Raw genomic sequence first — 281554 nt, 5'->3', positions numbered from 1 at the left:
AATTATTCTGTTCATTTAAGTACCATGGGAAAAAAACCAAAAAACCAAAACACAGCACAGGCCTACAGTGTCTTAGGAAGTGTTTTATTCTGTCAGGAAAAGATCATACTGGATTTTTTCTGCTGATCTATACTAAAGAAATCATACCATCTAAATGAAATATTCCCCTAGCTTTTCTGAATGGGCTATGACACTCCTACAGAAACACTTCATCAAGGTAAGAACATATGCTTAAATACCACCTTTTCCCCCAACCACTCTGAAAGTTCAATAGGTAAAAGAAGAAATTTCCCAAGGAGTTAATTCCCTTCTCCTTAAATACTAAAAGGGGGGATTCCTCTTCTTGGTGCGGGCAAGTCCTTGGATTAGCAAAGCAAAATCTGTGATGAAGATGCTGTTTCACTTGTACGCTGCCTTGAAGTGAGTTCTGCTGTCAGGACTGCAGTGGAAGAAACAGTCTGTAAGTATGTTAGTGTGAGAGAGGGGGGAAGTTGCCTTCCGAGTAGCAGCAAGCTTATAAAAGCCCTTTGCTTCATGTTTGTCCCTCCCACTAGTACTTGCTGTGACTACAAAAGTTAAAAAGGCTGAGGCTTTGGCTGCACAGAAAAATTGACCAGAACTATTGTAAAGTGGAGGTTTTCTTCCCTCACCCCCATGACCCCTTTGTGAGTTTCAAGGAGGAGGTGGACATGCGTTATAAACCCGGTATGGATAAGGGCCAGGATATTGTTTCTTATTAGACTTCTCATCCAGAAATGGAGCTTAAACTATTCCTCAAGCAAACTCAGTTCCTGAGGGATTTAGCTGGCAGGGGATGGAGAGAAGAGCATTGCAGATGGGCTTTTTGGAATCCAAACCCCAGAAGAATGTATTCTGGAAGTGCAGAGGGATGACTGTAGCTGATATTTGTGAGAAAAAATAAAACTTTTAGTGTCTTTAAGCCTTCAGGAACCGAGTGTTTCCAAAGGAACTTGCAAGGGCTGTCTCATACTAGTGCTACTTGCTTACAGAGGTTTCTGAAAGGAGAGGAACGAAAGGAGTTAAATTGAGAGCAGAGGCCCTGCAGAGGGGATCCTGGGCTAATCTGGAATGAGAAGTACCTGTCAGTTAGAAATCAGAAGTGCCTTCTGTGCTGGGCTTAGTGACATAGTTGACTGGTTTCTCTTGAAGAAAAGTGACATATACATGAACGTTCCTGTAGCTTAGAAACCCTGTTTGTACTTGGCAGGAGCAGGGAGTAACAGCGAGCTGCCATACGCGTGTGTGTTTGCCCCTTCCCTGCCGTGCCAGGAACAGGCGCTTTGCAGACGACGCCGGGTGCCCGCTGCTGCTGCCCTGGGTGGTGGGTTAAGCCTGGCTTCCAGCACGGCAGGGCTCGCTGCCACCACCCGCAAGCGCCTGGAGATTTCTATTTACAGGTAGTTTGGGCTCCGGAAAGTGATGCTCAGAGGTAAGAAAACAAAACCCCTTCAAGTTCTTGATGTATAAGTAAAACTAATGTTGTCTATATTAAGCTCTGTGAGCTTTATTGTAGAGAGGTTGGTGCTGGTCTCTTCTCACAGGTGATTAGTGACAGAACAAGAGGGAATGGCTTTAAACTGCAACAGGGGAGGTTCACACTGGACATTAGGAAAAAATTTTTCACAGAAAGAGTGGTCAGACAGTGGAATAGGCTGCCCAGGGAGGGGGTGGAGTCCCCATCCCTGGATGTGTTTAAGGGTCATTTAGATGAGATGTTGGGGGATGTGGTGTAGGGGAGAACTTTGTAGAGTAGGGCTGGTGGTTGGACTCGATGATCCCAAGGGTCTTTTCCAACCTGAATGATTCTGTGATTGTTTTTAAATTATACTTTCAAATTTTATGGTAAATCAAACGAAAATGTTCCGTGCCATGTCTATGCTTGAAGCGGTTTTTCCTATTTGCTGAAACTTTAAATTCAGCATAACTCGGCCATTTTTTGAGTATGAGACGGAAGGAAAAACACATCATCTGAGTACATCACAAGCTCTACAAGCACAGGAGGGGCACGCTTGTCCCCCTCTGCAGCCCTTTGCGGAACGACATGGCCTGCGCGGGGCCCCGGCTCGCCCCTCGCAGCCGCGCGCCCGCGGTGCCCCGGCCGCGTAAACTCCCGCGGCGCGGCGCAGCCTCCCGCCGGGGTCCCCTCGGCGCAGGCTGCAGCCGCCGGCACAATTCTCTCCCCCCTCCTCGTCCCCACCCGCCGGCTCTTGCGGCTGCTCTACCGCTGTGGGGCTGTAGATGGTGCTGTCAGCGCTGGGCCGGCGCGCAGCCCCGCGGATCCCGGCGGAGGCGGGGGTCCGGCCCGCCCGCCGGCAGGGCGCGGGAGCGGCCGCGGCGTTCGGCCTGTGGGGAAAGAACGTGCCAGGAGAGTTTACAGGGGCTGAAGCCTGCCCTTGAGTGAGGATTTTGGTGTTGAGAGGGGAAAAAGCAGCTCTTAAGTCATCCAAAATATTCTGCCGGCGGCCTGGGGAAGGGGAAATAAATGTGTAGAAATGATAGAATTGCTGTATAGCTGCGATAACAGCTGCCCCGTGTTTCCAAATCAGAAACCAAGTCTCTTCTATTACTTTAAAAGTTGCTTTTCAGGAGCGCTGCCCTGTGTGCTTGGCTGCATAAACACATATTCTCTTTTTAAATATACTTTGCCTAGAGATGTCTTAAAAACTGGCTTTTGAAAACGTAGTCAAGCTTTTACCTACCTGAAAGATTTACTGGGCCGTCTCTGTCTGCTGGGGACCCCTGTGAACACAGTATGGAGCCGGGACCCCCAAGATTTGGGCTTTTGCCTCTGCTCTTATCATGGACTCAACGTCAGGTAAGTCTCTGCCCATTCCTGAGGCCTTCGTGCCCAAGCTTTTGCTGGTAGCTGTGCTGTTCTGCTTTGCTATAGATTAGATCAGATCTGATCAGATTAGAAAAAGCAGGATAGAAAGAAAACCTCCTCTTTATTTGTGCTCCGTATTTCCAAAAGTGTTGTTTGGGCAAGAATTCCCTCCCTTAAAGGACCAAGCAAACAAAATTCTCATGCGTTAGCCATTATCTCATCTTTCAACCCAATTGTTTATTGCGATTTTTTTCCAGAAATTCAAAATTTCCATGGTGGTAAAAATTTCTGGGTAAAGGGGAAGTTTACACTGATGCAAAAAGCACAGGGAAATCTTAAGCAGACATAGATAATTTTAATGTTGATTTCAAGGGAGTTAAGCCCCTGGTTTTGCATTGTGTGCACCACAAATGCAAAATTAATTCAATATTAAATTAAAAAATGCAAATAGAGTTGATCTCAATATTTTTTACAAAATCTTCTGCAGAACAGAAAGATGGAACATGCAGAAAAGAAAATGGAAAAGATACCCAAAAGGACCTTCTCTCTTCAGGATGGTGTTGCTTTGCTTGCTTGCAAGAGGTCTTAGTGCAAATTTCACAATCCAAAACTCTTACAAAAGAGCTGCAAAACACCAAAGTGCAGCCAGTGTGCAGGATCACATCCAAGGATCTGCGGTTAGTGGAAGCTTGTGCACCTAATGCCAGGTACGTTATACTTTTTTCTGATTTTCTTATCTCTGCTAATTACACCTAGAGCAAGAAGATAATCTTGTTAACTGTGATTATTCTGACTGGGAGTAGCTGGTAAGCACATAAATAATTAATAAAAGAGCAATTTATAAGCAGCAATTACTGAGGGAGGATTTTTTTCAGGTCTGTTTGGCTTTCTAGAGCTTCAGACCACGTGGTCATCGCAAGGTCTTTAATTACCTGGGTTATACGTGTTTCTCAAGTGCCTTTTACCCCCATCCAAACTAGGAATGTTTTTAAGCAAAGTCGTCTTTACCTGGTGGTAGATAGAAACAGAGCACTACTCTGAGGAATAGCTTGCCCCAGCGCACATCATTAATGTTTCATTCGGACCTCGGGGTGACTGCTGTGTGCACAAGAGCAGGGGATTTCAGGGAAGCTTGGTGAATGGACAGAAGAAAGATGATGGAAATAGGGAAGGATTTTACAGAAACCTTAGAGAGGGAAGAAGGAAAATTAAAGATACAGTGAAAGGTAAGTAGCCAGCTGAAGGAAAGAAGGAAAAAATCAGATAAGTGGAAGTGCATTGGCAGTTAAGGGTGCATGGATAAATTCAGCATCCACTGTGTCTTAACTAACTAGATAATTAGTCCTTTACTAACATAAGCCTTTTTTGAGGGGGTGGGAAGGGGAAGAAATGATCCTTTGCAGGTATTTTAGGTATTACACAACATTCTAATTTTCTGAAATAGTGCATATGGCTTGGGTTTCCAAGTGTTTGGGGATTGTGATGGTTTTGGTCCCAGTCCTACTACCAGCCCCTGCAGGGAAGAGCATTATGGGGTGGTGCACCTGGCTTCTCTCCCTTCTGCTGCTTCGGCGTCCCCGTTGTGTGCTCAGCCAGCTTGGCAAAGCACGGCTGGGCGCTGGAGGAAGTGGCTCACCTTGTGCAAAGTATTTGCATATGTGCCTTTTTTTGTAATTAGTGCAGTCAAGCCTTGATTTTGTGACATCAAATGCTACTAATTACAGCACTTACTGATGAGGGGACCCCTCCTCTGCCGTGGCTGCTGTTGCTAGACTTCTGCCTGAGAAGCTGGAGCTCATGAGATGATTTTCCTCTGTGCCACACACGTGTCGAGGCTAAACAAGCTATGATTTTAGGTGCTTACTGAGGCTGTGGTGTTGGGTGTTTACTCAGTGTTTTGGCAAAGTTTGATAGCTACATCATCCAGCTCAGCTTGTGAGTAGCAAGGAGAGCATTGAGGTGAATGGCTGAGTAACAAAAGCCTTTTGCAGGGCCGCACACACCTTGCAGTCAAGCAGAGTAGCCTGGCCTGCCCCGCTGCAGTGCAAGTCACCATAGGGAGAATTAAGGACCCACCCTTAATTTCTGGTAGCTGCCTGAGCTTGAGCAAACAGCTGGCTCGCTGGGGGACAGCTGCCATTAACAGGGCTCTTTGCGAGCTCCAGACAAGACTTAGAGCCAGTGACACTTAGGAGAGCACTGGTTCAGTCCTCTGGTTTAAGGACAAAAGTGTTGAGTAGACATGTAAAAAAAATCAGCTCACAATTGGTAAAGGAAAAATTACCTTAGTGCATGTTTGAAGGTAGTATCTGAAAGATTTATTACTGTTTTATGCTCCGTACCATAAAATGTCGCCCAAATTAATGAAGTCTGTAGATAGAAGAAAAATTATTGAAATGTTACTTATATGACTGTGTAGCATTTGCACTGCAAGGCGTTTTGTCATGTGCTTACAGCCCTAATCAAACATGTTATTTGTGGATCCAGATAAAGAATAATGCAATTTTGAAACCACAACAGCACTGCTTGATGAACCCTCATTTAATTTGCAGTTTACTATCACCGACAGAAAATCCCGTGCCGATTCTCAGGCTGTGTGTGCACAACCCTTGGAATTGGTGGTGAGGTAGAGTATGCGCTGGTGAGAGAAGTCGCTCTCCCCTTTCTGTTCTCATTATAACGTATGTGGAAAATCATGACAAAAATTAAGCCATGGAAGATGTTTTGTATGCCGAGACTTTCAAATTTGCATACCCATCCTCAGGATCTAAATCCAGATTTAGATGGTTTCTAAATAATTAATGACAGCAAAATGTAGTCAGAGTCTCAGTTTTGAGCAAATTATTTCTTACCTGAAACTGATAGGCAAGTAACCTCTTTCATACAGGTACCATGGGTCTGTAGCTCATGCCCAAATTCGAGCTAGTACTATTTTGCTGTTAGACACACAGAGCACCTATAATCTCCCAGTACAGTAAGCAAGCTAGCAACAAAATATGCAGGTGCGTGGGTTTATCTGTGTAGACTGTGTCCCAAGTCCTCCTCCCCGTGACCTGAGCAGAGCCTTGAGTCTCACCTCCGTCCGCCCTAGCAAATGATCCAAGTTTAGACACAGTTCTCTGCATGTAGAGCCAAGCCTCAATTTCTCGCTGTTTTGCATTGTTTGGTGGGTCCTGTTATTAGTTAGCATGATTTATGTTTTACTATCACTCCTGTGAGAGCTGGCATCATCGTATGGAGCATATTTACAATGGAAAGAGATTCCTGCGGCTTCACCGGGGTGGTAGTGGGTTCCATTCCCCATGTATCTTAGCTATTTTTATCAGATGATCTGGGGTGGGTTTCTGTCTTTACAGCTGTCTCGACGTGATGAATTTTAACGTAGCAATGATTATGATACGTAAGTTTCTTTTGGCCTCCAGTGCCCCAAAAATGAAACCCAGATCCCACCCCCCACCCAAAGAAATCTTTCTTGTATGCAAGGGCACTAATTTCCAAGCCAGTCTCTTCTCCCAGGACAAGTATAGATGAATGGGTCCTTTCTTCTCTGACGATAACTGCAGTCTGACAATTGTGGTGTCTCCACTGGATGCTGGAGGCAGGCAGGGGTAGGATCACTTCCCGCTGGAATCCCTGCCACACTGTGCCTTGCAAGGAGAACCCGCTGGCAGAGTTTCCCTCCCACCTCCCTCTCTAATTTCTATCTGTAGTTCTTGTGCCCGTCTGCACTCAGCAGAGTAGGCTGTGCTGCTTCTAATTAAGAAGATAATTTTGAAATATCTCTTGAACCTTTGACCTTCATGATTCCCTTAGACAACGTCCCTCTGATCTAGGGAGAGCTCTCTCACGGGCTGCCGCTCTTCATGTGAAAATAGGTAGGGTGTAATTTGCGAATATTTATAAAGTTCTGCTCTGGGTAATTGAAACTGCTGTTAATTGCTCATGATTTCAATCCAGACAGCTGGTTTGTTTTTCTGCACCGCTCCCACAGGAGAAGTTGCATTACTCCGTGCCTCAAACCCCCAAAGGCCTGCTGGTTTGCATAGCATATTGTCTATCTACTGCATTTTCAGAAACACTTTACTGGGTAGTAAAGGCGACTGTGGCTTGTTGAGATGGAGGATAGACAATATGTTAAGCTTTTTGGCTTTGAAAATTTGGGACTGATTGCACTGGGAGCTGAATGAGCACGAAGAGGAGAGGAAGCAGAGCTGTCTGCCGGGTCTCTGAGCAACATGGCAGACCTTGTTAAGAGGGTAAATGTTATAAAGCCTCTTAAACAGTAATCTGAGGTTAGTAAGAATTCAACTTTGACTCAGACTGACTCTCCGAAGGTCAGGACGGATATGCTTCACTGCTGCGGAGCACATGTCACCAGAAAACTATGCATGGCTGGGTAGATCCCACCAGAGAGCGGGAGCAGCATGAGAAAGGGAATAGACAGGAAAGATGGTTAATACTCTTCCTGAGAGACATCTATGAGAAGAGAGGGTGTTAGGAGCAACCAGGACAATTTAAACAGCTGCAACAGAAGAGCAGAGATCATTCAGGGCCCAATAAATCAATAAGGTGATCAACAGCCATGTAATTACAAGAATGTTACAAACAACTTAAACCACAGCAAAGAACAAAAAGACAGACAAAAGGAAAGGAATCTGCTGTATACATACATATATATGAGTGTGTGTGTATTAGCCTTGTATATAACAAAAGGAATAGAGGATCAATAAAAGCAGCAGTGCTCTTGAAGGGAAAAGATTGATGAGTTGGATATTGCTGTGGAACTGAATGTCTTATTAAAGACTGAATGAAAAATGGTCTCTGAAAATGGGAAAAAATGGAAGGAACTGAAGTGAAATCCAGGCAGCAGGAAATTCAAAGCACCTAAATATAAGTGAAGACACTACTCCAGCTGCATCTGTGGGACCATCTCACATACTTAAAGAGAAGTTGCCTTCATCTCACAGCACCGGGCAGTGACCCCCTCCAGCTCCATGACCCCTCCCTGTGAGAACAGCCTCATCCACACAGCTGAGGCTTGGGCCCAGGGGGGGATGTCTGGATTGGGCTGCAACACAGGCGACCTCATGCTGTGGCATTCAACAGGCAGGGCCTAGAAACCACAGAGCTGCTGGCTCCACTGCTTTCCAGGGGTTTCACTCCCGGACCCTCATTGCTGTCTTAAGATCAGGCAGGATAAAGCTGGAGGCTGCTGGAGCCCTGATGGAGTCTTGCAGATGGTAGTCAGTCATGCCTGGTTGACCTGATGAGTCGGTCACCTTCCTTGGGCTTTATGTTTGGGCTTTGTTTTGCAGGCAGGGTGGGCCAGGAGGGCTCAGTCTCCCCGCTTCACACCACACCGGGACTTTACCAGCCCTGCCTGGCAGCAAGCCTGGGAGCTCCCAGCTCTCAGCCAGATGCAGGGGCACTCAGCTGTGTCTGGGGAACCAGGGCATGAGGAATAATTAGTTCAGACCAAGCAAAACCTAAGTAGTCTACAGCAGGAGCCTAGCAGTGTGGGACCTCTTGATCAGTTCATGAGCGAAGGAATGAGTATAGGTCAGATCCAAAGCCTGCTGAAGGCAAGAGAAGATGGCCAGTGATTTGGGATTTTGGCTATGCACACCTCATGGCTGCACAAACTTCAATGCATTGGGGTGTCTTAAGCACATACTAAACATGACATGTGATTTAAGCTACTTTTTGTTTTGCCTGGGACTGCTAGTTTTGAGGTGCTTTTAGCAGAAACTCAGTAGGTTAAACTGAGAAAAAAATAGCCTATCCCAGAAGAGGGACTATATCTAAAGGATGCTGGGAAAAAACAAACAGATCCACAGAAGTGTTGATAAGTTTTAATTGTAGCACATAGAAAAACAATGGAATGAAAATGCTTTAGATAGAAAAGGGGTTCATTTGGATTATTCTTGCTAATATCCACCCTATGTCTGTTTATATTTGATATATTATACAGGGTGAAATGTCCTCATTTCATTTTTAAAAAATGGCCTCATGCACTGCACTGTACTATCCACCTATTTTTTTTTTTTTTTTTTTTGAAACAGACTTTTGTAGCTAGTGGTTGTATTAATTTGGGAAAGATGGTGGGAGTCAGGGAAGGAGGCAAATACGTACATCTGCTATGTATGAAAATCGTTGTATTGTCCATTTCTCATTTATTGCCATCTAACACTGTCTTTAATAGCAAATGCTAATGACTGCACAACTACAGAAAATAGCGAGGAGACAGAGTACACCCAGTAAGACCCTCCAGCCAAACTGAAACTCCCCATAAGATCTCCATTAATTAAAATTTCTACAGCTGGGTTCCCTTAATTGTAGGAAATGGAATACAATCCTTATAATTAACTCTTCACTCAAAGACTTTTTTCCCCCCCAAGCATCTGGAAAGAGCAGCAGTGATTGTTTGGCACCTCCTTGCTGGAGGCTGTGGCTGGCTCTCCAAAGCAACCCACTGCCTAGGGCCCCACACCAAAACCCGTCTCATCTCTTTGCTCAGACTCCTCCAGCAATCCTACCGTGCTGCACTGAGAGGTTTTTGTCTTGGCGTGGATCATACCACCGCTATCCACTAGCACAATGCCTGCTTCTCTTCGCTGTGCAGGGAAATGTTGGTTCTTCTCTAAGTTCTTCTCTGCCTGGGCTAAAGGGTGAGCACCTCTTCCCTGCTGCAGTGCAGGGAGAGTTGCCAAGCTGTGGAGCAAGCGGTCTCAATGGGTAACCACAGAAAACCTGCTGTCCCCCTTGGAGCGGCATGTGGGCTTTGGGGCAGACCTTGCCTTATGATGAGTTTGTGGAGCATCTAGCAGTGTGGCACCACCAGTCCATGAGGACTGCCAGCCAGTCCTGTGGGAATTTCCGCCTCTGTCTCCAGAGCTTATGGTTTCTTCCAGCACAGCTCTGATGTGTTGCCTTTTCTCTCTGCTCCTGTAACTAAAAGCCTTTGTCCAATCCCAGAGTATTTTATGTCCTGGTTGCTACCTCTTTCTCCTCTTCCATCCCACTATCCCCTCATGTTACCATGTTTCTTTGCACACTTCAAGTCCTACAATTTTCTCAGCCTTTCTTGTTCAGAGAGTTGTTTTCCCTCCATTAGCTGTATCCGCTATGTGGCACTGAATCCCATCTGCTGTCCTGCCTTTCATTCTTCTATTTCATCGAGTCAGTGCACCAGAGTGGGGCGCACCGGAGGAGAACAAAATGGCCTCCACCCTGCAGTGGCTGTAAAACCATGGGTCTTTTTTTAGTTTTTTCCATTCTGCTGCAGTGTGAGGCTCTGTGGCACAGCAAAGAAAACTTCCCAAGAAATGTAAGGCGGTGCCAGGCAAACTGAAAATTGTGTGCTCGGGCCCTAAGACAGAGCTGCTGGAGAAAGGTGCTTGCTCCAGGCTGCCCAGCATCCCTGGTCTTCTGGGAGAGCTTGTGTGCACTGCTGATGGTGATGCAAGCAGCAAGGCATTGGGTATGGATGGGCCCAGATCCCTAAGGGTATGGTAGCTATTACTGGGAGCACCTGCTACAGAGAGCGCTTACACTCCTTAGCTAAGGGTTAAGTTGTCACCACTGGTGTTAAATGTCCTTGGGCTCTGCCACAGGTAAACCTCAGGGATGGAAGAGGTGGTGGCACCTTTCACTGGTGGTTTCAGCACTGAAGCCTGAAGCAATGTATTTCTGACCACATACCCACTCCCCCAGGGAGCTTTGCCACTCTTTTGGAAAGCCAGGGGACAACCATCTGGAGAGGGGTTGCATGGTAGGAGGGTTTCAGGGGACCCGTGGGCCTGGAAATAAAGTGGATACCCAGGGCCACTCTGCACATTGCAGCTCTTCCTAATATTGGTGTGGACCTTGGAGGATCCATAGCTCTCTGTGTCTTCTGAACACAGGGCAGCTCTTCAGAGGGTGCGTTCCTCTTACAACTACTTTCCGCCTGCTACGACCAACATGGGTCCTGGTATCTTGTCTTGGAGGAGCTTCCACAGACATCCTTGTTCTCTGGGCTCACAGGCATGTCAGAGCTGTTCTCTGGGGAGCCGTGGGAGCGTGGGACCGGCTGCAAGGCTGACGTGCATGGTGGCTGCAAAGGGTCCCCCAGAGACTTGCAGCTCCTCCACGAGAGGAGCGTGGGGTGCAGAGGGCTGCCTTCCTCCCCACCAAAGCTAGAAAGATGCAGGTCTCTGCTGACAGTTCAGAGCACATCTAGCTCACAACCACATGCATTGCAGACGGGCAGACTCAAGAGAAGATGTGGTCACACACAAACCCGAGGTAGGGGCTGCAAAGCCATGTGGCACCTCGCCCACAGACTCGACTAAGAAAATGTACTTCATGCAACATGGGGTCTCTGAGCTGGCCCTGACCAGGAATAGCACATTTGAAAGGGAAGAACATGTAGGGGCAGGGATGTAATCCTTTCAGTATTCCACTCAGTATTCCTTTTACTGCAGTACATGGGTACCCACTCAGTACAAATAACTGTGTGCTTCTGTTGAAGGCATTTCCACATTGTGCACACAGCACTGTACAAGCCAGGTGTTTTACTGCTGCTTCTCATGCTTATTGGGAAAGAAAGCCATTAACTGAAATAATGATGGTTTAATTGCTCATAACGCTCTTGCTTTGTTCTGCAACAGCATTGTCAGAGTTTTCTATCTATGGCAGTTGTTTTTCTCCCGATCTTTAGGATGAGTTAGTTTTAGGAACACAAGTCTGATTTTAATCAGTGTTTTAAAAAATAAGGTTTTTTTCTTGGAAATAAGCACTGGTATCACTGGAGTCACTTGCTCCCTTGGACGAGCTCTCAGCTGCAGTGAAACGCTAGGGTCTGCTGTCGACTCTGCAGACAGTTTCAGATATTAAAGAATTGCACATTTTGCTCATTGTAGCCAAGCCAGACACCCTTCAAAGATTCACCTTTGGGGTGGGCAGTGCCTTTCTTAGTATGGAGTGGGATCCCTGTGCTTGTGCCCACATAAGGCACTAACCTGCATCCTCAGGGGGCTGTGTCCAGCTTCCCACCTTCACATACTCAAGAGCAATTCATGTAAAGTTTCTAGAAATGATGAAGGAGGCCTCAGACTACATCCTCAAAAATTACATAACTACTGTAGAAGCCTTTCACTGCAAGTCAGTTTTAAAAATGGAGTATGCCTTAGAAAATAAGGAAAGGTGAGCATATTTTTGCCTTGTAAGGCCATGAGACATCATTCAGTGGTGCCACGCAAGGCCCCAAGATGCCTATATGTCACTCTCCTTGAAGAAGGTGCACCATGAGGTTGACTCCTGGTCCTTCTCTCTGAAAGCCCACAGGAATAGCAGTCCAGTGCAAACCATTGCTTCTGAATCCAGTGCTCCTAACAAAAAAGGAGTTCATTCACCTGGTGGAGGGATTTGTAGATAAATGCAAAACAGTGCGTAGGGTTCAGCAGAACACTCGGGTGTACGATTTACTAGAGAGAAGTGTAAGCATGTGTTTAAGTGCACTGCTGGGTTCCTGCTGTAACCTCTCATTCACCAACAGACATGCAGCTAGAGAGGCACCAGTCTTAATTGCACAGAATATAGGATAAACAAGATGAAACTCCCCCATTTTTGGCTCACTGGCACCAGGCTGGTTGTTGAGTCCCACACCACTTCACACAGACTGCAACAGTCCAGGTGTGCCATAGCCTCCTATCTTCCACATGGAGCCAGAAGTGGTGTGGAGACCCAGGTTACCTCCCTCCAGAGGGCAAACACTGGTGTCACTGGAAGCCTTGTTCTCTGAAGGGCTTGAACTGCTCAAAGGGCAGGACTTGGGACAGACTTGCTTCTCACCAACCTAAACAGAGCTTCTGCACATGCTTAAAGTTGAGGATGTGGCTAGGGAGGATTTTTCTTCATTCACTGCTTGCAAGAAAACCAATTCAAATTTTTGAAATGCTTCTCCTTCTGCCAAGGCTATTTAATCTGCAGGGATACACCCAGCAAGTGATTTTTCTTTATAAAGTTTTGATAGATATTTCAAGAGACTGCTTTGTGCAAATTGCTACCTCAGTGGATGTACCTTGCAAACCTTTATGATGACCTAATTAATTTTGCTAAAGTCACTTTAGTAGAAGTTTTTCTTACCTAAAGGCAAGGTACCCACTGTCACCCAATGAATTTTTAAAAGCCTCTTTTTTCTTTTGTTTCAACAGTCTTTGTTGTTGAGCCATCAGATATTATGATCAGAATACAAACTTTTCTCCCCATTACATGTATAAGAGTGTAGAACTATAAGTATTGATTCAATTGTACATTCAGCTTGCAAGAGGCTGCCTGGTAGCCACAGTAGAGTCCTGCTTTTCTACTGCTTACTGAGTGAAAAGCAATTCTGCTTAGCTCTTCCTAGCCAGAAAGCATCCTGCTGGCTTTTCACACCACGGGCTTGTTCCCATGCCTCCAGAATCAATAGGGGTTTTGTCATGGATTTTTTTTTTTTAACTCTATCTTGTAAGGCAGATTATAGACAGTAAGGTGATGCAGAGTCTCATCCTGTCTGTACTAGAATCAGTACACAATGCCCATGGATTTTGGTGGCACTGGATTAACTCATTAGTTGTAACTACATTTGCAGGGAGGTGAGGACCATGAAACACGCCTAGCTTATACCTGCCTTGGCATAGGCATAGACACAGAATCTAGTTTGACGTCCTTAGCCATAATCATGTGGGAAATCACTAGATACTGACTTACCAACTCCATGAAACCAAAGCACAGCCTGGTAGCTCTCATGATATTGGTCTTTCTAGGAGTGACCCGTGCACACCCAGGTGTCTCCACCCAGACTCATTTCGTAGGTGTGAAACTGCAGGCTAAAACCATTCAACATAAAAGAAAACATTGTGTGTCAAAACATGACAATCTTTGGATGTCTAACATCAGTTACTGGGGTGGATACTTGTCCTTTCCACTGATCTCTCAAGGGAAAGGAAACTATTGCTTTTTTTTTCCCCAGCTCTGGCCCATGCAGTGCTGTAGTCAAAGGTAAATGTAAGTTATCTGAATGCATTCGCTTCTCATTTGAGCAATGTCAACTTTAACTGCTTTTCAGATACCAAACTGATTTTATATATTTGAATCTGCTTTCTGTTTTGCTTTCTACCATTGATGTGTTGCAGTAGGTATGAGTGTGACATAGAAATACAAGAAACAAAAGCCTTAAAGGACCTGGTGCTTCTGACTGGTTTGATTTGTTGTTGTTGTTCTTCAGCTTGATGGTATTGACTTGTCCTCCCCCCAGCAGTACCCAACGTCTCTCACATGAGACTTGTTCCTTTTTGTAGCCCTGTTAGGGACAATTGTGTGCAATGGCAATTCTTTAGGAGGGCATGTTTATAAATGTTCATGTACACTAAATCAGCAGTTCTCAAACACAGAGCATTTGGTCTGAAAGGGGAGTTTGGGCTTGGGAAGAAGCAACAGGACCAGAAGCGTTGGAGAACAGCAATACTTGCCACTGGCTAAATGTAGCTAGGAAGAGAAAATGATCTTATGGAAATAATTCCACTCTTCTTACCTTTTTTCAAAAGTTTTGGGGCCACATCTGACCCAGTAATATTTTTAATTTTGTGAACTTCCAGTAGAAATACTGATGCACCAGGAAGGTACAGACTGCCAGTCAGTGACTCATCTGTCTTATTTTATGGACTGCCTCTGCCTTTCAGCTCTTCTAATTAAATATTCATTGCTTGGAAATGCCCTCCCAGTGTGTCCTTGCTGGTTAATCATAATCCCCTCACCTTGGCTCTGAAACCTTTCCTGCAGATCGAATGCAACAAACTGCTGCTCCTTACCCAGGCAAATCTTCCACAGCTCCCTGGGCTTGTGGAGGGTGACACTGTGTCCCTGAGGTGCCAGCCACCAGGTCCTGCTTGGGTCTGCTGTCAGCTGCAGGGAAGCCATGGCAGCTTCTGCCTGGAGAAGACCCTCTGTCTTCATCAGTGCTCAGACTCTCAACCTGCAAACTCAGTGAAAGCAGTTGAAATTGGAAGAGGACTAATCTCCTGATGGTGTGAACTGGAGTAATGGCATTTAATTAAAAAAAAACCCACAAACAAAAAACAACCCACATGGCTTCTCCAGCTCCACTGATAAGGTTCCATGTGGGCCTAGATCAAATGTAACCAAAGTCCATATAGATCAGATCTACCACTTTTCCCTGATCAAGACAAGCAGATATCCAAACAAGTTTAGTCTGATGTGTCTTTCCTAAAGTCACACTACATTTTTGCCTCCTTTTGTTTCTGCACGTTGATTATTATTTCCTCTAATATCTGTTTGAAAAAGTTGTACATCTTAGACATCAGATTAATGAATTGTACTTTCTAAATTATTTTTTTCCCTAGCTCAAGATCTACCCCCAAGTCTTTAAAACTCAGTCATTTAAGTGCCTGCACAATCTCCACTACTTCTCATATGTTAACAACATTGCAATACTCAGGGAAAATATGCATAACCTTGAACTGTTAGTATACACAGCTTCTCTGTCTGTTAAGTTTTCAAAGAAATTGAACATGATGCAGTTCAAGACTTTCTCTATTTCTAGCCTTAAACTTGTACGTATCACCAAATAGCCTCTGCTCAGTATTGCCATTGTATCAATAGTTAACAAATGTAGGCAAAAATGTTCATCTGTTTCATTTACTTGAGTCTCTCAGATCAATAGAAAGAGTGTCTCTTTTTTGACTTTCCTATGCAAAAATGTCATCAATTATTAATCAAAGCAGACTAAATTTCACTGAAGATCTGACTTCCTGCAGCAAGATACGGTATCCTTAAATGTTAAAGGTGCATCTTTCTTAAAATGCTGCATGCTAGAGTGGCTTTTAATTGCAAGATGAAATGAATCCAACGGTAAAGCCTAAATGAGCGTAAGCGTGAAATGTGGGCTGCAGTGCTTTCACAGGCAAAGAGCTTTAATATAAATACCGAAAGCGTGCAGAACAGCATGCTACACAAATGGCCCTGCAGGACTTCAATAGAAAGCCATCCACCTTGGATTGTTTCACCATCCCTAAGGATTGCTCTGGACCTCTGGGGGACACAGAGGGGACATTCACTCCTGTGCAAAGAGCCAATAGGCCCTAAATCCAGATTGTCTTTGGAAGAAGAAGTGGGGGATGCCAAAAGCTGAATTTCAAGGGTTGGGGCTTCTTTCCTGCAGTGGTCTTTGGTGATCCTCAGTCTGGCTAGCAAAGAGGTCCTGGGTATCCTCAGCCTGCCGGGGCCATGCCAGGGCCCCGGCAGGCTGAGAGAAACAGGAATATTTGGTGGATAGGGACTTGGACCTTGCATCAACTTCCAGCAAGTGGCTTCCAGTATTTATTTTAAAGCTCTGTTGGTCAGTTTAAGCTATGCCTGTCACGAGCATTATGTTCAAATGTGAGCTAAAATGACTTAAAGATACATTTAGAAGGACCATGAACCCTGTCAGAATTGATAACCAAGGCCTCGCTTTCTTTATTATTTTCACATGCTCAATTTAGCGAATATGTACAGAGAATGAATTGGAAACAAAGTGCTGTATTTGTGTGACATATTTAAATTATGTATCAGTAGCCCAAGACACTGTGGTTAGCCATTAAATAAATCATTGTAAACAGACCAATTCAGAATGATCTATTTCTATATTTACATTTGTGGCCTAAGAGAGGAAATGGAAGGTTTTCACGGAGGAACGAAAATCCATCCATTGTGGGGTCTTCTAACTAAAGTATCTAGTGCTAATAAAAATGGTCTTTTAAAACATAGTATCAGATGGGTTTCCAACTTCTAGGAGTGGCAGGCAGTCAAGTTTCTTTGTGTTACCTTTTGTTTTTTATAGGATGTATGTGTTCATTTTGGGAGAAATGTAAGAATAGTTTGTTGACTGTTTTTTTTTGTTTTTTTTTTTTTTTTTTAAGAAAATTGTTTTCCGTTAATTAAATTGGAATTCATCCTTTGAAACTCACCTGCCACAGAGCTCAGCAGGCAGGGAAAGGCAGTCCTGCTGGCCCTGGAAACAGTAGCAATGCTCCAATTAATTGCAGTTGGACCAGAAAAAATGGTACTTCTCACATTGGCCTCACAGATTCAATGTGTGTGCTCAAGTGTTTGTGCTTTTCTTTTTATGGCTGCAGCTCCTAGAGTCATGAGATTCCTGTCGCATTTCAGTCATCCTGTCGCATTTCAGTTGTCAGGGAGAAAAAGGGGAAAAGTTTCTACCTCTAACTGTGGACAAGAATGAAAAAAGGGACCCCTAGGACTCAGGCATGAGAAGGTAAGTAAAGGCGTCTCATGCTGGCATGGTAAACCCATCTCTCACAAGTGCTTTTTTGAGCCTTTGCCTCATGATTTTTGAGAGACTAGAGATTGGTTATGCTGCAGCGAGATCAAGCCCTGTTGTTCAGAGCTATAAGGTCAATTATACAGGTGACTTACACAGGCGATCAGGAGTTAAATGCACACCTGAAATGCATCATCATCAAGTACTGGCTGATGTGGGACCTAACTTCCTTGGAGTATCCTACCCCAGGGTCTGTTTGGACAAAGCACCGAGTCTACCAGAATGTCTTAATGTAAGTGAGACCTAAGTTAGCAAAGCTGATGAAATTTTTGGGATCCTGCTCTGCTTTTTGGGGATTGCATTATTTACTTAATTTACATCTCAGTTGGGTTGAGAAAAGTCAAACTCAAGTTTCACTTTCTTCTGGAGAGTTTCTGGTTAAATTAAGGTTCCCATACACATCCTTTAGCGCAGTGCTGTAACAGTTAGCAGCAGCAAGTGCTCTGAGGGAATCCTTGGCTTTGGGGTTTACTTTTCTAGGGGAATATATACATAGAAGAAACATTTTTATTGCTTGAAGAAAAGGATCTTGACCTGCTGACTTCCCTCCAGTTTCTTCTGTTGACCTTACTGTGTTCAATTTACGCTAGTGCCTAATCTCAAGCAGTGAACCTCCTAGCTTTCAGGAGCTGAGCAGTCTCTTTTGGCATTCTTGATAAACCTCTTGATAACCACAGGTGTTATATAAAATGTGAGTACTCAGAGATACTGTCTTTCTGTGACTGTGCATTTTTAACCCAAGAACAGCAAAAGCTTTCTGCATTTACATTTTGCTATCACAAAAAAGCCCAGCCACAAAGGAACAAAAATCAACACTGAAAAAACACCACAGGCTTGCTTTTCCCTTTGTATAAATATACTGACTTACATCAGCTGAGATCTGAACCCATGTGGGAACCTGAGAATCTGTATCTAAGTGTCAGGAATAGGTCCTCATATTAATATCTTGTAAAAAGAGGAACAAGCTGTTCTTTAAGAAAAATTGCACAGCTCTATATGTGAATGATGGATCTGTTACGCTTACACAATTTCACTAAAGATTCTTCTGGCAAGAAAAATGCTCTGGGAAAGCATCCCTAAAAAATCTGACACTGCCAGTAATGTCAGCCATGCAAACACCACCTCTGTGTATGTCACCATATGTAAACCCAGTGAGCTAAATGTTTTAACTGAATATTTCTGCTATTCCCTTCTCACCCTGAGAGCTGTTTGCATTAGCAAACAAAGTCTAATGTTTATGTACACAGTCACCCACTCTGTCTCCTTCCATCATTTAGCTTTTATTCAGGAGAATTATTCTCTCTGGTGATGCGAGACTGCAAGGCTGCTGTAACAGCTCCACTGAGGGATCCTGCCTCTCAGAAGAGATCTGTACCAGTGGGGCCAGAAGATAAAAGCTGGGTCGGTGCACTTTAATTGATACCAAAAGGTTTTTTTAATCAAAAGCAAAAGGCACTGCCACAGTCTCTTTGTGACTGGAAGAGACACAGATGAGGATGGAAAGCAGGTCTGTCACTCCTTCTGAAAGTTAACCTGGGTAGAACGAGAATTGCCTTTACAGGAGAGGAAAAAAAAATAGTGCAATTAAGCACTTAGCATCCAGGCAGTGCTGGTGAGCGAAGAAGTCCACAGTGGCTCGTGCAGGTAGGTACTGTGTTTGTTCCTAGGGACGAAGCTGTGGCATAGAGGCAAGAGGTTTCTTTGAGGCTGGAGAGATTCTGGATTAAAAACGGGGAGAAAGGACATTTTGTGATGCCACGCTCGTATCTCTGTCCCTTGGAACCCTGCACATGGTACCAAGGAAGCTGCAAGACACTGATTGAAGCTCCAGCAATTGTTTCCCATTTCTGAATGGTGAGTACTGTTGTTAAAGTAGACTCTTTCCAGCCATCCTCCTCATTGCTCCTACAAACCACAATAGTAAAAGTGGCAGGAATTGCCTTCCTCCGCCTTTGAGTTACTAGGAAACTTTATCTGTTCCCTTGAATTACTGTCCAGTATTTTGTTGCCTATAAATTATTTTCCTCCACACCAATGGCAGACACTTCACTGGGGCTGCAGTGTGCACCATTGCTCAAATATTATAGTGGTGGGCCATATTTTAAGACTCTTTACAGATAGAAGGAGCAGGAGATATATACATACATATATATATATATATGTAAGAAAACCTGCAGAATATGCCTGCTGTTCCTAGCTGAGTTAAGACCATTTGTGGGCAAGTGCTTTCCTGCTGAGGGATGATGCACTTCATGCTGAAGGGCACAGGACATGGGTGGAGGGTCGTTCGTCATATTTTGCTAGGAAACACTCGCCTTGGTGTGGCTGGCCATGAACAGATGATGAACTTATCTTGGAGACCTTCATGCAACCATCAGCAGGCAAGTCATAAAGAGGAAAAAGCAGTTCTCTGAGGATGGTGCCCTACATGAGTCAGTGTCCACGCAGCCTTTGGCCCTGCCTCGCTCTGGTCTGGATGCCGCAGGTGATGGGGACCAGCCCGATGGTAGCTCAGGCTGTGGCAAGAGCAGTCTCATCCATAGGAGAGAATCCAACCAAGGCAAAGTCCCTTTAGGCACAAGCATGACTGTTTTTTTGTGATGGGGGCCCCGTGGGGTGGCAGGGTGCTGGGGGAGGGAGCAAGGCAACTGTGTGTGCCTGGCAGTGGAAGGCCAGATCTCTTGGAGCTGGGGAGTTTTGCCATTGATTTCAGCAGAGCTAAGATTTCAGTGCTGGTGGTACTGCACAAAGGAGCACACTCCCATCCAACACAAGCTCAGTTACTCTCAGAGATGGGTGTCCTACCCCTATTTTGAGTAAAAATTTGGGTACTGGAGATAGCAGACAAAGCACAGAGCCGTGGTGAAACAGAGGTCTGTTCTTCCATCTTTACACAAACAAAAGTCCCATTGAAAGCAGTAAGACATTGAGTCCTCTGATTGAAATATATATATATAAATACATATAAAAATTTGATGTATAGCAGTTTCAGCTCTACACTTTCCCTTGATTTTAATTTTCTCTGTGGAGTTCAAATACAGCGTGTTCCTTCACAGCTTATTTTCAAAGCCTTTTTTTTGGACTTTCATATTTAAACTCATTTAAGGCCCTTAGATTTTTCTCCCAGCTGTGGAAAGCAAAGACAGAGAGAGACAGAGAGAAATAGAAAAGTCAAAGACTCTTTTACAGTACTGGAACCTTTAAAGAGCATCCCTGAAATATAGCAAAAAAACCACAATAAATAATGCTTCAATTTTTTAAAGGAAGTTATCTTTTTCAGTGAAGCCTTTCCCCATTTTAAGAGTATGAAATAATTAAAGTGTGTGCATGCATAATTATGCTTTGTCTCTATTCCTGCAAGTGTTGTGTGTTTTTTTTCTCACTTTTGCTCCTATTTTATCTCCCTTAGGTTACCAATCAGATACTGCTTCCCAAGCAGGTGCCCTTGGAAAGGAGAAATGACTGAGCTTATGCCAGGATCACTGTCCCGGTTCTTTGGCAAAACCAGGTTTCCAACATGTGCAGCACATGCTGTGCCCAGACAGGTGACTATCTCAGGGCTTTCATCCAGCAAGGATGGGTGTTGCTCTCCAGAGTTTTGTTTCCATCCTTCCCTTTAGCTGGTTTGTCTGTTTTGAATTTTCTTTACTTGTTGGGAGAAAACAACCAGGTGTTTGCAGTCAAGCAGATTTGTGCAGAAACAGGCAGTGTGTGTTCAGGTGCCTCTTGGACATCTGAGCATCCCTGGGCAACTGGAGCTCTCGTTACTGGGGCTGCAGTCCTGGTCTCGGCCCACCCCTTTGCAGGTCTGAGGAGCCCAAGGTCCCTGGACCCATTTGTTGAGCACAGCTGGCAGAGGCAGCTTGCAGATGCAGCAGCTTGTGCAGCAGTTTTTAGGCTCTACTTTGAGATCTGAGATTGGGGGTGGGCTGCTGGGAGCCCTTTGAGGATTGTGAAGTATGGAATGAGGACAGCAACCAGGGGCTGTGACTGCTAGCAAGCTCTGGCAGCCTGGAGTTCATCTCCCCTCTGTAACCTGTATTGCTGTAAAATGCCGTTTCACTGAAACTTCGCAGACATTTGCCTGTTTCAGTAACCATTTGCTTTAGAGTGACGAGTGGCGAGAGTGCTCAGCCCTGACCTGTGTTGTGCAGACCATGATTTTGCCCTCCAAACCCCACACCCAGGTAAGGTTTTTGCTTACTCTCCCAAATGCCTCAAGAACTTTGGATGGGCCTGACCTCATCCTGGGTGGGGATGGGCAATGTCTGAAACTACACATTTCTTTCCCTCCCCTCAGAAAGCAAAGTTTTATTTCTTTATTTTTTGAAGAAATAGAGTAAGTTGGAGAACAAAAGTGAGAATTTTTGTATTGCAAAACTTGATTCTTTATATCACATTTCCCCTGTACTGTTCTTCCTCCTCCAAAAGCCTTTTTCTCTGTAGCTCTTCACAGGACTCATTATATTAATATCGTTGTCTGTGCTGGATTTGGAAGCTCAGTAGCTAGAGAAGAAGGCAGGGAAAGAGGCCACATTCCCCCAGGACAGACCAAAGCAGTCTGGTGCAGGGGCCAGCCAGCCTTACAGGGTGGACTCTCTCCTGAAATGCTTTTCAAATGCTGGCAGCTTTGTGCGCTAACTCTTGATAGGAGCAGCTAGGTTCACTTTTCAAGAGAAAAGCAAGCTACTAGCAACCCTGGGAGGTGTCTCTTAAATATTGAGGTGTAGGGTTATCAATTGGACAACCTAGGGAGCGTGGAGGTCATCCTGGAGGGCTGGCTCCAATGCCCTGGATAACAGGGAGATTTTCTTCCCAAGGAGGAAGCTCCTCTAGGAGGACAGCTTTCAACTTAGAAAGCTTGGTGCATCCCAAGGAGCTGCTTGGGGCCTCCTGCCAGCAGCTGTGTAGCCTCTAGGTCATGCACAGGTGACTTTATTGAGTGTCTCTACCAAAGCTTGGGGCATTGCCAGGGATGCTGTGTTTGTAAAACACCCTGGTAATACAGCCAGGGAGGGTGATGAGTTAATTTCTTCCTCCTCTATTTTCTCTGGATGAAGCAGTTATTCCTGCAACATAATTAGTGGGGGTGCATGCAGGTGTCTGCCATCTGGAGCGCACCCAATTAAGTCAGGTGACTAAAAAGTGGGCTGGAAGGCTTGCGGAGAGCATGAGAGGGAAGGGTTTGCTGACTGGGAATAGCATCCCAAAAAACATCTCTGCTGCCACCTGGCTCGTGGGCAACCATCCCCTCAAAGGGGCTGTGCGGCGTGGGGATGTAACTGTCAGCCTTGCCCAGAGCCTTCTTTGCCTTGCAGAAACATGCTATGCAGCGGTGGTTAAACCCACTGCGTGGGGAGAGGTAGTGGAAGGAGACAAAGGGTGGTTGGGCACCACAGAAAAGTGGAGGAGTTTTTCCCACTCCTGGAGTGGACACCTTTTCCAGCCCCTCTGTCAGGGCAGTGGGACTTGGCTGCTTGTCGCCACCATAAAATTTTGATCCCACTGGTCAAATCCAGCAGAGTTTGAAACTTAGGAGTCTTGAAGTTAATTATATATTCTCAGCAGATTTATGAAGAGGCTCATTAAATTAAGGAGGTGGGCCCAGACAGGGGTTCACCAAGGGGACCACACTCAAAGCTCTGTCTAGTCGATGCTGGTCTGGCATCTTGCCCATGTATATGTCACTGCAAGCAGAGGGAGGGGGCTGGTTATTGCTGGGACAGTGAAGATGGCTAGGGAACAGAAGATGCAAATCGGTAGAAACACAGACTCCATTAATTTCACTGCTTCATAAAAGAGGGTAAGGGAGAAGGTGGAAAAGGAGTCATTAGTAGGATGCTTGTGATTATTAGGACAAATCCACTGGAGCTATGAAATTAATATGCTTAAGTGTGCTGAGTCTCTGGATGTTCTTAATCAGAAATCACTTTTTTTACTATCAGATGTTTTGCTAGATAGTTAAAAAATAATTAGAGGGGCCCAGCTAGAGCTCAGGGAGTCCAACCACATGAATAGGACTGTATGTGAGCCGGAGCTCATCAGTTAAAAACTGAAGAAATAGAAGGAAAATCTCAAACAGGTCAAAAGAAAGCATTTCTAGAGCCCAGGACAGGAGAGAAGCTGAATGCTCTGCCTGTATATGAAATACATCTCTCCTGCTAGATTTTTCAGAGGCATTACTCTGAAGGGGCTGTTGTGATTTTATTTCTTAAGCATGTCAGAGAGACTCTTCTAAGATCGTACTTACATTTCCACTCCCTTTTGTGACAGTTGTAGATTCTCAGCAATGCTTGTTATGAAGTCTTGTTCTCAAGTGCATTCAGAAAAAAAAAAAAAAGGTAGAGCTACACTTAGCCATCTTTTCTATGGGGACTTTGTAGGTTTTCTGCATATGTTATACAACTCTTAGCATCTCATAAGCAACTCAATTATTTTCTATTTAAAAATGGCACAAATCCACTCCCTAATCAGAGTTTAAGATGTGCCATTGAAGGGGTCAATTAAATGTTTGTTCTTTAATTTTTTTGAACAAGGAAATGTGTCCTGCTCCTGCAAATGCAGGCCATTCAGCAATGCCAAGACTGTAGGCTACAGAACAGAATAGAGAACCCATTTGGCTCTTTATGATGGGTGTTGAGGTGCCTGGTCACAAGAGAGTGATGGTCCCAGCAGGATGAAAGAGCGGCTGCTTGGGCTCTGTGCTCCTGTGGGAAGGCTGTTACTGGCGCTCCAGCTAGCTCATTTACAGCTGCGAGCTGTAATGTGGACTGTCAGACACACAGTGGCTTTAAAATGAAGGAGAGATCTGAGCTGTAATTTTCCACCAGTGATGCAGGTCTTTTCCCACATCACTTTAAGTTGGGATCATTCATAATCTGTGTAGTAGCATGTGGAGGCTCCATCTGAAATGGGGCTCCCTTGGATGCAGGATCGCACAGCCTCATATTAAAGGCACTCTCTGCCTTGAGAAACTTCTCCCATAAACATATGTTTTGTTGGGTGGGAGTGTTGATCTGCTCGAGGGTAGGGAGGCTCTGCAGAGAGATCTGGACAGGCTGGAGCGATTGGGTAAGGCCAACTGTAGGAGTTTCAATAAGGCCAAATGCCGGGTGCTGCACTTGGGCCACAACAACCCCCAGCAGCGCTACAGGCTTGGGGAGGAGTGGCTGGAGAGCTGCCAGTCAGAGAGGGACCTGGGGGTGTTGATTGACAGCCGGCTGAACATGAGCCAGCAGTGTGCCCAGGTGGCCAACAAGGCCAATGGCATCCTGGCTTGTATCAGAAATAGCGTGGCCAGCAGGGACAGGGAAGTGATCTTGCCCCTGTACTCGGCACTGGTGAGGCCGCACCTCGATTACTGTGTTCAGTTTTTGGCCCCTCACTACAAAAAGGACATTGAATGACTCGAGCGTGTCCAGAGAAGGGCAACGAAGCTGGTGCAGGGTCTGGAGCACATGTCGTACGAGGAGTGGCTGAGGGAACTGGGGTTGTTTAGTCTGGAGAAGAGGAGGCTGAGGGGAGACCTCATCGCCCTCTACAACTCCCTGAAAGGAGGGTGCAGAGAGCTGGGGATGAGTCTCTTTAACCAAGTAACAAGCGATAGGACAAGAGGGAATGGCCTCGAGTTGTGCCAGGGAAGGTTTAGACTGGATATTAGGAAGTATTTCTTTCCAGAAGGGGTTGTTAGGTGTTGGAATGGGCTGCCCAGGGAGGTGGTGGAGTCCCCATCCCTGGAGGGGTTTAAGAGTAGGGTCGACATAGCACTGAGGGATATGGTGTAGTTGGGAACTGTCAGTGCTAGGTTAATGGTTGGACTGGATGATCTTCAAGGTCTTTTCCAACCTAGACAATTCTGTGATATATAAGGTGAAGGATGAGGTGGGAAAGGAAGGGCCCGTCATGTAGCTGTGAGCCTGGGTACTGGAGGCAGGGACGACAGCAGAGATTTCCGCACTCCCAGCCCAATTCCTCTGCTGGTGTTGCCCTCCCTCAGAGCCCTCTTCTCGCTGTGGTTCAGCTGGTGGTGGTGGACGCAGGAGGTCTCGCTCAGCCCCTCACTGGTGGAAGGTTGTTCTTCCTGCAGCACTTCAGTGCTCAGGCAGAAGAGGCTGACTTGCTAATTGGAGAGCGTTTCTTTCACTGACAAATGTGCCTTGGGAACTGCTCAGCTGATGGCGTTTGCTTCCCTCAGTCAGTCCAAAGCAACATAAAATACTTTGCCAAACTCTGCCAAAACATTGCATGTCTGCCAGGCGTTATAATTAGAAGTAATCAAGCCCTGGAGGGGTTTTGCTGCCTGCAGCACAGCATGCTGCAGAGGACGCTGGTATCCAGGCCACCTCCACATTTGGGACACTGCTACGCTGCCGGCACAGCTGAAGTTAACCCTTGAGCATAATGTTGTCCAGGCAGTGATATTGCTGTAGGGCTGTACAGGCTGGGCAAGCAGGCAGTGAATCCAGTTAATTGTGTGGGTGCTGCCCATGCTGCACTGGATTTGATATCTTGCTGTAATGTCTGATGTGAGACTCTGTGAGCACATTTTAGTGGGTGAAAGTAGTGTGTGTAGAAAGCATTGTGGTCAGTCCCAAAGGATTGAAAGCAACATCCCATGCAAGGCAGAGCAAACCTGTCATGATGGGAAAAGCTGTTTTGATATAAGACCCTTTGGTGCTTCCGGTCCCATGTGCAGGAAGCCTGTGGCTCCTCTGGTCTCTTGCTTGCTGGATGAGCACAGGCTGGCCTTGTTATGTGGCACCATTGTGACTGCTGGCAGAGATCTCGCTGACTTTGATAAATGATGTGCTGAAACCTGACTGCCATTCTTCCATGCACTTTCATGGTAAAAAAGTGTGATTTTTCAATTCTTAGGCGTCTTTCTGTATCCACACAGGAAGAAAAAAATCTGGGAGCTGATTGTCTGCAACTGAAACAAATCAGGAGTCTTCCTCCTGTACAAACTGTAGGAAACTCCCACAGTAAAAGTGCTGTAAGACAGAATACAGTCAGAGTCCCTTGGGCCTTACTTGGCAAGTGGTGGGCTGGAGAAACCCCTCTGAGCCATCTACTGCCTCTCAGAATAGGGAGAGGGATTTATGTCTGCTTTCCACTTTCAGTTCCAAGCTGGTGCTCCTTGTGCCATCTCAACCTCCTTATTTGTTTGTTTCTTCTTTCCTTCATACCTGTATCTCTGAAATTGTTTGGGCAATTAGCTATTTGTTGTCACCTTTGGTCCTTTTTCTTAAAATTGGGAACGTTAGATGCAAGTACTCATGTATTGCTCCTTCTCATCTTTTCCTCACGCTGATGGCATTTCTTAGGTCTGTCTCACACTTAGACCCATCTGCTTTGTAATACTAGAATACAGCTAATAAACAGTATGACTTTTATCCAAACTATTGTAAGCCATTATTATTTATTTTTACCAGCCCTATTGTAATTTTTGAGCTAATAGTCATGATGCTATAGTTACAGAGTTCTAGTTTCTACATAAGGCTGGGGTTCATAATCTTTTTGTATGAAAAATATAATTTATTCTCTACAAACTTTGCAATGTTTACTCACTGAGTAGAAACAGGACTTTTTTTGAGAATTTGCAAGTATGTCCTTTAATTAGCTTGGAGTTAAAATTAGTTATAGGTTTGTCCCTTTAAGAAAGTTAGTACTTGTGTCAGATCTTTCACTACGAGTACTCTTGTTATCAGAGTAGCACAGATACCTCACACTCTCCATATAATAAAAATGAAATCTCGGGCCCAGGTAATACTGAAAAATATTAGGTTGTAAATATCCTAATTATTAACAATTGCATTTGATTGCTATAATTATGGCAGGTTAAATACAGTCAAGTCAGCAGCTTAGATAAGTCTTAGGTGAGGCCATTTGAGACGTCAAAACTAAAGGCACCTTCCACTGTCCCGCCTGTGCAGCTAATTGATGTGACATGATTCAAACATCTGTAATGAGGAAAATATATGGGCGAGCAATGACCCATGCACCCAGGTCTGTGTGGCAGATTATGTGAGGCAGCCCTGTTGCTCTGGGAAGCTTTGTGGCTGCGTGCTGGCATGGACATGGGGGCTTACCCCCAGCCCTCCACGTGCATTGGTACCCCATGGCCAGGGTCACTGCAGTAGGGGCTGAGCAAAACATTAGGTGCCTGAGAAGGGGTGCCTCAGAGCTCTGAATGGATTGCTTGCAAGACAGCTGTCACATCATGCACAGACAAGGCTGTGGGTAGGTACTTGGGTGCTTAATCAGGCTGCCAGAGACACTTCTGCTTCAGGTTCGTAACTTGTGGCTGACATTGTGTTGGGCTTTTCTTGATGGCCTCCTCTGAGGATGCTTTCCTGGATCGTGCAAGACTTGGGCTGTTTTCTGCTCCACCTCTGAGCAGCTGAATCCTCATCTCCCACTTCCAAGATGGGACTCTTCCTTACCCTGCTGAAAGGTAGTCCTCCAGCCAAACTTGTCTGGCTTTACACAAATACTGCCATATTCCCTGTGACCCACGGGAAAAAAAGAAAAAAAGTTCCTAGTCTGAGGATTAGGATGATCTTCCATCCAAGCCAAAGAGGGGTGGGGTTGTTGGTTTCAGTCCCTGTTCCTGCAGATGGTTACATATTTCTTATCAAGTATTCACAGAAACAAGGGCTGGAGCCCCGTTTCTGCACTCTCACTGGCCTGGGGAATGTGAAGGTTCTCTATGCCAAGGGGTTCAGCTTCAAGAGGTGATGGGGGAGCTCAGCCTGCTGGGAAGCTGTGTGCTCAGCTCCCAGGGGCTGGGGATGGCATCGAGACCACCCCCATCCAGCAAGGGTGTCCTCTGAAGGACAGCAGTGTCAGGTGAAAAGGGAAAGGCATTGCTGCTCTTGCATTGGAGTCCACATGGCCTCCCCTTGATGACTGAGCACTGACAGATGAATGTGCAAATTGTTGCTCTAAGGTGATTGGTGTGAAATGTAAAAAGATTAGTAAAATTAGTTTGTAAGACAAATTAATGTTGACCTTTAAAATGGTGGGTTGAAATCAGCAGCAAAAAGGCCAGGCTTGCCAGAGACTAGATATTGATTGGATAAAACCATCACAAGATAAATGTGGAATGATTTAGAGAGCCCATGTGATGCCTAGACCAGAGATCACATTGTCATGTGGAGATGGTCTGGCCAGAGGGATGGTGGCTCTGTACCAGTGAGTCACTTGCTGTGTTGCTGAGCCACTTTGGTTTGCATTGTGTGCCTGTGCATGTTGTTATTGTAACCATGAGGTGAGCTACCATTTGTGTAAAATCATAATCATGTTAACAACAATAGCTGAGATACTGTTTTATGTGATGGATATGTAACTCAGTGACTCTTGTGTAGGTCATCATCTGATCCAACCATAGGTGTTACTGTGTAAACTGATCCATAAGGCTCAGAGCTTTAGGTGCTGCATGCTAAGATTTATTCTTGATAAACATCCCAATCCTGAAGCGTGAGGTGCCTGGCGTGGCTGTGTGCAGGGGTGGCCTTGTCTTTGGGAGCAGGGATGCTGACCTTGCTGTGGCCAGGGAGGAAGAGGATCTCTGCTGTAGGCAGCACTGAAAGCACAGCACAGTGGCCTTCTCTTCCCTGCTTTGTCTTTAGTGGCTGTGTGAACTCATTCAAATTGTTTTTGCAGTTAAACTGAAAACTAAGGATTAGTATCAATAATAATAATAATCTAGAAGCGTTGTAATTACTTCTCCCACTTTTCCTGGAAGTTAAGAGTCTTGCCAGCCATGTTTACATCAAAGCATTCAGATTTCTTTTTTGCTCCCCAGTAAAAGTGCACAGACAACCATGTCTCTGTCCTGGTGTGACAATGCAATGAGAAAATTGTATCTTTAAATACCAACTTAATCTAATATGGGACAAAAACAATAAAAGGCTTTAATCATAATTGCACGGTGCCTGCAGGCTGTCACCAGAGGGCAGAGACAAGGTTGTTCATTGCCACGTGTGGATAGTTTAGAAATTAAATCCCCTTTTCACAAAGGCAATAAATTCTGCTCTCGCTTGTGTCCTTTCCAAATATTTCAGCTCTGTAACCAGATAGCTCATTTCATCAGCATCTGTCAGAGACTTTCTCTTGCTTCTGTCAAGCTATGTACAAAGGGGCAAGGAGAAATGTCTTTATAATACTATACACGCCTGACTTTGTAACATCACAGCTTACATGGAATATAATCAGGAGACTAACTTTTCCTTCACAGGGATTTTTCCACTGTTTTGTACTTGTAGTGTGCACACTCTGTGGATGCATCCCACCCAGGGTACCCACAGTAAGTACGGAGGGAGTCTAGTGGGAATGCATCTTTGATCAAGAACTGCTCTTATATGGTACGTGTGGAAAACTGTGCTGTGGTTTCAACTTAGAAGAATAAAGGTTTTAAAGCCCAAACCAGTAAAGTACAATTTGTACACTGCCTACCCTATGTAGGGAAGGCAAGATTCTGAGAACTCCTCTATTTTCCATTTCCTAAGTTGGAAAGACAGCGAGGGTTTTGAGAGCGTCAGTGGCAGCCTATGAATTCGTTTTTGTTCTGGTGAATATCGTGAGGTTTTCGGCAGCGGGAAACCAGCTCAGTCTTAGACACTGAAGCAAGGCACATCAACCTTGGGAAACCCTACCCTGGCAGAGCCCTGGCAGCAACTGGTAGTCATTGACTTGAAATAGTTCTGTCAGCATTTCCACTTGAGGACTAGCACATGGAAAATGCTAGTACAGGGGAAATGAGTAGAAGTGCCACAGGCTGACTGTTTTAAAGAGAAATGCCCTCTGCCAAGGAAGAGGCACTCTTTGGAGCAAGAGGCAGAAGTAGGAGACCCAGAGTCCCTGGGTTTCCTGCAAATGCCAGGGACCTGTCGGCAGCATGGGTACCTGAGGGGAGGGAGATGTGCTCAGGTGTCTGCCTTTCCATGGCTGCATACCTCCTTGCTGTAATCTATAAGCAACTTGGTTTTGTTTAGAAAGAGGTTTTTAAAAGTCCTTGCAGTTCTCCCTGGTTGTTTCCCGGATAGTTAATCTGCATACAAACATATAAGGACTTTGCACCTTGGGGGAGGCTGAAGGTCCTGCATCAGATAATGCTGGGCAGGAAACATGTACGAGAGACCAGCATTACAGACAGGATCTGAATGGTGCTCATAGCCTTGGAAGGAACAAGTCAGACTGACTCCTAAGGACAGCATGGGAGTGAAGAGTAATGCATGAATCCTTGAGCACAGATTAAGTAAATGTAATTTATTATACTGTCTGCCTTAGCATATAATGAAACAGCTCTGTGTGTTTCCCTGTCTGAAGAGGGAAAAACAATTGGGGAAAATCTGTAGATTGGGAAGGATTTGTCCTATATCTGAACTCCAGAGGTATGATGCAGAAAGATGCTGGATGCTATTTGCAGTGTACTGGGTTTGCAGTATGCCCAGATCTTAAAATCTACTGCTCTGCACGATGAAAACAAAGAAGTTGAGCTGAAATTGGACAGTGTCCTAGATGTGTCACAGAGGTCTCATAGGAGACTAAGTGGGTATGCAGCAAGCAGATTCAGCATCACCGATGTTAACCGTGTTGTTACAGCTGTGTGATCAGCATTCTTTGTGATCGAGTTCCTTCTTGCTCCCATCTCCGGAGGTTTAATGATGAGTGAATGCATCAGGAAGGGCAGAAGCTCAGTGCATGTAGGAGTTTGACTAGAAGGCACTGGAGCAAAAAGAGCAAGGGAGCTGTGGCTCTTTCAGCACGTCTGATTTTAAGGAGCTACTTCTGCAGGATGCACAGAGGACTTGAGAAGAAACAGCATTACATGCCCTCTTGCAATTCAGGTACTGGTATTTCCCTCTCCTTCCTCTCCCCACACTGCTGCTGGCCACCGTGCTAATGCCATCGCCAGGGGATGTATTTTCCCATGGACACCTCTTCGCTACCAGCTTCCAGACAACTCCATGGAGGGGAGTTGCTTCTAAAGTAAGATGCAGAGGCTTGGTCTTGCTCTCTGCTTGCCACCTATCGTGTTGTTTAGATAGCTCATATGATGAGGGATCAGATACTTACATGTTTCTGATCTTAAATTTGTGATCAAGAATAGAAGATATAGGGAAGCATATTGCTCTTTCACCCGTTCCCTTTTTTGGTCTCCTGAGGACTTAATGAGAACCCAATCTCTCCCCACCTTGCACCGGGGTATCTTACTCTTTAATTAGAAAAATATTTATACACTAGCTCAGGCAATAGAACAAGGGAAGGGGGAAAAGGCTTGTCAAAGCATATTGCAAATATCTTGTACAGTAATGTTATTTTGTTCTACTGGTTAATGTTCGGACTCTGCATTTATCAAATTTTTCTAAGGTAATCAGTCTATAACACTCTGATCACACTTACATGCCTGTAGTTTTAGTTTAGTTTCATGGTCATTATACTGAATAACCTTAAAACAGAGGCAAGATAGTTTGACTGTAGTAACTATTTATTTCCATGTTCAACCAGGCATGTGTTATTTCTCAGTGCATCTTTCCTGCTGAATGTCTAATGCTTAGATTTTGGATTATCACAATGTCTGTAGTGTTCTACCCCAAAATGCTGTTTTGGACTGGCTCCTTTCAACTATACCTTAGCACAGCTTTGATTTGGGAAAAGCTACATTACATGGAACAGTGCTGCCAGGCTGCATAACGAATCATAAAATGGTTTGGGTTGGAAGGGACCTTAAAGATCATCTAGTCCCAATCCCCTGCCATGGGCAGGGACACCTTCCACTAGACCAGGTTGCTCAAAGCCCCGTCCAACCTGGCCTTGAACACTGCCAGGGAGGGGGCAGCCACAGTGTCTCTGGGCAACCTGTTCCAGTGTCTCACCACCCTCACAGTAAAGAATTTCTTACTTATATCTAATCTAAATCTACCCTCTTTCAGTTTAAAACTGTTACCGCTTATCCTATCCCTACACTCCCTGATAAAAGAGTCCCTTCCCACCTTTCCTGTAGCCCCTTTAAGTACTGGAAGGAGGCTATAAGGTCTTCCCAGAGCCTTCTCTTCTCCAGGCTGAACAGCCCCAACTGTCTCAGCCTATCCTCATAAAGAAGGTGCTCCAGCCCCCTGATCATCCTCTGGACCCACTCAAACAGGTCCATGTCCTTCTTATGTTGGGGGCCCCAGAGCTGGACGCAGTACTGCAGGTGGGGTCTCACAAGAGTGGAGTACAGGGGAGAATCACCTCTCTCAACTCGCTGGCCACACTTCTCTTGATGCAGACCAGGACACAGTTGACTTTCTGGGCTGCGAGCACACGTTGCTGGCTCATACTCAATTTTCCATCCACTAATACCCCCAAGTCCTTCTCCGCAGGGCTGCTTTCAATCCACTCATCACCCAGCCTGTATTTGTGCTTGGGATTGCCTCGACTCATGTTCAGGACCTTGCATTTGGCCTTGTTGAACCTCACGAGGTTTGCACAGTCCCACCTCTCCAGCCTGTCAAGTTCCCTCTAGATGGCACATCCCTTCCCTCCAGCGTGTCGACCACACCACACAGCTTTGTGTCAGCAAACTTGCTGAGGGTGTACTCAATTCCACTGTCCATATCGCTGACAAAGTGTTAAATAGCGTTGGTCCCAATACCAACCCCCGAGGAACACCACTCATCATCCCTCTCCACTTGAACATCAAGCCGTTGACTGCTACTCTTTGAGTGCGACCATCCAGCCAATTCCTTATCCACCGAGTGGTCGATGCATCAAATCCATGTCTCTCCAATTTAGAGACAATGAACTACAAAAAGGCTGAAAAATGCTGCTCTTTTTTCTCTGAGGTTGCTGCTTTGTTGCTTAATTTAGTAGAACTGAGCCCAGTTTTTCACCTCATGATTATGGAGGCTGAATTTCTGACCTGTCTCACTGCTCCCACACTCCTGGGATATTCTGGTATTCTGGTGCTTCCAGAAAGTCTCTTATCTGTCTTCAGAGGTGGATCCAGAGAGGTAGACAGCAGATGACTGCTTCCAGTGAAGTTGGTTTGTGCCATGAACCACTAAATGACCCAGTTTGGTATCTGTAAATGATCCGCTGGGTCTGCTGTTCATCACTTCAGTGCAGTGACTTAACCAGAGTTAGGCCTTCAATCAGCAAGTGAAGAAGGAAACACTTTTAATCAGAAGCAGGAATCATTGGGCCAGTTTGCCAAATCAGATTAGGAGCAGTTTATATGACTATTGTAAGGATTTATCATAAAGGGCCTGGACATGGGAGACATCAATACATAAACAAGATATCCCCTGATTTTTTAATTATTTTGGCCTGCAACAGTGAAAAGCATTGGAAAGACCAGATCCTTTGCAGTGCTGAATATCCTCAACTCCAGTTGCACTCCTTGAAATCCAACATGCTCGGCACCTTCCCAGGAGGTTCATCTGGTAATGGCCCCATGCTGCCTTCCCTCCCAGTGAGCAGCCACTACCACCCCAAGGATGGAAATTAAAAGAGCAATCTGACTCCGTTGAGAACCACAAGACATTCCTTGCATGTGAAATTACTTCATATTCAAGATTTCTACATAGCTGTGCTGCCACTTACAGAAACATGTTTTCACAGCTTAAATGCATTAACCCCTACTGGACCTCAGACCTCTATGTAGGATTTGACATGTCTTCAGGAGATCTTCAGGACCCACACAGGAATCTATGAGCTAAGCAGAAACAGGAGGAAAAAGAGCCGTTCCTGGAAATTAAAAAATAACTGAATTTAGATCAAACACTTGGAAAGTCTAGCTTTTGCTCTAAAAGGTTAATCACTATTTGGAATTTTTTGCCATGGGAGAGTCCTTGTGTAATTATTAAAAGGCGAGATCAAAACCCAACATCATCTTTTGAGTGTGAGTATCATGCCTGGATAAAAACAAGCTAGATCAGCCCTAATGATATTTGCTCCCAGACACACTGCTGAATCTCTGGCTATGTTTGGGATAGGAAGGAATTTCATCATGTGGTGAACTGGCAAAGCCTCGGGGTTTGTCTTGTTCTTGTGCATTGCTCAAGGACCATTTTTTGGAGTCTTATTTCACATTATTTGACTTTCTGCAGCCTTGTGATCAGAGCTGAACATTTGCCTTTTCCCATCACTGGGCCCTGTTTTGTTTCTAAAGAGTTCTGCTGCTTTACCAAACAGGTATGGATGGATCTGATTTTTCTGTGTTACAAAGATACCCTAGCAATTGCAAAAATAATCCAGGTTATTGCCCATCTGGAAATAAGATGCAGGGAAAGGAACAGGGTGAAGGGAATAATAAATTACAGCTTTTGACTCCACTCTCCAAAAAAAAAAAAAGGATTGCAGGATGCTCCAGTGTGCAGAAGTATGGTCAAAGCTCATGTTGTGTTGGGGCAGCACTACATGTAAGGAGCAACCTCACTGCTTTCATGCGTGACTAGATCATCATCAGGCCTAGTATGAAATGAAGTAATTGCTAAACCTCACAGATAATGAAAAAAAATCCTTTATTATTCCCTTGCTGTTATGCTTATGAAAAAGGTCTGTAGGTCCGATAGATACAACACACTTGATTACTCTTGTTATTTCAGGCATGTTACTCCCAGATCTTTATGAAGAGCCCCAGTGCTTTCTTCTGGTGTTCTTGGCAACCTGTGTGTACTTCAGCCTTGCTTGAACCCAATGTGAGACTTTGCACTGGACTCACTAAGCTTTGACTTTGGTCGAGTAGAGGCAACAACTAGATCCAACAACAGCTACTTGATCCAATGTTTCTTTAGCTTTTCCTCTGTTCTGCAAAAGGTAAGCTTATTTTAAATAGAAGTCCCTGGCTTGGTAGACACCTCTCTCATGTCAACCTCCGTGATTTGAAACCCACCAACACTAGACAGCTGCGTGAAGGTTGTCTTGTGAGCACGTGAGCAAACTGAAAATTGGAGCTTGAAGGGAAGGTTAAATGGAATCATTCCTCCAAAAGGGATGTTCACTTCAGCACTTGCAATTTAATACCTAATTCCATTAGTTATAGTTAAACTGGCTCATTCTGAGGGGTGCCAGGGGAGTTTCCCCAGATAGGGCACTGCCATCCTTCCTTCCCTCTATTGCCTTGGCAGTGCGCATCTAGTTTAATATCTTCCTCATTGTTCACGGGCTGCCCCATGGATCAGGGGCTGCTGAGGATGCTCGTGTGGGGCAGTAGCCCCTGCGTGCATCCGTCGGGCATGACCCCAACTACACGACCAACAGAGTGCTCATTGCTGCTATCGGCTCCGCCACCACCCAGCATGCAAAGCTTGAAGGGCTCTTTGGCAGGCCCCAGCTGATCGTACTGAAATCCCTTTCATTTAGCTCTGCTTTGCTCCTGTCTTGCTGCTGCTGAAGTCAATAGCAAAAGTCCTTTGCCTTCAGCCGTGCTGGAGTATGTGTCCCGCCTGGCCAAAAAAGGAGCCAGCTGTGATGGTGCATAAAAGGCAAGTGGAGAAGCAGGAGCTACTGCTTCTTCCGTTGTTATTTTATTATCGTTCATCATTTATCATAATTGTTGTTTCACTGTTAATTGCTGTTCATCTGAGAAACGCTCATGGAGCACGCTCCCTATTTGGAACTGAAAGGGAGGGAGCATCTCAAAAAATCCCTGAGGATTTTTGAGATCACAAGCCTCAGAAAGATAACAAAATTAGCACATATAATTTCCCTTGATTTTCTTTATCCCTGCTGACAAGGTTAGCAACAACCCTTCTTTCTGAGAGCTTGTATTGTCTCCTCTACCAAAGGATTCAGATTGGCAAGTGTTAGGTCTGATTTGTTATTTTTCTTATAGAAAGGATGGTGAAATTAGAAACAAATTACATGAAAACATCATCAATTATAAGGGCTGGATACTGAGGAAAATTAATTAAAAAAACCCCTATTATTTTTTCCTCAGCATTAACTTAAAGCGTAACCTGAAGACTGTCCCTAACTGACTCCTATTTAATACATCCCCTCTCTAACTTGAGTTGGGGGATGGTTTAAGCAGCTGTGTTGCGAGGTGAATGATGAAGCCCAAGCTCGGTGAAACTGCACAGTGATTAGACTGAGTGTGGTCTGTAATATGGCTGTTGGTGGCTGAGCCAAGCTGTCTGTCCTCAGACGAGTTCCTCTTGAGTTACGGTAACTCAAGCAATTCTGTCTCCTAGATGTCAGCTCTCAGCTATTCCTGGAATTAAATTCTAGGCTAGTAGCATGTATTTTAATAGAAAAACATCTATTTGATCTCCATTTTTTTCATTCTCATAAAGAAATGTTAATTTATTTAATTTCTGTTGATTTTTCCCATGCACCCCCTGCTTCTCCCACACGTTCTGGCTTGTGACAGAAGCACTTTTGTGGTGAAAGAAAGTAGGACCTATTTATGGGGAGAGGCAGGCACGGTCTGGATGCTTCAGAGGATCATCTTGTAAGTAGCTTGTCTTTATTGTCTTACAGTATGAACATGAGTCCCCATCCTTGTTAATCTGGTTGATTCAAGAGTTAGGAATGGTGTGCAATGATATTGATGGGTTATCCCTAGGGCTGAAGAATAAGAATACCTATTACTTATATTTGAAAATCTCAGTTACTTACGTTCTCAGGAAAAGCTCCTAATTTTCTCAGCTATTTCTGTATATTCAGCATAAAAGGATTGCATAATGGGCCCAGTGACTCCCGCAACTATTGTTTACGATCTGTCAGCTAATCCTTTCTGAGTCAGGCGGTGCCTACTGGGTTGGGCATTTGACTGGGATTAGAAACTCATTATTATGATGATGCATATTGCAGTGCTGCCTGGAGGCCTCAGCAGGATTATGGCTTCATTGTGCTAGACAGTGTGCAAACCTATAGCTTGTAGCCTATTGTGAGAGCACCTTTGCTCTAATTCTGGATTTGACCCCATTTCTCCTCGTGACCCTTGGGTAAAACATCTAATCCTGTTCCGTTTCCCTGTCTTTTCAGGGGAGATGATAATTCGTTTTCTACCACCAGTCAATACGTGGAACCACCTGCTTTTGGAGGAGAATGCCAGGATGATGTCACCCAAAGGCCACAGGGAAATACTGCAGCGCAAGTGGGAAATAGCATTTCCTCTGCTTGAGTGCCTCTGCTATTCAGTGAAGTAGGTTTTGCAATGGGAATTTATGCCCTTTCCAGCAGTGCTGCTGCACCCAAAGAATACGCAAAGGTGAAAAACACAGCAAGTCTTGAGTTGCGCCAATGCTTTTTGCAACCATGGAGTCGCTTGCCGAGCCAGGGGCACAGTAAGTGTCCTTAGAGTCTTCCTTCTCCCCTCTCTGTGCTGCATGTGGCTCCTGTCCTAATGTGGGGCCCACATGGAGTAGCAGGCAGACTCTCCTCCTCCCTGTCCTTTCAGGCTCTAGGTGTTCCTGCTGCTGTTACTCCAATTTCATGCCAAAGGAAAGCTTGCTGGATCCAGCTACCATCACACCCTGTTTGTACTCCATCTCTGCATTGCCGTGGCCACACATCCATGTCCATGGTTAGCCCCGAGCCTTGTCTACACCTGCCGTTCACTCACTGGCAGCTACTGCCCTACGATATTGCTGAAGTGTGAACCCTGACAGGGATAAGCTGTCTTGCCATACAGTTTCAGGTCAGGGGGAGCTTGACTGGATTTTATCTCCCCATAGAAATCATACCTCTTCTTGGCTGTCCTGGATGCTTTATTGAGGTGGCCGTACCAATAGCTTAGAAAAATGGGGTTGAGCCACGTACAGATGAGCCCTTTGTGGGTTGCCTGCTGCTCCATTTCCCCTGTTGGGAAAAGCGCTGCTCAGTGGGGCCGCTCTGGAACATGCTTCTAAAGAACAATGATGTCTGAGATATAAAGGTGGCATGCATAGGAAAAATCATGCTGATCACAGCCATAAGTCTGATGGATACCTGTGTGCTTGCTTTTATGCTGAAGGCAAATGGAGCAGAGCTTAAACTCTGTTTAAAAGTCTGGTCATTCTAATGCTGCATCCCACATCTCTCAAAGACAAGAGGAAAGGTGGTGCTTGCTGAGGAACTCCTGAACAGCTTCAGCTTCGTCTCCTCCTTTTCTAAGCCCAGATCCCTTGTCTACAAGCGAATAACAACGTAGTGTCACAGTCATTACAGGCTGGAGCTGGTACACATGGGCCCATACTGTTTTGTGAACTTTTTTGTCTCATGGGAGATTTGAGATTTAAATACTCACTTGGTCTCTGCCTCCTTATTTGAGACTGACCAGTCTGAATCACTTTTGATAAACTGCTAGTAGGAGTCTAAAACATAGTTAAGTTCCTATCAGTTTAATTAAAGTAGATCACTGGATAGAGAAACCCTGGGAAATGCTCCCATAGAGGAGAAATCTATACCATGAGTGTTCCCCTGAGTAATTGCCAGAGGCTGCTATCAGCAATGTAATCAGCAATGGCCGGTATCACAGGGCACTGAAGAGCTTAAATTGAAACTCAGACCTCAACACATGCTAAAGAACAGTTGAGACAAGAGAGACTAAGGACTAATCACGTCCACTGTATCGTGAGAGTAACTGAAAAGTAAATAGAGGAGCCACCATAAGGTGGTCTGAGACACAGGTCTGTAGGAAACTGGGCTTCATTAATTTTCTTGTACAAGGGATAGCCTGTTTGATATGGCCAAGGTTTTTAGTTATGCTATTATAGGCAGAAGATAAGATAAGTCAGTAAGTTAAAACTTTGTTAATTAAAGCGAAGTTATATTTAAAGACTTTCTTTACCTATTCCATTCTAGCACTGTCCTGCAGTAGCTTTTGAGGATGTGGTACCATGTGAGTGAGGCTGGATATGAGAAGCTGGAAAGAGACAGTGGGGAGAAGAAAGCATTTAGGGGCAACGTGGACTTTACTTCATGTCTTCCTACTGTGGTGAGTTACTGGTGCTAGCCACAGTGGTATGGACTATACCAGGTCACCTCTGTGGACTTGAATGCATTTGATAGACATATCTTCTATATTCTATAGTTTTCATTTTATCTTCACAAATTAGTGTTTGTAGAAACTAAACACAGGCTAGGTTAGTGCATTGCTCCCATGGGATGCAGACTTTAGGGTTTGGGCAATGCTCTGTGGCTAACAAGAGCCAACAAGTTATACGTGAGTCATTCCCCTGGGTGAAACATGCCCTGCTCCAATGACAACAGGAGCAAGTTGAGCATCCTCCCAGGAGATGCCAAATGTTGACACAAGGGCAGTCGTCTCCCATTGTCATTGAACAAGCAGAAATTGCAGTGGAAGAGCTACTGAGGTGATCGGTCTTGTATTTATTTTAGTGGTGATATCAGGCTGCCGATGAGATTAGAAGGACGATGCTTAATGTACAAATAATATATAAGGTTTATATTCTTAGCATTAAGCTGCTTAGGAAAAGCTTCTTTTACTTAGCATTTATCACTTGTTACTGATGTTTTATTACATTGATAGCCATCCCAAGAAAATGCTTTAAAGTCCCTACCTGTTTCATACATAGGCATATTCCCTTCCATGTCAAACGTATTTTGAGAGAACAAGATTGGAGACAAACTGAGTTAGACTACTTCGTTACATGGACATAAACTTAGCTCCCTTTTTCATCAATGAAACAGGACTTAATGTGCTTTCTGAGTAGCTGTGTTTCTTCCTACTGGCACTGATGGAAGCTGGATCCAGTGTATGGTGACCACAGATCTGTGGTCAGGAGAAGCTTACAGTGAGCCTAGGAGGATTTCTGACTTGAGCAAGAAATGCCAGATTTGATCCTGTAGGGTAAAACACACTGCATTTCCTCAAACATGTCTTTGGTCCACCTTTTCCTGTCCTTCACCACCCACCGATGAGTCAAGCCAGACACATTCCTTCTAGGTGAAATAGTCCTTTTTTTATTTTGTTTTTCACAAGCTTCTCAGGTATACAAAAGGATAATGCAGTACACAGTATCATCACCTAACGGTGCCTGTAATGTGCACTATGCAGAAGAGTCCCAGGGTGTTGTACAATGAAGTTCTACAATAATCTTAGTAACAAATAGCAATTAAGAGCAGCAGTTAACCTATATTTTTCTACCCTACTTTAAGTGTCAACTTACACCCAGGATTGCAAATACTAGTTGGAAGTACATCGCACTGTCCAGAGGCGTAATTACAGAAAGCTGTAGTTGTCTTTATCACAAAGTTTTAATTAGCAGGACACATTAAATAACCAGCTGATACAGATCTTAATGAATCATTTATAGGCCTACATCTAAGATAATTATATGTAGCGGGTCACACATAATCACTCACATACGCCTGGGCTTACGTTAAATGGAATATGCATCTTCCTCATGTGAAGGAAAGGGGAAGGACAAGGATGCAGCAGAACTGGGGCAACAGCCTGCCTTAACCAAACAGCTTGCACCTGGACCATTGCTGACAAGATTGAGGGGAGAAATAAGAATAGCTGGCTTCAAAAGAAATCCACCTTGAGGAAAGGCAGGACCTCTGGGCTCCTGAATTGTTGGCTGGTTTTTTGGTTGTTTGTTTGTTTGGGTGTTTTTTTAAATCAAGGTGGTTGTCCCAGGTGTGCACATTATGCAGTGCTGCTCAGGAATGAGGAGAGGTCAGATGCACACCAGGGTCGGGGACGTGATTTCTGGGGCAAGCTGGGACTCTGGTGTCTGCAAGCCACGTTGCACTGTCCTTGCTGTGGCTCCCTGGCAGCCTAGCATGGCCTAGATATGTCCCTTTTTTCTCCAGCCATGCTGCCTGCCCTGGAGCATGGAGAAGCTGCTCCAAAGCAACCACTGCAGACCCCGGGCAGCAGGGTCCCTGCTCCACCAGGGGAGTTCCCAGCCCTCCAGTTTCACCAGCTTTCTTGCTGCATACTGTGTCTGGATTAAAAAGTGGAAAACATGCCCAAACATCTGATTGCTCCAGGGCTAATTTTTGCTCTGCATACTGTTTCAGGGTCAGATTTTCATGGCATTTGTTTGTGACTGCTCCTTGATAGTGAAAAATAAGTATATGTTGTCTATTTGGCCAAGTGAAGGAGACATGGGAGCAGCTGGCTGTGAAAGCGTATTTATTGTCACTGCTGATTTCTGTAGAGCTCACTAAGCTGAAGCCATGTAAACAAATAAATTGTGGTGTAAGAGGTGTAATGCATGCCTCTTCCTCTCCCCTTTGCCTAGAAGACACGGCCAGCCTTAGGCAGGCTGCTCTTGTCAATTGGCCATGGTGGCAGGACAGTCTGACTGATGGAGCTTCGCTCATGAAACTGGTTCTTAGGGAAAGTCTGCCAGGCTCTGGGATGTGTATGTCGAGTGCAGTGCCAGTCCCGTTTCTTTCGGCAGGTTTATCCCTCCCACCCCACCGTGCTGAACTCCCTCATGTACTCGCATCCCCGCCTCCGCTTCTCCCTGCCCTGTGGGCTGCCTTGGTATCTGTCTCAGGTCCTGTGGTTTAGCTTGTATAATTTTGAGCTGTTGGATTCTCCTCCTGTTTTTCGTCAAGTAATACTTCAAATGCCTGATTGTATGTAATACATTAAGTAAAAAAAAAAAACAACAAAAACAAAACAACAAAACAAACCTCCTGCATCAGCCAGATATATTTGTCCACAATCTTTCTTGCAATGTCTGACTTGGCTTACCCTGCTTAGCTGGAACTCTAGTAGGAGCACAGCCCATGTTTGTCTGATTGCAAGGCTAGTGATAAACAAATCATTGCAAATGTATATTTGAAAAGATTAGGAGCAGAGTATTACCAACCCATGCAATATTGTAATCCAAGGTCCTTTAAAAGCAGCGTTGAATAATTTTCTCAATTATCCACGAGTCTGCTGTTAACAGGTTTCCCTGGTTCCCTAGCATCAGACGAACTGCTGATCTCTGCAAAACTTCTTTCAGTTTAAGTACAGCGTTCTCCTTAAAATTAGTGGGCTTTTCAGAGTTAATATGCTAATCTCCTGATGCACCACAGCAGGCGTCTGGAATAGATCTTATTAGACTGTTTACACTGTGCTTCCTTTCAGGGTGGTTAGAGGCAAGGGAGCACATGTGGCAAGAACTGATGTGGTGTAGGGTTTGACAGCATCTTTCCACACCTAGTTGTTGCTTTTGTGGAGGAGGGAGGAGCAGAGGCTCCCAGTATGGCTTCTCATCTTCTTCCCATCAGGGAGATGTTGCAGAGCAGGGTGCAAGTTCCTGCTCCCTTTCCCCCAGCGTGCCCAAGGTGGCAGAGGTTTCCTTTGCTGCCTTCTCCTGGAAGAAAAAGAGAAACCTGGTGGAAGAAGTTTACTTTCTGAGGCAGAAGATGGTTTGTATGAGGTTCAACCCTCCAAGTCCGGAGGCAGCTAGGCCAAGAGGAGCGTGCTGCGTGCTCCATCCAACAGGGCAGCCGCTGGGAATCCTCTCAGCACCACATCTGATAACAGCCTACGTGCTAAAGCTGACAGTCTCTCTGGACGGATGGTTGTAATAACTTTGCATTTTGTGTCTGTCACTGTTTTTATCCTTCCAGAGCTCCCGGGAGGTAAGGAAGTGCTGTTAGTCATTTTATGGGGAGAAACGGAGCCACGGCATGATGGGGCCACACAGGGAGACAGCGGCAGAGCCACTTGGCTATCAGACCCTCCTCTCCTTCCTTATCAGCTCTGCCTGATACGTGTGCATAAGTAGGATATGGGAAAATGGCTCCTGAGTGACTGTGAAGAGTGGGAAGGAGCCAGGGAAACGGGAAGAGCGGTGCCTGCTCCCGACACCAAAACTGGGCTTCCTGAAAGTACACTGAACGACGACAGATTTGCTCCAGCACCATGTTTTCAGTGGAGCGGATTTTTTTTCCCAGTTCTCTTGTTAGACTCTCAGTCTTGGTTTTCCAGCCACCGCCAACACTGTCTGGGCACGGGTCCATGTTTACTCTAGCTCCACAGCCAGAAATATGGTGATCTCTGGTTCATGCTAGTGTGTGGTTGTGCTGAATGCATCAAAATGCGTCATCAAGAGCCACCAGCTACATAAAGCACAGAGCCGTGGCAGGGAAATCAGAGAGTATATAGCACAACATTGAGGAGAGTAACAGCACTGGAAGCCAGAAACTTGCCCAGAAGACTGAGGTTTAAAATCACTTTATCAGAAGGCCACTTCCTAAAGTAAAATGTTTCTTTCGGAGTGCTGTGTTTGGATTTTTAAGCTAGATCAGGAGTACAGTTTATTTTACAAGAGCCAATGGTACCAATTACAGCCTGAGACTTTCAGAGCAGCTCAGGGGACTCAACCATACATCTTCCATTAATTATCTCTTGGCCAAGTTAGCTCTGCAATGATAGCACAAGTAATATGTCACAAGCTCATTTTCTGTCATTAAAATCCGCAGATATGACCCTGATCCTTGCTGGGACCACATCTTCTCAGTAAGAAGATGCTATTTTATTGCAGGCACTTTTTGAAGAGTGCCGTTCTAATGCCAGGTTGTGCTGAAGCAGAGCCTGGCTCCTGCTTTCTCAGACTACCTGAAGCAGGGAAGAACTAAGAGCCTGCACTAACCCTCTTACCAGTGCAGAGCCTCGACTAAGCGTGTCCCTGCTGACCGCCTTCTCTTCCTCTTCATACAACAAAGAAATTATCTTAGTTTCAAAAAACTGATGTGTAGGTACCTCTGGTAGGTATTAGCACTTCAGTTGTATATTGCTGGAATGCAAATAATTTGGCAGCTGTTGTTGTGCTTGCTTGACTCCTTGGTGTATATGCTTAAAAAGTTTTGGGAGGAAGTGCTCTGGATTCTAAATCCAACATTTTGGGCTTCATGGTGAGGCAGCTTCACCCTGGGAGAGGGTGTCCTCTGCCCCTGCAGCCATGGTCTGGGGTCAGAGTGTTGAACCAGTGGTTGCCACTCTTGTCCACCTTCAGAAACTGTTTCAGCTTTGGTGGTCCTGTTCCCTCTCCCATCCTTCCCTGTAAGCTTTGGAGGCCAAAAAGCATCTGTTTCTAGGTAGTGTCCAGTGCCTACCTCTATGCATTAAAACCTAGCAATGTGTTAACTGCTAGCAATGACAACTTATGCAGCAGCTTGCTCTGCCAGCCAATTCAGTTTGTATCTGAGAACGAAAAAGCAAAAAATGCTCAGTTTGGAATAACCCCATAACGTGTGTAAGATTGCCATTTTAAAAAGAAAAGGTGGAAAAGTACAGCCACTGGTATTGGCCGTATCTTTTGCTTACCCTTCATGAAAAGCAGTGCTGATGAATAGATGTGTGCATCCCTCACTCCATCTGGGTGCCCCGTGCCTCTGAAGACAGCAGCTGGGCTGAAAGGGGAAGGAGGTAACCTGCTGAGCAAAGGTGTCCAGATAATAAAATTAGCCCCCCAAAAAATTAAAACAACAAGAAAGAAATTGCACTGTTCAAAAATAGAAGTTAAAGGGGACAGAATTACACCATGTTAAGCAGCCTCTTCTGTTTGCAGTTAGCACTAGACATCAGTAGCAACAGAGCAAGTTTTCTACCAGCTCCTGGGAGGTGCTCCAGCAGGATAGACGTGGAGACTGTGTGGCAGTGAGAAGCACCTGAGCCTCAGCATTTTAGAGGGGGTTGTACCTGTGTGGGTTTGTCCTGGCAGACACCAGCTGGAGAAGGTGCCACGTGGCTCAGGTGGGGGTCTGCAATCCTGTTGGGATGTTGTGCCAATTCAGGCAGTATTAACGGAAGGATCCAGTTAGAATTTCTTTCTGTGAATACCAATGGGTTTATTTTTTTTTTATTATTATCAGGTTTGTCACTGAGAGCAGACCTTACAGCAGCTATTCTAAGACTACCAGAAAGTCGACTTGGAAGATGCAGTCCTCCAGGTATGCAGGCACTGACGAGGACCTTACCCAAGAAGAGCTTTGTGCAGACAGAGCCCATCTGAGGTCAGAAGGGCTGTGTGTAAGCATGGATTTTCTTCCTCTCTGGGAGTCACAGTAAGATCAGCGGTGGGACTGTGTGCCAGTGCTTGCAACCTAATTTCTATTGCAGGGTTATAAATGTGCCTTGGACCTTTGCACGTATCTGTGTGGCCCAGGGGCTCTGAAGCACGCCTCAGAATTGTAGTCACAGCATGGAGGATCTCTTTCCCCATGCTCACCCACAGCTACAGGCACAGAAAAACAGTCAATCTCTTGGACTGACAAAACTGCAGAAGCTAAAAGCTTCTGTTTCAAGGCCATCAAGGAAAAATACTGCACTTTCCTTCCTCCACATGCTACAGAGCCTTTCCTAGAAGGGCTCTGTGACGTGCCACAGCAGGGCGCTGGGGCTGGTTTTCCACCTGATGCCACAGGCATAAATGTGAGTGCAGGTGAGCAAAGGCTGATACTACATCTTAACCAAACCAGCACAGATGAATAACTAACTATTTGGCAGGAATGTCTTAAAGCAAAATGCACTAAAGATTGTGATGAGATGAAATACTCTAGTAGTGGGAATTGTATATGTTTGCAAAGGGCTGTATCCAGTGAACGTTACAAGAACATCAAGTTTTCAGAAGTAAGAGGAAACTGGTTTTAAGCTGATTTCTAATAAAACAAGGCTTACACAGTCATGTTATCTGTTTCTCTTTGCCTGCTTATACCCTCCCTCTTCTCCTTGATAACTTTTGCCTCCATTAGGGTCGCTGTCCACTATCAAAGACAGTGATGATCCCACCAGGCCTGTAAACACCAGCATCTAGGGAGGGACCTGGGGAAATGCTGCCCGTGGACAGTCAGCATTTACACAGCTGCAGGCTCTGCTAGGGCCAGTGGCCATGGCCAACCTCCCTCCGGCTGCCCCGGCTGGCTGATATAAGCTTCCCGTGATGGTTTTCACCTTTATCCCAGAGGAATGACCTTGTGATGCAGAGACTAATCTTCAAAGTCTATGACACAGGTTGGTTTTACAGATGACTTCCAGGCTCATTTTTGGGTCTGTTTTAAGCCAGGAGAAATATTGGTAGAGTCTGTGACTGGCATGGTCTCGCCTGGCTCTCATGCTCTCAGGAAGCCAGTTATCAGACAGAATTTTAATAGCTCTTATGGGCTGTATGAAAGACTAGCAATATCAGAGGGAATTCTTAAACAGACTTGTTCCAAGCTTTACACGATGTCTTTTTTTGCCTTGCTGCAGAAATGTAAGCCCTAGTTGCGTGCTGAAAACCAGTTCGGCTGATGGATGCTCTGGGGAGATGGTGCTGGGAGAAGCTGCCTCCGTTGCTGTTTCTGCCCAAGGGGTGGGTTTGCATTTTCTGCCTGTGATGATAACCTGGCTCACGGGCTGTGCTCTTTTCCTGTGAAAGGGCTGCACATCACACCACCCCTTGTCCTCCTGGATGGAGCCATCTCTGGATTGTGGCTTAAAAGCTGAGTATTGGCAAGGGGAGAGAGGAAGATCAATAATCCTCAATAAGGGGATAAGTAAGACAGTGGCTTGAGGGAAAGCTCCAGAGAGCTCATAGTTACCATTAGAAGGAACAGGCAGTGATGTCTTATTGGCATATCTCATTAGAAATTGCTGGGAGCTACTGGACTGGACAGTCGCTTCAAATGCCAGCAACCCCGGGGGAGCTGGATGTAAATGTTGTAATTGATATAAGGATGGAAGCTGCACCACTACAAAGTGACATTTCAGATATTGTGGGAACGGATGATGTGAAACATCCTCAGTGAGATCTGTTTCCCTCAACTCTTTTGACTCCTGTCAGAGGTGCATGTTCGAGCTTTTCTCTGGGCAGATGGCTTCTGCAAATAGAACCGGCTTTGAAATACAAAGTTTTGCTGAATTCATTATACGCCTTCTGACTTCAAAGCTTTGCACTTTCCTCTTTAGTTTTAAATAGAGTCACTTGGCTGCTTTCAGGCCTGTTACATTTGAGACGGGTGCTGCAGTGCATGTCACTGGTGAAACGCAGCAGCAGTGTAAGAGTTATTCAGGGTGCACTGAGCAGCAGTGTGCCTGCCCGGGGCTGCGTCTCACCTCTGCCCACATCTGGCAGGAGGGACACGGTCCCTACAGTTACATGGGTCTCAGGGAGCTCTTTCTGTTGGGGACTTTGCTGATTACTAGCCTGTCCCTGCACTCCCAGCTCTGTGAAGAGTGCTGTGCAATGTCAAAGATGGGATGGGGTGGGGATGGTGTTCGCAACAGGAGTTGTTCTGCCCAGCTTGGCATAAGTCCTCTTCACTGAGGACTTCACAACAGGAAGCTTTTTCCCTGGGAGGGAGGATCTATATTAACTAATTTTTAAGCAGCTTTGTATTGAATTTACCTTCTGGAGTGTGATGGTTTTCCACCTCAACTTAGTAAGTGGATACCAGTAGTCAGAAGTTACTGTAAGCATAAAGCTGTCTTCATTACTTTACACTGGCTATATGTACTTCACTTTGACTGAAGTGACGGGTTTTGGGTTTCACATCTCGTTTTTACTATTGAGGATGTGTTGGAGCCACTCAAAGGAATACAAATTGGAGAGCTTTCTCTTTGTATCTGCTTGCTACACAGGGAGATGACATTTTGTTGGCCAAAAGTTTTCTTGGAAAGAAAATGTCACTTTGGAGACTGAAATGTCAGTTTAGTCAGATTGTTCATATGCACAAAAGGCGAGTGAAACGAGCATCCAAACTTCAAAGCAGCTGAACCATTCCTTTCAAGATCTTCTGATTTGCCACAACTTTATTTCAAAATCCTGTGGGTTCAGTTTGTAGGTTTTAAAAACTCAAAGCCAAAATGTTCAGACTACAAAATGTTTGCTTCACCCACAAACTATTTTTTTCTTTTTTTTTTTTTTTTTTTTTTAGAACTGGCATCAAACTGAAAATCTATTATTTGCCCTGCTCTGGTTGCCTACAGCATCTGTCTAAGTTGGAGGCAGAACTTGCTAAAGTGAAAAGTGTTTAAGCAGAAAAAGTTCTTCCTTAGTATCTTGGCTCTCAGCAGCTGGATCCTTTATGTGGATGCTCTAAAAGAGTGGTATATTACAATGCTGAAAGCAGCATTCCTCCATATACTCTTGAACTGAGAAGCTTTTGTGGAATTTTTGTCTTAGCAGCAGCACATTATAAAAATGTCAACTCTTTCCAAACCTTTATCATTTCATTGGAAGGACTATTCTTAATTTCAGCCCTGGAGTCAGTTTATGTGTGGTTTGATGATCTGTTCCTCCTTTCATACAGATGCTATCAATGTGGGCTGCTCTGCCCTGTCACACAGGATTAATGGCAGAGTGTGGTGTCGCTTGTGGAAACAAAGTAAGTAAAGGTGAACAGTAATATCATACCATATGAATAAACACTGAAATTGGAATAATTTTTCTAAATGTTTCAGCATCCTAAGTACAAAGTAATAACCCTGTCAGGAACAATATTCACTGCTCTCTCATCTAGCTGTGATGGAATTAGCAGCAGCCTCCCGGGAAGAACGCAGTTATGTCAGTGGTGGAAGCCCAGCATGCGGCTGTGTTAAAGCAAAAAGCAAACAAATCCCTTGGTCACAGTACAGGGGGAGAAACCTAATACTACTTGGAAAGTCAGCACTGCTTTGAATATGGCATTTATCTTGGTTTCCTTGTGAGAAAGATAACACAAAAATGGGATATATGTATATGTATTTGTATATCAGACAAAATGTGTTGTAGTATTTGGTGGAAAATGAAAATCAGAGTCTGTGAAACCTAGAATTAGGGCAGGAAGATATCAAACAGTGGATGATGAGGAAAGACTTACTGAGTACTCTCTGCCTTAATACAAAATCAAGGAGGGGCAAAGCCTCAGTGAAGAATGAGACTTAAAGATATTCCAGTTCACCTCACAAAAATAGAAACAATTCTGTGGCATTATCAGGGTGGGGGGAGGTTATTCAGTCATTTTTCAAATTTGTTAAAGTATTTGCCTCTAGGCTTCCATGTGCATTAATTTTTAGAGTCGCCAGCCAAAAGATGTTTGATGCCGAGAAAATTGTAAAAACAGCTCTTCCTAGATACCCCAAGGTCAGTGCTTAGAGTGTTTAAATTTTGGAAATGTCAGGTTGAGGCACTTGCATAGAAAAAATAGATGCTCAATTATACTGTTTATCCTATCTACTCAAAAAACATGTTGAGCCCTAGTCATCTTTGAAATAAAATCTTCCTCCACAACATATTGCTGCCCAGTAGCATATGTCACAGAGCATATTTAAGATTTCTTCAGAAGAAGCCAAGATCAGCCACTGCCAGAAATCAGATATTCAATTAAATAGTCTCATGCTTCAAGCCAGTATGGCACGGGTACCTCTTCATGAAAAAGTTGCTGCTGTGGGAACAGCTGGGATTAAATGATTACAGAGAGAGTATTTTTACATCAGCAACGTGGTCACTTGCGCATATGTAACGGTTGGATCTGAAGAGGACAGCCATGAAGTTTGGTGCATGTGTGATGTTTCCCTTGAACACTCTTCTCTTCCAGCCTCTGACCATAAACTAGCCTGACACTGGAAAATCACAGGAGAGGCAAAAAAGTGGCTGTACTAAGACAATGGCTTTGTAAGAAGCAGTTGCACTTTGGCTATGGCTTTCCAAGAAGCAGCTGCACTGGGGCTATGGCTTCGAACGTTGTTTTTGACAACACACGTTTGTGCCTTCACTGGTTCTCCACCCTTCTCCTGAGCTGGCTGTGTCCATGCGCTGGGCTGTCCCAGCACCGAATTGCATCACAGAGCAGAGCTCATGCCCTCCCCCTTCCCCTTTTGCTTTCTCCATGTTATTTTTCCCACTAACTCAGCTCCTTGGTGCCATTTGTGGTGCAGCCGGTTCCCCAGCACAGCTGGGGATTACCAGGCTGGGGCAGGGACTCACCCAAGGGAACAGAAGGTTTTCTGTGCCTGTGGGTGGATGTGCATAGCATGGGTTATTTTATGTGCCTTTGGATCTAACTTTCTTGGTTTAGGTATTGTCAAGCAACTGAAAAGACTGACATTAGCCACCTGATTCGCAAAGCCACTTTAAAATCTTGTTGCAATCACTTTGTTTTCTAACATGTAACTAAAGGCCTTTTTACTGCTCCTTTACATGACTTTCTACAGTCTGATCCATGCAAACAGAAATCAGGCATATGTATCTTGCTGATAACGGGTATTTTGAAACCCTTTCCAAATATTTTTGCCAGTGACTGCAGAAAAGCTTTTATATCAGTAAGAATGTGTATATTGGGCTTTCTTCCAGAAGCTGTGAGAGGGGCACAATATGTGCTGCCGGATTATTTTACCAACTAAATAAATGTCATCTCTTTTTCAAATAAGAAACTTGGACTACGGCAGAAGTATTTCACTGTATAAATGAGTTCTATACATCCTGAGGAACTCGGCGCCTTCCACTGGGCAGAGATGCTTGGCTATATGCAGACAAAGCGCAGCAATATTTTTAATGTGGCAGGTTTTAAGTGTCCAATATTGCACATGGTTTCCCCCCCCCCGCCCCCGCCTTGGATGAACTGGCTTTTTAAAGCAGCAGCTGAGACCAAGGGGAATATGTGAGGCCTGAGGGGGAAAAGAAATCTTTACAAAATCTCAGGCAGAGCCTCTAATTTTGGGCCACGATTGAAAATGTGAATCCTGGACTTTTATCCCCCCCACCCTGTTGTTCTGGGGGGTGATTAGCCTATATGCTGTTTTGTATAAGGTGATAGGATATTGCAATCAAAAGCCTCACTGAGATACATAGTCTTTTTGTCTGCTGGTATGTCACTGGGGTATTTTTCTTTTGCAGGATGACAATGTACCAGGAACAACAGGTCTCCTCAAGAAATGCATCATGAGGCTTAAGACGTAGTGTACAATAAAGGAAGGTATCACGTTAAAATTAAGCCTTCTGTTTGTAATTAGGAGATTAGTTAACTGCTGCGCTCTGCACCTCTGGAAAAGCCATAGGCAGCAGCTGAAATGCCCTGGGGAGGACTGTAATAGTCACTTTGGTACTTAGGAACCAGCCTGTGGCAAGTTGTGTGTGTTCCCTGAAGTGAAATGTCGAGTGGACCCTGATGAGCTTGTCCTTCAAGACAGCTACCACACCGACCTTGCTGTGCTTGGTGAGGTTACCACAGATGTATTGTACAGATGGTGACCCCAGGGAGTCCATCTCCTAGATGCTGATCTGGATGCCCGAGCCAGCAGCGCTGTGCAGTGAGCGCAGCATCCTGCTACTGCAGAGGCTGTGGAGCCAGCTTCTCCACCGGTCTCTTTTGTTAGAAGAAAATGTCCGTATAAACCTATTTCTCTCCTTCTTTGCTGTAGGACTTTAGAAAAGGCAGAGTAGAGTCTACTGTCCCTGCAGGTCTGTGCCTGCTGGGGTGGGAGCTGGGAGGTTCGGGGCCACGGCAGACGCTGGTACTCATGGCAGATGCTGGTACCCACGGCAGATGCTGGTACCCACCACCCAGGGCAAGCCTGCGGCACGCAGCTGCTCTCTGCTCACCAACAGGTAAAGCACCTCTGTTGCACACCCTTGTTAAAAATGCACGGGTTGTGGCAGTGTAAGAAAATCAATGCAATTCTGTTTGAGTTCAGTAAGTGTATTTTGCTTTTGTAGGTAGCTCCTCTAAGGCTTTAATTAACATTGACTGGTGATGATCAGAGTGTAGAGGGAGAACCGGAAGCAGATGGTTTCTCAACCACAAAGTAGCAAGTGTCTTTGGGCTTTCTTTTAGCACAGCATAGAATTAAGCTGGTTTCTTCTGAAGCTTTCCCAGAGAAACCTTGAATTCACTCTCCGGTTTGCCTCTTTGCTAGATGGAGTACAGGAGATGTTTGAGCTTGAACGGAGGTTAGTTTGGGATTTTTCTTTCCCATTGTCAGCAAATGGGACAGTGCTTTTGTTCCTAGACCGTTTTTAATTTTTAAAGCTGATGTGTGCCTCACTTTGACAGAGTGTTAAACATTTACATGCACTGGTAGGGTGCCTTCTTCATATCAAACTCAGATGACTCATCTGCAAAAATAACCCCCAAAACAAACTGAAAACAACTCTCTTCATATGCAGAAAACTCAGCCAAAAAAACTTTCTTCCTTCTGTGATCAAAGCAGGAACTATGTAGTTTGGTTTGTGCAATGGGGTTAGATTTTTCTTCCTCCCTGTAACATAGCTTCAGTCAGTTGTCAGCCAAGAGATATGTTTGGATTTTTCATCCCCATGTGGATTTGTGGGAACACGCACTAGGAGACCAGATCAACATTGTAATAGTGCCTGCATTGATCTAACACAGTGTTCATGTGGAGTCCAGCCATCATTCATTTCTTCTCCAGCATCCAGAGGCTATAATGGATTATTTTATACAATAATCATGATAGTACTTAGCTGTTGTCTAGCATTTGCAAGGCATTTTATGAAGAAGGTCAATATAATTATCTCCATTTTACAGCTGGAAAATAAAGGCACAGAGACATGAAGTGATTTGTCCAGATCTGTGAGCACCACAGCAGTGATGGGACTAGGGAGAACATCCAGGTCCCTGGAGGTCCAGAGCAGGACTTTGGCTGGCGTGTCCTGGCCATGGCACTAAAATGAGCCCTCTTTTTTCCACTCGGATAGGACTGTGCAGGGTCTGCCCCCTGTGGCTCCTGGATCAGTGCCCACCCCAGAGACCCATGCCCTGGGAGGGGGTATCTCCCCAAGAGCACATGGCTGCTGAGGCATTCAGATCATATGGTTTTCCAAAAACCCAGTTGCTTTTTGCTTTGGTCACTGCAACAGCTACATGGAGGTGGGAGCAAAAGGGAAGTGTCTGTGTCTTCCCTCTCCCAGTTGTCTTTTCTTTTTGAGAAATGCCATCGCTGAGATTTGGCTGGAGCCTTACTGGTGTCTGGGATGACTGCCCTGGCAGCTCCATTCTCCACTGACTCACTGCATCTTCACGTCTCCTGTGGCTGCTTCCTCCTGTCCTTCCTCACCGTCTCTCTCATCAAGTCCAAGGGGGTTTGGGAGCACAGCACAGCCACCTGTGACAACTCCATCCCTCCCAGACCATCTGCAACTATGTGATGAGATGTGAGAATACAGGGGCTCCCTAACACTAAATTGAAATTAAGATCTGAACCCAGATGAAGGTGGCGGGCTGTCATCAACACCACAGAGCTTCTGTGCTCGGGGGTAAGAGACTTTGCACATTGGGAGTCTGTGGAGAGTTTATTTTACTGCCTTAAACTCAGTTGAAAAAAAAATCACAAAATTAGACTTTAATAGGGCCTAAACCATCAGTGCTTACAAACTGGGCCCCACCTAGCTTGTGCCACAGCATACGATTAACAGCTACTCATGGGCACTTTCCTGCACACAAGCCCTGCCCGGAGGGGACAGGAGCACAGCCTACGTGTGTCTTTAGCCTTTCCCTTCCACAGTCCTTGTAACTACAAGATAAAATTGTGTGTGTGCTTAATCCACACCTCCTCCCAGGCGCGGGGTGGACTCCTGTCCTGTATTTACAGTCTCCTTCAGCATCCAGCAGCTGTCCAGTGTGAGCCTGTCCCAGCCCCTACTTTGAGTACTGGAAATGTTATTTTCCCTTTGCAGCTGACATCAGCGAATGCCCAGCACCAAGGAATATCAAGATATCCAACAGGGGACTCTGAAAGGAGAAAAAGTTACTTGTTTGGAAAGGTGTTTTGGCAGGTTTCTAAATGAGATACAGGTCATTTGAGAGCTTGTGATGTGAAGCAGAAACAGCTCCCAGCCTTTCCCCCTGCTTCTGCAGTGCTTGCTTCCCAAGCCTTTAGGCATCTGCAAATGCAAGAAATACTTGAAATTACAAAAATTGGAAGAGGCAGTTTGGTAGCTCGTATTTCTTAAAGTACATGAAACTCCAGTAGGTTGCTGGCTGGATAAAGTGGATAAAGCATAATCCCCGTGCAGACCATAAATAGTTTGTGTACTCCTAGCAGTGGGAGGGAAAGAGGGAGAGAAGGTGGAGAAAGCAGGGATTATGGGTCGATTAGGGGGAGAGATTTCCTACAAATATTTTATGATTTGCTCATACCTTCACCATGTGTAAAATCAGGGGTCTATAACTTTCCAATTCCTGAAAACACAGTTACTCAATTCAGAAGTCGCAGCAGGTTCGCAGGAGATGCTTGCACCTATGTGGAGCCCACCGCCCTCGTGGGGTGAGTCCTCAGTTTTATTAAATTGACCATAACCTCGTGCAACAGCTGGCCTTTCCCTTCCCATCTTGCTGTGCCTGCCATTTCCGAGTCACCACGGTACCTATGCTGGACTGTGCTGCGCCACGTCAGGGCCCCACGGGATGATGAAACAGGTGATGAAACACATGATGGAGTTGGGAAACGTCAGTTCTCATCGCCTGGTTCTCTCTACTGTTAACCTCCAAAAAATAACTATTAAAAAAAAAAGATGTTTCTATTATACGTTGCTATATTTACAATTTTTTTTTTTTAATGTAAACTTCTAGCAAGAATGCTCTCTTGTCTCTCCCATGTATCAAGATAGAGTTTGTTGCTGAACCTGGTAGACTGCAGTGATGTAATATCTCTCTGCAAGGAAAAGCGCTGACAGCAATATGAGTTTTTCTGGAGTTCTTATTAGGTTTGAGGCAAGTAGGGTTTGGTTTTTTACTAATTTATTTACAGGCATTTCAGCAATACTTTGGGTCAGTCAAGGAATGAACAGAATGCTGTAATGTTAAAAAAAATGCAGCTCTGATCAGTTTTTGAAGGCAACTGTGAGGAAAACATGCAAAAGAAGTTGCAAGTGATAAGTCAAAGGGAATGGCACAACACTGCTCGGTTCCTTAAATGTTATCTTGTGCTAAAACATCTAGGTTTTGTTTCCTTATTTTTAAGGGATGAATTATTGGGACAAAAAACCCCTTCATATTAAAATCACTTCTTTTGTGTGCTTTTCTAGTGGTTTGCCTACAAATACAAAGTTCTTACTTAATATCAGGGAATTGTATCAGTCTCTTATCTTAATTATACTTTGTAATTGTGTAGACAGCTCACTAATGCCTTCCTCAATTATTGTGGGGGGAGGGGGAAAAAAAATCCTTGCTTGCTTGAGTAAGGAGTGAGTTTAGGAACCTGTGTGCAAAGCCCCTTCTGGAATTGTGTTGGAAGGTGGTGGTGGAAGAGGTGCGCCCTGCCGAGATGCTGCGATGCTGCCAGCTGACCTGCAGCCTGGGGCTCCTCATTTTGCTGCCCTCCCACCCACGAGTCGGTGTGGTACCGAGTGAGCTCTACAGAGCGAGGGAGGCCACAGGAGACACAGGGAGCAGGACCTCAGCCATGGTGGGTTGCATGGTGGGGATGGGAGATTGTTGTGCAGAAGAGATCTACATGGATGGCAAAGTCATTTGTCCATCTGCAAATGCCCCCTCAAAAAAAAAAAAAAAAAAAAAAAGCATTAGATGGGGAAATTGATAAAGTCTTTACCTGGGACTTTCCTTAGTCAAATAGCACTGTCTGGGAATAGGCTTCTTTAATAGCAGAAATGTAAGACCTAAGTATTGCTGAGAGACAGAGGTGTGAATGGATTTTAAGATAACCTTCTATAGTTCTTTTTTCCCCCCTCTCTGTTTTAAAAGAAAGCTGCGTGAGTGGGGAAAGTGTAGAGCACAGCTCAAGTCCATCTCCCACCCTTCCCTTCAGATGTTCGCCAGAGGGAAAGGTCATCCTGTAAAAACAGTACCTCCTAAAATTACATGTAAGATTCTGTGTGGACCAAGTACCATGAAGAATCACATGTAAAACACAAAAAAATACTGCTTTTCTTTTTAAGTCAGGATTGATTCTTAAACTGTGAACAAGGACTAACAAATACAACCCCCCGAGGAAGAAGAAGATGCACTGTGTGGCACGGCAGGGTCCGAGTGAGCCCCAGACCCAGCTTGTCATCTCCTCGCAGCGTTGGGATGCAGCAAGCCCGGTTGCCTAACTGCGGGGCTGAGCCCTTGCAAACAGCCAAATCTCTGAGCACTCCACTGCTTGAGGAGACAAAACTGTCATTCTCGAACTACCAAGTATGAAGAGGATTTCAGCGGTGATAGATAGAGAGAAGCAATTACTTAAAACGGTTGAGTAACTTAAACCATTTTTGTGCTGGACATCCTCCCAAGCAAAGGGCTGGCTAACTCAACAGCCACTGCTGGTCTCAAGCAGGTTTGTCACTTTAGATTTCACCTCTGCACTGTTTTCTCATATACCCATGCATATATCCTTTACGCAGGTTTGTTGTGTCTTGGGTGGGAATGGAAATTACCACTGGCTGAACAGTCTTTCCTTGTCTCTGTCCTCTGGGAAGCCTGCTATTCCTGTTTCTTTTAGTTCTGATCAAAACATAGTATGTAAGTATAATCTTACTGCACATAAAGCATGCAAACACACTTTTTGGAGTGGTATAGCGAATTGTGAGTAGCACCTACATCTGCTGGCTGGGGGCTGACTGCATATGTGTTCTGCTTGGCTCTATGCTTTCAGAGCTGCCTAAGATAAAACAAGACAGAGATTCCAGTCCAGTCTACTAACAAAGTTTGGGAGTATCTTTTTATTTTTTACATTTGTAGGAAAGAGAAGGTTAGATTAGATGTTAGGAAGGCTGGTTTGAGCAGTAAGATTATTCAGACTCAGAAACAGACCATGCAGGGAAGTTGTATAGACTTTATCATGGATGGTTTTAAGAAAAGAAGAGATTAAAACCTGTAAGGATTCAAGTAAAGACAGTGAGTACTGCTGTGTTGGCTGTGCTGACCTCTGATCTAAGCTGCACCTCCAAACTGGTGGTAGTGCCCTTGGCTGGTGTGGGAGTAAGGGCTTAAACCAAAGGACTGCCTTGGGGGCTCTCGTCCTGTCTCTGCAGTGCAGTATCTCATCTCACACAGCCACCAACAACAGACCCATGAGGAACTGGGCGATTACGAAGTGCACCTTCCCCTGGCATAACCTCCCCATTTCTTGCATGCAACTGTTGAGAAACTTTCTGAGATGAAGACTGCATGTGTGTCATTGTGTTTAAGTTACCAGTGGCCTTAGCCTCCAGGAATATGTCAGATCTCTTTCTGAAATCGTTTATGCTTTTGGCTTCCAAACTGTACCATGACCTTGGGCTCCATGGCTGCGTTATATGCGGTGAGATCTGGTTTTGGCTGGCAGTTTCTCTGAGCATCCCCAGTTAGTGGCTTCTGAGAAATCCCAAGTAATTGCTCTCCTCCATGCCAGGCATGAGTCTATGCATCTCTAACAGACCTCTGCTCTCAGCACATGGGGCCATGGGGACTGCAGGAAGAAAGTCAGGAAGGGTTTCGAGCTCAGTGGGAAGTAGGAGCTGCTGTTTTTGCACAGCAGAGGAGTACAGCCGGGTGGCTGCCCGTGGCTAAGCAATAGTCAGCTGAAATTCAGGGGCAGCCCTTTTCCTTAGTGTGGAGCAGCTGAGCCGTTGAACCTTGCCTCTCTGTGGGACAATAGCTCCTGCTGAGCCCTTGCCAGGGGTCCTAATGCAGCTGGATGCTGAAATCAGTAGGATGGGGCTGACTGGAGAAAAAATGGGTGGTGTAGCATCCGGCCACTGTGTGTCCTTCCCTCCCACTCACGCTGGAGGTACCACCAGTGCCTCCCTTCCAGCTAGCGAGCCAGTGGTCTCATTGCATCACTCATCCCCACTCCTTTTGGAGTTTTACGTGTTTGAGGAGCAACACCAGAATCATCTCCCTGAGCCTGGCTGCCTAAACAGTTGGCAGCAGTTGCCCAGTGGCCCTGCAGGGATGATGCTACCTGATGCCAGAGCTTGGTTCCTTCTTTGATGGGCATCATCTTTGCAGCAGATTGTACACATGCTGCAGCCCCAAAGGCTTCTCTGCCAGGGACTTGCATTTCACACCTGCTTTTCAGGTACAGGATTACAGCCTTGCTTAATTAATCCCTGTGATTAGAAACATTAGCACTCCCAACTTCCCCAGCAATACAACAAGGCCCTCATAAGGCTCACTGCTTGTTCCTAGCAGTTGGAGATAGCACTGGGAGATCCTGCGGATGCTGCTTTTGATCTGAGCTGTTATTGCAGTGCAGCACATTGAATTTTGAATACAGAAATTGCATGGAGTGGTCTGATCGTAGGTACATTCCTGTTCTGTCCAGCAGCCTGTTCGCTGTCATGTTTTTCCCTGTACCTCTCAAGAAGATGCCATTTGCGGGCAGCTGAGTGGGTGGGGAAGGCAAGAATTGCAGCACTTACTGCTCTCCCCACACAAATGCCAACTTGCCATTCACTTAAATTTGCCCTGAGCACCTTTTTAAAATGTGGTTCAATTTCCTTCTTTCAGAGCTTTTGCTGGCACTTATCATCCTGGAATGGTACTTAATCAGTCCCTGTCTGAATTCTCTGTAAGGATAATTGATGTCCATGTCTCCAACAAGCTGAAAATTGTTTCCCCCCCCAGCCTTTGACATATAAAGGGACTTTGTTTTCTTCAGTGGATGTTTTTGTCTAATAGGCAAATGACCCTGGCTGTAAGGCTTGTGGAGTGGGGTACAGCTGCAGACACCTGCCTTTTCAGCCCAGGGCAGGAGAGGTGTGGTGCCCTTTCTGGATTAAAGCTGAGGACTGTCTCTGTCTCTGGAGCTCATCCCATGCAGGCACCGGACATGTTGCAGGGGTGTGTTTTTCTCCGAACTGTTTGATCCCATCTTTTCCCAGGGCGGTTTCAAGAACGAAGTCACCCTGTCTCAGGAGGACTTTCAGATGTTCTTCCAAATCACACTGAAGCTTGCTTTGGGACGTGGCAGCCGGGGTATCCGCACCTGGGCAGGTGAGATCCTTCAGGTGCCGAAAGACCACGGGAGATCCAGAAGGGCCACTCTACGCTGATTTGAACTTCCAGCCCTTTCAGTGAGAAGGTAATTAGTCTTCTGAAGAAATGAGTCAGAAGCTCTCCCTGCCACTTTCGAAAGTTTAAACCAGCCTGGTGCTGCTGACATGCCTTTGGTGTGTCCAAGTGTCGCAACATCTTCCAAACTGGTAGCATGATGGGGAATCAAACCGCCATGTGCGAGGTGGCGCACATCTTGTTGCGACTACAAGATCTCTAGTAAAGCTCAGTATTTTGCTTTCCCAATTTAAAAAAAAACCCAAACAAACAACCTCTTTTGGAGTATAAACTGGTTCTGAGTCAGCAATATGAATGTCTGAACCTGCACACAACCTGAGACAACTGTCCGCTTCTCATTTATCCTGTTCACCTCAATGCATAGTTAATGCCATAGTCTAAAAATGGTGCAACACCTAAGACTGGTGTCAACCTCTGAAGTACTGTTTTTTACAAAGGCTGGAGAACAAACCACCCAGCTCACTTGTTCCATCCTCCCTGGATGCCCACATGGATGTCTCTGTGAAGCCCAACAAACCATTTACTAGAAAACCTTCCAAACTTGAACTTTCCCTGAATTTGACTTGCTGACACGTGTGCTCAGTGCAAGCAGTTGTGGCACTTTGTGAAAGCGTAGGGACAGACTCAGGTGAATGGAGTTTGTTAGAAAAATAGGTATCCTGAGGGGTTCGGGCCTGGTGGTGCCTTCATTCTCCTACCAAATGGAAATATGAATTTTGAACAGCCACTGCACTGAAGTGCTCAAGACACCAGAGGGCTCTACTGCGAGATGTACAACTGGATCGCCATGAAGTCCGTGGGATTTTGCTCTCTAGGCATGCTCTCATTTTTGATGATCCCCCAAAGACTAGCTGCTGCCAGCAGCATGGGCCTCAACTTCTTACTTGCAGCATGATGGTGGCTCTAGTTCAGGTTGCTCCTGTCCTCACCTCTGCTATTTTTTATCAGGACACGGCGGTGTTTAGGATGTCTGTGGGAACCTATTGTGCATAGTGTGTCTTGTGGAAGTACCAAGGCTATGCTGAGAAAGCAGTTTCTGACAGCACTTGGCTTCATTTGGAAGGCAACCCCGCTCGGTGTTTTTGGCGGTGTCATAGTTTTCCCCAACCTGTTTGACAAACGAGCCTACCTGTAGTTGCGTTTGTGCCTTTCCTGTAGGAAGTTTATGTTGAAGGCTCGCCAGGCTTTGCTCACTTGGACAGGGAAATCTCTTACATGACTCGCCTTGTCTGCTCAAGAATTTTGGCTGCCTCTGTTGGCATGATAGGGAAATGTGTTTGCTAGGCTTTTATCCTTAAAGGGATAGAATTTAGCTGGTATTTTACACTTAAAAGGATATAACATTTCTTCAAAACCAGAATGCACAAGCATATACATTCTCAGTCTGTTGCCTAGGATATTAGCCAGACAACTCCTAATATCGCTAAAGCCTAGCAGGGTAAGATTAAAATACATTAGTTGGGCATAAATTGTCAGTATGTTGCACAAGAAATCTTAATGTGCATAGGAAATGCACCCTAAGCCCAGTACAAATCTTACTTGTCAAAGCCTTTGTGATACTTAGGGGGTTAATTTCAAGAATGTCTAAGGGCTTTATTGGACTTATTTTAATTATTTAGAAATTGCTCTTCCCAACTCGAGGGATGCCTGGTATTCTTACGTGGCAGTTTCTGCTCGGTTGCAAAACATCTTGACCGCCTCGTGCTGTTGGTGTGCGGGCCTGTGGTGCCTTTCATTTGGTCACAGCAACATCGGGAAACTGCTGGTGCGAAAAACCAGCGAGGGCTGGAGCGGGACTCGGGTGTCTGTGCCCGAGGAACTGTGGTGGCGGATGTGGCACAGACGCGCTTCACACCGCGCTCGTCCCAGCCGGGAGGGACAGAGGGCTCGGTGCGCGGGGACACGGCAGGCCGCGCTCCCGCACCCGGCTGCCAGCGGGGCCAGCGCCGGGTTAACGGCTCTTCATTTTGCACCGCGCAAAATCCCCGCCATGGGGACTGGACGGCGCGGTCCTGCCTGCGCGCAGGCTGCAGCTCCGCGGAGCCGGGCCGCTCCGCACCCCCCCCCCCCGCCCCGGCGCTGCGCCGTGCGGGCTCCGCGCCCCGCGGAGGCGAGGGGCGGTGCCGCCAGTCGCAGGGCGCCGCCCCATTGGCCGCCGGGCGCGGCGCTTGGCATGTCTCCGCCCCGCCCGCGCCGTCCCATTGGCCGCGGGCCGGAGGCGCTTTCAATGGCCCCGCCCCCCCGCGCCGCCTGGCCGGCACTGCGCTGCGGTGCGGTGTCGGGCCGGCGGCGCGGCGCAGTGCAGGAGCCGGAGCCGGGCAGCGGGCAGCACCGCCGCTTGGCTGGCGTCTGGCGGGGCGGCAGCAGGCTGCGACCGGCGGGGCGAAGCGAAGCGACCGGCGTGTCTCGCCGCGCCCCCTCGCTGTTCTCTTCCCCCCCGCTTTCCTGGGAGCCGCTCCCCGCCCGGGTCCCGCGGGTGCAGCATGAAGTGCAGCGATGGCTCGGAGAGGTAAGACGGCGGTGAGGACGCTGGAAGACCTGACGCTGGACTCCGGGTATGGTGGCGCGGCGGACTCGGTGCGCTCCTCCAACTTGTCGCTGTGCTGCTCGGATTCGCACCCCGCGTACCCCTATGGAGGAAGCTGCTGGCCGCACCTAACTGACTCCATGCACAGTCGGCACAACAGCTTCGACACCGTCAACACCGTCCTAGCGGAAGACTCCGAGGTGCTGGACTGCGCGGGGCAGCAGTGCTCCCGGCTCCTGCCCGACCTTGAGGAGGTCCCCTGGAGCCTGGAGGAGGTGGAGGCGCTGCTGCTGCCGCCGCCGCGCCGGGAGCCGCGGGCGCCGGGTGCCGCCGCCACCAGCCCCGGGAGCCGGGATGCGGCGGCGCGGCTCTCGACGCTGGTGAGCCGGGCGCTGGTGCGCATCGCCCGGGAGGCGCAGCGGCTGAGCCTCCGCTTCGCCAAGTGCACCAAGCACGAGGTGCGGAGCGCCATGGAGATCGTCCTGGGCTGGACGCTGGCGGCCCGCTGCACGGCGGCCGCCCTCGGCGCCCTCTCCCTCTACAACATGAGCGGCAGCGGCGGCGACCGCTTCAGCCGCGGCAAGTCGGCGCGGTGCGGGCTGGCCTTCTCCGTGGGCAAGTTCTACCGCTGGATGGTGGACAGCCGCGTGGCCCTGCGCATCCACGAGCACGCCGCCATCTACCTCACCGCCGGCACCGAGAGCCTCTTCCGCGACATCCACGCCCGGGTGCTGGCCGGCCCCGGCCCCGCTCCCGCCGCCCCGCTCCCGCCGCCCGGCCGCCCCCCGGCCGCCGCCGCCGCCCCGGCCGAGAAGGAGAAGGAGGGCGGCGAGGCGCCCCGGTTCACCCTGGAGGCGCTGGAGCAGACGGTCAACAACGACCCCGAGCTCTGGGGCTTGCTGCAGCCCTACCAGCACCTCATCTGCGGCAAGAACGCCAGCGGTGAGTGCGGCCGCGGGGCGGGACCGGGCGCCGCCGACCACCTGCTGCGCCGGCCAGGGCGGGACCGACCCCCCCATCCCCCGGCGGGCGGGCGCGGGGTGGCCGCGGAGGGAGGAGGGGGCAGCGCCGTCGGTTTGCCCCTTCCCGGCCGTGCCCGGCCTGGAGAGCGGGGAGGGAGCTGCCGAGCATCCCCGCCTGGCTCTGCCGGGGCTGCCTGCCTGCGGGTCAGGGGGGTGGTGTGTGTGTGTGTGTAGGGGGGTATTTAGGGGCAGCTGGCAGCGGGGTGGGCGAGGGCTGGGTGATAGACATCGTTCGGAGCTTCAGTTTTCCACAGGAAATGGCAGAAGCGCAGCTGAGCGCTCGCAAGCGAGATCAAACTTTGTTCCATATGCAGTGGTTTGGCCAGAGATTGCGTGGTTGGCGCTGAAATGCAGTCTTTCTGGACAGATTTCATTCATGTTGCTGCTTGTTTACCCAGAGCTTGACACAGATGCAACACTGTAATGCATCAACTTCCTGGGGACTTTTTTTCCCCCTTTCTTTCCTTTTTGAAACGAAGAGTCCGATATTTTTAATGAGTTATCATTCGGTAAAGCAGGATCCCAAAGTTGACGTTTCTTATTTCAGCTCCCTCTGTTTGTCAGGGAAGGGAAAAAGGAACGAGCGGCGTCTCGGGGAGTCGGAGTTAAAATCGGGTGGTTTTCTCCTACCTTCTAAGCGTGCACAGGCACATGCATACACTTTGCACATGCATACACTTTTATTAAGCTTAGATACAAAATACCTGTCAAGCTGAGATGCAAATATTGGCCGGGGGGGGGGAGGGGAACCGGGAGAACAAGGATAACTGGAAGCCTAGATCAGGTCTACAGATAAGCCCTGTTAAGTTGTTGTAGCCACAGAGGATGCATTACAGCTAATTATCTGTGGTGTTAAGACACCTTCTCTCCCATAAGAGACCCAAAGGAGGATGCCAAGCAGGAGCAAAAGAAAGGAGCAAATCCTCCTCCCCGGTGTAAGCAGATGCGGCTCCGTTATATTCCTCTGGTGGTTTTGCTCCAGCCGTGGATGTCCTCCCCAGAGACTCCGCTGAACCTCCCCTGGAAATGCATCTGCTGTCGGGGGCATGTGTGGCCGGACCCTTACCCTTTATTCTCGCGCAGTTGTAGGCGGGCACGTCCCCGTCCCCCCCCCGTCCCCCCCACCCCCCAGGAGTGCCACCGCTGTTTTCTTCCTCGAGTCCTGGTACTGTGCCTGTGGGTTTCAGATGGCACTGTGTTGTGTTTCTGACATTGCAGCACTGGCTGTGCAGGCTCCTACTGAGCCTTTCATTTTGTTTTGCGGCTCTCTCTTAACTCTATCTATATCAGCTCAGTGGATTTAAATAAACTTCATTCTGACCCTCATTTATCTCCCTTCCAGGGACACGATTCGGTGTTTTTGTCTCCATTTTGTTGTAGCTTTACCTGGCACAAATCTCCTTGGTAGCTCAGTCCTGACTCGAGCAAATGGCATTTTTCCAAGATGTTCGAATCAGACCCTAGCAAGTTGTCCATTTTGTTTTGCCTCTCTCCCTCTGTCATTATGCTTTCTGTGCTAATGACTGTAATGTTGTTTTGCTCTTTAGCATCTTATAATACATAGTTTGGCGTCCTGTTATATGTATTTAGAGTTACAGGTGCAAACGAGTCAGGCCTTCTTGTAATAAAAGCCATTTTTTACTGCTGGTTACATTTATTTAGATTTAATCCAGTGACGCGTTGCATGCTCTTAAGTACTTTCATGGCAACCAAAACAGCCATTATAAACCATTAAACACATCAGCCTCTTTCTTCACCAGTGAGATATGTATCTGTTTGTATAGTCCTCACCATTTTGATGTCTGAGTGCTCCATGGTTGCTTGCAAATGTTTCCTTCTCAGGCACTTAGAGGGTGAGGAGATCTGATGTGAGAGATTTGACCTGCTCGAAACTGTTTGGGCAACCTGTGGTAGGAGGATAGGACTGCTGGAAGCTACATCTCTATATAGTGGCATAACCACAAGTTCATCCTCCTCTGTACTCAGTACTTGAAACACCGGGATAAAGTAACAATAAGCAGCAGACTTCTCCTCTCATCTCTCTGTACTACTCCAGGAGAAAAGACAGGTCTTGTATTCTGGAGGCTCGATAAATCAGGGTGCCTTTCTCCAGCTGGGTGGCACGTGAACACACAGGCACTGAAATGGGTGGATTTGGTCCATCAGACGTAGATGAGGAGTGGTGGTGGGGCCCTTTCTGGAGGTACCATGGCCAATATCATTTGAGTGAAGGGGGGAGAAGGAAGGTAATGCAAAAGCAGACCCCCTAGCAGTACTTTATGTGGGGGAGAGGTGGTGTCTCTCTGGCAGGCAAATGTCAAACCTTTAAAAATTTTCCAGGCTACATTCAACACCATAAATTTCATCTAGACAGTGAAACCGGCAACCCGTGAAGATCACGGGATGCAAGCCTGCGAGGAACATGAGTTTGTGCGTGATGTAGTCTGAGATTGCTCTAGTACAGTTCGTGAACACAAGTGTTGGGGGGAGATGGTCTGAGGATCTGCAAGACACAAGCCATCCTTTCAGGGCTTCCCTGTCAGCTGTGCAGAGCGTTTAGTGGTTTCGGTTGAGGTTTTTCAGCCTGGTGTTATACTCGGTCATCTTGGAAGCTGCTGAATAAGATCAGTATTGCCCGATAACCTTCTCCTTCCTGTAAATGACAGTCATGTGCCTTCAGACAAAGAAGATGCCTGAGATGGTTCTTTCGGTGGGTGCTTCAGCCTGCTGGGCTTGTCTCGGGTATGTCTGGCCTGAGCTCGCTCAGCTGCCTCAACAGGAGCCCTGCTCTCCAACGGTGCCTGCTCATTCCTTGTGAGGGGTTGAAGGCACGTGGATGAAGGTGGTGGCATTCGTTTGTGCTTTATCTCCTTGATAAGCCTCTTGATAACCTGTTGTGTGGGACTGGGGGTAGGGATGACAAAGGAGAAGCAGCCAGTGGTGTCGGGAGCTACCTGCTGGAGTATGCCAGCAGCTGCTGGCATCTTGGCTGAGCTTATCCTAGTTACTGTATCGGAAAGAATAACCTTAAAAGCACTCTGAGGTAGTATTTTTTTTTTTTTTTCCCCCTGCACAACCAGAATTTTAATGTCATTGTTGAATGAAAATTAAAAACTTTACGTTTGGGATTTCATTGGCGCTTAAATGTTTCAATTACGGGCTCTGTCTGAACACCACAGTACACATTTTACATCCTATAACAGTCACGCAGAGTGTTATTTCCCTTGAAATAGTGGGAGCAAAATATTGTCAATGAAAGGCAGTAAAAGCTGGCACCTCTGTGGTTTAAGCTATATTATTTTTTGTTTCTTTATTGCTCATCAAACCCCTACTTTTAGGCCAGATCTGAGAGCTGCTTTGAGATGACTGGAAAGTTTCCCTGGGTCTTGGATCCAGTGGAAATCATAGGAGTAAGTCCATGTATTTAATTTTCACAGGGGATGTTTGGGTGGCAGGTCCAAGTAGCTCAAAGTCACCTGCACTGTATCATAAAGGCCCTCTTTTACCAGGTGGAGGGATGGACAGCACTTAGATTAAGTTTAGAAAACGTAATAGTTTAGAAAACAGGATATTCCTGTGTCAGTCTTGGGGGGTCTCCTTACCTTATGTGGCAGGACTCGTGGTGGGAAGGGCAGAGGCCGTGAGGGAGACAGCCAGGGAGCTGGAGATCACGGGGAGGAGGTTTCTGCGGAGCAGCTGGTGTGCACAACTCTGCCCTGTCTGTTTGTGTACAGCTACCAAAAATAGTTATTTGGAACCCAACTGCATCCCTGTGGTTTCTTCCTATTCTTAATATTATTTAGAGAGGAAGACACAACAACTAGGAAGAAACCCAGGATTAGGTCAGGCTTGGCTGACACGTGTCAGCTAACCTCAGTTTAACCTCAACATCTTCTCCTAATCCAGGCGAACTAGAGGGACTCCAAGCAAATGAGCAATACCAATACATTAGCACAGCTTAACTAAATCAGTTAATGCTTTTAAGTTCTGATACATGTGTATACATACGTGTGTGTTTATAGAGACCATACCCCTCCTTTACTGGTGAGCATACTGTTACCTGTTTATTACTTCTCTGATTTCTATTGTAGTCAAACCATTCAAGATGCTATTACGACTTTAGGGGCAACGTAAAAATCAACCTAAAACTTATTTCAGCTAGGATGATGGAGGAATATTTGGGCACAAAATGGAATTTCATGCCTTTTTCCTGGACTTCTTTTAACTGCAGTTTCAAGAACATCCTTCCCCCCCCCCCCAATTGTATTTTTTGCTAGTGAAAAAAATTTGGAATACAGTTTGAAGTTTCATATATGCACCTGTATGTTATACTTAGAGGTTTAGGTCTTTGCTGTTACATTTTTTCCATCTGCTTCTAGATACTTGAGTCCCTTCCCCAGAGATTCACATGAGTAGCAGTGCAACAAATAATGTGTATTTTTGCTTGATTCTCTTACCTGACAACCTCCCAAGCAAACTTCCACAGCCACTCTGAACAAGTTGTGAATGTGTTCCCCCTCCAGATGGGAGGTAGAGTTGCCTGCCCAAAGGGCAGAAGGTTATGCCTGGTTGTGGCTTGTGGCCACCAATGCTGGTGGGAGCTGGGATGGCAATGGGGAAACCGTGCTCCTTCACTGGAATGGGGTGGGTTGCTTTAACTCCTGGTCTTGGCAGGAGTGGGACAGATGGACGCTCAGCCATCGTGTGTGCACTCAACTGCAGACCTCTGTTGCCTTGCGGGAGTTGAGAAGAAGCAATGGTGGGACTGGGAAGTAGAGACCCAGTGGTGGGAGGTTGTGGTTTGACTGACTGGCTGATGAAGATTTATTTCCCTCTGGACATTTTTATTCATATAATTTGTTTCAATTATGAGTATAACTTAATTTCCAGAAATGATTATACCCGAACACACAGAATAATCATAAATCTGATGTATGCCAATATAATTATTCCCTTTGCCATGTTGGAAAGTACCTTCATATCAGTTATAGCTATGGCTGCACCAGGGAGTTCTAGGGCTGCAGCTACATCGCTTAGTTTCTGATGTAAACGAGGCTTTGGAATGATGACTGGGAAATATGAGTGTATATACAAGGAGCATGTTAGGGGCATAGCAGCAGAATTTTAGCAGTATATTGGGTTCCTGGCTTTTTTTGCTGAATGATAACAGGCTTCATAGAGTCTTTCAGCCCTCCCGTAAGCCAGTGACACGAAGGTGCAGGTGAATGTTAGAGACAACTTTGCACCTTTCCCCAATGCTACTGCAAATGGTCTCTCTTCCGTAGCTGCTTAAAGTTACTTTGAGTGAAAAAGACACTGTGGTTAGCATGTTGGTGTTTGTGCAGGGCGTATTGAATCAAGCTGTTGGTTATCAGTTGGAAATCTTTCACGTTGTCCGGAGGAAATATCCAGTGGTGCACCGGCTGGGGTCATCTACAGCCTGAGCCTTTTCTCCCTTGTCCTGGGCAGGGACTGAGTTCTTTCTCAGAGGAAAGCTTTATGGTCCACCCCCCCACCTTACACCCAACGAAGGTGTGAAAGGAGAAAGCCGTGCTCGATTAGATGACAGCAGAGAAGAGAGGTGTTTCCTGGAGCGTGTGGGTGCCGGGAATTAAGTCCTCTGCCCGGAGTAATTTCCTCTGGCCAATGTGTAGTGTGAAAAGAGCGGGGGCTCCTTTCAGACAGCGTGCCAAAACTAGCAGCTTCCACCCAAAATAGCTCTGTTGCTGGCCCAGTGGAGGCTGTACAGAGAAAAGGAAGGAGGGGACTGGTGAGGGAGTTCATCACCAGGATGTGCTCTCTTGCTGACAGGATGACGAGCAGCAACGCTGCCACCGTTTGTGTCCCTGAGCAGGTTGGCTTTTTGTGCACTCACAGGGGTGGAGGTGGATGCTTGGAGCCCAGTGGACTGCCCCTGTTATCTCCTTTAGCACCAAATATTAGCATTAGCTGCTGGGTGAAGAAATGAGCAGCTGTGGGCCTTGTGGCATTGTGGGCTGATTTTTCCAATGCTCTCGTCTCCCAAATCTCCTGTATAATCTTCATGGCATGCATCAGTGCCTGCTCGCTTTCCCAGTCTTCTCCCAGTTACAAGACTTTGCTGCTGCCTCTCTTAGTCTCCCAGGCTGGGCCGTTGTATCCAGCCCTGGCAGCAGTTCCCTCCTGACAGTCCCTCTGTCCCAGCACTCCCACCCATGGCTCTGTCTGGAGAGTGTTTTCCTTCATAGGTGGCTTCAGCAAGGCATAAGGAAAAAGTAGGGACTTTTTTCCTCCTTCGTTCTTGGCCTTGTTTTCTCCCTGACCAAAAGCAACTTGCTGCACCATCTCTGTATAAATCTGTAATTATAATTGTTACACATCTGATAAGTATTTTAAAGATTTTATACAGATGGAGTCAAAATTACCGCAGAACTTGCGTGGCCAGCTTAACCTCTGGTTACTTTGCTAGAGGTGTTCAGTTGGGCAGCCTGAAAACAACACATACATTATAGTGGACTGTGCCAGCCGAAGCCTCAAATGCGGCTCTCGATCTGTCCTTGCTTTCAGAAATGTCCTGCAACAAAGAGTTTCCATCAGTGGGCTCAGCATGGCCACATTTGTATGTCAGCATGTAAGCTTCCCATTTTCCCAGAAGGTAAATCAGCAATCCTGCTGTTGTAGGCTGTGAGGAGATACAATCTGGTGGTCAGTCACTCCTTTTGCTTTCCATAAAGCTACATCTCTCTCCTGTAAAAACAGAAGAGACGAGGCTACTGATCAGGTGGAATGAGTCAGTGAGAAGGCAGCTGTAGGCTCATTTTGATAGCAGGAGTGAGGGGTGTGTTTCTGGGAGCAGTTGAAGAACAAGGAGCCATTGTTGGTGTGGATCAGTTCAGCAGCACGGATGGGGCACAGGCACTTATGCCGACACCTTGCTGAGGCTGCAGAGGCTTGTCTCAGTTATTTTAATTAATTTAACCTGTTATACTGACCTGATGCTTTTGAATCATCACACTCCCTTACCATGGCAGTTTGTGAGTGAGGAAGAAATTGCATAGCATGGCTTATGGGACATGACCATTTTCCTGGGCCCTGTTCAAGGGGTCTCTGTCACCTTGATGATATTTTATCCTCTTCCTTGATTCCTACACTCGGTTCGTAGTAAGCAGTATGCTTTTTTGGTTCCTGGAAACAACTCATGAAGTTTTATAATATGGTACTGTAAGAGGGCAGTTGGCATTCTGTGGTAAACGCATGGACCAGCTTGGGGGCTGAGAAGGTGCTTGGGACACATAGTTTCCCACAGGGAGTCTCTTGGCTTATCACTGATAAGGAAAGGAAATTGGCTTTGATTTGATTTAGAGTTAAATGATACCAGACTGCTAATAAGGAACACAAAGAAAATTAGGCTACTCATACCAAGAGGCCTCAGGACAGGTGATCACACTCCTACTAAGCTGAGCTGGTGGAAGTGTTTAGGGAGGAAGGACTTGTTCACTGCAGTTGGTTCCAGGCCATTTAAAAGCACCGTGGTAAATGGCATCCTATTTGTTCAAAAATTTTGGGCCAGATTCTGGTCCGGGTGGCTGTTACGCAGACCTGGTGTAAATCTACATGCACGGCGGTGCTGCTGGTAAGGATAGTTGATCTGCTTGGTGGGAACTTTGCTGGCGTGGTGCCTGGGGACTGGGATCTTCCTACTGTTGAGCTTAAGGCAGTAATGGATGTTGATACTGGCATCTTTCAAAAGATGGAAGCACAGGAGACAGGTATAAGCTCTTTTTCCCCCATGTTGTAAGGCAGCAGAAAGTGCAGGGAGGGATCAGTGCTGCAGGATGTGTGGGAGGCGGGATGCTCGCCAGGAGATAGGAGTGCACGGAGGCGTTGCAGTGGAGCCGGGAGGGACGGGTAATACCTTTGGGTCAGCACATTCACAGCCTGCTCCCAGAGCCCTTACGTGGATGGATCTTGCTCATGTGAACAGCACATGGACTTCACGTGGCCATAAAGGTCTGGGGACAGGCTCATGAGTGAGCAGGCGAACAGGAACCCCTGAGAAGATTAGAGGAGAGGCCTCTTCAAGGACTGGATTTCTGTCCTTGAGTGCTGTGGAGTAGCACCTGGACCTCTGTGAGAGTCTGAGGCTTTAAAATTAATAAAAACACCCTGCTTTAAAATTGCACTGCTATGAAATATTGCTCCCAGGTGGGGGAAGTGAACAGGGCTGGGGTTGCAGCAGAGGTATGGTGAATGCATTTGCATTTTCAAGGCAGTCAAATAATTGGAGGAAACTTTGCATCCCACAGTGTTTTGCAGTTTCTCTGGCCCTGTGGTAGTCTTGGATAAACACTTCTGGGCTGTAGTGCCTTTGCTAATATTGTGTTTGGCTGTGAATGAGGAGCTGACATCGGGGAAGGTCGGCTTTTCCTTGCAGAGGGCTGAGCAAGCTTTGCAAACGCCTCTCCAGGATGTTAGCCGGCAGGGATTTGGAAAAATACAGGCTGTGGGGCTGTGGGCCGTATCCAGGCTGCAGGTCCTTTGCCCCAGGTGAAGCATCTTTGCTTTTCTGTCACAAGGCAAGCTGCCACCAGCGAGGCAGGCCAGATGCCTGGGGACTGATGCTGGACTCCCAGCCCTTTGGTGGGAAGTGTTGCCAAAAGAAAGGACAGAGATTTCAGAGGTCAGAGTCGTTTTGGGTACCTACTGAGTTTCTTTTTGTAGAGAATGCTAACAAGATTTTATTGTAATACAGGGTCGTTTATTTGCACGCTAGCCTGTCACAGAAGTTAGTTTCACTGCAAGTCTGGGTAGGTAGATTATTTTGCTCTGGGTTGCAGTATAGTGAACAAGACTGCTAGGCGCTAGATGCAGGTACCTCTGATGCTGTTAACTTCCCTTGACATTTATAAAATCAGAATCACAAACCTCAATACTTCAGGAAAATGGTCCTTGTGCTACTGGTGTTATTTCACTTCTTTAGCGTACATTTTGTATGGAGTAGTGTATGATACAAGGTGGTCCAAAGGTATTGCTAAACCAAATTCTGTAGTCCTGGCCTGGGCAATGCTCCCACTGATTTCTGTGGTGAGGGCAACCTGTCAAACACCAGGACGAGCTCTTGCATTTGTTAACAAGTTAAAGAAATTCCCGAGTCAAAGCTGTAAGCCCAGGCTTAGTTTTGCTAAAAGTAAGCTTTTTCAAAACTGAAGGTCAGTATCAGTACCTCACTGCAGATATTTATTCCTAATTTGAAAGGAAAATATTTTTTTTCATTGTTTTACTGATTCATGGTGTTCAGCTTAAAGACTGCTCAATGCAGCCTGTAAGCCCTCGCGCTAACTGGCTAGCCTATTTCCGCCGGCCCACATAAGAAAAATCCTAAAAATAGTCTGGCAGCGTATATTTTCAAAAGTAAATTAGATTTTAAAAATAAGAACTTCAGTTTAATTATCTGGCATGCTGTCAGTAAGGAGGAGGGGTTTCTAAATACACAATTCCTTTAACATGGAAAGAAAAGCCAACCCCAAACAAGCTGTTTGTCGGTAGTTAGGACCTGCTGTTGCTTTGCTGTTGTGCTTTCCCTATTAACTAGTTCTTCATTATACCACCGAGCTCACAAAAAATTGCCTTGTGCATCAAATGGTTTTGGATAGTGAAAACAGTTTTGCAAGCTGAGTGAATACAGGGGCAGACACCAGTGCAGACTATTTTTAATGAAAAATTCCTGCCTGTGTGAATGCATATGATACCTTGCCCTCCATCTTAAAGAGCATGCTTGGTGAACCACAGGTAAGTCAAGCAGGAGTAATTTCAACTATTTTACAGGTTTAAAGGTAGGAGTGACATAAACACCTATCTAATGCAAAGGATGCTGAACTTCCATAGCAGCGTTCTTGCGATTGAAAGTTGGGAGCCAAGGTAGGTAAGTCGGTGACGCTGTCTGACATATATCAGCAGTTAAACTGTGGTGGCTGAATGCTTCTAAAGCAAGATTAAACATGAGAAAAATACCCTAGCCAAAGCTTATTCCCCCTTAAGCATACAGATAGTCTAATTGATTTTCAGGAAGGATATGGGCTGTCGCTTCCCTTCAGCACATAGAAACTGCGTATGCGTGGGATAATTGGCAGGTTTTATACGGAGACCTGTGGTGATGAGAGCCATCAAACCACCAGAGCAGATGGGGATGCTGATGTCTGCCGGCTCTGCCTTCTCTCTGCTGACCAGGGATGTCATGGGGAGAGAAGGGCTTGAGACAACTTGAGGTTGTGGAGAGACTCAGCAGTTATCGCATGGGTAGGAAAACACCGCCTTATCAGGGCTGGTGAGGCTCTATCCAGACACCTTTAATTACAGACTGTGTCACTGTGAGGCAGGAGCTGGTGAGTCATAAAGTGGATTTCTAAGGTTTTGGGCTGGCCCTGGATGCTCAGGCGTTGGCCGCTATCACAGGTGACTTCTCTTTCGTTCAGGGCGAGGAGGCGCAGCCATGGCAAGGTTTTCTTTTGGAAGGGACCCTGCCACCCTTACTCCCCGCCTTTGTCACCTGAGGTTAGATGGCTCTGATTTGCCCAACTTGGGGCTGTGCTTTGGGACTCCATGGGAGTTTACCTGGAATGCTGCTGCCTGCTTAATAGCTGCTTCTCATGCAAACAGTGCAAACACACCCAAACTGCAAAACTGGCTACAAAGCTAGTTGCTGAGCTGAGTTAGACCTGTACCTTCGAAAGGAGCTGCAAGGCCCACGGGGCAGCTTGTGCAATCCGTGTGGCATACTCCTGACAGTGCTACTGAGGCATCCCTGGCTGAAGTGAGAAGGTGGACTGAGGTCTTTAGGGTTGGGATTCACACCTTTTGTGGTCTGGTAGGGTCTGAGTTGGATGAGCCCCTGGGAAAACATCCATTTTGGGGTTAAGGACAGCGTTTAAAGGAAGAGGGGTTGAGAAAATGAGGACTTCTTAGTTGACTTCTCTCCTTGATCATCATGGGGACAGGTTCTGATCTTTTTTCCTCATGAAGGTTCGCAGTGCTGCTGGCATTGCACTGATACACTGAAATAGTTGTTCATATTTAAACTCACAAGTGTTGGCCGTGGCATAAGGAAAAATGAGAACAATTCAGCACCCCCATAAAACATCCTCTGAGCCTGGAGTAATTGGTTCAGTTTCAGTAGCCTCATTTCCAGAAAGAAAAAGAATAGAGCAAACAGCAGAAAAGATAATGAAAGTCGGGGGGCCCAAGGGGACTATTTCGGTACGGTGACAGTCAACCAGAGTGGCATTATTTGGTCCAGAAAGAAGGCACCCAAGGGGAGCTGTGATTGCACTGTGCAAGAGAGTGAGTGGCAGAGTGGGAACTGATCAGCTGCCTAATTTTTTGCAGAGAGCCAGGATGCAAGAAGATTAAATGAAACTGAAAGAGTAAATTTAAAATAACTCTAAACAGCCCTCTCCTTTTTGCAACATACTGGGGGTTTGTGGAGCTGAATACTGCAGGGAGTGACTGGGAAACAATGTACTGGGATTATGCATGAGAAGGAGGCTGTTTCTAAAGATTATATTAATACTCTGTCTTATATTAATAATTGCAGAGGAAGTACTGTTTCATGTTTTAGCCCAAGCTTCACTTGGACAGCCTTCCCAGGCATTGCACAAGACGTGGCGGGCGTTCCTGGCCTTCCTCTGTGCTGCAGAGCCATTCGCTGCTGACTGGATGCTCTGCAAACAGAGGCTCTGTCCTGCAGTATTGCTCACACGAATAAACTTTATTTCTTTCAGTAGTCCTGTGAATGAGTAAGAGCTGCAGGACCGAATGATCTACTGTTCTGAGCTCTTTTCATGTTAACTTCTCTAGGTTTTCTTCTGCAATTTTGATAATGGGCCAGTATTCCTTCCCTGGCTTTCGTATGTTCTCTGCATTAGGAGTGGTAACCCTGTAGATATAGCTGCTTTTTTTCCCCCCCTTAACTTCAAAGAAGTTCAATATTTATGTAAGTGTCTTGCTAATGTACTGCATTCTGACTTAATCTCTCACAAATGCCTTTCTGAAAATAGTCTGTCCAGATGAGGTAAAAATATTCACTGTCAAAGCAGTGTATTTAGAAATAGATGTAATTTTGAGTTGTATCAAATAGAAACCCAAGAATTTGCATTTGATTAAGGACAGGTGTTTAACTTTTTGTGTAGCTGTTTTTTAGGTTAACTGGAATTTTTGACGTGCTGGAAAAAAACCCCTTGCTGGTGTCAGTGCTAAAGTGCTGTGAATGTTCAGTAGAAAGAAGGATGCAAAGCACCGCTTCATTACACTGGACTGCTGCATCAATAATGTAGTAACATAATGTCTTGGAGGGAAAATAATGGGCTCTAATGGTGTAACCAGTGTGTTTACTGATACCGTAGCACAATTAATTGTGGCTTTCTTGGAATTAAGTGCTGCAAACAGTTTCTGTTAAAAGTGGATGCAGAGCATTTGAGTTTAACCTCCTCCCTGCAAAGACGCAGGTAGCCTTACCCCATTCCCTTGGTATGATCCTCAGAAAAATAAAAATGGGGCTAATTAATTGAAAATGATGGGAATGGGTTTCTCCATTCATCATCCAGCAGCGTGTGAGAGGCTGTTGCTCTGCTTTCTTATGCCTGTGTTTTGTGCCTCTCCGATAACCACAGGGACTGACCTGGTGCCGGGGGGGGGCAAGTGCCGTTGAGGGGTTATAGACTTCAAGGCCTTGCCTCCATGTCTTTCCCTGTGGGACTGTGAATAACAGGACCGAGGTCTTGGTGGAGGTCTGTCATCTTTCTAACAGCACTGAATTTGTTGGAGAGGCTGGCGGTGCTTGCATGAGCACTGTAGCCTCTGGGAAGGGTTTGATCTCACCGAGAAAGGCAGCTGGTGGCCCCTTGTGTGATACCCAAGCATGGTGTGGGGAGGAGGCCCTGGGGAGGGCTGAGCAAGCCGTGAGGCAGGATGGGCTGCTGAGACAGTGGGTAGACTCCATACTTTATTCAGTTGTTATTTGCTATTGTGGCCAAGACCCAGGGGTGGAGGGATGAGGAGGGCTTCACGCTTGGGTTGAGTTGATGAAAGCTTTCTCCATCTTTGTGTCATTCAGCACACTCCTGTGTCACTTCTCCAATGCCTGACAAAGGCTCAGCTTGCTGCCAGCCTTCCCCTACATGGGGGAAAATGGTATAGTCTCTCCAAAATCTTTTGTTTCCAGAACACCTGCAGAAATGCAGTTGTCAGTGGCCATCCCTTGTGCTGTAGTCCTTGGCCAGAGCTGGTTGAAATCTACCTGTCAAGCTGGAAGGTTGCTTGGAGGGGTAGAGGGACTGGCAGTCACATGCAACCACATAGATCTCATTTTTCTTAGAAACTAGGTAAGGAATGCAACTTCCCATTTTGCAAGGATTTTGAGAAATGGGTGTGCATGTACTCATTCATATTTCTTGTAAACTCGCGTAACAGTCATGCTTGTGTCACGTACAGAAGACGGAGACTTACAGGAACTGCAGCTTGGGCTCCAAACATGGTTTATAAGCACCCCCAAGGATCTTGATGTCTTTGGCAGGCAAAGCTCTCACTGGTTTTGTATTAGTGGGCTCCAAGATGTGTCTGTCCTGCTTTCTTTGCTATGTATGATCAGGGTGGGGGCACCGGGAATGCAGAATAGGAGGGAATACATTTCTTAAAGCACTGTATAATGCACCTTTGTCCTCCACTTTGAAACTGAACAGGATGTTTATGAAGGGATTTTAAGTGACAGTTGTCTGTTAGAATATTTCTTTCCTGTTATGAAATGAAAGAATTCTTCAGTTTTTATCTTTTATTTTGTTATGAAAGAGCCAGAATGATACATTCAGTCATTTCATAACCACACGCTTTCAAAACTGTATTTATCTGATCTTTTTGCTGCAGAGGATAATTGGTTTATACAAAACTAAGTATTTTCTGGTAGTGGGTTACTTGCTTTCTCACATGTATGTAGCAGCTTTGTTTTAAAAAGACTGTGCCAGGGAGAGGTCATACTTCAGTTCACAGAAGTGACAGTGTACGTTTAAAAAGTGGGACACTTTATGTAGTAGAGACAAGCAGTCATAGGTATCTGTGTGATGTGAACTAGGGACTGGGACTTACTGGGAAGATTCACTATTTAATTACCTGAGAAGAGGAGCTCACCCTTTCACGTAAATTTGCTGGAATTTTGCTGGTAGCACTTTCTGTTAATAAACATTTACCTTATTACCTGAAGATGCTATGTACAGACAGATGTTTGGTGTATTGTAGACTACCTGTAGCCCAAAGCCCCCAGGGGCATAGCCAACTAATGGTGGTGGTGGTGGAACTTCCTCCCTGGGAACAAGGGGGAGCTTCTTATGTGCTTGGGCCACAGGCCAGGCTTATTTTTTTTTTCTTACATTCACTACATGAATTTGGTGTCAGCTTTCTTCCAAAGAGTACAAAATCATAGTTTGGTTTATTTATAGAGCTATGTGATTTATACCCCAAGATATGTCTCGGTGGTTTCAAATTACGGAGAAGAATGGAAATACTGGCTAATTTTTCCCTTACCCAGTTCATAGACTCCGAGCTACAGGTCCAAGCCTAAAACTCAGCAGCTGGTAATGAAAGCAGAATTTAGTTTCATGGCCTCAAGTCTCGCTGTAAACCTTTCCTAAATTTCTGCTTCCTAATATCTGATGAGGACACGCTGCAATGATCTTCCTTAGGCTTATCGTTAATAGTGAGAGAAAGTGACTTCAGTTCCATTTAGGTCAGATATATTATCAGGCCAATCTAGTGGTTGAAGAATGGAAAAGTTCCTTTGAAATCAATATAACTGTGTTTTGTTTTTTTTTTTTTTTTTTAAAAAACCCCAAACACCAAAAAACAACCAACCCACCAAATGAGTCTGTGACCCGGTATCTTCTCAAGTTATTGAGAGTTGACCTAGAAAAGATATATACATCCTTCTGTTAATCACCGTGTTTTACTGTGCTTTCTATTTCTAGAGCGTGCTTGCTGAATAAAAACATCTCTTATATTTGAACTTTCATATAGCGCTTCACTCCGTACACAATTTTCAGTGAATACCAGCCTTTGTGTTTGAAGCTCCGCTGTTGATAGGAGCTGTTCTTACAACACATGTGCTTGAAATACCTCAAAATGAATGACTGACGGGGACATTAACACATAGTATGTCACAGCTTTGGCATGCCATCCATGTGCAAGGGAAGCTTAAGGGATGCTATCCAGGTCTAGCAAGTATGCCACAGCCCGTTGCCATCAGGTCGGCCAATGCCTTCTCCCAGTGAATGCAAGCGATTCTCTGACAAGGAGTCTCATTTCAGGCACTCTTGCTGCTTTAGGGTGCTGGATAAGCTGTCAGCTAGTCGACAATTTGCCTCTGTTTTACATGTAGCATTGGGAAGCACCACCTCCCTTGAGCATGCACAAACCAACCTTGTAACTTGTGCACTGTTTTAGTCTGGGGCTGTTGAGGTTTGCCGTCACCTCACTGTTTGTGCAGGAAGCACCAGTGAGTAGGTGTAGCTGTAGCTACTTACGGTGGTAGTCAGTTTGATGCCTCTCATTTTGGTGTAGCATCAGCTGCCTGACTGTGGAAGCTCTTTTCCCTGACTCTTGGGAAGCTGGAAGGGATGTAAAGCAGGGGTGGGTGGTGCCTTCACATGTGGAAATGACACATCTCCTGGCATGCTCGGCCTGACCCAGTGCCCTGCTCCAGCCCTGGGCTCTTCCAGGTGGAAACCATGCAGAGCTTCTGGGTAGTTGGGGTCTCTGTGCTTCCCTTTTTCTTAGTTGTGACACTGTCTGGGGAGGCTGATGGGCCTGTAAGGAGATGCTTTGATTGGTGTCTAGCTTTCTGTCTGTTAGCAGGATGGCTGGCTTTAATGTCTTCAAGGACAGTAGCTTGGAAGCCTAGTAGAAAGCAAAAGCTTAAGTGCTCTGTCTTCCTTATCTTCATTGCAGAGACAGACTGCTCCTTCTAGCCCCGTACATTATGTAGCCAGTCACTTCTGAAGCCTAGTTGTTTCCAAAGACCTTGAGCCAAAGAGGAGGGTCTGTGGAAGCCTGTCTGCTCGGAGGTGACCTTCACTGCCAGCACTGGCTCCTGCCTCAGCTTGGCAGTGTCAGGAGTCTGGTGTGGTCCCGTGGGAGGCTCTGTTGGGAGGTACATGAACTCTGATTTTTTTCCAAGACTGCAGCAGGGCCTTTGCACAGCAGCTGATCACATTCAGAAACAGTGCACCTTTTTATGGCAGCAGAGGGAACCAGAAGGCTTAACGAGTCCTTTTGGCTCCTCCAGAAAAGGAAGGAGGGATTTATGTTGTTCTGTAGGCCTTTAAATAAAAATGATAGAAAGCCAAATACGTTTTCTGGCTTCTGCAAAGTGAATGTCTAAACTTGGAGAGGATATGCATCGCCTGCTATCCTTCAGGTACTCAAATAATTCCTTGAGAGAAAGTAAGGGTTAAGGGAAGTGGCAAAGAAGGGCAGATCCCTGCCCGAGTAGCAATTACTGTGCTGTGAGAACGTTGGACGATTTCCCTTCTGTTCTTGCACACATGCACTGAACCTCTAAAGACACCTGGAATCAGTATAACATTTCAATCCAAGACCTCTATCTAGAAAAAAAGACATAGACAAGGAGGAATAACTTTGCTCCCCTGAGAAGATGCCATTTGGGTGTCAGGATCAATACCTGTTCCTGAATCAAAACAGACTCTTCCCTTGCAATGAATCATTAAGTTGCTGGAAAGCATGTGTTCCTGTATGAGGGTATGTATGTTTGCATTGCATGGATCTGAATTTGCCTGAGATGTAAATGTCTGCATTTGTATTTGTCTGCTTGATGTCTACTGCGAGGCTAAGCACCTAGAATTGAACGTGCGTGTGGAAAAGAAAATAAATCTAGCTAGGAGCATTGTGGAAATTAAGAAACCTGATTGACCAACTAAATTGAATTTCAGTTTTGGTTGCTCGGGTACACCGCAGTGAGTAACCTCCATACCCACTTATCTCATTACGCCCTCAAAACGCAGGTAGCAGATGTCTTAGATCGTGTCTTCAGTGGGGCCAGCTGTTGATATGCCTTGAAGAAAAGCATACAGTTGTTAGTTGCACAGGTTTGGCTAACGATACTCTGCTGCCCACATTTGAAAACCTGGCGCAGCGTCCGCCTCCATGGTTTGTAAGGTGTTGATGGTACCTGAGGCACGGTGCCGCTCCACTGCCTTGCGGGGTGTGTGCTGGTACGGCTTCAATGGGAACAGTCAGGCCTGTAGCAAATACAATCGTCAGCAAGCAGTGAGGGTGTACCATGAATCTGGAGTAATTCTGTCCTTGCAGTATTTCAGTGATGTGCCTGTAATTGCTTCTTTAGTCATTGTAGATGTCTGTTTGGTTTGTGATCTGTAAGAAAATAAGAGGGAAGGAATGAATAATGTTCCTGTGATAAAAGCACTTGCTGAATTCATGTGTGGAGTGAGCTCTGGAGGCTCCTTCCAGTCTTTCTCTTTTGTGACCCTGCACCAGCTAAGCTCCATGGGAATTAAAGTTTCCCTCTGTCTTGCTCATCCTCAAGTAGCAGCTCCGTCTTGAGTCTGATAGTCCCATGCTTCTGGTTAGGATGGTGCTGGGCAAACTACAGGTGTCTGCAGCCGTAGTGACAGCAGGTGATAAGATATTAGGTGCTGCCCTCTGCTACATTTACTCTTCCCTCGTTCTCATCCATAAAATCAGGCTAGGTTGATTTTGAGACGGAAACACAGAGCAGGGGGGAAAAAAACCTTCCATCCATACATAATAGAACATCCCTAGAGCCGCCTAGTCAGAAACCACAGTGTATCTGCTGCATGGCTCTCCTCCCACTCCTTTTGGGGTGCCTGGAGGGAAGGATTGGCTTTGTGCAGTGCCCAGGAAGGTTGCAGCAAATCTGTTCAGCGTTTGAAAGCTTCACCAGACATTGACACTGGTTGCCTATTTTTACCCATGTGTGTGCTGCAGGAAAATAAGAAGGGTTGGGTTCTCAAAGGCAGGCATTTCTACGAGTGAATTGTCTTCCCAGCACCCCTCTCTTTCTTCAGTGTGTAAATAGTGGAAGTGAAAGCAGTGTCAGAGCTAACAGTGGGTGCAGATGACATATAAAGTGCTCTCCACTACTTGACAGTAACGGGAGCTGCTGTGCATTTAACTGGAAGTGATAGCGGCAGCTGCCTTTCCTGATGCACCCGTAGCAGTGTCCCTTCTGCTGTCATTCCGCTGAGACACGCTGTGACACAGCCTTTTGCCTGCATTGGTGCTATACACCTTCCTAACGATGTCCAAGGCAGCACTCCCAGGGAGCGGCTTTTTCACAAGTTTTCTGCTTTACTTCTAAATTTGGATTATGAGGTTTCACTTCAAATCCACAGGCGGTGGGAAGTAGTGGGGCTGATTTGGGGTTTTCACCTGAGATGTAACATCCAGCTTGGATGTTCCTCGACCGTCATCATGATGCACCCTTCGAATAGATTGCTTAGACCAAAACCATGTGTTGTGTTGGGAGGTTTAACTTTGTTCCTCCTTCACCAGAGGGGAGGTTGCTGGAGTGACAGTGCCACATACCACACATGGTGCAGTGTGTTACTAATTATTGTGTATGGGCACAGGCAGCCCCATTCCATACATTCTCATTTCCATTTGTTACTAATTAGGAGTTATCATACTGCTTGCGGTCTGTGGCGCTCCCCATGTATCATCTGTAGGGTAGGTAGGCATCTTCCAGAAGGTGGTGTTTCCTTGAAATTAGAGCTAAGCAGCCATCCTCCCACCCCCACTATTCCCCCAAAGTTTCAGACTTCCCTGGCTTTAAGAATGTGAAATGCCTACAAGCAAAGCTGTGGAGAATTACAGGTAGCACTTTTGCTGTGAATTGTAACCTGATGCAAAGGAAAGTTGGGAACATCAGACTGTGCAGTACAATCCTATCAAGAATTAAAAGATGGTCTGAAAATAGAAAGCAAGCTTGAATATACATGGTGAATTCTGGAAGATGACCTGTACAGTGCTTTAAAAATAGAGTTGTCCCTTTAACAATATGCAAACAGCAACAGGAAAGGGAGCATTTAGTTGCATACTTTTAAAATTTATTTATTTTTTTAAACCTCTGAAGTTCTCTGAAACTACAGCAGCAGGCTGTCCCTGCTGTGCTGCAGTGCCCCAGAATGCTCTGATGTCCCTGGTACCCCGCTGGGTGATTGATCTACCCCATACAGGTTCTGCGTGGTGGTGATTGCATATTATGAGATGGCACAGTTTAGCATGGCCTATGATCATACTATTTTATATCCTTTTGAGATAATATATACGGAAATGTTTTTAGAGATTGTGGAAAAACTCTTGCCCTTTCTAAGCAGTATTTTTCCATCCTTCTTTCCAAATGCGTCCTTTTCCAGTGAGCGGAGAGGTGATATGAGTGGAGATGATTGCCTTAGCCACATGGACCAGCAAACCAAGTGGATGCACTCTATAGTCTGGTATTTTAATTTCTGAGTTCCTATCAGTTCTGCTGAAAATAGTTCACACTTTAGTAGTTCTTGGTTCTGCTTTGAGATGACATGAAATGTGTATGTAGCATTTTGCGGCTTTTAGCTTTTGCGGTTTGGCTTCTGATGGCTGAGTTGCCTCTGTTTTCTCTCAATATCTCATCTATCTCATCCTTCAGCTGCAGCTGGGCAGAATCTTGGGTTGTGCAGGGACAGCGGAGGAGCCACAAAACTTATTCTGGTAAATTGGATCTACTGAGCATGGTCATATGGGTTAGATGTAAACTTTTAACGTGTATAACATCTGATTAAGCAAATCACCACTGAAGCACCAGTGGAGGAGGTGCAAATGGTCTAGGATGAGTATTTTTGCTTCCTCTTTGTGAATGGTTGCTGAATGTGTATCATGCAGCAAGTTACTTCAAAACATCATTGCACCATGCAGCTGGTTAAAAGAGAAATGCACAGTGAATAAGTCCATGTACTGTCACTGGATGATACATGTTGATACAGGCCCAAAGTTATTAAAACCGTATTTCCAGAGACTTGCCCTTCCTCTTAGCACTCTGTTTTCCCAGCCCCATGTCCTGCAAGAGCCCCTGGTGTTCACAAGACCGCTGGAAAATTGCAAAAATGAAGTCGAGGCTGATGGGGTGGGGGTGCCCTCCTCCTGCAGCTCAATTGGCGATGCTGCTGGTAGGACAGCCAGTGCCGAGGCTCATTGCCATCGAAGGACTGGGCTTTTGCCACGACTGTGCAGAGATTACTTAATAGCATGTAGCCAGTGTCTCCTGATGCATCACCTGGCATCATCTCTAAGCCTGCATCACTTGGCTTTCTGGGAAGGATGCTTGATGTTTGCTCTTGGAGAAGCAGGAGTCCCAGGAACTTCACTGAGAGCAGAGAAAGGCAGCTAAAAAGAGACATGGGGAGCAGCCCAGCTTTTGATTATCCCTGACTAAGCCATCCGGCACCAGGCTTATCCCCTGAGTTGCTGATACAACAGTTGGAAATAGCCTTTCTGCAAGGCCTGGGACTTCCCCAGAAGTCAGGTTAAGGGTAGATGTCCTGCAAATCCACCCCTTCAGCCTTCAATCTGGAAATGCCTGTCATCTCTGAGCAGCAAGAGGGCAGGGAAAAAAAAAGAAAGGTATTTTCACGATGGCTGTGAACTCAGTAAAGAATGGGTGAGCCTGAATAAACTTGTTTTTCCGTTCCTGTCTTGACAAGGTAAGCTGCCTTTAAAAAACACAAAATGTACAACAGGCACTTATAGTTACTCCTTCAAGAAACAGAAATGACTGTGGTGTGGGCCTTTTGGTTGACAGCTGCTGCAGCAGCCCTGGCCTGGCTTTGAAATCCCCTTTAGCTTGCTGGAGCTATCGAGCAGGTCACTCAGAAGCCATTGCAAACGTCAGGCATTGGACTTGCAGTCAGTGCATCTTTTCAAGGTCAAGGGCATGATGATGTCCAGGCCCCTCCCATGTGCATTAGGTGCTGGTTGGGAGACAGAGGGATGAGTTGGGCGTGATGGGGAGTTCCCTGAAGTGGACATCTCATAATGTTGCAGGGAGCTGTTCCTTGCTGGTGTGTTATTAGGGATGGTTTATTTACAAAGTACCTCCGCAGGCAGGGCAGATAATGTCAAATAAAAAGCAATTTTGAGGTATGGTGCCAGCGGATGAACTGTTTGGGTAAGCGTCAGGAAGCCTGCACCCTGGCAGCTTGGTCTGATACTTTTTTACTGTAACCTATAGAAATCTTTCTTTCAAGCTGCTTATGACTTTTCATCTATTGTACATTATCCACTCCCTTGCTGCTATATATTGCTATTTTTCAATTACATGTAAATTGTCTCCACTTCCTCTTCTCTCCCTGAACTATAAACAAATTTCCTCAAAGCCCCTGTGCCTCCTAAACCCGCAGATCCTCTTGGTGGCATCTCCCCAGTTGCACCTCTCCCTCTCTCCGAAACCTGCAGCCTTTGGCACAAAGTTGTGCCTTTTGGTTGAACAAAGGTTTATTCTTCCTGAGTGTTCGTGTCTCCCTGGCCTCCTGCAGGCTCACTGCATGGTTCCACTCAGTCTTCCCCTGTGTTGGTGCTTCTCCATCACCTGGTGACCTCCTCAGCACTCACCACAGTGAAGTGGGTTTTCTTACCAGGCTGTAAGAGGAGGGCCGGAGCTGATGCGCATCAGCCCTCTTCCTGTCATCAGGTGCTGTCTGTTCTCTACCGTTTGTAAATGTGATTTGATCATGAAATTTGCTTGATGTTTCTGGTCTTTCAGTCATTTTTTGTAAAAACACCCTGTATCAGTGTTCTTCACATGGTAGCATCTGGAGATCTAGTGGGTCTGCATTAAAGGTTGTGGGTGCTATAGGAGAGAGTCAATGATCTGAAATTTAAATGCAAAAATTTGCCTATTATGATACTGGTAGAAAAGGAAAATTTTGCATTAAAATATATACATGTTCTAAATTGCCAACCGGCTAGTTTACCCACTTTTCTGATACATCTGGGTTATTTAAGCTCACAGTAAGCACACTAACAGAAGATGCGGATCTGTGATTCATATAGGTGACTGAAAATCTCCAGGCATGTTCACAGTGGTAATGCTGGTCTCCAGTGGAGTCAGTGATCTGAATCTGGTTTTGAGTTCATCTGAATCAGTCTTCATAACTGGCTTCCCCATCCGGCAGCCTGACCGTGCTCAGTGATTTATTTATGGTTTTTCTGGCATGAGCGGTGGTTTGCTTTCCAGGACAAGCCGAGAACATTGTTGTCCCTGTGTGCTAAGTTAGAACCTTTCCTAAGAGCATTAGTTCACACTGTGAAGGGATTGGGTCCAAGGCTGGTCCAGCCTTGGCTTCCAGCTCTGAGCTAAATGCATGGCAGCTGGTGAATGTTATCCAGATTTACACCGGTGTAGACGAGCGTAGACTATGATTTAGGACTTTCCCATTCCCTCTGTTTTCATGGGTTTATTGTTGAAATCATGCATTTCCGTGTCTGTTCGTAATCCCATAGGAATAAGTAGTAAAGACTGATTAATTAATCCAGGATTCATTCCTTCCAAGACACTTGCATGTTTGGAGGACATTCAGGTTTCTCTGGGCAGAATCATTCTTTATTGAACTTTTCTTTTACTCATCATGCTGTTTTATGTTGTGTATTTTATTTCTTCTAATAAAGCAGTTGATTGGAATTTCCTCACTCTGTGTCTTACCCCATCCCCGTGTTGTACTGCTTTTCCACAAACTGTTTATCTCCAGACTGCTCATATCTTGCTAGTTCCATATGAGCTTCAAGACTGCTCAACAGCAGTTTTATAGTCTTGGTGTATACTTGGGTTTCTTTAGATTCCTTCTGTGCATGTCATTTGGTCTTACTGAGTTGTAAAATGCTAGGCTAAATTTATCTCTTGTTTAACTTCATTGACTTCAGTAGATGTTTGCCATAGCAGGAATTTGGCACATTGATTAAATAGCTATACTTTCACATTTCTTTTAGTCTTTCCTTTTTTTTTTTTTTCCCAGGCTTATTTAGATCATGAATTTTATCTCCTGCTTAATACTTCTGTGTCCTTTGTACAGAACACATAGGAAATAACTATTGAGTGCTTCATCCGTCTAGATCCTTGTTATGTGATCCCCTGCCTTGTTCAACAATAGACCTATTCTCTCCCTGTATTTTCCTTTGTTATATTTATAAAAACATATACTTGTTTCCCATTACTCTTTCAAGCTAAAAGCAAAACAAAAACCCTACTGTTTGTCCCCTTAACTTTATGCCTTATAATATTTTACCTCCAGCATATATTCAGACTTCATAACTTCTTTCCTCTCTCATTTCTCTTCTCATTTAAGAAATGAGCTCGCTTCATGCCAAGAGCCAAAGGAGCCATTTATTTTGACCCACTTGTTTCTTTCTAGCAATGGAATTGCTTTCACATGTATTTCTTCGATGTTAGCCTTTAGGATATCCCATCTTTTGCATTTTGAAATGCAGGTCACTGTTTTCTCAGTTTTTTTAGTTGAAGATAAATTTGTTTTCCTTACGAGAGATTGTAAGTCCCTTCCTTAGTACTCGGTTCATGCAGAAGGGCCACCAAGATTTTTCTTCTAGCTTTTTAGTAAACACCTCCTTCCTAGCACCAAATTTAGCATTACCTCATGTCTCATTGCATTCCCTGTTGAAATGTGTTATCGTTACCTTCACAGTTCACAAAGTCCTCTGACCTATATATTACAGAATGGCAGGTCTTTCCCAAGAGCTAGCTCAGCAATTAAAATTTCCCACTGGCACAGATGGTTATGATAATAGGACATCATATATTTATATAGAGAGAAAGTAAGAGAGAAGGAGAGAAAGAGCACTCCTACATTTTTCAAAGCAGTGTACAAACACTAGCTAATTAACCCTAATAACAGCTCTGCAAGGAAATTAAATGTGATTATTCCCATTTTATAGATGGAAAAGCTCAGGAAAGCAGACTAAGTGACATGCCAGAGGCCAGCATAGGATGTCATTATTTGATGGGTGGGATGAGATTTGAGGACCAAGAGCCATCCTGGCACAGCCGCTGTTCAGTCCAGAAGGCTGCCAAATGCCAGGTGAGATCTTTCCTGAAATCCAGCTGGTTTACACTCTTACATAGTTTTGAATCATCCCTGCTGTGCTCGTTTATTTGAGAGAGTTAAATTGTTAGTTTCAAAGGTTGTCCTTCTTTGCATGGCTTGCATTTGTCACTACCCTGAAGCCAGAAGAGGTGCTTGGTGCTGGAAGTTTATTTTCTATCCATGTTTTTTGGTGGTGAAAACAAGCAGGTTTGTGTGGTAGTTACACCAAGGACATCTGCCTGGTTTCAGTGCAGGGAGCTCCAGCACCATTTTCTGCATGCAGCTGCTGTTAGAACTGCTGAACTGCAATCACTGAGGCTGTTGTCGGAGGCTCCAACCTGCTGAAAAAAATGTGTAAGTAGTGGAGTAGTGAATTGTTGTTTAGTTTAAGTGACTTCTTTTTTGGGTTTTTTTGTCATCCGCTTCACCCACTGTGGGGGGGTGTCCATGCCAGTCTGTGAATGTAAATTTTGCTTCACTGGACACAGTGCTTACCCCATAGCAGCGCAGGGGGCTGTACCCTGTATGCCTGCTCTTAGCACCGCATCGAAGCAGTGTGGCAGCATCCTGCTTGCTCTTAGAGGCATGAACGAGGGGCTCAACTCATTTAACACCTACCAGTTAGCAGCCCTGTCTGTGCCTTAGTTTATCCGCAGTTTAACAGGGCAGCAGATTAGTAATTCTTCAAGTCTTGGGGCTTTTGTGGAAGCCCCTTTATGCAAGGGGAGTTTGAGGCGATGTCCATGTCAGATTCAAGTGGGCAGTGCCCTGAGGCTGAGTGTTCAGTGTTTGGATGGTTCTTAGGATTTGAATGTAGGGTTTGGATCTGGTCTTCCTAATGAAATAAAATGTTAAAAATCCAGTTGCACTTTCTTAATCTTTTCTCACCTTGCCTGTGAATGCTGGTTTTTGAGAACTGGGCAGAAGTGTTGTATCGTGTTATCAGCAGCTATTTTTAACCTGTGCAAGCAGCACAGTAGATAACCTGTACACTTTGCAACCATTCCTGGAATGTAAGTCTTTCAAATAACCTTCATCTCAAAGAGCATGTGCAGAATCAGTTGCAGAGGTCACAGGCATTTTAGAAAAAGATGGTGGAGTTCTGAATGTTGTTCGAACACCTGAAAGTGGGTAGTATGGTGTTTACTCTTTCATTATCCATTGCTGGCAATAGCAAGACTTCTGCCTGGGGACTTGTCCTGGTGAGGGCACAGCAGGAACATTTGAACTGAAAATGGTTGTGCTGTCGATGAGTTTTTCTGTGCCTAATGGAAACTACAGCAGGGAACTGGTGGAAACAAAAACCATCTCTTTCTCTGTGATGTCACTATCATAACTTACAATGTAACACAGTCCAGTTTATCTCTAGTTGGCCTTCCACCCAGAAAACAGGGAAGCAGTGCAAAGCTATGCTGGGTGATGAAGGGCTCTTACTCACCGTCCCACCCCTCTGCACAATAGAAATGCTTTCTCAGCAGCAGGCATCTGCAAAACCTGATGAAATCCCTCCATGCCCGGGAGCTGAACCTGTGTGTGGCCACCCGTGCTAGGGATGTGTCCAGGGGCTTCCCTTGGTTCCTGCCTCTAGTGGGAACCCATCTTGCCGCCTTGTGAGCCAGTGAAGCTTTGTTATTCCTGTGTTTTGGGGAGGCCAGGAGAGGAGTTCGACATACGTGGATGCCCCGGGAGACCGTGCTCCCTGGGAGCTTGGAAGAGGGGACTGAAGCTGCTGTCTGGGAGAACTGCCCTGAGCCCTGCCCAGCCCCCTGGGCAGCTGCAGCAGGCAGGGGAGGAGGCAGAAAGTGGGCAGCTGGTGAAGTGTAAGCGTTTCTGCCACAAACCAGGCCTCTCTGAAGCAAGGAGAGGTGGGGATGCGCTGCAGTTTCCCCCCAGTAACAGTAGCCTCCTCCCCCGCGGGTGCTGCCAGGGAGGTGGATGCTACTGGGGGGGGGGCTGCCATCCCACAGCAGTGATCTCTGCCTTCATAGGCCCTGGGTTTAACCCCTTAGAGGAAACTCCACATTGTGTTAATTATCCTTGGTTAGTCCTGGGCTTCATTGTTTAAATGGGTCATTCAGCACAGCGGTAGAATTGTCCTTGGACTCCGTAGAATTGTCCTTGGACTCGGTAAGGCCTAATGTGGATTTGGTTTATGAAGGAATGTAGATCTAGCAGTGCCACTTTCTGAGGAGTCTCTTTTGGAAAGTGACTTCAGTACCTTAGGTTGAGTGTTTTAGTTTGTTTGCTGTATTCTTAAAATCCAGCATCTGTGAAGCTCTTTCCATACTTTAGGAACTATACTAGCAAACATCTGCCAGCTGGTGGCAAGGTCCTAGAGTGACGTTACCTGTCTAGGCAAGCCCTGTTGAGTGAGCTGGGCTTGAGATAGGTACATCACCTGAGCCGAGGTTTTTAGTCATCTTCTAAGAGCAGTTATCATGTGCTGCTGCCCTAAATCCCTGCATTACCTATCCTTTTGATATGTGCCCTAAAGCTTCCCTGTGTGTCTGACCCTGGGGGAGCTGAGTGCCTGGCTGGAGCTGTTTTCAGCATGCTGCAGCAAATGGATGAGCAGAGGCTATGAAAGGGCAATGTGCTATGAAGCGGCATCACAAGAATACGTGGGATTAGAAATGGTCTCTGGAGTTGCTGTTTATATTCTGAGTTAAATTAAGGTTTCTGAAATTTGGAGTCAAGGGGGAGAGGGGTTTCCTGGGAGGTGTAGCTCACAGAAGCTCATTACAGAGGCCTGGGTAAAAAGGCCCTTAGGAATCAGATGGAGTCGTTATATGAAATACTGAGGAAAACCAGACTGTATTTTCAATTTTGCCCTTAAATATACTTTCCTGTCTTCATTAAAGTCAGCAGCAACCCTGCATATACATTTGAGGTCAGAGTTTCGCATCAGTAAGTTTGCAGATGACACCAAGTTGGGTGGGAGTGTTGATCTGCTCGAGGGTAGGGAGGCTCTGCAGAGAGATCTGGACAGGCTGGAGCGATGGGCTGAGGCCAACTGTATGGGTTTCAATAAGGCCAAATGCCAGGTGCTGCACTTGGGCCACAACAACCCCCAGCAGCGCTACAGGCTTGGGGAGGAGTGGCTGGAGAGCTGCCAGTCAGAGAGGGACCTGGGGGTGTTGATTGACAGCCGGCTGAACAGGAGCCAGCAGTGTGCCCAGGTGGCCAACAAGGCCAATGGCATCCTGGCTTGTATCAGAAATAGCGTGGCCAGCAGGGACAGGGAAGGGATCTTACCCCTGTACTCGGCACTGGTGAGGCCGCACCTCGATTCCTGTGTTCAGTTTTGGGCCCCTCACTACAAAAAGGACATTGAATGACTCGAGCGTGTCCAGAGAAGGGCAACGAAGCTGGTGCAAGGTCTGGAGCACATGTCGTATGAGGAGCAGCTGACGGAACTGGGGTTGTTTAGTTTGGAGAAGAGGAGGCTGAGGGGAGACCTCATCGCCCTCTACAACTACCTGAAAGGAGATTGCAGAGAGCTGGGGATGAGTCTCTTTAACCAAGGAACAAGCGATAGGACAAGAGGGAATGGCCTCAAGTTGCACCAGGGAAGGTTTAGACTGGATATTAGGAAGTATTTCTTTCCAGAAGGGGTTGTTAGTTGTTGGAATGGGCTGCCCAGGGAGGTGGTGGAGTCCCCATCCCTGGAGGTGTTCAAGAGGCGGGTTGACATGGTGCTGAGGGATATGGTGTAGTTGGGATCTGTCAGTGCTAGGTTAATGGTTGGACTAGATGATCTTCAAGGTCCTTTCCAACCTAGATGATTCTGTGATATTAAAAGAGGCAGACTTAGGGTGTTTTATTGTTGCTGCACAGATTGACTCTGTAGGGGATAAATGCAGTTTATTTTCATGTGGTGTGGTTTAAGAATGCTTCAAGGAATTGCAGGCACCAGTGGGGGCTTAAAGCAAAATCTGGAAAAATACATACTTAAAGAATTGAAATACAAATCATAATTTTATTTCAAGCTTAGCATTATGATATTTTTCATTCTGCAGAAAAATAAGATTAAAAAATTGGTTTTCATATGGCACTAATGGATTGGTTACATAGTTTGAGCAGATCTGTGCTCAAGCTAAGAAAAATCTTGATATGTGGCTGTATAGTGTGAAAGAATATTGATGCCGTCTCTGTGAAGTTTTCTATGCATTAACAAGTGGCCTGGACGAAGTAGGAGTAAGATGTATAATACCCAGATATCTGAAGATGGCAAATTGGTCATGCTTTTCACATAGAGGCAGCAGCTGGGAGATGGAAAGTGTAGGAAGACCAGGAGAATGAAGAACAGGCAGCTGCTTGCGGTGCTGGAATTAGCATAGGTGTGTGGAAATACTAATACACTTGGGGTGAAAATACTATCAGACAGAAATTAAAAAGATATTATTAAAATGCAGAGGAGCAGAGAAAGCCTGAGGATACCTCACATAACTAGCTAATCAAATGCGAGTATTCAGTTTGATGTGTTGCAGAAAGCAAATGTTATTTGCCTTCCAGGACTACAAGAGAGTATGTCCAAGAGCAAATAATGCATTCTTAAGTGGACCTGCTTAGCATTCTTGTGCGCTGGGGTAAAATAAGCTGGTTTGTACTTGAGGCAACATGAGAAGGGACCTGGATTTATTTCTTGATGATGGTTATGCCAGTGGGAACTAGCTCAGTCTGGAAGTCATACTTGAACTTACTGTATGTTCTTCTGTCATGCAAGCAGCTTAAAACTGAAATCACTGGCAATGGTATTTTTCTTCATTTGTGCCATTTTTCAAAGATTCTGGGAAAGTGGAAAAGGAAATGATGCTAGATGTCCTGTTTCTTGGCTGAGGGGACACCTTGCTGATCCATTGCTTTGGTGCTTGGGGTGTGTTCCCAGCCTTAACAGACCCTTTTCAACCCATTCGCACCACTGTCATGGGTTAATTATTGCTGCCTGCACTTCATGAATGGCCTGACAAGGGAAGCTTTGCTGCTTTTTTTCCCTGCTATGCTCACTTGGCAAAAAACCTAAAAGGTCCTCTATCTGTTCATCAACAGCATTGAGAGACAAGTGCTAAGCACAGAAGATAGGGCTTTTGAGGGTTGTGGCCAGGGTGTCAGCAAAGACTTGCTATTCTCTTTTGAAACTGCCTTACATTTCAGGTGCATTTGCTGATAATGTGTGCCCTCTGGCCCCTTCAGTCATTCCTGTGTGCTTGCATCCTGTCACATCCCCTGTTTCTGGGAGTTCGCAGCTGGTGAAGTTTAAGTGATGAGTGAGTTCTTGGAAAAGAGTTAGCCCAAGCCCAGTTAGTCATTTGCAGCAGGGTAACTCAAAATAAACGTGGCTTAATAGAGTTTCCAGGCTTCCAATTTGGACCTAGTAGCATCTACCTTCTCACATGTGCTGCACAGGTAGGTTTACCCTGGTTTTATTCGCACTCTAGAGCAGCCTGGTCTCTAGGATGCTGATTTGTGTCTTATACTGGAAACTAGAAGCCAGCCATGCTTCTAAGAGGCTCCCATAAATGCAGGCTGATTGTGTGGTGTTTTTTTTTTTTTTTTTTCCCCCTCATTCTATGATATTGCAAAATGTTTTATGTGAATGTCAGTGAAGGTATTAGTAAATACCTGTAACACTGTTGCTTTGTTGTTTTGCAGTTATCCTCATGCTTTTGCAAGAGCAAACTCACTGGCTGGAAGGAGGTTCTTGACTCAAAACGTGGTTTGATGAATGTGTATACAGGAGTAGTGAGTGAGCAAGGCGTGATCAGCTATTTGACTTGTGTTCTTCTCTGCCATCAGCCTGACTCACCAGCGTTTCCCTCTGTGAGCACTGACCAGCCTGTGGGGCTGTGACACCAGGGAATTTGCTGGTGCACTGGGGCAGGGTGGACCATTGCTTTCTCCCTGGTCATACCCCTAGGTACAACATCGCTGTCAACTGTGTGAGGCAATTAGTGCTGGTTCCCTTCCCTTGGGCTTCCTAAACCGAACACCCCAGCCGGGATGTGCTCAAAGCAGGCTCTGCAATATGCACACACAGTCCTCCTGTCCTCAAGATGGCCAAAATACCTCCTGTGTGCTGTGCTGCCTGCTGAAGCGTGGCTGCTGCTGGTGGGATGGGTGATTGCTCACTGGTGGAGGTGGGTGAACACAGTTTTTGTGGTGATATAGAAGAGTAAGGGCAAACCTGCATATGGGGGAGAGTGGTCTTTGTATCTGTTCCTAGAAATAGGAAACATCATCTTCCTGGTGAGAGGTAGTCTACACTGAGGGTAAAAACATGTGGGCATAGAAATCCTAAGATTTTTCCCTCTGTCTTTGCTCTCCCTCAACCAGCTACCGAGAATGTCTTTTGCTTAGTCCTCTGTAGCCACCCCCCCCCCCCAAAAAAAAAAAACCCAAACCAAAAAACCCAACAAACCAAAAACCAGCAACAGCAGCAGAATTTACTTCTTCAAACCATGTCTAGGTTTTTTTTTTTTCCACTGCAGGATGGACTTTCTCACTGGGCAGCTTTTGTCCAGCACCTTGAAACTCTTTCAGGTTAGGCTGGTGCTGGGCGTCTGTGCTCCTTCAGCCACAGTCTCCACATTACATTACTTCCCATGCATTTTCTCCAATTGTAATGAACATTTCTATCTCTTATCATCTTTCTGAGCTCCTTGATCTTATCTTCAAGCCAAGCCCAGGATGTGGCATCCCAGCTAGACTGAAGGTTTTTGTAGCACTCAAACATGAGGACTCTTCTATGATACTGAGGCCTGACTCAGCTGCAGAGCACTCTTGGTGTCTTGAGCCATAGAGACCAGGCTTGGGGACCACATCTTGCAGGACACTCTGGTTATTTTCCTTGTGGTGAGGTGCTCCCCTCCTTCTTCCCCCAGTCCTGAGTTTAAATCCTGACCTTGAAGCCTGCTGCAGTGGCAACAGCTGAAACAATTAATGAATATTTATTAATTCAGGGAGCCCTTCAGGGACATAGAAGAACATTTAGGGTGACTTTTCCTTTTCAATAATTGTGCATGAGTGTTTCCACGTATATTGAGGAATGCTCTCTGCAAGAGGTTGAAACCACTGCTGACAGCTCTATCCTCTGTATTCTGATGCAGTGTTCAAGATAACTCCCTCCACTCAAACCAGATTGCATCCTGAGAGAAAATCTCTCTGGGAATGAAGTCGGGCAGCTTGACTGTATCATTTTATATTGTCATTTGAAAGAATAATTTCTCTGCAGCTGGGACTGTTCCTCTGAAAGAAGTGAAGGTTATAATTTACTTAGCTCCAGCAGGGCAGGGGATGCTGCACAGCCATATACACAATCTTATTGTTTTCACAGCATTGAGCAGCACCATCTTCTCAAACTTGGAGCCTAGGGTTTAATACAGCTTATGAGATATGGCAGCTTTTGCAAGAAAATAGAGTAAAAGTGTTAATCTGCATGCCTTTGTAATTCCCACATGAAGCAAAAATTAGCTGCCATCTACTTTGCAGGAAAAAATTTACCAAGTGGGGATCTGAAGAAAAGATTGTTTTATTTTCACTGAATATGCTATATTACATTTACTTGCTTGTTATCAGTAACTGAAACTGCAGTTGTCGAAATAGGCAAAGCACATTTTGCGTACGTATAGAAGGGTGTCTGTGGATACTGAGTTAGGGCTTGGTCCTGGATGGTTGTGACTGACCATCAAATGTCCACCTACCCCTTGGGATGGCATTTGTGGTCACCTGTGGTCTGAGCCAGCTCCTGCGTATGTCACTGGAAAAGCTCTTGTTGACTTCATTTGGAGCTGCCTTGGGCTCCATGCTTCAAGATGAGGCAGGGTTGCTTGCATGCAGAGAGGGGCAGGACCTAATACTCCACGCTGAAAGGAACTATTTTAGCTTGACATCCAAAGCAGTGCTGTATGCTTCATTCTTGAGGGTGATGGGAAGCCTTTTCTCGCTGGCAGTGGACTGGGGCTGGGGAAACATTCCTGCCCTTCGTGCAGCAACTGGCGGGGGAAAGCACCTGCCGGGGATCCTGTTGCCTGGTGTGCTGTTACTCCTGCTTTAGTCTGTCAGCTGTTGTAAAAGGAGTTACATTTACTGGCTGCTGATGCTGTGGGGTGGGGATCAGATTGCTTCTTATGGGCTGGAAGACTCGAGTGCATTGGTAGATGCTCCCATATATAGTGCCCTCTCCGCTTGATAGACAAGTGTCTCAGCAAGGTTACCAAAATAGCACAAGAGCAGAAGGTACACAACCAACTGCTCTCCATCCCGATGTGAAATATGATGGCTCTGGAGACAAGTGCAGCCATGCCCCTCTGGAAGAGTCAATTGGAGGTCAAGAGGGAAGGACCCAGGTGTGAAGAGTTGAGAGTATATGCCATCCTGCAGCTCTGCAGGCAAGTCCTCTGAGCCAGTGAAGTAGTTTTTGATGGGCACACAGAGAGGATGCGGCTTGGCAGAAGTCAGTCAATGAATCAGATGAACCCCAGAGGTCTGATCTCCCAGGAGCGTGCTGCAGCCATTGGCAAACTCTTCCTCCTTGCAGAACCAAGGACAACTGTTAGATCAAGAGCTGTCACAGGAATTAGATAATACTTTTATTTCAAAAAATGAATGTTATACAGGTTTACATTCAACAGGTTGATAGGCTTGAAATCTGATCACAAACAAAATTTTTTTTGCACTGAAAGATGAGGCTGCTGTGATGATTTTTTTTTTTCTTTTTTGTATTTGGAACAAGTTGACTTTTGTATGAGATGACTGGGGACATTGCAAGGGTTCTGAAAATGCAGGTTTGGATAGACATAAGCGTCCCTAACATTCTTATGTAAAGGTACAGTAAATGCACATGCATGCATGCATACATACAAATATTTATAGAAACACATATATTTGTGTAAACTTAGCAAATTGTGAGAATAAATTCTGTGCATTATTAAAAAAAAATTTGCATGTTATTTCCAGTTCGACTGCAAGGTTAGTTTTTCTGGCTGGACTGCTCTGGAAACCTAAGTCCAATATTTACATACATTGCTCATGCTAGAAATGAAATAATCCTATTTAGAGCAGTTTAGTCATTGATGCCACTGCAGGTTCACGGAGGTTACATGATGCAAACGTAAATCAGCAGAAGCTGGATTCCAGTGAGAGTTTAAGTTTTCAGAGCCCTGGAAGGCACGGGCAGTCATCTTAATGTGGAAAACTAACACACAGACCATAAATATGCTGAGTGCAGTGCTTTTTGTGGCTATGAGCAAAGCACATAATTTTTTTTTTTTTAAAAAGGAGCTGGTTGTGTATATTTGTGCAGCATTTTATGTTGTCATTGCCAATCTAGCTTCCCTCTGTCCCCTTTCTCAGCCCTAATAATGAAATCCACCTCTCTGCTCCACTGGCCTCCCATTTATGCTTTTTGGGGAACCCGAATATCATTGTATTGCACTTAGCAGAGGTAAATACCTATTGGAAAACAAAGTAGCAGCTTAGGAGACATGTCATTCTGCTGCAGTTTGTGTGATGTACTCATATGCTCTTCTGACCATGGTTTTGCCCCACCAATCCAGCTGGCTTTCCCCTCCCGTGGTTTTCACAGCCCTTTGGCAGTAGTGGGAAATAATGATACATATCCCAAGTAACCATAAATGATTTCCCCACTTTTTTCCCTGTCCTTTCTAGTTGCAGCACATTTTCCTATATATATTTTTAGGTTTCCACCTTTTAGTCTTGTGGGGGTAGGCTCAACCCATGCTGTCATTGATGCGCCCTCAAATCAAACCTTGTAATCTCTTCATAAGTCATCTTTTGGCCAGATCATGGAGTTTGCATTGAAGATTAAATCAATAGGCGTTTGCCTGAATAAAAACCTCAGGGTAAGGTTTCTGCAGGGTGAGCTTGTTATAGAATCATTTAGGTTGGAAAAGATCTTTAAGATTATCAAGTCCAACTGTTAACCTAGGACTGCCAAGTCCACCATTAAACCATGTCCCTAAGTGCCACATCTACACGTCTTTGAAATACCTTCAGGGATGGTGATTCAACCACTTCCCTGCACAGTTTGTTCCAATGCTTGACAACCCTGTTGGTGAAGAAATTTTTTCTAATACCCAATCTAAACCTCCCCTGGGGCAACAAGGCTGTTTCCTCTTGTCCTGTCACTTGTTACTTGGGAGGAGAGACCCACACCCACCTTGCTACAACCTTCTTTCAGGTAGTTGTAGGGGAGAGATAAGGTATCTCCGGAGCCTCCTTTTCTCCAGGCTAAACAACCCCAGTTCCCTCAGCTGCTTCTGGTAAGACTTGCTCTCTAGACCCTTCACCAGCTTCATTGTCCTTCTTTGGACATGCTCAGGCACCTTAATGTCTTTCTTGTAGTGAGGGGCCCAAAACTGAACATAGTATTCAAGTTGTGGCCTCACCAGGGCCAAGTACAGGGGTTGATCACTTCCCTAGTCCTGCTGGCCACACTACTTCTGATACCAGCCAGGATGCTATTGGCCTTCTTGGGCACCTCGGCACACTGCTGGCTCATATTCAGCTGGCTGTCAGCCAACACCCTCAAGTCCTTTGTGTGTGTTTAAGTGGTGTAGCAGGTCCCTAACCCCTTGGATTATGGGGGCTCCCCATCCCTGTTTTACAGCTCAGAGAGCTGGGTACCCAGAGAACAACTGGTCTTCCTATTAAAGGCTGAGGCAAAGAAGACATTAAGTACCTCACCCTTTTCCTCATCCCTTGTCACTATGTTTGCCCCCGCATCCAGTAACGGATGGAGATTCTCCTTAGCCCTCCTTTTGTTGCTAATGTATTGCCTTTTATGGCAGTAGCCAGATTAAGTTATATTTGGGCTTTGGCCTTTCTAATTTTCTCCCTGCATAACCTCACGATGTCCTCATAGTCCTCCTGAGTTGCCTGCTCTTTCTTCCAAAAGTCATAAACTTTTTTTTTTTTTTCTGAGTTCCAGCCAAAGCTGTCTGTTCAGCCAGGTGGTCATCTTCCCTGACGGCTTGACTTTTGACACATGGGGGTGGCCTGCTCCTGAGCCTTTAAGATTTCCTTCTTGAAGAACGTCCAGCCTTTCTGGGCTCCTTTGCCCTCCAAGACTGCCTCTCAAGGGACTCTGTCAACCAGTCCTAAACAGGGCCAAAGTCTGCCCTCCAGAAGTCCAGGGTAGCAGTTCTGCTGACCACTCTCCTTGTCCAAGAATCAAAAACTCTATAATAATTTTGTGATCGCTATGCCCAAGATGACCTCCAACCATCACATCACGCACAGGTCCTTCTCTGTTCATAAACAACAGGTCCAGCAGGGCACCTTCTCTAATCGGCTCTCAGCTGTGTCAGGAAGTTGTCTTCCACACACTCCAGGAACCTTCTAGACTGTTTCCTCTCCCCTGTATTGTATTTCCAGCAGACATCTGGTAAGTTGAAGTCCCCTGTGAGAGCAAGGGTTAGTGATAGTGAAACTTCTCCCAGGTGCTTATAGAATATTTATTCTGCTTCATTGTAGTTGGGTGGTCTATAATAGACTGCCACCATGATACCTGCCTTGTTGTTTTTCCCCATGATTCTTACCCATAAATGCTCAACCCTATTGTCACTATCATTAAGCTGTGGGCAATCAAAAATCTCCTGAACATACAGGGCTACCCCACTGCCTCTTCTTCCTTGTCTATCCCTTCTGAAGAGTTTATAGCCATCCATTGTAGCACTCCGGTTGTGCGAGTCATCCCACGATGTTTCTGTGATAGCAACTATATCACAGTTTTCCTGCTGCACAGTGGCTTCCAGCTCCTTCTGTTTGTTGCCCATGCTGAGTGCATTGGTGTAGATGCACTTCAGTTGGGCTACTGATACCATTAACTTTTTGGGAGAAGTCCTAATTCTTACGTGACCATTCTCAGGTGTTTCTGTGGTTTCTAACACATCAGTAACCCTTGAGTCTTCACTATCACATCGATCTCTGTCCCCTACCTCCACTGAGATGGCAGACTGAAGGACCTTGCTAGTACGCCATCCCTCAAACATTGGAATGCCGTCCCCAGGCTCATCTCTAGTGAGCCTGGTTTTATTCCTTTCCCCCTTCAGATCTTGTTTAAAGCTCTTTCAGTGAGCCCTGCTAACTCCTGTGCAAAGGTCCTTTTACTGCTTTGACACAGGGTGTACCCTGTCTGTCGCCCACAGGCCTGGTGTCATGTAAACTGACCCATGATCAAAAAGCCCAAAATTCTGCCAGTGGCATGAGTCTTGGAGCCAGGTATTGATCTGCTGGCTAATCCCTCATCATTCCCTGCAACTGGAAGGATAGAGGAGAGCACTGCTTGTGCTCCTGGTCCCTTAACCAGTTGTCCCAAGGCCCTGAAGTCTTTCTTGATTGCTCTCAGACCTCCTGTTGCAAGTTCTTTGTGGCCTACCTGAAAAGTCTATAATGGATAATAATCTGAGGGTCATACCAGGGTAGGAAGCTTTCTATTCACATCTTTAACCCAGGCCCCAGGCAGGCAGCAGACTTCCCTAAGAAGTGGGTCTGATCTGCATATTGGGCCTTCTGTTCCCTTCAGAAGGGAGTCTCCTATGACAATGAGCAGTCTTTTTTTTTCTTTATGGAAGCAGTTTTGATGCAGGGCGTAGGCTGACTTAACCTCAGTGACACCTCCAAGCTAGATGAACCATCATCCTTGTTATTGTTTGGTTCCCCTTGCAGAGCCTCATAGCTATTATACAAGGGAACCTGGGAAGGTGGGTAGTCACAGAGGGGACGTGCCCACTGCACCAGGCAGGAACTTGTCACCGTTGTCCCCTATCCCTTAAGTCACTTCAGCCAGGTGAAGAGAGGATAGGAAATCCTCTGTATCACGCGGCCTGTCTGCCTGTTGGGCCCATCGCAGGGAAGGCAGGGTGCGTTTCCAATAGTCTGTCTCTCTCTCGCACTCCCTGATACTTCCCAACGTACTTGCCTCCTCCCGGAGCTCTGTCACTGAGCAGAAATGTTCCTCTACCTGGGCGGACGTCCCACAGGTGTGCTCACTGCTGCCATCCAGTACTGGCATAAGAGCAGAGCCCACCTTGGAGCCTGACACCTGGGCGGCAGCACGCTCCCCCCACAGCTCTGTCTGCAAAGCTGTGTCAGTCATGGTGGGTGCAGAGCTTAGAGAGGCCATGGCCTTCTGCTGGGTGGATACCATTGCTGCCTGGTCAAGCTGGCAGAGCTTCAACGCCCTGTCGTGCCATGCCCTGGTCGCTCGTGCTCCCTGAGGGCTTCTTTTATATAGGGGGCGGGGGGGGGCTTGGCAACCATTGCTCCTGACCTTGCCCAGGTCCTGTCAGCTCGTGTGGTGCAAGCCGTGGGCTCCTGGAGGCTCTTTCAGCTCCCCCTGGTTTGGGACCCCCTGGCCATGCACTGTGCTGGAGTGCTCTGCTGCGGACAACATCATGTATGTGAGTTTAACCCTTCCCTTTAACATAGTGGTCGTGCTTTGAACCAAGTGTTCATCCTTGTCTCCTAGCGCTTTCTTTTTTCTATTGCAAAGGCTTTTGGTTGGATCCTGACTGCTGCTCTCATATACAACCATGAGGGTCTTTCTTGGTGCCTCCCCTGAGTACCTAATGTCCAGTCTGTCCAGTATATTTAATTCAGGACTTAAGACATTGCATTTATCTGGCTTAGCCTTTGACTACTTAAGCAGCAGACCCTTCTCTTAAAAAATGGAAAGAGGACAGCCTCTATTTAAAAGTGTAATGCTGTGAGGTAAATCATCACCACTTCTATGCCATGGTATGTCAAAGAAATCTGTGTAAGAGCACAAGACGTGTCAAGGCAGAAACTGGGCTCTGTGTTGTAAACCTGTGTTTCGGAGACAAGCTTGTTAGGTGGGCGATCGTCCTTCTCTCTTTCCTTTTTTTTTTTCATTCTCGAAAGCTGTCAAAGTAGCAGCATGGTTGTAGGCCTTTTAAAATACTGGTACTTATGAGCCAAGAGAAAAGAAAATGTAGTGTGTTACAGTAATAAGTAGCTCTGACAGAAGGATGTAATTGTGCTGGGGCTTCTGGTGACCTCATGAACCACATGAACGGGCTTGGCTTCTCACCACATGCCCCAGATGTGAGGCGCTTTGATTGCATTGTTGTATTTGAAAATTAAACCAGTTGCATTTCGATCGCTTCAGCTCAGTTTTCACACTTCTCCTTACTTGTGGTCATCTCAAACTCTCCCCTTCTTCAAATCCAAGACTGACTTAAACATGTGTTGTGTTTCAGTATCGGGAGCCAAACATGTATGGCGTGGGTCTTCAGCTACTGTCTTCTCTTGGCCTAGCGTTTTCTGCCATGATGGCCCCTCTTGGCTTCCTCGAGGAGCCCTCTGTCCATCTTCCCATCATGCAGTTAAGCACCTTCCCATTGCTTACCTCCTCCAGCACCTCCTGCCTGCCCTTTGGACTTGAGCTTCCATGCTTTCCTCTTCCCAAAATCCTGATTTTTGTTTTGGCTGGGAGTTTGTGAACATATTTTATCTATGTGCAAAATATGGGACTAGCTAGTAGTGCAAATTACCCAATCTGTGTTTGGTGATGACCTCGCAAAATCCAATGTCTGGTGCAGCAGTGCTTGATTTGTGTCACAATGCACGGCTATTAAGGGACATGCGGCTCTTGTCACTGCACATGGAGTAGAGCACGAGCAGTGGCTACTGGCAAGGACACAGGGCTGTAGCCAGATCCCGTGGTAGGGAGCTCTGTTTTTTTCAGAGCAATTGTTGAGGTGCCATGTCGCAACTTAGCTCAAAGCAGGACAACATCCCAGGTGCAGGAAACAGCTGGAGAAATGTTGCTGCTGGCACTGGTGGTGTTCATCTATGCAAGCTTCAGGACAGTGTTGGGGTTGGTTGGTGAGACCCTGCAGCAGTTTGCTGCTTGGTGTCTCTTCCTTCAGTACCGTTTCTTCTCATGCCTCATCAGACCTCGTTTGCTTCAGAGAGGGCCAGGAGAAGGGAACGCATCCTCTTCCCTGGGAGCCTGCTGTGCCACTCTCAGCCAGGTGTAGCACGCTGCCAGGGTAGTCTTCCTACGTCCCACATTGTCCTTCCTTCCTCTGTCCTGTCCCTTGGGCAGCCCTGGGGCTCTGTGGCCACCATGTGCAGCACCAGAGGGAACTGTCTCGTCCCCGGACCACCACCAGCCTCCAAGAAACCTGCCTCCTTGCTGAACACAGCCAGAAGTCCTGTTTGCCCCAGCCTCTGGCACTTGTCCCCAAGTTGTCCTCTGGCTTGGGGTGCTTGACTCTCAGCCTGCTGCCTCTGCAGGCATCTCTGCCACCACACACCCAAATTGCTCTGCCCGCATCCTTTGACCCTTTGATCTGATATGGCTTTTGGGTGTGACAAATAAGATGAGTTTTCTTCTTTGATTTTGGGGGAGTCAATGAGTGGTGTGTTTGCTGCCATTGAGAGAAGCAGAGTTGGTGGTGTGAGCCTGCATGATGGCACTAATCGATGGGATCCCTTTCTTTAGGCTGCCAGGTACCAGAAATGTAGTTTTATGCTCTTCTTGCGTGCTCAGCCTCCACTTCGACCTGTAGGCCAGGTGGATTGGTGTAGCAGTAGCTTGGCTGGAAGCAGCCCTGTATGTGGGACTTACCCAGGGCTAGGGGTTGAGCTGGTGGGCTTCTGCATGGGATTTCCACCAAGGTCAGCGGGATCTCTTGGATGCAGGGATGGAAGCTGGTCCTGCCCTAGGTTACATCTATTTAACCAAAAGCGTGACTTCAAACCAGTTAAATTTGCATGTAGATGTTCCTGGGCTGACTGAGGGCTGCCCAGGCCGGGAGATTTCCGTCAGCTGAGCTAAGGTGGTTTCTTTTACTGGTTTTCCTGAATTCGGACACAAGTTACGTGTAAACCTTGTGATGGGAGTGTACGTGGGGGATTACAGTCCAGGGTGCCGATTTCCCCAGGACTTCCACCAAGTTCAGTTCACCAAGCAGTAGGCTGGACACGGCTTTTGTATGGTATTTAACAGTGCTGATAACATTGATTGCCTTCACTTTTTGGTGAAGAGTGCCAGTTCAGAGGGAGGTAGGGCAACTGTGAGCTGATACATATAGCTTTGCTTGATGAATATCAAATACTGATCTGCATACAATCTGCGCTTTGTTTCTTGGTTCAGAATTTCCATTTTTCTCCCCAAGGTCTACCGATTTGTAATGCTAGGTGTGATACCCTCGCTGTAATGCTGTCTCCCTGTCAGGAAAAACCCCTGGTAAGCAGATGCCTGCCGCTCTCAGCTCCACCAGCTGTTGTGCAGGCTGACAGCTAAAGATATATGTTTTGTGCCTTCCATAAGGAGTGTTTCATGTTAGTGAGTAATTAGCATTAATAATAATTAAAGTTGGATAAAGGTAGTTTGTACCTCTACAATGCATTTATTTTGAGAATCTCAAAATGCATGTAGTTGCGGGCTAGCAGCCTGGAATAAATCTTGATGTAGCTGGGATTGATGGCTTTAGCCCTGCTGTTCCCTAATGAAAGGTGTGGAAAAGCTGGAAATAAGAGCTTGACGACTCTGCTCCTCGTTGCTTGTGCAGCAACTTCTGGGTAGCACTCCTTCTATCCACACAGGGCTGCTTGTTGTATATCTTATTTTATATATATGTTTTATAATAGCTCTTGCGAGCATCAGCAGAGATCCATTATGCTCCTCGCAGACCAGAGAATAAGTGGGAGGCGATCACAACCCTGAGCAGCCCTGCTCCGCAGAAAACCAGCATGAGGCTGCCCCGGTGTGTACCCCTGCCAGCAGCCAGTGCCGGCAGCTGGCTTGTGAACGCCCGCTGGCTGCCTGCAGAAGTCGAGTGCTGTTTGGTGGGACAGTGGTGAGAGGGACGGAATCAAGCGGGGTGTGCGGTGGCGGGGGCAGCTCAGGAAGCTGGCGGCGGAGGCGGCGATTGAGCCCAGCGCTGCCTGCTGCAGCGGGGATGGAGCTGGAGTGCTCAGCCGCACGCCTGCCATGGGCTGCGGGTTGTGAGCTCGGTGGAGAGTACCTGGAGCAAAGCGGAGCTGTCACAGCCTCATTTTGTTTAGTGAGTGAAGCCTTGCGAAGGCAGAGATTCATTTATTGGATCTGTTCCGTGTGTTTTTTCATAGCAGTTAGCTGTGCTTTGCATGTTACTTGGAAGGCTGAAAAGCAGGATCATGTCTATTTATTAATCTTTGCCTAATAAAGATGACTACCAGATATGTTCTTTGGCCTTAACAAAGAGGTATAATTAGTGATGAGATTAGACATGACCCAAGAGGAGGTGCTTTGCTTAGGAAAATACTTAGTGATGGCATATAATACAGTCTGTCTGAGGCACCGCATCCTCCCTGGAGGCCTCATCTTGAACTGAGCAGTGACCCTTCCCGGCACTTCAGTGCCGTAGGAAACCCAGGAAGAATATTAATGATAAAGGGATACACAAAGCAAGCTTTGCCTCAGTCAAACAACGCACCGCCAACCTAAAATTATTCAGCAGAAGTTTAGTTGGTGAAGTTAATAATTTATGGTTCTGGCTGATAGCACCCCATGCAATAGCAGTGTGTTCAGCAGCCCCAGATCTGATTAAATATGCATGGGCTCATTGGATGCAATTTCAGTGCAATTAGTGTATGAAGGCAGAAGGAGCTGTATCATTTCTGGAATTGTACTAAAAGGCTCTGGTAGTTCTTCCATTATAACGTTTTACAGGATAGCAATTGTTCCACATCAGCAGTATTTAAGTACACTGTTTTAAGGAGCGGCTGCCTGCCGTGTTATGTGCGGTACGAGAAGACAAGTACTCTTGTGTGTCACTAGGCACAGAGACTGCTTGGAAATACTAAACTAGTGCAGGACTAGAGAAAACTTGTTGCAGTAGATCTTCTAGCCTCACGTGCACCGGATTTGCATGTGCAGGCAGTGATGAGTGCAGCCCAAGGGAAAGGTTAGACCAGAGATCATCAATCTCATTTGTTTTTTCTTTCTTCGCTGTAAAAACTTTTGTATCGTGCTCATCACTGAGACTTCTGAATGCTGGTCACAGGAGCTTAAATACTTGCAGAAATGCTTTAAATAAGAACAGGGAAAAAATGGTACCTAGTGTTCCATAGTCAGCACTGTCAGCATCTGGGTGTGTCCCAGCAAAACACCAATTGCTCCAACAGCTTTCCTTCCTAGAGCCACATCACCGACGGTTTTGTTCCATCCATCCCCAGCATGGCTGGCTCTGCAGATGGAGACAAGTCTGACCAGTTTGCACCAGTTGACAATCTGGCTTATTCTGTTTAGTGACCAAGGAAAATCCTCGCTCTGCTCTGCAGCTTCCTTCATTCTCTTCTCTCTCCTTTTGTCTCCTTCTTGTCCCCCCTTCTCTGCACTGGCTCCTTTTGCCTTCCTCCCAGCTGTAGGCTCTTCAGTCCGCTGCCTGCTTGTGAGCCATGGTGCTTGAAGCTACTCCAACTCCCTGGATTTGTGGCCCGTCTGTTTTTGTTCTCCAAAATACATCATTTTACTAGCTTTTCACCTAATGGTGATTTAAGACAACCCTTGGAAGAGTTGGATTGCCTTCACATGTGTATCCCTCTGTGCAGAGTCACCTGAACAAGCAGTTCCCTATAGCAACTTAAGGGGAACATGGGCTCAGCAACTCAAGACCACAAAGGAGCACGAAGGGAGGAATGGGCTGTGGATGGGTGCATGGTTTGTAGCATTGCACTCTGACCCTTGCAAACCACTGGTGACAAAACTGCCCCAGTGCTGTGGCAGAGAGAGTCAGAGTAGAATTGGGGTTGGAGCGGACTGCTGGGAGAGCATCTAGTTCAACACCTGGCTAGAGGCAAGACTAACTTCAAATTTAGGTCATTTTGCTCCAGGGTTGTCCCGTCAAGGGTGTTAAAAAGAGCAAGAAAAAGAACCTGTGTTCCCGCTCTGCAAATAAATGCATAATTCACCTCTTCTGGCCGGTGTAGGTGAATTGTTCAGGCCATGGGAAGAGCTTTCATATTCCTGCTTTGGTTAAAATTCTGAAGATGTGCAACCTGTATTTACTGGTGTGAGTTCATACAGGTGTCTGCTCACCTGGGTGTTTGATCTTGGTGCGTTATTGTGTCTGTCCCCTGGAGGCCTGGGTTCGTGTTATTTTTTGCAGTGTGATGGTGTGGAAAGGGGACAGCTGCATGGTCCTGAGCATAAGGCTGAGATTAAGAAGTGTGGTCGTTGCATCCCTGTGAGGACATCTCCAGCATTGGGGTTTTCAAAGGAGCTTAAGGGAAGGCCAAGAGCAGGGTGGGAATTGGACATTGAGGACCATGTTGATGCTTAATTTCACTGAGGTGCCTGCAGCTGCCATGGCCTTCACTCACCCCTTTTCACGTGGCCTCCAGAAACCTCCAGTGCCGTTAGTGTCTAGGTACAGGGACATGGGAATTTAGGGCAGCTGAATGCTGCCCTTAATGCCTTGTGGTCCCCTTGAATATTCAAGCCTCCAGCTCCCTCACTTGGGTTCCCAGTCAGATTTGGGGATAACAGAGGTGCCTGCTTCTCAGAAGTGCTGGCAGAATTAATGGATGAGTGTTTGGGAAGTGCTTTGAATGCGTGAGTGGTGGTGGTGTTGGAGGGTGGCAGCTGGGATTTGCTCTGTGCATGCAGAGGGGAAGGGGCTTGAGCCACCTCTGGCCAAAACTGCAGTCCCTCCAATGTTTGTAGCATGTATAGAATAGTCTGTGCTGCCTCAGAATAAACATGTGCCCTGTTTTCCACGCCTGTTACCAGCCTTGCAGATGCAGACACAGCTCTGCAGACACAAGTTGCTTCTCTGCCTGTGATGGTCTTCTGCTGGGTTGCAGGCACCAGGAATGGGTTCAGAGGTATGTGTGCCAGATAGGAACTCGTGTCTCATTTGTGGAGCCCAGGAAAGGTAATATCCATGTGGTAGTGCTGGAGTTTAACATATGTCTAAGTCAGCATTTATGCCTGCAAAACTCCAAGAAGTCTCCATATTGGTGGTACTTTGGAGGAAGGTCATGCAAATAGCTTGTTTCACCATGGGCACAGTGGCGTTGACCTTTATCAAGCACTTAGTGCTTTTCATCATGGAAGGTGTTACTCTCAGCTGCAAAACAACCTTTTGAAGGAGGCAGCTGTTGTTAGGGTGTGCTGTACAGATGCAGAGCTCAGGCACCAAGCCATCTCTCAGGTATTGCATGGGAAAACCTGCAGGTGGGCAGCACTTGAAGCTAATCATATGTGGCTGCCTGCTGGGCTCATCTTCATTTCTCCCTTTGCCCTTGGGCTTCGTTGAGAGGCAGAAAAATAAGTGATAGCTTGAGTCTGTCCCATTTAGCTGTCAATTTTCAAGATATGATGATGGAGTTACAAGTATCTGATGGTATGGTGAGGACAGATCAAAGGAGAAGTTTGGAGCGCAGAGGATAGCAAAGAGAAGACGGGCCAAAGGAAGTCAAAAAGGAAGAGGGAATGATCAAGGGAATGTTGTTTTGCTCATTTATGTTGAGTGATGTGTATAAATCCATGTGGAAGGATGTTGGCTACCACTTACACGTTTGCTCTGTGAGGTGTGTCTCAAGCAAGGATATAGAAGGAGAACCATGGCTTTATGAAGAGAAAGAATGAGAATTTGTCAGAAAGCCAAAGGAAAAAAAAAGAGGCATTTTGAAAGTTTGGGCTAGAACATTTGTAACTCAAGGGAAATTTTAATTTAAGCATCTAACCTTTTACTTTAAAATTTGTAATAATTGGCTTTTGCTACCTTTAAAAATGTAGTTTGTATTCAGTCAATGTTTTCTACTACATGTGTACTTTGTTCACATTCTGAAAAAAAAAAAAGTAAAACCATGCATTGTGAAAATCAGCTAGATTCAGCTTTACATCTGTCAATTTTTTTTTTTTTTTTTATTTCCCCTGAAGAAAGGATTTCCCATACTTTATTTTTCCATGCTTCTACTTCTGGAGGATCTGTTCTTTTCCAAAGATTAGCTCTTGCACATCTGGCTGTCAGTAGCACTTGTGTTGTTGTTGGGTTCTTCCCCAACACAGGAATTTCCTTGGGTTGTAACCTAATAAAATCAATGTGAGCTGTGTGCGTAAAGCTACTTTACTGATCTTGAATAATCTATCTGTTGTTTTCCCTCTAAAATGGTAGTTTAGGGTATTCTTACATTTTCAGAAAGGTCCTTCCTTGAGGGAGAAATCATAAATAATAATATTTTCATGAATGTTGAATAGATGGAGGCTCTCGAAGTAAGGAGAATCCTGTATGGAATTCCCTGGTTTTCCTCCTGCAGGAATAGTTTGCTTTCTTTTGTGTAAAGGTTGTGAAGGTTACAGAAATACATTGCCCAAAGGGGTGGGCAGAGAGTTAGCCACTTCATTGCTTTACAAAGCATTTAGTAGCAATTTGAAAAGCTGAACAGTATTTCTATTTGCAGCATTTGTATGTGGCAAATGTAATGGCAAAATTGTCTGGTTAAAAATGGCCTGAGAGTTTTCCAGAACGTTTTTATAAAAATTAATTATTGCAATTATTCATTAGGGGAGGCATTCAGTAAGAGAATGAAGTAAGTATGTGGGGAACAGATTATTGCCTTTAAGGCAAAGATACATTCATATTAAGTTTTGCATAAACATAAATTGATATATAATCAAGTCGATGAGTTCTGTTGAGGTTCTGCATATTCAGCAGCTCTGAAAGAGAGGTTGGTTCTTATCTTCCATCAGTCTTCAACAATGGAAGCATGTAAATAATTTTCCCATGAAAATTAAACTTAGTTGCAACATTATTAATCTGATTACTCAAAACAACTTTTCTCAAAAGCAAGGATAAACCAAGGAGCTGATAGTTAAATACTTGCTTTCAAAAACAAAACCAAAAAAAAAAAGCAGAATTTTTCAGTGGAAGCATTGCTTAGTTGGGGCCATGGGAACTGTTTATTTAATGATGTAACTTTTAATATAGTAGTGGTTTAAAAGAATTGGGTAGGAAGGGTTTTGATTTTTTTTTATTTCTAGAATATCAGCTGATAACTTGAATGTAAACAGGAAAATATGAGTTCTTCATCCACTCAAAGCAGGGTGATACCATCATGTAACTAAAGTGGGGTTATTGTGGATTGCAAGCAGGAATGCTAGATTCATAAAAAGAATTGCTGTTAGCATTTTTTTATCCCAAACCATAGGGTGTTTTTGATTAACCAGTTATTCCTGGCCTCTCGAGGGAGGGTTTGGAAATTCGGAGTAAGAAGAAATAGCAAGACAGATGGAAGAGTTTGACACTGTTCTGGTTCACATCAGCTCGGACAGTGTTGGGGATAGAACTGGTGTGATTGAAAACGTGACCACAAAGTCCGACTTAGACTGTGGATTATAAACCTGCTTTCCTTTTTGGCAGAGGAAACAGCATTGAAAACATGCTGCTGTTGGTATATAACCTACAGGTTTTTTTTCTTTTTTCAGTGCTGTTTGCTGCTGCTGATCGTAGACCTCCAGTTTGCTGAGGTCCGGATGCTGGTGCTTTTGTGCATCTCAAATAGCGACACTATTGCCAGCTTCTGTGATTTTATTGCTAGTGTTTCAGGGACTGTTTCCTTACTCTGTCTAAAGCCCCAGCTACTACAGTGGGATTTTAGAAGAATTGCTGCATTCATTTAATTTTCCTCCTTCCCTCAAAATCCACCCCCACCACACACGTCAGTTTTTACATGCCGTGGCTGTGCAAAAGAGCTGAAAAATAGGAAGCATGTGTGCTCCAGAGGCTCAGAAACCTGACAGCAAATAAAAAGAATTATGGTTTGAAAATATATACATTGGGCTTTTTCAGCCAGTCACACATTAGGGGAGAAGAGGGTGGCTGGCAGATGAAGTTTAAACCTTTGTGGTCAGCTGATCTGAGCCCCTGACCCTTGGTACTGCTTATGCATGTCAGAGGAGCTTTGGTCAGGTGAGTACAGCACGTTGGGAAAGGTGTTGGAGAATATATTAAACATGAACTTCTCATTGTCCTATAAATGCAGTTCAAACAGTCTTTTATTTAAATAAATAGACTTAGCATCCCAATACTGTTGCCACAGTTGCCTCTAAACCATAAGCTTTGCCCGAGGATTAACTGATAAAATATGTACTGGAGTATCATCTAGTTTATTCAAGCGGGTCCTTTAGATCATGGCGAAGACATGGCAGGGCTTTTCTGCTTGTGCTGTGACCGCTGAGTGGATTTAAGGTTGGTCTCAGCCTGGAAAGGCCTTTAAGACGGCTGACATAGTGGGCTCAGAACCAGGCCTGTGCAGAAGCTTGCTTTCACCATATCACCCAAAGACACAGGTCCCCATTACCCTGTCATATGCCAGTGATAAATTCATGCATGTGGAGACAGCTGACAGAAGGATTCATGTACTGTTTAAGCCCTTATGTGAAATATCAAAACACAGCTTGATGTTCTCAGTGTACTATGGGTGCATTTGTCATGGACTCCCTTTTTCTCTCAAATACTTATTAAGTAAGAAGCAGCAGTAGCTGGTAATCAAAGACACGAAACACATTTATTATCTGTATACTAGCGACCTGCTACGTGTCTTGAGTCTGCAAATACAGGAATCTTATGAGATGCCAGGGTACCATACAGCACTATAATTAAGTGCTTTTACCTGGGGCTTGTCCTTATTTAAAACAAACAAGACAGTTAGTGGTAAAAATTACAGAGATGAGTGCCAAAGGAGGGTGAGTATTTTCTGCCTGTCATGATTGCTGAAAATATACAAAGTGAGTTGTGGGAAAAGTGCATTTCAGACAATAAAGGTTCTGTAGAAAATTGTAGTTTATATACAGTGTTCATTTAAGGGGGGGACTTAGTAATGGAAAATTTACCCTAATAAGCCTTTCTGGACTGCAGTTCCCTCTAGATGCCTTGAATATCCAGAGTAAACTTCAGCACTTTGAGTTTGCAAGTCAGCTGCTCTGAGATGGTGTTGGCATTGCCTGCCATGTCTGGGTCAGGCTGTTCTCCATCTTATGTCTGAACATGATGTCATAACAGCCTTGCGATGCCAGCAGCCACAAGTGCCAGGGTTTTTGAGTTTGGCTGGCAGCTCAGTGGAATTAGGCAGCAGAAGCACCACTTCTTGGGATTTATTGATTGAAGGTTGATACAGTGGCATTGGTTCGGGGGAAGCATGTGAGTGCGACTTCTTGGCTGAGACTGTGCAGTATCCATTGGTCGGGTCTCATTTGGGTGGACGAAGAGTTCCTACCTCCTCTTGGCACATAGAGGGGCTCCCTAGTACTTGTGGTTCAAGGTTTTGCATAGTTTTGCACTGTGGTAGTAGGTCTGTGTGGTACGTATGTACAGCATCCATTGATTTACTTCAAGAGAACATGGTCCGTAGTATGATGCTTTCTGTTTTGGAAGTACATATTATCCGTAGTCCGTGTTGTAATTTTGGAGTGCTTCTTAGTAGGTGTGTTTCCTTGCCTCATGGCTACAGGGAAAGGGTATTATTTTTGAATTTCTGGAAGGCTATTTGCCTGTCCACTGTGACATTCTTCTATCAACACTAGTGAGGGGTCACTTTAGATTCAGATTTTCCCAGATGTGTCCCTTTTTTCTGCATTCATGCTGGATTTGAAAACTGTATGTTTCTCATTGTTCCTGACACTCCCAGGCATGTTCTGATGCTTGGAAACGTCTCTTGTGCATGCTAAAACCATCTCTGTAGCACATGCATAGAAGTTACAGTGGATACATATGATACACAGTGCATCTACGTTGTACTGCATGTCTGTGGATGCTGGATGTCCAGCTCAAGTGTGGACCATTCAGAGGTGCGGGTATACAGCACACTCATTGCTTCCCAGGAGCATGGGACTCTCTGCGCTTGTGTGGTGTAGTATTGCTTCTGCAGGGATGTGCAATGTGGTGGAAGTAGGTGATGGGAATGTTTCATTTCCTCTCAAAGGGTTTGACCTGGCTGGGGGAAACCACAACAGGTTATTTTTGCTTCAATTTTGGTTTAACTTTATTGACGGTTAGGAGCTCTGGTTATAAGTCAAAACAAAGAGCAAATGGATGGATTTCTCCTTCCCATTTATTGGGCTGTGCATTGGCTTGCTGGTTTGTCCACACCGTGCTCAATGAGGGTGAGGGAGTCCTTGGACTTGAAACTAGAGAAAAAATTCATTGAATAGGGATGAGCTTAAGTCCATGCAAAATTGTGAGATATCTCTGGTTTACATGGGCAGCCCTGGAAGGGGCCTGTGTGCTACAAAATGTGTTTTATAAATTAAAAAGGTGATTGTTGATTTTGTTTAAAATGAAGTCTGTTACGGAGTGATTGGACAAATAGCTCAAAGCTGGTGAAAAAGAGTGAGCAAAGAAACAGCATGATTCAGGCAGGAAGGAAAATTTAAATATACAGAGTATGAAGGCATGTTAAGTACAGAGTTAGTGGCCCGGAGAAGAGCCAGGGGCTCAGGATGGGTTACCTGAGCGTTCCCATGGTACGGTCCTCGTAGGACTGAGGTTTGAACTCCAGCTGTGGGAAGTAAAGTAACCAGCTGGGGTTTCTTTTGTTTTTTATTTCAGAAGTGATTCTTGATACTGGGTACTGCTTGTGGAAAAAAAACCCTGTACTTCAAAGAGGTGATGTATTATGCCTTTTGAAAGTCAAGCCTCTCCCAGTTCCTTTGGAGTTGGCATCCAAAGTTGCTGGTTGCTAGTGAGTAGCAGGCATGTCAGCTGCAAGGCAGGGTAATTTATTACGCTCTGCTGCCATTAGGCTTCCTGTGCTGTATTTACTTTTGGGTACCATTGTTAATCTAAATGGATATACTAGAAAATAGTCAGAGGGGATCAACAAAAAAATAACAAAAGATTTGGAAGCAGAAGGCTTGTAATAGAAAGGCTGAGGATGAGTGCTGTGCACAGACAGATGACTGAGGAGAGACACAATAACTACAAATACATAAAGAACAGTTTCAGAGTGGGCAGGGATCAATTATTTGCAGTCAGGTGGGACATAAATAGTGATGAATGCAGCAGCAGGGGAAAAAATAGGTGGAATTAATGGGAAAAAGATGAAGATTGCTTCGAGAAGGGCCATGGGACCTCCACTGTAGATGCTGCAGGCTTCTGGTGGCAGGGATTGCCTTTTGCGTGGTGATCGTGCCCTGCTGGGCACAGCCAGTGGGCATCACCATGGCTGGCTCAGTGGCCAGAAAGTATTGTAAGCTCAGGTCCCAGTATCGAGGAAACACTTGAGTACCTGTGGGGTTTGACATGTGTGCTGGAGTCCTGGTGGTGGCAGCAGGAGCTCAGTACCTGCTTTCCTGAGTCACGGCCCAAGTGGCATTCCTCCAAAAATGTAACTCTTAAACTTTTGTAAGCTTAGATCATTTCAAAGTGAGTTTTCAAATGGTAAAGTGAACCCAGAGCACCAAAGGAGATGTTTCCAGTGGCAGCTGAAGCTGGAGCTTGAGGCATTAGTTCCAAGTCAGGAGCTGTGTCCTTAAGGACCCTCAAGCTGGAGTGACCTGGTAGTCAGTAGAGGCACAAGACTTGTTTTCAAAGGGTTGGAAGTTATTTCTGATGTCTCTGGAATGAATCCTTGGGTGCTGTGCGTGTAAATAAATAGTTACTGAGACGTTGACTTGGTTGGTGGTGAGGAAAATGCTAGTGACAGAGAGAAATTAATGGTTCCATTTATATTTTTTTGAGCATTTCTTTTTCTTTTGTAAGCATGATTCCCACAGACATGCCATCATCTAAAGTAGCTGAAGAGGTCTTTATGGGCTTGGGACCAGAGGTAGAAGCCATGCTCTGTGCAAAAACACGCACAGATGTTTTTTGGTGTTATTTTTTTCTAAGTGCAGTCTGCTTATAGAAATGAATGTTGCTCCTTCAGAACCTTGTCCACCAGCTTTTCCCACAGGGCTCTTGCCTCTTCTTTGAGGAAACACAAGCACCTTTAATACTGCTAAACTAAAGTTGCCAACAAGGTGTTGACTTCACTTGAATCTGGATGCACTCAGCTCTGGTAAGGTCAGGCCTTAGGTAAAGACAGTTTTTGAGTAGACATCTGACTTGATAAGGTGTTAGCTATTGTCCTAAACACGAATTTGCTTGTTGGGGTAGACTTTTTACTTTGTTAGTATGTGCCACGCTAAAAGCCCAGTCTGCTCACGGAAGAGTTACGAGATTGTCCTGTGTCATGGTGTCAGTTTGGAGCTTTCATGAGGAGCATGTCTTTAGGTGTCCCAGCACGAATGCATAGCCACGTGTGTTTGAACAAACCAGCCCTGCTCAGACAAAGGTGTCCTCCTGCATGCTGCTCCTTCTGGGGAGAGAACGAGTGGGTGAGAGATGGTAGTAATTCAGCTTCAGCAAACACAAGAGTAGAGCACCTCGTGTCAGAAACCATATAGATTGGTGTGTTTATCAGTATTGACCCAGTATGTTCACAGCTACACCCAGACTTCTTACCTGTGGCAATTACTATCCATCTTGCCTTTCTCTTCGGTTTCACTGTGAGCTGCAGAGATCCAAGACTCAGTTACCTCCCTGTTGCAGGCAATGCAAACACAGCTCCTGTCCAAGGCAAAGCTTGGCATTCTCATTTAGCATTTCTCATACAAATGCACTTAACCTGATTGCCACCTGTCAAACCTTTCTACAGACATTAACCCTCTCCTACCATCTTTTTATTCCTTCTCTGCAGAGCCTTTAAATCCCCATCAGCTGCTGTGGCAGCGTGGGAGATCTCATGTCCTATGATAGTCCTTTGATTTTGATTTTTTTACTCCAGAAGGAGGCCCTGGGCTGAGTGAAGGTCCTTCAGAGTCTGACCTGTTCAAACTTAGCATTTAAGCATGTGCCTTTGTCCCACTGACTTCAGTATGACTTAAAACCATGTTCATTGACACCCAGTTGTTCCCTTTGTGAAGATGTGGGAAGATGGAGCTCTGGAAAATTGGTATTTTAGCATCCATGCTGCTTTCATTCCTTTTCTTCTGTAACTATTTTCCTTGGCACTAAAAATACACAAAACTTAATTATCTTAGAAACAAAACCAAAACCACCTTTTCTTTATTCATGAGCGGGTGTCTGTTTTGAAATCTCATCAGGTGGAGAGGAGAGAAAAAAAAAAACCCAAACCCATCAGTTTCTTTATTTGCTTCTTGGGTTGTTTATCTCCACTGGGTGCTGCTGGTAGAAACCCCACAATAGGCACTGCAAGGCAAAACACGTTTCAGGAGACTTCCCAATTGAGCACCGAGATGCAGTGGGGTCCTAGAGCAAAAGCCTTGGTGTGTGGTGGAATTAGGAGCTAAAATCAGGCAGAAGGAAAAAAAACCCAGCAGAGCCTCAAATGGAAAGTGGGCAATTTGTGATTAGCTGTTAAAAGCGGCTTTCTCAATGGATTTGTGTATGCCTGTGTCACCCAAGCACGGAAATCCCAAATCCCTCCTCGACAAGTGCCCTGTGTTCCCTGTTTGTCCCCATGTCCCCAGGTTCCTTCCAGCCCCCTCCTGTCCTCTGTGCTGCAGGCAGGTGAGAGCCAGCATGCCCACTGGCTCCTTCTGACCCTGTGTCTCACTGTCAATTTTTATTCATTTCAGAGAGACTCAACATTTTGGAAACCTGGTTCCCTGCCTGAAATGGGGCTGAGGGTGATCATGGGTTCAAAAGGGACCCCAGGGAACCTGGGAGCATGAGCCTCCCTGCCCAGGGAGAGCAGGCTGCCGCAGAGGGGCCCGGCCTGGGTAAAGAAAGGGAAAGACATTTGGGAAATTCCTGTTTGGATTAGCAGCCAGCTAACCATATTACATTTCTGAAAAGAAAATGGAAAATTAAAAAACCACGAGCTTTTCTGTTCTGTATTGCAAAACATGGTACAGATTTATAGACAATAAAATTTCATGTGTGAAAGAAAGAAGAGTGGGAGATTTGGCTTATCAATGCTGATTATTTTTTAATTTTCTATTCTCCTGAAATGGTATCTAATAACATTTTTAATTACCTTTTCAATATTTTTCTTTATCATATTGGTTTTACTTTTTGAGGCCATTGTGTGTTTCCACTTAAAAATAACCTTTTCCTTAAATTTCCTCTTATCTCATGCTTGTTATATGCTGTTGAGTCAAGTATCGAAATTATTTATTCATTTATTTATTTATTTTTAGGGATTATATAATTTTATGTCAGATACTCTGTTATGCATATGAAAATAGAGCTAAGCAAGTTTCATGCTTCAGGATATAACTGCTTCTCCAGAGATGGGGAAGATGGTTTGCCACATTGCGCAGTCACCTGGGGCCTTGGTCCCGCAAGTGGCTGAGGAAGCACTGAGCATCTCTGGGCACGCTGTGAAGGCTGGGGGAGGTGGGGGCACCCAGCACCTTACAGGAGCACTCAGGACCTGGCATCACTGAAGCCTGAGACTTTCACCTTTTGCTGTAGCATTAGATATTGCTGCTGGAGGCAGAAGTATCAACTTGGTGATCTGCTGTGTTAAAGCAAAGCACATACTTCTCTGTATCCGCTAGACAGTTTTTGCATGTTTTGTAGTGGGGATCCTGTCTCTGCTTCTGTAATTTTAAAATAAGGTATGCAATGCAGGTAGCAATCTCTGCAAATCAAGTCCTTTGACTGACTTCTTGCACTTTGGAACTTCATCAGCTGTTTGTCGTGTTGCCAGATTGTAAATACCTGTGCTGAAATTCCCCAGGAAGGTCAGCAAAACCGATGCTTTTGCATATTTTGTTTTAATTTTGGAGTGGGAGGGAATTTGAACCAAAATAGCTCAGATATTTCCAAGAGCAAGATTAAGGGAAATACATTGCATGGCCCAGGTCAGATATTTTTGGGAGCAAGGATTTGGGGTCTGGCAGAGAAGCTGCCTGGTGGCAGGCATGCCTCCTCCCTGTCCTTGCAAGAATCTGCACAAAGTAGGTGAAGTGCAAAGCCTTGGAAAAATGTCATGCTCACGAAAGACCAGATTCGGCCGCTGGCTTCTCCCACCATCAGCATCCTCCCCTTCCTCCTCGCTGCTGCGCAGTGGCCATCCCCACCAGGGCAGCCCTTGCTGCTGGGCTCCCAGTCGCCAGGGCAGGCGGGTGTCCTCGCCTTGCTCCCTCAGCTCCTGGTGTCGGTGTCCAGCGGTGCTGGGGCAGTGTCATGGCTATGGTGGAGCTGCCCCTATGGGATTACTAGGCTGCTGCACTGTGCTCCCATTCTCCCTGAACTCCAGCCTCTGGGCTCTTACGGGTTTAGCAGGTGTATGAAGTAACGCACAGGTGATTTTGCATGCCTTTTTGAGACAAGTTAGTTCTTCCTTAGATAATCTAGGAAGCTGTTATTTATATCCACGACCCCTTCACGCATTTCCTTGCCTCAGTGCATTTCTCGGTTCGGAACTTTCATTGGGCTCAGGTGCCTGGGGTTCCTCTCTGGCTGCCGCAGGCATGGCCAGCGGGTCTGGGAGCTTCTCCTTGTATCCCTGAGCAGCTCACTTTGCCTTCGGTGGGGCTCACAATCAAACAGCAATTCTGCCTGCTAAGAAAGGGTGTTTTCTCTTTGCAGCCTCCTCTCATAGCTGCCCTATAGTCTCCAAGCAGAGCATGATCAACAAATTGCTCAGCCCCCTGCCAGGGCCATGCTTTTCCCAGCTACTACAGATCCCATCACAGTGGTGGCTCTGCTGGATCAGTTTTCTTCCTTCAAGAGAGATTTTTGATAGGTGTCTACTGCTGTTTTAGGGTCCTTTTCTCTGGTGTTTCAGTTCACAAGTGCAGGTTTTTTGCTTCTGCAGTTTTCCAATAACTGAGCAATAGTTTACGTTTGCTCCGCAGTAAATTTAATTTTCAGTGTACTGGCCTAGTTACATAAGTGATCTGAATCCCTCTGGATCTCTCTTGTGGTTGCTTTGTATTTACTACTCCCTTCAGTTTCATGTCATCAGCAATTTAGCAATTTTACAGCTGGTTTCTCCAAGTAATTTATAGACATTATCAACAGGGTGAAATAGATACTGAAAATTTTCTGCATAGATCCCACTGACTTTAAATGAACTACTTCTGCAGGAGCAAGAGTAGTTGATGGGAGCGGGGGGAGGTGATGGCAAATATTCATATCTCAGACGGGCAGCATGTACACACTGATGATCAGGAGGTAGTCCAGCCATAAATTTTAGTGCCATGTTTGGGGACTTTGGGATCGATGTTTCTAAATGTTTCCAGCTGGGTACCCACACTGATATATATATATAAGCTATTGCAGCCGCATTAACGGCAGACACTATTGTCAGCATCACCTTGAAGGATGCTTGCAGTGAGATATTAGCTTAATTCCTTCCCCTGGGAGATACAGGTATTTCTTCTGCCGCTCCTTTGGAAGGAGCGCTTAGGGCAAGGATGCTAAATCTCCTTGCTCTCCACAAAATAAGAAAAGGAGAAGAGATCCTAAGAAGAACCACATAGCTGAAAAAATCTTCAGCTTGGCAGCATGAGGAGTTAAAAAAGAGGTGGAGGGACATCTGTGCAGAGCTGCTTGGACGTGTCTCCTGTAGCCACAGCTCCAGGGAGCAGAAACTGCCCAGGACTAAGCTGCTCTTCCACTGGGTGCCATAGGGTGCTGGCCCCTTAGAGGGTATATAGCAGGAGCAGGCTCTGTCCCCCGGGAAAGTCCAACCCTGAGGTGGTTTGTGTCATTGTGTGTAAAATCCACAGCATTGCTGACCTGAAGGCTGTGATAGCGGATGTGAAATTGGGGAGATGACTCACTCCATCTGGTAGCTCAGGCTGAAAGCTGGTGTTCCCCAACCTTTCTTTGACATTTAAGAGCCATCCCCTTTCCCCTCTGAAGAAAAGTAAACTCAGAGTGCTCTAGCCAGTCTCACTATTGCTATGTCGTGTCGAGGACTTTCTTTGTGACAGCAGGCACTGAGGACTGAGTTAAAACAGTGAAATTAAAGCTGACAGTGGAAAATAATGGGGAGGGCATGTCCCTGCCCCAGCTGGCTTGCTCGCTTCCTTTTTGAGAGGGGTGTGGGATGTGTGTGACCTGCGCTTAGAGAGATTTTACTGCAAACATTTACTCTGAAGGGCAACAAAACATCCATTCTTGTGGGGAATATTAAATGTTGACCTTTAACAATAATTTAACGGGTGTTAGAAATTTCTAGTGAATAATATATGGGCTTCCCCAAGAAGCCTCAGATTATCTAGGGAAAAAAAAAAAATCTCTTGCCTTTTCTCTGTGTGAGAGATGCATTGCGGGTGCTGCGTGTGTTGGTAGGGCCCCACTGGGAATGTGCCGATGGAGAACAACCTGCCCCCTGTTTCTAGTGGGAAGGTGTTATGAGCGTCACAAAAACTTGGTTTGAATGTTGGCAAAATTTGTCTCAGCCCTGCAACCATTTAAAAAAAAACAATCAAACAAACCATCCCTTTGAAAGTGGTTGGGATATTGGATAGTTCTAATTGCTTTTCTCTGCAGTGCGAAAACAGTCCCCTCCCTGCCAAACACATCTGTTATCACTGGTATTTTCTTTTTGCTAATCTGTGCATAACTGTGCTGTATTTTTGTGGTGACATTTCATACATGGTTTTGATACTCTTTGTTTTGCTGCTTTTGCTTTACTGCTCTAAAGGGATGAGAAAACTTCAGCCTTCTAAGGTACAAATAAGCCTCTTATCATCATAGTATCAAAAGAGTGATTAAGAGAGAATTTCAGGTCCTTTTTCTGATTGATTTTCAGGTCCTTTTCCAGTTTTCCATTTGCCTAAGTAATTCCTTGATTCCAGAGTTGACTCTCTTGATTTCTCGATTGGAGCACGGCTGAAGCAAAGAGCAAGAGTGGCAAAATTGGTCTCTAGAAAAGCACCCCATTAATGTAATTAATAGCATAGAGTGGGTGATGTCTAAAACCCACGACACATTCATTTCCTGATAGGCTTTGAGCAGCCATATCGGTGGTGGTTTCTGTAGTTTAGTCCAGGAAATTCAGGCACAGGCACAGTCGGCGGTAGCGGTGAGGGAAACGTCTATAAATGTATCAAAACACATTTACGTACTGTTGCCAATACTTTTAACACAGCAAAGGTTTAATTTCTGAGGTTTCTCTTGGAAGCGTGGGCTCAATAGGCTGCCTTGCGGGGCGTGCGCTGACTTACTTGCCCTATATTCATTACCGCATCCTGCAAGTCGTTAATGGGTCACCTCGGAGGTGCTGGAATGTCCTGTCTGAAGCCCATTAGTGAGGTGCACACATGCCTCTTGGCCCCAGCACCTGCTCCTGCCTGAAACCTGCCCTGCAGCAGTGCTGCCTGCATCAAGCTGCCTATCAGCCATCAAGCCCTAACCTGGGACTTATTAGCATATAAAGCCTGCACCTTTCGTAGGGTCCCTGTTCCCTGCTCCCCCCTTCATTTTACATGACCTGGGGGAGGCTGAATCCAAACAGGACCAGACCTGCCACTGGTCAAAGGAATGAGGCAATCAAGAAGGCAGAGTTTTCCCAAGGGGGGGTGGACTTGCTGGCTGATGGCTGGAATAATGAAACTGCTGGGGAGAAATGTCAGCTTAAATGAGTATGTGCAAAGAAGCCAGTTATTGCAGCAGGACTAGCAGGCCGTGGCCGTTTTCAGGACAACATGCTGGTTTGGTCTCACCAATGGTTAGTTTGTAATGGTTACAAGGGTGACTGCTTGCCAATGTAAATAGATGGATAAACAAACCTATAGGAGAGCAACTGTGGATGTGAATAACTCATTATTTAGAGAATGTGATAAAATGTATAGCTCTAATCAGATTTGCAGGGGAAGCGACTGTGGAGATTTGGGTTGTGATGAGGAAGTGGAAATGTTTGCCTGAAGGAGAAGAGCAGCTGAGAGCTGTGGTGGAGACCCAGGGGCATGGGGGCAGGAGACCCTGCCAGAGGGTAGTGCTTCTATCTGTGGGTCCTCCGTCGGCGGTGGTGAAGGGCTCTGAGGGCAGTCGTCCCCACGCCGCTTCCAGGGCTGAGGCTGTGGGGGCAGAGCAGTGTTTTTCGTGTCTGCAAGCAGCCGTGGGGACCCAGCTGGTGAACAAAGGGAGGGGTGTTGTTTTGTTTCCCTCCCCTGGTGGCCTGGCCAGCCTCCCTGCCAAGCTACAGGGGTTGCGTGGAGCTTCCTCCCAGTGCCCTCCCCACCGTTCACCTACGAGGGTGGCACGGGGTGAAACATCCTTTCTCTGTCGTGTTGGGATGCTTCTCTGCAAGGCTGGGTGGAAATCAAGGGCAGGCTGAAGCTCAGCAGAAAACTTTGCAGTTCTGTGCTAAATTTGTAGCCACTAGGACTAAGGGTGCTTTAATTCAGTGAGTCATCACTTGTTCTTATTAAAGAGTCTGTGGGGACAACTTTTCTGGCACACGTGGCGGGATTGAGGTACAAAGTGGAGCTGCTGTGGTGTGTAGCCAAAGAACCGGTCCCAAAGGTATTGCCCCAGCTAGAGGAGATTGGAAGGGCATTTTCTCACAAGAGGCAACTGATAACCTGGGACCAAACAAGAGAGACCTGGTCAGAAATGACGGTGCTCAGCTCAGGAGGGTCCTGCCTGAAGGCTGGTGCAGGGCAAGAAGCCATCCTGGCTGGGCACCCTGTGGGGAAGGAGCTGGGGTGCTCTGGCTGTGGGACATGGGAACATGGGCAGCATGAATGTGCCAGTGGGGCTGGGAAGTTGGGTGGAGAAGCATGTCCTTCTCCTCCAATTTCCCTTGCTAAGATAGGAAAATACAGGATTCAAATCAGAGCATGCTTTCCATGCCTCCTTCCCCCTCCAGCCCCCAGCAAGCAGCAGAAGCTTGTAGTTTACTTTCTAGATATGATGCCTAAGTGTGTATAAATAGATGATGTCTGAAGGGAAGAGTTTTAGAGAACGGTGATGGTAGCTGTGCTTTTCAAGAAGTTAGGTAATGTTGAGGTACCTGGCAACATCTTATTGCAGGTAAAGGTTTTGAGGATTAATAGTATTCTCCAGACTGCAGAAGTAGCAGTAAGATGTGCCATGGGTCGTGTTACCAGTCTCTTGCTGGTGGTGGTGGTGGTTTAGTGTGTGGCATTGCAGAGACACCCTGTTGAAGTTGAGGTGCAGTTCCATAAGGTCCAGTGCAGGTGTAATTCAAAACACAGACCTTCTCCAAATAGCTTATGCTGTTGATTTAATAAATGACAGTAATGATTCTCTTTTGGCCTGGGGTTTGCAGCTGCTTAGTATAAAACCCATTGCATAGTTATGATTTGGTAGGGTCTGAAATCATGTCGTTGATGGTAGGTGGTATTTTCAGTTTTGAGAGGATAGCCAAGAAAATCACTGAGTAAAGCCCTTCAAAAATTGTTGCGATCTGACTAACCTGTACTTTAGTTGACCTACTTCAGGTCTAGAGGTTGGTAGGAAACATGTTCAAATGGACCTTTAACATCAATAGTTAGAAATAATCTTAATTTTCATTGCATTCAGAGTAAGCAAATGGTTGCATGAGCACTCAGCAAAGCTATTAGATTAATGAAAAGCAAGTTGCAGTGCCATGCAAGGCAATCAGAGACATTCACGTAGACTGTCTTTTTATCCAGTAATGTTTCTCATGAAAATTAATTGTATGTAAATACATAAAAAGTTAATTTGATGTTCTCCTAATCTTTGTTGCTAATTGGAACTCCAAATAGCTGTATTATGTTTGATAACAGATTGATTGACCTGAGCAAAGCCTGCATATTTGTAGGATGGAGACAATTGAATTATCATTCAGAAAAATGCCAAGATGATTATATCGTATCTCGTAGTTCATAGATGCTTTCTTTAGTAGTATTGCCTTTAGTTTCCAAAACGTAGCAATAGGCTCAGTATTAATGTTGCCATGATTATAATACAGCCTTTATGGCTATAAGAATAGGTTCAGGAAACACCACATCCTGTACTGTAAGTCCAACCTGGAGACCTGATCCCATCCATCAGAGTGGGAGATGAAAACTGAAACTAAATTAGCTGTCAGCTTTTTTTTTTTTTTGTTTTTTAAATGTTGAGTTGATGTTCAAAACCAGCACATACAACAGCAGCATCCTTAAGAAGATGAGCAAGAATAATGGAAGACACAAACTTATACATAAATTTATTGAATTCAGTGTATACTTGCAACTGAGAGGAAGTGTTAGGCCATAGGGCACACAGTGCCACGTCTTCATAGGTGGTCCAGAGCTGCAGTTTTCAGACAGGCACTCAGGTGCTTTTTGTTATTCATTTTCCTTTAGAAAAGTTTCAAGATCTTAGGTACACAGGGTAAAGAGCTCTGGAAGTTCCGCAGCAAAGGCAGCTGCAAAAGATAATAGGACTGAGTCTAATTGGAATATTTTTGGCACTTTTCCCCTATATAATTACCAACACTGTTGCTGAAGCTGAGCCAGAGAGTTTTATTAGATTGTGAGATTCTAGACAAACCCTCTCATCATCTACCACCCCATCACTTGCGAGGAGGTGGTAAAAGGCGTGTTGGGGTGAGGAAGAGAGGGAAAGGTGAGAGAAATAGAAAATCTGTCCTGTTCAGTCTGTTGTGTCCCATGTTGAGTTTCCCTTCTACTAGTTGTTCCTGTAAAGTTTCCAACTTACCAGGCACAGAGAGATCCCAAAAAGGTAAACTAAATTTAATTCTCAGCTTGAAAAAGTTTTTTGTCCTGGGAAAAAAAATATCTAATGAACAGCTGCTCCTTCTTAGTCAGCTTGGAAACTTTGGGGCTTGCCCTGAAGGGTAGTATTGACGTCTCCATATTCAGAGGTTTGACAGGAAAACGTCTTTTACCACATTGGCAGGAGTGATCCCTTGAGTAGGAAGAGCTGATGTTAATATCTAAGGGAAATCCAGGTTTCGTGGCAGTACTGTACTGAATGCAGTGTGCAGTAAGATCTTACTAGGTTGGAGGAGGTTTTAGATAAAATACGTGGTCAGATTACTCCAGCAGCTAAAATAGATAGGAAAATAACAGCTCTGTGGGCAATCTAATGATTGAAACGTATTGAAGATGTCTTTGGACAGCTAGTCTGAAGATGTAGCATACATGCTTATAAGGTAAGACATCAGAGGCTCAACCTCCAGGTATAAAAACAGGTGTGTGATCTGTCCTCATTTGAGAGCCTGCTGCTGAAAGGTGGTGCCGAGGAATGCTGGACCTTTGAAAGCTGGATGCCTGCAAGGACGGTGGTCACACTGCACGCAGAGGCCTGGATGGAGCAGCTGGATGAGTGTTTGCCGGTGGGCAGCAGGAACTGGGGTCCTGCCAAAACCTGTGTTCAAAACCATGTAGGAAAGTGGTACCCAGTGTGAGCAAGTGATGCCTTCCAGGAAAAGCCTGGAGCTGAGCATCATTGCACAAGGTGTGCATTGCGTGCTGCTAAGTCTTTGTCCTTTGACAAACCCAATACATTGGTGTTTCTTCAGCACAGTATAAAGCTCCCGGTGACAAGGCTCCTGCCTTGGAGTCATCTGAAAAGTCCTCATGAGCAGGAAGCTGTGTCTGGCAGTGAGTGACCCTGGCTAGTTAAGGCGACTGGCTTTCAAAAGGTCTTTTTCTAAAATGTTGCTGATGTGCAACGAGTGATTTTTTTAGTCCAACATATTTCATAAACTTGGAAATGAGACTCGACGAATAAATTTCCCTTTTGACTGCTGTCAGAGAGTTCCAATAGTTTGTTTATCGAATCTGTACCAGCTCTTTGGTGAGCCTGAGGAATGATGATTTGGGGCGTTATCTCCTTTCCCAAGCCTCCGTTTGCACTGGAGCAGTATTGTCTTGTTTGCTAGGGACAGCAAACATGCGAGCAAGTGCTTGGAGCAGATGCTGCTGCAAAGGTAACTGTGCTGTCATTCGTTTCAGCTGGAAGTGTACTTGTAATTTTAGAATTAGATCTGGGTGGAAATGTTACTTGACTTGTTTATAAATATACTCGCATGACAAATTCTTTTTTATTTGCGTTTTTATTTTAAATAAATGTCCTCTAATCAGAACAGAGGACAGACGGAGGTGGCTGAAACATTGCTCATATCCTAGGTTCCCATGTTCATTAACGGTAGCTTTCTAGTCATCTAAAGCCCCATTTTTAGTGGAAAAATACAAGACACAGACATGGATCTGGAAGCTAATGCAGTTCCAGAGCCTGACGAGCTCCTGGCAGCCACGTCACCTCTTCTGTCAGATGATTTCAGACCCATTTTTTCCCCCAGTGAGTTACTTCTCAATCCCCCAGAGTCCCTGCCATTCTTCAGTTTAGCGAAGATGCTCTGCGACCTCAGGTAGTCATCAAGAAATCAGTGGATTTATATCATCTGGAAATCTCACGGCAGTTAAAATAGTGCTGGGTGCTGGAAGGATGGGAAGTTTGTGAGTGCTTTGTCTGGGGTGTGTATACCTGCTGTCACTGTGACCTGTCTGCAGGCAGAAAACCAAGCTCTGGCTGCCTTACCTCTCTGTGTAAAGTGGTGGGGATGTCAGCACCTGCAGTGTGAGCCTGGTTGAAGTGCTTTGAGGTCCTGAGACAGAAGGATCATTGTTGTCTGTGTAGTTGTCAAAACCTTGTTCATGTTCTTTCACCTCTAATATGTCTGTGTTTCGCACTAAACAAATAATTCATGTATTGTGGCTAACCATTTATGTAATACCGGAGTCATTAGCTTACCATCTTATGGCTGAGCTCATAACAAGAGTTTTGAAAGCAAATGGTGTCCTTCCACCCTTCAGTCAGCATTGTCCTTCCTCCTGTCCTCACTCACAGACAGGAAAAACTGCTAACCTCTGTTCTTGACAATGGCATTTACCATCTCTCAGTCCAGGAATCTATCATACATTCATAAGAATAGCTCTGCAAATTATTTCAGGAGTCCACCCCCTTACACCTGGTAGGATATCTTTGCCATTTTTGGCAGAGTTTGCCTATTCAGTTTGTAAAAGTCTTCAACATGGGAAATTCCACAGGCTCCATCAGTAAACCTGCCCGGGGTTATCTTAACCACTGGAAAAAAGCCTTCCCTAATGCCTAAATTAGATCTTCTTTTTTGCAGTTTAAGCCCATAAATTCCTGTTCTGTGCACTGTCATTGAGGAGAACAAATCAGTTCGTTTCTATTTGCAGCAATCTTTGATGTGTTTGCTGACCTCAGAGCAAATCTGATCACTTCACTCTTCTCTCACAGGTCCAGACCTTTGATTATTCTTGTCCTTGTCAAAGTATTTCCTTCAGTTACCCGAATTTTTTGTTCAAGTGCAGATGGCACAGATTTGGGTTTTTTTGGTAACACTAGTTTCTTTTATATATATATATATATATATATATATATATATATATATATATGAGTTCAGCTAAGGAGCATGTTTAGTTGACTGAAGTAGCTCGTGAGTCTCAGCTCGTGAGTCTTAAACTTTTTTATAGACTTGGTACTATATGTCAAGTTGCCATTCTATTGATTTCTTGTGTCCTTATTTCACAGTCTAGCTGTCCTAAGAAATGAAGTTCTTATTTTTGAAGGTTGAGGCTTCTAGGAGTATTGGTGATCACTTGTTTTGTTTCCTTTTGAGATAAATGTTCTGTTTTCATTCCAGTTTCAGATGACAGCAGTTGATCAGCAAGGGCATAATGGAATACATGCATAGAAATCATGGGGCGGGGGGAGTCTAAATGGCAAAAAAAAAAAAAAATCACATGATCTGGTAAACTCTGGATTCTCCTTTAATGTCCATGGTAGTTGGACATCATCTGACCTGTCCCCCATGGGATTTGCTTGTATGGTGCTTTGCTTCCCAGCCCTTTTGTGCAGTAATTTTCAACCTCTATTTGGCAGTTTACCTATGAAGTATCTGCAAAAATAAGTCTAAAAAAATTAAGCTCGTTGTCATTCAACTGAACTGTGCATCCACAGTGCCAGTGGAAAGCTTTTAAGAACTGAACAGTAAAGAAGGGTTTAAACCACCCTTGCTGTTGCCCCAAAAGTCCCTTCCTTTTCTAAAGTAAATAAATGCTGTTCACGCTCTGTAGCTCGGCTCTGAGCCCCTTTCCTGGAGAAGCACTTCTCTTCATCCTCAGAGTTTCAACAGAAAAAAAAAAAAACAGTTTTAGGTATTTTGGTTGTGATCTGTCAGTTGGGATAATTACTGTTATTTAAGTTTTTCGATGTTCAGAATGGACAAGATGTGGTAACCTTTATTGTTAGCTGTTTATTAAATGGGGTAGTAAGACCAAGAATATTTTGTAGGATGAGACTTTTTCGACAGCAAGTGTAGCCACGATTACAAATTATTTTTTTTCCCTGTATTTTTTTGCCTTTCTGAAAGTGGAGGGTATTTTAATAATAAGCATACATTTTCAAATAATACCATGTGAAGAACACTAACATGTGTGTGGAGCTGCATTTAAGTCATTTGCCAGACTATACAGGTTGTAAATGATTCCCTGTCACTTTGAAAAGCTGCTTTTTTCCATCCTACAATAAAGTAATTCACAAGGTCACAGAACATTTGCAAATATTCACAGGGTACCATTCATGGACAATGGCAGGTGAAGAAGGAGTCATCAATAATTACAGAGTCTTTTTTTTGCCTTCCCTGAGCTTGGGATGGGGATATGGTAACTAGGTGGCAAATGAAAACTGAGCTAAAAATATTTGCATAAACAATTTGTTTCATGACCGTGAATGCTGAATTCACTGGGAACCTTTACAGCCTCTTTGAAGATCATTTGAAGCATATAAGGATGAATTATTTAGGTAAATAATGTGCAGCTATCAATTTGACAAGATTTAGGTTTTGCTGATCTAAAAGGCAAGTGCTTAAATATCTTTGTAATGTGCAGATGAAAAATCTTTACTTATTTATCGTAACTTTGAAAGAGTGAGAAGGTTTCCCGAGCCTCTAGGAAGACTTGTAAATCTCCTGTAATAGGGGGCTTGCCATGACACTAATAAAAAGCGACATATCCAGATGCATTTGTAGAGCGCTTTTATAAGGACTGAGTTGACAGAAATGAGGGGGAATTTACTTGGACAGAGGAGACCTGGTGCTTTTCTTGTCTCCCTGTCAAGACAGAATTGATGTCAGAGGGGACAGTCGAATAAGCGTAGGGATGTTCAAAAACCAGTTGCATTCTCCTAATTTACTCTCCTAATTTAGCTACAGCTAGTGGTATTTTGGTGCTAGCCCACCTGCCCTTGGTGGCACAGCTCAATTTTAAGCATGAGGGAAGTGCCTTGCTGAACACCAGGGACTGGCAGTCCTGGCATATGGGGAGGGGACTTGGAAAGAGCTCTTGTAGCAATGCTGCAAACCAGCAGCTGCTGTTTAGCAGTCAGCATTTATTTGCAAACCTGGAAAAATTCTGTTATTTTGTTTTTTCTTATTTTGAATCCTACTCGTGGTAAACTGATGGCTTTCAAGAGCTGTCAATAATAGTTAATGCATGGGTTAGAGGGGTGTTTCTTTAATGTTTCTGAGGAGTGATGGGAGTGAGGAGTAAATGCATGGGTACAAAGAAGAACAAAGTAATCTATAGAGAAATTTCAAAGTTTAGCTTAGTCTGTAGTAAGCAAATCTGCAAATTGGAGCTGGAGTTAATCAGTGATTTTTTTCTGTGCGATCCTTATAAGCAGACCATTGCTGGCATGCAACAATGGCTTTGATATTCTTTTGGGATGATTTTGTTGCTGTTTGGGAATTAAAGGTGCTGTACCTGTAACTCACTTCTAAATATGTAATTTCAAAAAATACCATAAATTTCTTTGCCTGTTGGTATCACAGGCTTGAAGAATGATTGAACGTGAAGTTTTATTAACTGTAGCCCTAGCAATTTAAAAGATACCAGTTGTGCTGGAAGCATTTCTGACAGGTCTTATTCATAATGGCCTGAATGTGTCCAAGACAGCATGTTCTGTAGCTTTTAATCAGCTAATGGATTGAACCTCACAGTGAAATTTGGCTGTATTCAGGCAGGTTAGAACAGAAAGGATTTTGCAATTTCACGATTTTCAGACTGGGGCAAGTTTCTGAAGGAAGCAGCAGCATCGTTCCTGGCCACTGGTGAATGACAAAGCAATCTTATAACACAGAATAAAAGGCTGTATTTAGCTCGGCTTCACTGAAGCCTTTGTAATGGCCTTTGCCCTTGCCCTGTTTTAGGATTTTCGACTTTATATGGCTTTGGTCTGGCTACGGGTAAGAGCAAGTAAGGCAGAGCAGAGGGAGATTACTGAAACAAAGAAATTGGCTCAACAGTAAAGTTTTTTTGCTGTTAAGCAGGTATTCTTTATTAGTAGCGCTGGAGTCACCCTGGGGATTCTCCACCATAAAGGCTCCCAAGAATTAGCAAGTGACATCAGTTTATATACACACAAGTTATTAATTAGATTTCCTGGAAAGGGATGTCTTATGGTAATGAGTTCCTGGAATTCATTCCGAGCATGTGTAGTAAAAATAGAGTGAGGGTCCTCGGTGGTTGAGGGAAGAAGTAAGTAGTCTTCTTCACGGTGTTCGCTAGTTGACCTTCTTTTTGCCCTCTACAACTACATTGCCCTCTACAACTACCTCAAAGGAGGTTGCAGAGAGCTGGGGATGAGTCTCTTTAACCAAGTAATGAGCGATAAGACAAGAGGGAATGGCCTCAAGTTGCGCCAGGGAAGGTTTAGACTGGATATTAGGAAGTATTTGTTTACAGAAGGGGTTGTTAGTCGTTGGAATGGGCTGCCCAGGGAGGTGGTGGAGTCCCCATCCCTGGAGGTGTTTAAGAGTAGAGTTGACATAGCGCTGAGGGATATGGTGTAGTTGGGATCTGTCAGTGCTAGGTTAACGGTTGGACTAGATGATCTTCAAGGTCCTTTCCAACCTAGATGATTCTGTGATTCTTTCTAGAGCATGCGCTCTGAAGTTCAGGTGCCTTCTTCCTAAATGAATAAATCATCTTTCTTATAATAGGGTCTCTGTGACTCTTTGTTCGAGTCCCCCTTATTTTAGTCTTCTCATTCTGGGAGTTGCTCAAGTGTCTATTGAAGGCCTTGAGTCTGCTATTAGTGATTTATTTAGGAGCCTAACGAGTGTTTTAATCTTACCTAAATAGACAAAGAGGTCTAGGGAAACAGTCAAGGAGTCAGGAGTCCTCGAGAAACAAATGAAGCAAAACACAAGCAAAGCTTTCATACATCACAGTTTAGTCTTAATAATTGTCAGAAATTCATTTGTTTGAGCTCTTTCATTACCACAATTCAGGGATAGATTTCTGCTGTAAAGCTTTATAATCTGTCCTTTTCCCCTGGATTGCAAATTAAAATAGGTAAAAAAGGCTGTGTGGAGAAATGGACAGTGGTCAGGGTCACCACATTTTATCCTGGTCATTGCTGCAGCACCAGGGGAATGTGCTGTCAGGGTGGTCTGGTGGACAGAGAAGCAGGAAGGCATGGCCAAGGATGGCACCTTCTTGTTCTAGTCCAGGCAATGTGGGATGTGTTCCCCCTGAGACCATTCAGGGAGGTAGGCATGTACATAGGATGTCTGAAGCAGTATGCTGGAGTCTGTACAAGTTCCATTGTCAGAATTTCTTTACTTCTGAGAGCTCATGTTGGTTAACGAGGTTGCACATTTCCATATTTAGTTCTTCTGTCAACCATTTCCTTTTGTCTTTTAGACCAAAAAGAAAAATCAGGTTGATTTAGGTCTTGGGGAGTAGGAGTTGCTAAAGGGTAGAGAGGAGGAGTCATTCTGCTTTGAGCAGAGTAAGAAGGTGAAAATTGCCCTGTAAATATGAATTCACTGACTTTAACATATGTGTGATGAAGGCCCCGAGCTCTGTGGCTGTAGTCACAAGGTAAGATAAGCCATTCTTCTTCACACCCCACCCCCCTTTCAGAAAATATGTGAGGTAGTGACCTCAGGCTTGGCCAGCACCGCTGCAGGTGATGCTGTTTGCAGTCATGCTTACTCTGTGTAGGTTGAAGCTGGCTTACCCGCCCTTCCAAATTCGGTGCCTGTAGGGTAAAACAGACTTTCTTCCCTTGAAACAATCTCAGATTTCTTAAATGTTAAATGTGATACTCACACCTGGCATTGCACAATGAAGGCACTATATTTTTGTTTTAAGAAAAAAATAAAAGAATGAGAGAGAAAAAGCTCCATTCCTTGTTGATACTCCCCCCCCTTTTTTTTTTTAAAAAAAAGGGGTGTCGTGTTAGTTTTTTTTTAGAAGAGGTTTATCAGTCCCTGCAGAGTGGGGTGCTGAGATAATTGTTACAAACGCAGGGCTGCAGAGCTGTCAAGCACCCAGACATCCCATTAAAGTCACAGGGAGCCTGTGGTGTTGCTGGTAGGGCTGGGAGCATCCTGACCAGCTCCCCTTGCTGCCAGGAGCAAGTCAACTCTGTGCAGCAGCTTTTGGGGGGGAGGGTGTGTCCCACTGCCCACCCATCCCCGTGTGCAGAGCAGGGCCGAAGCCTCTGGGAGGGCTGTGGCGGAGGTGAAGGAAGAGGAGTGTGTTCCTGGGGTCTCCCCTCTGCCGGGGAAGGCTGTGGCAGCGCAGGGCAGCCCCTGGGGTGACACACGCAGTGGTGGGTGCCTGGGGGACAGGGCTGACCCCCTGCTCACTCCTAGCCCTGCCCCACACACCCATCTATTTTGGCAGGGCGATGCAGGAGAAGGGGTTGACGGCAGAGAGCCGTGGCATTGCAGAGCCTCCTTCTTCCCATCCTGCTGCTGCGATGGGGTAGGTGCCACGAGTGAATGTTTAAAGGGATTATTTTACACGCTGTTACTACACAAGCTGGAACATGATTCAGCCCTTAATTAAAACGCTGTATTTAGGAGCCATCCACAAACAAGCTGTGCTGTTTTCCCACATGCAAAAGGCTTGTACTTCAGCTTTGAAGGGAGACGGCTTGGAAAGATGGATTTTAAACTGTTGTGGAGAAACTTCTCTTTGCAGAGCATCATCTGTGAGCAAAGGTGATTTGTGCTGGAGGACAGGTCCTGCTGGCAGCAGAGCTGTGCTGAGCCTTGCGCCTTATACTGGAAGTTGTTTTTGCAACGATGGGTGGAGGAGGAAAAAAAAGGAGAAATAAAGTCTTGTTCCACATGGGACAGGAATGATTCACAGCCTACCTTTGTTATGGCTGTGACTTAGCGCTTGCCTTGCCCAGGAGGTTTGTCACGCTAGGTTTGCTGCACGCAGACGTGAGGTGAAGTCGCTATATCAAACTGCTTCACTTCAGATGGGAAGGGAAGGAGACTGGTGGGTGGCAGGGAGAAGGTGTTATTTCATGGGGCTGCAAATGTGAGACACATTACCAGTGTGCGCACCAGTGTCACCCAAAATCTGCAGCGGATCCGATGTGAACCCTTTCTGCCTTCTGCAAAAGCAGTCTGCAGAAAAGAGAGCAAGCAAGAGGGTTTTTTATGAAGAAATTAAAAAATTGTCCAATATCAAATTCTTTTGGGCGTATTGATCATTTTGATGAACTTTCATGAGAATAACCCTTTGGTCTGTTGCTCTCAGTGTAGTGAGTGATCGTTACAGATCTCAGACTTGGTATGGGAGAGGTTGGGATGACTTGCTCACACCCCTTCTACTGGGAGAATTAGTGTTCCTAGACTGGTTAGCCACCGTTTTGGTGGTAATCCATATGAAGACAAAGTTCTAAATAGGTTTTGATTTTGGCTTATTGTTGCTTGTATCAGAAAATGTTACACTCTGCGCAGTTCAGCATTGGTGGACGAAGGGTGGCTGTGAGCCTGGGGGGCTGCTAGTGATGGGGAGGTAGTCGGGGACCAACCTCGGGTCCAAGGAAGCCCTGTGGTGCCCCTGCAGCGAGGGGATGCCCGTGCTGGGGCCGTGCACCATTGCAGGCTGAGCCCAACCTGCACACTAGCCTGCGGGTTGGAGTGCAGCAGGTGTGGGTAGGAGAGAGCCTACTGAAACCCTGCGTTGTGCAGGTGTTGTAGCTGCTGCATTTGCACCACGTGAGCATGAACGCCTGGCAAGGCACCTAGCCGCTCCCAGCATTGGGGCTTCCACTCCTGGTTTGTAGTTAGGAGGTTTCCCAGCACTCCCTTGCTGGATCCTCCCCAGCTTCCTGGCAAGGAAGTAAATCAGTGAACTGGGGAGCAACCCAGTGGGATGGAGGGCTGACAGAAAGCTGCATGGGTGCAGGCTGACTCTAGCAGATATGCTCACAGCCCTTTGACAGTGTTGGGGAAAAGCCACTGCTCATCTATCACAAGGAGTAGGTGGGCAGATATCATCTGTGGCTTCTGAGGCTGGTGCATGTTGGGGTGCAGAGTGGGGAGATTTGGGGAGTCCAGGGCTATGCTTCATGACCTGGCGAATTGAAAGCCCTGTCTACATAAATAGTTCTCCTGGGGTGTTTTTTTGAATTTCTCTTAATAACACTCTTAAATGCACTGAATGAGTAGCTCTTAGCACTGGTTGAAGCCAGAGCTGTGTACAGTAAAACCTTTCCCAAACACAAGATAAGAAAATAAATAAACGGAGCACCTACTAGAGCCACCGTGTGCTGGCAGCGCAGGGAGGTGTAATACAGCCCTGCCCGTGCAGCCTGTCTGTACATTTCTGTGCTATAGACAGTTGGACAATGAACCTTCATTCCTCAAGTGTATCAGTTCTCCTCTTGTACACACCATCTGTGAGAGACCATGCTGGTAGTTGGATAAGTCTTGAGTATTTATACTTTGTGGGAGAGGGTGGTTTGGTGGTTTTTTTTCTTTCCCCCTAATGTGTCTATCAAAGGGGTTGGCCTTTTATATAATGTTTCTACAAGTGGAAATTCAAGCAGATCTCTCTTGGCTGGTCACTGTTGGCTCCAGCTGCCCCCCCAGCAGTTGTATTTGAGGAATGGTGTGCTGGGGAGGTGAAAGGAAATCCATTGCAGGGGTGGGATTTGTGCAAGGGCCATAGGAGGGTTGGACTCCTTGCCACTCTTGAAACTCACTTAGGACCAGTTTTTAGACAGGCTTTCCATTCTCATGTTCAGGTTCCAGACTAATGCAGGCATGAAACCCCCAGTACCTATAATGGGAACTTGATGCCTGAAATATCTGGCTGGAAATCAAGCTGTGGGTTGGGGGGTATTGGGGAAGCCACTGGGGAGTCGCAGGGAAGCACCATGGGTGAGCAGAGTGAGTTGGCAGGTCCCTTTGGATAAGGGATAGGGTTGGGCTTGACTAGATGGTTGTGGGCTCATCCAAGAATGCCTGTGTGATCTTTGGTGCAAATGTCAAGATTCATCCCGTTTAAGTTTGGACGCCTGACCAAAGCTTTGGAAGGAGGAAGCAAATCTCCCACCATCAGCTCTGCAATAAGTGAGGCCTCCAGATCTTCTCCCCCAGGTTTCAGGGAGAAGAGCGTGTGGAAAACAACGAGCATGCTCTTCCAGCCATTGTCCTGCTCAGGACTCAGCTAAAGATGCTCAGAAGATGACACTCTTCAGGAGATCTGGGGCTGTGGTGGAGCTGGTGCTTTGGGGCTTTGCCTGTGGGTGGGGGAGAGGCTGTGGTGGCCATGTTTTTGGTTAGCCCGCCCTCCTTGGGAGCTCAGGAGGAAGACAGAAGCCTGGGCCTGATGGAGGAAGAAGGAGTGATTATTGGAAGTGCAGTTAATCTTTCTTTAATTGAAGACATGCTAAATTAAAAGGCCCGGGAGTGATCCCACAGATGTCAGCTTATTGAAAGATAATAATTGGTGGGAGAATCTAATGTTTTTGCCAAGCTTTGTATCTGTCTTTGATAGCATTGTTATGCTTTTATGTACTTCATTTAAACTGAGAGAAACTTGACCCAGATAAAGAGCTCAAGCTTTGTGCTCTGTCTGGCATTGGACAGGTTTACTTAAACAATAATGATAATGATGATGATATTAATTATTGTCTGTAATCTTGGAGAAAATAGCAGCTAGCTTTAGAAACCTTTGGAGAACACATCTCTTTCTGATGGCAACTGTGGACTTCAAACTTTTGATAGCAGCACCAATGAGTAGATTTCCAGGAGGATAAATCTGAGCCATGGGAGGCAGGATGTTGTTTGCACAGAGCAGGCAGCCCCTCGCTTTGGGCATCACACAGCGGAGATGCCCTGGCTCTGCTCAGCAGCAGGCAGGAAAATCTGCCGTCTCCCTTTCAAAGTATGACAAGAATTCTTTCTTATTTTATTCTGGAGTGTGTTAGAAAATTGCTCTCTTGCTTTGGGGGTGGGGGCTTGCTGTTAAGTCCAGACTTTGTGAAAGCCTTTGTTGGTCCTCCAGGGTGACTCGCTGCTGCAGTCCCTGTCCGAGTGCCCCTCCATGTCCCTCACTACCCCTCGCTGTGGGACCCCGGTATGGCTCTGAGCTTATCCGACTGTGGCATGGGGCCTCATCCAGTGTGAGCATACAGGAAGAGGCAAGCATCGCGTCCTGGCATGGGGACTTGCCTTTTATATATAAAATTTAAGCCACCAATTTTTTTAAATTGTGGGGTTTTTTTTTTGTTTGTTTTTTTTGAGTGTGGCAAAGGATCTGTACTTTCCTTACAGTTAGTAGGAAGCATCAGCTTTTGCTTTGTCGGATGTCAGTGTTGGCAAGACGCTGCTTTAAGCAGAAAGAAACCTTTCATGCACAAAAGGAGAGTCTCTCTGACTATCCTTACAGAACATAGGAGAAGCACTTCCACTTCTGCTGAGGGAGGAGCGCGAGGATGGAGAAGATGGTGTTCATGCCTGAGGATCGCTCAGGGTGCTGGATACGTTACAGCTGGTGACACCTTCTGCCTGGCTATTCTGCAGAAAAAAGCTTGTGGCACATAAGAAGGAAGCTTGTGGATTTTCACGGGTCTTCGGATTTGAAAGCACTTTCTATTAACAGTCTGGAACTGAGCAACAGCATTAGAACAAATAAAGGTAATCATGGCAATTTTATTGATGTAGACATAGTTACAAGGAAATAAAGACTGTTCTTTTGAAACCAGCTTTCTGATACAGTAATACAGTCAACCCAGCGCTTTTCTGACTTAAACCAATTTTATACCAATGTTTGCATCAGCTGTGATGGAATTATTCCCAGTTTACATCGGTAAGCGAGAGGAAAATCAATCGCAGCGTATCGACCTTGAAACGCACTAATTACTTGCTGTGCCGAGCTGGGTGCTGTGAAGAACCGCGCTCTGTGTCCCGCAGAACTCTCTTCCTTCCCCCTGCTCCACGCAGCAGCCGGGGACGCCTGTGGTTTAACTGCTCAAACAGGCAGCAAAGTTTTCCTGCCCCTTCAGATAAGATTTTTTTTTTTTTTTTTTTTTTTTTTTTGAAAGATCCTGACTCTGGACCCCTTCTTTCAGCAGTCAGCACTGTGGCAGAGGAGGGGCAGGCTCTGCTTTCACAGGCATTGGCATGGCCGGGTCCTGCATCCTGGGGAAAAGGCAAGTCTGGGAGATGCTGTCGGTGTCTTTCATTTGCCAGGTGGACCTGTCGGGGGATGCTGGAAGGTGCAGCCCCAAGAGGAGAGTCCCGGTGGAGCCTAGAGCCAGGGTTGGAGGTCAGTGAGTGGGACCAAGCTGGTCCTGTGGCCGCCACAAAGTGGCACTGGAAAAGTGGGAGGCTCCCAGGGCCTCATCCTGACCTCAGAAACCACCATCACGCAGCTCCGGCCAGTGCTTCCCCCTTCCCCCTTCTCCCACCTTTTTTTAAAATTTTTCTCAGAGGGAGAATATCTGACAGGTTTTTTTGTGTTTTGGTTTTTTTTGGTTTTTTTTTTTTTTTAGAGTTGCTCTGAATCTCACTCAAATGTGAAGTGAAACTTGTAAATCAATGTTACATAAATAGTTAACCCTTCTCTCACACGCCTGTTTTGGTGTGTGGTGTATCTTCATGTCACAGAAGGATGCTTTTTCTCTCTGTTCTCGGGCTTATGGTCTGCCTCAGACATAGGATTAGATACAAGTGAAAAGACATCAGGACATTGATTCAGCAAAGCACTTGCATTTAATCCTGCATCTCCCCTTAACAACAACAATAATACTTGTAGTGTGACTATAATTAGTATTTACCATCCAAAATTTAAGCGTGTGCTTTTGTGCTTGGCTGAATCAGCACCCAGTTTTATATGTATGTAGTGGAAGGGGAGAGGAGTCCTGGCTGAAGAGCAAGTATTGCAGATGCTCTCTTATCTCATCAAGACCTTACATCCGTGTGCTTGCACCAAGTTGGGTACACCTGCCTTGCACCCACACGGCCTGGTGGCTCTGTCAGCAGTACGTCACTCTGCTGAGGGTCACGGGGTTGTTTCGAGATGCTCTGCTGGGTGCTGGGACTCACGCACCTCGACGAGGTGGTTGCCCATTCATTTCACCTTCCGTGCTTGCAGAAATGGTTTGCTTTTGCTTTTTGCATTGGCACGTGCTGTGGTGACAGATCTGAAGTGCGGAAAAAGTGTTCCAACAAATGAATGGCAGGATTATTTTTTATAAAAGCCTTCAAGAAAAACTGTTATTGGTAACCGTACAGCTTCTAGAACAAGAGATGCATTCACCTTGTGTTTATAGCAAAGGCTGCTCTGCTATCTGAAAGTTATGTGTTCCTTTTTCATTTCAAACGCAAGGAAGTCCTTTTCTGTGTGGCAGTTGAGAAAGAAAACCACAGAAGTTTCCTTTTCTTTCAATGTGCTCTGCTCAAAACACGCTTTCAGGAAATACTTCTTCCTGCCTGAGAAAGGAGAGTGCTGGAAGCTCTTCAGTTCATAGCTGCAGCACAAAATGCATTAGGCTAGATCATTTTGCAAGCTGTCCTAACGCAACTGTCAGTAGTCCTAAAATGAAGGAAATTAGGAGGCTAAATAACGTCGAGTAGCTGATAATAGTAATTTAAAGCAGACATGCCAATAAGCAAATTTTCTCTAAAATAGCTCATTAAAATATTGTTAGTCCCGCTACTTTTAGGAATGCCAACGTGCAACTTCTGTCTCCTTGTGTCATTCATACAGCCTTGTCATATCGATTTAAAACATTCATTACCAACTTAAAAGCATTCATGTTCATAGGTTTTTCTCCCGTGCTCTTCCTTGGGAGAAGAGTGCAGGTTTTCCGCTGAGTAAAACAAACTTTCAGGTTTTCACATGTTTAGGGAAGTGGCTGCAGGCCTGGCTTTCAGCAGCAGCACTGAAGAAAAGAATTAACGGATACATTAATCTGTTTTCTCTAGTGAGCAAAGGCCATTTATCTGACTTTTGACTAGAACACTGACTCTCCGTCAATTTTATTTTGAAGTCTTTCTGCATTTCGCATTCAGTGAAAAGTCCAGTGTTAAATGATATAAACCTGACATCTCCTTTTCCAGTCAGCCATGCGATTCGATTGATTGTTTGTGTAAGTTTGTGCAAATGTCAACATTACGAATTGATGGCGCTTCGCTTGTCTGTGACTGATGATGATTGATGTGTTTTGGCATGCCGTATTTGTTCATAATTCATGAACTTGCCTTTCTGCCTGGGTTCATATGTGGCCAGGGTTTAGAGTTGTGTAAATCAAGGCGGCACTTGAGGAGTTGCCATCCCTGCTGACCTGAGACTCTTTCTGTTAAAGACCAGTTAAGATTGCCTCATCTCATTTTCAGATTTGACGTTTTGCATCACTATGGGGCAGCGAAAAGGTGCTCATGGTGAAGACATTGTTTGCAATTGCTAACCTCCTTGCATTTGAATTTGTACAGAGCCCAGCTGGCAGAGCAGTTGAAGCTGGGATTGGGCACGGATGCAATCAGATAGTGTGCTGCTGGCCTCTGCTTTCAGACAGACAGATCTGCAGCGTGTTTTGTACATAGGCTATACACAAGGAGACTCAGCAGTGAAAGAAATAAATATTTTGGCATTACAGAGCCCATTTCTGCTCTCGTTCTCATTGCAAGATCTGTGCTGATGGTAAGCTCTGGTAAGCAGGGCTTTCTTGCTTTTGACCCAGCTAGTGACCTTCAAAGTGCCCTAATCCACACAGCGTGGTCTCTGGACAATATTCTAGCCAAATTACTCATCACAGCGGTATGGTCCCTGAAACGCTTTAAATGATGCATTAAGCAATGCGGTAGCATCTGCCACATGTGGTTCCTCCTCTTGGGGATGTTTGCACGTGGTCAGGTCTTTGTTTTGCTCTGTGCTTTGGAAGGATGGGGATGCATGTGTGCACATGAGTGAGAGAGAAGTGTACGTTGCTTGTGTTTGCACGGATGGTGGTAAAGAGGTGTACTTGGTGTCAGAGCTGCAGTGTTGACCCGGCAAAGCATTTAAGCTTGTAAGGTGCGAATAGTGTCGGAGAGGTCAAGGAGGCACCTTAACCACCTTCCTGGACAACAGCCCAGTTACTCAGAACCTTTTGGGTCTGAACCCCGGGAGCAGAGGTGAGGAGATCTGTGGGTGCTGAAGGCAGTGGAGGTGAAGCAGTGTTTCTCATGCAGTCTCTAGCAAGCAGTAAACACGATGTAGAGTTGGTGGACATTCGGAGCAAGGGCTCTGTCCTGTAGGTGTTTAATGCTGTGGGCAGCCCTGCTGGAGCCTGTCAGACTGCTTGTTGGATGGGACCACGGCTGGAGGAGCCTGCAATGGAGGGGGAGCACATCCCCCGTGCCCCCCACACCTCCCTGCTTGCCTGTGCACCTGGCCGTGCAGCATGGTCCTGTGGCATTGCAGCCTTGACTCCCACATCTGGTGTGTGGCAGAGCTGGGAAGGGGAGAACAAAGCTGCTGAAACCATCCTATCTGGGGTGAGCTTTAGGTCCAGTGACATGCAGGAGCCTTGCTGTGACAGTTACGGCATGCATTGCCCTCCAGGTTCACCATGAGGCGATGACATTGTGTAACGTTGCTGCAGACCCTGTGAAGAGCTGCGTGATGCCCAGGGGGATGTGAGCACTTGTGCTGTTCTGTGCGGTGTAACAGCTACGTGTGTGTGCAGACAACTCAGTGTAAATATGTAGTCTTGTGTGCAAACACCTCTTTAAGCACTGTTATCCGTAATTGGCAGGGAGGTTAATAGCGCCAAAAAAAAATTGGCCTGAAAGAAAAGGAAGGTGCAGTCTTCTGTCCACTGGTAAATTCATGCAAAGATTACTGCAGAATTTAAATATGCCCTTAGTGACAGAGATATATTTGTGAAGAAAGATTTGCATTGGCAAATTCACACCTGGAGCACAGGTGGATTTTACTTGAACCATCAGCGTTTGGGATGCTGGATAAACTACTGTGGTTTTGGCTTGTACCTGGGCTATTTTCAGTGTTATTCCTCATCTACCAACTGAACCTATATGCTACCATGACTATCACTGATTTTATTATAATATTATCCAGAAGGTCTTGTTGCTGCTGGTTGTGTTATGGTAGGCACATTTTTGCGTTGAGAAAGACTAGCTCCTTTCCTTGCAAGCCCAGTATTTTATGCGCAGATGAGGGGTGGGAAAAGATTGGAGATTGGAGGTTCACACAGATGCCTTGTCCCACGGCCTCTTGGAGGAGTTTGTAGAAGTGGATTCCAGTCTTCCCTATTTCAGTCCAGTACCTGAATACAGAGATGAAAGTTGTTAATGATAAACATAATGACTCAGGAAAAAGCATGACATCTTTAACACTTGACAGATGCAGTGTAGTGGTTGTTGGGATCCAGAGCTTGATACTTGAGTATAAAGAACCTGAGCGGGTTCCTTGCTGAGATTAACACCTCCAAATCAACCTGGTGTACAGCAGGAAAAAATACACAGATTGCCAGTTATTCTAGAACGGAGGCAATATTTCAAATCCTGTTTGGATTTGAAACAGTATCCGAATAATTAGTGGAGTGTTTCTGGGTCTCTGCATCCCTCCTGAAGAGTGAGGAATAGCGAAACAACCCTCTGCCAAGGTTCATGGTGGTACAAACCTCTGCATTAGAGGGTTTGGCTGCAGAAACCTCAGTTCAGCCCATTGTTTCTCCAGTAGCTGTACTTCCAGCAGCAGTGGATATGCGAGAGACCCACGGGAGATGCTGTGATGCAGTAATGTCTAGCGGGGAGAGGGCAGATAAGAGCTGTATTTCTTCTTTTTTAGCAAAGGGAGAGGGAAGTACTTTTAAAAGGTCATGCCACTTTCCCCCCAGTATTTGAATTTCAAAAATTGTTACTCTCTTGGAAGAAAACTCAAGATATCTTCATTAAGAGATGGAAATATAGGAGACCAAAGGAAAATTTTAACTCTGTCTAGAGGTGTAATTCTTCATGCAAGGACCACTAGGATGATCTGTTTCCGTCCTTTATCTTGATATGTCAGCTTCCTTGAGTGCAGGTGACATTACTGCTGAACTGCCTTTGCAGTATATGTTCCCTTGTATTGTCATAATCTTGAAAAAAAAAAAAAAGAAAAAAAAAGAAGAAAACAAAGCAAAAAAAAAAAAAAAAGCCTGCTAACCCAGCCACAGTTAATGCACCGCCATGGAATTTGTGTCAACAAACTGAGTGATTCTGAGGTTACATTGTAGTCCGTTGTGGAGATATTTAAAACCTCGTTGGTGGCTATGCTGGGAGAAATAAAGGGTTTAGAAAACAGAATATAGCTTCATTTGGCATGGAGTAGGTGCAAGCCATATGGAGTCCAGATGTTCCTGGTGCCTTCCGAAAAGGTAACAAATCCAGAGTCACTGAAGGAGGAATTTCAGACTAAACAAATGAGAAAAATATGTGGCCAAACACAACAGAGCTTTTCAGCACAGCAGTCTCTCCTGTCTCTCTTACCTTCTCGCCATTGCCCCATTTTGGTGCCTTCTGTGGGAATTTTTTAATTTAAAGTAGCAAAAACCTATCCTGATAGGCAGAATAGTGTCTCAGCATCTGTATGCAGTCTGAAGTTAGCAAACAAGGCGAGGTGCTTCATTTTCAGGGGTAATACATACAGAAATGTTTAATAGGTGGAAATAAATAAAATAAATAGAAAATGTAAAACGTTTTTTAAAAAAAATCTGTAATTTTCCTTCTCCTTTCTTTCAGTATAGGCCTCAATATTTTCTCTTTAAATCCTCCGTTCTGAATTGTAACTTTTTATCAATAATACATAATTTGCATTTGCAGCACATTACCTCATTTGCATTTTACTTGTCAAGCAACTTGAATACAAAGAGGTAGAGGCCCCAGCTCTGCAAACATCTATACGTATGAGTAACAGTTCAATTAAGCAGAGATATACATATGCATATGTTTGCAGGGCGGAAGCCTGTGTGTTCCTCCGGGAGTAATTTTGGAAGTTTAGCGTTTATATAAGTTGAGAATAGAGTCCATGTCTCTTCCAAAGCCATTCTTCATTAAATGAGTGAATCTACCTTGTGTTTGCAAGGAAAACAGGTTTCCTGATAACTTAAGCTGGTTTTCTGTACGTGAAGAAGAAACAAAGGGTGATGGAAATATGTGTGACAGGTCGCATTCAGAACCATATTCTTCAAAACCCTGCACCACTGTTGCCTAGTCTTGCACCAGCTGCATTTTCATACTAAATTACCAGATCCTTTAACTTGGTGTTACCTCTGTGCCAGCAGAAGCCCTGCGTGTAAGTGCGGACATAAAGGTAAATAATATCTCTTGTCAGGGTCATTATTTTGCTTGAGGTGGACAAAGGGGAAAAAGAGAGATTGAATTGTAAAAATTGTTCTTTAGTTGGTTGAGATTGTCTAAGTGTTAGGAAAAGCCCACTTCTGTAAGCTGCATGTCTAGCTGCGTATTAGGAAGATGTTCCCGTTGCACACCTGCTCTACGAGCGTATATGGTGTGCGATTGTGCCTTATAGCACACGTCACCTTTCCCTGACCTTCGTATGAGGAACAGAGAAACCTAATCTGCAGAAAAAAGGGTGAGATCTCCTGGAGCAGGCTCCTTGTAAAAGAAGGAGCTGCAAGTTTGAAGCTAGCAGCCTCATCTGCCCTGAGTTTGTGTGATGGAGTAAGTATAACCGCAGTATCTTCTTGTCAGGTTCACCTTGTCCATATTAAGTGAGGAAATTGGTTTTCTTGAGGCATGCTCCCAGCATTTACCCTCATTAAGACTTCCTGCTAATGTGAGTGCTCAGCAGTATTTTGCCTTTGCAGATTACAAAGCTAATGGGTGAAGGCTGCAGCTAATGAATGGCCTCTTCAGGCCTCTGCGAGAGGAGAAAAACAACACTCAACTTTGGAGGATTTGGCCTGACACAATGTTTTGCGCTTCTGGATAGCTCTTTATTTTGGATGTTCACAAAAGCAGGTACCATGGGCCAACTGCACCCCTGGTGTAATGCCACGTGTGGTCAGGAGGAAATGGCCTCGGACCCGTGAACACAGGCAGTCACAGCCAACGTGGTGGCTACCTACCGAGAGGGTCAAGCTGTCGCCAGAGGTCCTTTCCCTGCACCAGCTGCCCTGGTGCTTTCACAGCCCCTTGCCAGAAATGGCAGCCCCCTGCAGAGCTATCAATCACCCCTCTTGTCTGCCCGCTCCCCGGCCTGCTCTGGTTGCAGAGCCTGGCCATTGGCACGGCTGGGCGACTCCATCGGGTTCAGCTGGCAGCTCGCGGGGAGTCCCTGTCTCCAGCCAGCGAGCCGCCATGAGCAGATGGAGGCAGGCTGGCATGGTCGGGTTGTTGGGGACACAGCTGGAGTCAGGAGAGGACGTCCGTCTTGCTGGTTTCAGCTGGAGGGAGGGATGGAAAACATCTGGGGTATTCGCTCTTGCACGCTGTCAAAAGGTGCAAAAAGACCAGCAATGCGGGCATTTCTCTCCAAGTCTGAGCCACTCATGTTCCTTTTTCTTCTCTCTGAATGAAATAGAAAACAGCAAAAGAAAGTAAGGTGGCATAAAACATGGGGGTCAAAGTGCATCTTCTAGAAAACAGAAAAAAGAGTTTTCAAAGAGGTACTTTCTAAGGTTTAAAACATTTTGCTTTTTCATATGTGCGTGCTGCTTTATTAAGATGCTTTTATTAAGCTGGAATTTAAGTTATGCTTTCTTGTCTACTTAAGCAAGGTGTTGCTTTGTTCCTACTTTCAAAGCTGTTGGTGTCAGGTTTGGCTTTTTTGATGTCCTGATCCACGTGTGCCAGCATTGCAGCAGCATCCGGCTGCCATTCTGCCAGCAAACTGCACGTTCTTTTTATTCCAGGCCTTAAATCAACCGTTTTTCTGACATTTAGGCTGTCTGTTTACTACACGCATGCCCAAAAACATTCATAAGGGTCTGTTGTGGTGTAAGCAGTCCTGAATCTACCTTGTTTTGGTCTGGAAGCATTTACTATCTTAAGGTTATGAAACCTTAAATTTTCACTCAGTCTGTTTTTGCTATTAGCTGAGAGTGCCTGAGCTTTCAACTACACATGGAAGTATGTGGAAGATGATCAGCAGGGCAGTTTAATATCTGTTGCCTTTGGGACTACAAGTGGGGCCCTGTTTTTTGTGTTAGTGATATTCAGGGAAAAAATGCCATTAGGACATTTTGTTTCTTGTCTTGCACCTTCTCAGATTTTCTCATTTTGTTCATCAGTTGTTTCACCAAGGTGAAGTTTACGCTACTGATCATGTGGGAAGGTCAGAGAGGATCCTTAAACAGCCAAAGAATTGCTGTTGAGGACACAAATGCCAGTCTAGATTGTCAGCCCTGCTTCTGACCTCAAATAAACATGAGATTTGGGATGTATGGACTGGCAGGCGTTTTTTTAGGTGTTAAAAAAAATGACTGCAGCAGTGCCATAATGCTCATCACCCCATGCTGTTGGTGAACCTCACCCTTGAAATGTGTGCTCTTTGTGCTTTGTAAAGGTCCTCTTAAATAGCTTGTAATAATGCAAACATTTTTACCTGGGATTAGGAGTCAGCAAGCTCCTCCAGAGGATTTTAGCAGTATTGCTGGGACAGGTGATTCAAGGAATTTGTAGTCACTAGGAAGTGCTAATGATGGTGATAATGAAAGACAGTGCTTTCCCTTGGAGATTTAATGATGGAGAGAACAAACCGAAGGCTCCCAACCTTCTTGCCGTCAGGGTCCTTAGAGACGCCAGACAAATCTTTGCTCAGTGCAGCAAAAGAAAAGCTCTTGGACATCAACCGTCCCCGAGTTCTCTGGGGTTTTGTGCTGCCTGTTAGAGCAGAGAACCTGCATGATGACCCAGATGGGCTATTTAATGAGATGTTCCTCTAATGAGGGGCTATCATTTTAAAGCCAAGCTAATAAAGGGTTAGATCTTAGTTTCAATGTTTTCTTTTTTGGATTTTACTGGATGTTCAACTGTCCTACTTAAGATGAACAAAACTCTGGCATTGCAGAGCAGTATTTCACAAAAGCAAATTTGTCCTGTGTTTCCATATTCCCTGGAATATGACCTGTTACAGATGGAAAATGTGGGGTTTTTTCCTCCCAGGAGAAGGTACTGCTCTATAAATGTTCAACCAGAGAAAAGATGGCTAACTGTATGTTGGAAACACGTCGATGTGAAGCCATCCATCTCAGTGACACGAGAACAAGGAAACACAGCAGGTGTTGGGGTTTCTTTTTCTTTTTTTTTGTTATTGTTTTTCTCTAGAATCGTGGACTAATCACTGTAATCTTCTGTTATTTCTGCTTTCCTTCCAACCTTTCAGTAGTTTTTGCAGGTCTCTTGTCAGTTTTGTGAAAAAACTAGCAGTGGAATAAAACCGTGTGTGGTAGCACACATGCACAGGAGAAGAAAATGACAATTGCTGTAGTAAATTTAACCTGGCAATTCCTAATTTTAGAGTACTTGACTTTAACTTTCCTTTGGTGTGGTTTGCGCTTACAGTTAACTAAGTTGTTCCAAAAAATTGCGTTTTCTGATTGAGTGGTGAGTGGACTATGTTGTAACTTAAGTGAATTATCAACCCGAAAGTATTAATTTGTCTCTGTATTTTGTTACCCATATATTAATGAGTACAATAATTTTCCTGCATGTCTGGTTTTATTTATTTATTTATTTTTTTAGGATTCTTTGGCTTTTAGTGCATATGTTAAAATGTGTAATTTTTGTCAGCCATGTAATATTGGGCTGTGAAGTTTAATTTTAGTCCAGGTCATGCTCACACTGCTCACTTAAACACTAGTGGATTGCTAGTAGATGCAGTATATTATAAGGTATAGACTGCCTTTGCCGTTTAGGGGGATTTACATAGCTTTAAACATTCACTCTTTTTTTAAAATTAGCCTTCATAGTTTACAACCTTACCATAAAGACAGATAATATGTGTATGTAGAACATCTATGGAAACATTAGAATTGTAAGGACAGGAAGAAGGAATCCCTTTATGTCACATCTCATTTCTAGTTGGTAAGCTCCTTGTCTCTTAAGGAATAAGTTTTAAGTATCCTCCAGTTTTGTAGCACAGCTCTATAAAACCTTCAGTTGAGCAAAGATCAGTTATATGAGGGGACAGATTTATTGCTATTCCTCCATGGGCTTGCTTGTGGGCAGTTTTGCTGTGAATATAATTTCCAAGGGTGCAGGATGGGGCTGTATTTTTGAATGTGCGAGAGCGCAGCAGCAGCCCATGATCGCTGGGGACAAGGCGTAGTAGAGGCTGAAGCTGAGTCCTGCTGGTGTGGCTGTCAGTGAGGAGTGACTGCCTCCGGCTGGCAAAGCCCGACCCGGCAAAAAGCCCAGAGTCTAGATGCCATTACATAAGCAGAATTACTGCTTTTTGGTGTCTGTATTGCTGCAGCCAAGATCTAATGATGTGCTTTTTATCTGCCTGTGTGGCTGAAGATGAGGAGGAACTACTCCAGAAAGCCACCTGTGCCTCCAAAACTTCCAGTGTAATTTCCATTTTTCCAGGTTTTTTCCCCCTACCTTCTCTGCTCAAATTGCATCCCTACCATGTTTGCCAAATGTTTCCACCTCTTTTCTGGGTAACCCTCCAGATAAGAGACAGACTTGAAGTAAATCCTTGCATCTCTTATCAATTCATTTTATGCTGTGCCCAGGATTTTCTGATACATTTGCTTCTAACAGCGTTTGTCTGTACCCTTCATGGATTTACAGTTTTCTTGTCTGTATATCAAGGCAGGAATAATGTTCTGAGTTAAGACTTGTAGTCTTCAAGAGTTTGAGCTGTAGATAATTTTTTTAATGGATGAATCCTATTTAAGATTCTGAGCACAAATACCCTCTTTTCAGTTGGTGAAATTATCCCAGTTGACTGTGAATTATGTTCAATTACTGTATAAACTGCATCACTTCTTCTAAGATGGAAGTTCTATTTTAATTACATTTTTTCCTCTGTAGCAGGCTGCTAACCCCATCTTCCTCCAGTACTGGATCCAACTGTTGGCCTCTAACAGTCTTGTGTGTTGTGTAGGATACACTCAGAAGACTTGGGGACATCAGCAATGGCTGGATTTTGGAAGAGACTATTGTTAAACTGTTAGATTTATGTTTGTTTTCCCAGTGAAGTCAATAGCAGTGCCCAGCTACAGAAGTGAGCGAATTCTTGCCGATCTGACACCAGCCTTTATGTTGAACCCTGTATTTAAATCTGCATTTGCTTTAAGTATTCAAGCTGCAGTTTGGTATAAAGGCTTGGTGATGTAATTATTTTTGTTGGCAAGCCTAACACTTCAAGATGTTCCAGAGTGAATAGTGATGGAGTCTGTCAAGTGCTTTCTTGAAATCTCTGAAGTTTATGATGAGTGAATTTTGCCATTCGGCTCTTTCTTCAGTGATTAGTCTTACAGTGAAAATCTGGTCAACACATGAGCTCTCAGGTCAAATTATTCACTCCCTTCCTCTTTCAGATATCCATGGATACTTTCCTTTCATGTGTTTTACTAAAATGAGTTCCTTGAGTTCACTAAGCAAAAGTTTACTGAACTTGATGTAAAGTTTACATAAAATGACAGAGAAAAGCATCTCTGAAAAAAAATTACCATCAAACTGTGTTAAAGCTTGCCATGGAGAATGTTGCCAGCCTCTGTTTCGTGTTATCGAGAGTGCCCGTCACTGAGGCTGCAGAGGCTGAGTATGGCTGCCAAATGTTGTTTCTAGCAAAGACTAACAAACCCCACAACGAATTTTAGGTTAAATTACTTGTAAATGCTTGTCATCCGCATGTGTTTTCAGCTGGGGTGGTTAAACAAAGGCTTTGCAGAGATAAGCGTGTTCTGCCATAGAGCAACAGGTCTTGTTTGGATGGGCTGTGCGCCTTCCGGATGTCTCCCTTGGCATCCACTGCTTCCTGTTGGGATGGTGGAAGTGAGAGATTAAGCTGCTGGTGAGATCTAGTTATACCCAAAAATGAAAGAGAGGGGGGGACCGGGTTTTCCTGAGTGTTCTGCTCAGTGGTAGTCTCAGTGTCTCTATTGGCATTACTCCTCATTTTTCACTGCAGTGATGGAGAGCTTGATCTGGTACATTATTTTTATGGTAGGATCTAAAAAAACGAAAAGCAGATGAGTTGGCAAATAAAAAAGTCCCGCCATCTTTGATCTTTATTGTGCTGACAGTAAAATAGGTATCAGTTTTGCGTTGTCTGAAACAAGTTTCCTATGGGCTTCATCTGGTTAAGAATATTCTGCTAAATCAGTGGTTGGGGTAAAGTCGTTTGTCACTGTCCCTTGGCATTTTCATGAAACTTTCTCTTAAGAATGAGAGGGTGGTGCTTTTACATCTTTAGAAAAAGCTGAAACCAAGGGAATGCTGTGACATCCAAGCCCAAATTTTCAAACAGCAATGCTGTGTATTAAATCTAAAATCACCATGTTTTACATAGTCATTAATTTCTATTAAGTTCCTTTTGGCATGTTTGCATTCAAAGCATGACCTTGATGGGGGTTACTTCATTCTGTAAAACACTTGGGCTCACCAGTTCCACCAGCTAGCTCCAGCAGTGAGGGATGGTGGGTCCGTGCTTCAGCCCTTGACCTGCAGCCCCAGTGGTGGTGCCTCTGTCCCCAAACCTGCAGGAGTTTCTCTGTGTTAATACCAGCAAAGCTGGAGTTGTCACAAGGACAGCTTACAAAAAATGATCTCTTGTCTTCGGACTGTTGCATGAATTATATTTGTATTATTTCATATTTTTATCAAGTCTGTCAATATGGATCCTTTTTCCTAGAGCTGAATTATTTTCACTGTCTTCCCTTTCCCTGGCAAACACCACAAGCTTTCTTTTGGCATTCTTCTTTATCTTCCCCCACTCCCTTAAAAGATGAAAGAAAAGCAGAAGGCTTTGATAGATTTATTGCCTGTAAATCTATGAAAGGTGCTACTAAAAATCTCAGACTGAATGGCTGAGATACCGGTGAGGATCCAGTTAAGAACCATGGCTGATGTGGTCAGTAAAGATCTCTGCCTGTTTGATCGTTTTTCTAAAGTCGCAGCTCTCAGGATACTGGGTTTTCTTGAGAACTGTTCCTCTGACGTGCAATAAAATGTAATTTTTGTTTTTCTTGTTTGAAGAGGTAAGTTTGACAACATGACTAGAGCAGAGTGTGTGCTGAAAGCTGTAGAAATAAAGAAGCAAATGAAAGAATTCCAGTTTTACTCATAAAAATGTATTTATTTTTAAGCCAATTTCAGGATTTTTTGACATTTGGATTTCCTGATAATGAAATGTTTAAAAGTATCTTTGAGACTGTTAAACAGTTCTACTAAGCTACTTCATAACATTTCACTGCCCTTGAATATTTGCTCTGTATGATTAGAAATGTCTGTACTTTGTATTTTTTGTATTTTTTTATTTCCTTTTCTCTGACTCTCCCAGGTAGGTTGTGCAGTTCGGTGAGCTTTTTAATGAGTATAAAGCCTGCTTTACTCCTTGCATTTTTCTTTTGACCTTTTTTTTTAACAAGGCACAGTTTTAAGAATTGAAATATTAGACATCTGGATTTATTAAAGTCCGCAGTGTTTGGGTGAGGGGAGTATTTTTTTTAAGAGCACTTCATTTTCACTCTGCATAGCAGAGCTGTCTTTGAAATGCACCTGAGGAGCAGAGCATGTGCCCTTCTGCTACCAAGGCCAAGTCTTCCGCCTGTGTTTAAATAAGCCACCATGAAGCTCCCATCTTCCATTTTCACTGGGTTTTTTTTGAGAATCAGTTGTTTGTAAACCTACTGGGGGGCTGTTTATGTAGCATAATGCTTCTCAAAATGCTTTCCAAGCATTGCTGAAACAAGCCTCCATGGCATCACCAGTTTTATGGAGGGATAAATTGAGTCATGCATACATCTGTGGGCTTGTTGGAGGTCAAGCAGGCGTCTGTGACAGACTGTTACTGGAGGTGGGAGTCCTGGCTCCCAGCTCATTTTGGAGGTATGCTATAGGGGCCTTTGCTTGCTGTAGAAGATCCTTGGACTTGGACAAGGCGTATGTTCCCCGTGGGAGCAAAGCTCCTCTTCCCACCTTGCTGCACCTGTGCAGCATGCTCCTCTGGATATCTCTCATTCTTCATCATGATGAGTGTTTTGGGCTTGTAGTTAGCGCTGATTTGGGACCACTGGTGGTGTAAATAAGGGGCAGTGCCCCCAATGCCAGTGGATGTACACTGGGATGAAACCACTTTGCATGGCATAGAGCTAGAGTGTTTAATGAACCTTCACTGGATCTCTGTGTTAAAAGGTTCCCTGGGTGCATGGTTCATGCTGGGTGCCCTCAGTGGTTGTGGCCATGAGCCTCGTGTTGCTGGCTTTGCCCACAGAATGTCTCGCATCCAGCTTTACCCTGCTGCTGACTCTCTTACTTCTTACTGAGAATGGGGTTTGGGCTGGTGAGTTAAGACCTCTGAGCTCTAGTTCTGTCTCAGGTACTGGTATCTCTGCTTCCGTTCAAGGCAGCAGGTTTGAAGCATTACACCTTAATTGTGTGAACTAAAAGAGGCCTAGCCATAGCGGCCCGAGTCACGGAAGTCTGAGGAAAATTAATACCCTAATATTAGTTAATTGCTTTGAAGATATATATTGAAAATAAAGATCTAAGTATCTTGGTAAATATTGTTTCCTTTATTACATCAATGTATCTCATTTTACAGGAGTCTTATGCAGTAGCATTTAGTCTGTGGTGATAAAGCAAACCCAGCAATGCACTTTTCAAACCCCCACTGGTGCAGGGCTGGTTGGTGCTGATGGCTCTTCAAAGCCAAAGGATGCTCACCGGCACGCACAGCTGTGCAAGCAAAAAACCGAGCCCATTTCCGTGCCTGCCTGCCTGCAACCACAGCCTGCAAACCACAGCACCTACAGATGTCACGTCTGTCCCTTGGCGGGATGAAGGAGGTCACTGCGTTCTCACAGGCTGCGGTCGCTGGAGAGCCCTCCTGAAGCGATGAGGAGAGAGCCCAGCTCCGCAACGGCGGCGCTGGTTTCCCAGCTCTCAGGCTGGCAGCAGTGCGGCTGTGCCATCAACCCCTGTGCTGCTCCCCTGCAGCCCTTGCAGATTCCCAGCTGTAGGCTACGGCATGTGGCGATTTGGGTGGCAGCCAAAATAAACCAACGGAGGGAATTGAATAAAGAGCGGGTGTTGGCACATGCACAGATATACCAGCGGGGAGCTGTCGCTGGAACAGGATTTCCACAGGCGGCCAGCTCGTTGGCGTTTGCCACCAGCCGAGCCCCGGCGCAGCAGGCATTTTTCATGCCTACGGGAGTCACCTTCCACATCCGAACATCTCCTGTACGCTCAGTTTAGCGACAGCTTTTCCACTGTGTCCCACGTACCTCTGGATTTGATATCCAAACAGGGTATTAGTCAAATAAGTAGTTATTAGTATAGCCAAGTACCTTGCGCCTGGACTGCAAGGTGGTGGAACACCATGGGACTGTCTGGGGGAAGTGGGGTGGCTTAGGGACTTGCAGGAGCCTGCGTGGCTGAGACAGTGTGCTGCACGAGTTGGGGCTTGTCAGGGCCTGAAGGCTTCATGATCAGTAGATGAACTGCCCTTATCTAGCTGAGAGGTGACAAAAATGTGTTTGTTTCCCAATAGTCTATGTTCATCTCTAATAATTATTTCTTGTCTTTGGACAAGATATTATCCTGGACATTGTCTTCTTTGGATGAAGACCTGCATGTTCTAGCTGCCCCCAAGATGCGTAATCTTTCTCTGCATTAGTATTACATATTTTTAATGTCTCTCCTTGCTTTGCTTCAGAGTCATTTCTTGGTCAATATGCTGTAGAAGCACCTAAATTAAGGTTTGCTGTACAGTTAAAATTAACTGCAAACTGGTGTTTGCTTCAACAGAGCTGTCCTTTTATGTTGCTGCCATGCACACCAGTCAGTTACTGTTGACTTGTAAAAAGTAAGAGGATGGTAGATCACATGAATGTTATGGCAGGCTCAGCTGTCAGTTCATTCCCCAAAAGTATGCAGAGTGGCTTAGTGTGAGGACTATTTTCCATCATTTATGTTTTTATTGTTTTCCTTCTCTATAGCTGCTTGGATGTCTTATCAATAAACCACAGTTCACGAGCTCTTTATCTCTTGTCTACATCATATTGGTCTGTGCTGACTCTTGAGCTATGTGCCTAAGGACATTTTAATTATAGTTCCACTTGCACATGAAAGCTATTGCTTCATCCTGCATATTTCCCATGATTCTGAAGTCATCCCAAAAATATTTTACGATTTTTCTCCTTAGAGTTGCAAGGACTGTCTCTAGAAGTCATAGTTTTCTTTGCCCCACCATAATGTGCAGTTCTCAGATGGTATTTTTTGCTGTATGAACAATTCAGATTGATTTTTTTTTTTTTCAAAAGTATGTGAAGATCAAGGCTATGGATCCTGAGAAACCAGTTTAGGGCAGTCTGTGTCTGCATCTTCATCTTGTTTCCCTATCTCAGAGTGTGCTGGGAAGAGGCATGCTGCTGGACTTGCCCTTGCTGAATTGGATCCCTTGTGAAACTTTTTTTTTTTTCTTTCTTAAAAGCTGCAGTGGGTGGACTTTGCAAGTGGCAGCTTTACAATCAGTTCATAACCAAAACTGAGGGACAGTTTCCAGGTCCTTTGTCCAGCTCTATCTGAAGAAGAAAACTTTGTCTCAGAATTTCTGGGTGTCCCCTTCATTTCATGATCAGGGCAAAGCCAAGGTTACTTAGGGATCCTTAAATGTGAACTGGTAGAATTTTTAATGTTTATGGGGTTGAATGTAGGGAAAACCATGAATTCCCAGTGTTTGAAGTTTTCAGAACTGGTCTCAAAGGCTTTCAGATTGTCACATTGTCATTGCTTTTGCCATGATTGTTTTACTCATCCCTTTAAGTAATTTGAGTGGGGGACTTTTTTTGTCAGTTGAAGCTAAAGTTCGTTTTGAATTCAAAGTTTCAAGTAGCAGCTGTTTAAGCAGAGGTGGGGAAGGAGCCCATGATCATATGATAAATCAGTACTGGTGACGTGTACATGCACGATTGATTTAGGAAACTAAATAAAAATGTGTCAGATTCCCTAGCTATGTTTAGTGGACAAAGAATACCACCTGAGTGCTTAACAAAGATGAAACTGTCTGAGGAAGGATCTTACAGATACATTAAATGGAAAAGTTTCAGTGCTTTACGGTGCTTTGGAAATACCCAGAATAACGATTTCCACATGCAAAAAAAAAAGAAACTCACCTCTTTTGTCAGAATTCCTCTTCATTAAATGTGGTCTTTCAGCTCTCATACTGAAGGCTTTGCCCACTGCAGCAGTGTTCATGGTGACCTTTGGAATATTGCCATTACCGTACCAAACCTTTCCACTGCAGGAGATGGGGAGAAGGGAGGTCGCTTCCACTTCTGCCAGGGTAAGAAGCAACTTTCTTAACAAACCATTCTGAGCATCCACTAAATCCATTGTTAGTCACCTAGAGACAGGACTAACATAAGGAATTTGGACCAGAAGAACTGTCTGTCTTCATTACGCAAACCTCATGTCAGAAAAGATGACCTCTGTGCAATGTCTCTTTCAAGTGTTGTGTCCGTGTAATTTACATGTATAATGGTGCAAGAGAAAATGACATTCGTTCCCATTGAAATGAACAGTTTAGGTCTGCCTGTGAATGGTCTGTAGTTAGAAAATTTTTGTCTCTGAGTGCACTAAAACTTAGTTGAAAAGACCACAGCAATGAGAGAAATTACATTGATTTACTTAATATGGTATTTTCTTGCTGATGGGTTGGTGCTCTGTGCGCTACGTTCAGGGTCAGATGCCTGTACGGCAGCATCCTCAGCACTGCGCTGCCTTTGGCTTAGTCTTCACACGAAAACAGGTGCTTTTAGGAGAAGAGTCAGATCCTACTGCTTGTTAACTCTTGAGATGAAATGAATATGTAGATAAAAAGGGGACAGGCATCGTAAGTCATTTTTTTACATGTTGTCTGTTGGCTCCACCAAGCATCCCCCAAGAGGGGTATACGTGGAGGTGGCCCTACAGACATCTGTCTGGACAGCCAAGCCCAACACTTACTCAAACTCTTAGCAACAAGTTAAGAATAAGTTTCTTGATTACAATTTCTGGGCAAACAAGCTCAAAGTAAGTGAGTCCTCCAGCAGAGGGTACTCTCTGGGAAGTCTGATGCATGCAAATGCCTACTTTAATTTCACATTGTGTGTATGTGTATATATGAACTCTATTTAAATTTCTTAATGAAGCTCATAGATTGCTCTTGATCTGCTGTAGCAGTCTCTGTGGGTCGGTGGTAGTGCGATGTCCGCTCATGGCTGAAGGCCATGAATCTTCAAGTGATTTAAATTGCAGAGTTCTGCTTCTTCACTAGAATAGAATTAAAATAATTAGTTACAAATTTATTTTATTTTTGAACTAGAAATTTAGTCTATTTTTGTTCATTTTCCTCATGGCATGCAGCTGAGACAATGAAAACTTGCTTGTAATTCCTGTAGGTCTTGCAGTGTTGTGCACTGCAATTAACATTTCATGGTGTGCTTTTATGCTACAAAATAGTAGTTCTCATTGAATCCATGTCTTTTCCAAATATTATGAACTTCATAATTCTCTTATAATTCCCTATTGTTTATATAATTGTTGATATTAAGAAATCTAAAACAGGGAGCATTTTGTTATGCTTATCCACAGAGAATGTGATTGGAATAAGTACAACTTTACTTAGTTTAGGAGCTGTAACCACCTCCAGCGAGGACTTCCAGGCTGAACCATGGGGTTGGTTTGTTGCAGGTTTTAAGGTGATGTTCACAGTAAAAGGACTGGGTGGCTCTCTGTTGTAGCCCTGGAGAAGATGCTGAGGAATGGATCCCAGGGATGCTGGGAGCAGGTAGCTGTCATGAGCACAGCTGGTGAAAAATGAAATGGAGGTCTGTATGCTAGTGAGATGAGGGAAGACATAACGTCCTGAACAGGCAGCCGTTCGGGGACTGTACCTGAATGATGGAAATGGAGTTTATTCGAGAATTGGGAAAATGGAGTATGATGAAGAGTTTACTTTGTATGGGTTTATTATATTGGGGTTCTTTTCTACCTGGGCTTTTGACTTGAATCAATTTCCAAGATTTATATTTGGTTTCTATGTCCTTCATAGCATATATTGCTGCTTAGACAGCTTATCAGTTATGTAATGCTGACCCACTGAAGTCGTGTCTGGAAGCTTCCAAATACCATTTGGTTTCTTTCAGTCTGCTTAAAAGAGAAAAGGCTAAATAAAATCAGCAGATGAGATGTATCTGGCGAGGTAGTTAGCATGGCCTACTGTTACGGCTACCTGCTGATGATCATTATACGTCCTCGATTTCAGTTGCTTCTGATATGTTCCAACAGCATTTAGCTTTTTCTAGGGCAGTCACTTCCCCCCAAATGGTTTAAAAATACTTTTTTTTTTTTTTTTTTTTTTAATTTCAGCCAAGTTGGCTCAGCCATTTCCAAGACCAAGGCTGTGGGGGAAAAACTGCTCAGTGGTTTGTTCCCTGCCCTAGTTTTGGTGCTGCTGAGGCTGTGCTCGGAGGTGCAGCAGCTCCACGGCGTGGCTGAGGCACCACCAGGGATGTGTTTCTGTCCCTCTGAGAGCGCCCATGGGAAGAGGTCAGCCCGTGGGGAACAGCATCATGATTTACTCGAAGCAGAGGATGGATGAGATGTGGTCATGTCAAAGTTATGCCAAAGACCACACTGAACCAGAAAGATAAAATATCAAGCATCTGTTTATTCATTAACTACTGTGTTCAGTGCATTGGAGAAGGGTCTGACATAGAAATGATCATATTCCTTTACTGTAGGGTTTTTGATGCTTGTTGATATGTGCGTGAATGTCTAGGTGAAACAGTGGAGGAGATTAATAATGTAGAGGTTCAAATTTGAAGATTATGCATAAATGAAAACTGGGTTTGACCTTTAACCACTCTGAGAATAAATGTGCAGCCATTTCTGTCTGGAAAAAGTAATAGAAGGCATCATTTTCAAAAAATGAATGAGATATTTTAGGAATAAAACTGTGTATCTTGATATCATAAAATTCAGAATGTATAAATGGATACTCTGCAGGGATCAAAAAAAGTATATTAAACCTCTGTGAAGTAATTTTTAAAAGACTTTTTCAGTTAAACTGGTAGCCATGTAATGAGCTCATGCACCTGAACACAGTTAGTTTGTGTTATAGCTGGGTGCAGAAGAGCGTGTCTATCAGCTCTATGAAACCTGAATTATTTGAAGTGGTTTCAGTCAGCCAATCTGTAGGGCAAGTGGTCATAAAAGTATGCTAGCAACATAGTATAACATCTCTTCTTGTAAATTTTGTTCATTGCCTGTAATGATTTTACCATATGTATATGTATATAGGTTAACCTTTCCTGGTCAGAGCTGATTTATTGTTGTAGGTGTCTATATCAAAGGTCTGCATGCTGAAATACGTGCTATTAACAAGCCATTTCTATTTACTAAGCCAAGTGGAATTTTTGAAGGACGTAAAGGTTACTTTTTGAAAGGATTGTCATCTGGCTGGCATCCAGGGTGTCCAGTCAGTGAAATTTTTTGGCTTTAAATACATGGCAGAAACCCATCGAAGCACATGCTGAAGGCAGAGGGTTACACCTTTACTGAGGGTGGGAGCCAGGTACCTTGGTCCCACACAGGTCACAGAGGTTGGTACCTGAGCTCAGGTGTTTGCAGGTGAGAACATCTTGCCTGCTAGGGATACCCAAAATGATGTAGCAGACCTGGTTGAGGGGGATGCAGGGGGCTATAGGACACGTCCTGCTTTGGGGTTGTTGACAGTTCAGGAGATTGCCATAGTCCTGTACATCCACTTTCACAGTTTTTTATGCTGCTGTGATAATCTGTTTGCTCAGTGCCATCCTTAGCAGAGTGGGAGGGGGTGTAGTAAATGCTCAGGGTGATGGGATACTGCCCTAAAGCCAGTAAATAGCAGCTTGTGTTTCTAAAACATCTTATGATTCTTACATTCATTAAGCAGAGGCTTTCATGGTGAGGGTGGAGTGGCTAATCTGATACTTATCTGTGCAAGCAGTTGAAAGGAGATTCTAATTACTTAACCTTTACTGTGGGCTCCCCACACTCCAGTTTACTCATTGCTCGGGGGTGAAATCCCGACCCTTACAAAGTCAGTAAGAGTTCTGCCAGAGCTGCCTGCATTTCCTCTGAAGCCTGGCAACATGCAGCAGCAGTGCAGTTTTTTGTTCATGTGTCCATAGGCTCAGGCGCTTCATTGCAGCCCCTATGTGTCATGTGGTTTCAGGTTTAGTGTGCTACCAGCTGCAGACTTTACTAATTTTATTTATTTATTATTTATTTTATTCAATCACATACCCTAGTGGCTTCCCAGAAACCTTTGGGGCTGATGATTGTTCAAAGTTGAAGGACAGTGATGGTTTTAGCTGGTTTTTGATATTATGGTAGCATTGCCTGGGGCTGAGCCTGAGGCTTTGGCCTTCCTGGAGGGTGACTTACAAAGCAAACAGCAAGTACCAGCTCTGCAGAAAGGGGTGTCTTTCTCCCATGAACCGGTCACCCCACCCTTGTAAGGTCAGGTGTTTCACCAGTTTGAATTGCAAACCATCCTTATTCCTGTATGTATAGTTGCATAAGCTTTCGCATACATAACTGGCTCCCAAACACAAGGCAGTGATTGCTTCATAAACCACAGGCACCTTGTCCTGCTCCCCTCTGGTTGCTGCTCCCCTCTAGATCCCATCTCTAGTTGCTGCTGCCGTGCCCGCCTGTGAAATGCGAAGGGTGTGCTTGGTAACTGTGATGGGGATGCCCTGTGCTGGCTCAGCACCGAGTGTCGGCTCTGCTATGTATTATTCATGGGGTTTTGTACAAGCTGATGGTGTTCCAAAGTGAAAGGAGGAATTTTGGCAAACAATTACTCCTCCTGTAAAAAGCATACTAATCTTTGCAAATACTGAAGCAAATGGAGGAGGCGTTTTTTAAGGTCTTCAAAATATTCTTGCCAAGTGTATTGGATAGTATTCAGTGCAACTGCTCAGAAAAGTAAGCTCATTGGCGTTTCTGAAATGATGTGTCTGACCCTTGAAGGCATCCGATGCCAAAGGAATGGTGGCTCACAGAGAAAGCAGTGGAAAAAATGGTCTTTTGGGTGAAACATTTTATACTGCTTATATAGCTGCAGTACGTGGTGCAGGAGCCTGTTTAGATAGTAGGTCTCGCAGAAATGGGGGATTACGTGCTTGTATGGGGTTATGCATTTGCAATTGAAATACTCAGTCTCCCATCTCAAGAAGTCCAAACCAGTGTCATTACAAGAAGCTCACTGCTCATATACTATATGGTAGTGACTAATTAGCTGCTGGTGTTTTGTTTCTTAAGTACTGGAGGAGTCCAGACTGGGTTAGTAGAGATGTTGTACTGGTGCCGTTGGGCTTTTGGGCCATGCCCATGTCATGGTTGCTGAAGGGGAAGTTGTCTGTCATAGCTGGGTGTTTGGGGAGGGGGGGGTGACAGTAATGAATGAAGGAAATTACAGGCTCTGGAAAAGCATATTAAGCTATGAATCACTGAATCCTCTTCTGCTGCTATCAGCTGACAGGCCTTTTTCCGTAAAATAGAACCCGTTAATGTGTTCTTTGTCATTTTCAGTGACTCAAAGGCTTAGACCTTCTGTGAACTCTCAGTCTGATAGGGGATTGTGCCTGTTTTTAGCCAAACCCATTTTTTGCATGAGTTAGTACTCCTGTGCATGTCCAGAGTCCATGTTTATAGCAGTGCACATCCCTTCCCCCTTGAGTTATGCCTCTGCCATCTTGAGTACTTGCTGGTAGCTGCACGAGGCATATTGTGGTTAGACTGGGTACCATCAAATCGACATCTCTCCGAGTTTCCTCACTAGGCAGCACTACCAACACGTTCATCATGCTCTTTTCTTCCATCAAATTCCCCATGACCTCTCAACTTCTTGCTTGTATTGAGACACTGAGGGCTGCGTGTATTATATTTATTTGCACATAGCAGAGAAGGAAGATGATACTGGCATTTTAAAATTTTATTTTCTGTATCTGAGTACCTCCAGTCAAAGAGTATGATAGAAAACCTTTCTCCTCCACATCGCTAGTTCCAGGGCAGCATAGCTTAGATCAGGGTAATCTCGAGCTGATGGGTACTCTGCGTGAAATAAATACACCGTGTCAGCTCTAACATCTCTCTGCCAAAAAAATCACAACTCGCACTGAAACTTTTATGGTCACTGTGACAGTGGAATAGCATGGCTGAGCACAGTGTGCTCTTGTGCAATTTTCCTGTTGCGAAGTCGATAAAATTCCCCTTCATGGCCAACAGGGAGAGTGGTGGTGAAAATCACAGATAGGTGAAGGTGTGAGGTGCACATCAGTCCGCTCACTAGGGAAGGACGGGGGGATACAGCTATTGCATCAGCCACAGCTCGCCATGCCGTCAGCACACGTGTTGTCTGTCCAGCCCGTGGATGCACGCCAGTAAGCAGCATCTGCTGTTGCTTGCCCAATGGCAGGACCACAAAGACCACTTCAGGTAACTGGGAGAGACCTTGCGATAGGCATGAGGAGGTGGATCTCCATTTCTTCTATTGGTTGTGGAGTGGCTTGCTTCACGTTCACTGTTTTTGTATATTTTTTTGGTGGTGGTTTTGAGGATTTTGAAGGTTTGCAATTGATTTTGGCAGGACCAAGTTTTTCTTTCATCTATATCCTAATAAAAATAAATGTAAAGCTGTAGTTGGTGATTTGGGACCTTAGTTTCTATGTTTAGTGGGATCTAATCTTCTGATTCTTCTTTTTTTTTGTAATATATAGCCTAAACAATCAAATCCATCCTGCGTTCCACTTGGTTGTGCACCACTTAACTGCTTGGTGCTAGCAGAATATATCCTAATTTAGTTGAATTGTTGTTACTTCTATGCCATTTTAAGCAGCAGTGATTGCCACTCATTATCATTAGGCTAAAACGATTGCCTTTAGAAGGATCCTAATAAGGAGGACGTCCCAATTAAGTAGAATGTGTTGTGCTAAGAAACTCCTTACAAGAAAAGATGTCACAGTCATGTGTTGTAATGTAATTCTATTATCTCGTCTTCCTATAACATCTGCTCTAATATCTCACAGACGTACTCTCTGCTTTGGATGGTGATCATCTGTTCTGGCTTTTGATGAAATCAAATCCAACTCAGCTGGGATACTGCCCTGAAAACGATCACACGTCTTTGGAAAAAACTGCTCTGCAGATATGCAGTTATTTCCAATTGCAAGGAGCCAGAGACAAAACTGCTCAAAAACCTCCAAACTTGGCCAGATGAAATAAAAAATTTGCCCTTGCGTAGCTCAGAGGATTATTCTTCACAGTTGTTCTGGGAGTGAGGTTCCTGCTGGTGAGAACCCAAAATCTGCAGAGTTTGTACAACTTCAGTTTGTCATGTGTCAGTGGTTGCTGCCGTTGATCATTTTTTGGCAGATTTTGTTAGGCTCTCAGTTCTTTCATTTTTAAGCATTATTTATTTGCTCTTCTACTGATTTTTCCAGGAGAGAAAGGGTGATCTCTTGTGGTTAAACTGCATAACTAGAGGCCTTATGGTCTTTTCCTGGTTTTCTCAGACATTTCTTATTTCACCTTGAATTAGTTACTAAGCTCTCTAATGCTTTACTTTCACTTCATCTATAAATTGGACATAAACATTACCGTACCTGCTTAACACCAGTGTCTTGAGGCTAAGTGTAAAAGTGCTTATTAATGTCTTGGGGTAGTAGGTGTTAGATGCATACAAAGTAGTGGCCCTTTAGTCTCTTGCATGTGATTCCTGTGTGTGTTCCACCCTTCCTCATTTGGGCTGCTCTGCCTACCCTAAGACTCCGATTCTGGAAACTTTTTATCACCACCTAGCTCTCCCAAGCGCTTTGCATTTTCTCTATGTAAAGCCACTCCCTGTTATTTAAGCGGGCTGGAATGTGTGGAAAGAAGACACTTTGCACTCCTTGCCTTGAATGCTTTCCAGGTCTTCCGTTAATTGAAAGCACTGGCTGATATGATTAGCTTTAAGGTTTTCCCTGTAGTCTCATTTCTGTAAGGAGAAGTCAAGATGTTTTCCATCTGCCTAGCCGGTCAGGTTGACAGGTTGAGCTAAGGAGTCATGGTGCAGGTTGCTTCAAACAACAGAGACTACGGGGTTTCTTTCCAAGTTTGAGCTTCTACGTGGTGGTTTGTGTCACTTCCTATTCACTCCTGTGTGTTGCTGTTGGGATGCTGAGCTCGTGGTGCTGGTGTTCCCACACTGTGCTTCAAAATCTGGTGTGTACCTGGATGGTGCATCATCCTCACACACTCATGGTTGCCATGATCGCACAATGTGGGGACAAGAGAGTTTTTCTGGATGTCAGCATACTAACCATGTGGGGTTTGCACCTCGTGAAACATTTTGATATTGCAAAGGCAGATGATAGTACTTTTGTCCTTTTTACTTCTTTCCTATAGGTCTTTGTGTTGTAGATCTCAAGAATGCTCTCTGGTGCTGAGAAATATTTTGGTATATGAGTTTGTGGAACAAAAGGGATTTTTTTTTTTTGATTGGATGTTTTGTGAGCCCTTGAACTTCACATGATTCTTTATGAGAGCAGGAAACTGGACTCAAAGACCTTCTAGTCCCATGTTTCTGAGTGAAAAATAAAATTATGATGATTGAGTGGATTTCCTACACCTAAATATAGTCCTCCTAGGTAAGGTTGGCATTTACTTGAGCAATGTAATGTGCAATACCACATTTTGGGGACTGTTCAGGGTTAATTACTATTTTCAAGCTCATTTTGTACAGCAATTTGCCTGATATCTGTCCTGCACACTTAATTTCTATAAACTCTTAGTAGGATTCAGCTATTCCTTGCAGTGGGAGTATAAGCTGTTTTGCAGATATGTACATTTGCTTAAGATGTAATAGATCGATAAAGAGGGAGGTCAAAGATACTTTGAATTATTTTCTCTTGAAAGTAGGCGCGCTTAATTAAATGAAAATAACAAGAGAGCAGCAAAACCTTCATGCGTCTATCCAGACTCTAAATTAATACATATAAAGAAATCTGGCACTCTTTCCAAAGGAATGAATGGTGAAATGTGCAAAAAATATCTTATAGTCTTTACAGCGCTTACATTTCTAAGTCATAACAAACACATTTGGGTTGGATTTCTGCTAGATGCCTCAGCATGGATCATTTGAATCACATTGTCCAGTGGGAATTTTTATTAATTTAATGTCATTGGAAATTTGTTTTGGTTTACACCATGGGATGTGGATATTAAAGGAGAGGGAGGAGGCAAAGAATTTGAAACAAGGATGACATTAAGTATTGCAGACCCATGAACATAGGCAGTGCAGACTTATTGCTTGCCTTGGTCTGTCAGTTTGGATATAGATATATATATATATAAAAACTGAATCCAGTGATAGTTGAGGTATCATTTGGTCTTGGTGAATTTGCTGTATACTCAAGTAATAGCTTGATTAAATGTCTTCCAACTCCTTGAAATACAAGTAAAAACTTCAAATATGGGAGGTCTATGGTATCGAAGCATGTTTACAATAGGTGAGAAGAGGAAGGTTGAAGCAGTAACTTCAGACCTGCAGTAACTTGAACTGCAAGTTTAGGTTCTGTCTCTCTCATTTTCTTTCTCCTGAGATAGACTCCCACTTGAAAATGCTGCTTTAGGTGGCAAAGCTGGTCTGGGACCAAGCTATGGGATGTTTGAGGATGCAGCCTTGCCCCAAAGTTTACTGCCCGTTTCAAATAAACAGACTTGCCATTTTATTGCTTTCCACATTGTGTAGTCATTCATTATGATATACAAAAGACTGCTTGCCTCTGTTTTTGCTGTTTTGCCTTTTGATCTGCCTTTGCATGATGCTAATAGCTGTGTGGTGCCAAGAGCAATACATGGTCCATGGAAAGTCAGCAGCCTCCTGTGCTGGAGAGAAAGTGAAGTCTGACTTGGACTGAAGTACAGGCACCATTGGGGCCAACACTTCAAGAATCAAATGTTTTGCAACAGCTGGTATATACATAAGTGCAGATATCTGTCTAAATAGAGGAACAGTGGAGGGGGCTTAGATCTTTTAATAATTCCTCCGTAGTTAGGTGAGATCTGGACTACAAACCCCATATTTCTTCTGCCCTGAAAGCTGAAGAGGTCACACAACCACTGTTTCCCCTGGTGTTGGAGTTGCTCTTGGCCATCAGGTCCTTCAGGCTATTTTGCTGGGGAGGCACTGAGGAACAGGGACAAGCTCTGCTGGGGCTGCTGCCAGGCATTGAGTTTGGCAGGCCGTGATGCATGTGCACTTCTGTCACGCTGCAAGGACAGCATGGGGAGCTCCGTGGCAAGCTCTGAAATGAGTGTGCAGGAATGTATGAATATTTGTGCCAAAATCTGTCTTGCAGTGAAGGGTGGTGCATCAACCAAGACCAAGAGGTGGAAATGTGCATGGGGAAACTGGAATAGAGGTGCCATGTATCCCTGGCTTCAGATCAGTTTGCATGAAGGTTTAAAATAACTGCTTCTTTTATAAGTTTGGGCATTTTCAGTCTTCACTTTGTCATTTTGTGCAATAGTTCTTTGATTTGGGATTTTCAAGTCCTTGGGGATTGAGCTCTGGCTTGTGTTTCAGCTGAGCCCAGAGGGCAGGAAAAATGTGGAGTGTATTAATTGTAGATGGGATTTTTCCTATGATGTTTTTCCTCTAGAGATTTGGGAGGGGGAGCATTAAGAGTTTGTCACTGTGATTTTTTTTTTTTTTTTTTTTTTTTTTGGCATCCTGCAGATTTTAAAATATATTCTCTGTGTTTCTCTTCAGTATTTTACCTACAAACTGTAGGTTACCCTGAGACCAATGGCAAAGTGAATAAAGCAATTTTGGGTATGGCCCATTCTGGATATGCAGACAAGTCCTACACAGATCTCTGCCCCAAGGAGGGTACAGTTGAGGGGAAGCACCAAAAAAGGTGACAAAATCCAAAAACACTTGAGCGCCTTGGTTGTCTTGCCTTGCTCCAGTGGTTCACAGCAGTCATAGATGCAACATATGGCTGCTGTGCGTTGCCGGGTGGCACAGAGCAGCCAGAGGCTTATCGAGTGAGTCTGGCCCCGTATTAATTGGGCAACAACTGACTGCCCAATTTCCACTCTAGTGAATTGGAGGGAAGAAGAGGGATAAAATAATGGGCAAAGAAGCGTACAGGGTTGAGTAACCGTGCAGAAAGGAAGGACACTGAACAGTGCCAGTTGAGAGAAAAGACAGATGCTGCCATTCATTTCTGAAGATACTGCACAGAAATCTTTGGTGTGGAATGACATAGCATCAGCAGTGACAGCCAGAAAAGCCAGGGGAAAAAGCCCTGTTTTTCAGGCCGTTGGAAACTTGGGATCCTCACCTGTTTGTCAAGTTCAACACAGTATGGCTGAAGCCATGGCTTGAAAAGTAAGTGAATAATACCGATAGGCAGAGAATGAAAATAAGGAAGTTGAACTGTAGCCAAAGCAGTGAAAGCTGGTGGTGGCTATTTAAATGTTTCTATTTGTAATTCTAAAAAAGATACTTATAATCACAGATTTTTTACCTTTTTTCCCCTCCCTCAATTTGGTATGCTCTCTTCTTGTCAGGGAACAATTCCCTCCCATAGTCTTTCATCAGTAAGTTTGAGCTTTACATCAAACACTGATAAAGAGAGAGCGGGTTTTTCTTCTAAAAAACATTTTATTCACTTTTCTTTAATCATATTTGCGGGAAACAGTTGAAGATAGAAAATTGGCAGAGTTGCATGCCCTAGCCACAGAATTACCTTTCTCCATACTGGCAAAAACCAGATCTGGTCCAGGAAAATTATGGGAGTTATAAACAAATCTTCCATCACCCCACTGGTCACCTGCTGTGGTCAATTATAGTTTTGAAGCTGGCATGTTATTATCAGATGTTTGGCTACTGCCTGTCTTTACTAATCTCCAACCCAAGTAAAACCCTTTGGCGTGACATATCCTATAATTTGCTAAGTTTTCGAACAATGGTGCATTTTGCATTTCATTTGCACTTTCATCCAAGAACCTAAGAATACACTCCCCTCACTAAAGAACAGAGTAATTAATCATCAGTTCTGTTTGTAAGGGAAAGGCCTGGCTGTGGGAACAGAGTCATAGACAAAGTAGAGGATAAAATGTCTATATCCCACTGCTTTAATCACTCAGACAAATAGCTCCTGTAGATATTATGATTTTAAACACTTTGAATCTTATTTGTAAAGGTATTTTAAACCAGTATTTTTTCCACATTTAAAGTGTGTTTTCACTCAATATTTATTGTTGGATATTCATTTTCTAAAGCTGCCATAAAGCTATTTGTGCTCTATTTCTTGTTTTTAGAAATCTTTTTGAGTATTACATCAGTTACACATCTGTTTTCTGCAGGGAAGACTCTTCCAATTTTGCCTTAATTTCTATCCATTAAAATTATAAAAAATAATCTAAATAAATGAGAAAGATTTCCAAGAGACAGTACTTATTAAAATATGCAGGCATGTCTGCATTTTAAATCCAGGTGGTGTACTTCTCAAGTTGAGTACTTCCCCAGAATATAAATGTTGATCAGCGCATCGTTTATGCAAGTCGGCCACTGAGCGATGGCAGGAGAATTTGGAGAGCTTGTTTGATAAACTGGTGTTGCTTTTTATCCCTTACCTCTCTGCTTTTCATTCTTTCCTCCCTGTTGCTGTGTCAGATGTCCTGCACTTTCTCTCTGGGGTGCTTCCTTGCGAGTTGTGTTTTTCTGTTGTGACCTTCCACACATGCATACGGTTTTACTGTGGTCGTTACAACCCCGGGACCAGAGCCAGGGCTGGGATTAAGGCTGCTCCTGTGCCTCTATCTCCAGCATTCAAACAGGCTATTAGGGAGTTTGTTCTGGTGGTGCTATTGCGTGCGAAGGGTGATCCTGGTTTAGGTTGCTATCTTCTGGTCATGGTGGACAAGACTTTTGTTCCTGGTTTTCCCAGTGTATATCCGTTTTTTGTTTTGAACGTGCTTACTGAACCTGCATTGTCTTTCTCCTCCCAGGGTGGGTGTTTTTAGGTCCATGCTACAAATACAACTTTTAGACTAAATTGTTTGCAGGGAGGAGATGGATGTGAGGAGGGAATCCAAAGCAGTTTGGTGGAGCTAACAAGGTGGCTGAGAAGCATCCCTTCTCAGGCGTGTTACCTGGTTTTGTGATGCTCCAATGCAGTGATGTTTGCAGGGCTGTTTCATAACTGAAGTAAACTGGGATTAAGGTGGCTATTCTGCCCAGGAATGTTATACCTATTGGTAGAATTATTGATCACTAGAGTTAGACACCATATATATGCTGAGCTTGGAAACTAGATAAGTTCTTCCCCCTGAAGAAAAACACTAAATACATACCTCCTCCTTAATGTATTTTGTAAAGTCTGCATGGCCCGTAAGGGCAGGAAATCTCTCTTGTGCTTAAAAGCAAGGAATAGTAGAAGCTAATGGAAAAAAATTAATTTCCTACTCTGGCTTTTTTCAAAGGTAATTGTTGCATATCACACAATTGGCGATAAGATGAAATTTAATCATCATGAAGAGGTACAATCCCACTGCCTCCAGCAGGTCACCACCTGTGTGTATCCCAGCAGGATTGGGAACGTGATGCTGTGGAGAGCATGTCCATAGCTGGCTGTTTATAGACCACAGGGAGGGAGGAGAGTTTGCTCTCCAGGCTGGAGTTCCATGCATCTGTTACCCAAGGATGGTAATGCAGCATTTGCTCTTGTAAATAACTTCTGTTTTTTTAGCATGACAGTGATTTTGATTAATAAACGTGTGCCCGCTATCTATGCCTGAGGGTTTAGATGTCATGGCAGATAGTGACTTTTGTGCCTGAATGAATGTGTATGTAAATTATTTTATGTCAGTAGCTTTACTTATGTCCTGCCCCACAGAAATTCACAGCTGTAAGGGCTTCTGCATAATGGACTTTTGAAGCCCAAGCAGTTCAAATGCCAGGAGTTGTATTTACAAAAGAAATTCAATAAGCCCATCAATGACACTGCAAGCATGTTGACGCTGTCCGTTACTTTGGCAATTGTCAGTCGAATTGCCCTTACAGGAAAATCCTGTAAATGTCTGCCTCATATATCATTTTAAAGCCAATCTTTAAGAATTCTGTCACTGAGATACTGTTTTCTAATAAATTTGTATGGGTTTGGAGTAGTTTCTAGGAGACTTCTTTGGAATCCTCTTGACCTCCTCCTTCGACAACTCTCTAGAATTTTCTGTAAGAATTATCTCTAGGTGACATCGTAAGTGACTTGAGGATATTCAGAAGAGCTAACAAGGGCCACTTCCAAGATCATGAGTCATCTGTGACATTGAGTTATAGATGTTAATTGTCTTTGAGGTCTGCACACACAGGCTTCATCTTGGAATGGCCCCAAAACAATGTGGTGGTGGCAGCAAAGTCATCCATGCTGGCTAAAATTACATTGGGCTTCTCCTTTCTTTTTATCCATTATAGGTGTTCTCTGCCTGCCGGACAGCTTGAACCTTCACAAAGACCAGCAAAGGTCAAACAAGCCTGGGGAAGTGCAGATGTTCAGCCAGTCAGAGCTAAGGACCATTGAGCAGTCTTTACTTGCTACGCGTGTGGGGAGCATTGCTGAACTCAGTAAGTACAAGGTTGTTGATAATGCTTGTGTTTCTTTCCTCAGTGTAAAGCAAAGCTGCTTGCATTGCCTGGTTGTGCAGAGGAGAGATGAAGGGGCGCATGTAATGTTGAAGGAGACGTTGGGTCAGATCTAGCCATGCTTAATGTTCCACGGCCAGTTAGAAAGCTGAAGCCATAGGAGGAAAGAAGTCTCAGGCAGTCTCATAGCAATGCCTATGACCTGTTTGAATACACTGCTCTCATTTTTAAAGGTGAAAGATGCTTTATTTCATCTTCTGTACGTTGCATTTGAGAGCACCTCACAGCTTGGCCAGACTTGCAAATGTCTGTCGTATTGGTGTCCTGTCTCATTTCACTGGGATGCCTGTTTTGAGATGGGCAGGCAAAAAGCTGAAGGTTGCAATAATTGAAGGAAATACTGTCACAGATTTAAAGCAGAGCTAGTTTGACCTGTGTTACAGAGGGTCCTTCACCCTGCCTTTCCTTCTCCAGTTCCAGCAGAGGAAAGACCACAGCTCAAACCTGCACCAGAGGAATTTGTGCCTGGAAGATAAATTATTTGCTGTTAATCAAAACAATTTTTGAGAAATGTGAGAATCTATGATGTCTGTCAGAATCTGAAAGCTTTGGTTTCAGCACATATAAATTGTAGGAGGCAAATGCCATGTGAATCCTCATATGACATGGAGATAAAGTTACCAGAAGTGCCTTTTTTTTTAAATTATTATTAAATTAAAATAGAAGCCTTCCAATCACATGTTTAATGGTATAGTTAGAGATGTGAAGCTATGGGTGGGAAAACAGAAGCATTCAGACAAAAAAGGGTTTGTTTTCCCTGAGGTCTGTCAGAAATACTGTCAAGTTTTTTTTTTCCTGAGGTCTGTTATGAATTTTGGGGGAGTAATTGAAAAGATTCAAATCTATGAAGAAACAGGCTGCCCAGCTTTCTGTTGTTCTTATTACTGAATTCTGTGTTTCCAACATTGTAAAAAACATGCATAGGTATCTTATGTTCATTTTCCTGGCATTTTCTGTAGCAATGGGAGTCTCCTCTGTAGCTCTATCATATCATCAGGGCTCAGTTTACGTGCTGTTCATGAGCCCTTTGGATGTACCGTGGATGTTTGTCTACAAGCCACAGTATGAATTTCTGTTTTCAGCTTGCTAATTTTTCCATGCTCTGGTGAAACGTCAACAAGCCAAGAGCACTTACATGCCGTAGCGTGAAGTGTTGCTCCATCTCTGGAATCAGGTGTTTGGTGTTATTCAAATTAAGTAATTTATGCTTATTTATTTCATGCGCATCAAACACACAACAGTACTGTCTGTATGCCAACTAAATTATGCATGATACAGTTCTCTTAAAGTACATATGGTATGGTTGCGTTTTAATAAAAAGTAATCTGTGGATATTTCAGGGTTGGTTTTTTTTCATTCTGGATTTTTTTGAACCTCTGTACATAACCCAAAAGGGCAGGCTCCTTAATCACTCCCCCCTTTTAAATTTGATTTCCAGCAATCTGTCATCTTTAAGTAGTCCTACCTTAGATTCAAATGCTTGGTTGACAGGGTTTGCTTTCTGTGTGTCTGTTGACTGCAAACACAGGTAAAACACTCTTCAGGGTGGCCAGCTTGAAGAAAAGAGTGCATCAGTGGGAGTTAGATGCAGCTGTCAGAAAGGTTGGCACCTCCACAGCACACTGGTAGCCCTCCAGAAAGCCCTCTGGACAACCATTGAGGGTGCCTCCCCAGCCACTGCAAGCAGATGCATGTCAGGGAAGAAGCAGTAGGAGTGGTAATTGGCAAAGCTTGCAAGGCTAGATGCTCAGCTGCGTGGAAATCTTTGCTGTGGAGCAGTGCTGGTGCAGAGTTCAAAACTGAGTTGTGAAACATGGAGGGAGGTACAGCATGTTGATGGGCAAAAACCTGTGAATTTGGGGAAAATCACGAAATGGAAAGAAAATGGAGGGGTTGGGGGGGTACAAGGGGGTTTGTTCTTCGTTCAGTGCTTTTGTATCTGTCTCTGGCATCAGCGGAGGCTCTGACGTGGAGGTTACAGCAAAGTCTCTGCTGTGGAGGGAGGCTGGGGAACCACAGCATGGGGGCAGGAACACTGAGCAGCAGGGAGAAGCCAGGGGGGAACACCTGGGGATCAGAGCTCGTTGGCAGAGAGGGAGTAGGCGAAGGAGGATTTATCACTGCTCCCGTGGTGTGAGGGGGATGGAGAGCTTTAGAAGTGGCGCAGTGGAGGGGAAAGAGGATATGGCAAGCTCAGGTGTGGAGAAAGTGCGATATGAGGGAAAGGTTGGGTAAATAAAAGCCCCTGCTCTTGGAGGGATGAATAAAAGTGATGAGGGAGAGACTCTCTGAATAGGAGTGAATTAAGAGGATAGCACTTGTAAAGAGGAGGAGGAGGAGATGGCAACCAGGAGTGAGTGGCAAGGACTGAAGCTTGGCCTGTTGGACCAACAGAGAGGGCAGTCCCCGTGCATGTGTCTGCAGCATCCCACCAGCTTGCAGCATCTCAGGAGCCAGGACTTCATTTCTGTTCTCTTCAAAAGAGCACAAAAAACAAGGGCAAAGAGTGATCTTGCAATAAAGCAATTTAATTTTATCTCAGGAAAAGAAAAAATGTAGCAATTCTAATTGAATGAGATTTTATATAGTTTATTGACATTAATAATTTAAGCATTGCAAGTACACAGAATAACTAGCATTAAGAAGTGCCCGCATGTGGAGGAAAGGCTTTCCCTGTTCTGGGTTCTGCCCAGCATCCTCACACGCAGCAGTGTTGCCGACTGCTGGAAGTTTTGAAACTGGGAAATCAAATCTGTCCCCTGGGAGACAACAGCTGGCAAACAGGGCCCGTTCACTGCCCAGCGCCTGTATTTCAGCTCAAATCTTCTTAGTTTCTTCGTAGTCTGTCCCAGGTGAAAAACAGATAACCAAGATGAAAAGCCTTGTGTCTTGTGGTACCTTCACTTTGCCCTACACGTGATGGCCCTCATTTGTCTGCTCCCTTCATTTTTTCATGTATGGTGTTGGGGTATTAGAAAAGACTGTTTAGATGATCTGTGTCTCCCTGGGGGGTGACAGAGGTGAGAGAAAACTGAGGAAAGGGGGGATGGTGGACACAACCATGGAGGGAGGGCAGCACCCTCTGTGAATGCTGCAGAGGAGGAGGTTGACCCAGGCTGCCATTGAGGGGTCCTCATTGCTGGGCAGGTGCAACCAGACTCGCGGATGCTGCTCTAGTACCCTTCAAACCCTGCTTGTCTGGTGCTTCTGCTCTCATCTCCCGGGCTTAGCAGACAGCAGACACTGGCCAGCACTGCTGGCCCTGGGGCACTCTCCTCAAAATAGGAAGAGATGATGTTGCTGACTTAGGGGAAAAATCAAAGGAAGGTTTCATCTCCAGGACTTTGGCAGAGAATGTAAATAGAGACCTAATTCTGCAATGCAATTACAGCGGTAATGTGTGATTCCAAGGAAAAGGCTTGAAAAATTAATGTGAAACCTTATTCATTAAAATATAATGAACATGGCACAAAGTTAAGGAACAATAATAAATCTGGCCTATGTTATATTGGCATTTAGTATTCAGGAATTGTAATTGCCTACTACAGTGTGTTTTAAAATAATGTAATTTCATTTGAAATGCTTATTATATAGAGAACATTGAGAAGAACTGAAGCACAGAAAAAATAATAGGATTTTAAACAGTAGCCTGACAGCATTTCACTGTTTAATCTTAGAGAAAATACTTCACAAGACTTTTTTTTCCAATTTTTTTCTTTTTTTTTTTCCCCTTTTTTTTTTTTTCAATTTTTGCTGAAGTTTTCTGTATTTCCATACCAGATCTAGAGGAGAAGGGGAATAGATCTGTTTGGGTTTTTTTCAGAAAGGTTTGGGGTTTCTTCTAGATTTCTAGTTCTTCTCTTTTATTTCCTTCCCCTTCAGACAGGGAAAAAATAAGTAGACTGAATAGAAAAAAAAAGGAATATTAGGGAGAGCTTTGGCTGTTGAGAGATCCCATGAGACTGCATTTTGACCTTTGAATATTTTTCCTAACTTCTTTATATGCATGTTTGCAATCCACAAACATTTATGTTATGTTTAACTGCATAACACTCCGACACACCTATTCATCACCCATCTAAAAATACCACTGCCAGCTTGGAGACCCGATGCAGAAGGGATGAGGCTTACAACTGGAGGTCACTGATGTTTTGCTTGATGAAGGAGGACCCTCTTTCTCTAGCGTGTGCATGTAGGTGTTGACAAAGAAGAGCAGAGTCTTAGGGTGCACTGGGCACCAATCCTATCACCAAGAAATATCCCTCCCTTACTGTCTTGGGGTGAAGACCGTAAGGTGTTAGTGTACAGCCAAGCTGGGACAACCACCCCATGCTGAGGCGCATGCATAGGGCGGCAGAAGGGTTGTGTCTCTCGAGCCACACAGAAGGATAAACTGTGGCTTAGGATGTCATCTAAACCATGTCTTCGGGTTAGGGCAGAAGACTGTTTGGGGCTTGCTTTGTGTCCAAAGATGGCCAGTCCACTATGGCTTCCTGGGTGAGAAGTTTGCCACTCAGTCTTGTGCAAACCATGGTGACCAGTAGTGATGATATTACTCTGAGCGTTAACCATAATGAGTAGGCAGTTTTATTTTACATAGGATAATCTGAAGATGCAAATGCGACTTATCACTGCTGATCTTGGAGCCTTTTAGCCTTTGAATGGTGTTTAACTTAGAGCAGCTTCCAGATGTAGTGTTCAGGCTGGTATTTCCTCCATGTCACCGCTTGGGTCTCAGCAAGGTTTTCCTTTTTTGCTGTTGGAAAAATGCCACCCTTCCCCATCATCCTCTCTTTGCCTCCACAATGCTGAATGTATATATTTCCAAAATAACATCCTCCCAGTAGATCTTTGCACACTTTTAGGGATGAAAGGAAGGGTTATTGCTCAAGTATAGGTAGGAATGTGATTGCACATACCAATACTATTTTTCATTTCTCCTCGCAGCCCCAGCTGAGGACATGATGAAAGTCGACATCCCCTCCCTTGCCTTTTCATCTAGTCTCAATCCTCTGCAAGCAACAGGAAGGCGCGCTGCAGGAGCCACACAAATTGATTCATGTCCTGTAAATAAGAGGTTAAACCTAGGCTTAGAAGCAAATGCCAGGGTAAAGGTGCTTGCTGGAAGGATGGCATCTGAAGGAGGGTTGTTGCAAGTGCTCTGCTTATTTTAGTGCCAGAACAAAAACCCTGATTGTCAGATATTTTTCTCAGACTAAGCAGCACCGTAGAGAAAGGCCAAAGCTTATTCCCTGTGAATGGTTTGGTTCATGCAGTGCAGTGCTGAGCTAAGCAGAGGTACTAGCTGAGAGCAGCAATTCAAATAGTAGTGTTCCCTTCAGCACAGGGTTTGGTCATAGACTGGCAGCCTGTGTGGGCACTCTCGAGATGTGGTGATTCTTTTCCTAGTTTTTGAGGGCCCTCCACTGGGTTACTGCACAAGATACCTATGTCCTCACTTTCCCAGCTTTTTCTGGGCCTCTTGTTTGTGGTTCCTCCTCGCTGCAATCTGCAGTCATCCGCTCTGTGTGTAAAACCTAAAATGAGAAGTTGTTGAGGTGCCCCTTCACCCCCCAGCAGAGAACACAAGACAGATTAATGCAGTGCTTAAATGCTAGGTAGTTTCTTGCCTCCATTAAGTGCTAGCTGATTGCAGGCTCCCCTAGCTGCTACTCTGTTCCCCTTGCAGCCTCCTCCCAGTGATGGACCTGAGCCTCCATTTGCTCTCCGTGTCTGTGCACAAGAAGGGTTATGGGTTACTTAATAGCCCCAAACTACCCCCTGCTTTCCTTCCCTTCCCCTTAGAAGGGGGGACTATCATAAACCATAAAACAATGCATTTATTTATCAGTGAGAGGGAAACAGGAGGGAGTATAATTTGAAAATACCAGTCCACTCCCTGCTAAGGCTTCACCTTCCCTTTCACTGCCCTGCTGACCAGAGGGGTGGATTTCTGTCTTGGATTACAGGGGCTGAACAGAGGCAGCTATTGCTTGCCTAGGTCCCTGTCTGCTGTCAGCGCTCCTTTGGGGGCTCCTCAGCTTCCCCCACAGGTGAGATTCATCCCCCTTCACCTTCCTGGGGGCCAAGCTGGCATCTGTCCCCACACAGGTGGTTTTGTTCGTCCGGGGCTTCTACCTCATGCATTTAAGCCCACTCAGGTTTGATGCTTAGAGGCAAAAGGCATCACTGTGGTGGGTGGGGGATGCTGGAGCTCCAACCCTCCACCGCCCTTCCCCAGTAGACCAATGTATTGGCTCAGGACTCCTCCACGTACATCACCGTTGAGGTGCAGACTCCTATTCACCCCTGAACTTCTGTGCACCCCAGCATGCTCGGGGTTAAAACAGCATTTTTCTTTCCTTAGGTTTGCAGTACTCCCTGTCCCTGCTGTGAAGAGCACAGGCAATCGGTCAGGCCAGGGTGAGCACTCTTCCGCTGGCCTGCTGAGCCATGGGGGGGTTCTTAAATTCAGAGTTTGAGGACATGGGTCTATATCAGGCCAAAGAAAATCTAGGAACAGTGGTCCATAAGGCAGTGGTGGTCTGCAGAGGGGAAGACTCTGCATTAGGTCGGCAGCTGAATAGTTTATCTGAGTCAAAGCTTGTTTTGTTTGGAGTTGACATGGTTTAAGGAGAATCAAACACAAACATCATGCTTGCCACATTGGATTGGAGATTTTGAGGGTAATAGTGTTGTTACACTAGGTATGTGAACTTGAGAGGGTTTAATTATTATTGTGGCTTTTTTATGGGATCTATCCAATCCTTAATTTCTCGGTGTTCAAAGGTTTTGCAAACACTAAATCGCACACAAACACTCTACTCTGTAATATAAATAGAAGCTTCTTGTGATGGTAAGATAAGTGGAGATAAAAGGTTATAACAATCTGTGGGAGGCCACAGGGAAGCCACTGTCAGGAAATGGGCTGCTCATATCCCAGTCCTGTCTTTTCGTGCTGAATTTAGAGTTTGGGCCCACAGCTCCTTTGTTTGCTCTTCTGTGGGAGAGATGAATGGCTGTTAGAAGAAGAGGTTGCCTGGGGTAGCAAATTCACATAGGGACACAACATGGGTAAGCGGAGATGGCAGAGATGGGGAGGTTTCTGCAAGGTGAGCTCAGTGGTGAATCTGTTGCACGTGCGATGCTCCACTGACTGTGGGTTATGGCACCCCAAGCGCACCCACAGCCTGAGGCAGCTGACTCTTGAATCTGGAATGTACTGTGTGCCAAGAATAGCATAGCTTTATGTTTGAAGATACTTTGCGCTAAAAGCATGTGTACAGTGAAATACGTACTAAACGCTTTCTAGTGTGCACCCACCCTAGCACTCTGCACACTCCTTTCCTAGGATAGGTGGGTCATCTTGAGTTAATGATAGAAAGATCTCCAGTAAGTCATTTGAGGAACGGTTTCACTCAAGCAGTTTTTGCTCGGCTGGCTTCTGAAACACAGAGATTGATGCAACACCAGAGGCAGAGCAAACATGGAGGAACAGCACAGCTGAAATCAAGAGTGTAGGGATGTCTCGGGGCACCTGACTGAGCAGATGGCTGAAGGCAGTCTGCCGTGGTACAGGAGACACACTTCAACTACTCGTATTCACCCGCATTCATGTGCTTACAGGTATATGCCAGGGTGAGCTGCAGCAATGCATCGCTTTGGTGCAGAAACCAGAGGCGATAGGGAGGTAGACAGGGAGAGAGACTTGGCTACAGCATGGGAAGGATGCAGGATGGCCATGGCTACCAGTTAGCAGTCTAACTGGATAGATCATGGTTTGTTATCAAGGTTATAATACATGTCTTCAGTGCTTTCTCCTTAGAGCTGGTCTTGAGCAAAACTATAGATCCAAGACTTTGATACTGAGGTGTGAAATGAATCCAGGTCAAGAAAGTGAGTTTTGGACCTGGCTCAATGCTTCTAAAGGGGCAAGCTTTGGAAACTACTGGCCATGATATGAAGTTGGCGTCTGGAGTGCACCTCCCTGACCCCAATAGTCCTCCTTTTTTCATGGTCTGGACAGGGTACAGGAGGATGTTAAGGGCTCTGAAGGGCAGACATAACTTCAGCCTGTGGCTCTGGCCTGCTTTTTTCAGGAGAAAATGTTCACCCAGGTAGCACAGCAAAGCAGTAATGCTGCTGCTGTCAATATGCCCCACCACAGGGCATGATTCCCCAGAGCAGACTACACATGTTGGAGTCATGGACAGCTGGAAGGATGATCAGACCAGCCTTATCAAACTGATGGGTGCTGCCTGCAGGATGCTGTTGTGCTAGAAACATGGCCTGGTGCTACTTTGCATGGTGCCCTAACGGGGCATCACGTGGGAAGAGGTCTGCGGTGGCAACAGAGGTCCTCTTCTCTCCTCTGGACTTTGAAAGAAAGACATAGGCCAAAGAACTGTGTGGGTTGTTTTCGGTGTGCAAAAATATTGTTAAGTTGTTCTTGTGGTTTTAGGACATGTTTTCGGAACAAAAAAATCTCGAGGTAGGTGTCATAGGGAGTGGCTCTGTAGGGATCGGTCCAGTGTCATTGACCTCTGGGTTGTGGTTGTGCAATCACACACCCAGCTGAATGTTTTAGGCTGTGGAAATTTATCCCTCTGAAAGCAGCGAGCCTGCTCCTAGACAGGCGTGTTTGCAAGATCATGACACACCTTAAAATCCCTCAAAAAGCTTCTCAGAAATGGTCATTGGGTATCTATTGTTTCCTCTTTCTTCCTCCTCTTTTGGCTTTTCTTCTTTCCCACCCCTCCTCTGTTACAAAATTAGAAACGGATATGTTATTTTTTTAAACTTTGGCCTCTAAAATAGTAAGGGCAGTGGTAACAGCTTTTACTGAAGCCAAACACAGTAAAATATGCTTAGCTGCTCACTGTGGAGAGGGCTCGAGCAGTCCAGTTGTGTGCTGTATGTTGTTGAATAAACCACCCCCATACAGACTGGAGCAGCTTAACTTTCTCTGTCACATCACATCTTTGGCTTGAAGTTGGTGAAGCTGTTCCTTAAATATTCAGTATTGCCTTAAACCAGGCCTGTGTCACAACATGTGCATTACATAATATTTTCAATCCTTAAATCAAATGTATGTGGACCTTGCATTCAGAAACGGTGATGAACTGACAGCAGCAGTGATGGGCAAGTCCTGCTTCAGTTGTGGAAGGGATGAAATGTTGACCGCTACAGAGGCGGCTCCCTGCACACTGCAGTGTGGTGATGGATTCGCAGGTCTTTTGCTAGCCAGCACGCAAGGCATGGCGTGTCTCCTCTGGGCTGGCAAGCTCTAGCATGGAGCCTCATTGCTGGAGCTCTTCCCCATCCTGACCCAGGGCTGCAAGGCCTAGGGCTTGATGCTGCCTTTGCTGCCCTCTAGGAGCCTGCCCTCCAGTTCTGGCTTCCCAGCTTCGGCAACAAAAATATCCTCAAATATCCCCCCACCTTGCTGTTGTGGTGGGTTTTTTTGGGTTTTTTTTTGGGGGGGTGGGGGGGATGTTTGTTTTTTGGGGGGTTTTTTGTGTGTCTACGCTGCACAACATGATGTCTTTCTCTCCCTGGCTTTGCCAGCAGAGCAGTTTGTGCGTCGTCTGGCTTGGCTTACTTGCATAAATTGTGGAAGTGTTTATTTGGTTTAAATTAAAAACAAAATAAAATTGGCAAGGTCTTTTGTCAGGCAGATTGGCTCCCCAGTCTGTTCCTCAGATGGGTTGCAGGTGGTGGTACAGGGGTGAGAATGAGCGCAGGGGACTGCGAGGCAGGGATCCCCGCCGAGCCCCTTGGGTTATGACGCCAAAGCCCTCAGGAGCCACATCCCTGGAGTTGCAAGATCGACTCAACTGCTGGGATTTTCATTTTTTATGTTTTTTTGGAAATGATGCACCCAAGAATTTATTGGCCTTCCAGGTGCACTCAGTTGATATCTGAGACATGTTTTCAGGGCCAAAAAAGCTTTAGAAGAACCAGCAATGGTGTGAGCAGGTAACCTCCCCTTGCAGAGCTGAACATGGCTCTGAAGAGCAGAGATGGCTAACACAAAGTGATGAAGGGGGCTTCCTTCTCTATGCTTGGCCACAAATTCAAGGTTGCCCTTGGTGTTCAGATATACTGTGGCTTTTACAGCTGGCAAGGGGAGCAAATACACGTTGGGTTTCCCAGATGAGACTTGAGTTGGCTGACTGCTGGAGATCAGACCAGTGAGTCCCACCGTGGAGCTGGTTTCACGTCCATGGGCTTTGGAGTGCCTTGGACAGGATCACAGAGAATTTCAATTCTTGTTATATTTTTTGGAAGAAAATGGAGAAGCAAAAGTATATTTAGCAAGAGAGAATAGAAGCAGCAAAACGTGGTAGGAATTGAAACAACACACGTGCATCTTGAACCAGATGTTACACTGTGCTACGTTTTACAGAGTATGCATATGTCCTGCCATATAGTGTGTGCGTGTGCCTGCCAGCTACCTCGTCTTGTCTTGGCACTGCTCCTGGTGCACAGATATGCTAAGGCACAGTCTCTGCCCTGAAGAATTTGCACCATAACTGGATGTGGCTGGAGGAGGAAAAGATCGCCAGGGCATGCAGTGGTTTTTCTGAGGTTACACTATGGAATAAAATAGAAAGCAGCAGTTCCCATCCTGCCTCCAGTGCTCTGCCTGTTGGGTACCAGGATCATAATGCAGCTTTTTGTGCTTACTTACCGTCTCCTGTGAAGCTCAATGCTTTATATAGGTATTGATTATTTAAGCCTTGAGTTGTCTCTGATAGAGGAATGTTAAAATAATTGTTAATATAGAAATTATTTGAAATGTAACCAGAGATAATATAGCAAAGGCAAAAGCAAGATCTAAGCCAATCAGGTTTTGGTATCATGTAATTAAATGAGGGTTAAACATAAAAAGTATTAATTCAGCTTTAATAGTATGAATTGGTTTGGCTTCCTTAAGAAGCAGCTGAGGAAATACAGAATAAAAGGGTGAACTCCTGGTCATATTGAAACAACGGGAGCCTTACCGTTGATTTCAGCGAGGCTCGAGTTCCTCCAGCCTTGCATCAGCAGCGATGCTGAGCTGCCCGCCCTGCCGACGTCATTCTTGCTGCCACTTTCCCTCCTTACTCACCATGCAGCTTCCTCCAGTGCTGGATGTGTCATCGAAGTCGCATCGCCCCAGCGCTCAGGGAGGAATGGGGATGAAGTAATGCTGCTGCCTGAATCTGGGCCTAAATTGCATCCTGATTTTTATTCATCGATTGGTACAGAAGTCAGAGGCGTTCTCTGGTGCCTGCTGTCTCAATCCACTGAAATAAGACTAGTCATGTGCTTAACTTTAACCACATGCTTTAGTGCTGTAGTGGCTTGAGTCTGAAAAGGCTGAATTCAGTGCAACTTCTTTTTCTCTGCTTTTACTATTATTGTTAAACCTGAATGTTGCAGCCAGCACTTCTTCACAATTTTTTTTGCCTTTTGGAGGAAAAAAGAGGAAGTTCCTTTTGCTATGAGCAATGCTGCTCCCAGTTAAATGGGCCTGTGCAAGGCTTGGCAGTGCATGTTTGCTGTGCCAGAGTGGGCTGAGTGAAGGGAGTCCCAAACTTTGCTGCTGCTGTGGCTGCCTGCAGATAATTTTCTGCAGGAGTGGGGAATCATCTCAGAGGCACATGTGTTTCTGCTGCGGCCCTGGTCCTGCAGGCTTTCCTCATGCACAGCTTCTCTCGGAAATTATGAGCATGCAGGGCTGCAAGATTGGTCCTGTCATGACAATTTCCTGGCAGAAAGAAAAGACAGAAACTATTTTTAAATGAAAGCTTTGAATCAGAGGAATATTGCAGAGTGCAGCAAAAAATTGTGTCAAAACCCTGAAATCATAGACTCGGCAGTTTTCTCATGCCAGCGGTTTTCTTCTCTTCATGGTTTTAAGGCTGTGTTTTTGGAGGACTGGTCTGAGCATTTTTCAGCAAGATGTTTCTATGCTCCCTGGTGCACATTATCACAGCAGCATCATCATTTTCTGTGCGAGTCAGGCTGGAGAGAGGTGATATGTTCACAGGGGTGGGACTTTGCAAAAAAACCTGTAGCTGTACCTTGCACACAGTCAAAATGGTTCTCCTTTAAGTTTGCCTAGGAGTTCATTATTCAGCCTTCCCCCCACCCCCTCCCCAGATTTGGTTTTATGTTCCTACCTCGGTGTACATTTTCAACTTTTCCTTCCAAGTTTCAGTGCTCAGTGGAGGCTTGGGAAAAGCGAATAACAGAAAGCGTGTGACTTCTTCTTAACACTGGAAAATCATGTCCTCTTTTCCCCATCATTCGCTTTTGTATAGCTTAAGAATGACCCAAAGGGCTCTTGCTCAGATTTTCATTTAAAACAAACCATCTGATTTGATCAGAGATCATTATTTCCCCCCAAAGCACTCTCAGAGTGATTTGAACATGTGAAAACAGGCAGTTTATAACCACAATTGTTTCCCTGCCTTTGATAGAGTGGTCACTAGTCAACAAATGTAAAATACACTGCCTCGGAGGGAGATACTTTAGTTAATTAGTTACAATCAGTACAGTGCTCAGAGACTGTGCTGCTTGCCTGTATATTTGCCTGTTAATCTCGCTTGCTGGCTTTGCTGATCATGGTCCATATATTGTGGCTGGTTTCTCATACCTGCCGTGTGAGGAAGTGCCCAGAACCATGTTGGCGCAGGAAGGATGACGAGCATCTTTCTCTTGGGCCATTTTCTATGCTCTGGCAATCTGAGGTGCTGGGTGAGCCTGCTTTGCAGGTTTTGCTCTTCTGCTGGCATGAAGTTTTCCAGGCCCAGCCTGAGCTTACAAATCGTAATTTCAGTTGCACATTTCTGATACTGTCTTTTCGCAATTTTTTCTCCTTTTTTCTTTATCTGTGTGTCCCTTCACATGCTCCTGCAGCACTCTGTGTGTTTTTTGACTGCCTCCTTCGTTGTTGCACTTCCCTGCCACTTTCTACCCAGGAGCATGCGGCTTTTGGTGCCACTCTGCATTGTCCCCAGTGGTCATTTTTGGGACTGTGGCGTTTTGACAGCCTCCAAGTTCTGCCTTGTAGGTAGCTGTGACCCCAGCCCTGGTGTACTGGCTCTTCTGGTGATGCTGAGATGGGCCAGCCTGATGCTGCTGACACACTGTATCTGCAGAAACCCATCTACCCCAGGCCTTCAGGGGCTTGTCTGCACACTAGGTGTGTCATACCACGCTGTGTAAACCACCAGGTGAAGTCTGACCTGGTAATGAGCAGTACACAGGATCCTGTTCTATCCTTTACTGTTTGCATATGTGAGGTTAAATGGAAGGGAAAACCAACCTGGCACACCTTTTGGTTTGAAAACTTTGGGGAGAGGCAGCAGAAAAGCCTGTCATTCACCCAGCTTTTGATTTTTTTTCCAGGCGACCTGGTGTCTCGAGCGATGCACCACCTCCAGCCCCTCAATGCCAAGCAGCATGGGAATGGGACGCCAATGCACCAGAAGCAGGGATCACTCTACTGGGAGCCAGAGGCTCTGTACACCCTCTGCTACTTCATGCACTGTCCACAGATGGAGTGGGAAAACCCCAACGTGGAGCCGTCAAAAGTCACGCTGCAGACCGAGAGGTAAGAGCCACTGCACGGTGCTTAATGTCGTCCCGAAGACGTTGCATTAATAAATCAGCCTGGCTGGCTAATTGCTAATTACAGCTTACGCATGAGAGGCTGTGGAGCAGTCTGGTTTGGTTTAGGATCACCTCTTTGAAATCCGTTTCTCTCGCCGAAGCGCTGCGTGGCTGACCCATTATATATCAAAAGTGACACCCAGTGGCTACATACAGCAAATTGGTTCCAGATGTGTACTCGGGAGAGATTTCCTTTTCCTTTCGTTGTTGCTCAGCTATTCTGTGTTTTGGAAAAGAAAATGAGAACTTCTATTTCTGGCCTAGCAGGTTCGGGTTTAAATGTGTTTTTTCTGTGTGTTAATAGGGCTCGACAGCTGTGATTGGGGAAGTGGAAAATGAATAGAGTAGTGTGTAGGAAGGAGAGGTCGTTAAAGCTGCTGGGCTCCAGCCGTGCTGAGTACCTGAGTGCAGGAGTAACCTTGGGGTTGCCCCAGCTGGGGACGTGGCAGGCTCCGGCGGTGCTGCTGTTGTCCCCGCTCCGGGGATGGCCAGGGCAGGGGAGGCACGCCTGAGGCCCCGTCCCGACTCAGGGTCTGCCGTAAGGTGAGAAGGAGACAGCACTGAAGCCAGCGATGGGGTTACCAAATGCTGGCAGCCAGGGTGCCCAGCGCAGGGCAGCTCTGCACCTGGGCACTGCAGAAAGCAACTGGAGCAGCTCGCTGGCCAAGAAAATGGAGCCATCTCCAGTGAAAGCCCAGCAAACCCTCTGGTAACACAAACCTCCACTTGTGTGCTGAGACATGCTGCGCTATTTCCCTGCCATGCTCCTCACCAGCCCTAAAGCAGGCTTCCTCAGTACGGAGACAAGAGGAGTGGAAAGTGATGGGTATCTGTTTTTAGGATGGGTATCGTGGTGATGTACATGCAAGATGCTTTTTCAAGCTGGGCTCCACATTTACATCCCAATGTATATTGCGCTGTATGTGTGAGCCAAACTCTGATCTGCACGTGTGCCCTGAGAGCCGCTCTTATGGGGCTTGGTTATTGTTTCAGTATGAGGCCTGTATCTCAGAAAAGCAGCATTTGAGAACTTCATCGTATGTGTAATTGTAAATGGTATATAATATGGTATCTTCATTTAAATACTTTTATATTGATTCACAGAAGAGCATACAAGATGAAACTCTGGCATTAATGGTGTTACTGGGAATTCTGCCATTTGCCTTTGGATAGCGTTTTGTTTCTTTTCAAGTTTGGGTCACTCCGTGAGCATGTTTGTTGCTTTTTGCTGTATTGTTTCAAAAGTATGGAAAAAACAGGAGGGAAATGACAAGAATCTAGAATTTTCTTGGTTTTGTAAATTATTTTTAATTTCATGATTTGTCATCCAGCCTTGTTATTGCGGAAGGCCTAACTTGTGTCCAAGAGTTGTTAGTAAGCCAAAAAAATAACCAAAATTAGAAAATACCCTCACCTGATCTGTAGTCCCCATCTGTGGGGGTAATGCCACTGGAACTAGTGGGAATATAAAGGTGAATAATGCTGAGGCTCTGGTTTTGTGAGATTGCTGTGGACTTCCCTATGGAAAGTGAAAAGGGCAGGAATATTTGAAAAATCACTTTTAGCATTTGCTTTAATAGGTTTTCCTTCCTCTGAGGATGCCTTGATGCATGTTCTCTTCGTTAGAGCACTTGAAACACTGATTATTTAAAGCAATTGTTCTTCTTTGCTTTATTTTGAATACTCCATCTGGCAAGACATCTTCCTTTGGCAGGGCAGTTTAACAACTGTGGTGTGCGGTTAGGGCCAGAGCAAGTACTCAGTGTTATTGCCAAGAGCTTGTGGTCACTTTTGGAAGTTGCAAATACTCCTCCCGTTGCCTAATCAAACATGCGTTAGTACTTAGCACTGGAGTGGGAGTGATGGAGGGTTAAGCATGAGCCCAGATACTTGCATGGAGTTGTGCTCTGGAGCTTCATCAGCTGGACACAACCATCCTGTGCTGCCCGGAGAAGAGATCAGTGAAGCTCACTTCTCCTTAGTGCGCTGAGGAGCCTTCCTACCTATTTCCCATCTTTTTTTTTTAACATGCAAGCATGGTTTGTGGTCCATGACTTATTTCTGGTGGTTTCGGTTTCCATGATGGGTTTTTGTGTGTAGTGGGGGAGTGGGTTTGTTAAACATGACATTTTTATATGCAGAATATTTGCAAGCTTTGTGCCATATCTACATGCCGTATTCCCTCTCTTCTTCTCCAGCTGTGGCAATTGCTTTTGTGTTGGAAGAAGCCCAGAAGGAAGCAAGAAGGTCCAGGTGTCTTTCCCCATCCTTGGCCTCTCTGTGTCCCTGCTGGTGCAGAGAAGCCAGGACTGTGTAGATCTGGCTGTAGGCAGTATTTCCAAGAAATGGGAGTTGTCCTTGGCTCATGTGAAGCCAACTTGGCTACTGTCTTGGCCTTCCCCTCTCTGACCGTGCATGCCCAGGGTAGAGAGGGTTGCGGGATGCTGCCAGAGAGCTCCCCTGGAGCTTTCAGGGCTTTGTGGCCCCATGAGAGCTGCTCCTGTCCTTCCCACCCATCTCCAGCCCACCTGGATTTTGGCTGAGTTAGGGAGCTGAAAAGGCTCTGCATGTCCTTCTGTGGGGGCTGGATACAGGAGGGAAGCCGGTACGGTGGCCGTCCTGCCTGGCTTAGCACTTTCCAGCACAGAAAGCGGTACCTCCCTCAAAGTCTTGGGGGACGCATAAAATGGGATGTTTACCTTTGAAGAAATCCAGGGCTTCGTTTCTAGGAAGTGTTTCTCTGTGTTTGCTCTTCATGGAGGTAAAGAAATGAGAATGCAGTGAGTTTTTAATAGTGTTTGTATAAAATAAAAGGGAAAAATTATTATACAGCGAAGCTCTTGCTGGGGGCACTGCTTTTGTGGGAGGGGGAGGAGTTGGAAGGTGGCCAGGATTGCTCAGAAAACCTGGAAAAGATTCTCCACTTCCAAAATGCCAACAAACCCAACCGTAAGATGGATGTGTGACCCCCTCCCACCCCAAATTCATATTCTTTCAATCTGGTCACTTTGGAAGAAACCCTCTGATTTTTTGGCTGTGTTGTTGGCACAGACACAAGCCAGTCCTGCTGGGGTACCATGTAGATGGCTATTTTGGCAGGCATGGAGGTACAGGAGGGGGTTTAGACCTGTTTGTGGGTATATAGACAGCTATTTTGGCAGGCATGGGGGTACAGGGAGGGGGTGGAGTGGACCCCTTTGTGGGGTACCCCTTCCCTAATGCACCCAGCCAGGATGTGATGGAGACATTTGTCTTGTGCCGGGTGTTGCCTGCAAAAGCAGTGTTCCTCCAGCGCCTCCACCTGTGGGCGGCTGTGGATTATTTAGGTTTGTTCATTCTTTTGCTTTCCCGGGAATTAAAAAAAAAGAAATTGTAGATGAGGCCACTGTTACCAAAATGTCTTTCTTGCTTGCTGCTTCTGATTTAATAAAAGGATCTGTCCCATGGTTCTGTTTTGCTTTTCAGCCTCTATAACACTTCCAAAATTATTGCAAGTAATTTCTTAAGCACCGGAAAGCACAGAATCTGTAGTTGCAGATTTGTGTGATGGTTTTTTCCTTAAGTGGTTCCTTACCCACTTTTATCCACAGCTGTATTGACAAAGTCCTCATTACTTCCTAACTCTCCATGTTCCCCATTAACAACTCATTGAGAAGCGGCTGCTCAGCAGCTCAGCCGGGCCAGAACCAGCCATTAATTCTGCTCGCACGGCAGCAAAGTTCCTTCTCCAGCGTTTCCTCTGCCGCTCCGCCTTGGAGGAGCATTAACTCCCTGTACCACCCATCAGCCTTCAGCTTTTCCCCTCAGGTCTTAATTGAGTTGATGGATACGTGTCTGGTTTTAACCTTCTTTTCACTTTTCCTTTACTACTTTTCCCTGTATGTGGAGCAATCCCTTAGGAAATTCCCATGGGCTGTTGCTTGCTTTTTATTTTTCTGCCTGCCTTGCATGTATGCACACACACACACACAGATCTACATGTCGCCTGCACATGTACACATGTGCAAATTGTAGCCTGTAGTCATTTGTGATTAATGGGAAGGGTTTGGGTTATCATCTGAATTTTGTTTCATGCTTGGTATAGTTATTAGTGTACCTGGCTAATCAATATGACACAACGCTCTTAATGAGAGGAATATTCCACTGCTATAAAATAATCTGAACTCATCCAAAGCACCTTCATAACTGGTACAGCCATGTCTGTTGTACAGAATAATACCAGTAGAACAATTTCAGTAAGAAGATAACTAGGGAAATGTGTCCCTGATTTAAATCAGGTACAAACTCCATGGGTAGGGCAGTCTCTAGCAAGGGCCAGCAGAGAGAATGGTGGGGAATGCTGATGAAGAACAGGTAAAGTGCTAGCACTGGCAATGTGGAAGTCCTGCTATGAAACCTGAATGAACCTTGCAATGTGTATCTGAAGATAACATGCTTGATGTGCTAGTATGGCACGGCCCCGTATAACCCTATATATTTTTATCCACTGTTTAATTGAAAACTTCACATGATAAAACTATGGCCTCGTTGAACTCAAAAGTTAACACCAGGGTTGATTTGACTGAGAACCACTGAAAAGAAATCCCAAATCCATCCTCACATAAATCCTCTAGATTTGCATCCTAAATATCAAACTCCTCACTTTTTAAAAATCCTTCAGAAATGGTATTGGCAGCTGCCTGCAGCGTGTGAGATGGCACATTACAGGAAATAGTGCAGGCTGTATTTGTAGCTCTGCTGTCAGACAGTATACCCTTGTTGGGCTGGGGCTGTATCTAATTTATTAAGCTAGACTTATGCTGTCCATAGGATGGCTATAGTATTTTTTTAAAATAGAAAATATTGCGTGCTGCACTGCGAGAACAGTGCGTTACGTGGGCCGTTCTGCACCGCGCTCTCAACGCTGGCATCTCTGCAGGGATTTATGGCGCAGCCAGTTGTGTCAAACTGGATGTTAACACTGCCTGTGAAATATTTCCCCGTTGTGGTTGCTGGCCAAGCCATCACTTTGACTCAGTTGCGTATCAAGTTTCAGCCATTAATGTTTTTAACGCAGGAGAGGCAACAGGGACAGCGCATTCGAATGCTGGATGCGAGTTCAGAAACCATGACTGGCAGATGCCCTTGTGCAGACTCTGGAGCACTGATGTCTTGGTACACAAAAGCATAAGGGTAAACCCTCCCTCGGCCTAGGCAGGTCTCGCTGAGGCTTGTGTGACAGCAAAAAGAATTGATCCTTTGGCCTGAACAAAATGCAGAATTGGCTTTTTCAGAGGCTGGCTACTTGGGTCACCCTTAGTTGGGCTTCTGGGGTGGCAGAGGAGCAGCTTAAGCATGGGATAGCTGCATGGAGTAGCGTGGTGCATCAGTTGGCACCGCAGGGTCCCTGGGCAGGATTGGGGCTGGCAGCTTTCTGAAGGCATCAGAAAATATTTGCTCCTTCTGAAGAGAAATAGTTTATGGTGTAAATATAAAATAAGAGTTTTGCAGCCCAGAAACCCATCTGAAGTGTATGCTGCACGTTGGAAAGAACATGCTTTTCTATCCTCCAATAATGCTAAAAACGGACTAGCATTGCATATATGGTTTCAGCATGTGTTCTAAATGAAAACTGTCAGAACTGAGAATGCTTTTCTATTCATACATATGGATTTTGTTTAAAAACCACCCATGAAAACATAAACATAAAACCAAAAAATGAAAAGACCTTTTCAGAATGTTAAAGTTGCTGACTCACATCTGCAAGCAGAAGCATCTCCCTACCTTTGTCTAGATAGGCTTTTCCTTTCAAAAATACAGCTCATAAGCGCTGTTAACTCTAAAATTGCACAAGCAGTCAGTAAAGCAGCAGTGACCTGCATGTAGCACTTCAGCTGCTATTGCCACACAGGTTTACACCACTCCTTTGCTGGAGTGAGTGAAAAAACTAAACACCTACCACGACAGCATCCTCCGCAATAGTTAAAGGATCCTGCAAAGAAATCATCCAATAATTGAACAATACAAAAGGTGTTTTAAGTTAAAACAAGGTCAGGTCTATACAGGTGTGTACACTTCACAGCTGGTGAAACTGAGGGAGGGACAGCATGAGGCGGCTGTGGGAGTTCACATCTGAATAGTATTAGCCCTCAGGAATTTCTCTGTTCCCATCGTGATGTAGACCATCAAGACAGTCCTCTGTAGCAGTTGATTTAATATATGCAGTGAGCGTGTGCATGTGATGGGCCAAGGGCTCGGCATCTGAAGAAGAGCAATGTGAAGTGCCCCTGGAAATAGAGAGGCAGCTGTGCTGCACTTGAAACGACGATCTTTTCTTTGAGCACTGTGATTATTTGGAAAAATCTCTTGTGCATGTTTGATGAGCTCCTGGACCTGGAGCTCGCTGCAGGCTCTGCTGTGAACAAGGGGCTGGTGGCCTGTCCAGCGTTCGTGAGCCACGGCAGTAGAGGAGGACTGAGCCTGGGTGAGGAGCATGCAAAGGTGATGAGCGTGCCATTGGGAAAGTGGGTTAAGTCTGCACGCCAGAGAAGGTGACAGGCAAGAGTCCCTCGTTTGGGACTCCCATCACCTGGCAAAAATTATTAGGGAGTCACTGGCCAGAAGAGAGCTCGAGTCACCCCCATAGCGGGAACTGGGAGGAGAGAGCAAGATAGGACACCGCTTTCCTGGCAGGGGTGTCCCACCAAAAAGGTGAATTACTCTCTGCAAGGGAGAGGGAGCAACTGGGGAGGGGAAGAACTGCTTTACCTGCTGGGAAATCAAGAAGAAGAGTGCAGGTGTACATGGTGCCCCTGCTTTTGAAGGACTGGGCGGCAAGGTGGACTGTGTAGTCATGGTCGGTGGGCAGCAGGGAGTCAGCACCCTGCAAAGGTGGTTAGAAGCAGAGGAGAAACGGGGCCAGGTGTTACTGGGAGCTGGGATTTGTAGGAGTGCTGGCCCTATTCTTTTGCAACTCCAGCATCGCAGCAGGTGGTGTCCAGAAAGGAGCTTCATCGATCTCCTCACAGACCCACACAAAAATAATAAAGCATCCTAATGCATTTTACAGTGCACGTTTCTCAACGATTCCTCCTGTTTATATACAGGTATATTGCCACTGATGATGATGAGGATAATAATAATAATGGTGATGCTGCTGATGAAAAAGCGTGAGCTATTGCATATGCATGACAGGACTTTTAATATCTCTGCATGCCAGCAAGCCAAGAAGGGAAATGTTGGGCAGCGCAGAACTGCTGTGCCTATCTCAGGAGGAGTGTGGGTTTGGGGCAAAAAGCGACATGAGTGGAGTAGGTTATGCCTTACATTTAGGCCTTCTCCAATAACATTTGCTTTCCTGATGAGCTATTTTGTAATTCGAAGTGCTCCAGGGACACCAACCCCACAAAAAACGAGAGAGGTTTGGAGTCCGATCGGACATGGAGGGGTCACTGGCTCCGCTCTGGAGGGGAGGATGCGCAGGGAGAAGTGTGGGAGGGTGCTTGCGGGGAGCTGCCATGTCTGAGGGTGATGTGGAGAAGGATGTATGATATCTGGCATGGGAGAGGAGGGTGAGCAGGTCATCCTTCGTTGGGGGGTGCCGGGTGGGTATTGCCTGCGGTTGTCTTCAAGGCACAGGAGCTTGTAGGTCACTGAGCTGTCCTGAAATAGATGTGAGAGGGGTGCTGGGCAGCAAGAGGGAACAGGAGGGGATGCTGCGTGAAGGGAGGAACTGGGGATGTGAGGGTTTGTGGGGTGCTCATAATTCCCTTTTCTGTTCAAGCAGGGACCTGGGGAGGGCATGTTCCAAGAGGAGTCGGCTGTCCCCTCGCCGAGGAGCGGGGGGACAGTGCCCAGAAGAGTCCAACCCTTTGGGATCTGCTTTTTATTGGCCTTTTCCACCCCACCCACCCCACCCCTCAGCTCTTTTGCGTGGGATGGGGATTGCTCTGTGCAGAGACCTATCCCTGCATCCTGATCTGGCATGTTTTCCCCCTTAGATGACAGTTCAGGATAATACGAGCCTGTGCTGAAAATCTTTTTCTGGGGGGGACATTACTTAAGCTCGTGCTTAACTTTGACCCGCAGTGAATTAAAGAGGATGGGAGCATACATTTAAAGTTAAGCACGGGTACGGAGGTGGGCTGGAGGAGGTCAGAGCATTCACTGACCTGCACCCCAGTAAGGTGCTTCTGCAGCAGTCAGACTGCTCCTGACTTTCCTTCAGGCAGAGTCAAGCCCAGCATGTTCCTACCATGGTTAGGTTAATTTAATTAAGACACGCACTTCCAAAGCATATAGCTAGGTGACTTACCTGCTATGTATTTGCTCTGGAACACAAAAGTACTAAACTCTGTTGGTTCTTACCTGCTTTTGTACCAGAGATAAATCAATGTATACGCCAGTGATGTGATGCATTCACCTAATCCGTTTTCTTTTGGTGTCATTTGAAAAGCGAAATATTTCTTACTGATGTCACATTGTCTTAACCGTTGTCACACCCCTATAACTTTGTGTTCCTCTTTCTTCTTTGGCACACAAATGGTATTTAAAAAAAAAATCCCCTTCACGTGGTGCATACACTCTTGAAGGGTATTTTTAACCTCTTGCGCTCAGCCATATTTGGTTCTTTTCTCAAAATATAAATGGCCTGACATGCTCAGATATGCAGTGATGATTTTTTTTTTCCCTTGGAAAAAGTAATGTAATATATTGTGAGCAAACTTCACATCCTCATGTAGGGACTGAAATTGGCCTTTAGAGAAAATCCTCCAGCTTCCACAGAACACCGATTCTCTTCCCTTTTGGGATTTATTGCACCAAACAGCCACATTCATTTTTATTTCTTTGCTGAAGTTTGCAAGACCAGGAAAGAAAAAAAAAAAAATGCAATTTTATAGTGCAGTTATCACAGTTCCTGTAAATAATTTTATTTGGTCTGCTCCTTACTGTGGTGGGACAGATTTGTGCTGGTGAGTTTCTGACCTGCACAAGAGGAAGAGAAAGCGTGAACCCCCAAGTCCCCTGTTCAGCCAGAGCCCTCTGCTTTTCTGTTTGCCCAGCAGATGTTACAGGAATGCGCTGTACAAGCCAATCTAAATTCCTCTGATACAGACCTCCTTCACTCATGCAAACCATAACCTAGAATTGTTTCCCTTTAATTGTTTCCCTAACACCAAGTTTCGTGGGTAACTATATGCATGTTTACACTTCCAGCGTGATTTGCAGCTCCCTTTCCACTGTTTGCTCAGCAAGTGATGAAAACAACTCCCACCGATCACTCGTCCCTAGCTACTTAACACTGCGAGAGCAGGTCCCTTCTGCTCCGAGGACACATGTGAGAGGTGATCTGGGAAGCAGGTCACCTTACAGGAGCAGATACACCCCTGCTTCTCCCCTCTCCCTACTCTGACTGCTGCCACCATCGTGACAAATGAGCTGGGTTATGGGAATCGTTTCACAGGAGCTGTGGGAGATGTTCCGTCCTTATCTGCCTCCTTATGTGGCTGTGACAGGTCTGGGGAGAGCAAAAAGCCTTGGAAACAAATGCAGCCTGGTCTTGAGGCAATGCCGATGTGTTTGAATAGAATAATGATGAAAGTGGTAAGTCAGCCAAAGATGTCATATTTCAAAAGGAGGTTGTGCATTTAAGCGCCTGTGAGATTTGGGAACCCAGCGTCCTGTGGAAAGTTAGTGGCCTCAGGGCTTCTCTGTCCTTTGGCGCTTTTGAGATATCTCATCCCTCCTCAAGAATATTAATATCAGAGCTATGTAAAGTCAAGTCTTCAAAAGAGAAATAAATGGCATAAAGAGCTATAAATAGGGGAAGGATGTTCCTGAATCAACATCATCTTAAATAATTTTTCTCAGGGTAGATACTTTTGAGGTAGTGTTATATATTTAAAATGTAAAGTATTTGCCTACTGGGCACCTAATCCAGACCTTTTACCTTTTTTTCTAACCACCCCCCCTCCCCCATGAAAAGAGCCCACAGAAGGAAAGGCAAGTAAGGGAAAGCAATATTGAATGAAAAGCAGCAGGGGAAGGGAAGGGAGCAAAAGCAGAGGATGATGCTGCTCTGATAGGAGCATTTCCAGTATTAGAATGATATACTAATAAATGGAGGGAATATACAGTTAAAGAGGAGGGGAAAGGGACCCACATAGCAAATGAGACGGAAGAAGAAAGTTCAGAAGAGGAAGGTAAGAGAAGGTTAATTACAGAAAGTCCTTGAGGACAGTAGTCATTTACAAATTTCTTTTTTTTTTTTTTTTTGTTAATATTATAGCACTCTGTTAGCACCCCTTAGCCATGGTATTTACTTTACAGTGGGGATGAAACAGTCTCACTGTGTCTAAATAGTTTTCAGCAGTCCTGTCTAAACACAGGACTTTCAGCATAGTTTTCAAGTAGCTCTTGGACAGATTTATTAATTTTTAATGATTTTACATTAAAAATATACATATAAACTTTTTAGAATTTGTACATGCATATACATTTTTTAGAATTTTATAGTATATTATTATAAAGAGAGATTTCTTCTACCCTTCCTCATCCCTTCCCCACACAGACTTTGTCTCCTGTGTACAGCTGTGGAGGAGACACCCAGTTTGGACACCCCAGCTAGATCATGAAGCAGACACAAAAACCTGTTGAGGACAGGAGGGCAGATCCCACCTTGATCTAACAGGCAGCAACCTTCCAAGGTGTTCAGCTGAGGATATTTTATTATTTTTGTCTCCAGACTAGGACTTGAAGTTATGGTTCTCATTTAAGGTTCGTCATTTATCTCTTGGTTCCCAAATAATTTCTAGCGTAGATCGGGCAAACTGTATGCTTCATCTAAGGCTTGGGCAGCTCTTGCAAGGACATGGGGCCATCCAGGTCTTGTGGAATGAAGGAGCATGTCTCTGATCGTGTCCATACTTTGCTCAAGTCGGGGCTGTGGCCCAGGGTCCCACCATCCAGTTTGGGGGGCGGTTTTGTGTATTTTTGCTTAAGTGACAGAACAGATGGTACCCAAAGGTGTAGAGGTTTGGTACCACTAAAAGCAAAACGACGCGGTCTGGTGTCTGATGCTGCTTACAGATAACCTCCACAATACAGTGGGATCAGCTCCAAAGGTCCCTGCTTTCAGCGCTGAGCACAAGGTGCACACTGCATTGATAGGAGATGCTGGAGACTTCCTTGGGCATCACCTCTCCATCCCTGCCATCCCCTGGGTGGGGGCATCCCCTCTCTTTGCCCTGGTTCATTCTCCTGTCCCTATTGCAATGTGGTTGGGGAGCGTACCCAGCCTGGCACGTCAACCATAGCAGGATGTGGTCCTGTGCCAGGCTCCTGCCCTCTTTTCGGGATACACTGTGCAAAGGATGAGGGGGAGGCAGGGCTTGCCAGGCGGGTGCACTGACCTCACAGGAGCCCCAGAAATGAGCATGGCTCATAAATCTCACTCTTCAAATAACCCTGCTCCAGAGACAGGGTGAGACATCTTGATTCAGACCTGCTTGAAATTTGCTGAGCCAGTTTGCTCTCCCATGCTTTGATTTTGCTCTTTTCCTTCTCTCTCTCTGTATATATATTTTCACACATATATACACATGCACACACACATCCCCCTGCCCCCTCTCTCTGTATACCTGTTATTTTGATGCTAGTGTACTGTAGCATTCATGTCTGTGTGCTTTCCCAGGCCGTTCATTGTGCTGCCTCCCCTGATGGAGTGGATACGGGTTGCCGTGGCTCACGCGGGGCACCGTCGCAGTTTCTCGGTGGACAGCGATGACGTACGGCAGGCAGCGAGGCTCCTACTGCCGGGAGTTGACTGCGAACCTCGACAGTTAAAGTAAGTCCATAAAAAAAAATCGGTTGCTTTGTGCAAAATGTGTCTCTCTTTCCTAGTGACAGTGAGCGAGCAGGCAGGCAGAGGGCTCTGTTATTGCCTTGAGAGGTGCATGGATGCTCGGGCTCGTCGCTGTGTGCGTTGCAAAATCGGCTCCTGGTATTTGCTCACATCCGTGGATAAGCTGGTTGCATGGTAATGGGTGCCTGACTATCTCACAGCTGGATCAAGCCCGAAATTTGCTCATCAGAGCTCATATGGTGGTGTTTTTTTCTCTTACTGTTAGGTTCTGCTTGCTAATGAGGGGCTGAAATCTTCTGCTAATTGTCTGCTTCACGTTGCTTTGCTATAAAATACCGAAATGTAATTGACAGGGCTGCAGATATTTTTCACTGCTTTGTTTTCAGCATTAATGCTTAAAGGGCACATTTAAACTTATAGGTAAGACTACCTCTTGCAGTAAAATTGTGTTTTTCATGCTAATGTCAGTGCAAATTAGTTATAAATGTCAGCCTAGATAATTTGACTTTTTCATGTATCAGATGTGACCTTTTGGTTTTCTAATGAAGTCTTAAAGTATTTATTGCCAGGATATGTTTTTAGTGTCTGTTTTGCCTTACTAGTATGTACATGTATAAAAGCATGATCTAGGGCTATTCTGGAGTCAAGAATGTATTTGGTTTTGATTTTCATATGAAAAGACATTCTACATCTGCCAACGTAGAAATTACTCACTGCTATTGCTTCACAAATCTGTACATAAAATCCAATTTTCAGCAGTCTGCCTCTTCATACAGCAATAGATGCATTTTTTCCTGCAACAGAGAAAGCAGGTTTGATCTGTATGATTAGCTGTGACTACCTGCATCAGGGCAGCTGTCTTCTGTTGTCTCTGGCCTTGACATGCTCTTTCACCAGAGAGTATGATACTTTACTTTGAGATCTGCATAGGCTTTTTATAGTCACAGCTATTCAATATTTAATTGAAGAAATATGTTGAATTTCAGAAGTGAAATCTTGAGCGTTTCAGATTTCAAATCTTGGCTGTAATTACTTCCCTTTGGTGTGACCATCTTGGCCCTCATTTCCAGAAGTGTAGCGTTTTGCATCCCTACTGAAATGTCAGGACTTCTAGGGACTACGCACTTTCTGAAGACCTAGCACTTGGTTTTGAAAAGGCATAATTAATTTAATACCTCTTCCAGTATTTAGGTAGCATTGCAAATAAGGCAATAATGTTTCTACTCTACATCCTCTGTCATAGAAATTAAGGTAGAAACAATTAAATATCTGTGGATTAAAAAAACACAATATACCGTTCTTAAAGTTGTATTTTCTCAGTGTGTATTTATATATATATAAATATATATATGTATGCCATCAACTTTTAGACCGTTTTCCAGGAGTTTCAAAATCATTTGAAGTTGGGGAGAGTTGTATATGCTGCAGAAGAATTTATTAATTATGAGTAACAAATCATCACTTTAGTTTAAAGTTGCCATCAGGAGTTCATCTCATAAAGAGTAGAAGTGATTGCTGTTGTCCTTGCTTGTCTTGCAAGCGGGAATGAGCCTGAAGAGTGCAGCCTGGGATTAATCAGGTGGGAATGAAAAGATAAATCATTCCTGAGACAAATTCTGGATATTAGAGAGACCAGACTTTGCGATGTGCCCTTGTTTGACTGCAGGGGCCTGATTCACCCACTGATGTCCCCAAATGACAATCTCACTCTGGTGTGCTGGCAGAGGTCTGTAAATGAGTGTCCGCGTACTTCGGTTTTTATTTTAAGGTCTGTGCCCGCTGCCAGTGTGGTGCAGCAGGTTCTTTGCGTAGCTGCAAATCAGACCTTGGCTGCCTGTAATTCTGAGATGAAAGGAAGGACTGAGTTTTTCTGAAGAATAATGTGAGGCATCAGAATGTTAATTTTAAATGTTGCATCTTGTAATTTTTTATTTGTATTCGGTGCAGACCCTCAGCCGTTCTCATTTCCACTAAGCCAAGTGGCACCCTTTCATGCCTTCCTGTTAGAGAGGGAGTGTTTCCAACTATCAACTCCTCAGCAAGCATCAATTTCATAAATGCAAACACTGGGAGGGGGGGAAAATACAACTTTACAGGGGATAGCTGTTGAAATAAGCTCTGTGACGGATGACAGCTGGAGGATTTTAAGTGCAGTTAGCTTGATATATTTTGTGACTTTTATAGAAATGGCTTAATAAGTAGAACCTTGAAACTGGTTCAATTTCTAGGCTTTTCTTAGCAGACTTCTTTAGTCCCTAAAATATAAGAGACCTGAAACCAAAAGTTCTCATGGTCCCATGTGATACTGCATCTTTCCACAGTGTTGATTCAAAACCTGTCATTGCAGATGCATAAAACAAAATCAGCTTCCATGCTGGAAAAACACACATATGGGGAGGGAGAGATTGGCAGGATCTCAAAGGCTATGAAGTTCAGGATCAGTTCGGATAAAAACCAAATGTTCAGTTTCTTATCTGAACTACAGCATGTAGGTCTCTCAGCAGATTGCTGTGACACTTCCCAGCACAATCACATACTCCAGCAGTGAGGTTCCTGATACGTGGCTTTGTAAATCATCTCTGCTTTCTTCCTGCTTTTCATTCCAGTACTTCCTCTCTTTTTTCCCTCTTCTGATCCTTTTTTAAAAATTCATTGCCTTAATTTCTTGAACTGTTTTCATCTCCTGAAAGAGGAGCTGCTCTTGCTCTGGGTAGAGGAGTGAGGGAAGTTGGAATCAGGCAGGAGCTGCCTGTCTCTTTCCTGATCTCTTTTCATTTTACAGCAGCAGACGTGCCAGAAAGTTTCTTCCCTTTCCCCAGCCTTGGGAGATGAGCAGGGATACAAATGTTCACCTTCCCCCAGGATTGGAAGCTTTAGATAGACGGCCAGTTGTCTCCACCTTTTGCAAGGAGGTAGGTTTCACAGATAGAGTGCTGAATGCACAACAGCTAGCTGAGACAGAAGTTGTGTCCAAAATATTCTTTGTCGTAGTGGGAGACCAGACTTCTGTAAAGCCTCACCTGTACCCAGGCTCTCTTGGGGCACCTGAGGCAGCTGGACGTAGCCAGTAGAGAACTGTGTGCAAGGTAGCTGTCTGCTGGCATAAATCTGGTGAAGGTGGGTGCTCTGCTACCTGCTCTAGTCCTTTTATTAATGAAGGCATCAGGGATGAAGGTAATTTGTTGCCAAAAAGAAAGACAGTGGTAAAAACTGTGTTTACCTGCCTTTCTCCTCCAGTAAGGTAGCATCACTTCTCAGTCTGCACTGAGTCTGGCTGGCTGCAAACAGATGCCTGATTTTGGCTGCTCCTCATCATCACATGTGCAAGGGATCCCTTTCCCCTTGCTCTGCCTAAACACAAGAAGCTCTTTGCATGTCTTTCCTTCCTCTGTTCTGTGGGACATTTGTTTGAAACAAAAAACCCCCGATGTGTTAGACCCGTGGTGGTGGGGGATTGCTACTGCATGATTACATCGGGGGACTGGAGACTGACAGCAGAGAAACAGAGCAAGGTAGGAGTATCCTGTATTGCTCAGCACAAAATCTGCCGTGCTTTTTATTGGGGTCAGTGGCTTCGTTTCTGGTTGCAGTATATTATGGAATCCTGGAGGATGTAAAAATGCTGGAACAAACTGACCTGAGACAGGTGGTAATGTCATGCGAAGGACTGTTGCTTGGTCATTTCTGCACCTGGCTGGATAAGGGGCTATTTTCTGGCAAGTCAGAGGTTAAAAGAAGGATATAGTCTAGTGTGTATGTGTGTGTGTGTGTGTGCATGTTCGTTCTGATATCCAAAAGCAGCAAACATTGAAGAAAAATCCACACAGAGATGTGAGTGCAATTCTCTTCTACCAAGAGCCATTTCCATGTGTTATTCGAAGTATTTTCTTCTACCCTCAGCATTGCCTCAGACCTCTTTGATTCCAAGTCATCCCGTCTGGTTTTTCTGGGAAAGCTGATTCTCCTGGGTGTTTGTGGGGCTGGCAAGCAGTCTCCTCACCCCTGAGAAGGGATCTGTGCTCTGCTGAAGGGAATCAGGTGGACAGCATCTCCACTCCTGGTACTTCCAGTGATGCAGGAGGAGGCATTTTGGGAGATGCCAGCTTGCACTGTCCGAGGATGGGGTTCTGGCACCTGAACCCCAAACATCCCAGCTGTACATCTGATCCCCAGCTTGGCTGGGGAAGGAATGCCCTGCAGGGTTGCTGACATAGCCTGTGTCAAGGGACCTTCCTGGTGTCTGAATGGAGAGGAACACCAAATGTGTCCCCATGGCACCAAGATCCTTCAGAAGCGTTGCCAGTGAGGCTGGGCATTTCTCTGCAGCCATGAGAGTGTCTGGAAGCCCTCTCATGTTCATTAGTCCCCTGTCCCTTTGCCCAGCAGGCTGCAAAGCTTCTGGCTGGGATTTGGAGGAGAAGCAGAGTTTAGTCATCTTGAGGAGCGGATTCTTCTTATCCATAGATGAAAAGGCTCGTGCCTTTCTCTTGTATGGTGGAGAAATGCGATCACTCACTGTGGCATTCATTACTGTCCACCACAACCACACACTGGAGGCAGGTGCCACGCTGTGGCAGGAGGAGCCCGGGGCAATTCTGTAAAGAGGTCTGAAGTCCTTTTTGGCAGCCCTACCCAAAGGGCAGCAATGGGAAATGGCATTTTTGCTGTCAGGATCCTCATGAGTGGAGTCCCACAGGGGTCTGTCTTCTTCTTGCCTCATCCCTCTGTGGAGACCCCTTGGGCTCTGGTACCACCAGGCTGCCCATGAGAAGCATCGCAGTCCCTCGTTTGCAGTCCCTGGTTGTTGGGGGGATGCTGAAGGACAGAGCTAGGCAGCGCAGTTTGCACGCCGAGCCCACTGATGTGGTCAGAGCCCCTGCTTACATTCCAGTCAAATTTAGTTGGAGGTGGCAGCATCGCTGCTGGTCAAGGCAGAGCTGGTGAGAGCAGGAGCTGGCGTGATAGGGCTTGTGCCTGTGCACAGATGGAGAGCCATAATTTGATCCCCTTTAATCACTTGCTCATACACTTCAGCAGTGTTTTGGAGTTATGGCTGGGTTCCCCGAGGGTGCTGGGCTCATGTATAGTCAATGCAGCAAATATCCCTCTTCTTGTCTGCCTGACTGTGAGTCTGGGTCCTATCTCTGCTCCTGACCATGGTCATGCACATTTTTCTCCTCTGTTCTGGGATGCAGAGGTGAAATTGGTATCCGTAAGTCCTGGCCTTGAGGAGGCATCTGTGAGAGGTGTGCATCGGTGCCAACAGAGGCCATCGCCCAAGAACTTAAGTGAACACTTGGCCTCTGTTTTCGGGAGGAAAATCTTGAGGGAATAGGAAAAACAAATAATAGCAACAAGGTTATGAAAATGGAAAAACAGTAATCAAAAGGAGAGCAAATTATGCAGCTTAATGTACTCAAATTGGGGTGACCAGATAACATCTATCCCAGCGATGAGAAAGAGCTGCCTCACAAATTCAGAGGGTCAGAGGGAAATAGTTTTGACAAAGCCCAGAATGGTACCATAACTCTAAGGACTAATAATAGTAATGCCCAACATTTGAAAAGGATGAAAAACGATCTGAGGAAAATTCCAGGCTGTTAGTGCGAGGCCTTCGAATGTTTTTTCAAGCAAAGACTGATTAAAGACATGTTGTTGAGGGAAAAATGGGATAAAATGTGACACAGATTTTCTAAAGATAGATCTTGCCAGACTAATCTAATAGCTTTTTGATAAGATAACTGATTTTCTACCCCAAGGAAATTCAGTAGATTTCATCTATTTGGACTTGAGTGAATGATTCGATGCAGTCCATGCAGGGAGCTATTAAGACAGAGAAGATGAGGGTTAGTAAAGGAATTGGAAAGTGAGCAGTGGCTGGCTTCAAGAGAGGTGGCAAGAGCTGGGTTGGCTGTGATGGGGTTACAAGCAGAGATCTTCAGCTCTCACTCTTAAGAACTGGTGCTTTTTAATTTTCAGAAGGGGTTTTGGCACAAATCTTAGCAGTGTGCTCATGAAGTTAAAATTTGCTGATGCCATGATGCTGAGAGGCATTGTCCTCACAGAGGAAGTTTGGGAAATCATCCAGGAAAAAGTGGATGACCTTGAGGGCTGGGACAAAAGAAATGGGATGAAATGCAGTTTTCCACAAATGGAAGGCAAATACATGGAAATTAATTAGAAAAATACATACTGCGGTGTATTTGTAACATAGACACTGTATATGCAGTATAATATATACTGTATTGGGAACTGAGTATTGGAAAGGTGGTGATAGACTGTAGAGCAGTATTTCGTCTCAGAATGACTGAAAGCCACAGACGTGGATTTTTCCTCAGCCATGAAAAAAGCGAATGCATTTTGAGGCTGCATCAGGAGAAGTATTTCCAGTGGAAGAGGGAAAATATTGGTGCCTCTGTACGTGAAAGTGGTAGGAAGTGATGCAGAATTGCAAATCCTCTGTCTGGGTCAAGAAAATATTCACATTGGACCGTGTAGAGAGAAATGGGCTGGGGTAGTTTGAGTTTTTACAAAATATTCTCGTGTAGGAAGACGAGAAGAAAGGGGCTTATTCAGCTGAGCAAAGTGGGTGCTGAGGGAACATGTGACTATTCTCCAGAAATACATCAGGAGTAAACACCACGAAAGGAAAAATGCACTATTTAAAGGGCAGCACGGACACAGGAATATGTGAATATTAACAAGTCATAAGTTCAGACTGGAAGTGTAGGTGGATCCAAGCCTTGCTGCAGCATAGGACTGGGTTTATTAACCCTCCAGTCCCATATGCTCTGGCAGCCGCTGCCCTGTCGCAGCCTCGCCCAGGGCTCCAAGTTGTGTTTACAGCTCTGATCCAGAAAGATCTCTGGGCAAATGCGGTGTCTGAGTGCCTTTGAAAACCTGTCCTAATTTCCAATTAGCCTTGGCCTGAGAATACCTAAGTCTGCTTTTCTGTCTGGGACCATCCCTCTTAATGAAGGCTCTCTAGGAAAATAGCATTATCAACCTCAAGAGTGAAGCTTATTTAACATGAGAGCATCCTTGGCTCATTCTAGAGAGTTTTCTTAAGACTGTGTAAAGTGAAAAATACAGCAACATAAAGGGAAGATGTTCTTTCAGAGCAGTCTATACCATTTGCTGTGTCATCTTAATACTATACCACACATATGCAATACTAACTTGAAAGCGAAAGAAGAAGAGTTGCATTTAATGTTTTATTTATGGAAATCCTGTGCTTGTACTAGAGCATGAAAATATAAATAGACTTACAAATGGAGATTTGAAGGCAGAAAAATATTTCCACTGCTCTTCACTATCTTAAAATGTACTGGGTAAGGGGCTGACTTTCTGGAGAGGGAGAGAGACTACAAAACTGCTGAGAAATTCTGCTATTTAATTAGATGCAGCCACTTTAAGTAGGGACACTTGATGTTTGCCTAGCTCTTTGAATGTCCTTGTTCATCCCACAAATTTTCACTAATCCTTTAACACCAGTCATGGCTATTGCCGTAATTAGACACAAAAATGCCAAACCAGTGAGCAGTAGCAAACAAGCTACGTGACAAAATCCAGCAGTCCCTTGGGGCAGATGGTACCAGTGGATGAAGGAGATTTTATTGCTTAAAAGGTAGAGCATGGGTTTCCTGAGGTGAATCTCAACCTCTCCTGCCAACCTGCTGCTTGAAGACAACAATAATAAGAAAAAATTATTGAAGGGGAGGACCTTGTCCTCATGTTCTCCTTCACTTTAGTGAGAACACGTTTGTATTTTTACAGACTTTAGGATCCAGCCTTCTAGGGTTTTTCCCATTGTGAGCGAGTTCATTACTGTTTCATATGCTCTGTCTCTGTACACATTCCTGAATATCAGGATACAGATCACATATCATCTTCCACTCATTGGTGAAGAACTGTGCTATCTATTTAAATGAAAGATGAATCTGTAGCCATATTTTCCTATGATATGTTGGCCTTGTTCAAAATCTGAAGTCAGATTCAATTTTGAACATGGTTCCTGGCCTATATACATGGGACTGTAATATTAAGAGTGTTTTGAAATATAGATTTGGGTCTTGATTTGATAGTCACATCACTTTTATCATGTATTTTCCAGTATCTGTAACCAATTTATTCTCAGGCCTTTGGCAAGAATAAGAAGCTGGCTAATAAATATCTGGAGTATTTTTATTTTCTTGTCTTAATTTGGCTCCTGGTTAAAGTAAATGGAGATATTTTAGGTCTGCATTAAAAAAGTAGTGCTCGTCATCACTTTGATCAACGTATTCGTGCTTATGTTTCCCTCTCTCCAAAACTGAAAATGCAAATAATTGTCTCAATACAGTATTTATATTGCAGTCCTATTAATATCAGTATTATAGTCCCTTTTAAAGTACCACATTGGAAAAAAGAGTGCTCACAAATTTAAATCAAATCGTCTGCCGCTCCTGCTACTGTCATTTGTGGCTGTAGTCTCACTGAAGAGCCCCAGGCAAGGAACAGGACCCTTTTGTGCTACGAGCTGTGCATACCCAGATCAAAACTGTGATCCCTGACCCCAAGAAATTCAGCATTGCAAATGCATGTATATTGCTGGCTAAAATATGACTCCTTCCAGACTTCCAACCAGCTGAACTATAATTTCCGACTCAAAACCTCATCCATATTTAGGACAGGGACAGACTGAATAAACTCCACAGAGCTAAAAAGATGGACTTGATTAATAGATTATCATTCTTTTAATTGAAAGGGCTGGTGATTGAGTCCTGGGTGGACAAACAAGGTTTTGGTGCTTGGCTATCAGGATGGTGATCTGTTCATTTCAGTGGAGGGGAACATTTGTCCTGCTGCTCATCACAGCCTGCACTCCATTTTTTTAAAATCAACTATTAGCATGCTATGCCAGCACATACAGCTTAAAACATGGTTAAGGTGTTCCTACTTCTGTTTTGATAACATTTACAGAGCATTGCTTTTTCTTGTCCACTACTGACTATAGCAATAATCCCCTCCCAAAGAACAAATAATTAAATAGCTATGTAATAAGAGAGCTGCTGTGTCAACCAGTTACGATGGAAACACTTTGCCTTTGAATCATCCATTTTCCCAAATGTATTCAATCCATGAGTAACTTACTAAAGATCTGCACAGACTCTATCTTAGCCAGTCTGAGTGAAAATGAAAAAAAAATCCCCAACCCTTGCATTTAAACCATTGCTGTAGAAGTGCTGCGTTGTGTTTTCATAATGTGAGTTTGGGAAAAGATAAAAATAATTTGCTGTACTGCTAGGACCCATTATAAATGACGAAGATTATCTTTGACTCCCTTCAGAGGTTTGAGTATTTCAGAATATGGTAGTGTGTCGTGGTCACCATGCAGCATTTGACAGTGACCATTTGCAAATAATTAATGTTACCATGGCATTCCCCATATAAAGCCACAGTAAAGTTAATTATGTGCAGTGGAAACACTGTAATGATCTTGAAGATAACTGCTGTAGAAGCAATATCTGTGAGGAATTAAAAGAGGACTTCAGGAAAATTGTATTGCATTGTAAGTTAAAAAATGTGGTCACAGCTTTGCTACAAATATAAAATCAAGAAGATTTCACCTGTTTCTGATTTTCCTTTTACTTACAAAAGCAATTGTTTGCTTGATTCAAGGTAGGAGAGTACCAGTTAGGGTGTTTACAGGCTGCGTGACTGAACCCCTGATTTAGAGGGGTGGATTTGCTGTTGAGCACGAGGACTATGATCAGTGTATGTTATTACTTCAAGCATATTATTTCTCAGTTATGGGAGTGGGAGCATGTGTACAGCAGTGGGGGTGCCAAGGAGCCTGCACAGTCCCACAGGTTGCTAAATAGGGACATCCAGAATGGGCTCAGTCTTTTGAGAGAGGTTGTCACCCTCAGAGGATGCTGGTCAGTCCTACCTTTGTCACTGTATCACCTCTGGGGGACCTCAAAGTTCAACTGAAGCAGTCAGCATCTGGGGTGGTGATGTCCTGCCATCCTGAGGCTGTACCTAGGGAGAAGAAGGGGAGAAGATCATTGCCCCCCCCATGGTCTTCTGCTCCTCCAGTCAGCCTTCCCTGCCCCTTCAATGAAAAAGTACCTTTTCTGCAGGGTGAGGTCTTGGGGAAAGGTGGACTCGTGTGAGCGCTGGCAGCCGGCAGAATCTGGCAACAAACCAAGGTGGCCGTGGAGGGGACATCCCGCCGTCGGGCCGGTGTCAGCCTCCTGTGCATTTGGAAAGATCACAAAGACTTTTTGGCAAAAGGGCTGTGAACTGACTGTGCAGCTGGGAGGGTTTCCAGCTCTTTTTGTGCTTATGCTGGCTTCCCTTGCTTTGGAGGCACAACTCTGAAAGGTGACCCTATATATTTAGCTGACTTAACCGTTCCTCATCAACCTTATTTCTCAAGCTTCTTCCCATCCATTTCGCACCTCTTCATAGCTTGCCAGTGTATTTGTTGCAGTCCAAAGTTAAGAAGTCTTGAGTGAGTCAAGCCTGGGTGACTATTCCCTTCCTCCTTTTTTATCTTATATCCTTTAATGTTTGTGATTCTGGATGGTGTCCATGATGGAGCAGCATCTTTTTGTATAGTGTAATATGGAGTAGAGGCCCTCTGCTTCTGCTGGAATCAACATTATGCAGTTAATTGTATGAAAGAAGACTTTAGAGCAAATGCAGTGCTGTGGTGGCTTGGGGCTGGTTTTTGAAGGATTTGGCGTTTTTTTGATTTTTCAGGTTTCATTTTGAAATGCGACTGCTTGGTCTGTCTGCTGTACTGTCTTCCCAGTTGGCTTTCTCCAGTGTTAAAAGCGGTGCTGTGTTCTCCTATTCTGTACTCGTAGTTCCTGATAATTTTTGATCTGTCTGTTCACTGCTTTTTATCTGTACATGTTAAATCTTTTCCTTAACTCGTTCATCTCTCTGGCTTTTCGAGACATTGCTGTGCTTTCTCTTCTGAAGCATCCTCCGTTCCTTTCCCTTGCATCATGCTCTTGTTTTATTAAACTCCCCAGTTTGATCACTATCCGTTTTATTACTCAACATATGACAACGGAGGCACCAACAATGATCTATGTCAAATTTTGCTGTATTTGCTGTATTCTTTTGTTATGTCCCATAAATTGGGTCTGTAACTCACTCACAATGGACCCTTTTTGGGGTATAAAAAGGCAGTGGGCCACTGGTAGTAGTACTAAGTTGTGGTTTCCTCCTTTGCAGTAGTTGGCCTAGATCACATTTCATCAGTGCTGGTGTCCTAGCAGCCGTGCAGCCCAGGCTCTCTTCTGCATCCTTGTTACTTTTGCAGTGTTTGTACAGCTGTAGCATCCTGGAGCCCTTGGACCAAGACCCTTATCCCCAAGCTGATTGAGGAATACTAATTTGCTGATATCCAGTATCAGCAGTAATTAATGAGTCCCCTTGGCTAGTAGGCAGGTAAACTGACATGCTTTTAGGGGACCAGAGCCAACTCATGCAGGAGTTACTTATGGAGAAGTAAGTAATTTCTGAACCCATGCCAGAGCAGAGATCTGGGCAGCCTGTACAGGATAGGTGAGATAGGTTCTTGTTCCTCCTTCTTCCCTTGTGTGGGTGTGCAACCCAGGTCAAAATCTGGCTTTTTAAAAAGAGGAGATCATCAGCTATCGTTTCGCATGCACCAAGCTGGGCTGACGTCAGTGAAGCTCTGCCTGTTTCTGCCAGCACTGAGTTTGACCCATTTTATTCAGAGTGTATGTTATATACCTCAGTACAAATGATGAAGCAGTGACTTAACACAGGCAGTGATTCATAGTAGCAGACACCTCTGCAGTCCTCTGAAGATGTCTAGATCTTTCCATAGCTGCACTTTGCTGAGGAACCACCTCGTTCTCAGCCCAGAGTCATCTGGAAATGGGCAACTGCAGCTGGGAGGTCCAGACTCTCTCTCCGTGCACCAAAACGCCCACCACCTAACTTCTGAGCATGCTTTATCTTTGCCATACGTTAAAGGAGGGCACAGATGATCTCTAGCATCTCAAGCTATGGGGGTATAACAAGTACCAAATGTTGCTGTAGCTCTTGTGTCAGAAATGTGCCATACGGTGTGAACGTGTTAAGCCGCAGTTGCTCCCGTGGATCTGTGTCATTGAGCTCAGCCCTGCATATCTGTGCTGGTTTTGCTTTTTCTTCTAAATTCGCGCAGAAACTACTGCAGAAAACCCAGCCTTGCTATGCGTTGCTTTCTTCCATCTCTGTTGTAGGCATATTACTGGTTCAGAATCTGTTATTGCTGTTATGGTGTATTTATTGTGACCGAGTGTTGTGCATTAATCTTCCAGCATGCTGTTGTGATGAAGCATCATCCTTGTTCCCCTGAGTAATGATACTCCAAGCATACCTTGTTTGCATTCTTAGGACATCAACTTTTTAACAATCAAAACCCAAACTGAGCACGTTAGAATGAACATCAACAAAATATCTGTTTTCTTCCAGACTGGTCATGGCCCAGCACAGCAGAGAGCAAGCTTGAGCTCAGGTGCCAGTTTCAATACCAAGTTCTGTAGAAGCTTTGATCAAAATACTTTGTATTTTCCATCTCACTTCTTCTATTGAAAGAGGAAGAGCGGTAGCTATTACTACATACCACTGCTTCTATATAAACAGCATATTCGTTGCACATTGCTGTTAAATATTAAGCAGTGTTATATATTTTATAAAGCTCTGATAAAGCACTTTGAAGAAGAAATTTAAATGATGATGTGCTGTTTATCTTTTGGTTTGCAGCATTTTTTTACATATGAAATAGAAAACAAATATTTGATGTATATTTGACTTTTTCACTTTTGATCTTTGTTTTGTTTTTCATTCATAAGTAGCCCTTCATTTTCTGACCTAGCATTTTTAGAGAATGAAAGTGGTGTTTTTCTAAAGTCCTTTATCCAAGTTCACACCAAAAGCACTGTGGATTTGGACTCCACCCTCTGCCCCAGACACTCCTCAGCATGAAATAAAAGCAAATCTGACTTATAATAAGATGAAACCAAGTTGGATAAACATCAGATTTGAATTGCCTAGCTCTCTCTGGAACTGTAGATTCACATGTTGGTTAAATAACTCCTAGCCCTTCCTCCATTTGAAATGGATATCTTGAGCAGTTTACAGTTTGGAGATATTTTGAATAAGGCGTTAAAAGAATGACATGTCATCTGTTAGGCACAGCCAGCAAGGATTTGTGGCATTTCACCGTGCTTACCTGGCAAGATTGCCTTCTCCCTGATCGCATGGTGCCCTCATCTACAGGTGGCCCTGCCTGAGCAGGGGAGGTTGAACCAGATGACCTCCAGAGGTCCCCTCCAACCTCAGCCACTCTGGGATTCTGAGACTTACACTTTCTGCTCCAAAAAGATTTTCCTGTTGCTGGGGCTGTGCTGCTAAGATCCTTGAAGGTGTTTGGAGTGACATTATTTTCTCTTTGTTGTATCGTCAATGACTATACATCCTTTTGATGCATGTTCAAAGCTTACTGAAGCCACTGAAACTTTTCAGAGATCAGGGGGACCAGATAACCTTGCCATGCAGAGAGAAAACTTGTTGTGAGAATGTATTGTGCATTGCTTAAACAGGGAAACAAAATCAAGTGAAAGCTGTGCTTTTTTTGCCTGATTTTTTATAAAATATATAACTTGTCCCATGAAAGATAGACCGAGGGCAATCTCCATTAGCTTGCATTAGCATTTCCCATTCAGCACTTCCCTCGAACATACAGGTCAAAGGAGAATGAATGTGTGCGTGACCTACATCCTTCAAAGATAGGGCAAAGTATTATTTTCCTAGGCACAGCGAAGTCTGCCCTCTGATTGTCCTCTGAGAGAGTTTATTTCTCATGTCCACAGAATCGACGACTGTTTTTGTGCATCTCGGAAACTGGATGCAGTTGCCACCGAAGCAAAGTTCAAGCAGGACCTGGGTTTCCGGATGCTCAACTGTGGCCGAACAGATCTGGTTAAACAAGCCATATCCTTGCTGGGGCCGGATGGGATTAACAGCATGAGTGAACAGGTAACGAGATAGAAATGTAAAGAAGCAACTGTGAAATATGAGAGTTTTGTCTGCTTATCACGGAAAACTAGCCCCCTAAACATAAGCCAGGATCTTAATGCTTTCTCTGCGTTACTTTGCGCTTAGTTAAAGCGCTGCTGGGTGAACATCTACATGAAGTTTAGTCTTTTTGAGTTGTGTGGATTCGTTGGTGCTGAGGTAACACAGCATGAGGGTGAATGTATCCCCTGACATCTGCTTAACAGTGAACTGAGTCAAGTGAAGCCAGAAGATCCCAAGAGAGCTTAGCATTGATCTGAATACTTAAAACTGCTTCAATGCCATGAACAGTGGTATGGGGCCAGGCTACATGAGGTGAACATCCTAACACTGAACACTGCCCTGGGATCTGCAGTGTATTTCACATGCACCACCGAACCTCCAGCAGGAAACAATTGCTGGCACTCTTTAATTGGGTTCAGCCCAGTTTGAACTGACCTTCCAGTCATGAAAGTATATCTGCAGTGTTACCCCTCTGTTGGTCATTGTGGCCAATATCCACCATTTGAGGAGCCTAAATTTCCCTGGAGTTACACCTCTGTGAAGCTGGTGGTTGTGTCCAGGGATAAACCTGCCCGTGCAGCTACCTACCAGCAGCAGTCTGTTGGACTGTGATGCTCACCAAAGTGGTTCCCCCTTCCCAGAGGGAAGCGATGGCCATGGATACTACCATTTCCTTTTGAAATAGAGTCTTCTGAATTTTCTGGTGCCCCTGATGAAAGTATCACTGCACATTCCCAGAGCTGTGGCATCCTCTTTGGCAGGAGGCAAGTGGCTGCTGCTCCTGAGGTGGTCGCTTGGGACAAAAGCTAGACTGCTAGTGGGTTTAGATGTTCTGAGATGAAACCTGCTCCAAGAATGTGAGTTACGTTGCTATTCAGTAGCTTCAGTCTGAGTCAATATTGTGGATTCATTTGAGAAAAGCTTTAGAAGAGGGCAGTACTCCCCGAAAAAAAATAGTATCAGACCACTCATTCCAAGGTTCATATGTTATACTTTTAAAAATTATTATTATTTTAAGTTAGTCTGAACCTGGAAACTTAACAGCATATTTCCTCTGTCCTCCAGGCTGAAACCTGGGAACACTCTGGCTTGATTCGTCAAAGTACCTAATCATATGCTTAACTCTGAACACATGCTTACATCCTATTTGAGTGAAAGTTAAGCCTGTGCCTAAATGTTTCACTGGATCAAAGATTCTACATCTTGTAGAATCCCACGTCTTGCAGGACAGAGTCCTAAGTGATACAAGACTCAAAGAGAATCATTTTTTTATTTTGCCAAAAGCCAAATGCCCTTTGCGTTGATTGTGCACGTTGTTACCCTGTTCCTCTGTGTGCATGGAACACTAATGATGGGCTCATTAAAAATCCATTCCTCCCTCGTGCAAAGAGAGGGGGGCTGAACGGTGCTGCAGCCCAAGGCTGAGCTGCAGAGCAACCCTGGGGGGGGGGACGGGACTGACAGAGACAAAAGCAGTAGGGACAGCAGTGCAAAGGAAGGGGAGGTTAGAGACCGCATTAACTCTTTAAAATCCTGATACTGCAGCATGACATTCTGGTTCCCTTTTAGTCAGTGGTAAGTCCTTCAACTTCAGCAGGGCCAAAATAACCCATGTGGTCCCCAGGCAGACCCTTTACTCCGGGCATTGCTGCAGGGTTCTTCGCTGCGGCTGCCCACGTGCTGCGTCTTGCAGGGGGGAGCCCCGGCTCCAGGTTTTCAAATTCTTTTCTTCAGATCTGATTAGACCCCTCGTGCTAAACACTTCATTATTGATTGACACCACTTACATAAATTGAAAAAATAGTTGAAGGAACATGTATTTAATTTTAAGCTGCCATCCCATCCCTGTGTTTCAAGGCCCAAACACATGTTTTTTGTAATTCTCGTGATCCTGTTTTTTCTAGTGTTTACTGACTGCCAAAAGAAATGTTTTGCCACTGACTGTAGCTGAAATACTTTCAAATTCTCTTTGCAAGTAACTTCAAGTCACCCAAGAACTCTCCTTGCCTGGGGTGAACTTGTTTTTTCTTAATAATGGCATGAGGCCCCAAATACCTATTCCCTTAGTCTGTATCTCCATAAGTACACTGCAGATTTGAACCCGTGAGATGCTCAATGTGTTTCAGGGGGGATCTGAGCACCTTAATTTATATTTTCTCTACAAGAGCAGCCCTTCCATACATAAGCATCTACTACCTTCAGCCCTGCATGCAAACAGGAAAAATGAGGTAGTTTAGCAAAAATAGTGGTGCTGGGCTCTTGCTAGGAAGAGCAGTGCCATGAGTCTGTGTCTGGCCGTGCTGGGCACCTCCACTTTCTCTGAAAATAACTTCACTTCACAGCAGCACTCAGGTTAAACAGCAAACGGGCTGTCGTCTGACAGCAAATTTACCAGGGGACCTCAAGGGAGGCTATAAACATGCATCAGAGGTAGCTGCATGCTGCGGTAGATTTACTGCAAAACAACTGGTGGCTGTTCATCAACACCCCCTACTGTATTTAATAAGCAGCTTTTTCTGTTATAATTTATGGTAGTTTTAATGATTTTTTTCATGGTTTCATCTGGACTCATTACCGCTGCCACGTTAACACTTATCTTAGGGGAAATGGTGATCAGCTGCAGCAGGTATTTCAGATTAATAAAAATTGCATTGTGGTGGTTCTGTAGTGAAGGGTCACTTAATCTGCTTTTTCTCCAAACAGGGCCACGTTTTCCTAGAGCCAGCAACTTGCAACAACGCTGTCTGGTGTTCCATTTAAAATTAAGTCCTTGTTTGCTAGGAAGTGCTATACAAAGCCTTTACATTTCCAGTCCCTTGTAGTATCCATATTGAAAAAGCTGTGCCTGAATCTAACCTATCTTAAGAGGAACTTGGGATGTTTTTAAAGGCTCTTTCTGTAGTTAAAAAGTTAGATTTTATGAAACTGTGATCATAGAAAACTTAATAGAATTATTGTCTTTTTAAAATACCTGTGGAAATACAGTTGCTTTGATAAAAACATTTCTCTGCTGGGGCCCCAAAGATGAAAGTGTTTGGTTTAGTATATGAAGATGGAGGTGAGGCTGACAAGCCTAGTTGTACTCACCATGGTGAGGATGCCAAGGATAAGATGAAAAAAACCCAGTCAGCACAAGAGACAACAAAAATGGAGATTTTACAAAAATGGTTGGCTTTTGCTAGTCTGAGGGGCATGTCTGTAACAGAGGTAATGGCTTTCATTAAATACATACTGTTAGTCTTGATGATATATACTTAAATAATTGTTTTAAAAAAATCAAAGAGAGTTCTGTGTTAAATTTGTCAATTCCTTTGTTTTTTAACTCCAAAAAATGACTAGGGCATGACTCCACTGATGTATGCTTGTGTCAGGGGTGATGAGGCTATGGTGCAGATGCTGCTAGATGCTGGAGCAGATCTGAATGCTGAGGTGAGGACTTTTTGTTGGTTGTATCTTTTTTCTGTTATTTGTTTACATCTTAAACTCCCCCCTCCCTCCGAAATTGTAGCGGAGTGAAAATCACAAGAATTAAAAAGAAAATAAATTTGTCTTATCCTGGAAGGCACCACTTGAACAGTGACATCAAACTGGATTAGGTTAACATTGGGATTCACTGCACAGAAGGGGTCAAGTCATCAGACTTACCCCACAGGTAATACTGATTTAGTTGTGTTTGCACGCTGCAAATGAATACAGGCATTAGCACTAGCACAGAGCACAGCTCTAATGACATTGGAAGGACTCCCCAGTTCTCAGCTGAGTTAAAATGAAGAGGATAAAAGAAAACACCCATCTGATAACCTGCCAAAGTGCGAGCATTTCTATGCTCTGGGATGTTCCAGCTAAGCATCCGCAGCGCACAAGGGCAATGTAAGTCCCACTGTTTTGTTTTACAAAGTGCCTTGGGCTAAAAACTCTTGGATGAGGAGCTTGAAGCTTTCAGAATATAAACGTCTCTTTGATGAATGCACATCACAAACTTACACAATCTGTCCACTAAACAGATTGTGGTCTGACTCTGTGCAATGCAGGTATGTACATTTTTAAAGAGCCGCTTGAAAATCCGCGAAAGAATTATTTGTTAATGATTCCAGTTTCAACTTGTTGAGGTCATGAGTAAATTAATTTGTCTGCTTCACTTATCTGTGTTCCATCTGTTCTGTTTGGACTTGAGCAAGCTGATAAATTGTAGTCACTGCTTTCAGCCAGATGTTTTGCACTTTTTAAAAATCTAATTTAAAAGCAGAAATGGATGTCACCTGTAAGAGACTGACAGTCTTTACTATGTGATTGCTGTTTGGTGGCTTATGTGAAATCAGCCGTTGATTTCAGTTCCCCAAATTCAAGCACACCACCCTCAAGAGCTGTCAATAACTCTTGTTAGCACTCTCAAGAGGCACACCAAAGACTGGATGGGCATGGAGACTGATCTCTCCTGTAACCCTCCCTGTGGCTTAGAGGTGACATGGCATTATTTGGTTCTTAGGACAAGTTTTTATTAGGAGCAGTCCTCCCAGTTGCTCCAGTAATCTTCCAGACTTGAACCAAATGCAAATTTAAACAGTTTTGTCTTCCTGAAACTGCTGACATCTGAGAGAACAGCTCCAGTGAGGAATGTGAACCTCCCTGATTCATTTCTGTAGAGTGTTTGCTCTAAAATCAAATGAAAACACTCTGGGACAAGAACTGTGAATAATTATGGTGTGCAATTATAAGATGATTTGTGCACACCACAACCAACTGTGCAAATTGGGCAATTACAGCAAAAAAAAGGCAAATCAACCATGAACAAAAATAAATACTCTGTCAGGTGCCTGCATCATTTTCCCCCTTTCACTTTGCAAATCAGTTATATATATATGTTTCCAAAAGTAGCTTCAAATGCTGGGTGCCTCCCTTTTTGATTGCCCATCTTTAGCAAAAATGGACTCATTTCCAGATGTGCTGAGAAGCTGCAATTCACTCTGGAGTCAGTGGGACCTGTGGCTGCTCAGCAAATCTCAACTGAGGCCTTAAAAGCCCAGTCAACCACAGGTCTTCTGCAAGCACTGTGTGTACTGGAAAGGACTCTAAGAAAAAAACAAAAGGAGCAAAGGAGTTAAAATGACTTCATTTTCTTTTCTGCTTGCTATGGGCTGCCCTGAACAGTGGTGGGAATCTGTGCTTGAGGATGAGCTGGATGTATTTACTGAACTATGATCCTGCCCATCCTCACCCTCCGCTGCTCTTGCTCCCCAGCCTAAATCCCAAGGCTCGAGCTGCTCGATCCTCTTCCTTCTGAGCAAATCCAAACCCAAAGAAGCCCCGTGCCTTTGCTCAGAGGCCAGCACACTTCTCCTGTTGCACTTTGAGCTTTCTCTTTGGCAAATCTGGGCAAAAACAGCCAGGCGCAGATCCGCTCCTCTGGCAAGCTGTGGGATCTACAGGGGCTCTTCAGATTTTGCCCCGTCAGTCCCTCCTTGGGACTGAGGACCTGGTCATGTGCTTCTAGCAAAACTCTGCATGTGGTGCTTGGAAATGCAAGCTGCTAATGCAACTGAGCTTTTAATAACTGGCCCTGCTCCCCTACGTGGATAAAAGTGCTTCAGATAAGGTAGTGAAAGCACAGCTGGCTGATGAGACAGAGAGATCGTGCATCTTTTACTCTGATTTTAGTCTCCTCTGAAGATCAATAATAAGATTTTGAATTTTAGTGTCACACTCCATCTGAGTATGCAGTGCAGGATTGCAAACGTTCATTAGATTTTACCATCTCTGTGAACCTCATCAATATTAATATCCCCATCTTTAAGACAGGGAAACTGAAGCAGAGAGTGGTTATTCATCTTCCCCAATGTCTACATTAGAGGCACCAGGCACTAAGGCATAGAAAATGGAAGGAGCAATGTGAAAAATACCATTTTGTTTTCTAAGGATATAGTTTGCATCTCTTCTAACTGTCACCACCCTGCTCTTTTAACTCAACTCAGACAGGAGAAGGCAGTAAAAAGGAGTTTTCTTAAAACATTTCTGAAGTGCCACTCTGCCCCATCACTTCTCAGTTGTCTTTTTCCTCTGGTGGGAGAGGAGGAGCCTGGAAACACACCTGTGAACTCTAGGGTAGGGCTTGTGATGTGTCTTTCATGATGGTAGTGACAAAAGTTACACTGATTTATGTGAAAAGAATTTCTTTGGGCCTGGAGCAATCCCAAGACCCAGGGCTGTTTATACATGGTCTGGAGAAGTCTGTGGAAGCGGTCCTTAGCTGTAAGCGTCCTGATCCGTCCCTACTTCCCCAGTGTGTGCTGCTGTAACCAGCTGTGGATGTTTTTACCTTGTGCAAAAGTACCTGGTGGCCAGTGGTTTAGATGGAGCTACAGTAGTTGGTAAAAAGACTTCATTTGGTATGAACTCTATTCAGGCTGTCAAATCAGCATGAACAGTTTTAATATTGAGAAAATTTTTGCAGGAAAAAAATGAAGCCAATCATTTTATAAAGCATTTTTCCCAGGTTTTCTATTTCACTTACTCCCTCACATGCCTGGCTTTCAGGCAGGTTGAATTTTATTACGTATAGCTCTTTAAAAAAATAACTTTAATTTGTTTGTAGGTTGTCAGTACTGCTCATAAATACCCATCCGTCCACCCTGAGACCCGCCATTGGACAGCTCTGACATTTGCTGTGTTGCATGGACATATTCCTGTAGTTCAGGTATTATTGTATTTCCCTACCTGCATCTCATTCTTTTGTTTCTCCTCTTCAGTTCTAATTACATCCATCTCAAACCAGTATCCTCTTGTCATACTCATATTGGTTACTTCTGCTTCTTCTAGAGTGTACTGATATATAATAGACCTATTATATAGCGAATACGGTATTCAAACCTTAACCAATATGAGGTTTAAATAGGACAATTTTAAAGCAAAGTTGCACCAAAGAAAGTCTGACAACTCCTTGTGCTCCTTCCTGACCACTTGTTTTATATGTTTGTTTATTCATTCATTACACTTTCTTACACTCTAATATTCTAGCAAACACAGAGCCTCTCCCTTGGTGGGGGAGAGGTGGACAACAGCCCTTGTGCTGCTCCAAAGGGGGAGAAGCACTCGCTCTCCTCACCCCATCGATGTGTCTCGTGAGATATGCTGGTTCTGTGCATTGGCATCTCAAAAACTGAGAAGGTTTATTCTTCAAAACAGCTGTGTCTATGGCACACTTAATGAAGCACCAAAACTGTGAAGGCCTCAAGACAGAAATGGCCAAGAGGGGGCTGGAGGACAGGCTCCATCCTGCTTTCCTTGGCCACTTTTGTTTTCAGCATTGCTGTTATTTACGTGGAAGTGTCCCTGATGGAGATCACAGCTTTTGGACTCCTTGCTGCAATCAAGTTCTTACGAATTGCCTTTCTTTTGGCCATGTATTTATGTAAAAGATGGAGGCAATTGAAATCTGATCCATTTTAGGATGGTGCTGGGCTTCTAGAAGACCATGAAGGAAGGATGCTTGTCGGGCTAATTTTCAGTACTTCCATCTTCAGTGCATTACTTCCTAACACTGACCTTACCCCATTTCCCGTTCAGAAACACTGGGTTACACTTTTTTGGCTCTGAAGTGGGACACTAGTGCTCCTGGTGTCTGGCAGCGTAAAATGAGCGAAAAAAGGAATCAGTTTGCCTCTGTGGTACAATGGGCAGAATTTGCATGTCACTTGTCTCCATTGTGTCTGGTCTGCAGATAATAAGAAGCATTAGACTTCCATTCGTCACTGTTCATGAACTCTGAATGCTGTCATACACCCAGTTGCTCTAAATGGTGAATTTTCTTTCTAGCTGTTGTTGGATGCTGGAGCAAAGGTAGAAGGTTCCTTGGAGCATGGAGAGGAAAATTACTCTGAAACTCCTTTACAGTTGGCAGCAGCTGCTGGTAAGGACTTTCTCCTCCCACTGTAATAAATACTTCAGTTGGGATCTGTGGTTTAGGTGAGCAAATACTGGATTTTAAAAGAAGTAAAAATGTATCTCTTAACTTGCAGGAAATTTTGAACTGGTCAGTTTGCTGTTGGAGCGAGGAGCTGACCCCATGATAGGAACAATGTACAGGAACGGCATTTCCATGACTCCACAAGGTGACATGAACTCTTTCAGTCAGGCTGCTGCACATGGACACAGGTAGAGTGGGAACAAGTCTAGTGGCATCCTTCAAGTGCTTCCTTTTTGCCTGGGTGTCTGGTTTGAGCAGATGGGTGAAAGTTCTGCATGAACAATTGAACATGCCACCAACTGAGCAGAGATGTAAAGCTTTTTGCTAGCATGTGAATTTAACCAGTTGGTGGTACAAAGCTGCTTTTTGATACCTGATTTTTTAAAAAAAGGAAGGGTACTCCTCGTAGTGTGTTGCAATGCAGTGGTTGTTAAATGGCAGCTGATGTGACAGCAGAAAGGAATGCCAAAGACATTCCTTCTGAATTTCTTGCCGTATTTCTCAGGTTTGAGTGAATCATGTCTGTACTGCTGCAGCCTTAGTTTTTGTTGAATAGAGTTTCTGCATCTGTGTTTACTGTAAAGTCCTGTGTGTCTTAATGTTGTATGTGTGCTGGAAATTTTAAAAAAAAGTAATGAAATGAGCATCTGGCATGCATGATCTTGCAACGCTCAGGAGTTGACTGCAGTGCAATGGACTAGTATAATGATCTTCACGCTCCTACTTTTCTGATTGTAGCCATCCAGAGGAACATAGATACAGGTTAGAGACAGTACCTACCGTCTGTTTGCTTAGAGACAAGCTGCCAGTCTAACAACATGCTAGCGGCATGTCAGGGTGGGTTCGCACAACGCTGCCCATCTGGAGCCTGCGAGGGATCCCTGGGACAGAAAGGACAGTGTGGTTATCGGAGTCTCACATTCACTGCTCCGGCCTTGCTGCCAGCTGGTGTGAGTGGGAGCCGTGTGCCTGAGGAGGACCTGGGGCTCTCCTCGGCTTGGCTGCTGGCTGCGCATGTTGTAGGCCCTGGCTTTTATACCTGTACACTGCTCACGCACATTCTCTCCTCCTTCCCTCTCTGCTGCAGATTTGTTTGGGATACGCCGTGCCTCGCTGCCACCCCATGCTGGGGTCTGAGCAGGTGCAGGGAGGGCATCGGAGCACGGGGGAGGTGGGATGGGGGCCAGGCTGGTTTCTTTTCTCACAGCTGCGAAACCGAGGGCAACTCTTTTGAGGTCAATGAGGTTACACTGGTATGAACCTGAGGGCGCTCTTTGATGGCCCAACCGGATCAGTGGCTTTGCAGAGTAGTCCCAGATGTGCTCGAACCTGCCCTGACTGTCCTTGTTGAATGTCTAGCTGCTCCAGCTTTCCCAGACTGCTTTGAGTGTTAATCGAGTGGTGGTGCTTTTGATATCTCCAGGCAGCTCCCTTCTCAAGTGGCCTCCATGGTGAATGTCCTGAGAGCTTGCCCAGAGGCACCTTGGGCTTCCCTGGTTGGGGGAAGAAGTCTTGAGTCACGTTTAGCTCATGGGTCTCTGTTCCCACGAGATGCCGCTACTCATGTGACATCTGTATGGTTCCTGTCATGACAGCAGTGTCTTGCAGATGTGGCCCAGGTAGTGTAGGTGGGCTAGTGGGAGCGCTGCTTGCCTCGGGACTGCTCTCAGCCAGTCCTTCCATTAATTGGAGTAATATCCTGGATAGATGTCCTAACTTGCCACATCACAGCAAGTATCCAGGGCACAAAGAAAGCCAAGCCGCTGACTCTGCTCTCCCACCCTCTTTCCCTCTCCCTGTCTCTGTCGTGCTGTGATTGACAGGAACGTCTTTCGCAAGCTGCTTGCTCAGCCAGAGAAGGAAAAGAGCGATATTCTGTCACTGGAGGAGATCTTGGCCGAGGGGACGGACTTGCCCGACTCGGCAGCAGCTCCGCTCTGTGCCAGCCGCAACAGCAAGGCGAAGCTGAAAGCCCTGAAGGAGGCCATGTACCACAGCGCAGAGCACGGCTATGTGGATGTGACCATTGACATACGGAGCATAGGTCAGTCCTGGTGCCCTCTCTCCTCTCTCTCCGGGTAGGGACCGCTGCAAGAAATGCATCTCTCTTGACGGGCTGTTGCTTAAGCCAACCATAGTTGCACCTTCCTTAACTCTTGGGGAAGCAGAAGGTGATGGGGGATCTGGAAGGTTCCACAGCACACCCCGTTCAGGGGCCACTGGCACTTTTCTTCAGGACGGAGTGGTTTCCACCAGCAGCCATCTTCAATGCTGCGTGGTAGAGCATTAGGTAAGGCTCTAGGGCAGTGTTCAGCTCCCGTGAGTGACCTCGAACAGCTCCTCTTTTGCACTCTGCTATAAAGCAGTCCACCATTAAAACATCTTTATTTTCTGAGGTTTGGGAGCCTCTGAGGGCAGGAGCAGGGAACCGGCTTCTTGGTGTGCCAACTCTGCCAATGCAGGGCTTGAACATCATACCAACCTGCCGGGAAGTCGCTTTGCCTGTGGGGAGGCTGGTTGGGTAGCATGGAGGGGAATCCATCTGGACTGTGTATTTACCATCCCCACTGATAATGCGTTCAGAGAGAGACCCAAGTGCCTGGCATGGCTCTGCCTGTTGCCCTGCTCCAGCCCTGGGACATGTGGCATGGGTCAGGGTGTGCGGTGGTCTGACCGGTGGCTCACCAGGTGGGCTGAGCAGGCAAAAACCTGGCGATGAATGAGAAGAGAGTGATGGGACTGCTGTCCAGGCACTGGACATTGGCTGAAATAGAAGGAAGAATCTTTTGTAGCCAAACACCAGGCTTGCGTTTCCTCCCACTCCATTCTGCAAGAGCAGAAACTAGGTCACATCCAGCCTAATGCTTGCAGAGGTACATTAGCTCCATGTGCTTTCTCACTCGGTGCATGGGAACAGTTCCCTTTAAGTTCCTGGAGAGTGGTTCTGCCATGACAAACTACTTGAAAGGGCTGATCTGTTTAATTTGCCCAGTGCTGTTCAGGGAAAATAGTAATGATCAGGAGAGGACATGGGGTAGCACTTAAAGAAAGTTTTAATCTGAAGACCACCAGTTTGAATCCAGGTGGGTAGTGACCAAAATCAGTTATTTTTCCCATTTAATGGCTCTCCAGGGCTGCATTCAAACAAATGAGCTAGTGTAAATCTAGTTTCCAAAAGGCTTTTGCATCACAGAACACCACAGCAATTACCACAAATTGGCAGTCTCAGCAGAGAAGCTGAAAGCTAGATGAGCAGAGAGACCACGGTCTTCTCTTAGCATTTGGAAGAAAGCCTCTGTGCATTAGGTGTGGGATGTCCTGATAACCACCAGCCTTCTCACTTGGGGATAAATAGGAATTTGATTTCTAGGGTTATTTGGCTGCTTTTGCTTAAAATCTTAGCATAAGTAGAGGTAAAAAAGCAGAAGGGCACATCCTTCCCTGAAGCTGGGAATGAGCTCTGTCCTCCGTCTCTAGGTGTTCCCTGGACGCTGCACACGTGGCTGGAGTCCTTGCGCACGTCCTTCCAGCAGCACAGAAGACCCCTCATCCAGTGCTTGCTAAAGGAATTCAAGTCCATTCAGGAAGAAGAGTACACAGAGGAGCTCATCACACAAGGGTTGCCTCTGATGTTTGAGATACTGAAAGCCAGCAAGGTAGGATAAATTATGCGTTTTAAAGAAATCAGTCTCATTCCCATCCCATAAGACCACAAAGCTTGCGATACTGTTTTTGCACAGTTGACCCAAAGCTTGTTTAGTTTGTATAGGATTATTATTATTTGTATTACGTATCTCAGGATTTTTCACTGTGGAAGCATGGATTAAAACCACACAAGCTAATCACATCTCCTGCTAGAACAGCTTAATACTAATGCTAATAATAAGCTGGAGAGACAACAGAAGCTGATGCATAGTGGTGAAATTAAAGTTAAAAGGGTCACAGTAGTATGGCAAGAGATGTTGATAACAAAACCAACCCAAAGAGTAGCTTTACCCAGCTTGTTTTACAGGACCGTACAACAAAGCTAATATTCATGTTTGCTTTGGATTTCTTTTACCTCTTACATGACTTTCTTTTCCCTTCATGTGGGATTTGGACTCTTTTGGTAGCTTGTGGGGAGACTGGTTTCTACAAGCACAGAAAAGGGTAATTTTTTAAAATCTGTGTGAGTGTTTGTACTTGCAGCCTCCACAGATTTACTCTTACAGCTGACATTTTCTTAGCCAGACAAATCAGACTAAGAAAACCTTTTGAGGGAGGTACTGTTGGGTATGCAGGTATAATAGCAAAGGGGATGATCATGGGGCGGTCAGGGAGAGGAAAATGTCTTACCTAGTGAAGGATGGATACTTCCTTTTAAAACTTGTTATAACCAACAGTCCTTTCTCTACTGGTCCTCTTGACAGTCAGTTGCTCCCAAGGAATGCCCAGTCAACTTTACTATTACCAGAAAATCATTTTAGTGATGAAAAGCATCAGAAGGATTTGATTGCTGTTCTTTTTTTCTCATGCACCATAACAAATGTTGGTATGGTCTTCTAATTGTTCAGCTGGGAAGTAAGTAACATTTCTCACCCAACTCTATGTGTAACAGCAAAGAGCAAATAATTTTTAGCACCTGCAGTAATAGCCTAAATAATATGAAAATGGGAGAGGTTCTGGTATAGGCACTCAATACTAAAATGTTCCAGACTTAGTATAGCTAGTGAAAGCCTACATGGATTTATTTCTTGTGTCCTGCTGCAAATGAGGGCTTGGACTGCAGTCCCAAGCAAATACTGAACATTTGTTCCACCAATTGTTCTGATTTTTGCTCCCATGAGCCTTCTCTTTGGGATTAGTTTGTATTGGATGGGTATTTATGGAGAATATTTGGGATAACTTTTAGGAAATAATTCCAAATCCTAGGATTTGTAGATTCCTTGTTCTGAACTTGCTTGGGTTAATGTTATCTTCATCCAGAAGCTACCAGCAAGGTGCTGTTTGGTTTGAAAGCTGATAGAAAACTAATCTTATTGAAAATTTAACGGAGATTAAGTTTAGGCCTTGTAATCTAGGATGAGGGGTGGCTTTAATTGCTCTTCTCCTGGGTGGCTGAAGCCAAGGCCAATGATCATCGTTAGAATAAGTTATTTACTTAAGATTATACTTTTGGGACATGTTAGACTGAGTCTTCCAGAGTCTATTGTAGGAGACCTGGAAACATATATGTCTGCTGCCTTCTGCTTTGGCTTCAGTTAAAACCTAAAATGTGGAGTCGTAAAATAACTGAAGTATCACAAAAACCCCTACATGACAAAGAAATCTGTGCTGTTCTTTATTCCTGCCTCTGGGCCTAGGGGAGCTGCCTGTCTTCACTCTTCATGAGCATGCATATTCACAAACACACACACGTACACTGCTTCATATTTTTAGAAAAATAATGAATCATTCTGGGACACTGTGAGGGTTTACAAATTGTCTGCAAATGGCATGAATTATTGCAGCGGCCTTGTCCAAATGGCCTCTCACAAAGCTCTCCCAGACAGAAATGAGCATAGACTCTATGCAACCCTTTGGAAGGAATCAAAATAAATTCATTTGTAGGAGAATGAGCCAGTAAAAGTTCTCCCTGGTCACTCCGAAGAAGGCAGCTGAGGAAAGCTGAGACTCAAAAGATCTTCTGTTCCCCTTCTCTGGAAGGGCTGAGAGCAGAAGCTGTTCTTTATGTATACCCACAGAATGGAAATCTCCTTTAAGAGGTGCAGAAGGACCGTAACTGTGCTTCACATCCCTCTCTTTCGACAGCAAATCGTAAAGCTCTGCATTTTGTAGAGCTGAGGGGAGAGGAGCTTGATTTGTCCACACGGACATCCTTTTCCCTGTGGGCTGGGAACTTCGCAAGAGATTACGACTTTTGCTAAACATCACAGTCTGGCCTAGTACATTTCCTTAATGAGTTTCTCAGGGCAAAAAGTATAAAATAAGCAACTAGGAAGCACAGAGCCGCTTAGTGTTTCTTGGCTGATGTAAAACAAGATGTCCCATTTGCTACATATTGTGATGCTCAGTATATTTTAATTGCATGGCAACTTGAACCTAATAGAAATGGCATTTTGCATTTCTATAAATAGTTCCAACTATCCCATAATCTCAGAACAATTTACAAATTTTAATGAGTTGAGACATGGAGGAAGATCTTAGCCTCCCTTTACGAACAGGGAAACTGAGGTAATTAAACAGGCAGATTTTCAGCGTCTCATAGAGTGACAGTCTCGGCCTCAGAAGCTGTGACAACCTGGATAAACCAGACAGCAATTTGTAATTTGAGTAATTTGGCCAGAAAAACTCTCCAAAAATCGCATAGAAATATAGGGCAGATCTCAGAGTAGGAGGCATGCCTTCTGCCCCTACCTTCTACTTTGCACTGTCGGATAAAATGGTCTTGCAGGTTCCCAGACTGTGCAAAAGGACCAGATACTATGGAAATGAAAAGATTACAGAAAAAATAGCCAATACCTACAAGAACACCATCAGCTATAAGGAATTCCTTTTGTCTTATAGATGGTTTTTAAAATGTCTGTTCCCAGAGGGTCCAGATGTGAGAGTTTATGTGGGAGCTCTGTCACCAGTCAGCACTGATGCTGATGTCCTGTAGGGTGGCACTTCGTTCCCGTTCGTGTGCGGGGATGCTGACAATAGAAATAAAAATAAAATTTGCGGAAATCCCGATGCTGGAACACGGAACGACAACAAAAATTGGCAAATTGTGCAAAACTGCTGAGCTGAAGTCCCTAGTTTTATTGCCACTCTTCAAGCTGTGAAATAAGCGGGGAGGAACAGTGAATAGATTGCACATCAGTTGTTCACTGCTGCACTAAAGCCGTGGAGGAAGACTTCCAAAGGCACAAATGAAGGTTTGAGACCCAGCTCCTGGTGGCTTCCAGTGGGACAGAGCACATTCATTTCCTTTCATGCCTTTAAATGTCTTTATCAGCTGTACCGTTGAGAATTGGATGGAGAGTGGAGAAGTGGCAGTATTTCCATGCTGGCAAGGCAGACCTGCGAGAACAGGCAGAGAATCGCTCTGCACTCGCTCTCCCCCATGGTTCCTGCTGTCGTGCAGTGAGCTTGGGTCATTACCAAACCAAAGACCAGAGATGAGGTACTCCAGAGAAAGCAGCATTAGTGGAAAGGACATGGAGAGCTCAGTTTAAGGCACTTTCCTAAGAGCAAGCAAAAGTCAAACTGGGAAAGCTCTGACACTGAAAATGTCAGTGACGTGGTGGTGGATTTGGACCACCAGATGAGGAGGAAAGGCGCTGCCATTTCGGGATGGATTGAATCACTTCGGCAGATAAACACCCAAACATAGCCTGCTAGAAATGGTTTGTACAGGACTGTGTGAGACAAAAGCCAGAGAGACACTTCTGGGAGTGAATAGCCCTGAGCTAAACATTAGCTGCTGCATAAAGCAGAGTTCAGTCCCTCAAAGCTGACACTGGAGATCTTGTTACAGAAGAAGGATAGGAAGATGCAGCTGAATTCCTGCCTGTTGGTATCTGTGTTGTGCTCTTCATGGCCTGGGCAAATGTCCCCAAGCTTCCCACTGGAAGCTCTCCGTTGCCTCCAGCTGTGGTTGATACGTGTGTTGCCTGAACTTGGGTCTGAGCTGGATTGTCCTCCTGCCCCGTGTCAGAGGACCATAGTTGCCTGAGGAGTGAATGTGCTTGAGGGCTAGCCACAGCTCAGAGATTGGACCCCCCCAATAGATGCTTTTAAAAGAGTTGCATGGAGGGTGTACCCAGATCTGTGGGCCTAGTGCTCGAGGTGGGGCTTGCAGGTCAGCTTTTCCGTTTTTGTAGGGAGATTCTCTTGAGCATAACATGCTGAACGTGCAGGGATGCTTCTTTGTCCTCTGTCTGTGAAAATCCTGGAGCTGTTTCAGTTTGATCTTGACATTTCCACAACCTGAAAAGAGAGAGACTCAAAACCACAACCTTGGAAGTTAAACACATCTGGCCTTTGGAGGAGCTTGGTTTTAGATTTCTACTCCAGAGCTCTGCGTAAGCTTGAATTGTCATTAAAATCACCCAGCTCCATTCACGCAGACGAGCCAGCACCGTTGCTGGTAGTACGAGGTTATGAGCCAGTTTCATCCACTGCTTTTTCTGTGTACAGCAATTTAGACCAGATTGTCCTTGACCTAGTTTTTGGAGAAAAAAAAAAAAATCTTTTAATTCCAAATAACGTCTCTTACAACTTTCTTCCTTCCCCCATAGTATGGCATGGGGCTGCTATTTGCCATTACTTTGGATTCTTTGTGGACACACATGGCTGAAGTGCATGTGTTAGTCCATGTGTGCATTGAGTGCGTGTGCTGAAGTGTTGTCTGAAGCTCTGCCTGACACTGGAGGTGCTTCACACCAGGAAAACTTGACGAAGTACTACGTACAAGTATTCCTGATAATGTATTGTCCATGACAGAATCAGCTTGAAAAATCATGCTGGGGGGGGGGCCTTCATTGCCTTTCCTCGGTTGCGTTCTGCAGCTTTCTCTTCATCCTTCCCATCAGTGACAAGGTCATTTATTTTAAAATTTAGACCATTAGAAAGGTGATGATCACACTGTGCAGCCAGGCTTGTTGAAAGATGCAGAAGCAAAGATGTTTCCTTGGAATATAAAATTCCTGCAGAGTTTCACAAACCCTACCAATTGCAGGGCTGCTCAGACTCTTTTGGAAGACTGAACTGTTTGTATAAAAGCCATCAGTCTGGTGCTGACAGTTATTGAGAACAAATAACAATTCAAAACAATAACTAGTTTTTAAAATTCCAAAAGGATTCAGGCATGTGGGTATCTTGAGAAACCTGGCACATATAGTTAAAAAGCTAAAGTACCCTTTCAACAGTGACTTAGCCACTTAGAATCCAAAATCTCTTAGAAAGTAAAGTTTGGGGATTTTTTTTTTAATATATCTTCAGAAATAGCAGCATGTAGCCTCTGTCACAGATGCAGTAACTACTGAAAAAAAAATTTCACATCTCCAGCAAACAGCAGAAGGAAAGGCTGAAACACCTGCCCGCTCTGTTGCAGCAAAATGTTCAGAAGCCGAAGCTTGAGATGGGCGTTCTGTTTCTTTATTGCTATGGTCTTTCTGGATTTAATTCCTCTCAAACAAATGTCGGGAGAGGTTCCTCAGAGAATGTCAACAGACTCAACTTGTGCATCTGTTCTACAAACGCCAGGCATGGTGGTCAGCAAACATAAGCTTTCCCCTGAGGTCTGCACGTGACCTAGAAAGTGGCCTAGAAGGTGAAGGAGCTAGAAAATGCCCCTTTCTGTCCCTTGCTTCATGATGGGCTGAAATGAATATTTAAGATGGGCTTGAGTGAAGCTGTGTTTTGCTCCATGAAGCCAGACTACCCTGTTTTGCAGGAAGGGCTTAGGGTAGAGGAGAGGGGTGAACCCTGTATGGTGCTCGGGCAGGCACTGGGTTGTAATCAGCTCTTAAGAGGAAAGCCCTCCCTTGGGAGAGTGCTGTGCATGTTTTTGCTGCCTGGAGATGGATCAGGAAAGACCCCTTCATGCTGGGTGAAATTTTACTTCCTTGTTAAACTGCTTTTCAACAGAAAATTGAGCGTTTACTATAATGACGGGTTTCATTAGAATGTTTGTTCTCCGTATAATATTTTACCTTTCTTGAAAAAATTAACACCTGAAAATGGAATGTTTTGGCTGACGACTGAAATACTTTAACTGAAGAAAAAGGTGGACTTTCCGCAGAGGAGACAGGCACACCAAAACCTGCACTAAAAATAACCTTGAAGATGTTCCAAGATGCTAAAGTGCCTGTTTACAGGTTCCATGGAGTGGCTAATGCCCTTCTGTGTGTCAGCTAGTGCCCAGCCTGTGTTCGTTGATTGATCTTTTGGCTGGGACTTTGAGTGATTTTGTAAGGCAGGTTTCACTGTTCTCAAGTAATTGCAGCTATCTGTAATGTTGCCCGTTGTCATTTGTAGTACTTCTGTGTCTAAACAGTTCAGAGTAACCGGGACGCCAGTTATCCACACATGTACATCGTGCATTCTTCATGTGAGATGGGAACGCCAGGTACCGAGCAGCATGGTAGTAACAGACTGTTAATCCTGTCCCATGTTTTCATAACACAAATTCAGCTTCGTACTAACACAGGTTTGATTTTTTTCCTACCCTCTGTCTGCCTTCTAAAACGTTTCCCTGCCAGAGGCGGGAGCCGTTTCTTCATTTACAATAAATAAATGCCATGGATGTGACACCTGCCCTTTTCTGGGCTCTCACCCAGGGATTAGACTGTGCCTGGGGATCTCAGCTTTTTACATACAATGCACAGCTGTGACATAAAGAGCCTTTTGAAAGGGAGACTTGGCAGCTTTCCCAGAAGCTAACTGAAGGGTCCATTTGTGCCTTACCTGTGATTAATTCTTTTCCGTTTGTATTTGCAGTGGAAGGACTTGAGCTCGGCACTAACAAAACCCATTTTGTTACGCAGTTCACTGCCTCTAACTGTATCTCCAACCTCTGGGACTTCCCTACCTTTGCAGCTGTTGACTAATATTAATTATGTGTATGCTGCTTAATCATCTAGGAGTGACCCTCTAAAGTGGCATTTAATCAGTTTTGAGGCAGCTGGCAAAAGTGAATTATGCTAGAGGACTGTAGCGGAAACACCTAGGCAAGGATGGAAAAAGTTCAGAGAGACGGCGAAGAAAGTCCCATAGAGTTTGAGTGCTCAAGGCTGAGGGTTCTGCAAAAAGCCCTCTCTCTTGCTTCACTCTTTATCAGCTCTTTCTGGGAAGAGGGGAGCATAAACAGAATAATAATTCAAGGTCATCCCAGCCTGTTGTGGAAGGAAGTTATGGATGAGTTCTCAATGGGCTTGGGATATCCTGAGACTCCACCACTGCTGGAACAGCTGCCAGGGACCATGTGTGAAATGGGTGACTGGAAGCAGTGCTTCTACTGGTCTGCATTTAGCAGAGAGCTGGGTCGTTCCAGCATCCTCAGGACCAGAGAGAGAAAAGATACCTGTGCCAGCACCCCTGTTCCCTGAGCAGCGTGGTTTCTCTGCCTGGGGGGAGAGATGTGTATTAACAGGCAGACACTGAGCCCGGAAGAGTAGGTGTGATTTTTCTGCTGAACACGGTGAGCTTTTGGTTTTGGAGCTTTGTGACAGAGAAATTTGAGGGCCTGGCACATTTAGATTAAATGGGCGTTAATGAGGCTGAGCTGGTGAGGGTAAGTAACATCAATAGAAGGAAACCCCAAAGTACTACTTGGGATTTCAGAGGCAAAGAAAAGCAGCCTAACTTGTTACTGCTGTAGAGGGCAGCCATGTGGAGGGGGTGAAATATCTATAGGCCAGTGAGGAGAACTAAGCAGTGGGTTTTGAGCAGTCCAGAGAGATGTGGTGTGGGAATGGGGGAGCCTATGAAGAAGATGCAGCTGAAGCAAAGTGTGGTCAGAAAAGAGCAAAACTTTAGCGTAACTGCTGAATCTGGCCTGAGTTTTTTCCTTGAGAGTTTGGAGCATAGCCACCAAGATGACATGTATCTTCCACAGGTACTGGAAAAAACTGGCTATGTAGTTCCCAGCTGTGTCCAGTACCTTGTAGGACCACAAGGTATGACTAGGCTGGATTGAACTGCGTAAGATGGAATGAAGCAAGCTCTCTCCCAGGTTATGTGCTGAAGTCTGGAGGAGCCTTTCCTGAGTCCTGCCACAGACCTTCATCACACAGACATTCAGGAAAAAATACCCCTGTACTTCCGACCCAGGTCTTCACCTCTTTTCAGATCAATCGACTAGTCATCTCTGCTCCAGCAACTTGAAAACCTTCAGCTTTGCTTCAAAAGAATTTATGAATTCCCCTCGCAGTTCAAGAGTATTCACCAGGAGTGGGGAATTCCTTTAGATCTCTGCTGAAGAATGCTTTCAAGTCAGGAGACCGCTTGTATCTACAAAGCAAAGTTGCTTGCTCACCAACCAACTCTCTGCTGGAAGCACTGTCTCCCTCAGAAGATTCACTGTTCTCTGTTCCCTCTTGTCTATCTGTAAACTACCCCATAGCTAGATAAATATTTTTATTATATCCTATGCCAAGCTTTCTTCCCCCTCCCACAGTAGAAGATGCTCATCAGCTCCTTTTGCCAATGAACGCCCATGTCTGAAAGGAAGCTGGCCTCGCTCCAGATCTCAGCCTCGCACATCCTGGCACAATGTTTTCCAGCTTCAAACTGTAGCAAGAAAACAAACTTCGGTTTGCTCCTCCAGTGTTAATATTGACGCCCACAACTGCTGCAGCGAGCTGTTACAGCTGTTCTTTCAGTCAGCTGGTAGGGTGATAGGATAAACAGGGAAGAATTATCCAGCTTGGTGCCTAAATGAGATAGATGTGGTAACCAGGACAGCTTGTGAGCTTCCCAATGTGGGCACTGTGCGAAGGGGAAGGTTGAATAGGCTGGACATGTCACCTTTCTGATAGAGCAGTGCTGGCGTCCCAGGTTGTGGACTCTTGCAGTTGTTCCCAGTTACTCCACAGGCAGCCCAGCTCAGCCTGCTCCAAGAGCAGGATTTGGCTTAAAAAAGCCAGTTTTTTCCCCGGCCACCCAGTTGCAGACAAAGCATCCCATTTCTCTCTTCTCTTTGCTGCCTCTTTCTGCCTGGTTTATTGGTAAAAGGCAGCAGAGGCTCTACAGGGAGCAGATCCAGGGCCACAGCCCTGTGAGCTTGGCTGCAGGCAGGGTGGTGTGGGAAGCGAGTGTGCTCTGCTGTGATATCTCACCACTCCCCGCCCCATGTCTCAGGGAGAAAACTTGCTGCTGTTTGTTAGCGATGACTCTAGATGAGCACATGCTTCAGCTTTCTAGCCGAGCACATTTTTTGGTCTTCCAGTGGCATGCGTTGTAAGTATTTAATGTTATTGACAGAAGCCAAAGGTCTCCAACCTCCTCTCTGTCAAATGAGATCAGTGTCCTGCACTGGAGGTCTGAAGGTCCGCAATGCATCTAGCCACTGTCTGCCTGATGGCCCTGCTTTCTTTGATGTGCTGATCCTAAGGTCTGTTTTTCCTTTGTCCCATCTCTCTTCTGTGTCTCAGGGTTTTTAAGTATCTCTCATGTGAATGTATCACATCTTGAGCTAATTAGAGCTTAGTTTACATCAGGTTTTTCACAGGCTTGTGGGCAGTCAGTGGCAAGGTGGCTTTATAATGGGCTTGTATCTGCACACCACAGGGTTTGTGCCCCGTTGGTGACCCAGGGAGCTGGCAGCACCTTGCCTGTGAGGCAGGCTCCCATGGGGTTGTCCATGTCTGTGACTTGTTCATCATGTTGGTTGGAGTTACGGGCAGGGATCCTCTTCTCCCACCTGCCTGACTGGGTTTGGTCCTTTCCTCCCCAGTCTCGGTGCACCTGGACGTCCTGGTACGCGGTGCTGTGGCTCAGACTGGTGAGTGAGACCTCTGGCTCCTACCAAGGTGCTGGGAAGTTAACACGCAGATTTTCCATCAGCGCATTCCCACAGGCACCCTGGAAGGAGGAGATGTGTTGTCTTTATTAAATGTATATGCGTGTTCTTAAAAAGCTATTGCCCAGGCACAGCTGTGGCTGGGACTGGTGAATTCATGGACCCACTAAAACCTCAGTGGCATAGACAGGACCTGTGCACCCCGACAGATTCGGGAGGGAGCTGCTAGTAGCTGTCCTCTTTAGTGTGGTTACTCTGCTTTTATTCACTGCAGGTAAAGGTGAGCGCTGCTCTTCCAACTATGTCTCCTCTCCAGAAGCTTCCCTCTGCTCTGAACCACAGGATTATCCCCATCCTCTGTTGTATTTACTGACTTCTTAGCATTTGCCAGATCCGACTGGGAGCTGCCCTGCTGGTAATCAGCATCCCCCCGGACGCACTCCTCCCTGGCTGACTCAGTCGGCTGCAGCGCTTCAGCACAGCCCTTCCGAGCAGAGAAGCAATTGCTCTTTCTGCCCTGTCTGTCTAGAGCTCTCCCCCCGAGCCCTCCCAGCAGCTGAGTCACTTCCTTCTTTAAATCTGGCCTTAAATCTTCCTTTTCTCTTCACCCTGTGATTCACTCCCATTGTGAAGTGCTTTGCAGAGCTCTGGCTGGAAGATGCTGAACAGAGAGATGCTCCCAGTGCGAGATGTCCTCCTTGTCTCAGAGCCACAGCAGTGAGCCCCTCTCTGAGGGCTGGTCCCTGCGCCGTGCTAAATGGTGTCTCTTAGTATCAGTATTTCTCTTATCTTAGCATTTCTTTCAATGCTACATCTGACATAGTAATAGGAGCCGACTCCTGCCTGCAGGCAAGCGCATGTAATTTCCTTTGACATTAGCGTGTGCCTGTGAGGGCGCAGCTCTACCCTTTCCCACCCCATTTGATTAGATTCAGTAAGGGAGTCATTACAGGATCTCTGCCACTCCTCCTCGTCCCTCATGGGATTTAAGGAGCACTGCTGTTAGAGCTGAGCTGAAATGTGCTCAGAGAAAGGAAAGCTTCAATTTCATCTCTGTAAGCCTGGAGATATTTTTAGTATAACATCTACACTCCTCAAATTTTTTTATTATGATTTCTTTTGTCCTTCACCTGCTTACTTCCTTGGCCTTGGACCCTCTCATATCTTAAGTGCCTTGCCTTTTCACAGTTTGCTGGTGTGGAAGGGAATCACCAACCAACAGGTTAGTTAAAAGATGTCGCGTGGTCATGAATTAGCCATGTGGCACCATTGAACTTGGCTAGACCTGATCCGGTTATCAGCAAAGCGTGGGATAAAATTTGCCAGAGCTTTTAAATCCTGCTTTTGGCTGTGAACTAGGTAGTTAAGCACTAAATCCATTTCGCTACCTTTGCAGCTTAGGTGTACGAATACTCAAGTTGCTTAGGCGCTTAGGAAAGGTGCCCCCAGAGTCTGGGCAGAAATCGGTAAGAGTAGGGACCAGACCTGGCTCTGTGAAGGTCTGGCGGCTTCCTCAGGACAGTGGTGCCCAGGCCAGTGCCAGCGGTGTAAGAGCACATTACTGAAACATTTGGGATTGAATGAGGAGATGCAGTGCCAGACTATGATGCTTCAGTCACTCTGTAAGGGAGGGTCTGTTTGTGAGACTCTTGCACTTAGAAATGCACGCAGCTATATCTATTTGTAGCTCTGGTTTTCTAAAACGTGACTGATGACCATTTTCTAAAGAGCGACAAAAAGTCATTTTCCAGTACAGTAAGTCTGCAAATGAAATTAAATTGCTATTGTAAAGGAGCTTTGTTTCTACAAAAGGAACAGGGGCTATGGAGTTTGTTGGGAAAAGAAGACCTCTGGTCCAAGGAGAGGATTTTTCATTTTAACTGATTCCTACAGGAGACATAGCAATCAAGTAAATGGGAATTGCAGTTTCTAACAAATACTGATAATCCTGAGCTCTAATTTTTAATAAAGCTTCAGCAATCACATTCTTCAGCTTCAAAACACGCAACTCTTGAGAAGAGCGTAACATCTCCTTTGCATACTGATCTTGCATTGCATACTAAGCTTACATTGCATATGTTTGTTTTCTTTTGCTTAGAACGAAGTGATCAGCCAGCAGCTCTCTGTCATTTTCACTCATTGCTATGGACCCTACCCTATTCCAAAGCTCGTTGAAATTAAGCGCAAGCAGACCTCTCGCCTAGGTAAGCGTGACTTGAAGATACTTGTTGGTTCTCCAAGGAGAGCTGTGGGAAGTCTTTGTTGCTGGCCTGGTGCTTGGGGGGGCACGAATCAGAGGAAAACCTGAATTTGAAAGGCAGAACTAGAAAAAGGAAGGGCCCCAAGCTTAGCCTGACCTGAAACTCCCGCTGAAATCAGGAGGGTCATCAGGTGCGTTAGAGTGGGACTGTAAATCTGCAGAGATTTGTCTGTGTTGCTAATTAGGCTGGGATCTGAGCCTGGGGCCCGGAGCCAAATGTCTGTCGGCATCTCAAACCGCCGTGGCTGGCTGTGGGTGATGCCGCGGCGGCACAGCCCTCCCAGCCCTGCTGACAGAGCCCGGGTTGTTTTAATGTGGCTGAGAGAAGACCTGAGCGATTTTCCAGGACCCTCTTCCCCTTGGCCCAAAGACTTCCCCGCACTGGGAGAGGGGACATAAGGGTGTAAATGAGCACAGGGCCCTCCAGCATCCGTTCAGCTGCAGTTGGCTTTGGGTAGCAGAGCTGGGAGGCTGTGCCAGCTCTGCACGGTGGGGACGTCTGGCTGTCATCTCAGCAAAGGTCGTCACAGACTTGAAAGCTTTGAATTCCCTTCGTCTGAACTCCACGTGGCTGTCTGGGGGGCTTCTGTCTCAGGCTGTCCAGAATAGCTTTATGTGCTTTACTCATTAAAAACAATATCCTTTTACACTATTGTCTTCTTTTGTCAAAACAAGAAAATGTTCTGTACGTTCATGACCTCTTCCAAACTAAAGTTATTGGCTTTTTTTTTTTCCTCCTTCTTTTTGTGATTCTAGATCCCCATTTTCTTAACAACAAAGAGATGTCAGATGTTACATTTCTGGTGGAAGGAAGACCATTTTATGCACATAGAGTGTTGCTATTTACTGCATCACCAAGGTAAAATATAGAGACATTTCTGGTTTTTAACAGAAATAGAATTTTTTTTTTTTCTTCTGCTCTTAAGATTCTTAGAGGGCTAGTGGCCTATTCAAGTTTTTCCTAAGCAGAACATCTCAACAGCTTGTTTCTGATTGATCTGCAGGATGTTTAACAAGTGTTCGCATCACTAGATTCCCACCCAGTAATGATCCATGCTTCTGGCCATGCATCTGACTTCATTCCACTGAGGCACATTTGCATGGAGCTCATTGCTGCATCCAGCTCTTCATTGTGGAGGAGTCTTAATATTTTGGTTCTTAATAATCATTTATGCCGTCAGTGGCTAAGTCCTGCCTTGCACCAGTGTAGGCAGACTACATGCAAGACAAGCTGCTATCACACAGTTCATTGACAACATTTGACATTTTTTAAATAAAATTAAATAACTACAAAACGTATCATACTGTATCCAGAGGCAGTATTTGTAGTCCATTCCCTGTGCTCAGAAGGCTGGAAGTAAGGTTGGGTTGAGCTGGGTAACCCAAAGTTGCTCACAAACCTTATCTGTGTGCAGCTTTATAATTCAAGGTGTGCTTTTAAACAAATTCAGCTGGCCCTCCATAAGAGCTTATTTCAAGATGTGGCAAGGACAAGCCACTGAGTTTGGGTAATCTGAGCAATGTGGCAATTGATGCTAGATGTGCTGACAACCCACGGCACAGAGTAAAGAGGTTTGCATAAAGCAACTGCAGTATCTGACCCTGCCTTCAGTTAAGAAATGGGTGTTTTGGTTTAGAGCTTATTGGTAGAGGTACAAGCATGTTATAAACTCCAGCTTTAAACCTAGTAAATTGTGTTCATAGTAGAGTTTATCACTAGTAAAAGCAAATCAATCGTTACCCATATTTTATTTAACGAGATGCAGTCATGATATGGAAAAGGTTACTACCCAGCAAATGCTAGTCTTGATAAGCCAAGCTTTGCACTACTGCTAGAAGGTCAGATGAATTATCAAGAAGAGGAAGTACAAGGGCAGATGTTTCTGACTGCGCATTTCCCATTTTCACCTTCTGATCAAATGGGAATATCTGGTTTTGAGAAATAGATTGCTGCATATGTATATGTCTCATAAATCTGCAATTATTAACTTAAAATGTGGTTTTTTTCCCTGAAACTTGTGTCTGAATTTTAGGTTTTGATAATCAGAGAACAGCAACTTACCCTGTTTCCTCTCCTGCCTCTTCTTACACAATTGTATAGAGCCTGCATAGAAGCCTTAAAAGTCTTAGTGTAGTTACTTTAATATTTTGTTCCAAAACATTTTTTAAAGCAGCATAATGGACGTAGGCCAATATTTATTTCCATCAAAAAAGAAGGTGTGGAGTTTTTAAATATTGCAAGTCTTCCTAAAAGATCGTGTTGCCTTCAAGAAAACAAAAATTTTTTTTGTTTTGTAATATGCATCATTACAGAATCTTAATTTCCTATGTACATTTTATTCTATTGTGATTCTATTTTTCCAAAAATTTCAAATTGAAACCTTCTAAAAGAGAGGCTTCTTCCTTTTGGTTTGAACTTTATTTTATGTCAGCATCTAAATCTTGATGCTTTTTGGTGACAAGTCCATTCATTTCAGTGTACTGTTTTTGCAAGAGCCGTGCTGTCCTTCCACTTTGCCGTACTTTTTCAGAGATAATTGAGCTGGTATTTCAATCTCACTCCCTTTTTACCTAGGTTTAAAGCATTGCTGTCTAGCAAGCCCTCATCTGATAGTACTTGTATTGAGATCAACTATGTGAAGTACCCCATCTTTCAGGTAAAGTCAGTTCTCGCATTGAATTTGAATGGAACATGTGATAGGAACACCGTACATGCCCTGTCCAAATTAGTACGTATGTATTTGATAAACATGTAGCTCAGAGTGGTGGTTTCATCAGCACAGGCTTCATCTCTGTTCACACACTAAGCTGCAGAGCGCTATTGATTGATCAGATAGAGTAGCATGCATTTCACTTATGTGGGCTATGCAGACAAAGCAGTGCATGTCAAGGTAAAGGACTTGATTCTTTTTTCTCTTGTTGGCTCTTTCTGTATTTAATGGACAGGCTTGAAAGAGACACGGTTCATTCCTTTCCTTAGCAGTATTGTTCAATCAGTTTTTTGCCATGAAAATACAGAGCTTGCGTTCTGTATCTTTAGCACATACATGTATATGCTTCCCTTTATTTGAGTCAGAGCTCAGACAGTTCCATGTATCGACTGTTACCGACCCCTGCAGATAATTCCCAGCTGCCTACAATAACTTTAGGCTTGCTGGAAGCTCACTGCAGAGGGATCTTAGCTGGCTTGTTTTACAGTACAAAGCCTCCCCCACTTTTTCTCATCATCCATGCATGCCCACACACAGCTGGGTGAAGGTGAGGGTGCCATTGCCAGGAAAGGAATAAGGGAATAGCCATTACATAAGCTGCGTTTTCCTGAATCAGTAAGGTACTGAACATACTGGGGAAATACATTGCAAATTCAGAATGAATTAATCAGCTTCCTGCAAACTGTTTGGAACTCACCAGAAAGTCCAGACAGTGTGGCTGGTGAGGGTTGAGACGTTAGACTACCTGTGAGGAGGAAATACTGAACTGTGCAGAGAGAGAGTAACCAAATACATCTTGAAATCAGGAAGTTTGGGCCGGTTTTATCTACAAATCCTTGGTGGTGTTGGAGACCCTTGGGTATTGCCTGCAATCTTTACATCACTCCCTGTTCCCTGATGTCTTGGATTGCTTTTTATAAACACTTCCTTTGTTTTATTACAGCTGGTTATGCAGTATCTTTATTATGGAGGTGCAGAGTCACTCCTGATTAAAAATAATGAAATTATGGAGGTAAGAGACATTTATCTTAATTGCAGTGGCAGCAATGCTAAATGATCTGTGTACCGTTCACCCAAGGGCATGTGGCCATTGGGCAAGATATGAGCACTCCTGTAAGAGCCAGCACTGCTTCATCCGGAGTGCCCAGGGTGTCCGCAGTCCTGCGGGAGACACTCGGTCTCCTCCTCTGCCGGTCGCCCGTTGTGGTAACTTTTGCCAGTACGAAGTTGACTGTCAGAGAAGAAGGAGCAGAAAAATTATGATCAAGAAAAAAAAGTATCTGAAATAAAAATATCTAGTTAAATGCTTTGAGAAGCTCTTTCATGGAGATGCAAAGCTGGTGTTACCAAAATCTGGAAGAAGCTCCTGGCAGCATAGTATACCATCCTCTCTCTCCCTCTCTCTCAGCCTGATAGGTGAGGTGCTCTGCTCCAGCTGGGCCAGTCAGCTTCTCTCTGCCACACTTTTACTTTTGCTTTAATAGCTCAGGCTTATATATTCAAATCTATCTCAGCAGCGTAAAAGCATCCAATTTGGTTCCTCACTCGGGAGAATTCTTGGGCATGTACCTTGCTTTAACCGTGAGAGAAATCCCACTGGAGTCAGAGTTCAGTTCAATTTCAAGCTTGTGACTGTCAGATTTTCTGAATAAAACCTTAAGCTGCTCGCTGAGATAGAGAGACTTCTTTGCCCCTTTCTCGCTGCATGTAAAACATCCAGTGCTGTTGTGACAGTTTGCAAAAGCCAGACCGAGCCAGCTGGAGCTGACTGAGCCTTCAGTGTAGCCACACATGCATAACCTGTATGGGTGTTAAGTCATCTTCTTCCCAATACTGTGTGCTGTCATTGCCAGTTATGATCAGTATAATGACTCCAGCTAAACAGAACTAAAAGATATTTGAGCAAATTCTTGATAGTCATTCAGGGAGTTTTCATGTTGACAATCACTAAGTTATGGCAGCCAGAAAGAATATGGGACAGTAAATACTAAACTCAGAGCTACTTAAACAGCTGGTAATCATCAGTGTACAGATTATAGTCTGCCACAGTGATGTTTTATTGTTGCCTACATTAGTTAAGTCTGTCCCCATGACACTTCTGTCTGGCATCCCTGTGAGGCTTAGCTTCTACTGAAGTACTGCTGACCAGAAACTGGGAGCGATCTCTGGGGTACAAATGGCCAGGGTGAATCAATTCTGATGGGTAGAAGGACGTCTGTACCAACCCTGCTGGCAGCCAGAGGATGGAACTGGTCAGAAATGAAATTATCCCTCTCCAGCACAGGTGGTAGATTTTTAACTAAGTATACCCACACTGAGTTTCTGAGCTGTATAGGAAAAGGTCACTGATTCTCTATTTCACTTGTAGTTTTGAAAGAAGCTCCTGAACTTCTAACCCTTTCTGAAATAAGGAGTCTTAGACTAGGCAGTGCAACAGCTTTATAGAGATGTGTGTGTTATCACCTAGGATGTTAAAAAGCTTGTGCTGCAGCTCAGCTGGCTGCCTGCTCTACTTTTGTGACATCTCAAAACTTCTGTGACTCAAGAATGTATGACTGATTGATTGATTTGTTGATAACAGATCTGGCCACAGTTCCTCACAGTTTAAAGTAATTACAAACCAGCACGTGATGCTTGAGCCACAGAGGCAGCTGGAATAGGATTTGGCTTTATCTTTCAAAACTGCATTTAGCAACTTGCCTTATTACAAATATGATAACAAGAAGCACCAGAAATACTCCACAGAAATCTTTGCTGCAATTCATAATTGGGGCCAGCTGGCTGCTATCACATCAGCACTGCAGATTTCCAGCACTTGGATTTATTTATGGGATTAAAGCAGAGCTTGAGCGGACTGCATAGGAGAAGTCAGAATAATGTCGTGGAAGTTTCAGGGTTTTGTTCCCCCAGTGCTCCTACCTAGTGGTATGAGAGTGCTTTTGGGATTCACAGGATAGCTTTTTGTCATGCAGTCATAGATGATAAGGGACATATAAATGCCTAAACACCTCAACAGCTTGGCCTAATACGCCTGGTGGGGTTAGAGCAAGCCATCAAGCAATGAAGAACCCCAACCTGCTTCCTAAGCCAGAGCAGACAGCCAGAGGCAATGACCTACCATGGAAAGACAGAAAATGAAATTCCTTTTCCCTGCTGTAAAAGGACAGAAAGGGGGCAACAGCGGAAATCTTAGCACTACTGAAATCAGTTGGAGACCTGAAAATTTAAGGCGTTTTCACCCCACAGGCTTCAGGTCATGCCCACGGTGTACAGTGGCATGCAGAGATCCCAAGGCAGTGCCAGTCCAGGTAGTCTATCCACAGGGTGGATGCAGGGCCAAAGAGGGAGGTCAGCTGGAGTCCTGATGGCAGGAGAGCTGTGGTAGTGCAGCCATGCAGACACATGACACTAACATGAGTGTTAACTAGGCAGGGCCTTGCACCAAGCTGGTTCCCACCTTTGCATCCCACTCCTTGGAGTAACATTGAACCAGACAGTGTTTCAGTTCCCATGGCCTAGACATGACCTTACTGCTGCTCACGCGCTGGAGCAAGGAGCATATGGAGATCTGACTCCATTTCCTTGAGCCTGCTGAAGTGACAGATTTGAGGTTTATTGTCTCTCTAGGTTTTTAAGACTGCTCAGGGTGGTCATCATCATCTGGTTTGAATTCCTCTATATTCTCGGTCCTGGCCCTTCTGCTGACATCCCCACATCCAACCCAGGTGCTCTGTTCCAGCCAGAGCCTGGGGAACGGTTGAACCAGAACCATTTTTTCCTGGAATGTAATTGCAGATCCCTCCTTGCAGAGTCATGTTTGCAAAGTGACCAAAGACTCTTCAAGCTGCCATTTCCTTTTTCTCTCTCACACACACCCCCTCCTCACTCCATTCCAAAGTCAGCACGTGGATCTGAGCAGCCTGTGGTGGTCTCTCCACGTACAGCTTCCCACAGTGTGATCTAGAGGGGACTGTAAAGGGTTGAAGCAACCAAGCAACCTTCTTATTCTGACTGTCAGTACTTTCATGCTAACTGAAGCAGGGGCAGAGAAAAAAAAAAAGAAACAGTAAAAAAGCAAGCTCCGATTCTGTATCGCTCAGCAGTTTTGACTGTTTTTTTCCTTGCCTTTTTTTTTTTAGCTTCTCTCTGCTGCTAAATTTTTCCAGCTTGAAGCTTTACAACGACACTGTGAGATCATTTGCGCAAAAAGCATTAATACAGAAAACTGCGTGGATATTTATAATCATGCCAAGGTAAAAATAACCTCATATGCTTGCATGTTATGTGCCTGTCATCATACTCGTCAGTCAGTTTTATGATAAATAGTGATATGTATATCATATGCTTAGTATGTTTGTTATGTTTTTAAGATTTGCCATTCATTTACTGGGACTGAGTGGCTAATAGGTACCTAGTATAGTGACAGTCCTGAATCTTGTAGTGTAACAGCATCAGTGGCAATTTCTCACCCCCTTCCCTAAGCATTTCAAACTCAATTTGAGTGTACCACCATGTGGCAGACCTCACCCTTACCATGGCAATCCAAACTGCTGAGTTATTCAACAGGAATCACCTAAGTGAATAAGACACCTCTCTTTCACCTTCCAAGCTGCATTTTCATGTTACAATTCCCTGTTTCCTCCTGCCTCAAGGCCATTGGGGTGATACACTCAATACTGGTGACAGCTTGTCAATATATAAAAATGCCTGTTGTGAAAGCAAATGTCTCAGAGCAGTGCAAGGATGGTAATGAGAATTTTGTGTCTTGAAGAGATTCGTAGCTTTTTATTGGAATCAAATTATTTACTTAGCTTGTCAGGGGGCCTAAGTCATTAGGCATAAAAGCATGGCATTTTTTGACCTAGAAAACCTATTTTTGCTCATTGATGGAGGTGGTTGCCACATTGATTAGTTTCAGTTTTTCTCCTCTTCTTGTGTGCTTAGTAGTTAAACTTTCACTTGGAAGATGGAAATGATACGCAAATAGTTGCAATGAAATATTTTTAAAGCATTCCTTAGATTATTTTTTTCTATAACTTACATGGTCTATATGAAAGATAAAATGGTGCAGCGTGACATGGAGGTTTGATTGAACAGAGTAATCCTGCAGATTGCTCCAAACCCCTGCAGATCTGACCTCCATTCCCATCATCAGGTATTTCCTACAGAGAGTAGTAACGTTAGGTCTTGATGTACAGATAACGTGCAATCAGTGTTTGAAATAGCGTAAAGTTCCACCTATAAAATCAAGAAATGAAGTATATATCTGCAGGTCCATTTATTGTAATAGGAAAAAGAATCAGCAGTGCAGGTATCTTTTGAAAAATATTTGATGTATCTTCTAGCTCATGTGGGGACTTCTTGATTTGTATTACTGTTACTAAAAGTAAAATGAATAATGTTGTTTTAAAATCACATGTCTTATTTGAATTGTGACATGTGGCTGTTATTTACATCCTGATTGAAGACAGTTCTTACACGGAGCTTTAGACCTGTCTGAGGGACTTGTACACTGCTGGGACTGAACAAACCCAGTGGCTAAATCCAGCTCCTTGTTTGCCTGTAAGGGCCCTGGCCTGGAAGTTTTTTGTGCCTGCATCTCACAATGGAAACAGTGTACTTGAGAGGCTCTTACAGCCAGGGTCATGTTTGCACTGATGTGGGTAGTGAGTTGCAGATAGCCAAGGTAGCTGTGAATGAAATCTTGACTTCTGGAATTAGTTAAGCCACATCACCCTAGAGCTCTGCATGGGCTAATTTACTCTGCTTCCAGTAAATTATCAGGGCTAAGCTTCATACTGCTATAGCTAGAAGGTTTGCAGGACCTGAACTCGCACATTTAAAGCTAGTTCAGATCCCTCTCTATTATGCTGTCTACAAAGCAGAGAAGATGCTCCATCTTTTTGCTCCCTGTCTCTGTGATGTGCAGGCGATTAATCTGAGCACAGATCATTCTGCCCAGAGTGCTCCTCTCACACAGTAGCTTCATTTGTTTGTTATGTGAATATGAGATAATGGTATGTGGTGGAAGAGGCCAGATGGTCCTGATGAGCCAGGGGAGCTCAGAAGCAGTTTAAGTGCAGCTTGCCAGCCAACTGCCTGCCTTTCCATGTTGCTCTCTGAAGTGTGGAAGAAGCTCGTGTTAGACCTCAGTGAAGATGGGAATAAGGTGAGCAGGCAGTGAAGCCAGAAACCACCGCATCAGCCAGGAGCAGGTTTTGAGTAACTTGCTCCTGTCGTAGGTACCATTTCTAGTCCTTGCTACTTTGCAAGCTCAGCTGCACCTGCTGGAACTCAGGCAAAGCTGAGACCTGCCTTTCCAGATAGGGATGTGTGAGGAGGTTGACCCAGAGACACGTGGAGCACAGTCAGTCATCATGATTGAGAGAAAGATACGATTTGGTGGACACAAAGCATGAAGTGAGCACAGATTTGGAAAGCTGTCTGTGGTGGGGGCCCAGGTTGTAGAACAGTGTTTAGCAGGGTGGAGAGCTCTGTAAAAGGAGCTGTAGAACAAGAGATTGAGACCCTGGGTTAAAGAACTGAAGTACTGGTAGGAAGGTGAGACAATGTATATTTGGTCACATTTAGAATTTAAAAGCTGAATTGAGAGTATTAAAATCATCTGCGATGTCCCCAGGGGCTTCCCAGTCTCAAAATTGCAACAGAATCATAGAATACCAGCTTGGAAGGGACCTCAAGGATCATTTGGTCCAACCTTTCTTGGCAAAAGCCTGGTCTAGACAAGATGGTCTAGACAAGATGGCCCAGCACCCTGTCCAGCTGAGTCATAAGTGTCCAGTGTTGGGGAATCCACCACTTCCCTGGGGAGATTATTCCAGTGGCTGATTGTTCTCATTGTGAAATTTTCCTCTTGTGTCCACTCAGAATCTCCCCAGGAGTAACTTGTACCCATTACCCCTTGTATTTTCCATGTGACGCCTTGTAAGTCTCCATCTTTTTTGTAACCATCCTTTAAATACTGGAACATAGTGATAAGGTCTCCCCTAAGCCTTCTCTTCTCAAGACTGAACAAATCCAGTTCTCTCAGCCTGTCCACATCTTTTTTGCATAGCAGAGTCCAAAACTGAACAAGATACTCAAGGCGTGGCCTGACAAGCACTGGGTAGAGTGTGGTGAGGACTCTTCATCTCTGCTGGTGATGCACTTGTTGATGCAACCCAGCATCCCATTGGCTTTCTTTGCCGCAGGAGCAGCACAGTGTTCACTCATATTGAGTTTGTGTCCACCAGGACCCCCAGGTCCCTTCCCATAGAGCTGCTCCCCAGCCAGGTAGATCCCAGCCTGTGCTGCACTCCTGGAGTATGTTTTCCCAGGTACAGACCTTACACTTGTCCTCGTTAACTTAATAAGGTTCATGTTAGTCCACTCTTCCAGCCTATCCTGGTCTTCCCCTATCCTTGGTCTGTAGTATGTTTTCCCAAACCTGTAGTTTTAGGGTATAACTTCTAACATGAAATCATGGGTCTGGTGAACTCTGTGGCAAAACTCCTACCAGTTTCCAAGAGAGCAAAGCTTCAGCCCCTGGAAGCTTGTCCCCTTAACAACCAGGGCCTTATAATATGGAATTGTTACCAGAATCATCAGCATAAAATACTGTTGATTAACTCCTTTCCCTCCATGCATATATGTCTGTAAGCATTACTGTGCCCGTCTGAAAGGCTTAGCTTGTGTATTTGTTTGTGTGCAGCTCTTATGCACTGTATTTGCTGAGTGGATTTTAGCAGAATGGTTATCTTTCTCTAATTTCACTTGTAGTTTCTCGGAGTCACAGAACTATCCTCCTATTGTGAAGGCTACTTTCTAAAAAATATGATGGTCCTCATTGAAAATGAAGCTTTCAAACAGCTGTTGTATGACAAGAATGGAGAAACATCTGGTCAAAATGTACTACAGGACTTACAGAGGACGTTGGCCACAAGGATTCAGTCAATTCATTTGTCTTCTTCAAAGGGCTCCATTGTGTAAAGCTGAGGAAGACGTAACCCTCTAATAAAGACCCTGCAAGTTAAGTCTGCTGTTGCAGTTGCTTAAACCCATTGCAGTTGCTTAAATGACTACAAAAAAAAATAATCAAAAATTCTACTCCGCATCCAGATAGTTCTGTGTTGGCCAAAGGTGCTGTGCTGGGCCTGCATTTGGATGAGAGAATACAGAAAAAGCAAAGCTCCTCCGTGTTTTTGAGCAAATGGGGTACAAGAGTATCCGGTGAATCGCTGTTGTACTCAAATTCTGAACACACATGTGCAGTCGTGGAGCTTGATGCCAACAAAAGCCAGAACTCACATCAGTGAACAGCAGAAGCCCTTGCCAGAGTGGTGGTGCTGGGGAACACCCAAAATGACCGATTAATCATTTAAGGCGGATTTGTTCCAGTGTTACACGTTTAAGAACTATATCTATCCTGGAGTCCATTATCTCGTGCATTTAAGAAATGTAAGAACTGTTATTGCTGTCAAGCAAAGATCAACTGTATTAGAGAGTGGGTAAGACTGTTACAGCTGAGGAAATATACTGGCAGATTTTTAGGGGTGGGAACTTTTTAAATTGTTCATAAAAAACAATGGGGTGGCCTTGTAGTTTAAAAACTATTTCTTAAGCTTAAAATTTCATTTTCGACAGATCTGTGTTTGAGAATCTATGTAACATGTTTTGGGTTTGTTTTGTTTTTTTTTTTTAAATGGTAAAATGTACATTGTGTAAACATACATATGACCAAGTTTTGCTTGTATTCTTTCCTAGGGTGGTATAATCTTGCCTAACAGGCTATGGTTACACCAAAGAGGTACATTACCCAGACTATCTCTAATACAGTAGTTGGGGGGGCAGGAGAACTGCATGCTACTTGTGATTTGGGGTTAAAAACAATGACAAACTCAACATGCATTTGCATGGTAACTGTACCTGTGAGATGTTACGTTCGTGCTTCGTTTTGCCAAGACAAATGCAATGTTACTTCTTGTCAAACTTCATTTGTGAAATTAGCATATTTTTTTATTTGGTGCGATTGGTTGTGATATGATACCCCTGGCGACCCTTCTCAAGATGCTGATTTCTGTTTGTTACAGTGAAGGGATAATAACAGATCTTCAATAATGTGTCAACACTTTGCTACTGGCCAGAGATTGTGTCTGAGTTAGACTTTTTTAAATTATAATTAAATATGTACTATAGAATGATTTCTCACTGTATCCTGAGAATGTATAGGTTATCTACAATGCAGGGTTTGGGTGGGGTGGGATGAGGAGTGTGGTTTAATGTCAAAGCTTCGTTTATTTTGCAGCATATTGTTAGCAAGACAAATTTGCTATGTGCCACAACATTCCTGATGCACTGTCCCTGAAAACGACAGCAAGTAATAGGCAAAGATGTTGCCTTCTCGATGGCAAAGTGACATTAATATATTTATTTTCTAGCATGCTGTTCAGAAACTGTGCCCAGTTCATAGACTTTAGAAGTTTTATTTTGACAGTGCATGTTAACCTCTTGTTCTTTTGTTTAAGTATCTACGTTGGGTGCTCTTCCATGTTGATAGCTTTTGGCATGCTCAGAGAACACAGTTTTGGCTTTAGTTATCAACACGGTAGGAAGCTGTTTTATGACTCTGAGGTGTAAATCCTCCTGTGTGCTTGTTCTTTTAAAGCCTCTACAGTTTCTGCAACAAATTACAAAAATGTCTAAACTGCCAGTAATGTCACAGAGACACAGCATGTCAGTCAGTTAGACCTTTTTTTTTCTGCATAGTAGATGTTCACACAAGATGTTGTCTGGAACATTTAGGTGATGGCAAGTTCTGTGTGAATGTTGCGATCTTAGAGAATTGACACCATGGTTGATGCAGCAGCAAAACACAGGGGTGCTTGTTGTCATTTGGTGTGCCTCCTCATCTATGGAAACCCATCCTTCCATGCCAACAATAACTAGATAGGAGCAGATTTCACCCCACAGCTTCATGGTTTAAAATAGCAAAGCTTTTCAAACAATAATCATGATACTTAAATTTTTCCCTTGGGTACATGTGTAGTGCCCAGCAAAGTCATCAGGAGTTGCATATGCATATATCCATAGGCAAAATAGCTTTTTTCTGGGAAACAAGCCCACGGATATACCTGTGGATAGGCAGTCTGGCATCTAATGCTATAATGATAGCCACAGGTGTTGTGTCCCTGTTTCTAGCTCAAATACTAAGTGTGCTTTGGTAAGGGGATCTAGAGTCCTGTGTATACCAGCTGCCCCTGGAAGGTGATGTCTTTTGAGCATTTGTAGGTACCTGCCTGGGACTCATTAGGAAGGAGACACTGATAACTCTCTGCTAGTCGTTCTTCTGATGAGTTGAGAGTACCTGTGGTAACTGGTTTTCTTTCAGAGATAAAGGGCTTAATATGTCCTTTGGTGGCTCTACATAAACTGAGTGGTCACTGTGTTTGGGCAGTCAAAGGCAAACGTGAGCCAAAGACTCTAGCAACAGAGTGCAGCTGCCTCCAAACACACACTGCTCAAGTCTGCCAGCAGAGCGGTGTCGGCCCACGCGTTCGTGTGTCTCCTCGCTCTGTCAGGGGCTTGTGAATCAGGATGGCCGAGCACAACAGAAAGTGTGGCACCCACTGCTGCTGCGAGATCTGCTTTGCTGGTGTCCAGCAAATGGTAGGAGAGAACAAGCCCCAAGAAGCTATCGTTCAAAGCTGTTAAAGGAAGGGATTGCAGCTATTGGTTTATAAGGGAGTAACTTTTGCCCTTCAAAACGCTGGTAATCCCAAAGTCATAGATATATAGCTGAAAGGTACCTTAATAAAAAATAATCATGAGTTTCAATTCTTTTTTGACCTGTGACCCCCATCACTTCTGTCAGCAGAAGAGCCAGCCCCTCTGTAACCCTGGCATTCATTTCTCCTGGAAGTAGTCAGCATACTTCTGTGGATCCATGGAGCAGAGTTTGAAAACTGTGATTTTAGTTCACCTCCCCTGCTGTGAGGCTGGGTGAAGTCTAGCTGAACCATGCCAGACAATGTGCAGCTTGCAGGCTCTTGAAATGTCTAGTGATGGGGATCCATGACCTTCACCACCCTCATAATCAGAGGGTTTTCCTAAGAGACTATTTGGAATTTTACTGCAAATCGAGCTGCTTTTTTTTTCAAGCCCAGATTGACAGGAAGAACAGATGATCTTACAAGATCTTCTTACAAGATTTTCCATGTATGAGAGGAATTATCCTACTTTCCTCACTAGTATAGTCTTTTCTAGTTCCTTTGCTAGTATTTTCTAAGTCTCTGATTTTTGCTGTCATTCCCCTCATGACTCCCCAGTTTCCCCAAAATGCAGTACTCCAGCAGGGATTTTATACAGTAACAAGCAAAGTAGAGTAACTGTCTCCTGTGGTTTATGTAAAGCATATCAGAAAATATATCCTTGCATATTTTCTACAAGAACATCCCATGGTTGAATTTGTTCTAGTCTGTCTTCTGTTGTAATTCCTGCATGATTCACTGCTGCTTTCCCAGGAGTTCACATTTTTATTTGTGCATTTGTTTACTACACCTTCCAAAGTATAACACTTCCAACTTGTCTTTATTAAGTTTGTTCTGCTTTAATTGGGGCAATTTCCCCACTTCATCAGGGTCAATTGCAATTCTGATCCTGTCTTCTAGCCTGTTTCATAATCTCCAAGCTTTATTATACTTGGCTGCATGCATGGATTCTTCATTCCATTAATCTGGGGCTGGGGGAGAAGGGTGTGTTGTCAATTTAATCTAAAAAGCAGTGTGAGTTTCAGGGGGTGCCCATGAATACCATCCCTATCAGATAAGGCTCTTTCCAGCAGAGCATTTTATTAGCATTTTTTAGAGAGATGGTGTTATCATCTTAGAAAATAAAAAGCCTTCTGCTTCTTTAGGCTTTGTATGAGTTTCAATAATTTACAAATTTTGAGGGAAAATATTGCCTTCAATCTAGGTGAAATGGAAAAAATAGAATATCCTTTGAAAATCTTGTGATTTTATTTTTTTTGGGTTTTGGGTTTTGTTTTTTTTTTTTTTTTAAATCATAACTTTCCAGCCTGTAATGAGGGATGGGCTGTTTCAGTTCCTTTCCATCTGTCTTTTTTTACAGTAATTCACTGCTGTAATATTTGAAGACTTATAGGCATCCTGTCCCTGCCTCATGGCAGATCTTTCCTTCTGCTGCTCTACAAGGTCCTGCCTTAGTTTCCAGAATTTCCTCACATTTCCACTTTGCCTCATGTGCTGCCAGTTTCCACATTTTCCAGTTTTTTCACTCTAGAGCCCTGCTGGATCCCTTCCCAAGACCAGAAAAGGGTATCTGTGTTCTCCTGAATGGGTGATTTTCCAATAATTGGCTTGAGAGCTGGGAAGAGAAAAGGATGGGGAATGTAGGAGGGCAAAGGTTTTGGACATCACAAAGGAAGGCTGGTATTCTTTTCACAACAAATTTCAGCACTGTCTACTTGTTTCTCAGATTTTCCCCTGATCTGTTCCTTATGCCTGCTGTCCTCTAAATACAGCTGGTGGCCAGATGCTCTCCATTCTGGAAAAGGGCCAGCTTTCTAATGGCTAAGACTTTTTTTTCCCCAGCTAAAACTTTTGCCTGCTTGGTCTCAGCTTTGGAGTAGATTTGTGCAAATGTCTATTAAAGACAGAGGAAACATCTTTAAAGAGGTGTGAAGGCTTAGTAGCCAGGCTCCTATTGCACTAATGAGAGCTGCTTGCTGAATCTTCCACATGCTGCTTTTGACACTGAGCCTTTTTGTATTGAATATCCACTGGCTTCCGACCAAACGTTGCACAAGTTGTGGATGGGCTCCAGTGTGTGGTGTGCTGAGGGCTTTCGGAAATTCTAGTTTTGTTTCAGAGCATAGCACGATATGCTGCTCTTTGAAGATTCAAAGAAAAGGGGAAATCCTCAGTTTGTACTGAAATAAACTGCTCTGAGGTGGTGCAGTGAGAAAAAAAAAAAAAGGGGGCATATCTTTTTCCCTCCCATTCCTATCTAAAATCAGAGGACAGTTCTTTACGGCATGCAATGCAACTAGGCCTGTGGGGACTCGGGCATGAAGGACCCTGTTTAAGTGGGTTTTTTATGTTGTAGAAAAATACAGGTGTTAATGTTTGCACATCCACATATTCAAGGCAATGCTCAGTCCATCCTAGAGAAAAAGCCGTTCCCCTTACTCTTTTCTATGGGTTAAATCCTAGGAGAAGCTGAGAACCTACAGGACTTGTCGAAGTCGGTTGCAGGTATTCAGTGTCCCTCAGGAGCTGGCTCTGTCTTAAAAATATTGCTGAAAGATGACATCCTGAAGCCTGCATTCACTAAAGCTGCCTCTGAAGTCAGTGGATGATTTTAATTTTTTTTTTTTTTTTTGGATGAACGAGAGTTACCTAAAGTCAAAGACTTGAAGTTAGTTTGTTTGACAAAGTGTCTTTCATGTGAGGCTCTGCAAGTGCTTTACAGAAATGAAGGGGGTGATGTTGCTTTCATCCTGTGGCCTGGAGATTTTGAAATACATAAGCATTAAAAAAGCTGCTTAGGATTTGTCCTAATATTTAATAAACTAGCTTGCAGAAATTTAGCTTTGAAATAGCACTCAAATAATACCTGAAACCCCACAGATGAGAACATCACTAATTTTAGATGTCTGCCTATAAGCACAACATTTATATCTCTAACTCACAGCACTTTCAATCGCATCTTCCATACATTTATAACAAAACTAATGTTTTGTTATTTTTTAACTTCTTATTTATTTTGAGGTAAGGCCTGTTATCTTCAGTGCCTGAAAACAGAGGCTGCCCACTCTGACCAGATTATGACATTTCAGTGGAATTGCACCTGACCTACTATTTATAACTGACCTCCAGGGGTAAAAAATAGCAAAGCCAAGTCTTCAGCTGTGAGTCAATGATCCATGAGTTCAATGAGACTGCTGCTGAAAACATTATGAATGTGGTGCCCAAAGCAGAGGAAAATCTGGAGACCTGCAGAAGCTGATGGGCATTAGTCCACTGCCTTCAGTGAGCCTACGAACTGGGGAAGCAAGCTCAGTGTGGATAGGAGTGGGTTATTAAATATCTTTTTGTTGCCACTAAACTATGTCATTCTTTCAGCTTGGTTCAAGGCTTCTTGCATGGAACAGCCATGGATGCCCTAGTGTGTATTTATCTTAGGCACATGCAGAGGGCTCAAAATGTGGTACTTGTAGTCAGTTGTCTTCATAGATGATGCTTTTTGTGCTTTGTCACTAAAACACCCAGGAGACATGCGAGCACCTCACAAGAGAGGTTGCATTGGCTAGATAGGTTAAATTCTACAAACATCTTGTGGCTTGCAAGCTTGATTGTAGGTGATGTATCAGAACAGCAATTCTGGTGTTTGTTTTCCTTTGTAGAGACATTTTTCATCCTTCTTTGGGCTTATAGTTTTGTTTGTTCATCCTGCTGAGGTGATGACGCTGTGTGAACAGGCATGCTTAGTTTAGGCACAGGTTTGTCTGTGTTGGATGACACGCTAGTGAAGAGCTCTCAGTAAGGGAAGAGGATTATGTAGAATTTGAATGTCTGACCCCAGATCTTTGCCTTAGATTCCAGAGATAGAGTATTCCTATTTCCTGCTTCATTTGTTTTCCAACTCAGCATTTCCATGAAACCAAAGGGGAGGGGAGGGCAGAAGACAGGGCAGGCAGAGAGGAGGAAGCAGCCCCATCTCCCAGCCCCTTGCTCGCCATCCCCAACCAGCCCATTTGGCTCTGGTCTCTTCAGTGCTCACACAGAGGGTTTGCTCCATCCCACTGCTCAGATATGGCTGTGGAGCTCTAGCAAGTGGTAGCTTTTCTTTGTCCTTATAAATATCTGCACTGCTGCAGCTGCAAGAGCGAATTTGCCTGAACCCCTTTGTGTGTGGTTAACTTTGGTCTTTCCACTTCCCATCATCTCTGCTGCTGTGTTTTCATTAAAACTTCCATTACTTGGCTTTGCCCAGCGCAGTGAGAGGCAATCTTGTTTCTTATTGCCTTTCTAAAGCAAACAAAGACAGGGAAAAAAAACTCTCTGAAATACCCAATCAGAAATCATTCATGGTTTAAAATAAGCCACATTAGGAAATGGAGATGCTCAGACACACACACAAAAAAAGACAGCCACTTCAGAAAAAGCCAGTGCGTTAGGAGGTCATTTTAATTAATTAAGGTCAAAACCTTAACACCTCATGTTCTGGCAGGGACGGATTAACGTGGTTCAAAACATCTGGACTTACTCAAGCCACAGGTTTGAGAGAGTCCAGCCTTACCCTTTCCCCTTCCCAGCAGTGGATAAATTGACTATCCTATAGCTTACTGTGTGAGAGGCTTTCAAACGAGTCTTTCCAAAGTCTGGTTCTCTCTGTTCTGTGTAGCTTTTAAAGAGCTCACAGCACATCTGCAGGCTGAGATTTGCTCCTGAGCATGGTCGAAAGCCTCCTGCGCCTCAGCGCTGGCTGTGCCTCACCGGTGCAGAGGTAGGAACGAGCACAGGAAGCCCCTGGAGCCTCTTCAGAGTGGAAGCTGCTTCCCCAGCATCCAATCTGGGGGGATCAAATACCCTGCTTAACCTGCTCAAGCCTAGGTAGACCACTGATAGACAAATTTGGGACAGTAGGTTCAATACCTTGGGAACTGATTTTTGCCTTGCAATTATTGACCCAGTGACTTAATTGTGCCATTTGGGAACATGGTAAAATGTGCAGTCTTCCTTGAGTTATGAGTTTATGTTTATCCTTTGAAGAATACAAGGACTAAAGGAAAGTATCTGAGAGCTTTTTGACCCATGTTCCTGGCTAAATTCCAATTAATACTAGAAAAACTTGACCTGTTTAAGTCCCATCAGTACATTTTGATCAGTATGTTGCTTCCTGTCCATATTTCTCTGAGTGTTGTGCTGTATGTGCTGCACCAGTGGGGAATAGATGTGCCTGAGCACTATGCATACAATAACTACGTAAATCCCACTCTCTACAATGCAGGACATTCCTTCTACTGATGTCTTCACCATTATGTGGAAGGTTGAATAATGCATCTCTGCTGTTTACAGCCTCAAGATAAGGTCAATGCTCTTTTTCCCCACTCTCTCTTCACTCTGCCAACTACCACACAGCAGAGGGATCTGGATCCTGCAATTTTTGATTCATAGTATAATGAAGAGCAGCAGAAAAAAACCCAGAGGAAATACAACGTTGTCTCTCTCACACACACCCACCCCCTGGTAACAGGTGGGCTACTAGAGTGTCCTTCAGTCCTGCTCATCTGAAAGCTTGTTGTAATGCTGTTTGTGCGCTGTTTGTGCATTAGTTATCCTCAGAGCAGGCTTTTGATTAAGTTGAAGTCTGGAAAGCATCTTAAGTCATTCAGGGCAGAAGTGGCATCGTAAAATAATTTGTGCATTTTCTACTTCTTTGTGGTTTCTGGTGTTGTGTTCGTTGGTTTTTTTTTTTTTTTATTGGGAAGAAAAGGTTAAGCATATGCAATGTTTTGGATTTTCTGTCCATAGTTATCTTTGTGTGTTTGTATGATCAAGCGAGAGATGGACAGTAAATAGATCTACAGGATATGTTATGAGGCGTGAAATCATGTTTGTAATGAGATTTCTTGTTAATGGCAGTCAGCCTTCCTTGATGCTAAGCATTAATGCAATATCCATTAGTGCAGCTAAACCTCCCTCTGCTCCATTTTCCCAAATGGGTTTCACTTTGTACCTAGTTTAGCATTTGTAAATATTTGATATAAGGTTCAAGAAGTAATTTACATGTTAAACGAAGGATATATGAATGTTCTAGGAAAAATGCAAGTCAAGATTCTACTATAACATCATTCACAAACCAAACATGAAAGCATGATGAAAATTTGCTCCATTAAAATCTCTGGAAGCCTTTTCATTGATTTTTCTAGTCTGTGGATTAGGTCTGTTTTCCATCTCTCTTTCATACTATGTCACCTTTGAAGTCTTTGCACATCTTGCACTTTCCAAGCCAAATGCATATCTGTAATTAGGAAGCCCAATCTTGATCTTTAAATGGGGAAGCGATCCTTCCTCTGTCATCCGCTTCTGAAGACTGGGTTTGTATCTTTATGTTTACCAGTCAAAGCAACAGCTGAATGGGGAAATCCCAGTGTGAGTATCCTGAAAAGACAGAAGAGCTAGCACTGTCTGTGGGACAACTCTTCGCTTCCTTCCTCCCTCTTCATATCCGTTCCCACTTGTCCTTGAGATGTCTTTGACCTTAAAGCTAGAAAAGAAAAATGAGAACAAGAGGAAAGGATGTGCTAGAAATAAGATTGTTTCTAGACAGTGCAGAACCATCAAGTTAATCTCGATTTTTTTCAGTTTTTAAGCAGACTCCTAATTTGTGTAATATAAACCCAGGACTCGTTATGATTGTTTTGCATTTATTATGATTATTATGAATTTGGGTTAGGTTTTTTTTTTCTAGCAGAGTAGTTTTGTTTGCTGCCATCCACTGTTGAGGTTTTGTGGGAAGGTTTCACTTCACTTTTTATTGAGATGCAAATAAAAGATCACACAACCCAACAGTAATCATCAACAAACACAGAGATACTGCCCTTCATCCCAGAGATGTATCTTAAATACTGGTTTGTGGCTTCACAGGCATGTTTGAGGTTGCCTACAAACTAACAACACAGGTGAAACTTTCTTCCCCTTTGCTTATCCATTTATGATGGGTAAAAATAAAATAGCAGTGAATCAGAGTATAGACACTAGGATGGCAGATGTTTTTCAATAGGGAAAGAGTATAGCTGAGGAATATGAATGTTTCTGGGACCAAATATTTTTCCTCAAAAAGACAGATAGACATCTGTAGCTCGTTGGAAGATGTCAGTCTCTCAAGTCTGTTACATGCTTTTGAAAATTGCCCGTTTCATGCTGTTAATGTTCCAGAGCAAACTGTTCCACTGAAGACACTAACTGAGGGCACTCTGAAATGAGGCAGAAGGGAATGTATTAAAAATACTGGAACTCAGCCATAATTTGAAGCAGCAGCTTTTGTCCACTGTGTTCACAATTGAATATTATTTTTAAATGTGTGTTTGTATTTAATTTCTTTTGATATTTTTTTAATTACTGTTTTTAAGATGAACATAATTTTCCCTTGAGTATAATGTATTCAGTCAGCAAGATCAGAAACCTTTATGTGTTCTATCACATAATCAGGTCTTTAGCAGAGTTGGGAAAACTCTGAAAGCGTTTTCTCCAAGTGCACCTTAGGTTATCTTAAACCACATTCTCTCTGATGCTGATCTTTTTAAAATCTCCAATGAGATTATGATTCATTTGTCATTGCTAGATGTCATTTTGTTAACACTATACAAAGGCAGGGCAGCATGTGAAACCAGCAAGTTGGTTTTTTTATTATTGTATTACTCTGAAAAAGAGAAAAACTAACCAGATCTTTGTTTCTAGTGTGGAATACTACTCTTAGCTTGAGAGGACATGTGCAAAGCCTCTGCTCTGAATGCCTCGTTATAATCAAGTTACAAAATGGAGGAAAATGGTATTAGAGAAAGATTTTTGAGCAACCTAACTCCAGCGGTGCAGAACATAGACTTGTTAAAGTCTCCACTCTCTCTGTCTCATGAAGTCAGTGGGAATCTTTAATGGGAGTTACTGCAAGGCTGTATCGTTTTTTAATGCACTAGCAGATATAATTTCCCATCCAGTCATCTGCACAGTTGTGGTTGGTACACCATAAAGGCTGAAGGCCAAATCCTGCTGTCATTGCACATAGCAGCCCTACTTCAGCAGGGATCATAAACATGTACTTATGTTACATGAGTTAGTTGCACAGTTTTGAGGTTTTTGCTCAAGAGAAATGGGAGAAGGTAGGCTTTCCTTCTGCTTGTTGATCACAGCCTTTGTGTTTCCAATGACTTTATTAGAAGCATCATATATTTACATGCTGCAGAATGAGGCCTGCATGGGGTGGGAAAGATTTCTATGAATTTAGACATGCCTAAGAAAACATCAACCATTCTAATTTTAGACAAGTTGCATTCCATATCCATCTGTTTAGTGGATCAGTCTGATGTTTACTGTTTAGTAAATTACGTTTGGTCTTTTATTTTTAAGTTTCTTTGAGGGCATTGCCTGATGTTAGCTAGTGTAAAATAGTGCCAAGGACTTCCAGACATACCCTTAGGGCCAAATTGTGCTAGCTTCACATACCACAGTCCCATCAACAGCAAGGAAGGCTGGACTGGGCACATGAACTGCAAACCCCCTGATGTCCAGTTACATGTCCTGCCTCGTTTCACAGAGATTGATGACTTCCTGGAAAAAAAACCCACATGGTGCCAATTCACCCTAGTTAAAAATGTACTGAAGTTAAGGAAATTGTATTAGACATGACTGTAGTCTACCAAATCCAGTCCTGTGCATAGGCAGAACTCCAAGGGAAGGTAACGGGAGTTTCCGTTACGGAGTTTGCAGAATGAAGCCTACATAATGAACTATGACAAAATGTCAACTTTGTGTAAACTCTCCTGGTGGGTCTGTATAAAGGTTTTTGAGAAATCTTCATTGGAACACACCAGAGAATAATAAACTTGCACCTTGATAGAATAGCTTTATTTGTATATACTCTATGTAAATTTTAAACCAGAGGATAACGTGTCATTCCTTGTACATATCTGACTAGAACAGTAGCAGTGCTGTGCACTGCCGTTTAGGAGATCCAGGTTCTCCAGTCTTGGGTTTCCAACTGTAAAGGCTGCAGGAGACTGCTTGGGACCAGCCAAAACACAGGATGGATAGATGCTCACCACCCACTGCTTAGAAATGAAGGAGCAGGAATTGGAACAGATGTTGGCTATGGAGAAGATTGCTTGCCTCCACTCCTGGCTAAAGGACAAGTGCCTCCTTCGCTGTCATCTCCAACAGAAGTGATATATGGACAAAGAGTGTGGAGAACATTCAGAGCCCTATTTGGATCAGTCTTTCATAGGGGTCTGAGCTTACAAGGAACCCACACTTCTGGTGTAACATGGGAAGGTCCACAAAAAAGCAGTGTGTATATACATCTACCTATCTGTCTGTCTGTTATCTAATATCCCAGTGTTTCTGTATTGAATGGTTTCAGTAACCTGTAAACAAGTGATTGCTCCTGTTGTGTTACTGCTTTGAAATTCTTTGCATGCACTCTGGCATATAATTCTTTAAGAAAAGAAATTATACATATTATATATATATATTGTAGCTTGCAAAATATTCATGTTGAAGAGCCATGTTTTGTGCAAATTGTACATTTATGTTGTGAGCAATATTGCAATATGAACTTTTATTAGTTGTTGGCATTAAAACATGTTTTTATTGATAGTAAATTTGTCACATTATTTTTGAGCGTATGTATGTATCCCAAGCTTTCAAACTCAGGCACTAGATCAACTACTGAAGGAGACTTTTTCTGTGCAGTAGAAATAGCACAGGCTTTCAGTAAATAGGCAGGTATGCAAGTCCCATTCTGTTTAACACAAGTTGCAAGGCTGATTTTTCATGCAGTTTATCAGGCCAATACTTCTCTTCCGTCAGTGCTGGAATTCGTGTTTGGTAGGAGGATGCTGTTGCCCTCATCTATAACAGAACTAAAACCCCAACCTTGCAAAACAAAGTGCTTAACTCCTACTGCCCTCTGTCTCCACAGGTGCTTCAATATAAATACAGTGAGGACTTAAGAAACTTCTGATTTCCTGCCGGATAGCCAATGTTATATTTTCAACTGTTCATGCTACATAGTTTTCAATTTAGGAGCTAGATAAAAGTGTAATACCACTATGGCTTTAGGAGAGCTACAGTGTTTGGAGCTTGACCTTGAAACTTTTACCAGATTTCTGAACATCATTGGTGGCTTTGTTTGCTCAATGTTTACCTCTGAGAAATGTATGCTATTGATTTAAATGTTTAATATATTGACTGCCTTTTTTGTATATTTGTTATCATAAAGGTTTGGTTTAAATGCTAACAACTGTGGTCTATTTTCAGACTTTAAATAACATACGGTTCTGTATTTGGAAGGCAAAGTTATTAATGAATATAGCAATTTGGTATTTTATTCCTATTTTATACAGCTGCCCCCATAGGTTATTATCAGATGGCAATGAATATTGCTGAACAGCAGGTGGAACTCCTTTGGGTGTGTTTATGAGCCATCTCTGTTCAATAAAAATTCCATTGTTTTCTAGCCTAGGAAATGGCTGCTGTGAGTGTTTTTGTTGTTTCTTCTCCTCTTCAGGTGTTTCTTAATGTACTTCAGACAGCAGCAGGACTGGGCTTTTCCCAAGAACCATCTTCCAGAAACCACACACATTTGGGATTTTACATCTGGAAGTCCTGGTGCTGTTTTCCCCTGTACACTGCTGTCAGTATGGTTGCTGCGCATCTGAAGAAGCGACTCTGTTCCCAAAAATTTTTCTCTGAGCCTTGATCTGGCAAAAAATGGGCATGTAAGATCTGGGAATGGAGCTCTGTGATGCTTAAAATTAAGCATCTGCAAACAGTTTGGATGCATGAAGATCCAAAAGGCTGGAATTACACAGCATTGCTGCAGTACACAACATTGCTTCATTACACAACGTTGCTGCAAGTGCATACAAATAAGTTGCAAATGGGTATCTCAAAGAAAAGTCAGAAGTAAATAGAGGGAACTGATTAACTTTGGCATGAGTGTAAAAATCAGGCTTTGAAAAATATTTTTAACACTTTTTTTACATTTTAAAATTTTTAGATTAATTTACAATGTTTTCTGTCTTGTATGTTTTAGTGAATTTAGAGTTAAGTCCTTTCTTCATCATGTACCAGATTATTAAGAAATAGGTTGGTCCAGGAGGCAAAAGGTGGTAACATCCCTTCCAGTATGGCCTATATGTGAGTCGTGGGAATAAGATGTCGCTCGTACCAGACTGGGTGACTGGCCAGACCAAGATCGTGGCTCTGCGGGTGCCTTTGGGCTCTGTAAGCTCATCTGTCCAGGAGCAGAGTTTGAAAAACAGCTCATAGGGAACCCTACAGTTGTCAAAATTTTGTGTGGGATGTAGGCCCCCTTGCCTGCCTCCCCAGTAGCTGGAAAAAAACAAAGCATGCTTCACATGTAGCAAACTTGGATGATGTGTCTCCTTTCCCAACCAGTGATACTGGAACATTTAAAAAACATTATTTCTGAGCATCTAAGTTAACTCTTCACTGAGAAAAATAGGGAAGTTCAGCTATAATTGTTAACACCATTCCTCCGGGTTCTCTGTAAACTCATCTGTGTTTTTGCTACATTCAGTTCATATTTTTTGAGGTTTTTCTGGACAGTCTTAACATACAGAGACTGAGGTCTATGGCACACATTAACTGAGCTAATAAAGGTTTAGGACAGTCTTGCCCACTGCTGTGTTTTCTCCTCTACAGGGCAGAAATGGGCAGCAATGTCTAAATCACCACTGCTCCATACTAGGGCTCACCTAGAGGAGCCTCAGGTTTTGTCCTGAGGAAAAAGCACTGTCAGAAGTGCTTGATGTAGGTCCACTGATGGAATCAGTAGCAGAGGCATCTGTGTAACATAAAAAAGATCATTGTATGTCTGACTACTTCTAAAGTAACAGTAACATTTAAACCACTCATATTTTTTTTTAAATCTGCATTGTGTCTTATACAGGCATATTTCTAGATGTGTAGCAGTATCAGCCAAATTTTTCCATGTCAACAAAGCCTTATATTATAATGAACACTTCTGCAGTGGCTTTCATTTTGTCTAATGAATGTTTCAAGGAAAATGTTCCAGAGTAGGTATGTGGGCTGGCTATCTCTAAGCTTTTCTATGAAGATGTAAGACTATAAGGTAAATGATGTCTGAGAACCTGTGCGCATGTCCTTGCAGGCTGCCATACCCAGCCCCTACTGCCTGGCTATCTTCCTAGGGCTTGTCAGTCTCTCTGCTCTACAAGCCCAGTGGCTTGTGTAAGAAGTTGGAGTCTCCTCCTGGAATAATGACCAGTACTGAGCAATATACTTGGAGGAAATAAAGATGTGCCACCTTTGAGACAAATACTGGCCCTAATGTCTCCCATCACTCCCATGGTGCTGGAGGGGTGAGAGTCCTCAGGTGTTCTGATGTGTCCATTTGCCCTCAGCGGCGTGATGTAGCCCTGCCACACGCACACATGCCGCTTCTCCCGGTGCTCGCCCAAGCGTACACTGACACTGTGGACTGTTGGTTGGCAAAGCCTGGAGCTGGAGGCTGTAAGTGACATCTGGGGAACGCACACAGACCCCACTTCCCGCCTGCTGTGAGAACAAGCTTTATGCGACAGAACTCGCATAACTTGGCTGAGTCCCAGCACATGGAGCACTGCCAGTTGTTTTTCTTCCCATACCCATATGTTTACTGACTTTACTAGTAAATCCTTAACACGTTGTATCGTCCTACGCTTTTCAACTTCCTTCATTTTCTTCCTGCAAGTTGGCCAAGAACGTCTTGCTAGGTGCTTGACTGTGTCCTACCTTCATGTTTTTCTTGCTTCTTCCTCTCCTGCACGCCTCTTCCTCTCAGCTCTCTACTCCTGGATCCCAGTAGACTAATGCATTTAAAGTTATTTTTCTTTATTGGCTGTATGTGACAAACATGACTATTCTCCATATCCAGTCATCTTCTCTCCAGCTTGCTGAGCGGGCACTGACAATATTTCTTCCCCTTCCTTTATGTTGGTTCCAGCACTATCTGACAGTAGTCATTGCGGGGATGATGAGATTCTCACTCCCAAGCTCTCAGCACACATTTTGGGGAAGCAGATGCTCCATAAGCATGCCTCTCTGCCCTGAGAATACATTCATTTTATCCCAATAAGGATTTAAGGCCCGTAATGTGTATCTGGTTCACATTGAGATCACACTTATTACAAGACATAGTTAAAAGATAAGTGACAGACCTAGTTTATTCCATAAAGTTAAGTAACATCTGGGAGAATAAGCCTTCACGCAAGGATGTTTTATCTTTTAAAGTGAGGAGGTTGGTGCTCTCCCAGAGAACTCCTTAAGGAGGTCATGGATAAAAGAAAACCAAAGCAGCCTTGTTTCAACTACCTGAAAACTTAACTTTATGCCAAGCTATCAGTTCAGGAGTTCTCCCCTCCAGGCTATGCTGTGGTGTGCAAACAGGGTATGTGGTCTCCCTTGACAAGATGCTGCCCTACTGAGATCTGATCTTCCTTTGGTTTCCTCCCACTATTCATGCTCTGTATTTCACAGAAACACACAGGGAATGCAAATAGAAAATCAAAAGGTAACCTTGAGGACTTTTATGGCTGCCCTTGGTGTTTCAAAGCCACTCTTAAGTACTCCTTTCTTTCTTTCCTAAGTTAGAGGATTTCTTGATGTGACTTTGCTTTTAGCTGTTCAGCATCTTTGGGACTGCAATACTAGTATTTTGCAGCTCATTTGAGAAAACAAAAAAATTTTTTGAGTGAGATGCCATGCTGGTGTATCAATCCCTTTCTTCTCTTCTCATCTGAAGAGGTCAGCTGAACCACAACCATAAGCCTACAGCATAACTTCTCTCAAAACACATATATTCCCTTTGTTTTCTTGGTTACAGCCTGTATGATTTACAGTATAAACCTTTTCATGGCTTTGTAGTACCTTCCAGCTGTCATATTAGAAATGTTTACAGTGTCTCATGACAGCTTCATGATTCAAGGTATATCAAGGTCCCTGCAAAGCCTTGGGCACTGGAGCTCTTCCAGTTTTCAAATAGTTATTGGATAGGCTGGTGGCATGAGCTGCTTCAACATCACTCCTTCATCAACCAGCTCTCTTCTCTCTTCCACCCTTACTTAGTGTGAAGAGGAATACTGTAGCTCTCTGGGCACCTTGATATATCCCCTAAAAAAGAAGCTGGACCTTCCCTTTGGAGGGGCCATTGAATTTTTCCACTGACCCTGCTTTTCTTGACCTGGTAAATCCACACTGGAACAAAAGTTTGCTCTGCTTAGCTAAGTAACTTAATCCAGCTGTACCTTTCTGAAGTTTTAAGGTAAACTCTTGCTGCAGACTGAGTTGCGCTCTTTAAAAGGAACATTCTGTGGGAGACAAAAAGAACTGTTATGTGGATGATGCAGAGCGAAAAGATGCTAGAATCCCACCATTGACTGAAAACAGAGGGTAGATGACTCAGGTCAGTTTAAGAGAGGATTTGAACCAAGAGGGAAACTAATATGCTCTTAAGGGGAAAAAAAACCCAACAAACAAAAAAACCCCCCAAAACCAAGTGATGACAGAATGGAAGAAAGTGGTGTGTTTGTTAAGAACATCTCCTCTTGGCAAGGGTGAACTTGTGCTGCAAAAATCAGTCCTGGGTGTGGATCCTCAGGAAAGTGATGCTGACTGAAGTTCACTGATAGCTTCTGATTATTACTATCTGGAACTGCAGCTGAAAGGGGAACATGGAGAAGAGAGAGTGTGTATTTTATGGCCAGTCTTCTGAACTGACTGCAATATGTATTTGTAGGACTTAATTGAAGAATAGCCAATCTGAAAGAGATTTTTTTCTTTCAGACTCTTCTGAAGGTAATTTCTGAAACCCATTAGTCACCAAGAGAGAAAGAAAGCGGGAGGGAGAGTCTAAGACAAGTCTGAGGAAGGAGAAATTATGACCAAGAAGAAAAAAAAGAGGAGAATATTTTCAAGATGGAACAGTTAACAGCTTTCAGTAAGAGATATTTTTTTTTCTTTCAAAAGATTCTATTTGATTTCCAATTACCAAAAAAAAAAAAAGTTAGTATAAGTCGGTGTGTGCATATGTGGGTGTGTATAGTGATGGTCATAACATGCTCTTAAAAATTCTGAAATATTTGTGGTTTCCACTTGCTCCAGTCATGGATCTGCATCCCTGCAGATCCTGTCCCCTGTCTTTAATCAGTGACTCACTTTCCAAACAGAAGACAGATATGTATATCTTCACAGGTTCAACAGTATATGCATTTCATATCACCTTAATAGGCAGGCCTGTTTTGCTTGGTTTTGCCTTATAAGTGCTGTACCTAACACAGCTTGTAGGCACATCAGCAACCAGCTTCCACCGAGCTCAACTATCAGTTACTCTCAATACCAGTTACAGAGATTAATACTATTTTTCATCATCCGTCTCTTATCAAGTCATTTATAAAGAATGTTCTCATAGACAGAAGTATTTTGGAAAGCACCTTTCCAAGGCTTTCCACCATGTGAGTTAAGCATGTTCAAGTTTACACCACACTTCATATATCTGCACTGATTGGGGAAGGACATTAAAGTGGTCTTTCATGTGCCTGTCAGTCTCTTCTGTCTGGAGGTGTTTGGTTTTAAGCAGGATAAATAGAAACACATTAAAACTTGAACATGGTGTCAGATCCAGACAGAGACACCGGACTGGCCTCTGCAGTCTGACCCAAGCAGGGTCAGATACACAAACACGATGCACACAAAGATGATCAAAAGGCTTTTATTACCTTGGCGTCCCAGTGGGGGTTCCCCAACAATTATCTGAGCGAGGTAAAGAGCAAGCGGGGCAGTCCAAGGCAATGCGGAGCGATGGTCCATGGTGAGGAACAATGGGCATGAACTTATGAAGCTTTTATGTCAGAATGTGCATGCGCAATAAATCTATGTGTCGCGATGGCTAGTGGATAGCCTTGAAGGTGGACAAGTACGGGGAAAGCCAGCCAAGGACAACATAAGCAACAATATGCTACAATGTGAAATAGACATCTCTGCTGCCTTAAAAAAGCATAAAGGGATTTATCGTAAAGAATCTGGGAAATAGCTGTACTGACCTCCGTCACCTATCTCCTTGACGTTCTTCCCCATGTAACTGTACAGAAGCCCAATGCTGGTGCCACACCTCAGGTTCTTGACACAACAACAGGTCAACATGAGAAATTTACAAGTGGGGTGGTTACTGTTGGAATGCCAAAAATAAAGGAGCAATATGGCCTGATCTAAAAAAGAAAGGAAGATCTTACTCTATATTACATTTTCCAAAATGAAATGTAATATGTAAACAACAGTCAAGATGGGATTAACATCTACCAAGTAAAACAGATTCCCTGGAATTATTCTGGAATCATATAATCCCTGTCCTAAGGAAGCTATCTGCCTTGAAGATGCAAGACAGTCAGTGGCATTTCTACAGTTGCTCAGCTACGTTTTGGTTCATCAGTTAGCATGCAGCCTGGGTTTTAAAAGAGGCTGTACTGCATAGAAGAGTCAGAGTGGAACTGCACGACCACATGAAGTTGAGGGGAGAATACAACACCACATATTCACCATGAACTGGTGTATAGTTGACAAAACTGTTATGCAGTTGACAAAAAAGCAATCCATTTGGCATGGCAGACTTGCCATGGTTTAGATGCTGCTAACACCTCTGTCAGAAGCTGTCGTCCTTTTATGGGCTATTGTTATACCCATGAAACAGCCAGCCTTCACTGGCATAGGACTGCAGGGAGACTCCTGTGAATTACTATGCTCACGGACTCAGTCTGCAGAAAGCAAGTAAATAATTTTTTAAAAATCGCACATAGCAAACAAGAGGGACTTCTTCAGAAATGAATGGCTCTATAGATAAAACAAGGGATTAGATTAGTTTCTAATTAGTTCTCAAGTTCTCTGTCCTCTGCTTTGAATGGTGTTTATTGAAGATCTCTCTGTACTCAGAAGCTCCACAATGGGATATCCCAGCAGGAGTGTTGGGGCACAGCAGCCAGGTAGACCAAGACCTACTACTAATTCTTTCTATTAATTCAATAAACCTTAAAGAGCATAAAAGTTACTCCTCAGATGGCAAAAGCTGAGTGGGATGAAGTGGCTTGAGATTTTTAGAATTGGTCTCCCCATATATCATAACTACGTAGCAAGAAAAACTTTACAAGAATTTCCCCGTTCTAGAGTTCTAGATCTCGCTACTCTCTGTTGGGGTCCGTTTGTGCCTGGGCAGGCAGCAGCCATGTTGCCCCAGGGGAGCCCCTGGGGCCTCCCCACCCAGCTCAGCACTAGGGAGCCCCATTGTGATGCCAGAGCTGCCAGTGTGAGGTCAGAGCTGGCCACGCAGCGGCTGTGCGGCTGTTGTCCTGCGCAGGCTGCGCTGCTGGGGGTGAGGGCGCAGAGCGGAGTGGGGAGCCTGCCTTTGCCCAGAGATGGCAAGGAGGAGAAAGGCAGCCCAGAGAAGAGGCCAAAGGGCCTTCAAAGGCTCCGTGGGGAACAAGGGCAACCCTTGTTCGGCAGGGCCAAGATGCCACCGGAGAAGTGGGTAAGAACTGGGCTGCTGCTGCCCAGAGCGTCAAGTCGGGCTGGTAGCAGGGACATGGCCTAACATGGCGGTGGGGCACAGAGCAGCGTGGGGAGGCCGCCAGAGGCTTCTGAAGAAGAGCCCCGTGGCTTGCGAAGTCCCCCTTCTGTGGGGGCAGGGTTCGGCTGAAAGCCTGGCTGGCTTTCCCGGCCAAAAGCCGGCATGCAGGGGCAGCTTTTGGGGAGGTGGTAGCCCCGTGCTGCAGGGGTGGGAGCCCAGCCCTGCCCAGGGAGGCCAAGGCCCTGGGGCTTGAGAGTGGCCCTGCCTGGGCCTTGAGGTGTGGTCCCACCTGGCTGAGGGGGTCAGCTGTGTGGGGTGGAGAGGAGTCAGGAGACCACCAGCACCCAGGGAAGTGGTGCGGGGGTCACAGTAGGGAACAGCAGCCTGTGCCCCCTCTGTGAACGGCCACGGAGAGGTGCCTGCCGAGGAGCAGGTTGGGGCCAGGGGCAAGGGATCAGGGAGGGCCAGGGTGAGAATGGGGCTCTGCTGCTGGTGGGCTTCCCGCAGCGGGGGGCTGCTGCTGCCAGCTTGCTTCCTCTTCTGCCACTGCAGGCCTGTAAAGCAAAGGATGGGGAAAGGAGAGGGGGGACCCCTGGAAGCATCCCAGCTGTGCTGCCCTCTCTTGCTGCAGCAGGGGTGCCCCTGGGAGGCTTCCTGAGGCCTGGGCTCACACAACATGGGGACACTTGGCAATCGACATCTCTCTTTCTTTTTTCTCCCATAGGAACCGCTGCCTGGAGGTGGATCTGGAGATACTGTTATCACCATCAACTCCCAGCCCGGTCACTCCAGGGCCTGCAAAGCGCAACAAGGCCACAGCACTTGCAAGTAAGTTCAGCACTGCTGCTCGCTGGGAAGTCCTGAGGGGTGAACCCAGAGAGCTGCGCTGTGACAGAGCTCTTGCCAAATGTTCTGCCAAGTGGCAGGAGAAGTGGAGGCTGCCCTGCTCTTTGCCCTAGGGAGGGAGCGCATAGGATTCCATGCCCACCTCCCCACAAGGAGACGAAACATGCGTGGATGGGGATCCTCAAGAAGAGACCTCAGGAGACAGGCCTAACTTTTCTCTGGTTTTGTTGCCCAGGTGCAGTCTTTAGCCTTTCTTGCCATCTGGCAGGTGCCCTTGTCTCCCTGGGGAGATACCTGCTGAGCACATCCATCTTTGCCGTGTACGTACTACATGTTTCTGCCATGGATGGGGATGGGGAGAAAGGGGATGTCTGAGGGCCAGTGCAAGCCAAAGGAAGACCAGGGGGTGTTTCCCAGCCAGCAGCCCGGGACTCCCACTTGGGCATGGAAGCTCAGGAGCTGCTCATGTTGTGGCCATTCTCAGGGAAAAGCTAGAGCAAAGCCCCTCGGCAGCTTCACTCCCGGGCATTTGCCAGAGGCCAAACTTTGGCCGTGGTAGGACAAACCGCTGCATAGCCAGATGCTCGGATGCAGAGCCATGTCTCCGCAGGGGAAGGATTTTCCTCAGCTCAGGCAAGAGCCTGTGCAGGTGTGGAAGGGGGCTCTGGGAGGACAGCCAGACAGGACAAGGCTCCTGCCCTTCAGAGCTGTGCAGAGAGAGCTGTGTGATCGCAAGCGAGAACCAGCCTGCTTGCTCAGCCAAAGAGAGAGCAAGGCCCACCCCAGAAAGACTGCTGAAAAGCGGTCTTCATTTGCTCAACCTCTTCACTTCCTGAAATTATTTTCATTCCCTTTTGGAAGGTGCTCCTGGAGCCCTCCCTTTGGGGAATAGCTGCTGGCAGTGTTGAACAGTGTGGATCGAAATTGTGTTCCTCCTGGGTGCTGCTCTGTCAGCTCTCTGTCAGCAGCAGGCTTCCAAAACAGTGGTTTTTTTGGCCTGAAAACGGAAATCCACCTGTGAAGAGATTTGCTCAAGACTTGGCTCACTGACAGACACAGGACTCCCTCTTTTTCAGGGAAAAGATGGCCCTGCAGAAGAAGAGGTTCTTGCAAGCTGCCTTCTTGCTGCTCCCAGTGGCTCTTGGTGAGTTTGCATGAGCAAACATGCTGGCTGCCAGCTTTCCTTCTGGGACAGTCTGTGTGGAAACTCCCATGGCCCAGGTGCTTCCTGAGTATGTCCTTCACTGGGACTTGCTTTTGGACTACCAGTAGGACTGGTAGTTTCCCAGCCATGCTGCTGCTCTGGCCGCTGGAGCAAACGGCTTGCCTGGTCTGCAAGTCTGCGAGAGAAGGGCTGAGGTATTTCAAAGCCTGAACTGGGCTTTCCCAGAGGGGCCATGCAGGGCGATTACTGATGGAGAGGCCCCTCTGCTAGCCCGTGCAGCCTGGTCTCAGTGCTCCCAGAAGCAGTGAGGGGAAATGGGGAACAGCTCTGGGGCACTGAGCACACCTGAAGGTGATGGCTGCGCAGTCCCCTCAAGCCTGCCTGGGGTGATGGCTCCTGGTCAGAGGCATGTCCTCTCTCTGCACCCCATGTTCTCCATCTCCTCCACTAACCTGCTGCCCCACCCCCAAGGCAACAGGGAGGAGACAAGGTGACTGCAGGAATCGCTGGCAACCCCGGTCAAATAACTCTTTGTGGTGTGAATTGCAGCTGCTGGTTACTGCAGGACCTTGTGGCCAGTGTGGACAATGCAGGCAAACAGACTGATGGTCAGTGACTTTGGTGGGACGGGTGCTTCCTGCAAGGGAGCACTGCTGACAGTGGCTGGATAAGTCACGGGCCCTTCTGCTTCCACGCAGGGTGACCCAAAGAAGCAGCAGCTTTTGCCGTGTCTTCCTAGGGAAGTCTCTCCTGGGAAGCCCCGGCAGCTCTGGCAGTGGAGACTTTAATGGAGTGTTTTTCCCTTTCAGGAGCTGACAAATGTGTGTGCAGCGCAGCTGGAGACCCAGAGGTAAGAGACCTTTCCTCAGCTGGAGCTGGGTCTGTGCAGAAAGCGCTGGCTGGCCTCGTGTTGCCTGCACTCATTTTCCTGACAGCCAGGGCTCCCGTACTTCCCTCCTGCCTTTGCCTTTTGCTCCACCTGGTGAGAAAAGGAAGCTGGTGCAAAGCAGGGAAAGCACACGTGTCTTTGCTCCTTGCTGAGCTCAGACGCTCCCCAGAGGGGATGGGCAGCTCTCTGACAAGAACGGCTTTCCTCTTCCTGCAGGGATTTGCAGGCTTTGTTGGCAGAGCAAACCCAAAAGATGCAGCTTCTCCTGGAGGAGGTGGTTCGACTGAGGTCGGAGATCAGCAGTGCAAAGAAGGTGACCCTGAGTTTTGGGGCTGGGCAGAACCCCGAGAAAGCACTCCTTGGGGTTGTGGGTGGGCTCAGCCTTTGCCAGGGGCTTGCCAGGTGAGCTTCTGCACTGTGCAGGCCCTTCTCCAGGCCCAGTGTAACCGGGCCGCTTCAGGCAGTGGAGGACTCCCGACAGCCTTCCCTCGGCACGCTGGTGCCTCTGGCTGCTCCGCCTGGGCCCCTGAGGCAGTGGTGAGGCCCAGGCCTGCTGGCGGGGTCAGCCATTGCTGGCGGGGCCTGAGCCCCTCTCCGGGCTGACCTGGAGAGTGTGGGGACAAGGGGGTGGGGACCCTCGTCAACCCACCTCAGGGCCGTGGCCGCGGCCACAGATACTGTTCCTCAGTCCTCATGGCTCACACCAGCAGCAGAGCGTTGCTCAGCTCTGTGGACAAGGCTTGACTTGCGTCTCTGACAGGGACCCTTTGCCTCTGTGGGTGCTAGTAGCCACTCTGACCTGCCTGCTGACGTGGTCCTTTTCTTTCTTTCCCAGGAAGCTCAGGAAGTGAACCAGTCAGTGTCCACGACGGCTTTGGAAGTAGTCTACCCCAAGACGTCTGACTGGGCTCTGGAAAGCTCTGGTATGGACACAAGCAGCCCCATCTCCTTGCCCTGCACTTGTCCATAGCACTCTCTGGAGGAGGCTGCTCCGGGTGCTGCTCTCCAAAGTGTGGGAGCTTAAATGCTTCATGGGGTCATAGAGCAAGGCTGTGGCAGCGTGGCGCTCTCAGACTCCCTCCCAGTCCTGCCCTCGGCCTCTGCACGGCTGCCTCTGGCTCTGCCCCCACACACGTTCCTGTGCTGATGGAGGGGCTCTCTTCCTCTCCACTGCCTTTGGAAAGGGAATGGCTGGGTCTCCCTTTGCTGCCCACGCAGCAAGCCCTCAGCTTTGCTCTGCTGTCATTCCCCTGGGCACATGCTGTCTCCCAGCCCCTCAGACCTTCTCCTCATGGTGCAGTGAGAGCAGCAGTCACCAGGCACAGGGATGCCATCACTGCCCTGCACAGATGGGCACCCCCACCAGCCTGGTGATGAGAACAGGACTGGCAGATGTGGAGCTGGTCAGCGATGCCAGAAATAGTGTCTGAGCACCAAGTCCTCCTAGTCTGCAGCCTCTTGCAGTCATCCGCTCTCCCTTCCTTACAGGTGCCACCACTGATGTGCAGAGCTCTACCAAGACCTACCCTGCAAAGAGGACTGGGGCTGCAGAATTTTGGGGTTCTTTTGCGCTGCCAGCTCTCCTGATGCTATTTCACAGGTATTGTGGCAGAAATCATCAGTGCTGGTTTCCTTCCTTCCTTCCTGTGAAGCTGGGGACTGACCTCAGGGGTTCTCCCCTCAGTCCAGGGCAGCACTACTCCAGCCCACAGTGTTGATCAGATTCCTGAAACTAAAGCTTGAACACAGGGCTGGGCTTGCTAGAGATCAGTGGTTTCCCTCAGGAGGAGAACAGAGCTGAACTGAGCGGAACTGCTGCATCTTGTCCACAGTCCTCTGTCACAACTGGATGCAAGACTTTCCCCAGCGACCCCATTTCCACACTCGTCCCTAACAGTGTTAAAGGATTTCAGCAGACTGCGGGTATCTCTAGGCTGGCTTTATTAACAACTCAGAGTTGGGCCATCACCTCAGTGAGTGGCAACAGCTAACAAAAAGTGCCCTCTATATATATGATATAACATACAATACAAAGAGTCTTTGGGGATTTTCCAGGAACTTTCAACTCTCAATTCATCATCAATTTCAAAAATCCATTGTATTCCACAGTTTCAGCTAGTTCTTATCGTTCTGTTCTAACTCCTCTTCGGACACCACTGTTCACTGATGCAGTCTTTGGTCATCATGGTTACTTATCTTCTGAACAATCTTCATCATAATTCACTTTTAGACTTCTGAGAAAAGACTCAAAATGTTCTGTTTAACATATACTTAATCTATGTCTAGCTTTTTATTACCTAGCCTTTCTAAGTTGCTTAAACTGTATTGTTCCTAGAGCACCTGTGCTCTATTAATTAAACCTATAAAACAATATCTATTTATTAATTATTCCTGCTATTAGTAATATCCTAAGAGAAAAGAGTTTTCTAAAGCTTGTTCCTTTTACAACAGTGCCTTTTCAGGGGTGGGAGGTGGAGGGTGCCCTGCAGAGCCATTGGGCAGAGAGGTGTTTCTGTAAGGCTCTGACTAGGGTGGTTTCATAACCGGTATTCTCCTTTTTTCCTGGCAGTGTTGGGAGGACTGAGTGGCATGCAGCGGTGGTAGCAAGAGGAGAGCAAGGGCAGGGTCATGCCTGTGGGAGCACAAGTCCTGAGGGATCCCTGGCTGCAGCCACTGCCTTCCACAGACCCAAGTGCACACACGGCCACTCTACCCAAGCAACTTTGTTGTTTTGTGCTGTGGAGAAAGAGAGACGGCCGGTGGCGAGAGGTGCTGGGCAGCACTGTGTCTCCATGCTGTGGCCTGCTGGCAGGCTGGACAGTGTCCTTTCCTCCCAGAATAGCACGCCCCTTCTCTCCCAGTGCTCTCCTGCCTGCCAGGAGGAAGGTAGGCAGAGCAGACAGCAGGGGCTTGGTGGGCTTGCACCTCCCTGGCCTCTCTGTCAGCACAGAGCAAGTGGCAGAGGGAAGGGAGATGCAGCCGCCGCCGGGCCGGCATGCAGAGGAGGCCAGGTGCCTTCCCTCTTCCCATGTCCCCAGCCTCCCCAGCAGCGAGCCTCAGGTGGCAGCAGCTGCTCCCACCTGTGTTCGGGAGCTTGCTCCTGAGCAGGAGCAGGGCTGGCAGGGGGACATCCATTGACTGCACTGTTGCTCTTAGCACCCCTGTTTCCTTTTCCCTCTTTTCTTCACAGAACACGCCACCTCCAGAGGCTTTTCATACATCCAACTTCTTGTGAAGAGCGGGAAACCCAGCATACACCCGCATTTATCATAAAGTGCAGGTCGATGGGATGGTGGCAAAACCAGAAACCCTCAGCTGAAAGCAGAGAAGGAAAAGAAGGACCAAAATAAAGAAGAAGAAAAGCAGAGGGAAATCAATAAATGATGTGGCAGTTCAGATCAGTGTAGATGATTTGTCTCCAAAGTGGGGCGTGCAAGAAGACCCCTCGGGGGGGGGGTGGGGTGGGTGGGAGTGCCCGCTGGCATGGCTACTGCAGTAGCTACACAGGCCAGCTGCAGTTCAGGGTCTTGGGCAAAAATTGTCTGCAGTTAGGTACTTATCTCCTTCCTCACAAATAAAATAAATTAAAATAAAAGGACATCCCTTTTACTTAGTTCAGTAAAGGGAAAAGGAACTTCTGTTTAGGTCTGTTTGCCTCTTTTGGAGGACTCTTACAAAGGAGGAGTCCCCTGATAGCAGGCTGCTGGGCAGGCTGAGGGGATGCAGGGGGTCTGCTCCTGGGAACGCTCTTCCACTTTGTGTAATTTGGTAACTTGTATTGGGGGTCTGAAGCCGAGTTCCCATCAGGCACCCAGAAGGCACTCCTTTCTCTCTCTCTCGCTGGTCCATTAATTGTCCTGATACAGCTCCAGAATACAGGAAGCGGATGCCCACCGTTAAAGGGAGATTCTTGCCTCAGGATGCCTGCAGCCCCGAGCTTTGCCTTGAGCTTGGCCTGTGAGAGAGCCGCAGCTCCAGCTGCAGATCCCAGTGAGTGGGGGATGCAGATATGGGACTTGTGCAGGGAGTGTCTGAGCCGCCAGGCTGCTGGATGGGGTGAGACCAGTGCCAGCCAATTCGTCTTTTAGCTCCAAACGCCTGTTGGTAGAGATGCAGGTGTCCGGGGGATTGTGGGGATGTGCTCCTGCCTCTGGAAAAGATGTGCTGTGAGAAGGGTACTGCGGTCTAGAGGTCAGAGTTGATGCAGGTATGGAGGATGGCAATAGCTGTGATCTTTAGTAAAAAAAAATATTTTTGTATATTCTGATGCCTGCTAGTTGATGCCTGCAAGCAGTTGGTGCTAATTGCTGTAAGGAGCTTCAGACAAGAATGCACCCGAGGACATTTTGCCACTGTGATGGGTACATCCCAGGGAGGGCAGAGAAACCAACAGACATCTGTGGTAGTCAAAGATAAGAAAGCTGAGAAACTTTATAGACAGAGCAATGAGCCAAGATAAGGCCATATATGAAAAAAACCTCAGAGTTCATGGAAAGGACACTAAGAGACACCCTGCAACCACCACTAGGGACCACCACAGACCACGGAAAACCCCCATGGAAGCCCCTCAGAGATCCTTCCCCGAATTTTAGTAGGCTTGTGCAATGTATTAACATATGCATTAGATCCTCTGAAAATAGGTGTGTACTTCTCGGAAATTACATGCATATTGATTTCTTTTATTGTATATAATAAGTGTGCTTTTGTCTTTTGGCATGGCCGTTAGGTGGAATGATCCCCCGTGCATCCAGCGCTGCAATATAGAATGCCTGCCTTCTAAAACTTCAGACTAAGTCTTAGGGGCTTCTTTTGAGGCCGAATTTACAGTAACAATTCAAGCAGGTTTTTTTCTCTCCTCTGCTAATCCAGTATCAAATATGAGCCAAAAACAAAGCCGATGCTATACACACTGCACACTCTTAAGTATTTGTTTTAAGATACGTGTGAGGTCAAGCTAGAACATGCCTTGCAATTTATGTATTTACTGCAGTGAATTTTCTGCTCTTCCTGACAGTTTTCTGCAGTTTTCAGCCTGTTTCACCTCCACAGAAAAAAATACTGTGCATGTGAAAGAGGCCATTAAGAATCTTCCCTTAAGAGATTTTTTTAAAAAATTACAATCTGTATTATTTATGCCAATGTTTAAAATAGCTTTCTGATTCCCTGGTTAAACTATTCTGAACCTATTCCAGCTACATTTTACTATGCACAACTCCCACCAACCATCAGTTTTTATTTCAAGTCATTTTTCATGAAATAACATGCTTCACAGCCAGAATCCTGTGTTGCTGTTACATGGTTTTCTTTACAGTTTTCCAGCTATATTCCTCCTCCCTATGATAAACAGTGTTGGCAGTATTTCTTTTTATTTTAGAATACAGAAATTGCATTCCCTTAATCTCCCTTCATAAACAGTGCCCTGTAATCCTGTTATCACTATTGTTCGGCTTTTTTAGAATTCCTCCATGTTATTAATTACTGTTAAATGAGAATCCTGGGATTTGAACTGTTTTCTGATCAATGTTTACTCAAGAATTGACAGATTATTTAGTTTTCTACTTTTCTTTACATCCCCTATTTCTTTTTTGTCTGCCATCTTACGATGTTCAAAGTGGAGCTATGCAAATAACTCATTTGGGGGTTGCTGCCAAATCAAAACATTAAAGAAAACCTTTGTTTCATACTGAAAAAATGTGATATTCAATCTAAAATATTTAGAATGTTTGGGGAGACTTTTTAATGCTTTTACTCCTTTTTTTAAATGAATAAAGAAATGTGAGTTTTCAAAACTGAAGACACAAAGTAGAAAATTCTACTTTTCCATTTTCTGACCATGTTTGACTTCAAATCATAAATAGTTTCAGTGTTCTCTGAACTTTGTTTTTTGCTGACCAAATTACTCACCTAAAAATTTTTGTATCCCTCAGAGTGATTACTTTTAATAACTTTTGAGCAATATTGAGTGGATATGTCTATATATTCCTTCTGCTTATATATCTGTATTTATATGTAGGCATTGTGTCGTCCCACAGGGTGGGTTACAAGCGGGGTGAATCTTCTGAATTCCCTGAGAGCCTGTGTGACGGTGAAAGAGTCGGTCTCTCCTCAGCAGAACCGCAGGGCGGGCGGAGTGGACAATGACTCAGAGGAACAATTGTGCTGGTGATGTTATTAACTGACCACTTTAATAAGTGAATGGAGACAATTTGGCAACGATCAAGTGATAACTGTCCAGAGAATGAATAAAGGCACTTTGGCAACGAGACTATTTTCCTAATAACCCATCAACAATCAACTGATCCCAATTCAATTCGTACAAAACTTAGGTACATGGATATGTGTAAGAAAGAGAGAGAGAGAGAGAGCAAAAAGAGGATAGAGAAAAGAGAGGAGTGGGTGATAGGAAAAGGGGAATCACCACCGTTGGATCCCGCATGTCGCAGAGTAGCTGGCTTGGTCCGTAGGTAACAGGTCAACAAAGACACATGTGGGGTATTCCCTTTATATAGTCTTTCTTATGCATGTGCAATAGGTTGTTCCAGAAGGTTCTCATTTTCTCTGACTTGTACCTGCGCAGTTAGGCAAATTCTGTCTCTGGGCAACAATAGGAGGGAGGGGGAAAGAAACAGCCCACTGCCCCACCTCTGCAGAGCTCACTCCGCTTCTCCCCCACAGGGCATCCCATTTGAGTTGTTTGAGACTTCCTCTTTACGAACAGTTCCTTGTTTGTGACAGGCATAGAAAGCTAAGGGAATGTCTTTATCTTAGTCATGCAAATCTCACTTATTTGATTTCCCTGTGGTATAAAGACATCGGGTAAATTGGTGGTTACTAGGCTCAAAAGCAGAAGCTCGACCACAAACAACTAAGCAGGTCTTTGCAGATAGCAGTGGCATTTTGAATATTTGGCCTGTTTAAACAGTGGTATTTTACTTGCTGTTATGTGCCTAGATATCTAAATCCTGCGGAAGTTGTGCTTTAGATGCCTTCACTCTGGTTTCGTTCTTATCTGACGTTATGAGTCTGAGCTCAGGAAGAGCCTAGAAGAAGGGAGAAATGCACGTCCAGTCCCTGTTCCAAAAAATAAACCACAATTAAGAAAATAAAATGAAAACCAGCATCTGGAAGAGCAGCTAGATAGACGTTGCCCAGCTTTGCCCCAGACTTCAGATCGTAGAGCTTAGTATTCTCAGGTGTGTTGGGTAGGTCTCCCACCTGCTGGAGGTGGGAGCTGTGGGAAACTCAGGCCTGTTTGGATTCCACCATGTAGCAGGGGGTAATGACAACAGGCAGGCATCCTAAATTGGGTGGATTTATGGAGGAGCTGGAGAGGGCCATGATAAGCTGAGAGGATGGGAAGCCTCATCCAGTTCTTACTGCTGGATGAGGTGCATGTCCCAGATGGTGTGATGGGGAGATAATGTAACCTACTTTATAGAAGTGTATCTTTAGATATGCTGTTGCATAAAATGTATTTAAAAGAAATGAAAATCCTACAGGGTTTGTTTCATATTTTATTAGTATTATGAGCCTTGTCTTGCTTCCACACTGAGGCACTTCATTACAGGTCTCCTGTTCCTCCCTTCTGAAACTCTGTAATACTAAGCTGTTGGCTTTGACATCCGGGCACTTGGCAGACTGTGAGTGTTTGCTAGAATTGGCAGAATGCAGTGTGACCGCAAAGCCTCGAGGATTAATAGGCAGAAAAAGCACAGGCTTCAGGTCTGTCATTAATGTTTTTTAATGATGACGGTGCTACTGGGAGGAAAAAGCAGCAAAAGACAGCAGTCATAACTTGAAATGCATTGCCCTCAGACTTGGCTTTATTACTCTAAGAATATAGTTGAGGCAACCAATTAATATACTGGGTAGGGGTTTACTGTTCTTTTCAGTAGGTGACACTTGAACTCTATTAGTTTTTTGTAGTAGTTTCAAGGTGTGAGTTCCGGTAAATAATGGATTAGCTTATGACAAATTTTGCTTTTCATCCTGGGGCTGCAGGCTTGACTAAATTTTAGTAAGTTCATATGCATCCTGAGTTTTGGGAATCCAGTTCTGCTGCTCAGCTCTCAATGTTCCTGTCACAGATATTTCTTGAACTTTTCCCATTTTTCCATATTGTCCATTTAGATAGCAAATGGACAATGAAATGCACACAAGAAAGTGTGAGCTTTTTTTTTTTTTTATAGAAGGAAAAAGATTAAATGCTAAAGTGCAAGTAAAATTTTAATACTGAAGCCAGATGACCATACAACCAAGTGTCCAACTGTCTGTAAGAGCTAGCAATAGCAGACTGGGATGCCATACACCATCATGCCATACATGCAGCAGGAGCATTTCCATCAGAGTGTATTCCCGAGTTGGCTCACCTGCAGCCAGTGCTGTGACACTGAGTGACTGCTTCATGGAAGAATATGTATGAATGAATTTCAAATGAGATACCGAGGAAGCTGGTGGCTCAACATATAGCGTCTTTTGCAGGAAAGGGTGGGCAAGACAGTCCTCTTAGGCAGGGAAGTCTCAGATCCAGATCAAAACAAGTGTTATGCCCAGTTAGGAAAGAAGAACATGTTTTTGAGAAATGTCAACCTCTTTCATGGTTAACGTTGCTTCCGTGGACTGTTCTGGGGCTTAAATGTGCGGGCTTCTGCAATCCCATTGTCCCAGCCACAAAAATAGTCAAGAGGTGTCCTTAGGGAGCTGTCAGCCTGGATAATGACATGAGGAAAGATGAGAGGTGGTGTTCAGCTCCTGCCCGCATTGCTAGTAGACAAGGAGTTTCACCTCTTTGCTAAGATGCTCGTCAGATAAAAGTAACATTTACCCAGGAGAATATGTTGCAGTTGATATTCTATGGATATATGCCATGTTGTTTTGCTTAGAGATGTCTGCCAAATGAGAGAAAGTATTTTTTAGTCTCCTAGTAACATTGCTGTTGAGCTCTGCTACACGCAGAGCTGTCTTGAACATAGCTAACACACTTTGAACCGATACTAGCAGTGACCCCTTTAATTTTTAAAATGTTCCTGATGATCCTGTAAATAGCTACTTGCTGAATTTTTAGCATAAGTAGACTCCTGTGCTCAGTGTTAAGCTTGTGTGTAGCTGTTCTCAGAATTGTGGCCAGACAGGTTAATTCACGCTTTGCCGACGCAGTACCTGCTCTCAGATGCGGTTCACGCTCTCAGAAAGCTCAGCCTTTGAGGTGGTTCTGTTTTCAGGCTCTGCTAACTCCTATTGGCTGTGCCTAGCTCGGCACTCCTTCCCAACGCTACACTCCAAGACAAGCAGACCAGAGAGAGGCTATTATTAAGCCTTGCTTCCTCAGATTGATTTTGATAGCGATACCTGATTATGAGGTGGTTTACTCAAACTGAGATGAGCCTCGGCTAGGGCTCCTGTTCTCTGTGCTGCAGCCCGGACTTGGCTTTGGAAAGCTGCCGGCACCTTGCAAGGGCAAGGAATGTTTTGGAGGCGCGATCACCAGAGGTATGAAATCTGTGCGACGTGTTTACTTGTTCTGGTCTTCCTTGGAAAAGTAGATTTGGGAGGAGTGTGATACCAAGACAGTGTTTGGTATCTTAGCCTCTTAGATGGGAGTGTTTTGTTTATCAGGAAAACTCTGTTGCAGATTTGGACATCATGTCCCGCGGTCATTTTGCTCCCCCAAGGACAGGGTCACTGACATCTGCATCTGTAGATATGATATAAATGCTCTGTGGAACAAAGCAGCTTTGCTGCTCTCCCTCCCTTCCCTTGCAAACTTGCACGCAGCTCTAATTTGTTTACAGCTGTGGTGACTCGGGTCTTATCATCAGGGGTGTTGTAGTGGTATGGAGTTGGTTAGAGGTGATGAAACTGGGCCCCTGAGATTACCCTTTGTAAGAGCTGGGCTGTGCAATTCAGTGCTTTTGAAATCGGGCTGGGGAATATCTGGGCTGGGTTGAACCAGAGGCAGAGAGAAACAGGGGCTGATCCCAACACTGGGACTTGGTGAGGCTGGGAAAGTACTGGGTTAAATCCGAACATGGCTGATCCTCAGACCAGTTGCTAAGAGTTGCCAGATGGTCAGGGTGGTTGCTGGATCTCTCTTTAAGTCTGTGAAGACACGGGCCAACAAGGCCTTTTCCCAGTCCTGGCTATTCAGAGGTTCAAGACATGCCCATCATCATCAGCTCTGTAAAGGATTTCAGAGAGATTGTGCAGCTGAAGGTGAGGATGATGGGAGCTGCAGCAGCATCTCCCCTCGTGAGAATGATAGCAAAAATGGGGTTCGTGGTATGTCTGCAGCTGCAGGCCAGGGGTGTCTGCACATGGGACAGTGCCTGGAAATTCTCAGGTGAGAGATGCTCCCCCCTGTCCAGCTGTTTAAAGGATGTTAGAAAGTTATTTCCATCCCCTCAGACAAAGTCATCATACTGGCTCTGCAGCATGAGATTTGGAGTGACAGACTGAAAAAAATCCTCACTTTAGGGTGGGTTTTTTTCCAGATGAGACGACTTTCTTAGGACATCTACTTACTACTGGCCTCAGCAAAATGAGAGCAGTTTTCCTTGTATATGCCAAAGCTTGGGAAATAAAAGCTGTGATCCACAGAAAGTCAGTAATCTGATAGATGGCTTAACACCCGAGAAGCACTTGAAAGCCACATGTGATTATTGAATTATTTGAAGGCTATTAGAACTGCCTTACTATGCTTCTGTGCCCTATGAAATCCTGCATATGTGAGTACATATACACATGCATATACCCTGTTAGCCAATACACCTTTACACATATATACATATATGTGTACATCATCTCGGAAACCAAAATGGAAGCAGCTTTCCTCCCAGCACATAGTGTTTTCATGTGGTTTAAAGCAAGAGAAATCTACAGTTACAGTTGTGTGCTCCTAACCACTGTGCTCCTGAAGGAGCCACATGAGCGGCCTCATTCGTGTGTTGGTGGTTGTGAGAAAGCAAACAAGTTGTCCCAACAGATGTTCCTAGGTGAGTCCTAACATGGCTTCTGTAGTGTGAGAGGTTTGTGTCCAAATGTTTTTTTTGCTCTTGTGAAGTGCCAGTTCTGAAGAAAACTGAAAATCTGGAACAAATCCAGCGCTTGCCCTCAGGGATGTTTGAAAATTCACGCAACTTCTAAAATTCACACAGGAGGCACGAAGGATGCTTGTGATTCATTGTTATTTTGAAAACAGTCTTTGAGTTCTAATTTCTATCATGTTTTCACTCTTTCCTTTTCCTTTCCAGGGAGTGAAGTCGATTTTAGCTCTTCAAGGAGCAAGGGCAGTATTTCAGCGCCTGAAGTCCAGGTGTCTGCTGCTGGAAGGAAAAGATCTTCTTTTTCTCACAAGTAAGCAAAGCAGTTTTTCCTGGATAGTGCAAGTGTTGCTAGTGCAGAGATAGACTACTATGTAAGGTCTTGTAGCTAATATATACAATATCAGTATTGTGTTAAAACAATTTGGGTACCACTATGCTCTTGGTCATCACTTACTCTGATGAGAACTGTGATATGAGAAAGAAGAAAAAAAAAAAGCTGTATTTGGGGAACAAAAATTGTCAATATGCCAGATCAGCCAACTGGTTTTCTTTTGTTGTTTATTGATAACAAGTATGGGAGTACAATCAGGTAAGACAGAATAGGCATTGGTTGGAGTGGAGGAGCAGACAACTGGGTGTATGTTAATTAACAGAAGTACTTCTAACCAGATAACCTTAACCTTTTCATCTTATCACTGTTTTGTATTTGTAATAAACTGTCAGCTCGGAATATACCTTTCCAGACCATGACCTTATTTTTTGGAGGAAGAAGTAGACAATATTGTCTTTGATGTTTTTTTCTTAAACACCCTTGCCCCAACCTTTATAGAACTAAAACTGTATGCAAATTAAAAAAAATCCTAATTATCTATGTAAATGCACCTTTCATGAAAGATTTGTGTAAGATTTCTCCCTACTGTCTGAAGTGAAAATCCAGACAGCTTGTGGATACAGGGGTGTTTGGGCGGAGCTGTGCATGTCGTGCTCTGCATCCCTGCTGACTACATTTTTTGGAGTAGGTGGAAGGAGTTCAAATGGACAGGACTGCTTTCCTGCCCTTTCTGGAAGAGCTGGCAGGAGGGCTGTCAGCAGGACACCCGTATGCTTAAGTCACACAGACGTCTGCGTATTAAATTTTAATAAGTTGCTTTAAATTGTACTAAGTTGTAGTAAGTTTTATTAAGTTGTAGCGGCCAAAATAATTCACACATCACTACGTTCTTCTTTCTTTCTGCAGGGCAGGGGCTGTTTTTTTTCTTTAATATCTCTTTTTCTCTTCCTACATTAATACATACTTATACAATTATACATACTTTTGCTCTCATCCAAGCTCCTACTTCATAATAAGCAAATCAGCAACTAGACAGTCATCAATACTCTTATCCCACAAACAGTTCCATACCACACAGGCAGTCTCAGTGCTGCCATCTTCTTCACGCTAGCACAGCTTAGTATCTCTCTTTCAAGGCCTGCTTCTCCTCCAAGCCTTGCTGCTTCTCTAGGCCTCCCCAGGCCTACGCAGATCTTCCCTGAGCAGAGCTCTCCACCTTCACCGAGCTCTCTGACTGAGCTCCCCAAAACTGACCTCTCTCACTAGCTCTCTCACCAAGCTCCCCAAAAGCTGACTGGCCAGTGTTGATTTGGCTCTTAAGTATTGAATCTCCCACAGCTGTGCAGGGCTGACAGGCCAATGCCAACTTGCCTCTTAATCATTTACCAGTAACACATGATTTGACTCTTAACATATTGAATCTCCCACAGCTGCACAGAGCTGACACTTCCACATCGCCCCCTTTTTTGTTTTACAACTGCACCTGCAAAGGCTTTATCAATTAAGGTTTAGACAAAACTTCAGATAAACTTCAGAAAACACAATATACTTAGAATAATTACAAAATAAGTAAGATAACTGCTTGAGGGTCTCATCACTCTGGTCATACAAGCAGTCTCTCTGCTGATTACACACTTTATTGACATAATCACTCCAACCACACAAGCCTTAAGCTTAACAAATACTCCAATCTACATTTCTTTAAACTTAACAAATACTACAATCTACATTATTTTATTATTTTCCTTAAACTTAATCTACATTATTTTTAACTTCCTTAAGCTTTACATTATTTTTAACTTCCTTAAGCTTCAAGACTTTCAAACATCAAAACACCATTAAAAATACACAAAGCCATTGCTTGTTGACCATGAGGTGTGTCCAGAGAATTCCCCCTTTTTTGTTTTTAAATCAAGGCCTTTAGTATACAAATTAGTCCCTTTAAAATAGACAAGGGACACCACATCACAGTGTCAACACCTTCTGTAAAATCCAGTATACTTGTTGTGAATTTTTAAGTTGTCCTTATTACTGCTTTTCTCTGTAGTTCTTGTAGTTCTTTCCTCATTACTGCTTTTCTCTGTAGTTCTTTAATAACGGAAAAATAAAGTCCTTCCCAATATGGCTGACGTCTTAGTTCATACATTACAGCAACAACTTCTGGGGGTGTCTCAATCACAACTATAGGATCCGTCCAAGACTCGGATCCACTAGGTGACCTGGCCTTGGTTGCAGCTACCGCAACAGTCCAATCACTTTTTTCTCTCTCTCTGACCTGCGCAGCAGTCCAATCACTTTTTAACTGTTTCAGGGAATCATTTACCAGTTGCCATGTAATTAAAGATGATGCAGCAGGGACCCCATTCCTTTTGCACCAAATAAGCAAAGTACATATCACCTTTTCCTCATATTTGATACTCATCTTCTCCAGAGTTCTTATCAAAATATATAAAGTAGACTTTTTCTCTGCAGAAATTTTCGCCCCCATCTTCTTTAGTCCCCAGCTGCTCACCTTCTATCCAGGTGCCTTCAGTTACTTGTCCGGACTAGTCGGCTCACATCCACCAATCATAAAGTTCAGTTGGGCTCCATTACCACCGCTCAGCTCCGCGGTCCTCGCTCTGTCCCGGATCGAGGTGGGATTCGCACGTCAGGGTCACCAGTTTTATTAAATTTAATAAGTTGTACTAAATTGTAATAAGTTGTATTAAGTTGTAGCGGCCAAAATAATTCACACATCACAATGTTCTTCTTTCTTTCTGCAGGGCAGGGGCTGTTTATTTCCTTTAATATCTCTTTTTCTTCGTACATTAATATATAGTCATACAATAATACATACTTTTGCTCTCATCCAAGCTCTTACTTCATAATAAGCAAATCAGCAACTAGACAGTCATCAATACTCTTATCCCACAAACAGTTCCATACCACACAGGCAGTCTCGGTGCTGCCATCTTCTTCACGCTAGCACAGCTTAGTATCTCTCTTTCAAGGCCTGCTTCTCCTCCAAGCCTTGCTGCTTCTCTAGGCCTAGAATACGATTCTATTAGTTCTCTATTGCTGTCTTCTTCCTTCTCTTCCTCCTCCTGTTTCTTCTTCCCTTCCTGTTCCTTCCTCTTCTCACCTGCCCTACTCAGAGGGTCTGGCTGTGTTTTATCCAAGGCTGAGCTCCGACACAGTAAAGCTGCACAGCCCTGGCTCAGACTTCCCAGGAAATTGCTAGGCTGGGAAAAAGAACAATTGAATCTTGCAAGGTGAGAAAGGGAAAATGTGGAGAGGTGGGATGGTTGTAACCTGCAGAGTTAGGAACTCAAGACTTCAAGAGGAGAAAATCAACATAAAAAGATGTGAAAATCCCAATGGAAAAAATCAGTGAGCTGGAAGACTGTGACAAGATTTCAGATCAGCCCAGTGCATGGAGCAGAGGACCCCCACCCTTTCCCCCTGACTGAGGCCTGCCTGGCCAGCAAAGACTGCAGCATCTCCTTCAGGGAGCACGCTCACACCTCACGTCATAGTGGCTTGATACTCTTTGCCATCTTTTGTGGAAAGCAGGTTTTTTGGTTAAATTGCACACACTGTGCTTGCAAAGCCTCTGCACGTGGCAAAAGATGCAAGGCAGGCACGCAGTAAGGGAACATACAGAGGGTACCTGAAGTGATTTTCTTTTGAGAAGGCAAAATTGCCCCTCAGCATCATGGTTTAACCCCAGCCGGCACCTAAGCACCGCACAGCTCACTCCCTCACACAGGGTCAAGGCCTTTTCTGCTCCCCGCCCCGCCCCACCAACGCATGGGCTGGGGGTGCACAAGGAGCTGGGAGGGGACACAGCCGGGACAGCTGACCCCAACTGACCACAGGGATTTTCCAGAGTGTATGACGTCAGCAGTAACGAAAACATCCCTCTGTTATCAACACAGTTTTCAGCCCCACACTAGCCACTGTGAAGAAAGTTAACTCTACCCCAGCCCAAACCAGCACAGCTCCCCAGCACGAGAGAGGATTTCGATGCCGGGACAAATGACGACTTGCCAGCTTGGCAGAGCGCGGGTGCCGTTCCATGCCCCGAGATGTCTCGGAAGGGGCAGGCTGGGCTAAAGCTTCTCTCCTCCTCCCCTCCGCGCTTTGTGGTCTAGTGGGGCAGCTGGGGCTTTGTCACAAGGACACCCTGGGTCCGCGTGTGCTGTCCTGCACGCAGCTGCAGAGGCCAGGAGTGACACTGCTCAGCACACTCAGGGTGGTCCCCATGGGAAGGACACCATGGCACTGGGCTTGCTGTTTCAGTCTTCGTTAAAAAAAGTAATTATTCAAGCACGGCCATTTTCCAAAGAAGAATTTAATGTCTCCGAGGCTCAGCAGGGCCACCAGCACAGTGACTGCAGGCTCCATCTTGACCTTGGCTTCTGCTCTATAGATGTCAGGATCAAGATGGTCTGAGCTGCCAGGGAGCTGACTGAGAGTTCAGCGTCCCTCTCCAAGGGCTGGAGGGCTGCAAGAGAAGGAAGCAGAGCAGACATGGACCCCCACTGCCTGCAGAGACCCCAGGAATCCCCTCCAGACCATGCTAGCCCCACCCATCTGCTTTGCTGGCCAGGAAGATGCCGTGAGACAGACAGACCAGCTGGAAGTTGCTGCTCAGGAATGCCCCATGTGCCCCTGACATGCTCCCCTGCCCCCGGAGGGTTTCCCTGGAGCAGGGCCAGGCATGGCAGCACCCTGCGCGGGCTCTGTCCCCTGCCACAGCAGCCCCGGCCAGCACAGCGCTGCCCCTACGCACCGTCGCAGATCTCCTGCAGCCTCTTCTTGCTGACATTCCTCGGGCGCCGTGCAGCAAGCCCTAGGCACAGAGCTCCCGTCAGACCTCTGCTCCCCAGCACGCTCCCAGCAGCACGGCCCGCAGCCCTGCCAGCT

At 44.9% G+C, this 281554-nt stretch overlaps 1 protein-coding gene across 3 annotated transcripts; it reads left to right on the top strand.

The window, feature by feature from the left end:
* Window positions 1–61409: 61409 nt before the first annotated feature.
* ABTB3 (ankyrin repeat and BTB domain containing 3) lies at window positions 61410–243192 on the top strand. Of its 3 annotated transcripts, XM_074825815.1 has the most exons (17): window positions 61410–62541; window positions 167745–167894; window positions 181374–181578; window positions 193309–193461; window positions 207366–207531; window positions 210913–211002; window positions 214163–214264; window positions 215383–215476; window positions 215586–215721; window positions 217357–217577; window positions 219011–219189; window positions 231121–231226; window positions 232039–232141; window positions 233858–233939; window positions 234937–235005; window positions 238133–238246; window positions 241773–243192. In XM_074825815.1, exons 1-17 carry the CDS (start codon window positions 61569–61571, stop codon window positions 241980–241982), a joined length of 3153 nt encoding a protein of 1050 aa, XP_074681916.1. In that variant the 5' UTR covers window positions 61410–61568; the 3' UTR covers window positions 241983–243192. The 3 variants fall into 3 exon arrangements, with proteins under 3 accessions (XP_074681916.1, XP_074681917.1, XP_074681918.1); XM_074825816.1 differs by lacking the exon at window positions 210913–211002; XM_074825817.1 differs by lacking the exons at window positions 231121–231226; window positions 232039–232141; window positions 233858–233939; window positions 234937–235005; window positions 238133–238246.
* The last annotated feature ends 38362 nt before the right edge of the window (window positions 243193–281554 follow it).

The sequence above is a fragment of the Strix aluco genome, chromosome 5 (genome assembly GCF_031877795.1).
Source record: "Strix aluco isolate bStrAlu1 chromosome 5, bStrAlu1.hap1, whole genome shotgun sequence".
In the NCBI taxonomy this organism is placed as follows: Eukaryota; Metazoa; Chordata; class Aves; order Strigiformes; family Strigidae; genus Strix; species Strix aluco.
This window is presented reverse-complemented; position numbering and strand designations above follow the sequence as displayed.

What these genes read in the sequence shown, in the direction of transcription:
- ABTB3 (XM_074825815.1), top strand. Translation starts at nt 61,569, where the DNA reads ATGGCTCGGAGAGGTAAGACGGCGGTGAGGACGCTGGAAGACCTGACG. An exon ending in GTCACGCTGCAGACCGAGAG is followed by an intron (nt 181,579 to 193,308) that starts GTAAGAGCCACT and finishes GTGCTTTCCCAG; the next exon opens with GCCGTTCATTGTGCTGCCTC. An exon ending in GAGCAGATCTGAATGCTGAG is followed by an intron (nt 211,003 to 214,162) that starts GTGAGGACTTTT and finishes ATTTGTTTGTAG; the next exon opens with GTTGTCAGTACTGCTCATAA.